Source organism: Mirounga angustirostris, unplaced genomic scaffold (genome assembly GCF_029215605.1).
Source record: "Mirounga angustirostris isolate CCGP_5_RB_7025 unplaced genomic scaffold, mMirAng1.0.hap1 SCAF_7, whole genome shotgun sequence".
NCBI lineage: Eukaryota > Metazoa > Chordata > Mammalia > Carnivora > Phocidae > Mirounga > Mirounga angustirostris.
Window position 1 is genome coordinate 144,221,671 of NW_026991715.1, and position 288,358 is coordinate 144,510,028.

Here is a 288,358-nt window from a genome sequence, read left to right on the forward strand (position 1 = left end):
TTTTTATGGAATTTGGGAATAAAAATATCAACAATAGCCAACCTGATTTTGAAAAAAAAAAAAAAGTGTCTATACCTGCCTGATGAGGTGTTACAGTAATTGAACATATATAAATGTATATGTGTGGCATAGAAAATAGAAAAATTATTACATGCCAAATGGATGGCTATAATTACTATTATTTTTAATGTACAGCTCTGAGCAGATTGACATTTTCCACTTCAGCTAACTGTTCCTAAGCATTACTAAATCTTTCTACTTATTCTATTTTCCTTCTGAGATTCAGAAGCCACTATTGATAATGTTTCCACTGTGGGCCAATATTTCTTTGTCTGTTGTATTGAAACTTAAAGAAAACCCTCTATACAATTCTTTTGTATATTTACCTCTATGAAATAAGTTCTGAATTTTTTTTTAAATCTCCTTGATGGAGCAATATAGACAATCTTTACATAGGCAAATAAAATTGCTGCTACATTAGTCTTTTCCTGTGACAAAACAGATAAAAGTTAAAGTATTTTGACATGGGGAAGGGTAATATTGGAGTTCAGGCAGGGTTTAGGAAAATGAGAGGTAAATACACAAATAAATGGATCTTGAAAACTCTTGGAGGGACTTACACAGATCAGGAGGCAAAAGACAAATGATTCCTGCTCAAAATGAAGACACAATTAAAAAAAAATCCGCTCCAATTCCTCACTGCTCAAAATGGGATATGTTCTTGGAAATAAGTTAACGTAAATTAATGACAAAATATTGTCTTTTGGACTCTCAAGGTCTTTCTCTTCATGACCAGTTATTAGGGACTGAGACCTCATTAAATAAGCCAATTATTTTTTTAAATAAATCTAAAGTCTCAATCATCTGTAACTGAAAGAAAAGGAAATATTAGCTTTAACTAAAGAGGCATGTATTAAAATGGAGTAGGCTGTTAAGTTTCAGCTATCGTCAATGCTATACACTTTGAAGAGCTCTCATGCAATGCAGCCTTTAAACAGCAACCAAACCCTTAACCCTATGCTTTTGAAGCTCATGAAAGTTTGCAAGTATCATGTTGCTAGATGTTTTAAGATTAAATTATAATTGCATTATTAAAAATCCACAAGTGACATTTTAAATCTGGCTTACTGAGGTGAAATATTGGTCCAAATTTTGAACATATTTTAAACTTACTAAACATTAAATAAAACTATATGCTCGTTTTCTTACATATAAGAGTAGATTTTTCCAGACCATACTATTAAGGGCATGTTTCAAAATGTCTAACTTTGGATAAATAGATCATCAATCACTGGGTGCATTTGCATTATTCATTGCAAACAGTATGCGTTAAATTGTGAACGTCTTTCCTCCAGTTCCATGCTATTGAGAAGAATCAATAGACGGCAGTGAAATTAACTGTAAAAAAAGGCTGTTGATTCTGTCTAAAATGATTTACTCATCAGTCAAGTTAAAAATCATTTAGGCTCTGATGCAGCTTTGTGGATTTCCAAATGATAGAAGGATTATGCTAAAGAGGAGTTAACAGCACAATGTCCATCTAAGGTAGAAACAACAAATTTAACGCCCTTTTGGCATTTTTATCAATAGCTTGATAATGAGATTGAAATTTTATTCAATAAGGAAACGGCTATCACGAGCTTTGGAGGGTTCCATAACATTGCAGGTTTCTGGGAAAATATTGGAGGCATGCTCAGTACCCCCAATAATTGTGACCAAGTTAGAAAATTAGGCCCGTAAGAGGTAGCGGAGCTTTGCACAGGAAGAGCGGTTCCAACTCTGATCCCAGATGAGACATTGCCGCGGAACAAGTGATCGCAAGAACTGGGCCATATGGAGACATAACCTGGCATTAAAGGCAACGTAGGGTTGGCTGTGGACAAATGGAAGTTTGACGAAAAGCCTGCCCAGCCCGGGTCCCCCGTTGACTACGGTGAGCAGCGCCCCCTTCTGCCCCATGTTTGAAAGGCAGCCTAAGTTAGAAAACACCTGTTCGTCAAACCCTGAAATTTGGAAAGTCGGATCCTCCAGCTGCGTGATGTAGCCCATCACAACTGGCGCAAGATTCTTCGTCTTACACACAACCATAGCCAACAGGAAGCTCCTGGGGACGGCGCACCACTACAAAGAGGGAGCAAATCAAACACAAGGAAGACTTGTATCCCACCAAGAAGATTCAGCTGAAGAGCGTGGTGGTGAACGCCCGGCCCAGAGAGCATGTCACGTTAAAAAAGGTGACACCCGTGATGAGGGAGCTGTTGCAAATGACAAACAAAACAAAACAACACTGACAGATGATATAAAATGTTTAACTATTTGGACAGAAATTTCTAGGTGATTGACAGTTCTCTCCGAGTATTTTAGAAGCTCTATGTTAAAGTAAGAAAAAGAATCCAAGCCGTCATTGCTAATTAAAGGGAAAACACACATCACACAATAAATGAAACAATCATAAGAGACCACTTGGTCCAGCACAGAACATAATATTCAAAATGATAATAAAGTGATATTAATGTAAAATCAAATATCGTGATAGACAAGAGACGAATTTTAGGTGGATGAGAAAAATAGAGGTGAAAATGGTTGTGTAGACAAGAGAAATCTTTTAACCAATACATCAAAGGCCAATAGATACATACTGTCTAAAATTGATAATGTAAGAAAAAATCATAAGCATAGTCCTTAAAACATAGGGATCGAAATAAAGAAGTGAAAGGGATTCATTCTGCAGGACAATCTGGGCCCTGGAAATGTGGGTTACAAAAAACGGGCTGGTGTTTTTAATGTCATACTTTTAGTACTCTGTGATTTTTTTTAAAATACAATGTACATATTATGATAGAATTCCAAGTTTGACATTTAAATTATTTGTCACGTTTCTGCACTTTGTACGGCTTGTAGATATGTTCCCTGCAAAACTTTGGCATAACCCAAAACACATCTCCAAGTTACATTTCTCAATAAGCTAAAAATAGGACACAGGATTCACCTGAAGTTTACTAGCCCTTCTCTGAGCAGGTTGGATTAAAGTGCTCCTAGAGACTACTGAAGTGTTTACAGTTCAAACTCCTGAGGCACCTCTTTATAAATCTACTCTCCCGTCGCTCTCGAGAACCCCCAAGTCCTTGTGTGTCACCTGGTTTGAGGATTATCCGCTCACAATTTCTGATGCACACTGTGGGAAATGTTTTTGGAATAACACTGTCTAAAGTCATTTATAAGATATTTGAATATTTAGGGGCGCCTGGGTGGCTCAGTCGTTAAGTGTCTGCCTTTGGCTCAGGTCATGATCCCAGGGTCCTGGGATTGAGCCCCGCATCAGGCTCCCTGCTTGGTGGGAAGCCTGCTTCTCCCTCTCCCACTCCCCCTGTTTGTGTTCCCTCTCTCGCTGTGTCTCTCTCTGTCAAATAAATAAATAAGATCTTTCAAAAAAAAGATATTTGAATATTTAGTAAGATGTCAGGGCAAAGACTTTTTTTTTTTTTGAAAGATTTTGTTTATTTATTTGACAGAGAATGAGCGAGAACAGGAACACAAGCAAGGGGAGTGGCAGAGGGAGAAGCAGGGAGCCCAATATGGGGCTCAATCCCAGGACCCTGGGATCATGACCTGAGCCCAAAGCAGATGCTTAACGACTGAGCCACCCAGGCGCCCCAGGCAGACTTTTTAAATGCCCACCACGTGTCACCATGGTCTACCGTAGACAATGAAAATTATATCTTAAAGTTATTTATTTTCCTCCTCCAACACCATGTTTCTCTTTGTTGAATTGTTTACAGCGCCAGTGGTAGGACTGTCAATATTTAAAGGATAAAGATATGTTTTATAAATGAGCCCGCTGAAACCATTTCTAAAGGCTGGCCAGGATTTACTCGGGTCCATAAATAAATTTCTGTGTTAATGCCATGCCATGATTTCAGAAATTACTCACAGTCCCTAACACATGCAATCTTTTCTGGCTGTTGAAAATATACAAATAATAAGATCCCTAAAACTACTGTGTTAGCATTGTTCAAGTAAAGGACTTTAGGAGTCCAGAGGCACTGGTGGGCTACTCCAAATCAAGAAGGCAGTGGATATTTCCTATGGAGCTAGGGGGTCCACAGGAAAGGATCAAGGGGAAATCTGAAGAGGGAGAAATCAGAGAGGGAGACAAACCATGAGAGACTATGGACCCTGGGGAAACACTGAGGGTTTCAGAGAGGAGGGTGGGGGGAGGGGGTAACAGGGTGATGGGTATTAGCAAGTGTTGTGATGAGCACTGGGTGTTATATACAACTAATGAATCATTGAACACTACATCAGAAACTAACGATGTACTATATGGTGGCTAACTGAACTAACTAACTAAATAAATAAACTGGAAAAAAAAATAAAAGGGTCAAGGGGGAACAAAAGCATTTGAAGCAGAGAGAAAAGCATGGAGTGGTCAAACGGGATGCCTGGAATTATATTTAGATAATTGTGAGAGGCTCTCTGCAGCTGGAATCCAGGACACAGAAGGTGAAATGTCAGGGGATACAGTTACTCAAGGGACTAATGTGTGGAACGCCTGCCCTATGCAGATGCTGCCGAATGTGCTTTGCAGATGACAACTCATTGACCCGGACCGAGATTGTAATACTTTCTCAGGATATGGGAAACGACAAAACTTTTGAGGAAAGAAGTGATCTGATAAAATTTGTTTTAGCAGAAAAATGTTGCAGACAATAGTAAGGAAAGACTAAGGGTGTGGGATGTGGGGGATGTGGGATGTCTCAAAGGAAAAAAAAATTACAAATCACTGTCCATATAGTTGAATTATGAAACTTACAGCACAATCAGTAAAGGAAAGAATGCCTCTCAATATGGTTAGAGATAAAGAAAGAAGTCGATGGAAATTAAAAAGTTAAACGTAACTACAGATGTATTTTCTTGGTACTTGAGTTACATTTCTGAGCAGTAACGCACTTATCAAATATTTATGAAAATCATATTTAAAATTTTAACTTTCAGAATCATTTCAGAGTGTATATATTGCTTATTACTGATGGCAACAGAGATTTGTATTTTGACATTCCAATCTTGAAGCATCTTTACTTGTAAGGAAACATTTAAAGATAGCTAAAAACAAAAATTTCTATTTAAAGGGATTTTTTGCATTTACTTGCAAAGTGTAATATTTACTTAATGATATTTGCATGTGAATAACAACTGTGCTGAGTTACATTTCTATAACTTTAAATTTGTGGGTCCTGCTTCCCTAAGGCTGTAATGAATATGATTAGCAAATATGTAACATAAGCTATTATTTTTGTTTAAAGAAGTAAGTTGACTTTTAAAGATATTAAATAATTGGAAATATCTAAAATATTAAATATTAAAATGTATAAGTATATATTTATCCATGTCATTCCCTTTCTTGCACTCTTGACTCTTTGTGAAAATCCATATTCATCTGGTGTCATTTTCCTTCTAGCAGAAGAGCCTCCTTCAACAAGGACAAGTTTCTCTGTACTGCAGGTCCACTGGTGGGGAAATCTTCAGGTTTGGTAAATCTGAAAAAGTCTTTTATTTGTTCATTTGAAAAGATTTTTTTTTTTTTTGCTAGCTATATAAATCTAGGATGAAAGATTTTTTTTGTTTCATTGGGTTAAAGATATTGTTAGATTTTCTTTTTCACTTGCATCATCTTTTGATGAATAATCTGCTGACCTCTTTAGTTTTGTTTCTCAGTATATTATGTGCCTTTATAATTGACTTCTTTTAAGATTTTGTTTTTATCACTAGTTTTGAAAAATCTTATTGTTATACCACTTGGTGTAACTTTCTTCCTCCTCTTCCTCCTCCTCCTCCTCTTCCTTCCCCTTGTGCTCAAATTTCATTGAACTGCTTGCATCTAAGGGTTTATAATTTTCATCAAATTTGGTAAATTTTCAGCTGTTATTTCTCCAAATATCTTTCTTCCCCTTCACCATGGGTATGCCAATTTTTCTTCCTTACATTTAATGAAGTTTTCCCACACTCATTGATTCTCTGCCTGTTTCTTTTATTCCTTGTTTTATGGGTTCTTGCTGGGTCTTCGCATTCACGAATCTTTCCCTCCACAATGTTAAATCTTCCATTAGTCCCATCCAGTTTATTTTTCATCTCCAACATTGTGATTTTAATTTCTAGAAGTTTGATTCTGGTTTATATATAATGAACATATCTATATTTAACATTTGAGCGTATGGAATGCAGTTATAATAACTTTTTATTTTCCTCGTTTCCTGATTCTAAGATCTGTGTTATTTTTGGGACTGTTTCAACAGATTTTTTTTTCCATCATCATGGGTCATATTTTTCTTTGCATGCCTTGTAAATTTTGATTGGTTGTCACATATTATTAATTTCATTTTGTAGAGTGCTGAGTAGGTTTCTCTATAGAGAATATATATATGTGTGTGTGTGTATATATATATATATATATATATAATTTAGCTTTTCCCTGGGATTAATTTAAGTGATATGATCACTTTTTACATTGCTTTTAAAATCTGTTGGGTGATACTCGAACAATGTTTGGTTTAGGGCTTAATTCACTACCAAGGTCAAGACCTTCTAAATACTCTACCAAATGGTCCGCTATTAAACACATTTTCAAGTCTGGGTGGTAACAAGAAATATTCCAGACACTGTGTATTCCTGGAGGATGCTGCTCCCTTCAATTCTTTCAGGTACTTTCTTTACATGAATGTATCAATCAGTAATCTGTTGAATACCATAGAGGAGGAGACTCTACATATCTGGAAGATTCTCCAGTACTCTGTCCTATATCTAGCTGCCTTGATTTTCCTGGACTCTCAGCTCCAGCTCCTCACTCAGGAGTCTGCAGGGCTCCATCTAGGTTATCCCTCCAACGCTGCAGTTTGGAAACTCTCAAGGCGGTACACTGAGGCACTTTCAGATTAGATCCTCTGTTCCCCATTTCTCAGGGGTCACTGCCCTTCATTGCCTGCTATTCTTGAGGACATAGAAAACTGTTCACATTTATTTTGTCCAGGTTTTTGCATTTGTTTGTTTGTTATTTCAATTGGAAAGGGAATTCTGGTCCTTGTTACTTCATCTTTGCCAGCAGTGGAGTCCCAGAATATTGTTTTAATTCATTTGTAAATTTACTTATGAGACAACATAATGTATAAAAATAACAACACTTTACTCTGGGTATTAAATCACACATAGATGTAGCATTATAAGAAAATACAATCACAAATGATGGAGTCCTGGCAGACGAAACCATGTGACTACAAGATTCTTACATATTGCATAAGGTGCTATTTATACATTAGCTCTAAGTGGACAATGATAAGTTCAAGGTGATTTTTTTATATTCCTAGAGCAATCACTAAAATATAAACAAATAAACAAGCGAACAAACCAGGAAGTTTAGCTAAAAGCTAGTAAAGAAAATTTAATGGAATACTGAAAATATTAATCATCCCAAAATAAGGCAAGACACTTGCAACAAATAGTAAAAAATAAGTTAGAAGGGGAGAAAAATAGCAAAATTGGGTATTAAGTCCCAAAATAACGGTAACTAAATTAAACATAAACATACCAATTATGAGGCAGAGACTATCACTAGATTTAAAATAGAACAAGACCAACTATAAGCTATCTACAGGAGATGCATTTTAAAAATAAAGATGCAGGGGCACCTGGGTGGCTCAGCTGGTTAAGCATCTGCCTTCTGCTCAGGTCATCATCCCAGTGTCCTGGGATTGAGCCAGGGCGTAGGGCTCCCTGCTCAGTGGGGAGTCTGCTTCTCCTTCTCCCTCTGCTACTCCCCCTTGCTCATGCTCTCTCTCTCAAAATAAATAAACAAAATCCTTAAAAAAAATAAATAAAAAAATAAAGATGCAGTTTGTTAAAACTAAAATAATGGATAAAAATTAAGCATAAGAAAGCATTAGTGGTACTTTAAAATCAGTCAAAATATTCAGAGATAAGAGACATTAGCATAAAGACAAATATTTCAAAATGACCAAAGAATCAACTCCTAAGACATAGTAATAAATATATTTCATACTTCCCTCTTACTTATAGTAAAACATTTCAAAATATGCCCCAAATACAAAAGGATCCTTTCTTTTCATTCTCCTTTTGTCCTTTCTTCAGCTCTTTTCAGAAAATTTAAAATTCTTTAAGTAAAAGTATATATCTATAATGAAGCTAGTTAGGTAGGACAGGAAGTAGGTGGGGTATAGAGTTACTTGACATTCAGACATCATCAGTTAGAACTGTGTGCCACCCATAAGAGAGATTCCTAGTTTAATGCTATAAATTGTACCACACTCCCACTGTAAAATATTAAGTTAAATAACCATATGTATTAATTGTATGTCATATTAAGTGTCATACTTTCAACTCCTGATTACATGAGTCTGCTTTAATAGAAGAAAGCATCATTCTTCTGCATGTAGCTGTCCAATTTTCCCAACACCATTTGTTGAGGAGACTGCCTTTTTTCCACTGGGTGTTCTTTCCTGCTTTGTTGAAGATGAGTTGACCATATAGTGAGGGTCCTTTTCTGGGTTTTCTGCTCTGTTCCACTGATCTATATGTCTGTTTTTGTGCCAGTACCATACTGTCTTGGTGATTACAGCTTTGTAATGGAGCTGGAAGTCCAGAATTCTGATGCCTCTGGCTTTGGTTTTCTTTTTCAGCATTCCTTTGGCGACTTGGGGTCTTTTCTGGTTCCATACAAATTTTAGAATTGTTTGTTCTAGCTCTGTAAAAAATGCTGGCGTGATTTTGATAGGGATTGCACTGGATGTGTAGATTGCCTTGGGTAGTAGAACACTTCCTATTTGAATTTCACAAAAACCCTGGGGGAGGGGAAATATTTTAGTATCTTTGTAATGTTTATAGGTGAACATACATAGTTTTGAAAATCAATGGTCAACATGAAGAGTAATAGTTTTCAGATTTGAATGTAATATCTTTCAAAATTTGCAGGAAAATATATAAAAAACATTTTTAAAACTTTTACTACAAACTTTACCTAACCAGAAAATCCAAAAAGTTGTGGATTGCCTGACATGAAGCTCTGGAGAACTAAATGTTATTTTTATGAAATTTGACTTGTTTCGCTGTTTGGATTGCACCTGAACAAAAGCCAAGTGCTTTAGAATTTTACTTCGGGAAATGAAAGCTTCACACAACTCCACAGTCACAGGTGTGTACTCTTCTTTTTGCCAAAGTTCCCTATATTTGTGCATTTTAAACTGCATTTGTTCCATTGTTCCCTTTCAGCAAACGAGGTATTTTTTTGAGATTAATTCCCCAATTAATTCCCCCTATTTTAGCAAAAACATTTGCCTAAAATAAACTAGATTGTATTTATATTGTTTTTATTTGTTAAATGAAGTAAAATAAATATAAAGCATAATTTTATTGAGTTAATAAATGTACTCAATTGAATTTTTAACAGTGCTAGAAAGGATGTATATCTTGGTATGTGTCATGTATTTAAGAATATTTTTACCTTATAAATGTTGAACTTCAATAAAAACTTCCACAGTATAAATGTAATCAATCGTAAAGTATTTTATTTAGCCTTTCTTTTTTATATGTTTATCACTTTTTACTTATAATAAATATATTCTGATGTTTTGTTTTTGTGTCACCTTACCACATTTTTCCTGTTTTGTTTCATTTTGCAGAAGGTTGATACTCTCCCACTCCTCAAATTTTCTGGCTTCTGGTCCAGCCTGATTTCTTCTTAAAGAGGTCTGGATGGGTGGTGACCTCCCCAGTAGTGCTTGCCCAATTCCCTCAGGTGGCTGTTCCCTCCTTGGTCTTAGTTCCTGATATGGAAATGTCGGGGTTCAGAGCAAACTGTCAAGAAATAATTCTTCAGATGTCTTGGGTGCAAAAAGGTAGTTTTATTAAACCCCAGGGATAGGACCCATGGGCAGAAAGAGGTGCAATGGGGTTGTGAGGAATGACTGATTACATACACTCAAGTTGGGAGGGGAGTTGAGATAGCACAAGCCTCTGGGGAATTTTGGAAGCAAAGTTTCCAGGACCCTGAGGGGGCTAGCTATTGTTGGGAAAGGTCATTTATTACTGTTTAGTAAAAACTAAGTCATGAGACCTTTCAGATGTATATCAGTGGGCCTTATGCTTGGAGGGATGACTGCGAACATATATCTTGGGGGGACAAAGATAAAGGAAGTTTCCAAAGGAATTTCTTTATGTTTTAAAGTAGACTCACAGGATCCTGGGGTTGGGCTAAGATTGCCTTTTGCCCTTAGCAAAGTGTCAAAACATGGAGGCAGCTAGGCTCCCAGAGGAAGGTCACTCTGCCTGTTTCAGGGACTTGTCAAAGGGCTGTGAGTGGTAGGGAAATTTAATTTTTTCTTTTGCCCATGTTTCCCACATCAGTTTCCACTCAGAAGCCCCACTGTAGCTCCACATCCTCACATCTGGGATCACCAACTCCTCAGTTGTCTCTTCCAATCCTGGTTTGCTGTGACTAATCTCTGGGTTGTCTCAGTCTCCCCTGAATGCCCTTTTAATTTTTCTATCAATTTTGTAACCAGTTGCTATATTAAATCCTACCGATTACCAGGCGTGGATTTTGTTTTCTTGAATGGACTCTGATTTGAATAAACTAAATTTTTTTAAATTAAAATATAATTGAAAATTTAAACTTTATATTTAGGGTATAGGATAAGGTGGGTGTTTTATGACTTTTTCCTCCATATGATAAGCAGTTGCCCCACAAAATGTATATGGAAGCCCATCTAGACATTCTCTCTCCACATGTCATTGTAATAATATATCATATTTCTATGTAAGTCTCTTTAAGGTCGGTTTCTCTGATCTCCGTTTCCTGGCCTATTTTTCTCTACTTTCCCTAGTACTATATCCCTCTATTAATATAACATTATATTTAATTTTGATACCTCTTTATAACAGATATCTCACAAAATATTTTCCTTAAAGTTGTACTGACATACTCTTTACTTTTCTACGTGAATTTTAGGAAGAGCATGTCAGGTTTTGTGTGAAATTCTGCTGGTATAGCAAAACATTACAGATTAAAATTGATATCCTTCTTATACTTCATGTCCCTATACATGAATATTGTATATATCTACATTTATTCAAGAATTCTACGTAATTTAAAATGTTTTCTTTTTACTCAAGTAAACACACTACACATCTATTTACATGGATTCATGTATCCCTTTTATATTTTCTGGTATTATGAGTAGATTTTATACTCAGTCATATTTCACATCTGTATTTAAGAATTATAGGTGCTTTATATATTGATCTGGAATGCAATAACCGTACTTAGTATAAATTGCTGGTTGACCTATACAGTCTCTAATTTTTTTTTCAGTATATAATCTTATTATCTCTGAATAAAAATGATGATACTACTTTTCTCCAATCCCTATGATTTTATTTTATTTCTCTAGGTTATGGCACTAAAATTAATCCACATACTTTGTGTGAATTGAAACAATTATAGAGGCCTACTTGTTTTACTCCTGGCCTTATTGGGAAATTTCTCTTTGGGGAAAAAGGTGATTATAAGTTTGATAAATATATTTTATGGGTTCACACAAGCTCAGCTCTCTTCTTAGCTTTCTGGAAAAGCATTTTTTGTTGTTATTCATGAATGCCGAATTTAATTATTTTTATTTGCTAATTTAGTCTTGATAAATATTATGCTGTAGTTTTTAAATATCATTTTATTGGTTTTAAGGTCATGATTTTATGTTATTTTATATATTTATTGTAAAGGTTTAAAACTTTGTAACCATTTAAAACAATAAAATGAATTTAGAAACCTATCAGTATCCATGGTTATACATTTTATTGTCAGCTAGAAATAAATTTCATCTTCAGAAACCAAACACAAAATTCATGTATCACTTTCAAATAAATATGTACAATTAACTCACTTAAATCAATGTGTATATGCATGTGTATACACAAACATATTCACTCTTTACACTGTAATTTTTTTATGCAGGCTTTCTGTGTGTGCGTGTGTGTATGTGATTTTTGATTAAATAAAGCTATGGATAACATTTTAATGAGGATGATAAGATTTTTTACTCTTAGTTTTTCTTGTACTGAAATACATCTGTGTTTACCTGTCAATATTAAATGATTGCTGGGACACCTGGGTGGCTCAGTCGGTTAAACATCTGCTTCTGGCTCAGGTCATGATCTGAGCCCTGGGATTGAGTCCCACTTCAGGCTCCCTGCTCAGTGGGGGGGCTGCTTCTCCCTCTGCCTCTCACCCTGCTCTCTCATGCTCTCTCTCTCTCAAATAAATAAATAAAGTCTTTAAATGGTTGCTTTCGAGCAGGAAAATGTAGTATGGCAAAGTTTCCCCTCAGCACTTTGAAGATAACCCTGACATTCATTCTACCTTCAGTCTAATTGTTGTTCTTTTTGTTTTGACAATCTGGTATTTTTCTTTGGTATCTTTAACAAATGTCTTTATTCTTAATGTCCTATAGTTTTACTTCTGCATCTAGACACGGATTTTTTAAAGATTTTCTTTATATTCGGATCTAATTTTTTTTAGGATTCAGGATTTTTCTGTACACCTGAATAATTCTCCGTAATTATCCTTCAAATTTTGCTGCTTCACTATTTTCCCTTGTGTCTCCTTCTAGGAATCCTATTAGATGTTTTTTTGAGCTGTTAAGTGTATCTTCTGTTCGCCTTAATATTTTTACATATTTCGAATTTTCTGATATCTGAGCCGTGTCTTTTGAGAATTCTCAGAACAATTTTAACATTCTTTTATGTTTTTTCCAGATCAGAACTTATTTCTATTCATATTTTAATTGTAATAAATGTGTTTTCATTTATCTGATTTATTTTTGTCTTTTTCTATCTACCTGCTTTTTAAAAACTTCTACCCATATGGTTTTATGTTTTCTTATTGTTTCAGGTAAAGACATCTCTTAATTTACTTTTGATATATTTGAAACATGCACTAATTTTCTGTTTGATTTTCTCGACTATTTTTTTTTTTGGAATTGAGAATTTTGTTTGCAGACTAATTAGATACGTGACTTTCTAGCTCCTGTGAGTGATTCAGGTCCTTAATCCTGTAACTATATTAAGGGCATAAAAAATTAAATCTCGAGGCCAACAGGCAGCCAAACCCTAATTCCAAATAAAGTCATCTGGAAAGTAAACATGAGAGCACTTTAAAAATATTGTAGAAGGACTGTGGGTAGCTGAAGATAGTGTTTGAAGCCTGGGTCTGTGCCATCCTCAGCATTAAAGACAAAATATATGACCAAAGTCTAGTAGAATATTTCAAAAATCTAAGACTGAGTGGAAGTGTGAAAACTAAATTTAATTTGTTATTTCTGATTACTTATTTCAGTAAAAGGTTATAACTATGTAATAGTGTCAAACATTTAACTGTGTGCTCTTAATAGAGTGGTTTTAAGTCATTTCCTGTTTTGATTCATGTGTTTATTGTTTAAACATGTTGTATTTGAGTGCCTGAAAGGATGCTATTATGTGTGATGGATGATGCCACTTTATGAAAGCTGGAAAAGTTACTGAGATGCCACATTTTACATTCTCTTTGATGGACTTAAACAGATGATCTATGCAAAGCCTGGTATATGGCTATGGGGGAAAAGTAAACTGACAGCAAGAAAGATCTTGTGTCAGCAGGACATGGAAATCATAGGGTAGTAGTCAACTGCATGAAAAGGGTGAAGCAACTTCAAATCTATCTAAAGTCCTTAGTCAGTCATCTAGAAAATTGTTAACAATAAATTGAATCCAGGGCCAACTATGTAAGCAGAGATGATGGAAAAATCCAGAAATAACATGAAAGCAATAAGTAGATTTAGAAGAGGATTCTGGCTAAACAAGATACAAATGGGTTCATTAAACATGTATCAATATAAAGGAGACGCCTATCATTGAATTTTAACTGGATATAAACACTCATTGGTAAAGTTGGTCTTTTTCTTCTTTTTTCATGTTTGTTTTTAAGCAGGCAGTACGACTAAATTTCAGTCAGACAAAATCAATACAACTAATAAGGAAAAATGACAATGTTAGTGTTATTGATAAAGATAAACCCAAGTGGAGTTTGGATGGGCTCAGTATTGTAAGAAAAAGGAGAAATTTGATGCCAGAACATATGAAATCAAGTCCAAAGCATGTGCAAAATAAAATGCTTAGATGCATTTTTTGGGAAGTTTTATACCCATGTAGGAGTAGTTTAAAGTCATAAAGTAATAAGGAGGATTAGATTGAAAGCACTGCCCAAACTAAAAGTCTAAGAAAATATAATGTAATTATAATTAATTCTTTATTTTGTAACTAACTAAAGATGGCATGCATTTATAAGGATTTATTATATAATGCAATACACTTTGGTCTGGACACAATTTCACTAGAAATACTGATTTCTCTTGTTTATATGTAGAAGTAATCTAGAAAGTGATCTTTTTATCCTGGAAAAAAAATAAATCATTTAACCTCTGAGTCTAGGATCAAAAGAAAGCAGTACTGAGTAAAGGCTTCTTTAGAAGTCCCTTTTTTTTTTTTTTTTTGGAATGTGATCTCAGAGGCAGGGTAAGGGACAGAGGAGAGATGCAAGGAAGGACATGGGTACCATAAAGGAAGCGTTATCAAATTGACCACGGCTCTGGGTGACTACTGGCTAGACCCAGCACTGGGAGATAGAATTGGAGAAGTATTTATCCATCAGCTCTTTCTCCTTATTGTCTAAGAGTTCACCCATTAGGGCATTAACTCTATTCATCTCATATGGATAGCTGCTGAATAGGCTTTGTCAGAAGTCTATGCCACAGTGATAACACAGAAGACCTGAGCATAGAAGCAAAAGCACAACATCATCCAGTATCAAAGTGCTGTCATAATCCATTTGGGTGAAGGTGCAAGTTGTGTGATTCTAATTAGTGGTAGAAGGGCTCCTTTACCCCATTGCTGTCCTATTTGAGTCTTAGTTCCACCCCAGGAAAAGATAAGTGTTGTGAGGATGTAGAATGTAGAATGTAGTATTCTCTTGGTGGGAATGTGAAATGATGCAGCCACTACAGAAAACTATTTAAAGTTCCTCAAAAAATTGAAAATACAACTATAATCTGATCCAGCAGTCTCACTTTTGGATATATATTCAAAATAATTAAAATTATGATCTCAAAGAGATATGTATACTCCCATGTTCATTGTAGCATTATTCAAGTAGCCACCATATGGAAACAACCTAAATGCTCATCAATGGATGAATGGATTTTAAAAATATGGTATCTACATATAACAGAATATTATTCAAGCTTAAGAAAGAAAGAAATCTTGTATATGTTGTAGCATAGAGGAATCTTCATGACACTCTGCTAAGTGAAACAATCCAGTCACAGAAAGATAAGAATTTCGTGATTCTATGTAGATATTCAAAATAGTAAGTTCATAGAAACAGAGAGTAGAATGGTGGTTGCTAGGCACTGGGGAGAAGGGAAAGTAGGGGGTTGTTCAATGGGTAGAAAGTTTCAGGAGCAAGATAAATAAGTTCCATAGATTTGTTGCACAACATAGTGACTTACACTTACTTCATGGAACCTAGTTACACTTGCTCCTATGCTGAAAGGTCTATGTTTATTATATTATAATCACACAATGTATTGAAGACTTCCTTACAGAAGAATCTAGGACAAGGGGCCTCCTTCACCTGGAGTATCCGGGTAGATCTCCTACCAGGATTTCCCTGCCAGCTCATAGAACTCTCCAGATCCCGAGGGAAGGGGTTTCCTCTCAGAAGAGTGGTCAGGCCAGCAGTGCCTGAGGCCCAAGTCCACATTATCTGAGATGCCCCCGATGTTCATCACATCCCAGCCCACCCTCACCCTCTCCCTGCCATCAGGACCTACACTTATTCCCCACATGTACCCAAAGCCACATAGCACAGCCTGTGGGCTCCAACTGTGTCCTGTTTGCCTTCCTGGGAAACCCCACATTTCACCCACCCTGTGAAGGTCCTCAAGCATCACTTATGGTGTGCAAAAAAAAAAAAAAAAAAACTTTTGGGAAAATCAGAGTTTCTGCTATTAAGTCTAGAAGGTGTTTAATCCTTAAAAGCATGAATCCTTTTATCCACAAATTTTCATCATCTGGACAACGCTTTTATATCCCACTTCTAGAGTGTTTTTTTAGACATAATGTAAATTTTTCAGGTTCTGGTATCCCTAGTTTTTCCTCTTGGAGTCCATATGTTTTATAATACACTGACTGCAGAAAAATCATCAAGGACTCTGTTTTTTATGCTAAGGATCTCTGAAAACAAAACAAAGCCATAGCACAAGCTATCATAATCTTAAAAGAAAAGTGCATGCCTTCTGACCAAGATGCACAGTCTACTTAGCTGTTCATTAAACACTCTCTGATGGGTCTCCATGCTTGCACTGTGAACACATACTGGTTTTGCCTTAAGGGCGTTAAAAATAGTTTTTGCTCAGTCATAGATATTTGCTTTGCTCAAGAACTTTGGGGACCATTGCATCTCCTAACTCAAAAAGAACTGCCTAAGAAAAGATATTTTATTTCTATTGAATTCCTGACATATCCTGTTGAGAAGGTTAACAGAAATATCAAACTGTGATTACTACGTGTCAAGGGGAATCACTCCAGAAAGGATTCACTCCAAGTTACCATTAAAGTATTTTGTTCTATTTCCAAAGAAATTACTATCTTTGCATTTAAATAAACCAATCAGATCATTTCCTATGTTAAAAAAAAACCTCAGTATTTAAAATCCCAACCTATACATTAAGTATATTTGTTTATTTTCATAAAGAATCAGTATAGAATATTAATAAAAACTAAGCCTTTTATATATGGATGAAATTCTTTCTATTACATGACCTATTAAAGGTATTTTCATGTTCGTTATAAAAAAATCATATAATTGGGGGGGGCACCTGGGTGGCTCAGATGGTTAAGCGTCTGTCTTCAGCTCAGGTCATGATCTCAGGGTCCTGGGATCCAGCCCCGTGTCAGGCTCCCTGCTCAGCAGAGAGCCTGCTTCTCCTTCTCCCTCTACTGCTCCCCCTGCTTGTACTCTCTCACTCTCTCTGTCGAATAAATAAATAAAATCTTTAAAAAATAAAAGAAAAATCATATAATTTTGGAAACATTCTTAGAAAAAGTTTGTTCCCAAAATGTAATTATTGCCATTATGGATTGGCAATAAATGAATTTACATCCCTTGGCCTCAAGTGATTTAATATGAATATGTAAAATTGCTTCCATTATTTCAACATATACTGAAAACTTACTGGAACTAACCTTAAAAATAAAACTGGTTCCTCATCTTAAAGCAGGAATAGGAAGCTGTCTTAGAGCTGTAGGAGATATTTAGTGACTCCATATGATTTGATTATTTTTACCAATATTCAAAACAAATAGAATTCAGGCTTGTGTCATTCAAGTTAAAAACCTATGCTATGGATATGAAAAGTCTTTACTTCCTTTTTTAAAATTCAATAACTTGATTTTCTTTATTGTTGCCTATAAATCCCTCCCTATAGCTACTAAAAATATGAACAAGAACTAATTATTTCAATTAAAATATTAATGGTTGATGAAAAATGAAATGTAGATCATGGAATTCCAGGCATCTCTGTAAACACAATTTTTTATCCCCTCTGTATATATTCTCATTTTGCTACATCACAGATCTGTATCAAGAGTAAGATCATTATTTCAACTAACCAATGGTCACAACTGGTTTTGTTAATAAAAGTGATGAAAATGATTTGGTTGTGATGCCTCAGGGTCTGGTTAGCTAGCAATGGATCAATGCATCGAATCTGAGGATCTAACAAGGCAGTTAATGCATTGACCAGAGAGAAAAAGAAGGAGAGGGAGAAGGGCACGAAGAAGGAGAGGGGGAAGGGGAGATACACACACATGCACACACACATGCACGCATGCAGAGAAAAGGAGAAATTTAATGAATCTATAACTTTTATATTATAAATTTTTAAAATTTAGAAATATAGTGCTATATTTCTAAATGTACTGTACTGATGATAGTTTTTCTTAATTATGGGCATATCCTATGGATCTTTTATCCTTAGTTCTCTACACTCAGTCCTTTGAAGAATTAATGCTCTCCTACTCATAACTATCATTTATAGAAGTTGTGAGTAAGTGCTAATTGTAATTTAATATAATTGATATAAATGTTTCAAGCAGATAAGTTTGAAAATTGAAAAAAGGAACAATGTGTCACTTAAAGATGGATACTTGGCAGATAGAAAGCTACACTAAGATGCCCCTTCTGCCTATTCCCTTCCCTGTATTTATTTCCAAGGCTGGCCTGGTACTTGGAGTAACAGGATTGTCATTTTTTTTTTTTTCACTTGTTTCGGTTGCAGAGAGGGCTTAGTAGGTCATTTGGACCCCATTCTGTCCCAAAGTAATGTGAATTTAAAGTCCAAGACTTGAAAGAATATCAGAGAAAACCTGATCACAAATTACCTCAACATCTAGAAATTTGGGATCTTGTTTCTCATAAGACATCTAAGGGGAGGGTGACTTTTTTGAGGTATATTCCAACTTAAAAGCAAGAGATAGTGAACTCAAAGCATAGTCATTGTGTGTCAGTCAGAATATATAGGCTAGGTTGTATTACAGTAATATGCTAAACCAACAATAAAATAGCTTGAAACAACTAAAGGTTATTTCTTATTGATACCATATCCTTCAAAGAAAGTTTAAGGGTTTGTCCCCCATGTTGTTGTTGACCTCACTCCAAGACCCCGGTTGATGGACTGGCCAATGATCTGGAACATTCTTTATAAAACGGGGAAGAGGTAAAGAGACCTCTAGAGGGTCTTGCATCAGCACAAAATACACCAGCCCAGAAGTGACACATTTCACTTTCACTCAGCTCTTCAAGCAGAACTGAATACACACCCCAACCCAGCCGCAAAGACAGCCAGAAAGGATAGTCATATCATTTAACTGGAAAAGGATGGGAATACCAGAATATTGGCAAAATCCTTCACCGTATTTTGCCTTCTGTGCCATCCCTCCCCACCCTCACAGTAAAGAAAATATCTCGTGGAATGATGATGATGCTAGAAAAGTAGAAACACAAGAATATTCCTAAACAGAATACATAAAGGCATATTGAGGAGAGGGACTATCTCTGGCCAGGAAAAACCATGGAGGATTGTTATCTATAGGTGACACTTCAATGATACCACTTTCAAATATTTCCTTGCAAAATGAATGGATAAATCAAGCTGAATTTAGAGATGTACATTTGGAACATATTCCCCTGTTACTAACTGTATATAAAGACAAAAAACTGGTAAAGGGCAAATAAGACATTAATGTATTTTCAGACTCACATGCCTGAAAAATAAAGATGTCAGTAAACAATTCTCTGGCAAAATAGGAGGACATGCATTGGATCTCTGATAAAATATACACCTTGGCTCTCTCTTGTAGAGATTCATATCTTCAAAGCAGAGTCTGAGAAATGTTTTCTGTATACCGCATGTAAGAATGCAGCCAGCCTCACTGACGTACTTGTTGTAAGAAGGGGAAGCACAGAAGATGAAGGAAGGAACGAAAGTCATCTCTGATAAATATGGAGTCATGGCCATTGAGGTCATTTCCCAGAAAGAGAAGCAAGTAATGAAGTAGTGGGCAGGGGTGGAGGGAGGTAGAAGTGGGAAACAAGGCTGGGAGTTTTCTGCAAAACAGCAGAAAAACAGCAAGGAAGCCTCTCTATATAACATTCTTGCAAACTATTTTATGGTATAGATGAACAATTAAGGTGTTTTCATTTTTCCATTAAGGAAACGGTGTTGGGCATTCATCCTTGTGCAGGCCCCTTGTATTTATGTGCACATCTTTCTCTTTGGTATTTATCAAGAAGTGGAAGTGCAAGGATATAAATCATGCAGATTTCTATTTTACTACAAGCACTCTAGTCCATACACATCATGCACATGCATGAGTTTTCCTAATTTGTCCACACAAATGCTACTTTGTTTGGATACATCTGCAATTCTCCGATTAGTGAGTTAGAACATTTTCCCAAATATTCACTCATTGTCAGTTTCATGTTAATATAGTTTCAGTATTTTAAAATCGGTCGTTCGAATCTAATCAATTAGAAGGGACTCTTCATGTGCTTTGATAACTGATCCTTTGTTGTATCTATTTGAAAATATATTCTTTGGGATCCACATATAAAATTGTACCTTATGATGAGGATATTTTAATGTACTGAAGTTTGTTGTTGTTTCTGACTTAATTTTTATTGTATCCAAGGGAGACATGTGAAAATTGGAATTAACTAGCGGTCTATACTATCGACATATGATTGTATGAATATTTTTTTGCTACAGCAGTGTTACTGAAAATCAGTAGAGAAGAAATGGGCTAGTCAATGTGTGGTTCTAGAACAAGTTCTCCCCATCGAGGAAAAGTGTGTGTATGTGTGTGTGTGTGTGTGGTCATATAGTTATAAGAGTTATAGTTATATTTCCATACACATCATGCACAAAAATGTATTTCAGTTGGAAAGAAAGACCTAAACACAAAGATCATAATTTTTAGGATGAATAATCTAGTTACTGTGTTGCAGTCAAATTATAACACAGGTTAAAAACAACTCAAACCACAAAAATGGAAAATCACAACAGATTTGAATAAAACATGTGCTTTCTAAAACTGTGTGTTACAAAACAATATTATACAAGGTTAAAAAATAAGTTAGGGAAACTATATTTGCAAGCAGTTAATGACCAAGATTGGTATCCAGGTCATAGAAAAAACACTCTGAGCCCATAAGTAAATTTAGGCAACAAAATAAAAGAGAAATGGACGGTTAGTTCAAAGACAAGGAAACCTAAATATGCAGTAAACATAAGAAAAGATGCTCAATGTCACTTGTAATGGAGCAAAAGAAAATTATAGAACAAACATACACATATGAGGATATGTATACATTTATAGGTTATGATTACCTCTTTGGAGGGAAAGAGAGAATGGAAGAAAATAACGCTCCATTTAATCTATAAACTTTTCATTAAAAACATTCATTCAAACACAAACATGTAATATTTAGTCTGTGGTCATAGAGGTGTTTTTTATTTTTTATTTTTTTAAAGATTTTACTTATTTATTTGAGACAGAGAGAATGAGAGAGAGAGAGTACATGAGAGGGGGGAGGGTCAGAGGGAGAAGCAGGTTCCCCGCCGAGCAGGGAGCCCGATGTGGGACTCGATCCCGGGACTCCAGGATCATGACCTGAGCCGAAGGCAGTCGCTTAACCAACTGAGCCACCCAGGCACCCCATAGAGGTGTTTTTTAAAATTTTATTCTCTGCCCTTTTCTTCTTTTTAAAATATGCTATCATTATTATTTTAACTGAAAATTAAATCACTCCATTTACCATACTGCTGCTCTTAAAATTTTTACAAAATTCTTAGACAGTTAATAAGAAGTGAAAAGATCTCCTGGATATATTCACACAATTTTTTCTCAGTATGCCTGGAGGGCATCTGTATAGTACAGGTGGCATCTCGTAATATCCTGGATGTGTCAGAAAAAGAATTTTTTTAGCAGTAAACTAGCATGCAATGTCAGCATGTTGATGTTATCTGGGTCATAGCCTCCTATCTAGACCTGCTTATGTTACATCCACTGTCGTATTCAGGCCATGATCATTGGTTCCTGAACCTTATTAATCATAAACAGTTGAAAAAAGACCAAGTGGAAGAGATTCACATTCCAGAAAAATATTTAACTCACTCCAAACCCAGTGGTGACTGATTCAAACAGCTAGAACCTGAGAGCTCTACTTGGCCCAGATAATGTAACTCATGTGATACATATCTTAGTGAGCAGAGCAGAACATACAGCCCAAATTATACTTTTTGAAAGAAGACATTTGGTATTTATTTGGTGCTACAAGTTTTGCTCAATTTGTGAAGATCAGATTTTGATATTCCTGAAGAATTTATAATACATGTAAAGGCTGATCTTTAATATCAATTTTTATTTATGCTTTAACTCTTCCTTAATGATGGTATTTACTATTCTTCTGTACCCTCTGTGTGGAGCAAACGTAACACTTCCAATTCTCTGCCAATGTCACAGTATAATATGTGGGGTTTATTGTAAATAGTTACCATATTTCTAGAATTTCCTCTACACTTTTCTGAGTTTCTGCTAAACCCACATGTGATATCTACTAAATACCACTAAGTTCTTCCTTGCATAATTTCATGCTGAAATATTCACATAGTCACAGATTTACTGTTAAATATATTGGCTCATGATTTCTCAATGAATGGCTTAAAATATGTGGACCAGAAAAAGTTAAAACTATGAAAAAAATATGAGTAACCACTGAACTAGAACAGATAAATTTTACATAGAAAAAAGTTACAGTCCACTCTTACTATGGACCCTCATTTATCAGAACATGAGAGGTAAATGGGAAGTTGGACCAACAGTAGCTGGACTCAAAACCGGACACAAAATGCCCTAGACATGTAACTTTGGACAAATTTCTGAGCTTCTCTGCATCTCATTATTTTTGTTTAAAAGATGGGGATTTTTAAAGATTAAATCTGTTAACTGATTATAACAGTATCTGGAACATATTAAATGTTATATAGTAATTGTCATTATCATCAGCGTGATCATCTCAGAGATTTAAGACATGTGCTTTTATCAAAACAATTACAAGTAGCTGTCACATACATATATCTGATAAGCTTTATTGATTTGTTCAAGGCTTCTCAGTGCTGTGATTTAATCATGTACTAGTGGTTCTCAGGCTTCTGGTAAAGATGATACTTGGTGCTTCTTTTCACCCTAAAATACTCTTCTCAAACATTTTCCTAGGATGGGCTGTAAATGCAAAGACTGTATATATATATATATATATTTTTTTTTTTTTCACTCTCACAGAAGCAATACCATCAGCACAATTTCCAATTTGATCTATCACATCAATTCTCCACTGGAAAACCTACAGTGCATTGTCATAAAATACAAGGAGATAATCATGAAATCAAAGTCAAATTGAAAAACCTCCACCTGCACTTTTTTGTGTCTATTGGTTTAATTTTGTCACAATGTATACTTCAATACTTCGTGCAACTTCAATCAAATGGTAATCCGTATTATAAAGGGTAGAAAGAGGGCGCCTGGGTGGCTCAATTGGTTAAGCGACTGCCTTCGGCTCAGGTCATGATCCTAGACTCCCGGGATCGAGTCCTCCATCAGGCTCCTTGCTCAGCAGGGAGTCTGCTTCTCCCTCTGACCCACCTCCCTCTCATGCTCTCTGTCTCTCATTCTCCCTCTCTCAAATAAATAAATAAAATCTTAAAAAAAAAAAATTTAAAGGGTAGAAAGATGATACTCAAGATTCTGATTTAATTATATATTTAAAAACATAATTTAAGCTTTCAAAGTTACCATCCAAATATTCAGTTTCTTATTTCCACAAACACCCAAGGAATAAAATAAAAGTTTGAATTTAAAACACTGGTAAGATATTTAACTTCAAACTACACCTGCCTCAAAGTTTCTGCACCAGGTCAAACTAACTCACATTCATTACTATAAAAGTAAAATAGTATTTTGCAGAAGTTACTGCTCTCTCACTATTTCTAATTTTAAGTCCAACTATTGTTGAGGGGAGCAAAAAAGGATTGAAAAGGGAATCATCAAGAGTAACATGTTAAGAATGGCCCAGTATATTACAGCAAAAATCTATTTTCATAATAATGATCATGATAGGTTTGCAGAAGATGAAAAGTCTACATCACAAGCAATATAAAACCTTGATTCCAGCTTGTTTCCAAGAAAAGCACATTTGAAAAATATAAACCCCATGTTTACTGAACAGGTAAATGTGTCATAATTCTGCTTATGCCCCTATTTCATACTGCTACATTTGCAAAGAAATTATTTGGTTCACGTTTTCCTCTGAAGTCATTTGAAGGTTAGCATGGCAGCCTGAGATCAAGGATGATAGTCATAAGATATTTACTATTAGGTATTTCATTTTTTCATCCTTTATTTTTCTGCTTTTTCTGCTTCTATTCATAGTCTTCTTTTTTAAATTTTTTTATGTGAGTATAGTTGACACACAATGTTACATTAGTTTCAGGTTTACAACTTCGTGATTTGAAAAATTTATACATTTTGCTATGTTCACAAGTGCAGCCACCATCTGTCCCATTACACAGTTATTACAATATCAGTGACTATATTCCTTATGCTCTGCTTTTTATTCCCATGACTTACTCATTCCATAACTGGAGGCCTATTTCTCCCTCTACCCTTCACCCATGTTGCAGACAAGAAAAAGAAATAAGAGCCATTCCTACTGGTAGAGAAGTTAAATTGTCACTATTCGCAGATAGCATGAAACTACACATAGAAAATCCTGAAGATTCCACCAAAAAAAAAAAAAAAAAAACCTAGAAGTAATAAATTCAGTAAAGTAGAATGATATAAAATACCCAGAAATTGGTAGCATATCTGTATACTAACAATGAAATCACAGAAAGAGAAATTAAATTTTTAAAAAACCACCATTTATAATTGCACCCAAAAGGATACAATACGTAGGAATAAACTTAACCAAAGAAGTGAAAGAACTTGCACTCTGAAAACTATAAAACACTGATGAAAGAAATTGAAGATGATATGAACAAGTGGAAAGATATTCCATGCTCATGGATTGGAAGAATTAATATTGTCAAAATGTCCATACTACCCAAGGTAATCTGCACAGTCAATGCAATGCCTACCAAAATACCAACAGCATTTTTCACAAGACTAGAACAAAGAATACTAAAATTTATGTGGAATCACAGAAGACTCAGAATATCCAAAGCAGTCCTGAGGAAGATCAGAGCTGGAGGTATCATAATTCCAGATTTCAAGACACACTACAAAGCTGCAGTAATCAAAACAGTATGATAGACATCATTTGAGTAGATGCATCATTCTCCTTGACCTTCAACCCCAAACCCATTATTTTTTTTACCTTGACTTCTCTGATATCTAATTATCTACTCTCTCATTTCCTTCCTCTATGACCTATGAGTGTAGGGGGCATGTGTTCCAGATGTAAGGGAAGGGATTATATGGATGCATACTAGTCCTAATGATTAAGGCCAGTAGCACTGTCTTTATGGAAAGCCTCTTGTAATGATCAAACTGCCACAAGCTCTGTCCTCTGGCCAAAGTCTAAATATTGTGTACCCTTATAAGGCTGAAGAACTTTTATAAGGTTTGAATAGTAACAGGGCAACTTAAAAACAAAAAACAAAAAAAAACAAAAACTAACAGGGCAACTTCACCAAGGTAAGGACCTACCTGACTTAGCATAATTCTTTACAAACCACCAAAGTCTAAACCCTTGACTACACATCAAAGACCAAGACATATACATGCTGGCCCTGTGAAAAGATTCTCTATATGGTCATGTAGTCTGCAAATTCTACTTCCCATGTTATGGCTCAGTGTGACCATAGCTATCCCCACTGGTCTTCTGAACAAATTAAGAAATAAGACATAGAGGGGTGCCTGGGTGGCTCAGTCGTTGGGCGTCTGACTTTGGCTCAGGTCATGATCCCAGAGTGCTGGGATCAGGCCCCACTTTGGGTTCCTGCTCAGCAGGGATCCTGCTTCTCCCTCTCCCTCTGCTGCTCCCCCGGCTTGTGCTCTTTCTCTCTCTATCTCTCTCTCTGTCTGTCAAATAAATGAATAAAATCTTAAAATTTTTTTTTAAAGTTAATATGTGCATTTCAGGGAAAAATAAGAAAAAATCTGTTATCATAAGCAGTTTATAGTTTGAGTGTTGAAGTATCTGGCTAAGTCCTTCTGTGTATTGACACATAACTGAACATTCATTTTTATGTGGTTGAAATGGTACAGTATATCATTCCTTTTCCACACATCAAAAATATTTACTTATTTAAACTCTGAAAGTCACAAGTATTTTGATAACTAAGATTATATTTCATCAATACGATCAGGGAAAAATGTAATTCTGCCTCTCATGGGAAAAAAAAATACATAGAATGGCAAAAGGTCTCTGGACAAAAATATTGGTAGAGTTATAATAAAATGCTGTATATAATAATGATCAATTTAAAATGACACGTAAAGAACTAGAATACAATAAGCATAATGCTTCCAAGAGAATTCACCATCAAATATATATAATTAAAATATTAGCAAAAATATGTTTTAATTGAATTATTGAACAATGTATTCATATAGTAAAGCCACATACAATGATGATTAAAATAAAAAATTAGTCTGAACACATCTGCATGCACTTCTTGCACTTCTTTCTGTCCCACTTCCCCACCCAATGAACAAGTCTTGATATATACTACTCAGAGGTAGTTCAAAAATGCCATGTCCAGGGATGCCTGGGTGGCTCAGTTGGTTAAGCATCTGCCTTCAGCTCAGGTCATGATCCCAGAGTCCTGGGACCGAGCCCCACATCGGGCTCCTTGCTCAGTGGGGAGCCTACTTCTCCCTCTCCCTCTCCCTCTCCCTCTCCCACTCCCCCCTGCTTGTTCTCTCTCTCTCTCTCTCTGACAAATAAATAAATAAAATCTTTAAAAAAAAAATGCCATGTCCAAGATAGCTTCTGTCTATCACTTATAACAAAAAAGATATTTACAAGTTGGTTTATTTACTAGCTCTACATTTATCACACACTGTTAACTCAAGATATTCAGAAACTTAGATGTTGCAAAATGAAGAATGAACTTTGTCCATAATAAATATAAGGACTTTATTTTTAAGATGCACATGGGAAGCCTTGCCTTACACTTCTTCTCCTCTTCCTCCTTTACCATCCCAATGACTCAGTACAGAAATGAGTCCAGCTGCAAGAGGAGGATTAACAAAAGTACTCCCTGAAAGCAATCCTTCCTAATAAACTAAACTAAAAAAAGAGAGAAAGATTTATAAAGAGGTCATTTTATTACTGCTACTTTAAAATATCTGGGGCATTTTTGACACGGCATTGTCAATATACACAGAAGCATGAAAGAAGATATACACACAAAACAATGGCTGTAATATGAAATATCTCCTAAATAAATTACCTGTCTGGCATAGCATCTTCTCTTTCTCCTCATGCTTTCTCTCCATCTCTTCGACCAAAGGACTTATTGGATGTGTAGCTTCTGGTTCACTTCTAGAGGTGGTCCAACAGTTCCATTCCCAGAAGTTATCCTCAGAAACATTTCTTTTCCATGCTGTTTTGTTGTTAAGGACATTTATAGGACTGTGATTTTATAACTCTACTTTATCATATGTCAGTAGTAGTTTTTCGTCTAGAAGGCATGGATGTTGCAACGTTAGGATCCTTTTATTTTTTATTTTTTTAAATTTATTTTTAAGATTTTTTATTTATTTGACAGAAAGAGAGAGAGAGAGCACAAGCAGAGGGAGAAGCAGGCAGAGAAGCAGGCTCCCTGTGGAGCAGGGAGCCCAATGCTGGGCTCCATCCTAGGACCCCAGGATCGTGACCTGAGTCGAAGGCTGCTTAACTGACTGAGCCACCCATGCGCCCCTGTAAGTATCCTTTTAAAAGGCTGGGGAGTAGAGGGAACTTGACAGGAACAGTTTCATATTATATGCACAGACCTTCCATAAATTGCCAGGAAATCATCCCAAAAGGTAGTGGGCAACATCGCTGAGATTCTTTCCCTAGATGACTCAGCCCTTCCCAGCTACTTCGCAGCTTCAAACTCTTAACCTTTGTCTCCTCAGACCCATACAATTGCCAACAATGAATTGGCAAATGCCTCAAGGGGAAAAACATAAGGCTGATGTGGGTACAACCACTGTTTGCTTTTCTTCTTTCTGAAATTTTAACATTTATTGATCTCTGCTTTCCAATGCCTTCAATTTTTTTTTTCTGTTTTATCAAGCTTTTAAAATGTATTTGGGAGAGAGAAGCAGACATTCCATAGCTCTTCATTAAAATCACACAATACCAATAACATTCGCATATTTTCCATAATTTCTAAATTATTCACATGCTTTGTGTATTTTCTAAATTAATGCTTAACACTGAAATTAGTTAGCCTATATATTCAGTTAAGTCCTAATAAATATTTTCTTGAAATGTGTGTCTATATACCCATTTTCTTTTGTTAAACTTGATTCATGTGAAGATGTGTTCATAAACTGTAAATATATCTTTATTCATTTACTGGCAACAAAGAAATCTCTAGCCAGAAATTTTTTCAATGATTTGAAAAAAAACTCCCAAGTCTTTCAAACTTTTTTCACCAGAAGTTTATACTGACATTTTCTTTATATTTCTACACTACATTATTGTTATTTATTGGAGTTCAGCATGTTTTATTATTTTTTGTACCTTGTAAATAAAATCACAGAGAACTTTCCTCTCTTTCAGTTTCCCCTATGCCACATCTATTATATTCCCTCTTTCTGATGTTTCAAGTAAATGCTGTATTTCCCAGTTTGTCAATCATGAATGATTTCTCTTTGCTGTCATGATATCAAATAAAACCAATTACAGCAAATGAGAGGTGATGTCTTTATCCAATATGTGCCTAAACTCTCTACAGTGACTATAACTTTGTATGAAGTTTAGACTATGAAATAGCTAGCTGTATGTCTCTATATTACTTAGAGATAGTTTACCAGAATTGGGTCCCACTTATATGATACTTTGAGTGAGAATATACAGAAAGGTTGAATTCTTATCTTCTAAGTTTTTTAAGGAAAAAAATCCAGGGGCTCCTGGGTGGCTCAGTCAGTTAAGTGTCTGCCTCCGGCTCAGGTCATGCATGATCTCAGGGTCTTGGGATCCGGCAGAGCCCCGTGTCATGTCAGACTCGCTGCTCAGTGGGGCGTCTGCTTCTTCCTCTCCCTCTGCAACACCCCCTTCATGCTGTCTCCCTCTCTTTCAAATAAAGAAATAAAATCTTTAAAAAAGAAAAGGAAAAAAAATCCAAATGTTAAACAAAAACAGTAACTCCAAGCTCACCCCACTGCTAATATCATCTTACTTTACAGTTAAATTTTACTCATACATAAAAATATATAGAATTAATTTCATATTTTATTTATAAGGAATACATGTCATAAAATATGTGACTCTTGTAGAAATAAAATTAACGTCTGTTATTTCTATATTATCCCTTATGATATTTTTAGTTGAACCCATACCTTATTTTTGATGGAAAACAAAATTTTATACAGTGGTACACCTCAGTATCTGCTATGAATGTTTATTGCTGCAAATATTTTTACAAAGCAATTAATAGCAACTTGAATAAGTGATAACTTGTCTTATGTAAATATATAGAGATAGGTAGTAGAAGGTGTTGGCTCACCAGTTTAACAATGTTCCATGTAGAGCTATTAATTGGTCTTTCCCTCATACTTGTTAAAAGACAGAATCAACAGCTTTAAACAAGTCCACGTGTGTGATATTGCTATTTGTAATAAGATTGGTCTTCCTCCCCTTCCTGGCACAGAGCTCCTAAAACCCTTGGAATTTCCTAAGTGATGAGAGCAATAAAACTGTCTTTTGCGGGCGCCTGGGTAGCTCAGTCGTTAAGCGTCTGCCTTCGGCTCAGGTCATGATTCCAGGGTCCTGGGATCGAGCCCTGCATCGGGCTCCCTGCTCGGCCGGGAGCCTGCTTCTCCCTCTCCCACTCCCCCTGCTTGTGTTCCCCTCTCTCGCTGTGTCTCTCTCTGTCAAATAAATAAAATCTTTAAAAAAAAAAACCCAAAACCTGTCTTTTGCTATGTTAATGAGGTAACTTTTGGACTCTGTCTAAGGATGGGGGCTGGATGCCAGGTGACCCAACCATAACCATGTGATTAGAGGGTTGGAAGTTTCAGTCAGACACTTGACATCCTGGGAGAGGTGAGGAACTGGAGGTTGAATCAGTTGCCAATGGCCAATGATTTAATTAATTATGCCTATGTAATGAAGCCTCCATAAAAACCCAAAATGGTAGGGTTCAGAGAACTTCCATTTTGGTGAACACACATAGAAATTCCCTGAGAGTGGTACACTCAGAGAGAGCATGAAATCACCAAGCCCTTTCCCCATACCTTGCTCTATGCATCTCTTCCTTCTGGCTGTTCCTGAGTAATATCCTTTTATATATATAAAACAAAAAAAGTGATCTAGTAAGCAAAATGTTTCTCAGAATTCTGTGAGCCCCTCTAACAAATTGATCAAACCTAAGGACAGGGTCTTAGGAATCTTTGATTTATATAGCCAAGTGGTCAGAAACAGGTGACAATCTAGACTTGCTACTGGCATCTGAGGGATGGAGGTATGGTGGGCAGTCTTGTAGGACTGAGTCCTCCCCCTGTGACATCTGATAATGCCAGAATTGAGTTGAATTCTTGGACAGCCAGTTGGTGTCTGAGAATTACTTGTTGTATATGAGGGTACTCCTCCATGTACACACAGGAACTCACAAGAACAAACAAGATCAGAAACAAATGGAAATAGAAAAGGAGCTGACCAGACTTCTATGTATGTCTTATTGTCTAGAACTGCATTAAGTGACCACCCAGAGATAGAAAGGAGACTGGGAATGTCCATGTCAATTTTGTACATCAACTTCAGCAACAGGTATCTATAACGTCTCTCTATACAGAGAGTATCAATTTTATTTTCCCATTTAGAGTATAAATAAAATTCAGTGAGTAGAGTGTTTTGAAAGATACCCAAATGAAAAAGAATGCACAATTCCTGACTCAAATGACTGACAAGATATAGTTGTATTCATACTTATGACAAAATATTCCAAGGAAAAACTACCACCCAAATAGGTAGTGGTTTGTAGCTATTACTTGAGAGAATATGTGTGTGATTCCAGGCTCCAGGTAAAGTCATCAATTACACGCCTGCCATTCTATTCAATAGCTTTATACTTACTTGAATGGTTTTATTACTTTTTAAATTTCTTTCAAAGCTTGAACATTACCCAAATATGGCTCAACTAAACAGTGAATGTTTTGATTCTCAATTACATGAAATAGACCACTAACTTTATTAATTTCTAAGAACAAGAAGGAGCTAAAACACAGGGTATATGTAGGGGATTGAAGGGCATTTCCCAAGAAGTAGAGTGGGCAGAAAAAATGCACACATTTTGTCCATTTAACAATTACAGCCAACATTTGCTAAACTTTTTTCATCTCTAAACATCAGCTAAACAAAGTAGGAAGACTATCTCCTTAGTAAATGTTTGAGACTGGATGTTTGTGTACTCCCCAAACGCAAATGTTGAAACCTTATTCCCCAATGTGATAGTGGTAGGAATTAGGATTAGGTAAAGTCATGAAAATGGAGCCCTCATGAATGCAATTTTAGTGCCTTTATTAGTCATGAAAGAGCCTGCTTCCCCTCTCCACTCTCTGCTAGGTGAAGATAAAATGAGAAGTTGGCTGTCTAAAATGCAGAAGACAGCCCTCATGAGCATGCAATCATGCTGGCAGTTCGGATCTTGGACTTCTATTTTCCATGTGAGAAATAAATTTCTGTTGTTTTTAAGCCAGCCAGTCCAAAGTGACAGAGATTATTACAAAAGAAATATGTTTATGTCCATTGAAGTTTTCAAAAAAATATTTTTTATAAATTTGTCACAGATCTTATAAACTGCTTTTAGAGTTTTCAAATATTTGTGATATCAAGCTTTCACCAAATTAGGATCTTTCTTTAACAATGCAGAATCAGCATTTAATTTTGAAGTGAGTTTTGAGTTGTTTAATTTCAATTGGACAGAAAGTCACACGTTGTGTCTTTAACTACGGTTATTATTGTTAGCTAATCCACAGTATATTTAATTTTATCTCTCTGCTCAGCATGAATTTTAAGTGTATCCTTTAAAAAACAATATGAGTAAATTGAATTCACATATCTCATGTTCAAGATGCTGAGATTAAACATTTTCCGAATCACAGAGAAAAAAACAACAACAGCAACAACAAAAAACAGCCTGTCTTGAGAATGAAAATCCTTTTGTAGTTATTGTGCTTTTTTTTCTGAGTAAAAGGAATAAAGCTTATTTTTTCAAGCTGCTAGAAAATAATCATCATTGTAAGAGTCAAATTTTCATAGCAATTAGTAGATTACATACATACACAAATATACACACATAGAAAAACAAGGATAAAAATGTTAAGAACACCAAGAAAAGAAAAACCTAATTGTTCATTTTCTCCATATGTATTTTGTCATTTATATTCAGTATTATATTCAGAGTAAAATGAGTAATATACGTGAAAATAATTTGAACATGAATATTAATCAACGTTAATGTTAGAACATGACATCAGATTTAAAGGTTACTGATGATATATGAGTAAATAAATTCAGTAAACTGGAAGGGATCAATTTCAGACTTTCATGAGTTAAGGAATAGATGGAATGAAAGAAATTTTATTGTGAAGAGAATAAGAAAGGTCTTATGGTAGGATAAAAATATACAACGCCAAGCAAAGAAAGTTTGAAGAACATAGAAAAAGGACCAGTTCTATATTTAGTAATTTTTTTATTCTCCATGTATATCATTGTACTATGCATGAATATTTGTTTAAAAAAGAAAATAGCTTAATCAGGAATTGCAAAGATTACATCTATCCCACTGATCCCTTCAGAGAGTACAGATCAGGGTTAAATTGCTAGTTTGAAGGAGAAAGTATGAGGAAAGTGTCTTGTGGAAACACGTGTTAGGTGTCAGGAAAATCGTAATAAAATGTTGGCACATTTAATGACATGCCAAAATGCAAAAAATATTGCTATATATATGTATATATATATATTTGCTTAAAGACTGGCAAATTATGAATTTCACATGACCACACAGGAAGAAAAAAATGTAAAAATGGGCATTTAGTTAACCTCTTACAGAGGATTGTTATCAACTTTCAGATGAACGAAGGAGTCCCAAGTTTCCTGAGGAACTGGAAAATTGGCAGAGGTCTAAGAATATAAGTTCTCAACTGACACCAAGCACAGAAGATATCAAGCATTGACTAAACCGTCTTGAAGGCTTTGGTAGTGGGGGCTTAGAAATCTAAATGCACAAAAGCATCTGCCAATAATATGTTTCATGAAGTTTCTTTGCAACGGTAAAGAAGGGCAAGGAGCCTTTAGAAGGATAATGGAAGATGCACGTACAAGATGATGAGGGCCCTACATTGGACTAGCTTCAGAGAGGATGAAAGGACTCCATAAGCAGAAATGTGAAAGTAAAAATAAGTGGAAGGAGTCAAGAATGGCCACAAAAACTTAAACTGGAGAGATGGGAAAATAATCACTTCAAAACTGAAAATTGAAAAATCCAGAGGAATAGCAGCTTTGGGGACAAAGATACATTCAAATTGATGGAAGGGCATCCAAACGAAGACATCCCACATGCAGGCTGAGCTAATGGAACTCAGGAGAGAGGCCAGATGTAGACATACAAATCTGAGGCAGTAAGACAAAGCCATCAGTGTGAATGAGGTTTTTGAATTACAGGATACAAAGAGTAGGACCTGGGTTCAGAACTAAACTTTTTCTATAATATATTTTGGGTCAGGAAGAGAAAATTGGAATAGAAAAGAATGGTAAGAAAAAAAGAAACTGAATGAGAACTAAGAGAGTGTAGAATCACAAAAAGCAAGAAATATTAGTAGCTTAAGAAGTGATCACTGAAACTTTCAATAAAAGAAGAATTAACTCTATTATTATACATATATATTGAAATGAATACTTGAAACTTTGTGTTATATTATTATCATCTAATAAAGCCATTTTACGGAAATAATAGAGAAATGGGTATATAGATAGAGGCAAATATCCTTAGCAGTTTATTGGTATTTATATATATTGGTGTTATATAAAATTACAAACAAATCATAAAATAGGGTCAATGTGTAAATATTCTAAATCTAATTTTAGAGTTGATATGGATAAATTCACATATGCCATAATACTTACAACCAGATGTTATTTCAAAAGTGCAAATTCTAAAGTGGGAAAGAAACATACCTAAAATCACATAACATGGAAATAGATAAAATATTATGGGAGAATGTGTGTCAGGTACATTATGGGTAGATTCAAGATAAAAATATACAACCATCAGTGCTCACACAAACTTCTGATGTCCTGACATTGAAAGCACAGGTCTATGTCATGTGCTGCATTTGGAACCCTGTCCTTATTACAACCAGTGATACACTGATGTAGAAACAGTGGTTGTTCTAAAGACTTTTCTCATGCCCAGAACTTCACAATCGCTTGCTCCACTTAGATATTCAAATGCCATTTTGGACCTCAAACAGAATCTCTAAGATGATTAAAGAACACCTCCCCACAAGGTCCCCACTCTGCTGAGGACTCCATGGTTTGATCGCAGCCATTTTATCCCTTAAGCACTCTCACCATCATTCCCTAGGGAGCAAGAACGTTTCAAAATCCAATGTAATTGTTTGGTACTTGAAAGAAAATGATACTGGCACTAAAAGCAAATGAGGGATGAGGGTCCTTTTTATTTGATATGATGTGGAATAGGCTTTCCAAGTAAGACACTAATGAGCCCTTAAAAATGGGAATTAAAGTGGCTTTGCTTTCGTTCTTTTTAAATTAGAAATAAACAATTCCTGATGAATTATCTGTTTTCTGAGAGATATGCAAAAGTAGACAAGAGACCCAGATTTTTCAGGTCCACCAGAGTCTGTTTTAAAAAACTTTATTTAGGGGTGCCTGGGTGGCTCAGTCTGTTAAGTGGCTGCCTTCGGCTCGGGTCATGATCTCGGGGTCCTGGGATCGAGCCCCACGTTGGGCTCCTTGCTCGGCGGGGAGCCTGCTTCTCCCTCTGCCTGCTGCTCCCCCTGCTTGTGCTCTCTCTAGCTCTCTCTCAAATAAATAAATAAAAATTTTAAAAAAATAAAAAACTTTCTTTACACTCTTTGTATATTTTTTTCAACTTGAAATCTTTAGGATTTTTTGCCCCATTCTCATATACACTCAATCATAAGAGAGTCAAGACTTGGCCACACAATGGCCACCTAATGCTTTATCAAGAGCCTGTCAGGCTACTAAAAAGCAGTCTCACATGTAAACCATTTCCTATTTCCAACTATGAACAAGAAAGCAATACAGAAAAAGTAAAAACAAATGAACAACAACAACAACAAAAAACAAAAGGAAGCACCTCTGTGCAGTGGTCCATTTCTAGGGTTGATTTATTCCATTCCATGTCATAATATATGTATGTGAAGATCATCAAGAGAATTTAAGATTTTCCTGTTTGAAATGTGTATGCTTATTTAACCAGAAACTCTTAGCTTTTGGCCTTTGCAGCATTTTTAAAGGAATTTGACAACTATTTGGTAATTATTATTTTGGTAACTTTGGTACATCTCCCTCTCCTTTCATGCAAGGTCCAACCATAGATGAAGGAAGTGGCAGATGTGATGGAAGTCAAGGATTAAGTGCCATTAGGAGAAAATCTACACCTCACAACTACACATCTCAGTTGTCATGCCAGCCTGGAGAACACAGATGGATTGGATGTGAAAGCTATGGGTTCAGAGGACAGCACTTCCCTGTGCCCTCACGTTCAAACTCAGCCTTAGAATTCCTCTGGCCGCACAGTGTTTCATGGCAACCATGTAAACCCATCCAACAGCTCAGTGGAGACTAAATATTAGCCCATGGCATTTGTATACTTTTCTTCTTTTTATGTGGTCTGAGTGGCAGAGCCATCTGTCAAATGGAAATGTGTTGTGAGGTTGGAGAAAAGTTAGTGGTTTTAAAGTGAAAATTTGGGGTGGTTGTCAAAGGAGAAAGAGCAAGACCGTTTGGCAGTGTGCGATTTCCCACTCTGGTCCATGGCCATGAATCTGTCAGACTGAGAGCAATTCTCAGACATGGAAAAGGCCAACACAAGTGTATCCAACCAGAGTTGATATTTCCTCAGACCAGTGTTGAATAAGGCCATTAAGCTGAAAGTCTATAATGTATGATTGAGCCATTGTAACAGCACCTCATGGGATCTACAGTGTCTAGTTAAGGAACGTAAAATACTCCTTGAGCCATGACAGATATACAGAAGCTGATATTTTTTAACCTCAGAAAGTAGCTATAAGATGAAAATATACAGCGGTGCTTGTAGAAATGTAATTACTTTATCTGCTAATCCAAAAGATTGATCCAAAGAAAAAATATATAAAAGTCTTCTCACACTTCTGTTCCTTAAAACAAACAAACAAAAATGTTAAAAGTCTGTATTTTCCATTGCCTTTGAAAGCCTTCAGTTTTTGTGAAGACATTGAATGTCTTTTCAAAAAATAAGTGGCATTGATTGGTGGCACAGGATCGTGGCTTGATGTATAGCTGGGTGATGTGACCCCACTCCTAGTGGGGAAAATCAGGATACAATATGATTTAATTTTTAAGGAATCTCATAGTTTTTAAGCCCAGCACAACCTACGTGCTGACCACTTAATGTTTTAAAAAGGACCTGTGGTGTTTAGCGTATATTAAAGATGTACACATAAACTGGGTATAATCAGAAATGTAAGTGAATAAAGATGTAGCACTAGTTGGTTCAAATAAATAGGAAAATTCCTCTATTTCTTTGATTCATTCTTTTAATTCTAAACTCATCACACAATTTAATACCTATCATGTTCCGGGCACTAGATGTTCTTCATGAAGAATGAAAAGAATACAATTTTTCCTTATATAATGTAATACATCACTTTATTTCTTCTTATAAGCCTTGATATTATGGACTTACATATGTTTGCAAGACTACTCAAAATAGAATCACAAGAAATGATTAGAAAATGAAAAACAGAGCAAGTATTGTAAGAGCTTCCCCATGTTCTATTTAATATCTGCACTATCACAAACATTCGCAAGCCCAACACAAAGCAAAATCGTTTGTGTTTTCCTAATTCAATTTTGGCAATTTACAAATAAAGATTAAGCAGCAACTCAGTGGAATGCTCAATTATTGATTCAGACAACAACATAGTATACTGTTTTTAAAATAATTTTCAATTGCAGACAGGTATTGATGAGAATGAGCCAGACTGTGAATTGATCTTTTTCAAAATCACTTAATTTGCTTATTCCTTGCTTCGAAATTGTATTTCACATGATATTGTATTATAAAGATAATAGGCTGGTTAAAAACTAAAGTTACGACAAACGAACTGTGTATACCCCTGTTATATTCACATTCAATTCAATATTCACATTATGTGGTACAGTATATTTTTATAGAAGTAATTAATGTTTTATAATGAGACAATGGTTTCCTTAATATTCTATGGAAATTGATTTTAAAAATCTGTTCTAATTAAAGGGCTTATAGACAAAGAAATCAAGTCAGAAAATTAAAATAGATTCCTGGATCGATCACATAATTTTTGATGGCCCAAATACACCCTTCTGAGTTACTTACTCTAATGTGAACCGTAATAATGAGATATCTACCCAGAATCTCTTACCATGCACCTGCTTGAGGACAGGAACTAGATCTAGATCATCCACTGGTTTATTTGAAGAATTTTCCTTACCCATAACTTGTTCATTCCTTTGAAAACTCTCATTATTCTTGAAAATGAATTGCTATTTAATTCAAGTTTGGTTTAGGCTTTAAGTAAACTGAGGTTCCACAAACTGAAAGAGCTATTATAAATCATTTCATTTTAAGTTAAAAAAAAACAAAGCATACATAGCCAGTAGTTTACAGTGGTTGAGAATTAAAGTGATCACATCAGGGTTATAACTTAAATTCTTTACCTTTGCAATATTAAGGAATACAGAGTCCTTAGCTAAACATTTGTTTCTAATATTTTGACGAACATTGCAGAGATTAATAACCAGCCCTTCGATAGTTAAGAATACACTCTAACTGTACAATGTGGAGCGTAGGTTGTGTTATATATCAATAGATTTTCAGATGTAAAAATAAATAGCATACACCTGGATTGAAATAAACATTGTGTATATTCTAAGGAAGCTTGTAGTAAAGAGATCAGTTGAATTTGATTCACTCACCAAATTACTAGAATTATTAAGTTAGAGAACACTATAGACAACTCAAGGAATCCATGCTGTAAGCAAATTTTTTCTAAAATAGCAATATTATAGTAACAACATATTAATTATAAAAACAAACACTTATTATATGTTTACTACATGTTGGGAATGCTCCAAACATTACAGAAGCAAACTCGTTTCATCTGTACCCTATGGTATTTTCATTTTGGGGCCAATGAGAGGTTCCTCAATGCAGCCACCAGATATTTAGGCTTATTATTCAGATTCTATATTTGTGGGGTTTTAAAATTTTTTTTTAATTTTTAATTTTTTTAGAGAGGTAGGGGAGAGGGCAGAGGCAGAGAGAGAATCTTAAGCAGTCTCCATGCCCAACACAGAGCCCCACGTGGGGCTCAGTCTCACAACCCCGAGATCATGATCTGAGCCAAAATCAAGGGGCAGATGCTCAACCTACTGAGCCACCCAGGTGCCCCTGTATTTGTGGGCTTTAAAGTGAAAAGTTTGCTAACATGAGGTGATGCTTCTTAGATTGGTAACTACTACAAAATATTTATCTCACACCCATATATATTTTATGTTATTTTTCCCCCAGAGCATTTTAGAACATCTTAGAAAAAAAAACCTCATTTGTCAATGGTTATTTAATTCAAAGTCTCCCCAAAATTCTAATGTAGAATTTTTCTTTTTCAAGTAAAAAATTATGTAACATTGAAAGCTAAACTCATTTAAGTATTTTTACATGAATAGATTCTTCTGTCAATTTGATATAACTAGCTATGTTTCATATAATCTATAAATCTCAGGGCTTTTAAAAAAATCAAATGTATCTAATTCATTATTTACTACAAGACCATATAATTTCTTTCAGTCCCTATGGCTTGCCTTCAGTTAGCACTATTATATATTAGTTTCATTAAAAGATTAAGCTGACTCTTAATGTAGTAAGTTCATGTTCTTATGTCTTTAATGGGACTTTGAAAATTATTCCATAATTCTTATACCTCTGAGGTTCTTTATATTTCCTAATAAAGCTCTTTGAAATATTTATATATGGCTTTCTTTTTTTTTCTTTTTTTCTCCTTTGTCCTACTTTTTGTTAATAATTTTGCTCTCCTTGACAGAACTTTCTCTTCAGACTTAGTAGCACTCTTTTCCTGGAGGAATTTAGATTAAAATACACACACACACACACACACACTATTACTCTCTAGTTCAGATATAAGGAAGCTGCAAATTCCTTGCAAAAACATTGTCCCAAAACATTGTGATGTTGGAAATGAATATAAATGAAGATACTCTCTCCCAGTCAGTAATTAGCTTTGTTTTCCTGGGGGGAGAAATTTATTGATAGATTGATAGATTGATAGATTTATTGATAGATCTTATTGTTATATGCTTTCTCACTTATACTTATGATCCTGGCAAGTTCTCTTATTTAATCATTACCTTTTCATCTCTAATTTTTTACTCACTAGATTTTTATCACTTTTGCTATATTTTGAAAACCATAGTATACTTAAGATATCTAATGTTATACCTATGTATTACTCAAAATAAATAAAATTGAAATTGTGAGCATATGTCATTTTAGGCTTGTGTTCAATTTCCAGGTAAAGACAATGGACACAGTAGAGTTATGGATATTACCTCTTGAATTTTTCCCCTTCAAGTTCTCCAGTGTATTTTAACAGAAAAAAATCTCAATTCTTAAATTGTTACACTGCCTGTCATGACCTGCATGGTTTTGTAGATAATACTTCACTTCACTTTCTACTTAATTCCTGGAAAGTTATATGCTAGTGTCATTTTATCAACTCAAATTGTCAATTGGAGAATCACTTTCTATGCATTTGAGTACTCCACTGTCCATAAAATGGGCTATCCATTATATTCAGTTTGATGTATGACCTCATCATTGTCCATTTTGTCAAAAATTATACTTTTGTTATACATATTTGAAAGTAAACTGTGTCATTTTAAAATATTTTAAGCATCTGAACTATAATGCAAGTTGAATCATAATTTTATCATGATATTTTGAAGGATGTAGGGGGAGCTGGTGATTCTTTAATTTGTGTGTGATAATCTATATATAAATTTTGACATAGTATTCCAAATCTCATAAGGAATTTATATTCATTTTTCTCTTATTGATTTTTGTGTCATAACCTACTATGTGTGATATATTGCCCAGAGGAATTACCTTTTTTTTTTTTTTTGGCATCCCTTTAGTATGGAAGAGTTCTCGGTTTACTTTTCATTGCTTCTGGAAGATTCTTGTGAGGAACATTTTTTCCTTTACCCCAAATAATTCAATCATTTCTATTCTAGTACTTTTACTTCCCAGACAATTCATCTTAAAATAGCTGCCCAATTTACTTTAGTTTGTAACTATTGTAGTTTTCATATACATGTTACTCTCTAGAAAAACTGACCATAAGAGCAATGCTGAATTCTAGTTAGATTAAGTATATTCCAATTAGTAAGAATCTGGCAAACATTCAATTTTTATACAGTGACTTTCAATCTCTCATTTTCTTGAGAGATAAAGAGAAAGAAAGAGAAATTGACAGAGAGAAAAGAAGGAGGAGGAGGGAGGAAAGAAAGAAACAAAAGATGGTATATGGTCTCTGGAAGATGATTTGACAAATTATATGAATTATAAAATAGTGCTCTAGCAATTCTCTATGAGTTTTTAAAAGGAAATAATAGGGCATGTTTACGCATGTCAAAATACAAGTGGTTGTTTATTGAAACACTATTCATAATATTGTAAAGTTGGAAACATCTTAAAATGACCAATACTAGGAATTAATACTGAATATAGTATGCTCACTACATACTTCTTTGAAATTGAAATAACTTCATGATATAATTTCTAGTGAGAAAAGTGAACGCCAAATAAATATGTGAATTAATATGACATTTTGCTAAATAAATATATTTTCCATATTATTAACTTTGTATTTAGCATTAGAAAAGTTTCAACAATATTAATAGAAAAAATCAGTCATTAGTTTAACTTTTTAAACCCAAACCAAAATAAACACTCCCAAATGTTTGTCAGTGTCACAGATTATGAAAGTTATATTATTATTACTGTAACTATTATAAATAACAGAATATTCATGATCAGCCACACAACCTTCTAAGCACTTTCCATATATTAACTCATTACACATCACAAGAACCCTATGAGACCATCATTATTATTAACCCCATTTAAAGTTGAGAAAACTGTGGGGCACCTGGGTGAAACAGTGGGTTAAGTATCAGACTCCTGGTTTAGGCTCAGGTCATGATCTCAGGGTCATGAGATTGAGCCCTGCATCAGGGTCCACACTGAGCATGGAGTCTGCTTGAAATTCTCTCTCCCTCTCCCTCTGCACCCCCTCACTGTTCTCTCTCTCTCTAAAATAAATAAATAAATCTTGAAGAAAAATTTAAAAATGAAAATGAGAAAACCGTGATACAGAGAGGTTAAGTGATTCACCCAAAGTCACACAGGCAGTACATAGTAAAGCTTAGTTTTGAACTCAGCAGTCTAGTGCTATAAATCACTACATTAGTATAAAGTTATTTTTAATATGGAAATAAGAAAAGATAATAAATTTATTTCTTATTATTCCCAATATTATTTAAATAAGATTGGGGCTTACGGGTGGAGCAGTTGGTTAACCATCCCATTCTCGGGTTGTGATCTCAGAGTCGTGAGATCGAGTTCCGGTGTCCAGCTCTGCACTCAGCACTGAGTCTGCCTAAGACTCTTTCTCCCTCTGCCCCACCCCACCAAATAAATAAATAAATCTTTAACAGTATTGACACTAATAATAGCCCCTGGAAGCATATTTGCAAACACCAAACTTAAGAGTAGAAGAGCTATTAGAAATCACAATTCTCATGTTGTCTCTTTTTATTCTTGTTTTAAAAGCTCTGTTTTGGTTAATCATTACTTAAATTTCTAGAAATTTTACACACTATTTAACAGGGATTTTAAAGATGATGTAAAAAAATAAAATACAAAACCAATTTTAAAAGCATAGAATTTGGAATTGCTTTCTATTCCTCTGTAAATGGTTTTGATAATCCAAAAGTATGACTTAATTTAATAATGAATTAAAAGAGGGGGGTCTGGGTGGCTCAGTCATTAAGCATCTGCCTTCAGCTCAGGTCATGATCCTGGGGTCCTGGGATTGAGCCTGGTGTGGCACCGGGCTCCCTACTTAGCGGGGAATCTGTTTCTCTCTTTCCTTCTGCCCCTCCCCCTCACTCTTGTTCTCTCTCGCTCGCTCTGCTCTCTCTCTCAAATAAATAAATAAATAATCTTTAAAAAAATAATGACTTACAAGGAAAAAAAATGTATAGTAGCTTCTTCCTTATTTAGAACTCTTAAAGTCACATGCTAATTTGATACTATATGTACAAGCCAGTAACATTAGAGTTGTTGCCTCTGTAAAGACATACATTGTCTTTCTCTCTAGGAAGTGAGCACTTCAAGGAAGGATTGAATGTTATATTTTGAATCACTTACAGTTACAAGCAAAATAACACATGTTAAATAAATGTTGATTTATCAATATCATATTTACATTGGATACATTATCCTTACCCTTATTTTTAAATCAAACTATTGTTCTCTATAAATTCAGAAGCAAATATATTGCAAATATCATATATCCAAGCAAACATCTCTCAGTAATTTACTTATTTAGACTCAACATGTCTCTGTCCATTGCAAATGAAGAAAAACGGGGATTAATAGGGACACAAATCAGGTCTAGAAGAAATCTCAGGTTGTCAATACAGATATTAGAGAGCTTAGGTAGACTTTTAGAAAATTAGCAAAAGATGTTGAACAGAATGGGAGATGGACAAAAAGCTTGATTGGGAGCGTCAAGGGAGAGAAGTACTGAGATCAGGGTGGAGAATCAGAGCGTCAGGATTGAGGCAGAGAGAAATCTAAAATTTGTCTCTCTCTGTCTGCACTTCAGCATATACTGCTAATCTTTGTAATGATTGTTAAAGTTTGTCCTCATTAATTACAGATTTCTCTTGTAGCCACAAAGCAGGATGTCTGCTAGACTGTCATTATTGTTTAGGTAATCACAGTTGATTAATTTGTACTGAGCAACTCAAGAGTACTGGAAAGAATCTTCTCAAGTTAAAATGTCTTAACCTATGAATAAAATGGTTTCAAGATAAAAAGTCACCAAGCATAAAGATATAACAATATATTTTTTGGAGGTGCTCACGCTGCTTTTACATATTCACACAACACAGGCATTGGTAGACTATTTAATACCTAGATATACAAGCAAAATATTACAAAGCAAAGACATTATAATAATAGCATAGTTATTCCAAGGAAATATTTTATCCACAGCATGGTAATATTGTTTCTAAATTTAACAAAATCTTTTTGGTCAACCGTTTGGTATTTTATGTTCATTTTTGCTATGTTCAAAGATTTCATAAATTCATTGTGTTTATGATATTGGCTACTTTGAGGAATTCTTAATCTCAGGAAACAAACTGAGGGTTGCTGGAGTGGTGGGGGTGGGAGGCATGGGGTGGCTGGGTGATAGACACTGGAGAGGGTATGTGCTATGGTGAGCGCTGTGAATTGTGTAAGACCGATGAATCACAGACCTGTACCTCTGAAACAAATACATTATATGTTAAAAAAAAGAAGAAGATAGCAGTAAGGGTAAAATGAAGGGGGGAAATCGGAGGGGGAGACGAGCCATGAGAGACTATGGATCCTGAGAAACAAACTGAGGGTTCTAGAGGGGAGGGGGGTGGGGAGGTGGGTTAGCCCAGTGATGGTTATTAAAGAGGGCACGTACTTCATGGAGCAATGGGTGTTATACGCAAACAATGAATCATGGAACACTACATCAAAAACTAATGATGTAATGTATGGTGATTAACATAACATAATAAAATTTTAAAAAAAGAAAGCAAATTTAGAAAAAGGGAATTCAAGAGCACAAACAGCCTTTAACAATTAAAACTGGAAAAATTGATACAAATTAAATTTAAAGCCAAGATTTATACCATTAGAATGAAAGCAGAGATCTCAATCATCAACTATTAAATTGTATTAATGTTGTCATGTTCTTGCTGCTGGGGAAATAACTCTCTCAAGTAATGTTTATGAAAGAAGATGAGTATTTAATTAGATATTTTTCCTAATTAATTTAACTCAATTTCTTAGAAAAACAGAAGGAAATGCAACAAAAATGGGATTTTTTTTTTTAGTCAAGGAAAATACTGCAACTTTTCATTTCTTCTGCAATTTAATTTCTTTGTAATTTTTAATTTTTTCATAATTTTTGATAAGGGGTTGGAAAACATAACTTTTTACAATGATAGAGATAAATGACAACATATGGTGCCTGTGGATTTATTTTCATTTAATACAATATTTCCTTGAAAATTAAAATCTCATTTTTTTCCCCCTTGGTAAGTGAGAATTAGATAACAAGTTTAAAATGTTATAATTATACCTAGAATGTGGTTTATTTAAAAGAAATGTATATATTCAATGGAGGAAATTTGAAAGAAAAGTATAAATTTTTCCCCCACTCAGCTCTATTGAGATATACTTGACATATAACATTGTGTAAGTTCACAGTATACAGTGTGATGATTTGATATGTGTATATATTGTGAAATGATTCACACAGAATTAGTTAACACCTCCATCACCACACACAATTACCTTTATGTGTGTTTGTGGTGAAAACATTTATGACCCACAGTTTCAGTAACTTTTAAACATATAACATAGTATTATTAACTATGATCACCATACTGTACATTAGATCCTCAGAATGTGTTGATTTCATAATGGGAAGTTTGTAACCTTTGACTGACATCTTTACATTTCCCCCTCCTACCAGCCCCTGCCAACTGTCATTCTACTCTATTTCTATTAGTTCAATTTTTCATTTTAGATTCCACATATAAGTGGTATTATAGAATATTTGTCTTTTTCTGTCTGACTTTTTTAACATAATGTATTCAAGATTATCACAAACATCACAACGGCAGTATTTCCTTCTTGCTCATGGCTGAATAATAGTTCATTGAATATTCTACTATATATATATATATATACACCGCATTTTATATATATGCACACCCACACATTCACATACATATACATTACGTGCATGCACACACAGACACACACAGACACATACATGCACCCTATGTATAACATATAAAATATATATATCACATTTTCTTTATTCATTCATCCCTCAGTGAACACTTAGGTTGTTTCTATATTTTGGTTACTGTAAACAATGCTGCCATGAACATGGGAACACAAGTATTTCATTGAGACAGTGATTTTATTTCCTTTTGACATATACTCAGAAGTGGGATTGCTGGATCATATGTTAGTTCTATTTTTAATTTTTTTTAAGAAACTCCATCCTTTTTTTTTTCATAGTAGCTATTTAAATTCCCACCAACAGTGCACGAGGGTTCCTTTTTCTCTACATCCTTGCCAACACTTGTTATCTCTTGTCTTTTTGATCATGGCCATTCTAACAGGTGTGAGATGATATCTCATTGTAGTTTTGATTTGCATTTCCCTGATGATTAGTGATGTTGAGCATCTTTTCATATCATTGTACATCTTCTTTAAAAAAATGTGTATTCAGGTTCTCTGTCCATTTTGAATTAGATTTTGGAAGATTTTGTTGTTGTTGTTGCTAAGTTATATGAATTCCCTATATATTTTGGATGTTAATCCCTTATCAGATAGATTTTTTCAAATATTTTCTTCCTTTCCAAAGGTTGCTTTTTAGTTTTGTTAATTGTTTTCTTTTGCTGTGCAGAAGCTTTTTAGTTTGATGTAACCTCACTTGTTAATTTTTGCCTTTGTTTCTTGTACTTTTGGGGTCACATGCAAAAAAATCACCGCCAATATCAAGGAGATTTTTCCCTATATTTCATCCCAGGAGTTTTATTGTTTCAGGTCTTACATTAAGTTTTAACACATTTAGAGTTAATTTTTGTGAGTGGAATAAGAGAGAGGTCCAGTTTCATTTTTCTGCATATGGTTATCCAGTTTTCCCAGTATCATCTATTGAAGAGACTATACTTTCCAAATTGGATGTTCTTGGCTATTACTTGACCATGTATGTGGGAGTTTACTTCTGGGCTCTTCATAGGTCTATGTGTCTATTTTTATGCCAGCACCATATTGTTCTGATTACTGTAGCTTTGTAAATATAGTTTGAAATCAGGATGTATGATACCTCCAATGTGTTTTTTCTCAGAATTGTTTTCTTTTGTTTGTTTTGGAATTTATCCTGCTTTGTGTTGTCAATTTTGGATCATTGTTTTACTCTCTAGTTTTAATTTTGGACCAACTTCTTGGTATATTAACTAAAATATTTTTAATGCCCTGTTCTCTTTCTCACTTCTCCTTCTTGAATTTAAATTACCATATAGATTAGAGTGCTAAAATTGTCGCACAACACTTTGATGTTCTATTCTTCTTTTTCTTTTAATTTTCACTCTTTTTGCTTGCATTACATTTGGATAATTTCTAAGCTTGTCGTCAAATTCATATATTCCCTATAGATGTGTCAAATCTACTAATGAGCAGGCAGAAGGTATTATTTATTTCTGTTATTTTGCTCTATGTTTCTAGCATTTCCATTAGATACTTTCTTACAGTTTGCATTTGATATTACAATGTTAAACCATTTTTAATTAATTTTATTAAAACTAAGACTATTCTAGTCCATGCTATAAGCATTCAGCTTTTAACCTGCACACCACATTCTCAAGTAAATGATACCACCAGTTATCCAATTGTCTAAACCAGAAACCTGGAAGTTCCTTGGATTTACACACTTTTCTATTCATCTTGTAGCCAATCACTAGGTCTTGTCACATTTTTTTCTGGAATACCCTTCATATATCCTGATCTTTTAAAATCTGTACCTCAAGCCCCATGGGAAAAATATGTGGCTTGGATTCTGTGGCAGATTTCTAACTTGTCTCTCCATATTCATTCATACCTTACTCTAGTTTCATAACTATAGCTCTAAAAGATATGCATAATTAATTATTTTAAGAAAATTTAACATCATCTATTTCTCATATTTCTCATAAGAAAAATTTGCATAAAGGTGACTAAAACTATTCACATATTTTATAAAAAATGAAAAGTAATATATGTCTGTAGTATATTAAGAGTAAATGTTTCATAGTGTATTATGTTACTATTGCTTTTCCTATTCAATGCATCGTTATTTAATATAGACTTTAATTATAATAGAGGCTTTGATTAGGATTTTGCATTAAATACTAAATAAAATTAAATGTTGAAAGTTTATTTCTACTTGGTGCTTCTTTAAGAGAAAATACTCTATAATCTCATAATATTAATATTCCCTATAAGAGAGAATTTACTAGAAGAAATAATTCCTTTACCGTAGGTCTTAGACTTAAATAGGTGCAATATCATTTTTATTTTTTTTCTCAAGAAATCCTGTTTCAATATCCTAATGAACTGGTATTTGCAATGCTCTGTCAAATTAATAAAATTTGGAAAATACTACTATCACAAGCAAAGATAATGTATTAATTCTTTTTTTGTTATTTGCTTGTTTTTTATTTGTTCTCTATTTACAAGTCATTTAAAGGTTTGCAGACATTCTTATATTTTCAAGTTGCAAAAACAGATAAACATAATTGCTGCCCTAATTAGCTGAAATCATCAGATTATATTAAATTATTAAAATTTTCAAAATTATAGCATTCCCCATATCTGGCTCTGATAAAAATTTATTTTATTTTTTTGGGGGGGTTGATATTTTAAAATTATGTCAAGATAAGATTCAATAATTACAAAACAATCTAGGTATCTACTGTCTGGGTCATTGCCTCTACATACAAAAAAAAAAGTATAAAGAAGCAATGAAATGCAGAAATTATCTATTTCATAGGAGAGTGGAATACAAAATTATATTTGATCTACATTTTTTAAGATATTTATAAAATATTTTAAAAATAACTATCACAAACCTATTACATGCTAGCATACATAACATTTTTAATGGAAGAACAAAAAATAGCAAAAACAGTAGCACCAATTTTTATTTTTGCAAGTCTTCTTAATGTCAGGCTTAATAAAAGATAACTGGGATTTCATATCCAGTTCTGAAATCAATCTGTTGTGATATGTTCTTTTGGTTGAAGCATACCAAGAACAGCTAGCTCTTTTTTTTAATTCCTTTTTTTTAAAGATTTTATTTATTCATTTGAAAGGGAGAGATAGAGAGAGCACAAGGAGGGGGAGAGGCAGAGGCAGAGGGAGAAGCAGAGTCCCTGCTGAGCTGGGAGCCAGACGTGGGGCTCAATCCCAGGACCTGGAGATCATGACTTGAGCCAAAGGCAGACCCTTAACCATCTGAGCCACCCAGATGCCCCAAGAACAGCTAGCTTTTATATTGACCTTTGGTTGGAAGAGGAAGAGGTGCTTTTTTTGTTTTGGGTGGATTTTTTTTTTTTTTTTAAAGAGAGAGCGGGCACATGACTGAGCATGAGTGGTGTGGGGGGAGGGACGGGCAGAGGGAGAGGGAATCTCAAGCAGGCTTAATCTCAAGACCCTGAGATAATGAGGTGAGCCGGAATCAAGAGTTGGGCGCTTAACCCACTAAGCCACCCAGGCACCCCAGGAGAGGTGTTTTAATAGCCCTTTTACAGAATTGTGGATATTCTTCTTTGACATTACACTGAAACTCAGCAAATGGTAGTTTTTAAAAGAGTAATTAAAAGTAGAATCTTAAATCGGATTAGTAAACTCTGTTTACAAATAATAAGTTATTTGTTATATCTTGTCGGTTGAATGGATGTTTTAGCCATGCATGATTTTATAAAAATCATGTATTGGCCATTTGTAAAATGTTAGCTTACTAAATTATGTGGATATTACAAATGTTGACATAATTTTTTAAAAAAATATGATGGATTTTATTGTATTTGAAAGTCACAAATGGATACCTTCAGGAAAAAAGGGGAGCCCGTGAACAATCTTAGAACAATGTGTTTAAAAATATTTTTTAAATTTTTATCTTTTAGAAGATAAAAGCAGAATTTTTTCAGCTATTCTGATAGATACACCTCCAGTGCAACTGACCCTCTGGGTTGTTACCACTTGTTGCCACTTGTCACCTCATGTAAATTTATACTATGCAATTTACTAGAAATCTCCTTAAAGCTTTTTTTATACTTGCTTGCTCTCTGCCACATAACATTGCTAAATGATAACATAGATTGGAAATTTTTGTGTTAAGCCATTCATATTTGACCTGCATGCGTAGTCAATGATAAAACCATGAAGTGCTTGTAAAACAGATCATGTTAAAAAGCTAATTTGGACATAATTACTTTTCCAATACTCTAACATATCAGATTAAAGAAGTAATTGATGTGTAGTAACTCCACATTTATTTTCTTTATGATTAAAAACACACATAACATTAACATATTTCTTTAAGTAGATTGCTTCAAAAGGTATCTTAAATGCACTTTTCTCAACATTTAGGCAATGGGATTCATTTTATAAAAAGTATTTAGTGATATTTAAATTTCTTAAAAATCAGCTTTAGTTGACTATATTTTAATATTAATTAAAAATATTTATGCCAGCACTGGCTTTTATGAAAATACACATAAAATAATTTTAATTTTTAATGTTTTCCAATTTATAATTTGGAGGAAAATAAATCATGTACACCTTTATACAATTATATCTTTAATCACTTAGATTAATGCTGTAAATAGAAAAAAAAACCTAAGTGAAAATAGACTTGATTTAACAATCTTATTAGTGCTTATGCTAAAAGGAATAAAAAAGAGGAAAAAATAATTCTTATGATAAATATGAAATGATCTATCAAATATGTCCTCCACCACAATGAGGGCCAACCAGTAGAATGCCTAACAGAGGCACTAAAATTTAAATTCAATCATCCTTGCTAGTGGCAGACTAGCAGTCATGTTCACAAATTGCTTTACATACATTTTTTAATTTTGACATTATAAATATTCATTTGTCAGTTAAGAAGAAAGAATATATTTTATTGAACAGTTTCTAACCTTGATTTACAACTTTAAAATTTTGACATGTGGTATGGACCTCTCCATTTGTGCCCCTGCCCTAAGTCCTACAGATGTTGGGGGTGAATATATGTCTGAAGTGAAACTTACTTAGAGCTATAGAAAAAGGATTTTTATATTTAAATGTAGAAATTCATTGGTCCATTAACCTAGCTATATTCACTCAACAATAAGTGGTTTTGTTATGTACATTTACATATATTCTAATAAATTCATTTTTATTTTCAATTCTTAATGAAATTATATTAGGTTGGATTGATTTTCCAAATACGGAGAAAAATATTTTTCAATGCAAAAGCACCCCCAACATTACTGGAGATCAACAGTGCAATAGATCCTGGTAAGAACAACGTATCTTCAACATTAAAATTATAAAGAATTATAACAAAATAAGAGCCTAGTTATAATTCATGGTTATATGCTTGCAGTTGGAAAATTCTGTAATTATGACTGCCTATTAATCCATAAGTGTTCATTGTTTTTTCTGCATGAAACTCAGAACCCTATTAAATCCTACAAGGATACAGGACAACTATCCTGGGTGTTCCTTACATTTAAGAGCTATTGTGGATAAGGAGAATTTGAGACAATTCTTTGATCATCAGTAAAATTCTTATACATATTATTATTATATGTAGTATTTATACATATAAACTGGAATTGGTGGTAACAGCTTACTCCTCTTAGGATTGTTTTGAGACAGTTATTGATATTGATAAATTTTGACAAGGTATAAAACTAAATGTCTCATTTTATATTCCTCTAAGATGCATCATTACCTGTAAGAAGAAATTTACAAATTATTTAGTAGATCACAAATAACTTGTTTGTTTTTATGGATTGGGAATTGCATCATTGGATGCAACAAGAGTTATTTTGGAAAGTTAAGTATCTTTTGTAACAAAATTCTCTCCAATATCTAAGTATATTGAACAAAAGGACTTCTGATTGCATTTTCTATTGTTCTATTGCTTACCACAAGAGGAGTCCATTTATTACCCTTCCAAGTGTAATGTCCAGCTGAATACAAATAAGGCCTTTGCTGTATACATCTTCTCGAAGTACATAAAAAATTAAAACAATTCTAACTTTTCCATGCATCAAAATTGATCAGTGGTCTTGATAACTGTTTTATCAGTGAATGTGAATGGGAAGAACATGAACCATTGCAAGAGAGTTCAGAAGTGTCTTTTTTCATCAAATAAGTAAGTTCTGAGGAAATTCACTGAAGCAGAGAAAAACGCTCAGTATGGACACCTACCTATTAGTTGTAGCAAATTTGTATGACCTATGAGGATTGCAATTGTAGATGTGCCTGGAAATACACATCTAGATTCCAAGCCATATCTAATAAAAATACTTACTCATAGAAGTTATGGGGTAGAATTTTAACTGATTTTTTCATGAACATTTGCAAATAATAAAAATTAGCATAAACCAATCTGAAATTCATAATCACTGCAGAGTATTACTGACTATATATGCATGGTCTTTCACTTCGCAAAATAGAATTCATGATTAACTGGTATTCATGGGATTTACATGTCGTCTGTGTCAAGATGATTTATTTTCTACAGAGTAATGTGGCAAATATGTTCTTAATTCAAAATGCTTCTGCCTTACCACTAATTGAATTAGAGTAAGCAGGTATAACAACAAATAGATTCCCATTTAGAAATTCAAACTGGACAAATCACAGTCGGTTTTTGATAAAGGAATTCAGAGGAGGATGGTAAACAATAGAAACATGAAAAGTAGTTCATTTCATTGGCCACAGGTACTAGGAAAAAGAAACAAAATATCTATCACTTAGAATATATCTCCTGCATGTAGGAATAAGTGTCCTGTGAGAATACATGGCCTGTCCATGTGGATCTCCTCATTATTAAAAAAGTTGCTGCTCCAGCAATATCAGTGAATTACTAATTATATAAGCACAGCGTGTCACCATTCCCACTATTAAGTCTTTCTCTATTAGAGGAAAACTCAGAAATCACATCATTTACATACAGCATGGTTAACTTCCTGTGCAAGGAAAAAAGTCCATGTATAATAACTCTGCCAGACTCATGAGTAAATCCCCTTTCCTAACCAATGCATATTACTCAGACACCTGGGTGTTTTTCAGCAATCACATCCATGCTGCATTTGTTAAATACGGATAACTTTAAACAATTAAGGGCTTTGTAGTTTTCTTCATTATTTTGTTTGGACATTTAAGTCACTGCATTAATTGTGCCTATTTCCAGTTGTCATATAATGAAGTGGTACAACCAATGTCTATTACATGTTAGTGCTGGTTATCATTATGTGGTCTTTAAATTTTGAATTATTATTTTGGCTGTCACTGTATTGTTTCATTGCCCAAAAAGTATTCATCTAAACCTGTCAAAGTTCATGGACAATAAACAACTGCTTCCCCTGCCTTTACCACCACATTTCAATTAAAAGAAAAAGTCAGTCACAGAATATAGATTGAGGGCCTTATAAGTACTAAATGTTACCGCATGGAAACACATGTATTTGGTATTCGTAAAGGCATGTATACATATCAAAAGGTTGTTTTCCTGCTTTTCTTTTTTCCTACTCTTAAATCATAACTTCTATCTCACAATCATACCTCAAATATTAGTGATGAATGAAAACATTTTTCTCTTAAGGACATAGGAAATCATACGTCTTATTTCTTCTCTGATTCTTTTTGATATTTCAGCCTTTTGCTATCACTTCCATTTGGATAGCCACATTTTCCACATATACCAATTTTGCAAAACAGCAATTACCACATTTAACTAACTGGTAGCAGGTTTCCCATTTTGGGACCATGGCCGTTTTGGGAAATAGATTAAGAGTTTGTATTAATGCCAAGTGCACATACCGTGGAGTTGTGTGACTCAAATCCCTCCCACCAATAGAACTCCAGAAACCAGAATATGATTGTCGTGGTGTGTGTGTGTGTGTGTGTGTGTGCATACACATGTGTAGGATGATGGTTTTCTATCTCCAAGATATAAGCTTCCAACTGTCTTGAGATATTTCTTCTCATCTGATCCTGACAGAGACTAACATTTTGGAATGCTCAACCTGAAATTTGGTACCAAGGTTTTGCTTTTGTGTTCTCAAATTATATCTTGTATAAATAGGATTCTTTGTATTTTGAGGTTCAGGGATCCTTTGGACCAGCAAAATGCATATATACACATGCACTTGGTTTTACAAAAATATTCAAAGCATCACAAACTTCATTAGGTTCAAAGATGAAGTCTCCATATGTGTCCATTTAATCTCAGTTAATAAAATTGTACAGTTCATCACTGGAATCTGCATTATTAGTTACAGACAGGCTAATTGAACATAAGTTCTAATGCTATCTACACTGAGATAACAAAGAGGAAGTCTTTTGAATCAGAGATTTAACTACAGACTACTTTCTAAATAATAATTTAAAAAAACCCAGAATTTAACAGTTTCATCTAGTACATAACTTAACCGATGATCCAAATCATTTAATGCCCAGAGCCAGGAGTATTTTGTGAAGTAGAAATTAAAAGACAAGTGAATCACCTATGAATTCTCCCAAGCCTCGGCATTATTTTTATGAATGGGCAAGGATTATATTGAGAATTTCTAAGCAAGAAAAAGGCAAAAAGGTTGACTCTGGATTCATTTACTAATCAATAGAACCAAGAATGGAAAAAGAAAATTGTGGTATCAGTCAATTGTTACAGGCATTTCAATTACTTGAAGACAAAACACAAGAATTAAGAGGTGTTCCTTTCATTCATAAGGTATTCCCCAGGGAAATCATCTTCCAATTCTCCTATGAATAGAAGAAGTGCCAAGGGTTTACATGTTCAATGGGTTATCGTCCCCTGTGAGAAACCAAACCGTCCTCCAAAACAAATGTTTGGGTTTTTTTTAAAGATTTTATTTATTTATTTGACAGAGAGAGGCAGTGAGAGAGGGAACACAAGCAGGGGGAGTGGGAGAGGGAGAAGCAGGCTTCCCACGGAGCAGGGAGCCCGATGCGGGGCTCGATCCCAGGACCCTGAGATCATGACCTGAGCCGAAGGCAGACACTTAATGACTGAGCCACCCAGGCGCCCCTGCAAATGGTTTTTTGGTGGAAGATAGTGGGTCAGAGTGCAAGATATTTTTTTTAAAAAAATCTCAACATCAGGGGCACCTGGGTGGCTCAGTCAGTTAAGCATCTGCCATTGGCTCTGGTCATGGTCCCAAGGTCCTGGGATCAAGCCCCACATCGGACTCAGCAGGGAGCCTGCTAGTCCCTCTCCCTCTGCCCTTCTCTCTCTCTCTCTCGGATAAATAAATAAAATCTTAAAAAAAAAAAAAAGAAGAAGAAGAAGAAGAAAATCTCAATATCAGCAAAGGGAATGGGAATAAAGTAAAGTTGGGTAGATTGCAGAGCAGAACCAAGAAAGCCTCTGTCAACCCAAAAGACACTCTGGAGTAAAACTGCCCTTCATCTTTGCCCCACATCACACCAAATTCTCCAAGCTAACGTAGCCTTGAGCAAGCTGGCTCTCTGAGCCTGAGGCTGCCCCTAAGAAGCTGATGGCTGGAGGCTCTCCATGGACTCCCTGAAGCCTGACAAAGCTCTTCCTTGAAGAGAGTTCTAAATGGAGTGTCTTCATGGTTACCATACCAGAGGAAAGTACAGACATATTTATTATATCCTAAAACTGATAACAACATAAATGCTGATCTACTTTAGAATGAAAAAATATCATGCAGGATATTCATATAATGTAATATTATATAGTAATGAAAATTGGCAGATACATTTATGCAAGAACATAGATACATTTAACAAACATATTAATTACAGGGGAAAAAGTCACAAAAGAATGTCTATGGTTCCATTGAGGTAAAATTCAAAGCCAAACACGCATATCTCTGATGTCACCTTAAAAGGAAAATCTATATGGTAAACATTTCTTCCTTTAAAAAACAAAAATAAATAGGTCTAAAGATGCCTACAGTAACTTTTCCTTCATCCAAGCTGTATCCCCTACAACTTGTAACTAATGTCCAGTGCTCAGTTTATATCACCAATTACTTATTTACTTATAACTGGTGCTCAATTTATATCACCCCCTTGGCTTTGGAGAAACTGAGACAGATAAATTAAAGAGAAAAATATTAGTAGTTATTTTATATTTAACTTTTGTTTGTATTGCTTAAGAGTTTTTTGGGGGTTTTTTTGTTTTGTTTTGTTTTACCATTCCTTTACGAATTTCCCTTGAGAAAAATTATAAGAATTAAGATTCATACAAAAAATATGAAATAAACTTTTGGTATAGTCCTATTCAGTGAATTTGAATGAACTATTGTTGAATACTTGCCCTGTGTCAAAACAGTGCAATTTAATAAGATTGATAATTAATCACACAGGATTTTTACCTACCCCCAAATTTTCAACCTAGTGGATAACGCCAATAATTTCAATTCAATTCAATAAATGTTGGGATGGTAGTGTGTACATGGCCTCCAATTAACATGTTAAAGAACAATTGGTTTTAGCCATTCTGGTGTGAGGTGGTATCTCATTGTGGTTTTGATTCGTATTTCCCTGATGCCAAGTGATGTTGAGCATTTTTCATGTGTTTTTGGCCATTTGTATGTCTTCTTTGGAGAAATAATCAGGAAATGACAGATGTTGGTGAGGATGTGGAGAAAGGGGAAACCTCTTACACTGTTGGTGGGAATGCAAGCTGGTGCAGCCACTCTGGAAAACAGTGTGGAGTTTCCTCAAAAAGTTGAAAATAAAGCTACCCTACGACCCAGCAATTGCACTACTAGGTATCTACCCTAAAGATACAAATGTAGTGATCTGAAAGGAGAACTGCACCCCAGTGTTTATAGCAGCAATGTCCAGACTAGGCAAGTTATGGAAAGAGCCCAGATATCCTTCGACCAATGAATGGATAAAGATGTAGGATATATATACACAGTGGAATACTACTCAGACACCCCCCAAAAAATGAAATCTTGCCATTTGCTATGACATGGATGGAACTAGAGGGTATTATGCTAAGCGAAATACATCAATCAGGGAAAGATAATTATCATATGATCTTACTCACATGAGGAATTTAAGAAACAAAACAGAGGATTATAAGGAAAGGGAGGGAAAAATAAAACGATGAAATCAGAGAGGGAGGCAAATCATAAGAGACTCTTAATCATAGGAAACAAACTGAGGGTTGATGGAGGGGAGGGGGTAGTGGTACAGGGTAACTGGGTATGGACATTAAGGAGGGCATGTGATGTAATGAGCACTGGCTATTATATAAGACTGATGAATCACTGAACTCTACCTCTGAAACTAATAATACACTATATGTTAATTGATTGAATTTAAACTTAAAAAAGAGGAAAAAAAGAAAAAGGATAGACTCTAGAATATCTAAAATTAAAAAAAAAAAGAACAATTGGTTAAGCCTAGTGATACAGCAATTCAACAATAACCATGGAACTGTGAAAACTGAGCTAAAATGGGAGACAAATTTTTAAAAATAAATTGTAATGCACCAAATCATTCTGAATTATTATTTGAGGTATAAATAATAGAAGAGGAGTCATATTATATTCTAAACATATAAAGGTTAGAAATAAGAATTTCTTTTGAAATATTTTTTTCTTATCAGGTTGAAAATACAACATAAAAATTGCAGTTACATTTGGGAACCTGAGAATAAAATGGGTGTAGAAGAGGGAAAGAAAAGTTTATTGCTATGAGAAATACATCATTTCTCCTAAAGAAATGTGCCTTTCGGGGCACCTGGGTGGCTCAGTCATTAAGCGTCTGCCTTTGGCTCAGGTCATGATCCTGGGGTCCTGGGATCGAGTCCCGCATCGGGCTCCTTGCTTGGCAGGAAGCCTGCTTCTCCCTCTCCCACTTCCCCTGCTTGTGTTGCCTCTCTTGCTGTGTCTCTCTCTGTCAAATAAATAAATAAAATCTTTAAAAAAAAAAGAAATGTGCCTTTCACACAAGCAATGTGTTTGCCACACTGCGCTGATTCACCTAACAGCAGTGAATCAGTATCTTTTCTTCTTCTATCTCTAGAGACTGTACACATTATTGATCATAGCACTGCATCTACCCAAATGGAAACAAAATTTTAATTGGAATAATCCAATGAATACAAGTGTGCTTTAATGAGAAATACAATAGAATATTTATTCAGACATCGTGCCCTCCTTCAAATATTTCAGATAAGATTTCTAAGAAGACTTTCACTTCCTCCTATGATAGTGAGTCTCCGCTTTGACTCTAGAAAGAGTAAAAAAAAAGTTCTCTCCTCAAACAATAAAATTGAATCTGTCTTATGTGTTTCATTTTTCACTTGCATCATTTTTAAAAAAAAAAGAAAAAAAATCACAAATTTTTTTGTTGAGACTACTCAAATGGAAGTTTTATAAATTGTAAAACCTTGATAAAATTTTGAAAGAATCAAAGATTGTTCATAAATAAAATGGAAATCATGACTCTGCTTGGTATATAATTCCTTTCATTGTGGGACAAAATATGTGCACATCCAATTACATCAATATAATGTAAACATGTGAAATTCAGAAATCATCTGGCTTTTTGGACGAATGCAGATGAAATCTGAAGCACATTCAAATTCTGTAGTTTCTTAAACACAAAAAATATTCAAAATATTTGCTGTGTAATGTTTGGTATGACATTTTTAAATTTTGTTGTTGCTCTTCATTTGTTCATTTTTGTTGTTATTATGATAAATCTTACTATTCATATTTTGGTCAACTGAGGTTGCTGACTGAAAAACCATTCCCATAAAAATGATATTCAAAGGGGATCAATATTCTATTTAATTCATGGTTGGGAAAATATATGAGCTCTTCTCCTCCACCCACTTTTAGAGTTCTGATAAGTGTTGCAATGGAAAACGTAGCCTAGGTCTGTGAGTATTTGATATGATTTTTGCCTTTCCTTTCTCCAGACAAAATGAACTGTTCTCCTGAGCAAATCTTGATGTGACTTATTTACTCAATAGCAGCCTCAGAGAAAATGGAATCGAAAAACTGACCTTTCAAACCGGGCAATTTCATGTCCTTCATGTTATATGAAATTACAGAAGAATGCTTTATTAAAAGGAGTAATCATCAGAAATGGCAGCCATGAAAAACCCACAGCTAACATCACATCTAGTGGTGAAAGCCTGGATACTTTCCCTCGGAAATCAGGAACAAAACAAGGATATTCGCTCTTGCCACTTCTACTCAACATTGTATTAGATCTTCTGGCTAGGGCAATTAAGCAAGAAAAAAAAAATTAAAAACGTGTATTGGAAAGGAAGAAGTAACACAATCTTATTCACCTATGATATGATCTTGTATACAGAAATATCCTGCAGAATCCATTAAAAAGCTATTGGCACTAATAAACAAGTTCAGCGAGATTGCAAGATAAAAGATGAATATAAAATAATCAGTTGAATTTCGTACATTGCAATGATCAATACAAAAATGAAATTAAATGTCCACTTGAAGTAGTATCAAAAATAGTAATATATTTAGGAAAAAACTCAACAAAAGAAACGTAATATTTGTACTCTGAGAACTACAAAACATTGTTGAAAGAAATTAAAGAAAATCTAAATAAATTGACAAAATCTCACGTTTGTGGATCAGAAGAGAGAATATTGTTAAAACGGCAATGTTCCCCAAATTATTCTACAGATTCAACACAATCCCCATCAGAGCCTCAATTTGTTCCTTTGTAGAAATTGCAGCCAATCCTAACATTTATATGGAACTATACAGAACACTATCAAGAAAGTGAACCCACAAATGGAAGAAAATATTTGCAAATCATGTATCTTATAAGGAATTTGCCTCTAGAATATATAAGCTACAACTCATAATTAAAATAAAATTAAACCAAGTTTTTTTTAAGATTTCATTTATTTATTTGACAGAGAGATAGAGAGACAGAGAGAGCCCAAGTAGGCAGAGCGGCAGGCAGAGGGAGAGAAGCAGGCTCCCCACTGAGCAAGGAGCCGGACACAGGGCTCGATCCCAGGACCCCGGGACCATGACCTGAGCCGAAGGCAGCCACCCAACCAACCGAGCCACCCAGGCACCCCTAAACCAATTATTTAAAATGAGCAAACTATCTGGTTAGATACACAAGTAGCCAATGAGCATATGACAGTGATCCAAACCATTACTCATCAGGGTGTCACAAATCAAAGCCATGATAACATACCATTTCACACCTATTCTGTGTGTGTGTATGTGTGTGTGTGTGTGTGAATAGGATGGTTTCATATGATGGTTATAATTATGAAATTATACAATTATAATTATAAAAAATGAGATAACAAGTATTGGTTAGAATGTGGAAAAAGCTGAACGCTCACACTCTGCTGGTGGGGATATAAAATGGTGTAGCTACGGCTACTACAGTCTGGCAGTTCCTCAGTTCCTCAGATGGTTAAATATAGAGTTACCATATGACCTATGTGGATTTCCAATAGAAATGAAAACTTAAATCCATGCAAAAACTTGTACATTATTTATATGTTTTTGTTTATGGCAATATTATGCATAATAGTCAAAAGGTAGAAAGAGTCTAATGTCTATCAACTGATGAATGGATAAATAAAATGTGATATATACATACAATGCATTATTATTTGGCTTTAGAAAGGAATGGGATACTGATATATACAACATGGATGAACCTTGAAAATTTTATGCTACATAAAATAACTAGTTACAAAAGACCACATATTACATGTTCCATTTTTTATTAAATGTCCAGAATAAAAGAATTTATGGCAACATAAATTGGATTAGTGATTGATTAGGGCTGGGGGCCCAGGGATCTAAGGTGATAACTAAAAGGTATAGGGTTTCTTTGTGAGGTAATAAAACTATACTAATATCAACTGTCATGATGGTTGCACATAGATGTGATTATACTAAAAAATATTGAATTGTTCCTGTTAACTGAGTGAATTATATAGCTTATAAATTATATCTCAATAAAGCTATCATTATCAAGATCAGGTTGTACATAGACCTAGTGAGAAGCTTCAGGCATTGCATTGGAAAGCTCTGATTCAGTGAAGCACATTATTAACAGAACTCCAAATTCTTTAAAAACACTCAGTTATTGGGAGCATATAATTTTTACCCCATTACTGTTATTAAAAGACAAAGATTTATTTTTAAAGTCCTGGAAATATACATGTGCCTATAAGCATTCTCTGCCAAAGATTTCAGCATTTTTTATATCTTTTGAAGAGGAATGCATAGCTTTAAATATAATATGCCTTTCCTTCATTCTTGCTCAAACAACCAAAGTGGGAAAAAAAATCATAAGGATATTTTGTGTTCAAGGTTATGGAATTAAACAGTTGTATCCTTGAAAGAAGTAATTTAAGAGGACTTGATATGGAAGACCAGTTGCAGAGATGAGATCCCAGGAAAGACAGACAAAAGTTGATGAAACACTCAGGGTCTAGCAACAGTGAGAAACCTCCAACAATTTAGCTTTGCAATGGTGGGTATAGAAAGTAGGACTCTGAATCCAGCAAGAGTTATATCTCAGGAGGAATACAATCACTGGATCTGTACACTTAAGAAATGCACAGAGCCATTGTCAAAACTGAGTTTAACAAGAGGTCAGTGTGGCTTAAATACCACAAACTCTCTCTCCTCCCTCTGTCTCTGACATGCTGTAACTCCTGCCATTTTCCAAAGCCAACTGCAAACTCAAGGGGAAAGTGGCCGGGGTTATACAGTTACAGAGTCTGTCTGCATGGGAGCAGAGCAAAGCATAGCACAGAAAATCAGAAGATGATAGCACAAATAGGGAATAACCCCCCAAAATCATTCTCTGTCAACTTTGAAATCTGAAGAGTATGGATCCATCTTGGCTGGAAGGAAGGGCTTAAGTAATACTACCGTGGGGTTAGTAGGGCTACAAATGCAGACCATGTAGACATTTCACCCTCATCGTTTTGCTGGCTACATCAAGGGTATATGTGGCTTAATTAATAGTTTTTATTTTTTGTTTTTGCTTTAGAAATAGAGAACAATTTTTTTAAAGGAAAAAATAGATACAGAATTAGCAGTTCATCTGTGAGATTTGGGTATTGATGTCAGTCTGCTTTATTCTGGTTTGGAAAGGTTTGGAGGTTAGAGCCCTGGACCATAATGTGGGGAAGGACCAAGGAGTCCCTTCCTAGGCCAGCATTCTATCTAATGCTCTAATCACTTCTTCCCACTTATCCACTGCTGATTCCCCAAGATTTAATTCATTGATAGATTTCAATTTTTTGAATTCTTATCCTGGGTCATGATATACTCATTTTGATCCTAGAAATATCTTCAGGAGAAAGAGAACAAATTAATCTTCCTTGAGTATGACAAAACATAAAACCCTATGTATTTCTCTTGCTCATAAATAGAGCCACTATTTTCAATGTCTTAATTAAAAATGCGTTCTAGAGTTTACACTTCTCTGCTTTTTCTGACCTGGAGCTGTCAACAACTTAAAAAGTGTATTATAATATTATGTAACATTGCAGAAATACTAGTTTATTATTACAGATTTATACTTTCAGTCAGCAAGTCATGGAACCTTTGTCTTATTTACACAGATCCCATTCACCCTGCTGTCACTGACTTGAAATTCTTGGCAATTTTATCTTACAACTTGCGTTTTGTAAGTGAGGTGAATAATAACCAATGAAAAAGCCATGTTTAAAGTTATCTTTTAATTTAAATTGAAAATATACCAATGGAAAGCATAAACAGGCAGTTTATTTTGAGTGAGAGACAATTCATCAAGTGCCTTTTGGGTTCTTTCATCACTATCACACATAAAATGTCAGAGGGAACATTAAAATGTTATTGAATAAATTTATATTTAAAACTAAATTCATACACAAAACTGATTTGTATAAAGTTAAATATCTTGAAAACAATTATTCTGTAAGAATGATCAGTTCCAAAAATACTAAAATTTATATTTCAAAAGAATTTATTAGATGGGGCGCTGGGTGGCTCAGTCGTTAAGTGACTGCTTTCGGCTCAGGTCATGATCCCAGCATCCTGGGATCTAGCCCCGCATCAGGCTCTCTGCTCAGCGGGGATCCTGCTTCTCCTTCTCCCACTCCCCTGCTTGTGTTCCCTCTCTCACTGTGTCTCTCTGTGTCAAATAAATAAATAAAATCTTTAAAAAAAGACTTTATTAGAGATTTATCTAAATACTGTCACAATATATAAAATAATCTACCAGTTCCGATAACTAGAGCATCAGCAGAATGATCCTACTCAAAGTTAAACATTCTCAAAATTATCTACAATCATGCATTTTCAAAGAGTAACATTACTTTTTAATTATATGGATTGAAATGCAATTGCTAAAAATATAAATTTCAAAACCTACTATTCAGAAAATAGCCATAAAAATACTTAATCAATCACTACATATTATTAATAAGGTATTATATTTATTTCATTATATAGAATTTGATATTTTTGCAATTTATATTTTTGTGTTTTTCACATATCACTGTTATCCCATTACATGTTATAATTTATAAGATATTTTTGAAGAAGAAAGCTATATATTTTAAAGCACTTTGTCTGGCTTTTTGAGAAGAAAGCTCTGGACTTGCATTTTCATTTTGTACTGGTCCTAACAAGTAATGTAGGCAGCCTGCCTTTCAAAGATATCAATTATGAATGGTGAATACAGAAACATGTGCAACTATAAAGACTTTGTTGATAATAGTGGCTATGAATTAATTGTAGTAACAGACAGCCTGTATATGATTCTCATCTCCAATTCTTGGCTGTTTGTATAGAGATTTAGGTAACATGGCTTCTTCCAGAATTATAGTTTTGTCAAAAGGAAGTGACTAAGATTCTTTCTGGAAATGGCAATAAAAATACTGAAATAATAGACCATGAATTTTAAGTTGGATAGAGAAGTAAGGAGGGATAGGAGAGGGCAAAAAGAGATTGATTGGATGACCAAATGATATATAGTTGAGAAAGTAGGTTGGATATATTTGTAATATCATCAGAAAATAAGATGTTTAAAGATTTTAGACTGGAGTACTTGGCAATGAAGGAGAAGTTTTGGATCTGACTCTGGAGAGAATAGTTAAGATAGAATGGAGAGTGCAATGTTCAGGGTGGGTCAAAGAAACCAAATTCCAGGTACTGAATGTGTCTCCTAATTGTCTGATGAAAATTCTGACGATTCAGCTGCAGTGTGGGTACCCACTATAAGAATTTGTGACAGATTGCAAATGGAAGATTGAAAGAACTTTCTAAGTGTAACAAATTTCATTAGACCAGTTAATATAATGATCATATGGGAAGTCCTGTGGCTTATAAATATGAACCGACATGTACACACCAGTTTTTTTACAAAGTCTCTTAGTGTATCAGTAAATATAATTGAACAGCAATTAATCTAGGCCTTTGAGTGATAAACTTAAAAAAAATATGAATTCACAAAACCAATTACCCAATGTCCATATGGGATAGCATTTAACTCTGTTTACTTCATTTGATATTTTTCAGTGCCTTAATCTTCTCAGAAAAGTGATAGCAATAACTGTTTTTGTTATGCAAAATAACATTAATAACATGATAACAAGTTACATAATTTACAATAGGCATGAAAAACACCTCTAAAACTTAGATGTTATAAGTCAATATGAAACTTTTGAGAAATTGTTATAATATTTAAAATTACTATAGTGGCCGTCAAATAAGTAATATTTGGAAGCCAAAGGGTACTGAAAGTTTTAGATAATTCCTATTTGTCACATGCACACACACATACAAACACACACATGCATAATACCTTTATAAGATTAGAATAGCTAAGTATTAAAAGTATACAGAGATTTGGTGCTGGTGGTTTGAGATTTCTTTCAGAACTAACAATTGAGGGGCCATCTGATCATAAAATTGTTTCATAGATTGTTTCTGGTAGTAAAGTTTATTAACTTGATATTAGCATTTGTTAAAAATAAACTTAGGGGAGCCTGGGTGGCTCAGCTCACTAAATGTCTGACTTCGGCTCAGGTCATGATCTCAGGATCCTGGGATCAAGCTCCTCATTGAGCCCCACATTGGGCTCCATGCTTGCATTGGGCTCTGTGCTCAGCGGCGAGTCTGCTTGTCCCTCTCCTTCTGCCCCTCCTGCAGTTCATGCTCTCTCTCTCTCAAATAAATAAAATATTAAAATAAATAAATAAATTTATAGGATTCATGAATACTGATTTGTAAGAATTTAATTAGGAAATCAGGGTTTGTGAACTAGCTTCAAAAATAACATTAGAGAATTTTAACCTTCTACAGATGATTCTATAAACCTAGATATGTAGAAACACTTGTTTAGATTTAATAGATTGGGTTGAAGTATAAATATGTAAGCAATAATAACTGTTTTATTAAATCTAATGAAAATGAGGTAGATTAATTTGCATTTGTAGTTACAAATAATAAAAAAGGATGGCGTTTTCTTGCCTGCAAACCACACCCTCAATCATCATCACCATGATCACCTCTGAGTTAACAGGTTTATAGGAGCACAGATTTCTGAACCCAAAAGGAAAGAAGTTATTACTTTTTTATATAGCATATTTAGGTAACTAGGCAATCAGGCATGACATATGTGGCAATATAAAGATTTCCAATCTCTTAATAAGAGTAAAATTGAAACAACATTCATGGAATTCTATGTATGTCCTGACCCACTCCCATTTGGTTTTATTTAAAATAACTTAAGAGAAACTTAAAGCCATAATAAGGAAGGAGTTGCTGTTTTGACAACAAATCAGATAAATCAAGAATAAGCTAAATAGAGAAGAAAATAATATGAATAAAATTAAATTGAAAAATACAATGCAAATCTCTGACTATGAAAATAAAGGAGAAATTGTATTATGCATTTTATGTAATGAAAATAATGTTATTGATATATATTAGCTCATATATTAACATATATTATTATCCTGTAATATAAGCAGTGGTCACCATCTTAGAGAAGAGAAAATGGTTGTAGTAACTTATTCATGTCTCAGAAGCTCAGTGGCAGAGGCAGGAACTGACACCAGACAGAACAGCAGCAACCTCAATAAAGCTGTCTGGATTTAGCAGCCAATGCGTACCAGGCTGCCCCTGAAGAAGAACTATCATCAATGCCTCATGGGACAATAAAATTTAATCATAGTTATCAAGTGAAAACACACATAGTTCACTTAATCTTCCAAATTAGAAGACTTTACATCAGGGCAGATATACCTGCCCTCCTTATCTTTCTTATATCATCCAACAATCCACATCTCAATGGCTAGAAATCTGTTGAAAATTTCAGCAATATTGAGAAGGAGGATTTTTGGTTGAGATAATTCTCTATTGTGTTATTTAACGAATCGTTGAAATACCTCAAGGTCCTTGAAATTTGCAAACAGTGTCCTCAAAATGAATATTCATTTGAAATAAAACTCTTGTATTGAGGTTTCATTTTACATATTAACTAAGACACAAGTGTCTGTGTAGACTTCTAAGAAATTTCAACAATCTACTTTAAATTCATAATGAAACAAAGACATTCAAATATACTCTAGAAAGCAGAAGTTTAAATAGAAATTATGTACTTAAATATCATAAAAGTATCAGTTAGCTGTTAAATATTTTTATCTGACTCTTCCTTTACAAGAAGCATATTTCTTTTTTTTTTTTTTAAAGATTTTTATTTTATTTTTTATTTTGAGAGAGAGAGAGCACAAGAGGGCGGAGCGGGAGAGGGAGAAGCAGACTCCCTGCTGAGCAGGGAGCCCGATGTGGGACTCGATCCTGGGACTCCAGGATCATGACCTGAGCCGAAGGCAGTCGCTTAACCAACTGAGCCACCCAGGCGCCCCCAAGAAGCATATTTCTAGGTGGCATTATTAAATTGTTATTGTGTCCTTTACAATCATCTACAATATAAGACATATATGAATAATTGAAATATTATCTACTGTTTAAAAGAATGTTAAAGCATTATGGTCTCTCAAGATCATGTCAAAATAGGTTTGGAGGAAAAACTATCATTAATATTTGAGAAGTCTCTCTTCTGTATTATGACAAAACAAAGCCAAAAAAATAAAATTAGCATCTGTACGTATTTTTCTCTGCCAGTCTAAAGAGTGACACGTAGATCTTGCAAATGTATGATAGTGCACATCAACTACTTACTTGATAATTTCTCTCTTAATATTTGTAGCTGGAATGATTTGACAAACACCTAAAGTTTATACAACCCTCTGTTTTAAATAATTTAGTGGTCAGATGGAAACAGCTTTGTTAGACACGCACCCCTTTGTCTTATGTATGTTCTCTCCACATATTGAATTTATTATCAGAGTAGGATTTGATAGTCATTGCATCACTGAAAGAACTAACTGGATTTTCTCCAAAAGAATTTACATTAATTCTTAAGTACCTGTGGGTAGAGAAGAAGGAGTAGAGAGAATGACTAAGTGTTAAGGACGCTTCACTTAGTCTTTGGTTTCCACTAACTAGTATTATAAGTCTAGGCAAATAACTTCTGAACTTAATGTCTAAGATCATATTAGAATTTAAGCAATAATAAGCTCAGGGAATCTATAGTTTACAGAGTACAAATACATAAATAAAAAAATGGTGACATAGACTATGGAGGAAACAATTAGGATGCTAATCCAAAAATGAATAAAAGGTGGATCTTTATAAAGCACATTTAAGTTCAGGTCAAGTATTAAGAAGAGGCTGTCCTGCAAAGAGAAGAGGCCCTAACTTATAAGGAATTAATCATGTTCAGAGAACATAAAGGAAACCACTGTGTCTACAACAAGGTGAGTCAATAAAGAGGACAAGTTCAAATTCTCATCAATATTAGTGTACATAATTGAGTGGGGAAATAGAGAATTACTTAGATTTGAGATATTGGAAATATATAGGTAAAAAAGAACTGAATCAGCATAGGACCAAGTCCAAAGAGCATCTATAATTAGAGGTCAAATATAGAGGTGTAGGAGATTGAGGAGGAGAGGCAGAAGGAAAGTATGGTATCAAGGAAGCCAAGAAGCAAGCGCTTGGTCACCTCAGTCAAATGCTAGTAAGGAGGGATTGAGAAAAATGATGAGGGAAATGAGAAAAACATGTCGATCAGAATCCTTGATAAAGACAATTTCGAGTAATTAGGACATAAGGTCGAATGGAATGAGATGAATGGAGAAAAGGGAGGTGATGAAATGCAGAGATTATTATGTTTTTGAAGTTAGTCCATGAAAGAGATCAGAAAATGAGACATAGAAATAATTTTAAAAGCTGAGTGGAATAGAGACTGCTACTTCTATGTTTGTTTGATTGTTTTCATTCATTACTATTCTCTGTGGTATTCACAGTAAGCCAAACACTGTTCCAACAGCTTTACAAATTATATACATCAAATCCTCATAAGAGCTCCAATAAAGAAGGTAGTTTCTTGGATCCAACCTTCACCCTTCTTCCTGCCTCATACATAAAAATGTTTTTTGTACTGTGTGATGCATCTTGTAATCACAGGGATACAAGAATTAAGGAGTATCCAAAAGAATTTCAGAGACAATGGACCAGGCATTGGGTAACCATGGAACCATGGCAGTTGTAGTCCATCTCCAGACCTCTTGATTTGTAAGAAAATACAATGTTTTCTAAACTACTCTAAGTCTAAATTTTTTTGGCACCTAAAGAAAGTCCTATTAAGATTAGCATTAAGTTTTTTTTTTTCATCATGATAAGTGTAAACTTTAATCCCCATCACCTATTTCACCCATCCTCCCCACCTACCTCTGCTCTGGTAACCATCAGTTTGTTCTCTATAGTTAAGTCTGTTTCTTTCTTTTCCCCATGTTCATCTATCTCATTTCTAAAATTCCACATATACATGAAATCATATGGACTTTCTCTGCCTGACTTATTTCACTTAACATAATACTCTCTATCTCCAACCATGTCACTGCAAATGGCAAGATTTCATTCTTTTTGATGACTAATATTCCATCATATATATTTAAGTATTTATATATATATACACACACACATATATAGTTGCACATATTTATATGTATATACATATATATACATATATATGTATATATATATGTATACCACATCTTCTATATCCATTCATCAGTTGATGCACATTTGGGCTCTTTCAATAATTTGGCTACTATTGAACATTCTGCTATAAGCATTGGGGTGCATGTGCCCCTTCAAATGTGTGCTTTTGTATCCTTTGGTAAATACCTAATAGTGCAATTGCTGGATCATAGGGTAGTTCTATTTTTAACTTTCTGAGGAAACTCCATACTGTTTTCCACAGTGGCTGTACCAGTTTGCATTCCCACCAACAGTGTAAGAGGGTTCCTTTTTCTCCACATCCTTGCCAACACTTGTTATTGCTTGTATTGTTGATTTTAGCCATTCTGAGAAGTGTGAAGTGATACCTCATTGTAGTTTTGATTTGCATTTACCTGATGATGGTGAGCATCTTTTCATATGTCTGTTGGCCATCTGTATGTCTTCTTTTGAGAAATGTCTGTTCATATCTTCTGCCCATTTTGTAATTAGATTATTTGTTTTGGGGGCATTTGGGGATATATATTCAACTGGCAGGAAGGGAGAGAATGATGGCCCAAAACAGATAAAGTTACAGAAGGCTCAAATTCTTGGACAATAAGGGGTTGGAAAACATAGAAGGCAAAGTACATGAACAGTGGTTCCTTCATTACAAAAGGAGACAAAGAGAAAAGAGAGCAAATACAGAGGATTTGCAGATTTGCTGATGAGAGGAATAGGTATATGTTGCCTTTATTTGTGAAATATGATGCAGCAGCAGCATTGTGTGATGTAGATAAGCAGGCTATGGGCATTTTGAAAGAAGGCATCTATTCAAAGTTTTCTTATGGAACAGGAAAGGAAGTTTATTAGTGCAACAGGGTTGGTGTGGTATTAAGTGTTCCTCTCTCTGTCGCTACCAAATCACTTGTGGTGGTTATTTTCCCCTCCCCTGCCTATTTTCTGTATTCTCTTTACAGTCTATGAGCTATCCCTGGAAATTACATTTGTACCCATAGCTAGTGATTCCTAAAATACCCTCTTTAGTTGAGAACTGGCTTCTGAACTCCAAAGTCACCGTTCACATCTTCTTCAAAAGTTCTTCCTGGTGGTTTACAGAATAATGTCCAACTCCCTCTATCTAGAGTTTGACTCTCCTTAGTTTCCTTCCTTCCCTCTCTCCCTCCCTCCATTTCCTTCCTTATTTGCTTCCCTCCTTCCATCCAGCTTCCTTCCTTCCTTCCACTTCCTTTCCTTCCTTCCTTCCCTCTTCCTTCCTTCCTTCCTTCCTTCCTTCCTTCCTTCCTTCCTTCCTTTTCCCTTCACCAAACCCTTTTGAAAGGGAGAAATTGCATTTGTCACAAGAAACACAAAATTAACATGACTCTCTGACAATATCCCCACAACTCAAGCCCAAATCTCACAGCTGTGCTAGACAACCATTCATTTTTCACACATTTCCCAAAAATTGTGTCCCCTAAATATCTGCCAATTGTGTTTCATTCTTTCCAAACCCATTTAGGTCACATTATTCATGCCTACTTCTCTGCAGAAGCCTCCTAAGGAATTTTCCTGCTTCCAGGGCCAATACACCTTCCATTTATCTCCAAAGATCTTCAAGGATTTTCTTTCAGGTATGCAATTATGTCCATATAATTCACTTGTTTAAAATCTTTGGATCCTGGGGTGCCTGGGTGGCTCAGTTGGTTAAGCGTCAGACTCTTGGTTTCCATTCAGGTCATGATCTCCAGGTGGTGAGATGGAGCCCCATGTTGGGCTCAGTGGGGAGTCTGTTTGAAGATTCTCTCCCTCTGCGCCCCCCCACACACTCATTCTCTCTCTCTCTCAAATAAATAAATGAATCTTTAAAAAAATAAAATCTTTGGATTTTATTTTATAAATAAAATAAGATAAAAACAGAGAGGGAGGCAAACCATAAGGGACTCTAAATTATAGAGAACAAACTGAGAGTTGCTAGAGGGGAGATGGGTGGAAGGATGGGCTAAATGGGTGATGGGCATTAAGGAGAACACTTGTTGGGATGATCACTGGGTGTTATATGTAAGTGATGAATCACTAAATTCTACTCCTGAAACCAATACTACACCATATGTTAACTAACTTGAATTTAAATAAAAAATAAAAATAAAATAAAAAATCTTTGGAGATTCTGCACAAGACACAATAAGTTGAAGTATATAAAGTAAATTGGCATTTTAAATTACTTTATGACAATGATAATAACACTATTATTTTCCTTCTGAAGCCTACATGAGAATAAAAATTATTATTTTAATTCTGCTCAGGGAGCATAGATATAGCATATCTAAAATGATTGGGAGATGTCTTGGTAGAGCTTTATTGGACCCAGAGAGGTAATCTGATTTTCCAAGTCTATTTCTATTTTTGATTTCATTTGCCTGACATTCAAATTGTTAACAGACAGTCAGATAAAGTTATTGGAGTATTTAGAATTCAAGAGAATATCATTAAATTTTTTAAACATTGAAAAATATATTAAATTCTCATGTAATAAAGAATCTGAGTGAGTTGTAAAATTAGTTATCTGCAGCAGTGTGTGTACAAATTTGTATCTATTCTAATCAGATGAACACATTACATATGGAAGTAATTTGAACTGGAAAATGAATGTTTGAAATCAATCTCAATGTCGTGATGGAAGTTTTAGCAACAGAGATGCCTTGTATCATCAAATGACAAAAATCCCTCAGTATGTTCATGTATAGTAGGACATGATTCAACCTAAGAAATGCAGCCATCCGGGCCTTGCTGCAACCTATATTCACCAAATCTTAGCTATCATATGGTCCTAAGTAGTTGACCTGATAACTCCCAATTATTTGATGTAGAAAATCTGATTACCCAAGGGGATACATGAGTATCTAAGTTTGTTTAAAAAGGGAAATAGAGAGGTGATTAACTAGATTAAATATACCACATTAACAATTTTTGTTAAATTAGGAATAATCTGGTTATTATTGGAAGTACTTGTTATCTTTGAAAGATTTTAGCTTATTAAATAAAAACAATAGGTCAGACCTATGATCTCAATCTCAGAATATGAAATTGATCTTAGATTTATGACTTTAATTTGAAAGATAGGACATTTTTAATTAATACATAAAGAGTGAATGACTTAGCACAATTTTTACTGTATTTATAGCTTTAATTTACTAGATGTACACATGTTGTTTAAGTAGGCAAGAATTTTTTTATAAATTCACAGATTTGTTCAATCAGGAAGGAACTCATTGTTTAAAATAAAATCAAGTCTTGTAAATTAATAAATACAAAAATGTTCAAAGGAAGATCATGAATTAAGGGTAAAGTTAGAACTAATTTATTTGTGAGAAATGTATACATGTGAACATTAATCAAAGACTCTGTAAAGTTATTGACTTTATATAAAATTAATTGATTTTTAGTTTGAAATTAAAAATTAAAGAAAAAAGGGATACCTAAATCTATAATCTTTGTAAATTATGATTCCCTTAAACCCAAGGAAATTTTTTAGCCTACAGTTGCTGCTCTTTGGTATGAGATATCTCACATTGATATCTAAATGGATAAAAATTGTAACAGAGTAAATGAAACTACTATCTATGTCTTACAAATTTATATTGTTGATTTTATGGACATTTTCCCATCATATTTCCATATCATAACACAATATTTCCTGTCTGCTAATTCATGGGGAAAATTGGTTCTTTTCTCAGTTTTCTCTCACACTTAAATCCCCAAACTGTAGTTGTGTTTTGAGCATGGAATCAAAATAAAAAGAGTTAGAAAATGATCTGATGTATCCATTTTAACAATATGATTAAAACTATATCTGAGACTTGGTTTTCTTCTCCTGGAATTTGCTTCTGGGATTCTTTCTCTAAGTTTTCTTACTGAGTGAACTTCAATGGATTGCTCTTTCTTTGTGTGCAATGCCTTCACTCTGACTATATTAAAATCCTGCTCCCTTGGGTGTCATTAGATTATAAAATAATTCTGTGGGAAAAAAATGTGTTGCCACTAATTTTCAACATTCTGGGGCACTTTGCATAAACTTTTACCTTCTTTATTTCCAGTCCATGGTGGTGGTAGTGGTTGCAGGGTGGGGGATGAGGGGCTTTTACCTTAAGTTACCTACTTATATCACATTGTCTAAAGCATCTATACATTTGTCTCCAAAGAGTGACTTTTATTTATAATATAAAAAGAAATTTTGATCATCTATGTCATGAAAACTACTGTGCAATTAGAAAAGAATTTGAAATACCTATGAGAATCCTTAATCTTATATATAGGGTCATCCTTACGTAAAACAATGTAGAAGCTGAGGCTTGTCTTTAGTGGTTTACGTGCTATCCCTTTCCCTTGCAAAACACTTTATTTCTTCGAATTGCTTCTTACTTGCCATCAGATCTTCCCTTTTCCTGCAAAATGGTGCTCTCCCTATGAAATAAAAATCCTATTTCATTAGAACATCCCCCCCAAGCAGAGCTTGAATCCATGATGTAGGTGGAGGTATTTGACCGGGAAGATGACCATAGGAAAGATGGAGAGAACCAGAAGGTGGAGACACAGAAGGTGGAAAAGCCAACGAGGTGAGTGCTTGGCACAGATCATAACTGTAGGCAACTGCACTTGATTCTACTGACACCTCCCCAGGCAGTGTATAAACTGCCTTTCAGAAGTTTCCTCCTGAAATACAGAGTAGCTGGAACATTTATCCGTGTGGCTAAAGGATGACCCTAAAAATAAGCTCTCTTACATTCCAGGGTCACATTTGTAGGTATTAGAGAAGAACTTGGAAAGGCTCTGGAGTAGAAAGTCATAAGACTCATAGTGGAGGCATGAGATAGGATGCCATCAGCACAGGCTGATCTTGCACAGAATTGCCCTCTACAGGAGTGGCTGACATCTGAAGATAGGATATACAGCGTGGTCTCATCTGCATCACCACTCCCTTACCCAAAACAATGGTATTTGTAACTATACACACATACACACACACATATGCATACACATGCACATACATACATGCACACACACATTTATGACTCTGTTTCATACACCAGTGTCAACTGAATTTTCCTAAGTCTACACTACCTTCCCCTCTACCCAATACATAAGATACCCACTCTAGAAAACAAAGTCTATAGATACAAAAAAACATTCTAAATAAACACATCACAATTTGGGTTGGTTTTTGTTATTTTTCTTTTTCTCTAGATGAAGAAAAGGAAGTGGAACCATATGAACCAAAAAGAAGCAAAGGGAGACACCTTAATCCTTGAGAGAGGAAATAAGCTTCTTCTTCATCGAGGCTACAAACAGGAACAGTCTCACTCATAAAACATCTGGTTTTGTGAGATGCAGGTGAATGTCTCAGAACATCCGCTAAGATCCTAACACCATTATCTCCAGGACATTTCTTTATGAGGTAACCCATTGTCTAATAGATCTGTATACACTTAGTCCCCAGAAAAACAATGGTGTCAGTTTTGACTTCTTAGAGAGTTATGATGCCAATATGAAAAAGCATGTTCAATAAAGTAGTCGTGACTCTTGAATTTATATTTGTTACAATTTGTAAAGTTATCAAGGGTGTTTTTCCTTGGGTTTCTCAAAAAGCACTTCCTTGTGGCATATGCTTATATTCTACTATATTTTAGGGAGTGCAACCCCAGGATGAAAAAGACAGAAAAGGAGGGAATGAGACAAAGAAAAATAAAAAAACCAATGCAAGTGGCTATCACTTAGTATCAAGCACTATTGATTGCTTACTCTTGCAAGACCGTCTTCTAAGAAGTCATATAAATGATTCTCAGTATAGCCTGTTGGGTGGTGGAAGGAAGAAAAATGTATTCACCAGTTCTTAGCCCTTATTAATCAAGGTTTTGCCTAATGCATTAATACACCCAGAATTCATCATTGCAGAGAAATCAGTCAGTTCGCTAGCTCCTCCTCTTCTGCTCAGGGTCAACAGCAAAGTATCACTGCAGGAGATGAAGTGTGTGTGGCATGAGGATGAGGTGGCATACTCTTTGCATTATGATGTTTGAATTTGTCCAGAGTTAACAAAGAGTGGCACCAATGGGCAGCCGTTCAAAACTGAAAGTAAATGCAAAGACTTGCTTCCTCCATGGAACTGCTCTCTCCCTTCATTCCCCCTGGTCCCCCCCTTCCCTCTACACCCCAACTTCAGCAATTTAAACAATGATGGTGTCTTGACCCCAAGGGATTCTGAAGGTCATACACACCTATCTGCCCAAATACTGCTTTACTTAGGTCATCATTGACAGCCCAGTTTAAAATTGCAACCTCAGGGTGCTTGGGTGGCTCATCTGGTTAAGCATCTAACTCTGGCTTAGGTCATGATCTCAGGGTCCTGGGATCAAGCCCTTCCCTCTCCCTTTCCCTTTCCTTCTGCCTCTCCCCCCATCTTGTTCTCTCTTTATCTTTCTCTCTTTCTCTCTCAAATAAAATCTTTTAACAAATTTTTAATTGCAACCTCAATTCCATTCATTGCTCCCTATACCTCTTCTTTATTTTTCTTTTTCTATGCAACATTGATTGTTGACTAACATATGTTTACCTAATTTTAAAAAAATTTATGTTCATCCCTATGGAAAGTTAGTTCTGTTAGGAAGAAATTCTTGGTTTTATTTCTCTACAGTATTCTCAGCATCTAGAGAAGTACCTGACATGCAGACAATCAATATATATATATATATAAATTTAAAGTATATATATATACTTTAAATTTAAGAATGTTTGAATGAATATATGTTCACAATTATTCAGTCATTTTCTTATCTAAACAGACTGGTAAAATATTTAGATACATTTTGAATCAGTGTGTTAGTGTTAAATTATGATTCATACTAAGCATATTTAAAGCATCTTTAAAAATTATAGCTTTTGCATTCCATTTTATATTTGTATTTTCCATGATTCTCTAGATATAATTCTGCTGAAATGGATATTATTCACCAGTATAATATTTAAAAGTGAGTAGGTAGGGGCGCCTGGGTGGCTCAGTTGTTAAGCATCTGCCTTCGGCTCAGGTCATGATCCCAGGGTCCTGGGATCAAGCCCCGCATCGGGCTCCCTGCTCAGTGGGAAGCCTGCTTCTCCCTCTCACACTCCCCCTGCTTGTGTGCCTGCTCTCGCTATGTCTCTGTCTGTCAAATAAATAAATAAAATCTTAAAAAAAAAAGTGAGTAGGTAAATGTTTTACTTGCTGAAGCCTTGGGTTTGTCAAACTCATCTTTATTTTGTGTTGTACAGTGGATGACATTCCATCAGGTCATGGAATTGTTGAGTTACATTCATTTTTTTTGCATACATTGTAGAGATTTCTCTATTGTGGTCAACTTAAAGTGGCTAAGAAATCTAAAATCATCGTCTTATTTTCCTTGTAAAGTGATCTCCTGCTTCTTTTCCCTGAATAGTTGCAGGTTTTCTTCTTTAAACTTGAAGATCAATGAGTTTACCAGAAAATCTCTCAGTCTTTTCGATCTTTGTTGTTTCTCAAGTCACTGAAATATAGTTTTGAACTGCTTATTCTTTTTCTTTCTTTTAGGAAACTTTCTTATATTTATTCTGAATAGTTTCTGTATCATTTTCCTGGCCTACAGATCAATTTTCAAATGCATCAATTATGTGCATTTTGTATCTATGGTGTATGTATAGTGTATGTATCCAAAAGAATAATCTTCTTGAAACTCATCTTTATTTATTGCTTTCTGTCACTGCTCTGGGATAGTCTCACATTTGTCTCCATTGTTTCTCCAGTTGCTGCTCTATCTGAAGAATCCATTTTGCAGGATTTTATTTATTTTTTCCTCTAAATATATCAAATCCCTTCATTTTATTGTGGTCTCCTTGCTTTCTTTTTTTTATTCTACCAGTATGTCTTCAACTTATTCTAAATGTAATTTTATTGCATGTTGTTCATATTTTATTTAATATCTTTAATGCCTCAAAACCTTGTACCATAAAATGTCTTCTTTTTCATAGAGCAAATGTTTCAAAGAATCTTATTGGCAACTTTTTCCACAATAAAAAAAGTTTTCCCATCAATTTGTTCTCATAATCAGTATTATATAATTATTTATATTTGAACCAGCTAACTCTATCTCTCTATACCCTTTACTTTCTGTCCTTTTCCTAATCACTACTAGAAATTTTTTATTACATTTTTGAAATCATTAGATGGTACATATGTTATTTTCAGGTTTTCAGTTGATGGATATTGACCAAGATATGCTGAAGTTGTTTGGGAAAATTCTAAGGACCACTAAATGATACTCTTCTTCTCTTCCCAGGTTTTATGTTTTTAAGATTTTATTTATTTATTTGAGAGAGAGAGCACGAGCAGGGTGGGGGCGTGCAGAGGGAGAAGGAGAAGCAGACTTCCCTCTGAGCAGGGAACTGGAAGTGGAACTCGATCCCTGAGCATGGAACATGACCTGAGCATGGAACATGACCTGAGCCAAACCCACTAAACCACCCAGGCACCCCTTACCAGGTTTTAAGAAATTAATAAATAATGCAAAGAATGCCAGATAAAGGGCAACTTACTCTCTTTTTTCCTAAAAAAGTTGTTCTCCCAAACTTCATCTTTCCCATTTTTGCCTCTCCCTGACATCAGGATCTCTGGCCATTCGCTTCACTGTGATTGGAAATATCTTGCCCAGTTGCTTTCTCTATTTCATTCTTTAGATGCAACCTAAAATATTATTCCTTCAAGGAAGCTTCACCTTACTTCTCAAACTAAATTAATTCACCCATCCCATTCATAAGAAATAAATGCCTATTTTTCTAATGTTTGCTGGTCAAAGTGCCTTCATTGCTAGTTTATCTCCATGTAGAGAGACTAGTATAAATTTCACATCACAATCAATCTGGCATCTAACAGAACACATAACACTTATTACTTATTTAATACAAAATTCTGAATGGGTGAACAAAGATTTGTAACAAAGAAAAAATAGCAAATAATTGTATAGTACTTACTGTGTTGGCAGATATGTTTTCAGTGCTCTACATTTATTAAATTAATCCTTACAACAACCCAGGGTAGTAGGGAGGATTACGGTCTCCATTTTACAGTTAAGGATACTGAGGCACACACAGGTATATAAGTAACTTGCTTTGGGTCACAGAGCTTCTATGTGGCAGCTCTTCGGTTTCAAACATAGACTCCAGTGCTGAATTTAAGATTTGATTGTTTAGCTACTTTGGTAAAATGCCCTTCAAATGTAAGAAAAAGAATCCCAAATGACACTTGCTAAGTGTAAACTCATTTACAGCACATTTGAGTCTACAAAATTTTCTAATTTATATGTACGTGTTAGGAATTCCTTGTTATATCTAAGTGTATGGTAACACTTTCTGAGGATTATTTCATCAGGATTTCACCTAATTTTTCCCAGAATAGAAAGTAGTGGGGGAGGATCAAGATGGCGGAGGAGTAGGAGACCTAAATTTCATCTGTTCCCAGGAATTCAGCTAGATGGGGATCAAACCATTCTGATCACCTATGAACTCAACAGGAGATCAAAGAAAAGAATAGCAGCAACTCTCTGAACAGAAAAGCAACCACTTTCTGGAAGCAGGGACCCAACAAGCGGCAGATCCGGGGAGATTCCCCTTCCTCCCCTGGGAGGAGCATACTGCAGGATCTGCTGGGTTTGGAGACTCCACATGGGGTCATGTGCCAGAGATAGAAACGCTCGGTCACAGACCAGGAGAGCACAGAGTGCAGCCAGAGATCGGGGAGATGGGAGTGATTGACTTCTTTTCTCTGGGGGCTCACTGAGGAGTGGGGCCCTGAGTTCTCAGCTCCTCCAGGGCGGAGTTTGGGAGGCCGGGATTTTCAATCTTATCCTCCAAATCTGTACTGAAAGCTTGCAGGGAGCAAAAGCTCCCAAGAGCAAACCCAAGCAGATTATTTAGCCCAGCCCCCAGCAAAGGTAGGGCAATTCCACCTCCAACAAAGACATTTGAAAACCACTATGACAGGCCCCACCCCCAGAAGATCAGCAAGAACAGCCAGCCAAGACCAAGTTTATCAATCAATGAGAATGGCAGAACTCCAGCACTAGGGGAATACTGCACATAGAATTCATGGCTTTTTTCCCATGATTCTTTAGTCTTTCAAAGTTAATTTTTTTAATTTTCTTTTTTTTCTTTTTTAATTTTTCTTTTTCCCTTTTTCAACCAACATCTTATCAATCCCTTTTTTAAAAAATCTTTTTTATTTTTCATTTTTAGAGTTATATTCTATTCCTTCATAGTAGTTAACCTTATTTTTGGTATATATACATAAGTTTTCTCTCTTTAAAATTTTGGGATACAGTTTCTTCTAACAGACCAAAATATACCCTAAATCTCTAGTGTGTGGCTTTGTTCTAGTCTCCTGCCTGATCACATTCTCTCCTTTTTTTTTTCTTAAATCCTCTTCTTTCTTTTTACAACCAACTTATCAATTCCTTTTATAAAATCTTTTATACTTTTCATCTTTACAGTCATATTCCATCCCTTCATCCTATTTATCCTTATTCGTGTACATATATAAGTTTTTTCTTTCTTTAAAATTTTGGGAGGCACTTTCTTCTAACAGACCAAAATACGTCCAAAATCTAGTGTGTGGCACTGATCTATGCACCAGCCTGATCATATTTGATCATATTCTGGTTTTTGTTTCTTTGTTTTTTCTTATCTTTTTCTTTTTTCTCTTTACTTTCTTTCTCTTTCTTTTCCCCCAGTTTCAGGGCTGTTCTGATTTGTTTAGTGTATACTTTTCTGGGGTCATTGTTACCCTGTTAGCATTTTGTTCTCTCATTCATCTATTCTCCTCTGGACAAAATGACAAGACGGAAAAAATCACCTCAAAAAAAAGAACAAGAGGAAGTACCGACTGCCAGGGACTTAATCAATACGGACATTAGTAAGATGTCGGAACTAGAGTTCAGAATGACAATTTTAAAGATAGTAGCTGGGATTGAAAAAAGAATGGAAGATATTAGAGAAATACTTTCTGGAGAAATAAAAGAACTAAAATCTAACCAAGTCTAAATCACAAAGGCTATTAATGAGGTGCAATCAAAAATGGAGGTTCTAACTGCTAGGATAAATGAGGCAGAAGAGAGAATTAGTGATATAGAAGACCAAATGATGAAGAATAAATAAGCTGAGAAAAAGAGAGATAAACAACTACTGGATCACGAGGGCAGATTTCAAGAGATAAGTGATACCGTAAGATGAGACAATTTTAGAATAATTGGGATCCCAGAAGAAGAAGAAAGAGAGAGAGGGGCAGAAGATATATTGGAGCAAATTATAGCAGAGAACTTCCCTAATTTGGGGAAGGAAACAGGCATAAAATCCAGGAAGCACAGAGAACCCCCCTCAAAATCAATAAAAATAGGTCAAAACCCCAACATCTAATAGTAAAACTTATGAATCTCAGAGACAAAGAGAAAATCCCAAAAGCAGCTCTGGAAAAGAGATCTCTAACCTACAATGGTAGAAACATTAGATTGGCAACAGACCTACACACAGAGACCTGGCAGGCCAGAAAGGATTGGCATGATATATTCAGAGCACTAAATGAGAAAAATATGCAGCCAAGAATACTATATCCAGCTAGGCTGTCATTGAAAATAGAAAGAGAGATAAAAAGCTTCCAGGACAAACAAAAGCTAAAGGAATTTGCAAACACAAAACCAGCCCTACAAGAAATATTAAAAGCAATATCTCTAAGCAAAGAGAGAGCCTAAAAGCAACACTGACCAGAAAGGAACACAGACAATATACAGTAACAGTCACCTTACAGACAATACAATGGCACTAAATTCCTATCTTTCAATAGTTACCCTGAATGTAAATGGGCTAAATGCCCCAATCAAAAAACACAGGCTATTAGATTGGATAAAAAAACAAGACCCATCAATATGCTGTCTGCAAGAGACTCATTTTAGACCCAAAGATACCCCCAGATTGAAAGTGAGGGGGTGGAAAACCATTTACCATGATAATAGACACCAAAAGAAATCTGGGGTGGCAATCCTTATATCAGACAAATTAGATTTTAAACCAAAGACTATAATAAGAGATGAGAAGGACTCTATATCATACTTAAAGGGTCTATCTGACAAGATAATCTAACAATTGTAAGTATCTATGCCCCTAACATGGGAGCAGCCAATTATATAAGGCAGTTAATAACAAAAGCAAAGAAACACATTGACAACAATACAATAATAGTGGAGGACTTTAACGCCCCCCTCACTGAAATGGACAGATCATCTAAGCAAAAGATCAATAAGGAAATAAAGACTTTAAATGACACACTGGACCAAATGGACTTCACAGACATATTCAAAACATTCCATCCCAAAGCAACGGAATACACATTCTTCTCTAGTGCCCATGGAACATTCTCCAGAATAGATCACATCCTAGGTCATAAATCAGGTCTCAACCGGAACCAAAAGATTGGGATCATTCCGTGCCTATTTTCAGACCACAATGCTTTGAAACTAGAACTCAATCACAAGAGGAAAGTCGGAAAGAACTCAACTACATGGAGGCTAAAGAGCATACTACTAAAGAATGAATGGGTCAACCAGGAAATTAAAGAAGAGTTTAAAAAATTCATGGAAACCAATGAAAATGAAAACACAACTGTTCAAAATCTTTGGGATGCAGCAAAGGCAGTCCTAAGAGGAGAGTATATAGCAATACAAGCCTTTCTCAAGAAACAAGAAAGGTCTCAAATACACAACCTAACCCTACACCTAAAGGAACTGGAGAAGGAAGAGCAAATAAAACCTAAACCCAGCAGGAGAAGAGAAATAATAAAGATCAGAGCAGAAATCAATGAAATAGAAACCAAAAGAACAGTAGAACAGATCAAAAAACTAGGAGCTGGTTCTTTGAAAGAATTAACAAGATTGATAAGCCCCTGGCCAGACTTATCAAAAAGAAAAGAGAAAGGACCCAAATAAATAAAATCATGAATGAAAGAGGAGAGATCACAACCAACACCAAAGAAATACAAACAATTATAAGAACATATTATGAGCAACTCTATGCCAGCAAATTAGATAATCTGGAAGAAACGGATGCATTCCTAGAGATGTCTCAACTACCAAAACTGAACCAGGAAGAAATAGAAAACCTGAACAGACCTATAATCACTAAGGAAATTGAAGCAGTCATCAAAAATCTCCCAACAAACAAAAGCCCAGGGCCAGATGGCTTCCCAGGGGAATTCTGCCAAACATTTAAAGAAGAATTAATACCTATTCTTCTGAAACAGTTCCAAAAAATAGAAATGAAAGGAAAACTTCCAAACTCATTTTATGAGGCCACCATTACCTTGATCCCAAAACCAGAAAAAGACCCCATCAAAAAGGAGAATTACAAACCAATATCCTTGATGCACATGGATGCAGAAATTCTCACCAAAATACTAGCCAATAGGATCCAACAGTACATTAAAAGGATTATTCACCACAACCAAGTGGGATTTATCCCTGGGCTCCAAGGTTGGTTCAACATGCACAAATCAATCAATGTGATACAATACATTAATAAAAGAAAGAACAAGAACCATATGATCCTCTCAATAGATGCAGAAAAAGCTTTTGACAAAGTACAGCATCCTTGCTTGATCAAAACTCTTCAGCGTATAGTGATAGAGGGTACATACCTCAATATCATAAAAGCCATCTATTAAAAACCCACAGTGAATATCATTCTCAATGGGGAAAAATGGAGAGCTTTCCCCTTAAGGTCAGGAACACGGCAGGGATGTCCACTATCACCACTGTTATTCAACATAGTACTAGAAGTCCTAGCCATAGCAATCAGACAACAAAAAGAAATAAAAGGCATCTGAATGGGCAAAGAAGAAGTCAAACTCTCACTCTTTGCCAATGATATGATACTTTATGTGGAAAACCCAAAAGACTCCACCCCAAAACTACTAGAACTCATACAGGAATTCAGTAAAGTGGCAGGATATAAAATCAATGCACAGATTCAGTGACAATCCTATATACCAACAACAAGACAGAAGAAAGAGAAATTAAGGAGTCAATACCATTTACAACTGCACCCAAAACCATAAGATACCTAAGAATAAATCTAACCAAAGAGGCAAAAAATCTGTACTCAGAAAACTATAAAATACTCATGAAAGAAATTGAGGAAGACACAAAGAAATGGAAAAACATTCCATGCTCATGGATTGGAAGAACAAATATTGTGAAAATGTCTATGCTACCTAGAGCAATATACACATTTAATGCAATCCCTATCAAAATACCATTCACTTTTTTCAAAGAAATGGAACAAATAATCCTAAAATTTGTATGGAACCAGAAAAGACCCCGAATAGCCAGAGGAATGTTGAAAAAGAAAAGCAAAGCTGGTGGCATCACAATTCCGGACTTCCAGCTCTATTACAAAGCTGTCATCATCAAGACTGTATGGTACTGGCACAAAAACAGACACATAGATCAATGGAACAGAATAGAGAGCCCAGAAATGGACACTCAACTCTATGGTCAACTAATCTTTGACAAAGCAGGAAAGAATGTCCAATGGAAAAAAGACAGTCTCTTCAACAAATGGTGTTGGGAAAATTGGATAGCCACATGCAGAAGAATGAAACTGGACCATTTCCTTACACCACACACAAAGACGGACCCAAAATGGTTGAAAGACCTAAATGTGAGACAGGAGTCCATCAAAATCCTAAAGGAGAACACAGGCAGCAACCTCTTCGACCTCAGCCGCAGCAACTTCGTCCTAGAAACATCGCCAAAGGCAAGGGAAGCAAGGGCAAAAATGAACTCTTGGGACTTCATCAAGATAAAAAGCTTTTGCACAGCAAAAGAAACAGTCAAGAAAACCAAAAGACAACCGACAGAATGGGAGAAGATATTTGCAAATGACATATCAGATAAATGGATAGTATCCAAACTCTATAAAGAACTTCTTAAACTTAACACCCAAAGAAAAAATGATCTAATCAAGAAATGGGCAGAAGACATGAACAGACATTTTTCCAAAGAAGACATCCAAATGGCCTAGCCACAGCAAACAGAGACATGAAAAAGTGCTCAACATCTCTTGGCATCAGGGAAATCCAAATCAAAACCTCAATGAGATACTACCTCACACCAGTCAGAATGGCTAAAATTAACAAGTCAGGAAATGACAGATGTTGGCGGGGATGCAGAGAAGGGGAACCCTACTACACTGTTGGTGGGAATGCAAGCAGGTGCAGCCACTCTGGAAACCAGAATGGAGGTTCCTCAAAAAGTTGAAAATAGAGCTACCATATGACCCAGGAATTGCACTACTGGGTATTTAGCCCAAAGATACAAATGTAGTGATCCAAAGGGGTACGTGCACACCGATGTTTATAGCATCAATGTTCACAATAGCCAAACTGTGGAAAGAGTCAAGATGTCCATCAGCAGATGAATGGATAAAGAAGAGGTGGTATATATATATATACAATGGAATATTATGCAGCCATCAATAGGAATGAGATCTTGCCATTTGCAATGACGTGGATGGAACTGGAGGGTATTATGCTGAGCGAAATAAGTCAATCAGAGAAAGACATGTATCATATGATCTCACTGATATGAGGAATTTTTAACCTCAGGAAACAAACTGAGGGTTGCTAGAGTGGTGGGGGGTGGGAGGGATGGGGTGGCTGGGTGATAAATATTGGGGAGGGTATGTGCTATGGCGAGCGCCGTGAATTGTGTAAGACTGTTGAATCACAGACCTATACCTCTGAAACAAATAATACATTATATGTTAAAAAAAAAAAAAAGGAAGATAGTAGGAAGGGAGAAATGAAGGGGGGGGAAATTGGTGGGGGAGATGAACCATGAGAGACTATGGACTCTGAGAAACAAACTGAGGGTTCTAGAGGGGAGGGGTGTGGGTTTATGGGTTAGCCTAGCTATTAATACCAAAGAGGGCACGTACTGCATGGAGCACTGGGTGTTATACACAAACAATGAATCATGGAACACTATATCAAAAACTAATGGTGTATGGTGATTAACGTAACATAATAAAATAAAATAAAAAGAAAGTAACATAACTTACTCATTTAGAAAAAGTGAAGAGGAAGAGGAAGACGAAGGAGGAGAGGAAGGGAAAGAAGATGAAGAAGAAGAAGAAAGAAGAAGAAGGAGGAGGAGGAGGAGGAGGGAAAGAAGAAGAAGTAGTAGTCTGAGAGAGAAACTAAACAGAGTGCTGGATTCATGGAGGAAATTTTGGCAAAGGCCAGGTTAGAATTATGGGACAAGGTGTAATAAAATATTTTCTCTTTTCTTTATTCTTTCTTCTTCCTTTCCTTTCCTTTCCTTTCCTTTCCTTTCCTTTCCTTTCCTTTCCTTTCCTTCCTCCTTTCCTTTTTCCTTTCCTTTCCCATCGTTTCCTTTCCTTTCCCATCGTTTCCTTTCCTTTCCCATCGTTTCCTTTCCTTTCCTTTCCTTTCCTTTCCTTTCCTTTCCTTTCCTTTCCTTTCCTTTCCTTTCCTTTCTTTCCTTTCCTTTCCTTTCCTTTCCTTTCCTTTCCTTTCCTTTCCTTTCCTTCCTTCCTTTCCCTTCTTTCTTTCTTTCTTTCCTTCTCTTTTATAGCAAAAGGAATTCTATTTTTTTGTTCCCTCCCTACAGGATTCTTTCTTACCATGTCAAGAACTAAAGCTTATTTCAGCTTTACTTTGCAGTTTAGAAAAATCAGATTTTAGATGTTGCAAGAAATAGAAGAGAGATAAAAAGAGGCAACTAGGAATGTGCAGATTGCTATTAATTGATATTGAAAGAGATACAATTTGAATTATATACAGTGAAATATGTATGCATGCAGGAATTTGTTTTCCATAATATAAAGAACATCCTCAAATCCATTAACCAAGTCTGCCATCCTAACTTACATTTTTTCTTTGCAGCCCTTTCCACAAAATTTTACCAGTTCCTCACTTCTTAATGTATCTTAAGATTTATGCATGTACTTCATATAAATGTGTATACACACACACACACACACGCACACATAGTTGTTGCTGAAGTCCACAAAAATAGTATCATGGTGTGTATATTCTTCTATAGCTGTTTTTTTGTTGTTGCTGTTGTTACTCCAACTCTGTGTTAGGACAATTCATCCATGTTGCCAGGGGTAGTTACAGTTTAATTATCTCCATGAGGCACATAATTACTTTCTGGCAACGTGCTGCAATTTATTCTTTCTCCCTATCAATAAAGATTTTAGTTGATCCCCTATCTCTGCTTTTTAATATCTGGGGCATTGCCAATTTAAGTATCTTTGTAGCTCTCTCCTGAGGTGCAGATACTAGAGATTCTCTGGGCCGTGCACATGGGTGAAAATTTACTGAATCACAGCATATGTGAACTTTGGTCTTCGCAGTGTAATGCTAAACCATTTCACAAAATGATTGCATTATGTTAAACTACTACCTACAATGTACAATACTGTACTATACTGTATTGCCACATTTCTTAGTGTTTACCAACTGAATCAGTGTGAATCCAATTCAGTTTACCAATTGAATCATTGGAATTACCCTGTAAATGAATTTGAGCATTTTACTGATGTTTTTGCTACACGTATCTTCTCCGTTTTGAAATACTTGTTCATGTCAATTGGCCATTTTTTTCTACTGGATAATTGTCCTTCTATTCTTGATTTATAAGACTGCATTATATTGGGGCACCTGGGTAGCTCAGTTGGTTAAGCATCTGCCTTCGGCTCAGGTCATGATCCTGGGGTCCTAGGATCAAGCCCCACATTAGGTTGCCTGCTCAGCGGAGAGTCTGCTTCTCCTTCTCCCTTCCCCCACTGGTGCTTGCTTGCCCCCTCTCTCTCTCTCCCTCTCTCTCTCTCTCACATAAATAAATAAAATCTTTTTTAAAAAAAGAAAACTGCATTATATTATTGATGCTATTGTTTGTCTCTCTTTTGTATTTCAAATATCTTATTCAAGATATTATGGTATTTCTTTTTCATGCTTACAATGTTTGTTGCATTATTGTCTTGAGAAATTAAGATATATTTATAAGTATGTATATGCATATATGTATATATGTGTATATACATATGACTGGGGTATAATGTTCTAATCATAATAAATTATAAACTCTTCCTTATCTAAGAATTCAAAGGTAACTGATTTTTTTTACCTTTTTCATCCATGTTTCCCATCCCCGACAACATGCCTCTCCACTAAATTATTCTCTGTATCTATGAACTTGGTTTTGTTTTTGTTTGTTTGTTTAGATTCCACATATGTGAGAGATCATGCAGTATTTGTCTTTCTCTGACTAACTTATTTCACTTAGCATAATGCTCTGGAGACCCATCTATGTTGTCACAAATGATAAGATTTTATTCTTTTATTCTGAGTAATATTTCATTGTGTATATATGTGTGTGTGTGCATGCACAACAATTTCTTTATCCATTCACCCATCAATAGACACTTAGGTTGTTTCCATCTCTTGACTATTATAAATAATGCTGCAGTTAACATGGGGGGCACATATATCTTTTTAAGTTAATGTTTTCATTTTCTTTGAATAAATATCCTAAAGTGGAATTGCTGGATCATATGCTAGTTCTATTTTTAACTTTTTAGGAACCTTATACTGTTTTCTATAGTGGTTGTTTACCTATTTATATTACCACCAACTGTGCACAAGTGTTCCTTTTTCTCCACATCTTCACCAACTCTTTTTATTTTTTATCTTTTTAATAATAGCCATTCTAAAGGGTATGAAGTAATATCTCATTGTGGTTTTTATTTGCATAGATTCCCTGATGATTCACAATTTGGACATCTTCTCATATACCTGTGGTCCATCTGTATGTCTTGTTTAGAAAAATGTCTATTGGGGTGCCTGGGTGGCTCAGTCGTTAAGCGTCTGCCTTCAGCTCAGGTCATGATCCCAGGGTCCTGGGATCGAGCCCCGCATCGGGCTCCCTGCTCCGCGGGAAGCCTGCTTCTCCCTCTCCCACTCCCCCTGCTTGTGTTCCCTCTCTCACTGTGTCTCTCTCTGTCAAATTAATAAATAAAATCTTAAAAAAAAAAAAAAAGAAAAATGTCTATTAAGATCTTTGGCCCATTTTTTTGAAGGTGCTCAGTCTTTAATCAGGTAAATGTAAACCACAGGAACAACCACTAGACTCACTAAGATTGATAAAACTAAACAAACAAACAAAAAGGTAATAACAACCATTGACAAATACGTAGAGCAATGGAAATCTTTAAGCTTAGACCATTTGAGATAATCAGGACATATACTCATGTTAGTTGTAGGGTACATGCATCTTCAAATTTGCTAGACATTGCCAATTTTTCCAAAGTGGTTGTACTAACTTACATACTTGCCAGAAGTCTTCTGCCCATATTTTAATCACTTTTTTTGCTATTGAGTTGTATAAGTTCTTTATATATTTGGGATATTAACTCTTATTCCATACATAATTTGCAAATATTTTCCCCCACTCAGTATGTTGCCTTTTCATTTTGTAGATGGTTTTCTTTACTGCACAGAAACATTTCTGTATGATGTAATCCCCTTATTTATTTTTGCTTTTGTTGATTTTTCTCTTGGTGTTAGATTAAAAAATCAATGGCAAGGCCTAGGTCAATGGCTTTACCACCTAAGAGTTTTATGACTTCAGCCTACATTCAAGCCATTAATCCATTTTGAGTTATTTTTTGTGCGTGGTGTAAGATAGTGGTCAATTTTCATTCTTTTGCATGTGGCTGTTTTGTTTCTCCAGCACCTTTTATTTTCGATGAAAGTGACATAGGAAGATCCTGAACTCATTCCTCTTTTTTTTAAATTCAATCCTTTTTTTTTTTTTAAAGATTTTATTTATTTATTTGAGACACAGAGAATGAGAGACAGAGAGCATGAGAGGGAGGAGGGTCAGAGGGAGAAGCAGACTCCCTGCCGAGCAGGGAGCCCGATGCGGGACTCGATCCTGGGACTCCAGGATCATGACCTGAGCCGAAGGCAGTCGCTTAACCAACTGAGCCACCCAGGGGCCCTCAATCCTTTTTTTAAAAAAAAATATTTATTTTATTTATTTTTAGAGAGAGAGAGAGTGCAAGCAGGGGGAGGGGCAGAGCAAGAGGGGGATAGAATCTCAAGGAGACTCCTTGCTGAGTATGGAGCCCAATCTGGGGCTGATCTCACAACCCTGAGCAGAAGCCAAGAGTCTGACACTTCATCGACTGAGCCACCTGCGTGCCCCTCAACTCATTCCTCTTACAGACATGTTGAACTTAGAGCTATATATGGAACAACTTCCTGTTAAAAACAAAACAAAACAAAACGAAACCAAAAACCTAATGGCTGACTGAGTGCAAACAACACAATAAGCACATGAGAAGAAAACCATATCAAAGTGACTAAAAAAGGCTAGGAAATGATCTTGCCATAAACTCCAACCCTGGTGCATCAACGCACAACCAGGAGGGAACTCAAAGCCAAGAACTTCTCCCTGAGAAGTGGAGGGTTCAAACCTGACATCCCCCACCTTACCTTTTAGGACCTGCAACTGAGAGATGAGCCCCCAAACCATCTACCTTTGAAATTCAATGGAGCTCGTGTCCTAAGACCCACAGCGTAGCAATCTGGGGGACAGTCCATAAGGGACCCACACACTCAGACTTAAGAAAAACAACTGGGTAACTAAATGGTGCATGTTCACTATAGAGTTTAGTGAATTTAAAGTAACTCCATGATAAAATTTCTAGTGAGAAGAGCAAATGGCAAATAAGTATATGAATTAACGTGGCATTTTAGTAATGAAAGGTATATCCCCATGCAATTCCATATGTAGTTAGCATTAATAGTATTCATATTCATTCATTTTCATGAAGACATGGAAATATTAGTATCTCTCTCTCTTTTAGACACATACACACACACACAGCACATATTATGGAGCTATGCATAAACTCATTGTACCAATATATGCTATTAACACATTCTTACATAATATATTCAAGATTATATTGTATTAAGAGTAAGAGTGAGTTAAAATGCTCAAGTCAACCTACACAAATGGTCTTTATCATTTTAATAAGTTACATGTGGAGCCTGCATCTTTTGTCACTCTCTGTTGACATAATATTTAAGATTTTTGAAGGAAAATACCCATAGCAACTAAGAAATATAGAATCAGTGCTTAAGCAAATATATAAAAGCAGGATATATGCATTGCACTAATACAAATTTGCAATATAGTTTTGTTAACAGATCACTTTTTTCTCTTGCATTTCCCCAAATCACACTATATTGGATGACAGACCACATGCTAGGTTGTGTGTGTTGTTCTAACCATATTGACAATCACAAAGTTTATAAGCTGGCTTCAGGTCTAATGGTTTGAAATTGACAATTCCAGTCACCTAAATATGTCTTTCATCAGGATTTCAGTACCTTATATCTTCTCCGTTTTGAGCTCAAATAACTGAGATCTCTTCTTTTGTAATGAATACAGTCTGTTTTTACAGTTTCTGATTTACCTCTTTGTATCCTTAACTAGGGGTTGTACAGGAGCTCCTGAGAAAGATACACGGCATTGTGCCCAAGTAAGCCTGAGGATAAGCCTGATAAAGAACAAAATTGGAAAGTCAGTGAAATGGATTTCTCACTATATTTTATATTTGATGGATACACTTCTATTATAGGGTCTTTATTTTGGTATTCTGTCAAATTCCTAAAAATATTTTCATTTCTGACATATCAGATTTTTTCCCTTTACCTTATCTGTTACATGTAATTTCCACTCCATTTTGAGCTTGAGAAAAATAATGTGTTTCCATGTACCCATTCTGAATTGTAAGAATACTGAATGTACTTTAAATAATGACAGAATATATTTACCTTCAATGTCCTTTTCAGCTTCTGTCTAATTAATGCCCCAGAGAAGACAGAACAGTCTTCGGGGCTTTGGATTATCTTTCTGAATTGCATTTTTCTATTTCCCGGTGACCCAAAGTATCACCATTAGCTTTAGTCACATCAGAAGGATGGCTTTCTTTTTATCAAAGTGATTTGATCAATTTTAAAAATTTGAACAACTACTGCAGCAAGAAATGTAAGTGATGGAGGAATTCTCAAGGATCTAAAAAGTTAAGGCAATTTGAGGCCATACATTCTCCCATTCTTCTAAAGAAACACCTTATAAAACAATCTGTGATATGAAAACAGTAGAAAACTCCTTTTATCATTTAGTTTTTTGGCAGAGAATTTTAAATCTGTAAGCGTCAGTGATATTTACTTGTTCTTTGAACTTAGGGGGACTTTCTGAAACAGTACACATGACTTGCCAAGCTCTAAGTGTTTTCTTTTCCCTTCAAAGGTTATTCATAATTGCCAAGCATGAAGAAATAAATCTCATAACAAACAGAACTGGTATGTCAGTGTCATTTGCAATGAGAACTGTTTTGCTATAGGTAGAACCCCTCAGAAAAGGGCCTAGAATCCTTGGTATTTTTTGTTCCTGGGACTAAATTTCTGGAGGCTAATTTAAAAGCAGAAAGGGCATGTTTACAGACTTATTTCCAGGCAAACATTGGGATATTATTGATCCTAAATTTCTACCGTGTGTTCACATATAAACTGCAAATAGCATCATGACCTGCAAAGTTGTATTTATTTTTTTGACACAGTGACAGTTGGAAGTATTAACAAAATTCATTCATCCAACAAAAATTTGGTAGGGATAGAGGGTTCTTACTAAATTCAAGAATAAAAACTAGCTTCCATCAATTCAGTAAACAAGCATTCGTGTAAGATTTTTAGAATATGTGCCATGTATAACTGCTTGAGCAATGAAGTATAAATACATGGCTTAAGGGGAAATCACTACCTAATGAGAGAAGCACTAATACAAGGCAATGTAGACAAGCTCTGCTGTTTTTTCCTGAATCGTAAGGAAATCTTTATCTGGTAGGCATAGGCAGGGGACTTTTCACTGAGAACAGGGAACATTTGATTTGGACATTGGTAACTGATATTTAAATAACTGTTCTACTTTTCATAGCCAATGTATATATGAATTTTTCAATTGACTTTTCAGTCAATTAGAAGGATTAAAAAGAGGGCAGCTCACACACACATAGATCTGATGATTTTGCTTAAAATGTGGAAACGGTTGATACATATCTGCTTTAGCTTGGTAGGATAAAGGAAGGGAAAGGATTGATTTTCTATGTCATATGAACACATGCATAACAGATATGCTGCATCTACAGTATATTCTTATGTATATATTTTATTAATATGTTAGCTTCTTTCTCCTCACACCCTCTCATATGCCCACCATTAAACTTTCCAGGAAAATACAAGGACCACAGAGCAGAAGATAAGGGAACAACTTCCCTTCTGCACCAGTATGTTATGGGGATACTAAGACTGGTGGAGGTACGTGTCCCAATCTTTCTACTCCAGGACTCAAAGAATGTGGTTGCAGAGTTGTTGCATGTAGGGGTGGGGGTGGGGAGAATAGCAAATCCAAAATGACTTTTATTTCCCTTTCGTATTGGAGTATAAATGAGGTCCTTAGTCCATTCAGGTTGCTATAACAAACTACCATAGACTGAGTGGCCTAACAACAAACATTTGTTTTTCATCATTCTGGAGGCTGGGAAGTTCAACATAAAGGCACCTGCAGATCTGGTGTCTGGTGAGAGCCCAGTTCCTGGTTCATAAACAGCCATCTTCTTGCTGTGTCCTCATGTGACAGAAGGGATCAGGGATCTCTTTGGGGTCTCTTTTATAAGGGCACTAATCCCATTCATAAGGACTCCACTCTCATGACCTAATCACCTCCCAAAGTTCCCACCTCCTCATACTATGGCACTGGGAGTTAGAATTTCAACATATAAATTGGGCAGGAGAGACACAAACATTCAGTCTATAACAGACGATGACAAGTGAGTGGTGACAAGGAGACAGAAAGGCCAGGAGGCTAGTGTCACACAGAAGACATGGTTCAGAGGAACATTTAATACCCCCAGGCTACCTATTTCAGAAATCAGCCCACTATGGCAGTAGGATGTGTAGGCAGCTACCTGCTAGTCATAATTCAGATGACAGAAGGCAGTACATATCCCAGGCACAGCATGGTCCCTGGAACCTCCCTCACCCCAGTGAGAGATAAGTAACATTATTTTTATCTATTAGCCATCTTGAGGAGGAACAAGTAGAATAGGAAAATCTGAAAGACTAAGCAGTAAGGCAGAAAGACTGATTAAACATGAATAAAATAACAAATTCTATATAATGCTATGAAAGATACTGCTCTAAGATCTTTACACACATAATTTGGTTCTAAATATCATGAAACTCTAGGTGATAGTTACTATTCTTTTATCCTATTTTAAAAATGAAGCCACTGAAGCACAGAAGGGGACATTCACTGGTCCTAGTAGTGCCAGGGGATAGTCCCAAGCAGTCTGGCTCCAGAGCCCACGTGCCAATCCACTGCACCACACTGCCTTTTCTGGGCAGCTGGGTGGAGTATGCTTTCAAATATCATCTGAACAACAGGTAAAAATTTATATATGATGGATTTCTTAACTTGAGTTAAATACAGAATAATCAAAATGCAATTTATTTTATTTTTTTTTAAAGATTTTATTTATTTGACAGAGAGAAACACAGTGAAAGAGGGAACACAAGCAGGGGGAGTGGGAGAGGGAGAAGTAGGCTTCCCGCCGAGCAGAGAGCCTGATACGGGGCTCGATCCCAGGACCCTGGGATCATGACCTGAGCCGAAGGCAGAGGCTTAATGACTGAGCCACCCAGGCGCCCCTCAAAATGCAATTTAACTGTGACTCTATGAACAACATTTGGTATACTTCAGATGTATTTCTAATAAATCCTTTTGTGAATCAGATTTCTACATGAAGACATGGTGTTTTTAGTAGAACCTAAGATCTGGAACCTAAGATCTTTATTTAATTCCTACAACAAATTTTGACATTACTGGGCTGATAGAATTAAGCTGTTCCATCCATAGTTTAGAGTTTAATTTCTCTCATAACTAAAAGAATACATGGGTGAGGTGTGTCATTAAGCATAAAAACACAATCCATGGTCATAAGGTAATTCCAAAAGGGCATAGACATTAGAACCTTGAGAGAATTAGAACTGTGCTTGATTTTTTTTAAACAAAACAAAACAACATAAAAACACATTTATTTACCCTCAGGCCCTTTTAATTAATAGTGTTTACTTAGTAATTATTTCAAAAACATATTTTTATTTTAAGAAAGTTTAAAGGGAACATTTGCCTGTCCACGATCCTAGTGATATTTTGTTGTTGTTGTTGTTGCATCCCAATGTACTTTCCTATGTACTTTCACAGTTTCAATGATACCATGGGTACAATATAGATAACATTATATGATACATATTTCATAATATCTTTAAACACCTCACCATGTATAACATCTGTTTATGTGTCTAGGCCAAAAGTTTATTAAAAATATTTCATGTTCCAGGATATAAGGTCATATCAATAATTTGCTATGGTCAATAAATTGCAATGATTATTGTTTTTCAATAAATATTTGGCTACATTTCAGATCATTTCTAGGTTAGATTGCCAAATGGGGAGGAGATTTTTCCTTGATTAATTCAACACAAATTTATTAAACAATTATTATGTGCCAGGGATTGTTGTAGGTATGTGCAACAATGAAAACACACACACACACACAAACACACCCCCCTGTTCTTATGAATTTTAAAGATGGAAGACAATTAGTAAAGTAATAAATAAATATAAATATAAATAAATAAAAATAAATATAAATATGTCAGATATGGGAGCAGACATTTATATGGGAAATTCTTTTATATTGGGTGGTTACAGAAGTTATTTCTAATTAGAACTTCTTGAGTGACCTGCTTGAACTAAGAGAACAATCCATAGGGGAAGCTAATCTAGTAAAGTAACTCTTTAAGAAAATACAAAAAACAAAACAAAACAGAAAACCACACATTTTACTCCTCTATGAAGCCTGAATTACCCTGACCAAAATGAAACAAATATATTAAAAGAAAATAAAACTATGGACCAATATTTTTCATGAACATCTGTGTAAAAAATTCTTAACAAAATACTGGCCAATAAAATCCAGTAACATATATGAAATAAAGCATCATGGCTAATTAGAGATTATGCCAAGAGTTCAATGTCACACAACAATGGCATGAAATAAAAGTCACACCATTTGTAGAGAAAGAAATAAACTCTTTTTTCCAAAAAGAATAAGTGATATGTGCTAATGTGAATACAAAATCTTAGGAAATTTACAAAAAAGAAGTCTGCTAGAACAAATGAAGACTTTAAGAAGTAAGAATACAAGATCAATAAGCAAAAAATGTATCTCTATAAATGGAAAGATAATAAAAATGGAAAAATACTATTTCAAATAATGTACAAATGTAAAATACTTTGAGCAAGACTTGAAGAGTGAAGTTTTTAAAATTTGAATTTTAACACAAAATTCAGTTTCTCCTCCTTGTATACAGCAATTTAGACTTACTATTTCTTCTTGTGTCAGTTTTTGGAATTTTTCAGTTTCATCTAAATTGTTGAATGTGTTTTTTAGAATTTGGAAGATTGCAGTAGAGTAGGAAGACCCTAGGTTCATCTCACCCCACAGAAACAACTAGATAACTACCAAATCATCCTAAATTTCCCAGAAATTGACCTGAAGAGTGGCAGAACAAATTCCACAACTAAAGGTAGAGAAGAGACCACATTGAAGAAGGCAGGAAGTGCAGAAATGCTATTTCAGGAATAGATTGTGGCCACTGCAGGAGCCAAGGTTTCAGAGAAAGGCAAGAGACAGATTAGCACATAAGGGACCACACTGGGAAAATAAATCCACATCACAATTGGCTTTGAAAGCAAGAGGGTCCAAATTTCATGAGTTCTTACAACTAGCAGGGCTTAAAGCTTGAAATTTTAAATGTCAGCAGGCATGGCTGAGATTGAGCCCAGAGGGCACTATGCTGCTCTTAGAGAGGAGGCAGACAAACAACCTGCAGACATACAGCATGGAAACAGTGAACAAAAAAGCACCTGGGCACAGAGTGGGGATGTTATTTGCTCATTTCAGAGTGCATCCCAGAGAGGCAGCATTCACAGAGAGAGCCTTTGGGAACAAAGGAACTGGCTGGTGCCATTTCCCTTTCCCACCCCTCAGCATAAGCACAGGGCCACCTGTGGGAAAGGGTGCAGTGCCATTACTAACTACCTAACTAGCTTACACCAAGCCCCCCCCCAGCCCGTGTTTAGGTGGAACCATCACTCCCAGTCACACTTGCCTCAGTCTCAGCGGGTCCCCTCCATACCCCAAAAAGACCAGCCCAAACTCCTGCTCACACCATGTCACCTGACATGGGAGTTTTGCGAAGCCCTGGTTCTGGTGGTGGTGGCAATAGGTCTCATTTCATAAACATACCAGAGCACACCTAGTTAAAATGTGCCACATTCAGGCTAGCTACCAAACGCTGTCCACAAAAGGCAAAGAAAGCCTCTGCAGATGACTGGCTTGAAGGATAAAGCAGCCAGGAAAAACAGCAGAGCTCATGCTGCACACATTGGAGACACTCCCAGATGTACATGTCCTGGGGAATAGGGGACACTACAAACCAGGGCACTATAGGACCTCTTCTTTATAAGGTCCTCACACTCAAGAATAGATGTAGCTGACTTTCCTACCACAGAGAAAACAGGCAAAGAGATTTACACAAAATGAGAAGACAAAGAAATGTTCCCAAATGAAAGATCAGGACAGGGCTACAGCCAGAGATCTAAGTGAAACAGGTATAACTAACATTCCTGATGGAGAATTTAAAGTAATGATCATAAGGGTATTATGGATATTATTATTAAGGGTATTAAGGGTGTTATTATTACCAGACCTTGGAAAAAGTAGAAGACATGAGTGAGACCCTTAAAGCAAAGTTAAGGGATAACATAGTAGAAATGACGTACTCAGTAAATGAAATGAGAAAAACACACCGGATGGAATGAACAGCCAGCCAGAAGAAGCAGAGGAATGAATTAATGACCTAGAAGACAGAGTATTGGAAAGTAATCAAGCTGAACAAAAGAGAAAAAAGAATTATGCAAAACTAAAATAGACTTAAGGAACTCAGTGAGTGACTCTATCAAATATAATAACATTTGCATTCTAGGAATCCCAAGAGAAGAAGAGAGAGAAACAAGGCAGAAAATTTATTTGAAGAAATAATAGCTGAAAACTTCCCTAATCTGGGGAAGAAAACAGGTATCCAGATCTAGGACATACAGAGAACCCCCATCAAAATCAACAAAAGCCATATGTTAACTAGGTGGAATTTAAATAAAAACAAACAAAAATCAACAAAAGCAGATTCACAGCAAGACATATTGTAATTAAAACGGCAAAATATAGTGATAAAGAAAAAAATTTTAAAGGAGCAAGATAAAAGACAGTAGCATACAATGGAAAACCTATAAGGCTAGCAGGGGATCTTTCAGCAGAAACTTTCCCAGAAGAGTAGTGGCATGATACATTCAAACTGCTGAATGGGAAAAATCTGCAGCCAAACATACTCTATCCAGCAAGGCTATCATGCAGAACAGAAGAGACAGAGTTCTCAGACAAACAAAAACGAAAGGTTTTCATGACCACTAAACCAGTCCTGTAAGAAATATTAAAGAAGAATCTCCAAGTGGAAAAGAGAAAGTAAAGTTAGGAAACACAAAAGCAGTAAAAACAAATATTTCTGTGAAAATCAGTTAAGGAACTCACAAAATAAGAGGATATAAAATATAACAACATATACCTAAAACATGGGGAGGAGAGAAGTAAAGAATGGGTTCAAACTTAAATGTCATCAACTTAATATAGACTGTTATATGCAGAAGAGATTATATACAAACTTAATGGTAAGCATATATCAAAAGCCATTAATATTAATATGCAAATGACAAAGAGAAAGGAATCCAAATATATGACTAAAGAAAATCAGCAAACCATAAAAGAGATAAAGATAAAAAAGGATCAGAGAAAATCTTCAGAAACACACATGTCCTGTGTGTGTCTGACTATATGTCAGAAACCACAAAACAAATAATAAAATGACAATAAATACTTATCTACTAATAATTACTTTGAAGGTAAATGGACTAAATGCTCCAATCAAAAGATGAAGGGTAACAGAATGGATAAAAAGACAAGACCCACCTATATGCTATCTACAAGAGACTCATTTTAGACCTAAAGACACCTGCAGATTGAAAGTGAGGAGATGGAGAAATACCTATCATGCAAATGGATGTCAAAGGAAGTCAGAGTAGCAAAACATATATCAGACAAAATAGACTTTAAAACAAGAGACAAAAAAGGAAACAATCCAACAAAAAGGCATAACAATTGTAAATATTTATGCAACCAACATAGAAGCACCCAAGTACATAAAACAGTTAATAACAAACTAATGGAACTAATCAATATTAGAGTAATATGAGGGGACTTTAATACTCCACTTACATCAATGGACAGATCATCTAAACAGAAAATCAACAAAAAAACAATGGCTGTGAATGGCACACTGGAACAGATGGATTTAACATATCTTCAGAACAGAACGTTCCATCCTAAAACAACAGAATACACATTCTTTTCAAGTGCACATGGAACATTCTCCATAATAGATCACATATTAGCCCACAAAATAAGCCCAAATTCAAGAAGACTGAAGTCATACCATGCATCTTTTCTGGCCACAACATGAAACTAGAAGACAACCAGAAGAAAAAAGTCTGGAAAGACCATAAATACATGGAGGCTAAAGAACATCCTATTAAACAATAAGTGGGTCAGCCAGAAAATAAAACAGGAAATAAAAAAAGTGCATGGAAACAAATGAAAATGAAAACACAACCTTTGGGATACAGCAAAAGCAGTTCTAAAAGGGAAGTTTATAACAATATAGGCCTACCTCAAGAAGCAAGAAAAATATCAAATAAACAACTTAACCTTACACCTACAGAAGCTGGAAAAAGAACAAACAAAACCTAAAACCAGCAGAAGGAAGGAAATAATAAAAATTAGAGCAGAAATGATATAGAAACTAAAAAAATAATAGAACCGATCTAAGAAACGAGGAACTGGTTCTTTGGGGGGGAAAAGTCAATAAAATGGATAGACCTCTAGCCAGGCTCATCAAGAAAAAAAGAGAAAGGACTCAAATAAATAAAATCACCAGTGAAAGAGGAAAAATAACAATTAATACTACAGAAATACAAATAATTATAAGAGAATATTATGAAAAACTATATGTCAACAAATTGGACAACTTAGTTGAAATGGATATATTCCTAGAAACATATAACCTACCAAAACTGAAAAAGGAAATACAAAATTTGAACAGACTGATAACCAGCCAAAAAATTGAATCAGTAATCAAAAAAACTCCCAACAAACAAAAGTCCAGGACCAGATGGCTTCACAGATGAATTCTACCAAACATTTAAAGAAAAGTTAATACCTATTCTTCTCAAACTATTCCAAAAAAATAGAAGAAAAAAACTTCTAAATTTATTCCAGAGGCCAGCATTAACCTGATACCAAAACCAGATAAAGACTTCACTAAAAAAGAGAACTATAGGCCAATATCCCCAATGAACATACATGCCAAAATCCTCAACAAAAACTAGCAAACAGAATTTAACAATGCATTAAAAAATCACTCACCACAATCAAGTGGGATTTATTCCTGGGTTGAAGTGTGGTTCAATGTTCACAAATCAATCAATGTGATATGTTGCATCAATAAGAGAAAGGATAAAAAGCATATGATCTCTTCAATAGATGCAGAAAAAGCATTAGACAAAGTACAACATCCATTCATGATAAAAACCCTCAACAGAGTTGATTTAGAGGGAAGATACCTCTAAACAATAAAGGCCATATATTAAAAACCCACAGCTAACATCATCCTTAATGGGGAAAAACTGAAAGCTTTTTCCCTGAGGTCAAGAACAAGACAGGAATGTTCACTCTCACCACTTTTATTCAACATTGTACTGGAAATCCTAGCCACAGCAATCAGACAACAAAAAGAACTAAAAGCCATCCAAATTGATAAGGAAGAAGTAAAACTTTCACTATTTGCAGATGATATGATAATATATATAGAAAACCTGAAAGATTCTGTAAAAAAATTATTAGAACTGATAAACAAATTCAGTAAAGTTGCAGGATACAAAATCAATCTTAAGAAATCTGTTACATTTCTATACACCAATAATGAAGCTGCAGAAAGAGCAATTAAGAAAACAATCCCATTTATAATTGCACCAAAAGTAATAAGATACCTAGGAATAAACCTAACCAAAGGTGAAAGACCTGCACCCTAAAAACTATAACACACTGATGAAAGAAATTGAAAATGACACAAAGAGTTAGAATTCTGACATTCCATGCTCATGTATTGGAAGAAAAATGTTATTAAAATGTCTATACTACCCAAAGCAATTTACACATTTAATGCAATTCCTATCAAAATGTTAACAGCATTTTTCACAGAACTAGAATAAACAACCTTAACATTTATATAGAACCACAAAAGACCCTGGATATCCAAAGCAATCTTGAAAAAGAAAAGCAAAGCTGGACTTCAGTCTATATTACAAAGCTGTAGTAATCAAAAAGGTATGGAAGTGACCCCAAAACAGACACATAGATCAATGAACAGAATAGAAAACCCAGAAATAAACCCACAACTATATGATCAATTAATCTTTGACAAAGCACAGAAGAATATTCTATGGGAAAAGACAGTCTCTTCAACAAATGGTGTTGGGAAAGCTGGACAGCAACACTCAAAAGAAAGAAAGTGGACTGCTTTCTTTTCTTTTTTTTTTTCTCAGAGAGAATGAGAGAGACAGAGAGCACATGAGAGGGGGGAGGGTCAGAGGGAGAAGCAGGCTCCCTGCCGAGCAGGGAGCCCAATGCGGGACTCGATCCCAGGACTCCAGGATCATGACCTGAGCCGAAGGCAGTCGCTTAACCAACTGAGCCACCCAGGTGCCCCCCAAGTGGACTGCTTTCTTAAACCAAACAAAAATAAATTCAAAATGGATGGAAGACCTAAATGTGAGATCTGAAACCATAGAAGTCCTAGAAGAGAACATAGGCAGTAACTTCTTTTACATCAACTATAGCAAATTTTTCTAGCTATATCTCCTGAGGCAAGGGAAAGGAAGGCAAAAATGAACTATTGGGACTACATCAAAATAAAAAGCTCTGCATGGTGAAAGAAACAATCAACAAAGCTAAAAGATAACCTACTGAATGGGAGAAGATATTTACAAATGACATATCTGATAAAGGATTAGTATCTAAGATATATAAAGAACTTATAAAAACACCCCAAAACCAAATAATCCCATTAAAATGGACAGATGACACGAATAGACATTTCTGAAAGGACATGCAGATGGATAACACACACATGAAAAGATGTTCATCATCATTTACCATCAGGGAAACGCAGATTGAAACTACAATGAGATATCAACTCATACCTGTTCAGAATAGCTAAAATCAACAACACAAGAAACAACAGGTGTTGGTGAGGATGTGGAGAAAAAGGAACTCTCTTGCACTGTTAGTGGGAATGCAAACTGGAGCAGCCATTGTGGAAAAGAGTGTGGAGATTCCTCAAAAAGTTAAAAATAGAACTACCCTACAAGCCAGTAATCACACGACTTGGTATTTACCCAAAGAATACAGAAACACTAATTCAAAGGGATACATGCACTCCATGTTTATTGTAGCATTATTTACAATAGTCAAGATATGGAACCAGCCCAAAAGTCCATCAACTGATGAATGGATAAAGAAGATGTGATGTGTGTATATACAATGAAATATTATTCAGCCATAAAAAAAAATCAAATCTTGTCATTTGCAATGATATGGATGGAGCTAGAGAGTATAATGCTAAGCAAAATAAGTCAGAGAAAGATAAATATCATATGACTTCACTCATATGTGAAATTTAAGAAATGAAACAAACAAGCCAAGGGGAAAGAAAAAGAAAGAGAGACAAACCAAGAAACAGACTCTTAACTCTAGAGAACAAACTGTGGTTACCAGAGGGACGTGAGTGGGGGAATGGATGAAACAGATGATGAGGATGAGGGGGCACACTTGTGATGAGCACCAAGTGTTGTATGGAAGTGTTTAATCGCTATATTGTACACCAGAAACTAATATAACGCTGTATGTTGACTAACTGGAATTAAAATAAAAACTTAAAAAGTCAATAAATAATAAATAGTTGAATGTACTGGTACACATTTGTTAATAATATATCATTTTCCTTCTAATGCATATAAGATCTGTTATTGATATCTGATATTAATAATTTGTGTCTACTATCATCTTATTGAGCAATCCAGCTAAAAGTTTTTTCAATACCATTTATTTTGCAAAAACTAAGTCTGACTTAATTGATTTTTTGTGTTCCTCCCTTCTGCTGATTTTGTTTGAGCTCATATTAAGACTCTATTTTCCAACTGCCCTTGATGTTAGTTTTGTGTTCATTTAATTGAATCTTAAATAAATTTTAAGCATATTGATGCACTCCACTTTTGGGCCTAGATATACTTCAGGCTCATTTACAATCTCTCCTCTCCTTTGGCAGATGCCCTGGGGGTCACATGATATTAAATTTGTCATTGTATAACATGAAAGAAAACTGGATTACTGATATATGACCTGGAAGGTGGCTTCTGGAGAGCCAATGAATTTCAATCAGACTCTGACTTACTGAAGAATAAACCTTTACTATATCAAGTTCCTGATATTTGGGGTTTGCTTTTTATAGAACTAGCATTCATTTACCAGCATCAATATAATACCAATACAAATGAATACACAATTACCTGAAAACCTATAACACAGATGACAACAGTGATTATCATCAGGAAGCAAAGTGTAATTTGGTGGGGGGATGAGCTAAATAAGGTTTCCACCAGTGTTTTTTTTTTAATCTCTGAATGTTTTTAATTGAAAGTATGTTATTGACTTTTTCTTATCTTAACATTAAATTCAGGATAATTGTGAGAGAAACTTTGCATCTAGAAAAACCCAATATGATAAAACAAATAAAGATTGTGAGAAGAAGTAGGAAAGGGAAAGTAGAGGAACAATGGGCTAAAGTTTTCATGGTTAATATGATAGACGACAAATTATTTTCTAAATTTGTTAAATCGAGGAATACAGGCTTTATTCATTCAACTGATAATATATGGAAAATTTCTTTGTACATGTTGCTATCTCCAGTGACAATCCAGGAAGCCAATCAATATCTTCTGTAACACTTGGCCAAAATGACCAGGCCATAATTAATAACTGACAGCTTCTCTATTTTTGTCCCCACTTTGAATTTAGGATTGACCAGAGAAAGCCTAATGTGCTCCCCTGATCAAGTGGAAGGGTGCCCCGCTTCCACTTGGCCAGCCTCCTTCTCCTCCATGCCCACAGCCTCCCATCAGGGCACACTGAAGTCTCCCCTGGTTTCCACAAAAAGCTTTCCCACTCCTCCTCCTGCCTTCAAGTGTCTGCCAAAACCAGAGTGACAATGGCTGGCTCTCTTGCTCTAGCAAGTTTAGAATAGCCTTGGGGCGCCTGGGTGGCTCAGATCGTTAAGCGTCTGCCTTCGGCTCAGGTCATGATCCCGGGGTCCTGGGATCAAGTCCCGCATTGGGCTCTCTGCTCCTTGGGAGCCTGCTTCTCCCTCTGCCTCTCTCTCTCTCTGTCTCTCATGAATAAATAAATAAAATCTTAAAAAAAAAAAACTTTAGAATAGCCTTTACTTTCTCATTTGGTTGATTGTCATTTATTTGCTCAAGGCACAAAGATAAAGAGTACAATAACTAAAAACAGACATTATGGCTTTTTTTTCACCAGAACTAAAACATGCACACACAATGTAAGCAAATAAAACACGGCTCCTATAAACAAAAGGCAGAATAAAATGAAGCATTGAAGACATAGAGCATAACATTAAACAAAAAATGACCTTAAGAACACATCCTGTGGTAATTTCCCATATCTGAAATCTTCAGTCTGCCTAGAAATTTACAGGGATTTATCACTATTGACTCCAGACTGTAGCAGCTCAACCTCCAACTATTGGAAAGTTTACATCATTCCCTGACTTTAACCTTTTCAAGAGTAGCAGTTTGACCAAAGTGCCATTTAGAATTTTGTTTATTTATTTTCCCCCCAGTAAAGTACCTGATGGTGCCTGCTGAGCCTTGAAATTTTTTTTCCCTCATTTATGTAGCTAAAAATATCCAACAAGCAAGGAAGCCATGAATAACTCCTTCTTGTCAAATTGTTTTAAATAGTGTCTTCCCTTTTCTCTCAAAAACAAAACAAGAAGTATTTAAACACAAAAGTATTATTTAAAGTTCTGTTAAGCACTTAAACTGTTGGCTTCCCTTCTCTGCCCCCCAGTCTTGAGAAGTTAGCAGCATGATGATTTTTAAATCAGTTACATTTTTCCTCTCTTTGAGCTCAGTATTTTAAGAAATGTAGCAGAGACCAATTCATACCCATATAGAAAGTCATGTCATGTTACCTCTGGATATTCTTTCTTAACAAAGCAAAGCCTAACATACACATATATATAAAGCTCACACAATAAAAAATTTTTGCCACTATAATCAAGCTTTTGCTTGTCAATGAAAATTTTTTTTTGACATCTGACATTTCTGTAAGTTTCCAAATCTTTCATGAGAGGCAAAACTGTTAATGATTTGTAGTAGATGACATGATTTGACACATATGATACCTCAATATTCCATTGACACTTAAATTTTTAAAAAAACCTCTCTCAAATGTTTGATTTTGCCAATACTACCAGTCATTTATAAAACCCATGTTCTTGTAGGGAAAAATAAAAACCACATAACACAACAAAAACAAAACCCAAAAACCACAAGCAACATACTTGAAGAAAGAACTTTCTATTGACACAAAACCAAGGATCTTCCAGCCAGTCCTTCTCATGAAAATTATTTATTCTGTCCACTATATTTTTCACCTGGAAATACAGAGCATGCATATTCACTATTTGGGGCTTCCTACATTCATCAACAACAAGGTTCCACATTTTGACATATTTGTTCTATCATGTTTGATGTTAAAAGAGAGAAAGTATATATAACATTTTTTTGCATTTTATAACTTGGGCCAGTCCTTGTGAAAAACAGATGTTCCTACATAACCATGGAATGTTTGTTGTTGTTGTTTTTCCTAATTAATGGAATCCACTCTAGTGATAATGTGCACATCTATTGAAGTAACTCAGCTGGTTCCTTCCTCCAACCTCTGCTTCTTACCTGATTGAAAATTTGAGGAGAACCTGACATCACTTGGTCTTCATCCGAGGCTGGAACTATCACATTGAAAAGACCTTTCTGATTTCTCCCTTGTTTATTTATTGGTTTCTCATATACTCAAACATATCACACGCACACACACACACACATGCACACACACATACACACATGCACACACTCCCTCCCCTGTGCTCCACAAGATGTGAGCAGGCTATTAATATACATGCCACAGACTATAGAAATGCTGCAGTTTCTTCTCAATGGGTCCTAAGTCTAGATGGGGCAGAGAGAGCAGGAAAGGAAGAGCTGTCTGGGAGTTTTAGGACTGAGATGCAACCTCTAACACGGTTCACAGCAACCTGGGGCATGATGGAGTGATTACCTTATCTCATTACTAAATCAGACCACAGACTGTGTTCACTCCAAAATCGTTAAGATTCATAAGAGAAAAAAGGGGTGGATTTGATTTTCACCACTTCCACCATTTCTTATTGTAAAATGAGTGTGTATTTTTGAAAGTGTTATTCATCATTCAGTTTAGTTATTCACAGTTCTTTACCAAACACAACCATCATATTAACACATGAGAAATGATTAATAGATATTATGAAATGAGGGGCAATTATTCCATGAAAGTTTCTATTAAAAAAAAAAAAAGTGTGGAAACTCACAACATAATAAGAGTTTAAGTGGACCAGGGATGACATGAAACAAAGCATTTACTCCTTACTGAGATTATTTCTTCATGGTTTTCTGGATTTTATCATCAAAGTAAATTATATTTGGCTTGGATTCTTATACTTTTATAGGAACTAAGTTTTATAAAATTTAGTTATGCATAGCCTATCACTAAAGTCACAAAAGCAAATATAAACTTGAGGAAAGTATGAACTACTTTTCATTACAACATACATGTAACAATCAAATGCTATTGTTGAAGATCAAAAAATAAACCTATTAATTTTATTATGCTTTGTGCAGTGCCAAAACACTTTTAAAAATTTAATTGGTTGTATTTTATAGGTTAAATAACAAAAATCCTGATAGTAAGTGCATTGGTGGGCTCACGAAAGCAAAAAGAGCTAGATGCTCAGTACTTTGATGGTAGCTCAAAGTCAGTCTTCCTATAGAGGCAGGAAGGATGTTAAGGTTTTTTATCTCTACATCCTGATCACCTGAATAGTTCTTTTCTTTCATGGACTGAACAACTGAGCCTCCTGGGTTTATAAAATTGTATTGTTTGACACTCTCAACTAATATTTGTATTTTAAAACAATATACAGCATAGCTTCCTACCTTCAGACTCTGGAGTCAGAAGACAGATATTAATAAGAAGGAATGGGAGGGGCGTAAAACCTCAGTCAACAAACATTAACTGTGCATATATTATGATCAAAGGACTTTTAGAAATGCAGCCCTGGAACAGGGAAACAACAACCTACCCCTCCCCAAATTCATCTTTCACTGGACAAATGACTACAATAAACCAAAACCAGACAGAGAAGATTACCTAGTAGTTGGCATTCTTATGGAGTGGGGAAACAACACGAGAAAGAGAGAGAGTGCTTGGAAGCCCCAGGGTCAGGGGAAGACAACTTTCAGGCTGAGACCTAAACAAAAGAAAGAGACAAGTCCTATGAAGATGTGAGGATAACACCCACAAGGAAGAGCAAACTGCCAACAGTTGAGCCCAAGGTGACAAGAACCTTGGGTTAGATGTCAAGAGAGAGAGTGACCAAGAGACCTAATTGCAGACGTATCATCAGCCCTGCATCGTGGGCTCTTTTAGGCTATGGTAATGATCTTCAATTTTTCTTCTGTATGTGGAAGAAAGGCATTAGGGTATCTTAAGAATTGATGTTATATTTTAATACCAGAGGCTTTTGGGGGGCACAAAATGACCATTATTTGTGTCTTGGGTTTAAAATTAACATTAATTTATTGTAATAACAAATTTTAAGACCTATTTTCACTTGGCATAAAAGTTATCTTATTCTATTTATAATTCTAGGACATTTTCTCAGGAAATTTGATTAATGTTCTATGTACTCTGCCAGGACAGACTCAATTCTCACTCACATTTAAGACTTAGTTAATGCAATTTTATCAATCATTTTTAAAAGAATTTTTAAACATAATATATTCAATAGCCATGTAAAGCTCTTCAGAGCCTAACTGGGCAAGCTTTAAAGTTTATCAGCAAAATATTCCAAAGTACATCAAGTAGGACTTTTAAATTCAGTAAATTAAAATTATTAATATAAGCTCAGCTCACTTGAGCAATTTTTAATTTTTACAAATAGGACATATTTTTCTCATGTGGCTGAGTGCAAAATCATGAAGGTAAAATAAATCACCCAATTTTAGTTTAAATACCAATTATAATTCTCAAAGCTTGAATATGTCACATTTTAAGCACCAGAGATACACAAATCCTTCCAGCAATTACAAAATGTACTCTAGCCCTCTTCACATAAGGTATTTGAAAAAGGAGATGATGGTCTACAAGTAATTAACATGTAGTAGCTGCTACAATCTCTCTATATGCAGATAAGAAGGCCAGATTGGATAACACGCATTCCATTTTCCTTTGAATTTTCCAGTAACTCAGCTACTTTATTTTCTTATTTTTATTTTTTTAAATCTGGTGTGATGAATCACACCAGCGATCTCAGCCATTAGCAGTGCTGTATCTGTAGTTTCCCACTGGGTATTATTATTGAATAGAAGAAACCTAAGAAACACTCCCGGAAGTCTCCCAAACTACATCCATCCAGTAGCAGCAATCCAGATTCCCCTTGGTAATTGGGATCAATTACCATGGGTAATATAGTTATGCCCTTCTTTGTTATTTCATGGATGCAATGAACAAAAAATAAACACAGGTGATTTCAGCAATCAGTTCAATAAAACAATGACTATGTCCATACATCCTTGGATTCTAGAATTTGTAAGCCTAGCATTTTTTAACATTGACCTTTGCTTTTGAAATCTTGACCTTTGCTTTTGAAATCTCCCTTATCAATTAGTCCTGATGACAAATGGTCCCAATGAAACGACCATTTGGATGCAGCCACATAAGTGACGTCAAGTGAGACCAAAAGAAGAATCACCAGGAAATGCACAGAAGCATGAAAAACATTAAATTATTTTTATTTAAGCTTATAAATTTGTGGGTGGTTTGTAATGAACCAATACATTAACTGAAAAACCACCCCTTCCAGGGGCCCCTAAATCCGATTGCTGGTTGATATGGGGATAACAAGCCTGGATCCTTTTCCTCAATTCAGGACCTCTCTGAAAGATCATCCTAGTTTCAGAGCTCCCCAAAAGATCAGCTGAAATCTCCATAGAAATGCATTGCAGTTCAATTTCTCCCTATGCACATTCTGCTTCCTCAATCCCTTATATGTATTGCCCCTGGGAGACCCTCCATTTCTTTACAATCAGTGCCTTACTGAGTATTTATTTGGATCACAACTCTGCAATTTCTACAATTAATCCTTTCATCAGTCTTCAGCCGTGTATGCTTCAAGGCTATATCTACCATAAAGGTAGCCTGATAGAGGTCAACCTGTGTTGAGATAGGAATTCAGAGCTTTCTCTTATTATCACTCTTCATGTCTACCCTCTACTGCGATCAACAACAGTAATCAACATTGCTACCATAGCCACTGAGTGCCAGTTACACCGGTCTCCCAATGCCTTGCCCTTCACTTGTACTGTGTCCCTGGTACCATCCGTTGATGTAATGACACACTGATGTGTGTCATCGTGACACACAACTCCATGCCACATTTTATTAATTCCCAGTATCTTTCAGCATAGAGGTTTTCTGAGGATTCATAAAATGAATCTGTATCTTTTATTATTATTTTTAATTATGTTCAATTAGCCAACACATAGTACATCATTAGTTTTTGATATAGTGTTCAATGATTCAAAAAATAAAAATAAATAGAATAAAATAAATAAAATAAAAACCATTATCCTTTCAAAAAATAAATAAAATAAATATTCCATATTAAAAAAATGAAGTAGTATCTCATCATCTAATTTTGTGAATTTTCTCCTTGAGATCACTCTAGTACCAACTGCCATATTAATTTATATATATATATATATATATGTATCATCTAAAACAACATAACTTATATAAAACAACATCAAAAATACAATTCAAAAAATTCACAGAGGCTCCTGGGTGGCTCAGTTGTTCGGCATCTGCCTTCGGCTCAGGTCATGATCCCAGGGTCCTGGGATGGAGCCCCACATCAGGCTCTCTGCTAGGCCGAAAGCCTGCTTCTCCCTCTCCCACTCCCCCTGCTTGTGTTCCCTCTCTCGCTGTGTCTCTCTCTGTCAAATAAATGAATAAAATCTTAAAAAAAATTTCATAGAGGGACAGCTTACAAAGTATTGTCAAGATTAAGGAAATTAAGAGAGAATGAATGGTACAGCTTTAAGAAACTAACAAAAACAGAGTCACCTGGCTATGTAGGTGCTTAGAGAGAGCAGTGCCCTTGGAAACCACTTATTGCTGTGATATGTGGCCTTGCAGAAACTGAGGCCATGTGTGGAGAAACACAAGCACTGCCAAACCACAGACAGACAAAGGGGGAGGTAGGGAGTCCTATACCCCAGGGACCTTCCTTCCTGCCCTCTGCCTCCTGTGGTTGACCTTTTGGCCCTACTGCACTGGACACCAGACGGCTGTCATGCAAACTGCCAACCAGACAGGAGGGCAGAGAGGACATAGAAGGAGGAGAATGGATTTGGAGAGACAGAAGATAACCAAATCATACTCTTGGCCGCATTCCCATGTTAATGTTTTTATCAACCACTTTTCCCTCAATCCCAGTCATCTTTGTTTTTATTTGTTTACTCTTAGACCTCAATTTGATTACCTTCTACTCTTCCTATGGTTGTGCTTCCATCCTTCCTTTCTAGTTTTGCCTTTTCATCTTTCCTTCCTATATCTCTTGTCCTATGTTCTTTCAAAACATACTGAATAAAAGAAATTATATCAATTTATATTGATATTTACATATAATATCATTTTATTGATATATAATTGATTATATACACTTTCTAAATAATTAATTAAATACATACATATCTCCCTGATTATGGATTCCTTACATTAAGAATCTGATCTCTTTGTTAAAGTTCAGCACAATGCTGGCTCCCCACTATGTAATTTCTAAATACTTTTTGGCTTTACTTAGGTTTTTATTTGATACTGGGTCATAGGAATCAGATTTTCATAAAATGTTTGATTGCTTCTTTATGACCATGTAGTTAGAAAATATGATGATTCTGGTCTTAGATTGAGTTGGCGTTCTAAACATCATCACTTAGGAATTTAAAGAAATAAAGGGTATTTATGACATATTCAAAGAACTGGTAGAAAATCTTCTTTATATCATAACTTTAGAACAATGTAAATCTGACATGTTTTTTAAAGTTCATAGAAGAGATATAAATTACTTGATAAGAAAAAAAGTATGAGCATCAAATAGACTTAACTTTTTATTTTCTGAAAAGATGATTTTCTTTCACTAGCCTGTGTTTTACTGAGTGTATGATAAGCTTTTTCAGAACAAAATACATCAAAATAAATAGGAAGGTAGTTCTTAAAAGCAGATTTTTTTTCTTCAAAGACAACCATCAGAGTAAAGACAACCAATTTTAACAAAACGTAGCTCTATAAATTAGAAATGCAAATGTGAAGCATCTGTGAATATAATACATGAATTTGAAAGAAATAATATTTTTATAATACAAAAAACTAGAAAATATTCCATTTCCGTAGTAATCAGTGTACAGTATTATTTAAACCTTTGATAAAATTATGACGAATGATCATCAAAATTATTTTAAATGCTTTTTAGAATAAACTACTTCATATACACAACGGGAAGATGTTATTATAATTATCATTTTTGTTACTTCAAAACAAGCTTGCTGTGATTAGTCTGCACTTCTCTTTTGTCTCAGCAAGTAGAAGAAAATTTGATGGGTTTGTGCTTTCCGTACAGAATGGACTAGACTCAAAAATATTTGGAAACTAACACTTCTAGGTCTAAATTACTTTATCTTGCAGAGATTACTGAAATTCCAGAGTCAAATCTCTCAACAGACACAGAGTTGCAGTTTTCTACAGGAATGAATTAATACAAGTGCTAACAACAACAAAATCATGAGAAGTCCCATCATTCTTCAGAGTCTCTCTGAGGAATTTCATTACCCAAAAAGAAAAAAAAGCATACGACGCCCTCATGAACAGCAGCTTGACTATGAGGGTTGTGGTAGCAGGGACAGGATAAGGGTGAGGAATACAGAAATATGAGAAATACACACATATGTATATATTAGGAAAGGATACATTAGATAATACATGAAGAGACAAAAAACCTTTTAAACTATGTTAGGTTGAAAATGGAGTATTAAATTTAATGCAATTAAATGACAAACCATTGTGTCTTAAAGAAACCACTGTGTCTCAAAAGCAACTTAAGAAACTCTCTTAGGGTCAAAATCTTCTCTTCATAAGGGAACAACTTCATAAGCCAAAAGGTAAAATAACTGATGGCATATTCCTAACAAGTCACTTCGGCAAAGAAAGCACTGTAAGAACCCGAAAATAATGGAGGCATGGCGTCAAGGCCACTAAGGCAATGAAAATATCAGCCTCAAGGACATTGTCAAATTTTGACAGCATGTATATTCTATAGCACACAAAAATGCCATAAATAGCTCTACATTAAGGAAGAGATATGTCCCAAGTGACATATGATTAATAATGGTGTAACCAACAAAACATTGTCATAATCAAATGCTTCTCTGATGTTTGCCTTCAAATTTTAGACATTTCATCTGCTAGACTAATGCTGAATTTAGCTAAAAGGAAAATTATATGAACTTGATATGAAAGAATGAAGGAATATTTGGAATACTAATGAATGAATATTATTCACTCTGATTTATCATTAAAAGAAATTAATTTTGAAAGTATGATATCAGTGATATTAAAAATTTTAGTTGATAATTTCTTAGAGTTTCATTTCTGCATTATCACAAGTGACATGGATCAATCAATAAATAATTTTATAGTGAATGGATTACTACATATGTTTCAATGAGTTATTTTTATATATTAAATGAATCTTTATATGTTAAATGAAATTAGGCAAAAATATTTTCTATTAGTCTTTTTCTTATTTTATGTGCACTGAACACACAACATAGATAAGAATTATATGAATAACCAAAACATAACCTGTACAAAATCAGTTCAGGGTCTTTTATAGACATAAAGAACATTTTATTGTGTATATATATATATATTTATATGTATGTACATATAAACTTTTTCAATAACTTATTTTCAAAAAGAATAATAAATCTGCTTTTACCTAATTTCAAGATATCAAACATTAGAAAGGTCATGACTAAAACTATAATAACCAACCTTAACTGGTTTTCACTTTCTAGCATCAGGAGATGTTTGGCAACCTATCAAATAGACACCATAAAAAAATCAATTCTCTGTATTAATGCTTTGTACCCAAGCTGTCTTTCTTTAAATTCTCTCCAGTAAGGGATACAAAATATAAAATACTTCATTTGGGTGTCTTGATCATAATACCTTTCCTTGTAATGATGATGGCAACTAGATCTAACATTAACACATCCAACAAAAGATATTTATTAAAAATTACACTCATGTTCACAAAAAATAAATAAACGCCAGTATTTTTGTCAAAGCCACTATTCTACCTAATTGAAATCTGTGAAGCACAACAAAGAAAAGAATTGAAATCCTCCCCTTCATTAAGAAACCTGAAGGTAACCTTGGGGAAGGGGACCGATGAGGTATTTTTCATACATAAAAGTACGACTTGCTATATATAACCAGCTTTGGAGTGTGAAAACTGAACTTGGTAAAATAAAAAGTCATTGCCTCACTAAGTAAAGAAAAGTATACCAAAATATTAGGATTCACATATTTTGGGGAAAGAATTATTAAAAGTTCATTGGATCCCTGACATTCTGAAAACATGTCCATATATAGTAAATGATATTAAAAATAAAGCCAAATCTTAGACGTTTTAGAGAAACATAAGGCCCCTTATATTACTTTGCTAGGTTTCCATAACAAAATACCACAGAGTGGGTGGCTTTAAGAACAGAAATTGATTTTTTCATGATAATGGAGCTGAAGTCCAAGATCTAGATGCCAGTAGGACCGGTTTCTCCTGAGACCTCTCCGACCTGCATCAGCCATCTCCTATGTCCTTGCCCATCCCTGGTGTCTCTGGCTCTTGTTATAAGGACAAGAGTCATTTTGGATTAAGGCTTCACCCATGTAACCTCACTTAACCTTAATTACCACTTTAGAGACCCTATCCCCAACAGAGTCACATTCTAGGATACCAGGAGTAAGGACTTCAACATATGAATTTTGATAGAGGCATAATTTAGTCTATAACAATGCTGAAATTTCTAACAAAATTAAAGGATTTATTATATTATCTACAAAGTTTAAATTTTTTCTCTTTATGCATTGCTACAAAAAGAAAGCTAAACTCCATCATAGTATATCCCCTGATCTGTACAATGCTCTCTCCCCAAAGAATCTCAAATTATTTTTATGTTGAAACATTTAAAAAAAATGTATAGAGTGAAATTTCACTATCATCTTACAATAGTTTTACATTTCAGTAGTGCTCAGACTTGGCTCAACTGTGTTATCTGGCCCCCATCCATCTCCCTTGCTTCAGCGTGCTCTCTGCCAGGGGACATTTGAATACATGTTAGCAAATCAATCACTAATACTTTAAACACAGGCAATTGAACTCTATTGACCAAAATCATATTCAGAGGTCTGCTGCTGTGCAACTTGTCTTTGCCAAATAAACAATTTCCTAAATCTCAGTCCCGCTTGTTCAAGAGAGGTCACTTGGTGCCGAGGGTCTTCAAGCAACAACAGCACATATCTGGTTCTGTTTCCATTCCAGTGCATGACCAGCACATGAAGGCCGAACTGGGGAAAACCCCAGCGACCTATTAATAATTCCCTTTGCCAAATTTGAGTGGAAATCAAGCTGATTATGACTCTGTCAATTATTATCCTCAAGTCCTTTAAAATTATTTTTTACTGAGAATAACTTAAATGTTCATATTATTCATATAATTTATTTGATAAAAATCTTATTTGAGTTTAAAAATAATGGTAATAAGCAATGTTATTACTGATAAATTGCTTAAAAAATAGGGGAGTCGAGCACATATAACAAAGGAATGCCTCTTGACAGCTTGGTATCTGTTTAAGTACATAGATTTGAGCTATTAAGTCAACGGATACTGTTGAATGTACCTCTACAACTTGGGCTTTTATATATTTTTGAGAACAGCAGAATATATTGGTTTCACTGATTATGTTTCAATTCGCTAGTTTAAAAAAAGTAAAGATTCCAAGTGTTGCTTATCAATCATCTTTTATAGCAATACGGAGCATGAGGTTTACAGGTGAAGAGACTGCACATACTAGTTTCTGTGAATGAGAAACGTCGTAGGAAAGCATTTTCCCCAAGGAGGCCACATTACTAAGTAACTGATTACACACATTACCAAAGATAAAATATGTTGAAGTATTTTGAATTTTTAAAATTTAAATATGCACAGAGTTATCACAAGGGTATATATAAACTTTTGTTTCTAAAATAAGCTGATAAATAGTTCACTAAAATCAATGCCTGTTGCAAAGTATACAAGAAAAATTATCAGCATGTGAAAATATCTGGAGTGCCCTAACCAGGAGTTCAGGAAATAGCAACATCCAATCAGTACATAAAAGCAAAGCAACACCATCAGTAAGCTTATATGTTTGGCAATTTAAACACCAACAGTTACAAAGAAACTGAGTTATAATCAAAAGTAAAAAAAAATTATTTTTCCTGTGGGTCAGTTACTCAAATAATAGTTTTAGGTCTAACTTTGAATTAATTATTTGAAATTTTAAATCTGTATTCATCAGAAAATTGAAATTCTGAATTTGTTATTGCATAAATGTCCAAATAAATTCTAATAGCAAACATTGGTTTTCTAAAGGACCTTAGTTTCACCTACCCCAGTCATCCACACACTGACAAAAACCGTTTTATTATATCCTTAGTAGTTGTTGATTGGTCCTGTCTTAATGGATTAGCCATTATCAGACCTAACTTAAAAAGAGGTACAAAATATGTAGTGTATAGACATAAACTAGAATTTAGGGTCTTGCAAAAAGTCTTAGCTCCCAATAACTACAGATGAGGTGTTTTAAATATTTTGAGTGATAAAATCCCAACAAAACATTTCATTTGATTGAAACTGAATAAGAAGTTAGATTAAAAATGTGTTCATCAGAACCTCCATAGTGGATAAAATAACTCAGAGTAAGAATCAAATTAAAGATATATCTTCTTTCCATTTCTTACTCAACATGGTTACAAAATAGCCAATACTAAGATATAGGGAAAGGAAAGAAACAACAAAACAAAGAAATAAGCAGGTACATTTATCTAAAAATAAATTTTGACTTATTTACTGATACATGGAATTTACTGAAGCCAAATAGACAAGAAGTCTACTATTCATTTGATAAAAATGTATTACCCATGAAATCTCAAAAGTACTTTGTTCAAGAATCAAAACAAAAATGTACCCCACCCTCACTCAAGTGAGAACAGGGCTTAGAAACTTCTGTGTATTCACCAACATCCACAAAGATTTTGACCAAGGAAAATAATGAGGGGAAAACAGAACCTCCCAGAGAGACATACCCTCCCAGAGAGAAGAGAGAACAAGAAAAAGGAATCCCCATGGCTAATTAGAATAGGGCCAACTGCCCTGAGGGTAGAAATCCTTCCAATAGTCTGCCCCGTGAGATTTCAAAATTGCCCTGTACAAGCAACTTATGTGTTTTATTTCTTCTGTTCAAAAGAGAGAATTTCATTGGTTTTCTGGGTATGTGTGTGTGTGTGTGTGTGTGTGTCTAAGGGACACGTCTTGTCTTTTTACATCATAGGTATGAACACCAAGAACTGTTACATTCAGTTTCGATGGAAGACTACAGTAAGTGACCCAGGGGACCTAGACTATGAGCTGGCACAGTGAATTAGATGAAGTTTTAAGATGTCTCCCTTGAAGAGGGCATGAGTATGTGCTCTGCCTGTGTGTAGGGGAAAAAGCAAGCCGAATAGCTGATGTTCAGAAAAATAGTTGGGATTGTTATTGCCTTCACAATATCCAGCTTTTCTCTCCATCATTGCCACATAGAAAAATCACATTTCTCATGCCCCTTAATTTAGAAAAGGTCACATGACTACCTGTGACTGAAATCTATTGACATTAGTGCCACATGTTCCTTCCTGACTGAGGAATTTAAAGTCCTAAGCACGTTCTTCCAGTTCTCTCTGACCCTGAGTGTCAAATCTTTAAGTGACAGGGGCGCCTGGGTGGCTCAGTTGGTTAAGCGACTGCCTTCGGCTCAGGTCATGATCCTGGAGTCCCTGGATCGAGTCCCGCATCGGGCTCCCTGCTCGGCGGGGAACCTGCTTCTCCCTCTGACCCTCCCCCATCTCATGTGCTCTCTCTCTCGTTCTCTCTGTCTCAAATAAATTAAAAAAAAAAAGTTATTTAAAAAAAAAATCTTTAAAAAAAAAAATCTTTAAGTGACCAAGACACAATCCGCCTGATTCATCATTTGGAATAGTACTTAGTACCCAGTGGGGAATTTGTATATGTGGTCAATGAACTTGTTCATGTTAAGTAACTAAGTATCTGAGTTTGTTATAACAGCATATCTAGCCCTGACCTATCTAATGTAACACTCTAAACCATATTTTAACAAAGCTGGGCTACTAAATCCTCATAGACATTTCATGAAAACTAGTTTGGGAACTATAGTTAATTTTATGTATGGAGAAGAGTTTATTAGATGGGGAAGAGCTTGATTTCTTAGATGCTACGTGAAGGAAGATATGAATATTTGGTAAGTCTGTTTTCTTTTGTTTCTGAACCTTCAAACACCTGAGGGTGCTAATGAACAGGAACATGAATTCTACACTAAGAAAATAAATGATAGCTGATAGTTTCCAGGGTTGAAAGGAAATTCTGGCTAAATTTAAATTTTTTTTTTCTTTTTTAATTTATTTGACAGAGAGAGACACAGTGAGAGAGGGAACACAAGCAGGGGGAGTGGGAGAGGGAGAAGCAGGCTTCCCGCTGAGCAGGGAGCCTGATGCGGGGCTCGATCCCAGGACCCTGGGACCATGACCCGAGCCGAAGGCAGACGCTTAACGACTGAGCCACCCAGGTGCCCCAATTCTGGCTAAATTTAATTTGAACATCTAATACTGGATTTGAGTTTTCATTGACCTATAATCTTTCACCATCACCGCCAGTGAAAAGTTCCATATCCCAGGGGTGGATATGTACTTTCCCTTGAGAAAGTCCGTATTTCCCTTTAACAAAACAGAGGAGGATACCGGTACTGACTCAGTTTCTCTGAAGCTGGCATCAGGTTCCCATTAAATGGGAATCTCCCTTTCTGGCTCCTAAATGAGCTTACCTACCTGAGTGAGAAGAAAAGGACATGGACAAGGATTCTCTCTCCCATACATGAGACAGATGACTAGTAAAGACTACTTTGAATGGCATTAATTCAACCGCAGCTTACCTAATAATACCAGAGAATGTAATCAATCTTGTGCCTTCTTGAGTCTTTTTCCATATTTCAGGATTGTTTAAAGCCAAGAGCTGTACTTAGGATACACACTTTTATAAGATTCATTCTCCAAGTGCTTTACCTCAATAGCTGTCTCTTCCCTTGAGTGAGTCAGTATTTCCTACATGCCAACCTCTCGAGAAAGACTGGGCTTACCAGAAATGATTAAATCTGTTCTTCTATAACACGGGCTTCAACACCTGCAATATTAAATTTTGGCAATTTAGCAGTCCAGGTGCTACCGTGGCTGACTCTGAAATCAAAGTATCATACTTTTGTGCTTTTAAATAAAATTCCATTTTAGATGTTGACACACAGGAGCCAGCCTCTACTTTTCTGTTGAATATATTTGTAAGATAGTCAGTGTTCTACAGTATAGTAGATATAAAGGATGGTCAAGGGTTCTAATAGTAGCTATAGGATTTATACTGAAAAATCTGGGGCTAAAATAGTCATGGACATTTTATAAAAACAACTATAACCCCATAAACATATTTTTGTCACTGTGAGAGATCATGATCTCTATATGGATAACATCCAGATTTTTTGAAACATTATTTATAATATTTAAAAAATCAAACAAAAAACTAAATGGATATATCAGTTGTGTATCCACATAATTGAATTAATTTATAACCGAACAGTATACAAATAAACACATGAATATAGTAAACATAATATTTAGCAAAATTGAACATGAAGGCTACATTATACTGTGTTTTTATTTATATAAAATTGAAAAGGGTACAAATCAATACTGTGCATTGTTAATATTTACATTTTCATGTAGAAAACATATAAATGCATTTAGTACTCAACTCTAAAAACTGATTAAGACTGAGAGGTAATGAGGAATAAGAATTGGATTGTTGAGGAATACACAGAAAGCTGTAATTGTATTTTTAACACCTTTTATTTTGAGATAATCAAGATTCACACGAAGGTAAAAAATCAATGCAGAGATCCCATATATCCTTTACCCAGTTTCCTCCAATGGCAACTTCTTGAATAGCTATAGTACACTCTCCCAATCAGGAAATTTACATTGATAGAATCCATCAAACTTACTCAGATTCCATGCACTCATTTACGTGTGTGTATTTAGTTCTATTCAATTTTTTTTTTAAAGATTTTTATTTATTTATTTAACAGATAGAGAGCACAAGTAGGCAGAGCGGCAGGCAGAGGGAGAAGGAGAAGCAGGCTCTCCGCCGAGCAGGGAGCCCGATGCGGGGCTCCATCCCAGGACCCTGGGATCATGACCCGAGCTGAAGGCAGCCGCTTAACCGACTGAGCCACTCAGGCGCCCCTAGTTCTATTCAATTTTAAAATATATTTAAATTTGTGTGACCACAACAACAATCAAGATAAAAAACAGTTCCAGCAGCACAAGGATTCCTCCTGCAGCCCCCTTATGACTACTTAGTTCTCTTTCACCCTAGCCCCTTTGTTAATCTCTACTAACCACTAATATGTTGTCCACTTCTAGATTTTTACATAAATAAATTCACAAAGGATGTAATATTTCGGATTTGGATTCTTTTCCTTAGCAGAATTTCCCAGAGTTTCATCCAAATTGTGGAGTGTGTGTGTGTCAGTTCTTTTTTTATTTTCAGTAGTGCTCTACAGTGTGTGCACCACTTGGATTAATCCTTCCCCTGTTGTAAGACATTTGAATTGTCTTCTCACCTTTGCCCTAAATCAGTTTGGCATATTTATGTGAGTCTCTTTGTAAGATTTCTATTCCTTTCCTTTGATCTATAGGTCTAAATCTTAGCCAGTACTATTCTGTAGTAATTACTGTGTCATATAGTAAGACTTAATATTGGGTAGACTAATTTCTCTTTATTATTTTTCAAGATTGCTTTAGCTATTTTAGGGCTTGTGCCTTTTTTTTCATAAATTTTAGAAGAAGCATGAATAGATCTACAAAAAACTTGCTGGAATTTTGATAAGAATTGCATTAAAACTATGGTTAAGGGGTGCCTGGGTGGCTCAGTGTTTAAGCGTCTACCTTCGGCTTGGATCATGATCCCAGGGTCCTGGGATCAAGTTCTGCATTGGGCTCCCTGCTCAGCAGGAGGCCTGCTTCTCCCTCTCCCACTCCCCCTGCTTGTGTTCCCTCTCTAGCTGTCTCTCTCTGTCAAAAACAAAACAAAACAAAACAAAAAAACAAAAAAATCTATGGATCAATTTGGGGAATATTGACATCATCACTCCTATATTAACTCTTCCAATCCATAAATATCATAAACCATTCCACTTATATAGGTCTTATTTGATTTATTTTATAAGTATATTTTAATTTATAGCATACAGTTTTAAGCATATTTATACTTCAGAATTTTTCATTTTCTTTGAAGTAAATGTAAATGTAACTTTGTTCTTTTTTTTTTTTTTTTTTAGATTTTATTTATTTATTTGAGAGAGAGAGCACATGAGAGGGGGGAGGGTCAGAGGGAGAAGCAGACTCCCCGCCGAGCAGGGAGCCCGATGCGGGACTCGATCCAGGGACTCCAGGATCATGACCTGAGCCGAAGGCAGTCGCCCAACCAACTGAGTCACCCAGGTGCCCCATGTAACTTTGTTCTTTTAAGTTGTATTTTCCACAAGGTTATTGTTAGTACATAGAATGAGATTGTTTATTGTCTGGTGATCTTGTATTGTATGACCATACTGAACTCAATTATAGTTCTAAGAAGTAGATTCCTTGGGATTTCCCATGTAAACAGAAGTGTTATAAGCTTTACTATTTCCTTACCAATCTGTTTGTTTGTTTTTTTTATTTCATTTTCTCATCGTATTCCACTAGTTAGAGGATTTCCAATGCAATGTTAGATAGGCATGGTGAGAGAGAACATCATTGCCTTGTTCCTGATTATAGAGGAAAGTATTCCATCTTTTCCCATATGAGCTGCAGGGTTTTTAGTTTGTTTTGTTTTTATGACCCAAGATATGCCCTATCACGGTCAATGTGCCATGTGTGCATGAACAGAATATATATATATTCTGCAGTTTGGGGTGAAGTGGTCTGTACAAATCTATTGCATTCTATTGGCAGATCCTTTAGTTTGTTAGTCAGATCTTCTCTGTATTTGCTGATTTTGTGTCCAATAGTTCAATCAGTTGCTAAAAGAAAGAGAAGTCCCCAATAAAAAATGTGTTCTCAATTTCTGCCTTCAGCTATATACGTTTTCATTTTGGGTATTTTTAAACTGTGTTGTTTTGTGCATACAAATTTAAAATCATTATATCTTCTTGGAGGGCTGAATGTTATTTTACTCAAATGGAATATATATATATATATTTTATATTACAGTCTTTGAGTCACAAAACTCAACATCTTAATATAGTTTTATCTCCTATTAGCTCTGTAATAGTCAAATAGTTAAATTATTTGGGTCTGTTCTACTTATAAAAGGGAGATGAAAAACACACATTAAATGATTTTGAAAGTATGAAATAAAATATTTTGGTTAATTAGTAGAGTATGAGCCTATTATATGGAAGCATCCATTCAAAAATTCAAAAAAAGGCATTTGAATTAAACAAATACTGCAAATCAAGTAACAAATCTATAAATTTTTAGAGTGGAGACTGTATTGGCACAAACAATTCTAATTATTTGGAGACAGACACTACAGTGAAAAATTCTGGTCTTGTTTCCACTTTCATGGCACTTACCTTCCCTTGTATGGGGATTGGAGGGAGATTAACAGAGAATAAGTTGACAGGTTCATAATCCATACATTTTATATCAGAATGTGATCATTATAACGAAGGCAAAGAAAGCAGCATCACAGGGATAGAGACTTTCAGAGTTTGGCATGAGTATTTTTAAAAAGGCTTGTTAGGAAAGGACTCTGTTATGATGATTTGGGGACAGAGACCTCAATCCAGTGAGGAATGATGCAACACAGCTATCTGGGGAAGAGAATGTGAAGCAGAGGGAACAGAAGGGAAAAGGTTCTGAGGTAGGACTTTGGTCAAGGGACAACAAAGATGGTAATGTGGCTACAGTGACATAAGATGGCCCAGTGGCCCAGTGATAGAGAGATGAGGCTGTAGCCTTGTCAGGAGCAAGCAACTCTGATTTTACTTGGCTGGAGGTGGGAAACCATTGGGGTGTACCAAGCAGAGGAGTGACCTTAATAAAGATTATTCTGACTGTGTTTATGGAGAATATATGTGTGCTGGAGGAAAATGGGAGGAGGGGCAGGCAAGCGTGGAAAGCAAGAGAGTGGCTTGGAGGCCACTGTAATCATCCAAGAATCAGTGTCTTTGAAGCACAATAATAGATATGGATGTGAAGATAAACAGACGTGTTTTGAGGGTAAAAGCTATAAGACTTAGTTATAGAGTAGTTATGCCTTATGAAAAAGACCAGTCAAAAATGATTCTAAGACTTTTGGTCTGAGCCATGTGTGGTTAATTTTATGTGTCAACTTGTCTAGGCCAAGGTATCTAATTATTTGGCAAAACTTTACCAGCCTAGATGTTACTGTGAGATACTTTGAAGATGGGATTAACATTTAAATCAGTAGACTTTAAGTAAAGCAGATTATCCTCCATAATGTGGGTGGGCCTCGTCTAATCAGTTGAAGTCTCTAACAGCAAAGACAGGCATTCTGCTTCAAGACGGCAACATAGAAGCCCTGCTTCTGGAGAACCCTGGTAAAAGTTAAGTTGCCACTACTGAGACAGGAGTGACGGAGGGGCAGTTTGGGGAGTAAGCACCAAGAGTTTGTTTTTGTATATGGTTAATAAAATACAGAGATTACTAAGTAAAATGAAGAGCATGTTAGAAAGGATATTGGAAAACGAACACTCCCAGATGCTGCAATAAAAGAATAAAGTGTTAAAATCTTTCCAGATGAAGCCAGACTAAGTAACACTTATCAAAATTTAAAATGCACTCTCCTTTTGACCTTTAGAGTTATTAAGTTAAGCAAAAATGCGTATGTAAGAGTGTTCATTGCAAAAGCACATACAACAGCAACAGCGGGAAACTACTTATATATACATTAAGAAGGCACTTACTTAAAGAAATTAGAGTTCATTCATCTGATAGAACATATATAAGGCACTTTAAAAATTGAAGTGGATTATCCATTGTTACATGAACATTGTGTGGCTTCACGTAAGCAAAGTAAAGAGATGAATGTTACCTTTATGCATCTATAAATGCATATGTATGAAATAGCTCCCAAAAATGTATGAAATAGTTTTGATGGTATTTAACTCCAGGGATTAAAACTAGAGTATAATTCAGGGGAGAACAATCACTTGCTATTAAAACATTATATGACTCTTGGAATTCTCAGTAACTGTTGGTCAATTTCTGAATTAATTAACACCTAAATAGATTCAGAAAATATTTATTGAATGACTTCTTTTCAGGTGGCACAGGAGACAAAATGATGAATATGAGTGACATAATTGTTGTGTTAATGAAGCTAAGACATTTCTGGAGAAGAGAGGTAAACTCAGAAATAAGAAAACGAAGGACCCAGGAGAAAGCAGTGATTTCAGAACTTGTTGGCTTTAGACGAAGCCATGTAGTTTGGATAACAGAGTTTAGAATTTAGGAAGAATCTAGATTAACAGAGATCTATACTCAGTTTCATTTTGCTACAGTTTGTGAAAGATATACACAAAACACCAGAGAAGAGATTTGAGACCATAGTGATATTTTAAGGCCACATGGAAATTAGACTAGATCCCAGGATGAGTGTGTAAGAATTTGCATGAAGGAAATTCATGTGGATTTGTTCTATTAACAAAACTAAAATATATGGAAGTGACTATTGCTCAGAGGAAGAATCTACACATTATCAAATAGTTTGCACTATCAATGTTTTCTATCTAAAAACAGAAAAGTGCTGATACACAAATTTGTGAATGATTTATTTTCACTTCAGCTCATCTGCCTTGTCCCTCAGTTACACAGTTCTTTACATTTTCCAGATGAATGGTGTCAGTGTCTTATGATAGCTAGAATTTAGGACAAGAACTTATTTATAATGGAGCACATTTCAATAGCAGCAAAAGCAGCGAATTTTCCCTTATTTTAAATTTGAAAACTTTGGGTCTCAGTACATTTGTAAATTGTTGGAGTCAAGGATTCATTTTACTTACACATGTTGGTAGACCAAGGTAAGGGAGAATTTTCCTCTCATAAGAAGAGAAACATGACTTTGAAAGTTGTTTACAGCAGTAAAGATTATCACGTGATTGTGATGTGGAAAAACTAAACCTAGACACTATTTTTCAATAACATTTTCAGAATCACTAAAAATATGGTCCTTTATTTTCAGTCTCTCTCTGTCTCTGACTCGGTCTCTGTCTCTCTTGCATTCCTTCTCTCTGTCTCTTTCTCTCTCTCTTTCTGTGTGTGTGGGTGTCTCTGTTTGTGTCTGTTTGTCTCACTGTCTTTGTCTCTCTCTGTCTCTGCCTCTCACTCTATATCTATCTCTATCCCTCTCTTTCTATATTTATCATTCTCCATCTGTCTCTCTCTCAATACATCCCTGGAATTTAAAATCCCAAATGGGAAAGGTTATCTAAAGAGCAGCTAGCTTTAGGAGTCTACACATCTAGTCTAACCCAAACACTTCTGGAACTTCTATTTCAAAAATACTTCTAAGTGATTTAGAAGAAACTGAAGAATATTTGTTTTTCACTGAAAAAAATATACCTACTTTTTCGGGCACCTGGGTGGCTCAGTTGGTTAAGCGTCTGCCTTCAGCTCAGGTCATGATCCCAGAGTCCTGGGACTGAGCCCAATGTCAGGTTCCCCGTTTAGCAGGGAGTCCGCTTCTCCTTCTTCCCTTCACCCCCCATTTGTGCTCTCTCTTTCTCACTCTGCTGTCTCTCTCTCTCTCAAATAAATACATAAAATAATTAAAAAAGAAAACATACACTTCCCTTTCAAACCAAGTTGCTTTCTCTAACATGACAGTTGCTATTATTCCTTTCACTCAATACCAAATAAGATGTATTATTTCACGTCAAATAATAAAAATCATTTTCCCATACAAAACAGCTTTGTAAGAGTTACAAATAATCCCACTTGTCTGATAAATAAAAAGGCAAAAGGCAAGAAAAAGAGGGCCCTTAAAAGAGAGTTACAAGAGGTAGAGTTTATTTTCCTCACATAGTGTATCTGAAGATGACTTTTGTTAGCGCTCTTTCAGCGGCTCGTGTTGTCAGGACTGGGCTGGCTGCAATTCACCTGGCTCCTCCTTGATGGCCTTTTGATAGTTGTTGTATGTATAATCATTCTCTCCTTGCTTAATGTAAGATAGCTGAGAACAGATCTTGGGTTATCACTCAGCAGAGAGCTAGTGCAAACTCTAAAACACAATGTGGTATTATGTTTTAGGAGACCTGCAGGAAGTTTATGAAGTATTGGGCGCCTGGGTGGCTCAGTCGGTTAAGCTTCTGCCTTCAGCTCTGGTCATGATCCCAGGGTCCTGGGATCAAGCCCCACGGTGGGCTGCCTACTCAGTGGTGAGCCTGCTTCTCCCTCTCTCTCTCTGTCAGATAAATAAATAAAATCTTAATATAAATAAATAAATGTTTAACACTATGCACCCGATTTTTACACAAGAAAAATTTTATTTCTTTAAAGATTTTGTTTATTTGACAGAGAGACGGAGAGAGCAGGAATGAGGGGGCACCGAGGGAGAAGCAGGCTCCCCACTGAGCAGGGAGCCCCATGCAGGGCTCGATCCCAGGACCCTTGGGATTGTCACGTTAGCTGAAGGCAGCCGCTTAACCAGTTGAGCCACTCAGGCGCCCTACACTAGAAAAATTTTACAATCAACCAATGATCCTGGTGTCCTTATATTGGATTATGAAGTCATTTAAAAAAAGATGTTTAAAATATTAATATGAGCAGGATATATGTATACTATGATCCATGTTTTATATGTATACACATGTACCCCCATATATAATATTATGTATGTTCTTTTAATAAAATTAGCTAGCAAATATATTGGTAAGAAATACATGAATATGTTGACAGATATCTCCTGTCAAAGCACATTTTGCAAGTAGTTTTCAATATTTTTTTATGCTTCTCCGGATGCTCTAAATTTTCTAAAATTAGGATTACTGTTTTAATCTGAAAAAAATGTTGAATATAATAAGGAAAGTAAAAGTTTTGCTGCAGACTCTGAAAACAATTGCATGCATAATTGCAGAGATGACTAAAGCAATACCACATATTGGAATATATAGAGCCTTCTGATGTGTATTTTATGGAACTTAATAACACTCCTTTGTGCATCATTTGTTATATCAATTTTAAAGCCACTTCCCACTATTCCATCTCCACACCACTTTGGAAAAGTGAACTGTAACATTCATATTTTCCCTACATGAGTAGTTACATCAATAATCAATATAACACTTTGTAGGGTTTTTTTTTAAGATTTCATTTATTTATTTGAGATAGAGAAACAGTAAGTGAGAGAGAGCTCAAGCAAGGAGGAGAGGGAGAAGCAGCGTCCCTGATGAACAGGGAACCTGATGTGGGACTTGATCCCAGGACCCTGGGATCATGACCTGAGCCCAAGGCAGAAGCTTAACTGACTGAGCCACCCAGGTGCCCAATACTTCATGTTTTGCAACTCAAAAAATTAAAGTACTTTTATAGAAAGCCGGTATGAATAATGTATTTTATATTTTGCTGCTTTAATTGACTTATTTGCCTGTTATCTCATTATTAAAATATTTTTTTAAATTTTATTTATTTATTTGACAGAGAGAGACACAGCGAGAGAGGGAACACAAGCAGGGGGAGTGGGAGAGGGAGAAGCAGGCTTCCCGTGGAGCAGGGAGCCCGATGCGGGGCTTGATCCCAGGACCCTGGGATCATGACCTGAGCCGAAAGCAGACGCTTAACAACTGAGCCACCCAGGCGCCCCTAAAATCTTTAAGTGTGAAAAGTCCATCCCTATTTTCTATCCTGGTATTAAAATTAAAACTTTATAATCTGGAGGACTTCATTAGATATAGAGAAAAATGTTCTCTCCTTTTAATGAATTTAAGTGGAAAAAATTCACAAAAAATATTGTGGTTAAGAATTTATATGGATCCAAGCACCAAATTTTAGAATTACAATTCCCATTAAAATTTCTCTAATAACAATTTATATATAGTTATTTCATATACAGTTAGCTTCCTAAGTCATAGACATTTGCTGTGTGTGCAGCATCATCAAGTTTACAATTATACTGGGAGCACTATTTTCAATGTCTTAACTTCAGTATGTCTGCATTATTAAACACCATTGCATGGGTTTAAATATGCAATAACCCAAACTTAGAATGATTCCTCTTTTGTCCATATTTCAAAACAGTTTCTCCTAATATGGCTCTAAACCGTCCTGTATTAAATACTCAGAAATAATCAGACAAGGTTGATATGAACTCAACACAAAGTTCAAACCAGTACAAACATGTATAATAGGACCATCATTAACATGGTCCTATTATAAACTGTGAAACCCAAAGTCTACCCATCCCAATCTCAGATGGTTTTCAGGAGTCAAATGAATGATCTTCTTTTCTCTGTGATTGCACTCATGAGAGCAAATGTTATAAAAAAGGAAAAATGATAAAGCTGGCATTCATTATATATTTCCATATAGAATTTAATGACAATTTCAACTTATTTATATTCTTTCAATTCATTTATACAGTGGATAAATTTCAAGCAAACTTCATATGGACCCTAATTTAGAAGAATATAGTAATCTTAGCTATAATAATCAGTAGCACCTGTTCTTAAGTTTTCCAAGATTTATAAGTCCAAGACTGACATGAGTAGATGAGCTCTCCTTTGTTATTTTCATCTTACTCTGTAAATGGTAAGGTTAACCATCCAGTTTTCCAAGACAAATCATGGGGATCCCATCTTGTATCCATTCCCCTCTTCTATCCTATCCTATCCATCAAACACACACACACACACACACACACACTGCCCATTTTATCACCAAGTGAAAGACACAGGGAAACATGAATTTCCTTGAAGCAGGTAATGAGAGTAGATGATGAAAGTTCTTACAAAGAGCTACACAGGGTAAGAACCACCACAGCCTTTTCTCTAAGGGTAGCAAATTTCACTGGGCATCGGTCCCCAGATCATCAATTTCCTTTCATTATTCAAATTGAGTGGATTCTTTACTTTCTGAACACCCCCTGACATGGTAGTAATAGCTATCTGCAAGCTGGTCCCTAGACTTAACACTTTCTTGCATGCTCAATAGGAAAGTGATTGGAAGTCAATTTGCAAGGACAAATTTTTCCAACAGGCCCAGGCTCTAGCTGTGCCTAAAATCTTTTCTACAAAAGTCAATTCATTTCTTAAATCTCTCTCCTCTCCCTCTACCCTACCCTACTATCATCTCATGCCTCTTGCTCTCCTTCTCCACCATCTGTTCTGGAATATCACTAAAGATTCTTCTAACATTTTGATCTGGCTGATTTGAAATGGCTGTGTAACTATCTAGTGAAAAATCTAATTCTTTCAGAAGCTACTATGGAATTCTCATACTCAGCACCTCTTCAGGGGAAGATTCACTTACTAGATGAATATTCCCATAAGCAGATGTTTCAAGGTCCGATGGTCTACTTGTGTGGAACCAACTGTGCACCAGAAGGAGAGGGAAAAGGAAGGAGAACCTGGAGCAAGGATAAGGAATTACTGGAGTGAGAATTTATTAAGAGAAGCTTAATGAATTCTATTAAATTGCATCCCATGTGGTTTGGACTTTTATATCCTACTCCATTGCCCCTGAGATATGATGCAGAGAATGTTACTTTGCAAACTCCAACCCTTGCTCAATGGATAGCACGATGATATAGATGCGCAAGTCCACTGGTTCTCAAATGCCAGCAGCCATCAACACCACCAGGAGGGCATAATAACACACATATCCTGGGCACCACCGCTAGAGTCAGATTTGGTATCTCTAAGGTGAAACCTAAGAATTTTCATTTCTAATAAACATCTAGCAGCTGGTGTGGCTGGTAGGAAACCACACTTAGAGTACCCCTGCTTAACTCATATTAATTTGATACTATTAAAGATCTCTCCTTACTTTGGTTCCAACCTCAAGTTCCTATGCAGAACTACAGAGGGCAATTTTTTATCCCAGCAAGAGAAAATCCAAGGAAAGCATTACATTAGTTATTGCTTCAGATTACAGGTGACCTCAAGTGTAACATAGTCATAAATGTGGCATTTACTAGGAGATAGAGAATAATAGCCAAATTTAATAACAGGAGAGAAATAAAACCCTAAGTTTAACACACACACACACACACACCCCTTCATATGATTTTGTCTTCCCTATGAGGAACAGCAAAGAGTCACAAAATCACTTTACCTTCCTAACATTGAAATTTTCTGTATTCACTTTGAATTGAATTATCAATTTTGATAAGATATTCTCAATAAAAGAAATAAGGTCATATTCAAGACTTTCATTTATGAAGGTAACTGTACCATTCTAACTTCCTAACCAGACGTTAGGATATCCTCATAAGATATGATACTGATTTCTCCATTCCACAAGCTGCAAAGCTTACCAATGCAACTTGATAAAATTGGATGATCAGTTTCATTTGGCACTTAGAGATACATTTTCCTCCCTTTGTCTTTCTATCCCACCTTCATTCTCTTCCTTCTTTTCTTCCTTCCATTCTTGAGTAAATTTATCCAGCACTCACTCACTCTCAGGGACTGTGTTAGACAGTCAGGCTATGACACTAAATGGACTTTATAGCATACAGTCCAGAATGATATCTGGCAGTCCAGAAATGATATCTGACAACATCATTAAGAAACTGTGCAAGAAATATCTGGTAGATAGCTGATGAAAATTAAACATGTGAATGAGGACAAGAGAAAAACTTGGGAATATAATCTGCCTCTGTCTTTGTCACTGAGGAGGTAGACCTGTCATCAATTTAGAATAGAATTTGAGGCATGAAAATTAATATCATAACTCTTGTCAAAATGACTTAACCATGTGAAACTCTTGGCCAGGTATATAAAAGGACAACCCATAAACAATTTCACTGTTTGTTGTGTAACATTTCTGTAAATTAATTTATAGAAACAGTTTTTCATCTGAGCCAACAGATCCCTTTTTTCAATCGAATGCTCATCTAGGCAAAGAGTTTACTTATCAGGCAGTGGTATATCTATTAAAGTTCATTTTAAATATCGTCCCATCTCTATCCATCAATCCCAAACTATCATGTCACTAAGTTTATCCAGTTTTGCTCAGTTCCCCACCTTTCAGTCAATATCAATATCTTTCTCCAAACTGTCCATTCCAAAATTTTACTAAAATTCTGCCAATCCAGGGCTCTCTGTTACTGCTTTAGGTGTAATAAACAGCTTTGCTTGGTCAAAGGGACTCCTGGCTGTTTGTTAAGTGAGAGGATTTGACAGTCAACATGCAGAGAAGAGTGTTAATGCTGAACCTGGTAAGAACAGGTTTGAACACAGTGATTTTGAAGAGCCTATACAATATTCCAGCGAACATTCCCAAATATCATTTGGAAATCTTGATCCTCCACAAAGATAATTTTAACTTTAGCAAAAATTTAAATAATAATAGCTAATATTTGCTGAGAAATTACTATTTGCCAGGTGTGGCTCTTAGGTTTTTATACATATTAATATTCAGAACAACCCTCTGAGGCAAGCATCCTACCCCTGTTTTATCATGGATGAGAAGACTGAAGCACAGAAGTTAAATAAGTGGCCCTAGGATCATGACCTGAGCCAAAGTCAGATGCTCAACCGACTGAGCCACCCAGGCGTCCCTCCATGACATTTTTAAATACCAAAAATGCTTACATTCATTTGCACTTGTACAATTTGAAAAGATGCGTTTAACCATCTTTTTAAAAATTTACATGTAATCTGGAGTTTTTTTTCAATTTCCAGAAAGAGAAAAAAAAGTTAAAATTTATGTCTAGCATTGCCCAGCTTATCCTCAGCAGGTGTAGAATAAAAACCTCATGTTTTTCCACACCTAAACACATGCACTTTACGAGCAACAGAAAGCATCTATTTCTTTTATTTTATTTTATTATGTTATGTTAGTCACCATACATTACATCATTAGGTTTTGATGTAGTGTTCCATGATTCATTGTTTGCGTATAACACCCAGTGCTCCATGCAGTAGGTGCCTTCTTTGGTAGTAATAGCTAAGCTAACCCATCCCCCCACCCCCTCCCCTCTAGAATCCTCTCATGGTTCATCTCCCCCACCAATTCCCCCCCTTCATTTCTCCCTTCCTACTCTCTTCCTTTTTTTTTTTTTTTTAACATATAATGTATTATTTGTGTCAGAGGTACAGGTCTGTGATTCATCAGTCTTACACAATTCACAGCGCTCACCATAGCACATACCCTCCCCAATGTCTATCACAAGCATCTATTTCTTTGCAATTTTTGGACTGTGTTTATTTCTACCAGTGGCATTGTTTTCAAAAGATTTAGGGGGGAAAAGTCAATTTTCAGGAAATGATAGCCAAAATCAGTAAAAAATGTAATCTGACTGTTAAATGGATCACTTTTGTGAATTTGTTCTACAAGATCTATCCACTGATTACTTTTCATTTGACTTCTAGAGTCGTAAGTTTTCACTGCCACACTTTTAATGTCTTGATGATAACTCTTTCAGCAGAGACAGCTGCCTTTGATCCACCGTGGGGCCTTGCTAGTCAAAAATGTGATCTGTGAATTAGCAGCAGGTCTCTCGCCTGGGAGCTTGCTAGAACTGCAGAATCTTGGGGCCCAACCCAGGCTTACTGAATCAGAGACATGATCCCTCAGCTATTCCTACACACATTAAAGTTTCATAAGTACAGCCATCAGCGTAAGTGTAGGTAAAAATCCTGTTCTTCCTTGAAATAGTTGATGTGCTAATATCTTTACACCTCACCTAGCAACAAGTAACAGTGATCTCATGCAGCCACATCACTTTAGAGAAAATGTATTTGGGTGGGATTAATTAAGAATAGTTACATTTCTATGTTAAAAGCAGGATGTATTTTTTGGATCATTTTAAACAAAATCATATTACCCAAAGTCATCCCTGAGTTCTTGCATTTTATTAACCCACTGACCATAATCTGCTTTCAAAAGTTCATCTATTCCATTCATTATGAAAACATTCTCTTGTGTCACTGTTAAGTTTGACATTTGAATTTAAAATGTCACTAAATGCAGGGACAAGAGCCTGTGAGCAATCAGAGCGTGCCCTTCATTTTGTTTAAAAGTAATGGGAATATTGTCACTTGGAGGTTCTGTTAACATTTTGTAAAACAACAAATAAAAACCTTTAAGGGCAATAATACACTGAAAAATAACGTGAGCACTGACAGTTTTATCTCATGGCAACTCCTTGTATCACGACCACATGATGCTCATAAAAACCGGTAGCATGAGATATTTTTGGTAATTATAAGAAAACTAAATGGCAGACATTAAGCTTATAGGTACCATGTTTAAAAATCAAAGAGATTAATATCAATATGTAATAGTGATGGAGAAACCTACCAAAGCAATTGTCTTTTTTTCCAATTATAGCATGTCAGTAATGATCTTCACGAAAATCCATCTTCCTAAGTCTCCAAAGAAATCAGTTTAATTATGTTGTCTTTTACCTGACATAGACTTTGGTCATTCAATTCCATTTCCTTGGATCGATAAGCCTCCAAATTACCATCCTTATCTGTTTGCTTGCTTTGGGTCATTGCATAATTTCTTTCATGATTTTAAAAAAGAATTAGATTAACACAACTTCAAGTCAATGCCTTTTCACCAACCTTCCTAAAATGTTTCCCAAACTAAACGTTTTTGACAGTTTTGTATTCAAACTGCTTATTCCCAGTTTCTGATGCCAGCAAACACCTTAGTACTGAGACCACTTATAATTATAATGCTTATTAGTATTTTGCACTAATATCCCTTTCATCTGAAGAGTTGTAGGTACTTTATAATCACTACATAAGCCTCAAGTCAGAGACTCCCACTGAGATCAAGAGGAAGCTCAAGAATAACATCTATCAGCAACTGAAGGAGGATTTAAGTTAGGAAAAATAAATTGCCAAGCTTTTGACAGCGTTAACACCTGCTCCTTCTCTATCTGATTATTGATGTTCAAATCCACAGGTAGTCACACTACATAGTGTTTTATCCTAGAACAACAAACTCTTATGCTTAAGAAGCTAATGTTGATCTAACCTAAGACACAGACCACACTTAAATGGGGACTATGTTTCTGGCCTTATGATATTGCTTGATCCACAATATCATATTTTATTCCAAATATTTTAACTAAATATGATTTGATTTCAAGAGGAGTTAAAAAGGCATCATATGTAATATAATATAATGTGGGCTCTTTAAAAATTTAATTTTGTTTATAATAAATATGGGGAAAATACAAACTAAATAAATATAAAATAAAAATTAGCCTGACAATGCCAACAAGAAATAATCAGTATTAACATACTTGTGTGTTATATTATAGATGCATCTACACACACTAATATGTACACATTTTTTAACATAAATAAAATAGTCTGTATGGTTGTGAGCCTGGTTTTTAGCTTCTTTAATACATTAATGATACTATTAACAGTTTGCTTTTTCTCCATTTTTGACCTTTCTCCTTCTACCTCTTTCATCTACCTTGGGGTCCATCACATACTAATCATCAAAACCAACTTTTTTCCAGTACCCTGTATAGGCCAATAATAGCTCCTAAAGTCATAAGGTCCAAATCCCTGTAAAATGTTACCTTATTTGGAAAAGAGGTCTTTGCCAATAATTTTAAGTTAATAATTTTGAGTTGGAAAATTTATCCTGGATTATCCAGGTGGGCCCTAAATGAACTGGCATGATTTTTTTTTTTAAGATTTTATTTATTCACTTGACAGAGAGAGACAGTGAGAGAGGGAACACAAGCTGGGGGAGGGGGAGAGGGAGAAGCAGGCTTCCGGTGGAGCAGGGAGCCCGATGCTGGGCTGGATCACAGGACCCCGGGATCACGACCTGAGCGGAAGGCAGACACCCAATGACTGAGTCACCCAGGCACCCCACTGGCATGATTTTTATAAGAGAAAAGTAAAAGTGAGGCTGGGTGGCTCAGTCAGTTAAGCATCTGCTTTCGGCTCAGGTCATGATCTTGGAGTCTGGGATTGAGCCCCAGGTCAGGCTTACTGCTCAATGGGGAGCCTGCTTCTCCTTCTTCCTCTACCGCCCCCCCCCCCCCCGCTACTCATGCTCTCTCTTTCTCTCACTTTCTGTCTCAAATGAATAAATAAAATATTTTTAAAAAAGAGAAGAGTAAACGGAGATCTGACACACACAGAGGAGGAGACAGGAAGGCAGAGGCAGAGATGCGAGTGATGTAGCCACAAGCCAGGAATGTCTGATACTATCAGAACCAGGAGTAAGGAAGTTTTTCCTGGAGCCTCCAAAGCAAGGGCAGACCTACCAACACCTTGATTTCTGCCCAGTTAAAATGATTTGAGATTTCTGGTTGCTAGAACTGTAAGATGATAAATCTGTTTTGTTTTAGGCCACCGAGTTTGTGGTAATTTGTGACAGCAGTCACAGGAATCTTTTGCATACTTCCAACATCCTCCCCTCTCTTCTTCCATCATCTGCATATCCGAAACCCAGTCCAGTGACCCAACCACCTACACCCCAAGCAAGCCCACAAGTAGCCGAACACTGCTGGAGAAAGCCTTTTCTAGAACTGATGGTTGCCACTAAAATCGTGTCCCCCAGCCACGTGGACCTTCAACATTCCCTGGCCAGGGAATCATTCTTCCACTGATCCATTGCCCTCCCACTGCTCAAGGAGCCTCCATCTTTCACACAACTCTTGTTCCATGCGACATTCTTTCCTGTTCCAACACAGTCTGTAATTCAAGTCCAAAGCAAAAATATTTGCAAATAAAAACCACCATGCAGTCTTCCATTCCTCACTTCCAATTCAGTCCTCTTCGTATGTCAATCTCACGTCTATTTCTTCTATTCCATCGAAATTTCAATTGAAAAATAGAAATCCAATGGCATCTCTGCTAAATTTAAAGTCTTATTCACAGTGATGTGGAAATAATTTTTCATAAATTCAATATATCTTTGATTGAATTTTAATTAAAAGTATAGTTAAGTTCAGAGAATGCATGGTTTCTTTGTATAGATTTTCAGGAAATTTATGATGATGTGAAAATATCAGTGCAATTGCTTTTGGAAATGCTACATGCTGTATTCAATATTTTTCATTATTTAGAGAGAAAAGATAAGGAATAAATCCTCCATCTATTGTGTACAGGTTTTTAAAAAAGACAAACATTTAAGTATAATCTATATCTATTTTATTGTATGTTGCCATAAAGTCAAGTTCCTTTTTAAGCCTTTTAATTAAAAAAAGACAAAAAAAACCTTTCTGTAATGTTGAAAAACTTGCCTTTTTAAGAAATTCAAAGGATTCTCACCTTAAACCTTAAATAACTCATATTTGTTTTAAAGAATTTGTTCACTAGAATATTTATTTAACGGTGTTTCGGGTTTTTTTTTTACAATTAATGTTATTACTACATCAGGCCCCGAGGTGATTTTTTTACATACTCTCCTTGCAATAATGAATCTGCAATCATGACTTGAGAGAGCTAAGCACAAATAGTCAACTTGTGTAAAAGACCTAATATACACTCGTACAACTAGAAATATCTAAAGCTATTGTTTGGGGGAATTTATTATTTCACAGGCTAATAAGTGAACCCATCAAATTACTTTAAAATATGATGCACACTCTTCACCAGAAGTTCACACATTCTTTCTTGGTTGCTCTTGTCCAATGGACTAAAACCACCTATAAAATTAATTTTAAAAGGCCCTCAATTAGGATTCATTATAGTAAGGAAGTCAGCTACCGACAGATTCCTTCAAATAAAGATTTGAAAGATTTAAAAGAAGAGTGACTACTCGAGAGTTAAAGAAGATTTAAGACAAGCTTTGATTGGTCTTCCTTTAGGGTAAAATTATCTATTAGGTTGGGTTCTTGGAGAAGAAGAAAGTTTCTGATTGTCTTTCAAGCACTTTTGCCATACATTATAGGTCTCCTATACACTGGTACATTCAGTGGTAGCTTCCAGGCTGCATAGGATAATATGAGTTTTCCTGTTTCAACTGAAAGAATATCTGGTCTAATATTTGCGTAAGCAACTCTGGTATCCCATTCTTCTTACTTTCTTCTTATTTCTCAAGTCAATAATATTTATGCTTAGCCTGATTTTGCTCATTTTTCTAATTTCCAAATTTTGGAATTACTTGAGGATTGATATTGTCTTCTTTTATTTCATTTTATAATCTTACTCTTGGATTTTATTTATTGCCCTTGTTCTAAATAATCTGCAGATATACATCTCTAACTAACCACCCTTTTCTGAAATCCAGCTACAACCACCTATGCAACATCTGCTTATATACCCACAGTTTAGCCATTGACCAAAATACCCATTGGCTCTTTCTCCAGCCTTTCTCAGATGAGTCAATGGCACCATCATGTTTTAGAACAGTTTTCAATTACTGAACAGATAGTACAGAGATTTACCATATATACCCCTTCACATACACAGAGACACATATGACCCTGTTGTTAACACCTTGCATTAATGTGGTACATTTATAACAATTAATGAAACAATATTGATACATTATTGTTAACTAAAGTCCATTGTTTACATTAAGTTTCACTTTTGTGTTGTACAGCTTTATGGGATACATAATTACAGTATCATACAGAAGAGCTTCATCAACTACTAAAGAACCCAGAGACAGACAGTAATTAAAGAGGTTAAAAACATCTTTTATTCATGGACTATTGCAATAGGGGAAAAGAGACCCAGTATTTAAGTGGGCTCAAGACAGCATGAACAAATGAGGATTTATGGCCAACAAGCAGGGTGGTGATTAGTAGATAGAAAATTTCTAAGAAGAAATATCAGAAGCCAGAAGGGATTCTGGCTAAACCAATATTCAGTTAAATAGATTGCTCTGTTCCATTTTATTGGAAAAAAAAAAAAAAAAGAGGTGAGGGGAGCTCTTGTTGCTGAACTTTGGGTGCAAATAAGTGCGGCCTGCTAGGAACAGGACTCCTATAATGCCAAATAATATCTGGAAGACTGTAGTCCAAAGCCATTTTTGCTGGCTATAAGTGGGGTCTCTGGAACCAGAGGGAGCACATAGCTCTTCTTAAAATTGAAGGTGTTTATGTTCGAGATGAAATGGAATTCTATCTAGGCAAGAGATGTGCTTAAGTGTACAAAGCAAAGAACAACACAGTGACTCCTGGTGGCAAACCAAACAAAACCAGAGTAATCTGGGGAAAAGTAACTTGTGCTCATGGAAACAGTGGCATGGTTCGTGCCAAATTCCGAAGCAACCTTCCTGCTAAAGCCATTGGCCACAGAATCCGTGTGATGCTGTACCCCTCAAGGATTTAAATTTAATGAAAAGTAAATAAAGCTGTAGATTTGTTCTCTTGTAAAAAAAAAAAAAAAAGAATATTGATGAAGGCAGGCCAGGGTGATCAGGTATCAAGGGTGGGGTATTCTGTCTAAACTGGTTTAATAGGATTCTTGCTATAACTAGGCATGGGGGTCCTATAAGTATGGATCCCAAGATTGACTAGACTAGAGGGCTTGGGGGAACCTGATTGAAGTTTGGTTAAGGAGAGAGTCTTTATTAAACTTAACAATCTCCTATGCTTTAGCTCTTCATCTTTCACACCACACCACCCACCACACCCTAGTCCATGGGAAACCACTGATCTTTTTACTGTCTCTATAGTTTTGCCTTTTCCAGAACATCACATAGTTGGAAGCATAATGCATGCAGGCTTTTAAGACCATTCTCTTTAACTTAGTAATATGCATTTAAGGTTTTACTATATCTATTCATGGCTTAAGAGTTCATTTATTTTTTATCGCTAAATAATATTCCATTATATGTATGTACCATAATTTGTTTACCCATTTATTTATTGAAGGACTTCTTAGTTGCTTCCATTTTTTTACTGATTATGAATAAAGGGCCTAGAAATGTTCATATGCAGGTTTTTGTATAGGCAAATTCCTCGAGTCAATTAAGTAAATACTAGAAGCACAACTGCTGGATTGAAAAGACTATGTTCACTTTTGTGTAAAACTGCCAAACTGTCTTCCAAAATGACTCTACCATTTTGTTTTTCCACCAACAATGAAAAATTCCTATTGCTCCACATCCTTGTCAGCATTTAACATTTTAATTTTGGGGGATCTTAGCCATTCTAAGAGATGTATATATCTTATTGTTTTAATTTTCAATTTCTTAATAATATATCATTTTGAACACTCTCTTATATGCTTATCTGCCATCTGTATATTTTCTTAGTAGAGGCATCCATTCATATCTTTTGGCCATTTTTTGAATTGGATTGTTTTTTGTTTTTTTTTCCTTTGCCAGACATGTGTTTTACAACTCCATTCTCTGTACCGGATTGTCTTTTTATTCTAACAATGTCTTTAAGGAAAAAATCTTTATTTTAATAAAGTCCAATTTATTAATGTTTTCTTGCATTGATTGTGCTTTCGGTGCTGTTTAAAAACTCAATACCAAAACAAAGATCCCGATTTTCTCCTATCTTATCTTCTAGAAGTAGTACAGTTTTGCATTTTACATTTTAGGTCTACAATCAATCCTTTCTGAGTTAATTTTTGTGAAAGGTGAGCTTAGGATTTAAATCACTTATTTTTGCATGTTGATATCCAATTTTTCAAGCACCATTTATTATCTGTCCTTTCTCCTTTAAATGACTTTGTCCCTTGCAAAAGATCACTTGACTATTCTGGGGATCTCTAATCTGTTCCATTGATCTATTTGTCTATTCTTTTGCCAATACCATGGTGTCTCGAAACTGCACCTTTTATGGTGAGTCTTGTAATTGAGTAGTGACAATCCTCCAATTTTGTTTTTCTTCAGTAATGTGTAGCTATTCCGGGTCTTTTGCCTTGCCTTGTAAGCTTTAGATTCTTTTGTTGGTATGATGAAATAGCTTGCTGGGATTTTTATTGCAACTGGATAGAATCTATATATCAACACGGGAATAACTGACACCTGAAAAATATTGATTCTCCTAACCCATGAACAAGGAACATATTCCCATTTATTGAGATCATCTTTGACTTCTTTCAACAGAGTTTTGTGGTTTTCCTAACATAGAACCTGTATATTTTTGTTAAATTTATACCACAGTATTTCACTTTTGTTGTCATTGCTATTGTAAATGGTATTGTATTTTTAATTTCCATGTAACAATCATTCATTGCTGATACATAAGAAAGCAATTCTCTTTTATGTATTCATCTCATATCCTGAAATCTTGCTATAAGTTTTTAGTTCCAGGAGTTTATTTTTGTCAATTCTTTTGGATATTCTACATAAACAATCATATTATCTGTAAATGTATATACAATTTTATTTCTTGCTTTCCAAAAGGTATACCTTTAACATCCATTTTCTTTTTTTTTGTTGCATTAACCAGGACTTCCTGTGTGGTGTTGAATAGGAATGGTGAGAGGTGCCATCCTTCCCTTGTTCCTAATCTTAGGGAAAAAGCATCTAGTTTCTCACCATTAAGCATAGTATTAGCTGCTGCTTTTCTGTAGATACTCCTTAACTAGTTGAGCAAGTTCCCTTCTGTTCCAAGCTTGCTGAGAGTTTTTATCATGATTGGGTGCTGAATATTGTCAAAGGCCTTTTCTACTATTACCAAATGGAGCTACATTTTAGAAATTTGGGTGGATATCATTTGTGTGAATATTTTATCTGAAATTTCTGAAAATACAAGGACAAATCATATTATTTTTAGGATGCTTTGTGAGCTACCTGGTGAAAACACTTCCATGAAATATATTAAAAACTGAAATCATAAATGTATATTTTTATATGCTGGATTTGGCTTGTTATGATTATACAATAAATTTTAACTTATAAAATATGAACCAACTGTAAATCCTCTTTGTACTGAAGTAAAAATATATATGATATTTGATCAAAAAAGGAATGTTTTCATTTTTTAGTGTGGGGTACTGATCCTTGGAAAGTTTTGAATGTTAAATGGAATTCATCTCTTCAGAATAAACCACTTTACATGGAAAAAATGTAATTTATAAAAATTTTAAGTAATTTTTATTGAGTTATAATTCACATACAATATAATGCACCTATTTTAATTGTATCATCCAATGACTCTTTAAAAAAAAACGTAAGCTGTTGTATAACAACCACCACAATCATGATGCAGAACATTTCCATCATCCAGAAAGTCCACCTCTGACATTTTGTAGTCAGTCTCCTCCCTCACACAGAATCCCTCACAACCACTGATCTGCTTGCTGTCACTGCCTTTTTGCTTTTTCTAGAATTGTATGTAAATGCAATCATACACTATGTACTTTTTCATGTCTGTTTTCTTTGGCTCAACATAGTCCTTTTGAGATCATTCATGTCATAAATAGAGAAAATGTTTTTCTTCATAGATGAAATTAAACTTTAGGAAGGTGAAAGAAATCTAACAGGATGCTCAGAGGTGGCTAAGATTTGTCTGTGTCTCGGCATCAATTTTCCTTACAAACTGGTCATTTTGTTGATGAAAGATGGGCACATGAAGTCAAGATCTGAAGTTAGTCAGTCTGGAGCATATCAACTTGCAATTGATCAAGCAGACATTGAGATGACTCATTATAATACCATTTTTCTTCTTTTGTAAATTCTTTGAGGCTCCTTACCCATTGTTATTGGGAAAAAAAAAATTTTTACTGTCTAGGTTTCTCCCCTTCATCCTGATGTAAACCTTGGGTATCTTGCAAGCAAAATGTAAGAGTGTGATGTGATGCAAACAGAGAGCAGTCTCAGGAAAGACACAAATGATGGAAAGTTAGAGGTACACTTCATGTTTCCTTTGAATGTAACTTGAGTTTTTCCACCTGGATCTGTTAAAATGTCAAGCTGGTATGATCTGGCACTGGGAAGACTGAGGAATTGTTAAAATATATAACAAGGGGTATGTTCTCAGGATTGAAAAATAACATCAGTCTATGATGATTGAAATGATCTAGTAGAAAGGGAAAAAAATGATGATGCAGAAGAGAGAAGCGAGAGCCATTGGTGGCACATACATTATTGGATGAGGAAGTTCAAGTGCAGGAGCAGAGGTGCTGGCCTGGATAGGTACCTCCTAAGCAGTTTTTCTGTGCTATAACATAAGCTATAAGTGAACTTAAGCACAAATGTAGATGGCAGAAAGGCGTAGTGGTAGAACTTTATTTATGTTCTTTCTGGTTACTTCTTTTTTTTTTTTTCTGGTTACTTCTTAATGAGAGTATGCAGTTATTAATAACGACCTTGGCAATGAAGGGCAGAGGTAGGGTGGAGGTTAGGGCATTGGAGAAGATCTAGATAGTGAAAGAACATCTAGATATGAGAGACTTGGGGGCCACCTGGGTGGCTCAGTCGGTTAAGTATCCAACTCTTGATATCAGCTCAGTTAATGATCTCAGTGTCGTGAGATTGAGCCCTGTGTCAGGCTCCATGCTCACGTAAAGCCTGCATAAGATTTTCTCTCTCTCCCTCTCCCTCTGCCCCTCCCCCCCCCTCTAAAAATAAGAGGCTTGGGATGTTGAAATCCCTGATGTGGCAGGCACATTGCTAATGTGACCATGAGTTAGGAGCTTAAACATTCAAGAGGTGTAGGGAAGCAGTAAGGATTTGGAACATGACTGTAAGAAGTGGGATTATGTGATATAATTTTATGTTCTTAAATTCAAAGCTGGAGGTTAGAGGAAGGTGAGATGTGAACTATCTGGAAGTGGACATGAGGAATAAGGAAGACACCTCCTCATCTCCAGACCAAAGTCATAAGAAGTAGGAGAAAGAAAGGGTTCCACTTGAGTGGGTTGCCAGAGTTAGAAGTTTTCTCTATGAAGTTTCAGTTATTTGGTAGAGCTCAAAAGTCAAGGGCACATTGAGAGAAGAGATGAATCTTTTGGAGATTTGCTGCTGATAGACCAGGAGTTCCCAAGAACAACAAGGAGAATTTGAGGGGTTGGAGGAAGCATTGGAAATGGAAAGTCACCATAGGGACTGATTGAGTAGCATGTGGATCAGACTCAGGAAGACCCAGAAGTCCTGGGTCTCTGCATAGACTAAGATAAGAAGAAGGGTTAAGGATCATAAAGAGACTAACACTAGTAGACTCAAGGCAGAGGACTGTGATGAAGGCTAAGTGTTTTGGGGAAAGAAGGGTTGTGGTCTTTCCAGAAACAACTAGCATTCTGGGATACTGCTCATCCTGCCAATGAAGCAATGGAGGTTAAGTACAAAAGGCTCTTTTCCACAAATCTTTGAGGATCCCTTTTATAAGAAAGCCTCTCTGTCTTAGAATGCCCTAATTTGAAGGAAGAAATTAGGTAGATGATAGATAGATAGATAGATAGATAGATGATAGATGATAGATGATAGATAGATGAAAGAAAGAAAGAAAGAAAGAAAGAAAGAAAGAAAGAAAGAAAGAAAGAAAGATGATAGATAGATAGATAGATAGATAGATAGATAGATAGATAGATAGATAGATGATAGATAGATAGATAGATAGATAGTAGGTAGATAATAGGTGATAGAGAGGTAGATGATAAATAGATGATAGATAGATAGATATAGATATGTAGTTGGCTCTTTTATCTAACCAGTTGAGGGCTTTAGTGGGAAGTAGTAGCTCTTCTATGCACCTAAGATCTGAAGGACACACTTTTTTGGAAGAGGATGCTAGAAAAGATCTCTGATGAATTTTAATGCAATATTTAGTACTGAAGTTCTGACCTATTTCAGATTTGGAAAAATTTTGATTACATTCAGCCTCAAACCAGAATAATGAACCCAATACAAACAATCAAAGTAACACTAGTGTTCTAAATATATTTTATGTGGAAGACTTCTCATCCATATAATCAACCACCACAAAATTTAATATAAAATTTAGAAATATTGGATTTATTTCTGATAATAGAGTCATTTTGCCTTGTTATTTTTACCTAAACATTAGATTTTAATCTATATGTATCTATCTACATACCATATTATGTATCTGAAAATAAATTATCACAGAGAGGCAATCATGTATGTTCTGTACTCTCTAGGATGAACAGAAGTAATCTGAAAAAATTTCAATCTATTGCATGCCCCAGAGTTAAATTTGGCTTATCTATCCATTCAATTCTGTGTTGTTTTTTAAGTTTTTATTGTTAACTTTACATTCAGTTATATGGGCAGTCTCAATATTCTATAATCAGTTAAGTCCCAAATAAAATCTTTCAGCTCTGTCAGACTTCCCTTTCACAGGAAGAGATGGCATTATGACTCAACGCAGCACATGAATAGTAGCAGCCAGAGTGATTTTCTTCAAATATTAACACTTATTTTAGAGTTGGTGCTTTTTTTTGAGAGAGAGAGAGAGCGAGCTGGGGGAGCAGGGCAGAGGGAGAGGGAGAGAGAACCTCAAGCAGGCTCCACACCCAGTGCAGAGCCGAACTTGGGACTCAGTCTCATAACCCTGAGATCATGACCTGAGCTGAAATCAAGAGTTGGCCACTTAACGGGCTGAGCCACCCAGGTGCCCCAAGTTATGCATTTTTATAACTGCCTGGGGATCTGAAATCCCACTGTTTCATTGTGTGCAGGTATCAGACATTGCAAAGGCTTTATGACTGTGACGTCAAACTTGGGCTTCAGTTGGGATCTATGATCAGAAAAGGTCTTTCTTCCTGTGGCCCTCAGGTGGGCCTAGTCTCTTTAAGGCAGTGATTATTTTATATGTCTCAGAAGGATAAACTTTATGCATCTTATAACATTTTGCTAGTAAGTTATGAAGAGAAAACATAATTTTTTTTGAGTAAACCTACAGATGTTTGGCCATTTGCAATTTATTTATTTTCACTAATAGAAACCTTATCATCTGCTTAACTACTATACTTTAATTAATGAGAGACTGTAAGCTGGAATTAATTTATCTAGTAACTGAATTTTAAAGAACTTCTGTGTTTACTTAATGGTTTTATCTACCACAACGCAAATATTTAAAATATAACATTAAATTTAATAGCCAATAATAATGTTAAAAAATGAACATTAAGCTTTACCTAGTAATTTCAAGGTGCTTTTATCTGAAATTTTATTTTTTAGTAGGAATCAGATGGTGTCTCTAGTACCTAACTACTTGTAATAATTTTAATTGTTTAAGCTCAAAATAACTTTATAGTTTTAACATTAGCAACACAGCTTTTAGATGTACAATAGGACTTCAAAAGCAGTGTTCCTTATAAAAGAATGTGGATTTCATAGAAGAAGATACTTTTACTTCTGGGTATTTTCAGTGTGATGTGATTGACCTGCCAGAATTTAATTTTGAAATTCATCATGGTTCTTTGTGGCCTGACTTTCTACCTTGAATAAACAACTTAAACAGAATGGAGAGAGCCAAAAGACACAGACTAAGCACAAACTATTTCTGACAACTAATAGAGGATTTTTAGAAAAAGTATCTCACATTTTCTTGTTTTCCTTTCTCTTTTTATTTTCCCCACCCCTATCCCCCAACACTGATTTCCCCTTCTGGAGATTTCAAGAGAAATGCTCAGCTCCCACACTTGGCTGTGGAAGGTCTTAGCTGCTGGTGTCATGCACCATTAATTGTTGTGGAAGAGAAAACAACTGGTTCATACTAATAACTATCAAACAATTGAGCTGCTATTGTAGTAATGCAGGGATATCTTTTCCATAACAATTGATGGAAATGACTCATGCCACCTGATGAGCCACAGTATGTTTATCTAAAGGAGACACCTTTAAATTTTGTCATCACTTAAGATTTAGTTGAGTCACACGGAATAATCCCATATCTTAGTTTCTGGCTCCAGGGAAACAAGTATTTTCTAACTGACTAGCCATCTAAGACCAATTTTTGAATTGTTAGCAGTAAACTAGTATAAGTAGCTTCATGAGCATAGGGAGAAATAAAACATTTTGGAGCTAACTTCTACATATCCAGCCAGTTGGGCTCTTTTTGATAAAATACCTTGAGTGGGAAAGGGAGTCCATCAACAGCTCTCTTTTTCCAAAAGCAGTTTAAAAGTTAGAATTATTTCTAAACATTTTCTTTCCTTATTTCCAAATTTTCTACCCATAACTGAACTATGTGGTGTTACATCCTGGGATATTAGCCTAACATATTAAGAACATGACCTCTAGATTCAAACCCCCTTCTGTAGAATCCTGATTCTACCTTTTATTAAAAGGGTGGTCCTCAGGTGCCTCAGTGGCTCAGTTGGTTAAGGGTCTGCCTTCAGCTCAGGTCATGATGCCAGGGTCCTGGGATCGAGCCCCCTGTTGGCTCAGGGGGGAGTCTGCTTCTCCCTCTGCTCCTCCTCCCCGCCCCCCATTCTCTCTCTCTCTCAAATAAATAAATAAATAAAATGTTTTTTAAAAAATAAAAAAAAGGATAAAAGGGTGGTCTTCATCAATTTATCTAAATCCTCTTCTCTTCAGTTTCCTTATTTGTGACAGTTGAAGAATGACATGTTTGCCAATTTTGTAGGGCTGTAAAAATTTGAAGAGATAATATATATATTCTGAATAGTCTATGGCACACAGTAAATGGTAATTGGCTATTATTTCCCCCCAAGAGCATTTGCAAGTATGAACACAGAGCAAGTATCATTGTACATATGCAAGGCTGAAGTTGATAAAAAACAAACTTCTAGATATCATATACCAAAGAGTTGCAAAGTTAACTTGCACAACAGAGATGTTTGAAAAATTGGAGCTGCTCTATTTTATATCTGTCTAGTCTGGTCTTTTGTCTGAGCTGACTCCCACAGATTAGGAAAAAAAGAAAATAAATAAATATCCAAGTTGGTTTGAAATTAGTCTTACATGATTATTTAAATGTAATCTTTAGGAAGTATTAATTTCTATGGAAAAAAAAAACTAAGTCTTCAAGCTTCTTCTTCCCTCTCCCCAAAATAAACTTGATAGATGTGGTGAGACCTAACCTTGACTTTGTTCTCATCCTTATCTGTGCCTTATAGGCATCTGTTGTCTCCAGAGCCATATCCCTCTGTCCCCTGAGCACTGCTTACCCTACTGGTCATAGGAGCTGAAGGGTTAGCTGCTTTAATGCACAGCCTGATCTAGTTTCAACCTGGAACATGTCCACTCGGGCACCAGCCACATCCTCCACCCTTCAATCATCCAGAGCTCTGGTATCTCACCTCTGCCATGGACCAGCCCTTGCCCACTAATTCCACCACTCTAACCTCAAGGGCATTTCAGCAAAGTTAATTGGCAGATGCCCCTTTTCCTGGCCACATCACGTTGTCCTATAGCAGTTTTCCATGTGGGTAGACAGATTGCACCCCCATTTTGCAACATGAATCACTTATCCAATACACATCTCCCCTTCCCCCAAGCCTTTGACTGTTTAGGCACAGGGTATTGGGAGACACTCTTCTGAAGTTCTGTTCCCACAAAATCAAGGGGCATGGAAAAAGCTGGCTGTTCTTATTTTTCTCTCCTGTGTCCTCTCCCTCCCAAACCTGCCCTGTCTAGCATGGGTCGGATTTTTTCTGACAGAGAGTATGTGTAATTTTGCTTTTGTCTTGAGGATTGGGATATCAACCAATGAATTTCTGGGGGGATTATTTCCCATAAACTAATGAAGTAAATCTGTAGATGTCACAAAGTGTAGACAAATTCATTACAAGACTATTTGATATCAACTAAATTGGAAGAAGACCTCATTTAGTGGCTAATGGGTATATCTCTAAAATAATTTTTTAGTGATAGACTGCTATGTGATTTGGGGCGCATAACTTTTAGAGAAGTTCAGAAAATTAAGAACATTGCAAAACAAAGTTTTTCCATTTCAATATATTAACTTGTGTTTCACATATTTTCATAATGTATTTTATAATCAAGTCCAAAATGAACACACAAAGAAAATAGAATAGATGCTAAATTTAGTCTGATTTTAGAAATAAGTAAACTAAAATAAAAAATGGGTATATGAATTGATTTTTAAAAGCGTCATCTACTCCAATTAACGATGCATTTCAATAACTCATTTTTATGTTCAACAGTTATGTTTCAAATCAAGAAATATATTACATTATCAATTGTTTACAAAAATGTATTCTTTTTTCTTTTTTTTTAAGATTTTACTTATTTGGGCGCCTGGGTGGCTCAGTTGGTTAAGCGACTGCCTTCGGCTCAGGTCACGATCCTGGAGTCCCTGGATCGAGTCCCGCATCAGGCTCCCTGCTCGGCAGGGAGTCTGCTTCTCCCTCTCACCCTCCCCCCTCTCATGTGCTCTCTCTCATTCTCTCTCTCTCAATTAAATAAATAAAATCTTTAAAAAATAAAAATAAAAAAAAGATTTTACTTATTTATTTATTAGAAAGAGATCGGGTGGGAGAGGAGGAGTAGAGGGGGAGGGAGAAGGACAAGCAGACTGAGCATGGAGCCTGATGCAGGACTTGATCGCACAACCCTGAGATCACAACCTGAGCCAAAACCAAGAGTTGGACATCCAACTGACTAAGTCACCCAGATGCCCCCCAAAATTATATTATTAATTAAATCCAGAAAAAAATTAAAAACAAATCTTGACATTGCTGCTTTTAATGAAATATTTTTGGTTAAATCACTTAAACACTTAGTATCTTAGTTCTTTCCCATCTAAAAGGTGACTAACAATAAACTAAGTCATAGAGTATAGATACATAAATGAGTTAATAAAAGCATTGTACTTATACATGTACTGGGAGATAGTATGTGCTCATTAAAAACACCAAACCATATTATAGTTACTACAGTTATATTATCATTAATATAGTTTGTTAGTTTTTACTGCTGCTGTAACAAATTATCAGTTTGTTTGTGGTTTAACAACACTAATTGATTATCAATAGCTCTATAGTTCAAAATTTCAATGCAAATCTCAGCAGATTAAAATCAAAATGTTGACACCAATTTGTTCCTTTCTAAAGGCTCTAAGGCAGAATCCGTTTCCTTCCTTACTTAAGTTGTTAACATAGTTTAATTTCTGGTGGTTGTAAGACTGAAGTCTTTGTTTTCTTCCGGGATATCAGCTGAGGGCCATTCCCCATTCCCAGAGACCATTAAATTCCTTGGTTTATGGTCCCCTTCCTCCATCTTAGGACCAACAGTAGCAGTTGAGTCACACTGACACTGAATCTCTCTCCTCTCTTTTTATTTTCCCTCCTGTTGCCTCTCTCTCACCTAAGCTTCTGCCTTCATCTTTCACTTTTAAGGATTAAATTGGACCTACCTTGATACTCCAGAATACTCTTCCATTTCAACCTTATCTTTCAGCTCTTCTGCAAAGTTCCTTTTTAACATGAAGGATAACATAGTCACAGGTTCCAGGAATTAGGGAGTGACACCTTTGGAGTCCATTTTTTTGCCTATGAAATACTAAATCTATTTTCATTAGTGTATTGGTATGCCAATAATTGGGAGTTTGTATCAAAACTTTAAGGTATATTATTCATGCTATGATGTGGGTCTATTTATTGTCGTTAAAGGCTTGTATTGTTTTCATAAAGTCCTGAGTAATAAAGTGCCACTCCAAGAATTGCTGCATATAATAGCCTAAGACATTGTCACGTATAAGATACCTTAATATAAATAAACCTTTTAAATAATATTGCAAAACTGATAACAACCCAAATATAAAAATACTGGCCAGGTCAATTTAATTATGGAACATAATTTACCATATGTGATGCATTAACTTCTATTTATGAAGATTAGCTAATGGATAGGGAATGCTGATTATATGATATTAAATTTGAAGGGATCAAGATACCAAAGAAGTATCCAATAATGTGCCAATTTTGTTAAACAATACAGTGCCTACAAAGATACAAAGAATTCTCATCTATAATGGAAGTATGAGTGGATTACCTTTTAAAATTTTAGTACATATCAACATTACTATCTTTTCTATAATTAGCTTAAAATTTTTAATACAGAGATTATTTCTTTTCTTTTTTTTTTAAAGATTTTATTTATTTATTTGACAGAGAGAGAGGGAACACAAGCAGGGAGAGCAGCAGAGGGAGAGGGAGAAGCAGGCTCCCCACCAAGCGGGGAGCCAATGTGGGGCTTGAGCCCATGACCCTGGGATCATGATCTGAGTGGAAGGCAGATCCTTAATACCTGAGCCACCAAGGTGCCCCAAGATTATTTCTTTTTATAAGCACTGAGACAAAAAAAAAAAAAAAAGCTGCCTCTCGGCTTTACCTTTTTTTCCCAGGAATCACATGAGAACACATCTCTGTGTCTTCTATGGTGTAGTGTAAGAAGGATGATTCAAATCCAGAAAAGGTTCATGCGCAAATAGTACCAGTTCTTATTAGTCAGAAAGGCAGTTGACAAAACATTCTTATCATCTAATAAAAGTACCTGCTTAAGTGTCACAATGAAAGATTTTGCTATTGAAACTACTTATGATCCATATATTACAGGCTACATTGTCATTCAAGTAAAGTATTTGCTCTCATTAATATCAGCATTGTTCCTACTTCATATAGAATAGTCCTGCATCTTAGAGAAACTAAGTGGATACACTTTGAAAATTATGTAAGTATAAAGTGTGAGCTCAAGAATTCAAGTAGGGGATGGCTCAGTCTGTTAAGCTTAAGCGTCTGACTCTTGGTTTCACTCAGGTCATGATCTCAGTTCCTAAGATAGAGCCCCATTTAGGGCTCCACGCTCAGCATGGAATCTGCTTGTCCCTCTCCCTCTGCTCTTCCCCTCGCACTCTCTCTCTCTCTCTCTCTCAAATAAATAAATAAATAATCTTAAAAAAAAGAATTCAAGTAATTGCTTATTCTGAGGGGATGGAATTGATTTCATAGCTACCACAAATGAATAGAAGTTTACGTGTCAGAGAAACTAAAGGGAAAAAAAGAATACATGATGGTAGGAATAAGACAAGAAACAGTGAAAACTGAAAATGGCTGTAAGATTTCTGGTCAAACAGATTTAAAGGATGTCAAAGACGCTTTAAGGAAGAGATGATATTAAAACTTTGAATTGCAGGTGACCTTGTGGCCTTCAAACAGTGATGATCTCTAGGCAGATAAATAGAATACTGAAGAACAAAGCTGTGTGCAAACTGGAGGAACACATTAGTAACCAGGAATAGCCAGAAGGGACTCTGTGGTCATAGGGACCCAATGCTAGAGGGGCATAAACAGCAGAGAGGTCTTGAGCATTGGAGAATCAAGAGCAGCAAGACAAGCATCCACAAAACATGTTTTCTTGGCTCCAGAATGATCAGATAATAAATCAAAGGGTGCCAGTGCAAACATTAATTAATTGGATATATGCTACTCTATCTTGAGACTTAATTCAATACTTTCCTTTGTCACTTTATCAACAGGAAAATATTCATTATTGGAACACATTGTTTTGTGGCATAGATAAGGGAAGAAAATAAAAAGCATACTTCCCTTTCAAATTTGTGGTTTGTTACCCTATATAATGTGATAAAGAACACAAAATAGGCTGTTAAATCATTGAGTTCTCTCTAGTGTGAAGTCATTAGCTTTAATAGTCACGTTATTAAGTTCTGTTTTTTTATCACCTGTTGATCTTCTTTTACCTTCACTGATATTTTTGATATAATATATATTTTTTTCACTTTTTTTATTATGTTATGTTAATCACCATACATTACATCATTAGTTTTTGATGTAGTGTTCCATAAGATATAATATATATTTTATCCTACTCACAGGTCATTTAGTGATCTATTACTCTAATGAGTTAAAAATACTTTATTTCAAATCTGAGAGGCTTTGGTTAGCCTGACCCTAAACTGATGTTGAAGTCAATAGCAAATAACATTCTTTTACCATAATCTGTCACAAACATAAATTATGGTCCATCTAGGGACAAGCTAGATATGGATTCTCTGGTCCATATTCTCCTCATTACTTTATAGCTCTGTTTTGCAACAGACTGTTCAACAATGATCCCAAAGAGGTTTTATAACATTTTTTTTAAGTATCATATTAAGAAAATTTCAAGTGTACAGAAAAGTTTTAAAATTTTATAATAAACACATATATTCATTGTTTTTATTCTAGAAATAATAATAGAAATTCATTATTTCTATCCTAGAAATTATATTCTACAGTACTTGTTTTATTGTACATCTCTCCCTCCACCTGTTATTCTGTCAATCTATCAATTCATACTAATTTTCAGTGAATTATGGTTAAACAGCAGAAATAAATTCACTTCCCTTTCAATTCTCTAACATGCTTGTTATTAACTAGAGTTCAACATTTATTGTGGATTTTTATCTTTCATGTAAAATGTACATAAAACAAAATGCACACATTTTGAGTGTACATTAATTGTGTTTTGACAAAAGCATGCAAATGCACAGAAATTTTCCAATCTGAAATGAAAAGAGAAAACAGAATGGAGAAAAAAATTAAAAAGAACAGAATAGTTAAGAACCGTGGGACAATTTAAAAAAATATACACATAACTGGACCACCAGCACGAGGGGAAAAAAAGATAAGGGAGTAGAAGAAATAGTTGAAGTAATAATGGTTTAGAAATTTCCGAAATTAATGACACCAAATTATGGATCCAGGAAGTTTGGAGAATGTCAAGCAGTGCAGGAGGTGGAGGGGTGGGGGGCAGACAACTATATGTAAGCACATCATATTCAAACTGTAGAACACAAGACAAAGGAAATTTTTGAGATAATTCAAACGAGGGAAAGAGGAAGACAATGTAGTCTATCACAGCAGCATATACTAAGTCTTAAAATCAGGTTGTGTGATCTCCCCAATTTTTCTCTTTTGTTTAAAATTATTTGTTATTCTAGCTATTTTTCCTTCCTATATAGATTCAGAATTAACCATATGTACAAAAATTCCACTGGGAATGAATTAAACTGAGCATTTCTTAAATATTCCATATATTTGGTCTTCTTTGATTTTTTTGTGTGTGTTTGCAGTTTTCAACATCTGAGATCTTGCACATGTTTTGTTGCTGTAAATCATATGAAGTTTTTAATTTTAGTTTAAAAATGTTTAATGACAATATGTAGATATATGCGTGATTGTTGTATGTTGACCTTCCAACCCACAACCTTGCAAAAATCACTTATTAGTTCTAGTAGATTCTGTAGATTCCTTGGGATTTTCTATATAAAAAAGTGCTGTGAATTGTGTAAGACTAATGAATCACAGACCTGTACTTCTGAAACAAATAATACATTATATGTTAAAAAAAAGAAAGAAAGAAAAAGATAGTAGGAAAGGAAAAATGAAGGGGGGAAAATCGGAGGGGGAGATGAACCATGAGAGACTATCGACTCTGAGAAACAAACTGAGGGTTCTAGAGGGGAGGGAGTGGGGGATGGGTTAGCCTGGTAATGGGTATTAAAGAGGGCACGTATTGAATGGAGCACTGGGTGTTATGTGCAAACAACGAATCATGGAACACTACATCAAAAATTAATGATATAATGTATGGTGATTAACATAATAAAATTTAAAAAATAACAAATAAAATATTTTTAAAAATTAAAAAATAATCCTGTTGTATATATATGGGGATGGTTTTATTTCTTCCTTTCTACTATGTATGGTGAATTACATGAATTGATCTCTAAACATCAAATTAGCTTTCTACTCCTAGAATAAATCCCACTGAGTTTATTTCCATCTTCAAATCTCTTTCAGATATATTAATAATATTTCCTTTTTAATAACCCTCTAAAATGAAAAAAAAAGAAATCATTCTATTAATTCAGGTTTGGGGCTAATTTTTAAAATGTGAATCAAGATGCTAATTCTGCCTAAAATGTAGGTTAGATTCTTATTCCCTTATCAATATTTCACAGGCAATTATTTCTTATAATTTTATCTCCTAGGGTTCCATTAGCTATAACTTTTGTTGGTGAAAAGCATTCAGTAAACACATCTGATGCTGGTGTGAAGCCACTCTTTTACTTTCTCCACCATGGAAGGTGTGTAACACAGACCTCTTCAACCATGCACGCTATGCTTTTGTTTTCTTCTCAGTATACTGGTCACTGTGGTTCATTCAGAATAAAAGAATGGTTTGATGCCCCAAACTACATGCTGCCATCAGAACCATATATGTAAATAATATAGCTTGATGTATACACAGCTTGTAATAATTAAAACAATACATAAACAACATTTTTAGGGCATAAATAAAATTTCAAAATAAGCACATAGTATCCAAAATCTATAAAGAACTCATCAAACTCAACACCCAAAGAACAAAGAATCCAATCAAGAAATGGGCAGAAGACATGAACAGACATTTCTCCAAAGAAGACATCCAAATGGCCAACAGACACATGAAAAAGTGCTCAATATCGTTCGGCATCAGGGAAATCCAAATCAAAACCTCAATGAGATACCACCTCACACCAGTCAGAATGGCTAAAATTAACAAGTCAGGAAACGACAGATGTTGGCGGGGATGTGGAGAAAGGGGAACCCTCCTACACTGTTGGTGGGAATGCAAGCTGGTGCAGCCACTATGGAAAACTGTAAGGAGGTTCCTCAAAAAGTTGAAAATAGAGCTACCATATGATCCAGCAATTGCACTACTGGGTATTTACCCCAAAGATACAAAAGTAGGGATCCAAAAGGGCACGTGCACCCCAATGTTTATAGCAGCAATGTCCACAATAGCCAAACTGTGGAAAGAGCCAAGATGTCCATCAACAGATGAATGGATAAAGAAGAGGTGGTATATGTATACAATGGAATATTATGCAGCCATCAAAAGGAATGAGATCTTGCCATTTGCAACGACGTGGATGGAACTGGACGGTATTATGTTGAGTGAAATAAGTCAAACAGAGAAAGACATGTATCATATGATCTCACTGATATGAGGAATTCTTAATTGCAGGAAACAAACTGAGGGTTGCTGGAGTGGGGGGTGGGGTGGGAGGGATGGGGTGACTGGGTGATAGACACTGGGGAGGGTATGTGCTCTGGTAAGCACTGTGAATTGTGCAAGACTGTTGAATCTCAGATCTGTACCTCTGAAACAAATAATGCAATATATGTTAAGAAAAAAAGAAGAAGAAGAAGAAGGTAGCGGGAGGGGAAGAATGAAGCAGGGGAAATCGGAGGGGTAGACGAACCATGAGAGACGATGGACTCTGAAAAACAAACTGAGGGTTCTAGAGGGGAGGGGGGTGGGAGGATGGGTTAGCCTGGTGGTGGGTATTGAAGAGGGCACATTCTGCATGGAGCACTGGGTGTTATGCACAATGAATCATGGAACACTTCATCTAAAACTAATGATGTAATGTATGGGGATTAACATAAGAATAAAAAAAAAAGCACATATGAATACAGTTACCTGGATAATAGTAAGTTGAAATAAATTAATTTTGTGAAATTTTAAACAACATAAATACAATATTACTGTTAATTAACTGTACAATAACTTGCAATACAAGAAAATGCATTTAAACTATTATTTGCACATTAAGGTTTCCTTCTACAGGTTTCACAGGAGAAAAATGATGAATTTTTACAGAATTAATTTTAACTTGTTTGTTTGTTGTTGCATATGATCATTTTACCATATACCATTTATATTTTACTGTTTTTTTTACTTATAATTATTGATCAAGTACTAATTGAAACAATAACTATTTTGCTAGTAGTAGTATAGATAATGCTGCCTCTTTTTTCTCTACTTTTTGGCAAGACCAATGCTTTAAATAATGAATATTACTCTTTTTGCCAAATTACGAATTAAGGGATCAGTAAATCTTTCTTCAATATATAGTGTTATGAAAATCAACTAGAACAGCTTTATAGTAGTCAGGTTTAGTTACTGTGGTAGAAACAAAAGCTTTTCATCAGTTATGACTTGTGCCAGGAAAACTGTGCTATAATCCAATGACTCTCAATTGAGAGAAGGAGCTGAAACAAGAAGACAATTACTAGAATCAGTCAGGGAATTCTGAACACATGTCTTCTGATCCAGACAGGATTATGTTCTACACCCCATTATAGCAGTTACAAGAATCATAATAAATATAACACAAATGTAAAACAAAGCACATCTAACCATTTGACCCCAGTAATGAGCCATTGTTACTGATTGTACTAATTGTCTGGTTAAAAAAACAAATAGTTGGACATGGAGAAAGTCTTGATGAAGAGCTTTCAGTAACCGATTCTTAGTTTTCTTCTTTCTCAGAGTTTCCTCCTCTGTGAAATGAAGACTAGAATAAATAGCCCTGAGAGCTTTTCCAAGGTTCATAATATTTTACTGTAATACTTTTTTGATTTCCTGATTCAAAAATACCTCTCTGGAGGTATTTTTTAGATAAAATTAACACTCAAGTCAGTAGATTTTGATTAGAGCAGATTACCTCCCATTAAGTGGGTGGGCCTCACCCCCTCAGTTGGAGGCCTTTAGAGAGAAAGACTGAGGTCCCCAGAGGAGGAAAGAATTAATGCCTCCAGACTGTCTTTGGACCCAAGCTGAAGCATCAACTCTTCCCTGGGTCTCCAGAGGGTGGTGATATCCCCTGGTTAACTGTAGCATGCAATGAGAACAGTTCTCACCCATGGTGATGTGAGGTAGAGTATAGGTACAAGAGGGTATGCTGGTTTATGTAGTATCTCCATAAAGACAATGTAATTATAAGGACTGCCATTTGAGTTTATTGCCATTTGGGTTTATTTCACCATTCTAGATGCTTTAAGTCTGAAATCAAGGTGTCATTAGGGCCATAGTCTCTTTGAAAACTGGAGAGAGAAGGATCTTGCCTTGCCTCTTCCTAGTTCCTCTGGTTTTCTCTTCATATAAGGATACAGGTCATTGGATTAAGACTCACTTTAATCCAGAATGACCTCATCTTAACTAATTACATCTACAAAGACCCTTTTTCCAAGTTAGGTCACATTCTGAAATTCCAGGTTGACATGAATTTTGGGGAGACACTATTCAACTCAGCACAGTTCCTATGGACAGTATTGAAGAAGAGCCATCTCCTATCTAGAAGGGTGACTGCGGTAAAAATCAATTCCAAGGCTGCATTTGAAGGGAAGTAAATTATAAAGAAAGCTAAATTCACAGCCCTGTCCAGTTTTCTTGTGGTAGAGAGAATTCTGAAATGGTCCTCACTCCTGGTGTGTACACACCTCCTCCCGGGTAGTCAATAAACATTAATCTAATCTGCAGATGTGTTTAATGTTCTAAATGAATTGACTTGAAAAAGGAAATTATTCTTGGTGAGCCTGATCTAATCAGGTGATGACCTAATAAGACTGAATTCTTCCTAGCAAAAGAGATTTAAACTGTAACATGTATTCAACACAAGGGCAGTTCTTCTTTGCTATCTTTGAAAATAGACGTCCACATGGCAAGGAATTGGTCAGCCTCCTTGAGCTGAGTTCTTCTATCAGCTTCATCCACAAACAAAGCAGTATCTCAGGGCTACAATGACAAAGAACTGAATTCTGCCACAACCACATGAACTTGAAAGAGGAAGCTGATCTTCAGATGATAACACAGCCTAGTCAACACCTTGATTTTAACCATGTTATAACCTAAGCAGAGAAAGCTGCCAGGTTATGCCCACATTTCAGAACTACGGAGTTAACAAATGGATATTGTTCTAAGCTTACAAATCCCTAGTGTCTTTGCAGCAATAGAAAAATAATACACTCCTACACTAAAATTATGACTTTGACAAGGAAGTAGTGCGCCCTAGAGCCCTGGAGCAGAGACATACTATTGGATGTGCTTTAACCCTGGATATGCTTGAAACCTCAGAGCCCCTAACTTCTGAAATTGTCCCCTGCACTTTGCTGGTAGATATCAGCCCTGTCTTCTGTGAAGACCATAAAAGGCCTATTGTCAAGTAGATGCTTTGGAAGATAATAAACCATGATATTCCTAAGAATGAGATAGATGGGCAGACAACATGGATGCTGTTTGGCTCATATTACCCAAAATGATTAAGATCAGAGAGCTGAAGTCATATCTGTTACATGCACTGAAAAATTCCATAAGCTGTCATTCTTATCAATCATTTAAAGAGCCTTTTAAAAGCTTAGTTAAGGAGCCAGCTCGGGAGAATATTCTAAGGATTATGGTGCTGTCTTTTAAGTAATGGTATATACATTTCCAATGGCAATTATGTAATGTTATGTCCCCATAGGTAGAATATATGAATGCAGGAACCAAGGTGTGAAAGTAAAAATGCTTTCTCTCACCATTAATTCCAGCGATGCCCTAGGGGAGTTTGCACTTCCAGTCCCTACAATTTTAGGCTTTTAGGAAATTCTGTCCCTAGGTGAGAAATATTTCCACAAGGAGACTCTTCTCAATTTAAAGCTACAATTACTGCCTGGTAATTTTTGGTTCCTCATGCATGTAAACCATACAAAGGAAGGACTGACTGTCCTTGTGGGGGTAACAGACTATGATTATTGTAAGGTGATAAAAGTGCTGCTGGTAATGAGGCCAAGGAGGAGTGTGTGTGGAACTCAAGGATTTCTTGGATATTGCATTTCTGATAATAATTGTAAATGAGGAATTGCAACAGCTGCAAACTGACGAGGGCAATGTAAACAGAATTCAGATGAAGATTGGGCTAATCCCACCAGGCAAAATGGGTATCTAAAATGGGCAGTAGAGGAAGAAGATGATAAATAGCAATTGTGGCTGCCAGAACAATCACAGCATGGAGGACTGGGGCCTGTTCCCTTGCTCTTATTATAGTAAGTCTTTTTATTTTTACTCATGTATAAAGTGTGACCAGTCATCACTTGAAGAATCTCAACAGGATCTGACAAACAATTTGGTACATGAGGATCTAAGCATTGCAAGAGATACCTGGTAGCAGATACTGGACTTACTACACATGAGTAAGAATAAAAATCATAAAACATTTTAATAAAAATCACTGCATAAAAGAAAAAAACCCAAGATTAATAGCACCATCAATACTGAAGAAAACTGTAATAATTAAGGGAACAGAAACAAACTTTCAAAATAGTTTAATTTATATTCACAGAGATATGTGAAAAAATACATTATTCTTTTTTTCTTTTTCTTGGCATTTGCTTTTTATTTCCACAGAATTGACATTATGCCACTCCTGGTGGAAAAGCCTTTGTTTCATTCCACTCCGGCCCCACCAGCTCCCTGGAGATTCTCCAAGCACCCCAGGCATGTTTGCATCTCCTGGCCCTTTGCTGTCTCCTCTTTTCCCACTCTTTTTTTATTGTTATGTTAATCACCATACAGTACATCATTAGTTTTTGATATAGTGTTCCATGATTCATTGTTTGCGTATAACACCCAGTGCTCCATGCAGAACATACCCTCCTTAATACCCATCACCAGACTAACCCATCCCCCACCCTCCTCCCCTCTTAAAAATAATAGGTTAAAGCTTTTGCACAGCAAAAGAAACAATCAAGAATATGAAAAGGCAACCTATGAAATAGGTGACAATATTTGCAAACCATATATTTCAAGGGTTTAATATCTAAAATATATAAGGAATTCATACAACTCAACAGTAAGAAAACAACCCAATTAAAACATGGACAGAGGAACTCAATAGACATTTTTCTAAAAAAAGACCCAAAGGTGGCCAACAGGCACATGGAAAGATATTCAACATCACTACTCATGAGGAAAATGCAAATCAAAACCACAAGATATCACCTCATAGAATGGCTCTCATCAAAAAGACAAGACACAACAAGTGCTGGTGAGGATGTGGAGAGAGGGAATCCATGATACACACACACACACACACACACACACACACTAACATTATTCAGCCATGAAAAAAAAAAAAGCAAATCTGCCATTTGCAAAAATATGGATGGACCTTGAAGGTATTATGCTAAATGAGGTAAGTCAGACAGAGAATGACAAATACTGCATGATATCACTTATATGTGAGTTCTAAAATAGCCAAACTTTTAGAAGCAAAGAGTAGAATGGTAGTTACCAGATGCCAGGAAGGTGGAGGAATTGGAGAGATGTTGGTCAAAGGGTAAACTTAAAGTTAGAAGATGAATAAGGTCTGGAGATCTAATGAACAACACTGTGATTATAGTTAATAATACTGTATTATTCAGTAGTCAAATCAATACTTTGTACACCTTCAACTTACACAATGTTATATGTCAGTTATATCTCAAAAAAATACCTGGCACTTAATAAACTCTAAATGAATATTCTAAAAAAATAACAGGATCATATAAATAAGTCACTTGAAAATAAGGGCAAATGTTTTAAAAAGCCTGAAATTTTTATTATAAACAAAAGTGTTAAAATGAAAAGAATCTGCCGTAATGCAGAGCAAAAGACAAGAATGAAAATAATGTATAAAATGTTAAGAAGGATTAAGTCAGCATGACAAAATCTCTTTATTAGGAGGGAACAGAACACATAAAGAATGAAATCAAAGAATTAATGGGAAAAAAATTCCCAAAGCTTAAAAACTAGATAACAGTATTTGTAATTAAAGTCCCTGCCAGATAACAGTAGAAATAAAAAGACTATCACCTTGGAATATCATGTTGGAATTTCAAAGAGTAAAAGTTAAAAAGAAGATACTAAGAACTTTCAAAAGAAAGATTAGGTTATTGGCAGAGAAATAAAAACTGGATTGTCAGCACTGAACCCATCAGCAACACTGGGGTCAAAGCTCAGTAAAGCGATCTCTTCAAAGCTCTGAGGAAAAATCATTTTGAATCCAGAATTGTTTTAACCCGAATTATGACTTAGGCCTATAAAAATTAAACATATTTTGATCCTGCGAGAGCATCTACATTTACTTCCACATACCCATTTTGAAAATGAATTTGCTCTTACATGTATTTTCGCGAACCTGAAAACAAAGAAAAATAGAAGAAACCATGGAGTCCCAGAATCAACGCACTTAATTAATGCAGAAGACAGTACAAGAAATCCCTACATGAGAGATCCATGGCAGTCAGGAAAATCAATCACTTTAATTTAGAACAAGAAGTCAAAAACCCTCTTAAAAATTATTTATTTAAAAATATAATTTAAAAAAAGGATAATGCTGTTGTCCCATTTCTTATTTATAATGATATACATCAAATTCCTCAGAAAATAGATATTTTTTTAACGCATTTGTTGGCATAGTCTGAAGTGATGAGAAGCAACATATTACAAACTGTGTGATAGTTTTTGTATATGTTCACGTTTTATTTAAGAGACATTAAGATTTTTGAGTATGGAGTTTTTGGTTTTTTTCTTTTTTTTATTAACATGTATTATTTGTTTCAGGAATACAGGTCTGTGATTCATCAGTCTTACACAATTCACATCGCTCACCATAGCACATACCCTCCCCAATGTCCATCACCCAGTTTCCCCATCCCTCCCACCCCCCTCCACTCCGAGTATGGAGTTTAACCTTCAACTCTCCTGTCTTTGTTATAAAATTTATAATACCTGCCTCATATCCCCTTTCTAAAATCTGAAAAATACCTGAGTTCCAAGTAACACCTTGCCCCAAGGTTTTCAGATGAGGGATTGAGGAACTGAAATTATAATAATAGCTCAGAAGACTGCATTCAGATTAGCAGATTTATACTTTAAAAACCAACTTTAATAGTTATAAATTTCAGAAGCATGGCTGGAAAGGTCACTGCCTCATTAATACCACAGTGCTACTCAGGAATGACTGATTTGCTTCATTACCATCCACTGGAGCACACACTTCATCAAGGTAGGGATTATTGTTTTGTACACCCCCGAGATGACACAATGCAGAGGCATATCAAATCAGACTAACAAATTGGAGGCCGTACCTGGAATCAAGATATACTCATCATTTCAAAGACACAAGAGTCGGGGCGCCTGGGTGGCTCAGTTGGTTAAGCGACTGCCTTCGGCTCAGATCATGATCCTGGAGTCCTGGGATCGAGTCCCATATCGGTCTCCTTGCTCGGCAGGGGGTCTGCTTCTCCCTCTGACCCTCCCCCCTCTCATGTGCTTGCTCTCTCTCATTCTCTCTCTCTCAAATAAATAAATAAAATCTTAAAAAAAAAAAAAAAACAAAGACACAAGAGTCAAGAAACACAGGCAAAGTGTAGAGAAGTCTGACACATGGAACGTCACAGAATGTGACTCTCTGGGTTTTTTTTTTCTGTTGGACATGATCCCTCTGTCCCAGGGTATGGTCACCTTATACCTCAGGCAGCATTGTAGGTTTTAAAACATCTCCATTTTACACCTACCTACTTAGAACTTACAGGAAATTTCTCAGGGATCCATGCCCCATAGTTCTATGTGTTTTGCTATAGCAGTGCTAAGCCAGAAACAAGTTATCAAAAATGTTTTTACATAAAGATACTCCTCCCAGCAAATACTGTTGTCTATTAACCAGAAGACCATCAGCCTGTTGATAATGACATTTTCTAGAATGCCAGTTGTCTTCTCTCAAAGCGTCCTCACGGCAAAGAGAAATAAATAGATTGCAGGCCAGCTGCTTGACTCCTTCTTTTCCACCTGCTACTTCCCTTGTGCCTCCTGCAGTGTCTGGAACATAGTAATCTTCAAATAATCATTTCCTTAGTGATGAAATTAAATGAATCTTACTGATAGCTATTGGCAGCATGGAGTACTGTGTTCAGAAGGAATCTGGGGACAATATCTGGACTCCAGTGAAATAGTATATTTAGTGTCCTAATGTCAACACCTAGAATTTACAAATTTTGAAAGTGAAAAAAAAAAAAAAGATGACTTTTGGAGTTCATTCATCAAAAGGCTATAAGTTTCTTAGTTTCCCTTTCCTCATTTATAAAAATACTTCACTATTCCTATTCTTTGGTTTGTTCTTAATTATCTTCATGAAATTAATGGGGCTGATGATTGTTTCCAATGGGTTTAGATGGACCTCATTCATATTCTGTATTGTAATCCAAAACTAACTCTCTGTAAATATCTATATTAGTTACTAAGGGAGCCATAGCAAATTACCACACACTTGGTAGATTAACAATAGAATTTATTTTCTCTCAGTTCTGGGATGTTAGAAGTCTAGGATCAAGGTGTAGGCAGAGTTGGTTTATTCTGGGGACTCTCTGCATGCCTTGTAGATGGCTCTTTTCCCTCTGTCTTCAGATGATCATTTCACTGTATGTGTGTGTCCTAATCTCTTCTTATAAGGAGACAAATCCTATTGGATTAGGGCCCACCCTAATGACCTTATACAACCTTAATTACATTTTTAAAGGCCTGAACTCCAAATACACTCCCATTGTGAGGTATTAGGGATTAGTACTTCAACATATGAATTGAAGGGGACACAATTTGGCCCATACTATCACCCAAAACAGAGTTGTCAAGCCATTTATTACCCAGTAGACTTGGTTTTTCAGCACTATTTTATTCTACTTGACTTTAAAGAAATTAAATATTATCTTTTTCTCATGAAAAAGTATTACATTTCCTTCTTTAGTAAGATTCATTCATGAGTGCATGTGATGTGCTCTTTTTAGTAAAGTAATTGGTCTTTTGGCAGGGGTACATTATTGACAGAACCAAATTATATTAATTAAATTAAAGAGGCCAAGAATTCACCATTTGAACTTACAAATCTCTGCAAAAAGAGTTGTTGGGGGTAAATCCACTCTAGGAATGCTTTCTGGTTGGAAAATCTAAATCTATGTGAAAAAAATATAGTAGGTTCTGGAATCATGAAGAATTTGATGATAATCAAAATATACAAAAATAGTACAGTGAAAATTAGGGAGTTGTCAATGGCTTTTGAGAAATTGCCAAAGCTTCTAAAGAAAATATTATTTAAAAAAAATGCTGATTACTGCTAAAAAAAAATAAGGTTCTGTTGTCATAAACAATCTAATTTTTTTCTTCAAGAATTCTCAACTTAGCTATAATTTCTGTTTTAGAACTTCGTATTTAAGAATTCATGTCTGTGGGCGCCTGGGTGGCTCAGTTGGTTAAGTGACTGCCTTCGGCTCAGGTCATGATCCTGGAGTCCCGGATCGAGTCCCGCATCAGGCTACCTGCTCAGCAGGGAGTCTGCTTCTCTCTCTCCTGCTCCCCCCTCTTGTGCTCTTTCTCTCTCTCAAATAAATAAATAAAATCTTTAAAAAAAAAAGAATTCATGTCTGTAAAGATTCATATCTATCTTCTATTATTCTAAATTTTAAAACTCCGAAAGATTCTATTACTATTTGAAATGCAAAAAAAAAAGAAAGAAAGAAAGAAAGAAAAAACCACACACACAAATTATCTAAGACCTTTAATATATTGTTGTTTGTAAGCAAGGGTCTTTTAATTTCTTTAAACTACTTTTTGTTTTTCCCTAAGCTGTATAAAGACATGGATCATGTCTATTTTATGAATTAAGAAAATAACATATCAAGTTACCTGGAAAGTGAATTTATAAATTAAGAAATAAAAATATCTTTCAGACTTCCAACGTCAGCTTCCAATTTCAATTAAGACAAATTTCTGGGGGATGAATATGGGCTATCATGAGAATGAAAAGCAACTGGAGACAACATTCACGAGGATGTCACCACATCTGCGTCTTTCCTATAGGAACCCCAGAGACCTCTGAGCATGAATGTGCCCACTGCCCACGGTGCACAAAGTGCCCATAGCCCATGGAAAGGATGGGTAAAATACACAGAAACCCTTTTCCTTTTGGAACAGAATCTCAATCTACAAGGGGAAGAAAATCAACAGATCCTGGTGGTAAAAATTCTGTTACAGCTGAAGGAAGTGAACTCAGTACAGCTCCAGCCTCTCAGTCTCACTGGAGGACACAAAAAAGCATAATCTGAAGGAAAGATGACTTAAAGGACATGGACTAGGACTACTGGAGGTATTCCCAGGAACAGGATTAGGGCAGCAGAGAGAAAAATCTTTAGCTCTGAAGAAAAACAAAAACACTTGTGTAAGTGACACCCCCATGACACAGGTCCACCATGTGTTCCAAAGACAAAGACTTAAAAGATTTGTAAATGCCCTTCCCACATCCTATCACCATGATAATAAGCCTCCATTAATAACAATAGATTATATCCAGGACAGATGAAAGAGGTAGACTTTCTTTAAGAAAATAGAAACCCCAAAGCCAGAAGGAGATTAGAAATAAGGTCACTAGGGGAGTTTGAAGGCTGTGGTTCCCATACTAACAACAGACTTCAAACACAGCTCAAGGGCTGGGTAGATTAACAAAAACTCCCACAATAAAGTCTTATCTACTAAGGTATCTACTTCCCTGTGCTGCATACTCAGCTTTCAAAAAATTTGCCAGCATGCTAAAAGGCAAGACATGTACAATATGAGGAGACAAAGTAATGGCCAAAACCATACTCAGATATGACACAGGCATTTGAAAATACCAGACAGGAAATTTAAAATAGTTAAAAGGAAACAACTAGCAAGACTAGATGAGAAATATCATCAGAGAAGTCCAAACCATCAGAAATAACCAAAGGGAAATGGTAGAAACTAAACACAATGGCAAAAATTAAAAATACCTTCAACAAGTTCACGTGTAGACTCAATGTAGTCAAGGATAGAATCAGTGAAACTGAAGATTGATCAATGGAAATTATTCACACTGAAATGCAAGGAGAAAAAATAAAAAGGCAGACACATAGGATAAAATATCCAAGAACTGGGGAATAGTAAGCAAAGTAACATTTGCAACTTCATAATCCCCAAAGAAGAAAAAGAGATTAGAGCAAGAGAACTATTTAAAGAGATAATTACCAAAAACTTTGCAAAAATTTTTTTACAGCCAAAAAACCACAGATCCAAATAGCATGGACCATATAAAATAAAACATAAAAACAAAACAAATAAGCAAACAAAAAAGTACCACATCCAGGTATACCACAGAAAACAAAGATACATATATCAGCCAGAGATGGGGGGGGAGTGGTGAGGAGGACCTTAACTTAAGATGAACAAGAACAAAAATTACAACAGATTTCTCATTAGAAATCTAAGGAAGAAGATACTGGAGTGAAATCTTTAAGTGTTGGGTGGGGAAAAAACCTGACAACAGATTTTATATCTAGAGAAAATATTCTTCAGGAGAAATAATAATTTTATCAGATAAACACAAGCTGAATTTATTAACAACAGACCTGCCTTACAAGATATGTTAAAGGAGGGGCGCCTGGGTGGCTCAGTTGGTTAAGCGACTGCCTTCGGCTCAGGTCATGATCCTGGAGTCCCGGGATCGAGTCCCACATCGTGCTCCCTGCTCGGCGGGGAGTCTGCTTCTCCCTCTGACCCTCCTCCCTCTCATGCTGTCTCTCATTCTCTCTCTCTCAAATAAATAAATAAAATCTTTAAAAAAAAAAAAGATATGTTAAAGGAAGTTCTTCAGGCAAAGAGGATATGAAATAGGTCAGACAACTGGATCTATGCCAATGAAAGAAGAATGTCAGAAAAGGAATATATTAAGATAAAATACAATTTGGTATTTTTCTCATTGTTCAATATTTTAAGAGAATATGCAATATGAAAAATTCAGATAAATGTGTGTATATTTGAATAATACAGATTGCTCACCAGAAACCATGGTATTTTCAACATAAGAGTTGAAATGACTTGACTGCTAGCCATGTGCAAAAAAGAACCTCAACACAACCTACACAAACTTACATTCTGTAAAAATATATATATCTCAAATCAAGTCATAGATCCAAATGTAAAAACCTGAAACTATAAAACTTTTAGAAGACAGTAAAATATAGGATAAAATCTTCCTGACCTGTGATTAGACAAAAAATTTTTAGACCTGACCCTAAGAGCATAATCCATAAAGAGAAAAATGGATAAATTGGATTTCATTAAGATTTTTTATTTCTCTGCAAGACCCTGTCAACAGAATGAGAAGAAAAATTTTAGACTTGAAAAAATGTTTGCAAATCATAGATCTCTAAAGGACTTACATACATAATATGCAAAGAACACACAAAATTCAAATAAAAGGAAACTAACAATCCAAGTAAAAATAGACAAAATATTTGAAGAGACACTTTATCAAATAGGACATATAGATAACAAATAGTCACCTGAGAAGACGAGCAACATCATTTAGGGAACTGCAAATTAAAACTTCAGTGGGATGCCACTACACATTTACTAGAATGGCTAAAATAAAAATTCTCATAACACAAAGCTGGTGAGGCTGTAGAGCAAATGAAAACCTCACACAACACTCGTGGAAATCCAAAATGGTACAACCTTTTTGGAAAACACTAGCTATTTTTTGTAATATTCTATATATACTTACCATATCGGTATGGCAACCCACTTCTAGGTATTTACCCTAGAGAAATGAAGTTACATTCAAAAAATACCTATACATGAATGTATATAGTAGGTCTATACATCATGGCCCATATTTGAAAACAACCAAATATTAATCAACTGGTACATAGATACACAACAGAATATGAATCAGCAACAAAATGGACCAACTATTGATAGACCAAATATGTTGGATGGCTCTCAAAGGCATTATGCTGAGTGAAAGAATCCAGGCTCTGTGTGTTTCTAGTGTTTGCCAGAGGCTCATGGTTGGGCGACTATGTGGTTAGGGGATTGTGTAACTGTGAAGAAGTTTTCTGGAGACATAAAAATATCTTGTTTCCTAATTGGTGGTAGTTACACCAATCTGTACCTGTGGTAAAATTCCTAGAACTGTACACCAAAACAAATCAATTTTAATGTATTATGTATTTATTTTCAAGATGAAAAAAACATAATTAAAGGAACTGTGAGTGGAGGCAATGATGACAAGTAGGCTTGGTTTATCAGGTACTATGTTTCCCAGAATCCCCTCCCCTGTAAGATTCAAGGTTAGGGTTGGTTAAAAGAGGATTTGCATGAGATTTAGAATGAGAATGTGAAACTATGACTGTCTCTTTCTAAATGCCATTGAAGTTGGGTGTGGTGGGAGATGCAAAGTAGCCAGCTGCAGATTCCAGCTTGTTCTTGCTTTCCTCCACATCATTCCCATTTCATATTCCTGACTCTCGCCCATGTTGACCAACAGTGACAGCAGACCAATCACCAGCAGCTTGGGTGTACAATGTACACCCACAGAGATTAGCCTGACAACTATCCACAGACTTCCCAACCAACAAGTTTATTCAGAACTGTTTTGGTGCCTCTACGTCATCATCTTCTCACTTGACTGTTTTATGACTTCTCTCACTCTCCAAGTCCTGCTGTCACTCTTTCTTTCTCCAGCCTTTCCAATATTTTCAGAAGATTCAGTTAATATAATAAACCCATCAGCCCATTTCCAAATATATATACATATATATAATGAATCTTTAATCTGTTCAAAAATAGTCCTAGTCTTAAAGTTGATAAACACTTGTGATGATCTTCTCTGTTTCTTAAATGTACTCTGATGTATATTGGAATAATAGAACTAAATAACTGCAGTAGAACAAGAAAAACTGGGTGATAAGTAATTTAAGAAAGCTAAATCAGGGGAGCCTGGGTGACTCAGTCAGTTAAGTGTCTGAATCTTGGTTTTGGCTCAGGTCATGATCTCAGGGTCATGGGATCGAGCTCCATGTTGGGCTCTGTGCTCAGTGCAGAGTCTGCCTGAGATACTCTCTCTCCCTCTCCCTCTATGACTCTCCCTGTTCAGGTATTCTCTCTCTCTCTCTCAAATAAATAAATAAAATCTTTAAAAAGAGAAAAGAAAGCTAAATCATAACCACCCCTGCATATTTGTCTTTTGGAATTGAACCAGAAAAACAAATAGATTATTGAAAGAAACAAGTAAGTAATTCTAATTTAAAGTTGTTTTTCTACTGTCCATGTTGATGTTACTTATAAAGACTATCAGATTATGATTTGAACATTAAAAAGTATCCGTGGAAATGTATTTTATCTCACAAAGAATTTTATTTTTATTTTATTCTCTTTATCATCCTGTTTCATTGTTTTAGAATAATATCTTGTGACATGGAATATTTGTATACGAAACTAGTTTATTCTCAGCATCCTTATTAAAAAGTGTCTACCTTCCAATAAAACACTGGTAGATTGTAACTTAATATTCAAATGGTGAAAAACTGATTGCATCAATGACCCAAATTAATAGTTTCTTTGTACCTCTTTGCCCTTTCACTATGATTTTGCAGTTTCTCACAATCATAGGTGGTATCCATTTTTTTCCACCATTTAAATTGGAAGGTCTTTGTCTTCCTTTGGCCAAAAGAATGGGATGGAAATAACCTTGTAACCATCTGTCACCTGGGACCAGGAGGTCTTATGCACATTATCTCAGTTCTTAGAATTCAGCCTTCTCCTGTGAGAACAAGAGAAGACTAGCTTGCTCATAAGAAATTCTGTGGAGGAAAAATAAAGTCTTCCCACATAAGATTATTCTAACTGGGGTGCCTGGGTGGCTCAGATGGTTAAGCGTCTGCCTTCAGCTCAGGTCATGATCTCAGGGTCCTGGGATCAAGTCCCGCATCGGGCTCCCTGCTCTTTGGGAGCCTGCTTCTCCCTCTGTCTCTCTCTCTCTGTCTCTCATGAATAAATAAATAAAACCTTATAAAAAAAAGATTATTCTAACTGGTTGGTCCCAGTGGACCTACGAGTCATAGACAATAAGCAAGACCAAGGAGGCTGACCCAGGTCAGTAGAACCCTAGATTCATGGTTGTTTAAAGCCTGTATGTTTTGTGTTTGTTATGTAGCATTATTGGGTCAAAATATAACTAATACACTTATTAACAGTCTGTATTGTCATTAATAGTAGTGATTACCCTTTGTTGAGAAGCATCTATCTATGCACCAGTCACTATACTAGGTACTACATATGGTATCTAGTTAAGAAGAGTGAATTTTAGAGAATCTAAGTTGTCCTAGATTACCTACATATTAAGTGCTACACCTGAAATTTAAGCTCAAAATTCCAATGTCTATTTTCGTCTGCATTCTTCTATCTCTACACAGCTAGAAAATAATTTAGAGCCTAGGATAAAATTTTAACGGAAAATATTTTATCCCTTCTCCTGAAATGGAAACGATATTATCTCTTCTCCTGATTATACTTTGCTGTTTAAAAACACATACCAACACACCCTTTTTAGTGATAAGATATTAATAGACACTTAAAGAAGAAAATAAGTCAGAATGATGTCGCTTTGTCAGAAAATCCCCAAAGGAAACTGGCAAAACCTGTACATAAACTAGCTTAATTGAGCTTACAATGCTCCATTTTCAAAGAAGATAAGCAACACCTCAAAAGCTAAGAACGAGTCCTTTGGTAAAATCCTTGTACTTTTTCTACTCTACCATACTAACCTCCACCTAATTAATATATTTTTAAAATTCTCACTGCTCTATTCCTAGTTACTTGAAGCTATATGTGGTCTAATACTTTTATAAATATATTTTAGAAAGGAAAATGTCTGTACCATAGCAAACAACCTTTGACAATTCTCATTTTTTTGTACATAATTTCTTTTGCTTACCTTGGGAACTTAGGAAGGCAATTAAGAAAAGAAATAAAACATCTCCTGTGCTGTTTTTATAGTTTTACAAAGGCAAAAGAAACTATCTGGTTTTCACTAGCTTAGGTATCATTAAAAAGTTGCCACTTTGATGTGTATGCAGAAAAAAAAAAAAGTTTCTCTAAGAATTGCTCACAGGTTCCTGGATATGCCAAAAGAGAACAAACAGAAGGAAATGAAGATGCTAGAAGTCTCGAGTGGCTGGTGAGAGACTTAGGAAATAGAATTCTCAATAATGCATAGTTCACAATTCTTTTCATCAAGCATGATGACACTGTAATATTTTCTTTTATTGTTTCAATAATAAAATCACTAGAAAAACACAATATTTTTTCCAAAATAAGTGAAGGTCATGAAGATATGAGCAAAAAATGGATTACTTGTTGATGTATACAAGGTAAAAGTATAAATAATTTGTTATATCTATTCACATAAATTTTGTATTTTGAGCTAAAATCCTAGTTTCTATTTATTTCATTTTTCTCTGTGTATACGGTATTCTGGGAAGCATAGAACTTGCTTTCATTTTATTTATTACAATAAGAACTGCACTTCCTTTTTCAGATTTCCCTAGGGATTTCAGAACAAAGAACATTTACCTCTCTCACTATTTAAAATGTCCTTAGCAGCTATCACCCTGGCACAAAAGCTAGTTAAATTTAGACTGTTTTCAATTCTTCCAGCTAATTTTGGACCCTTACTTTTTTAGATACACTGCTTGGAATATGAATGCAGGCCAAACATCACAATTTCCACATTCGCTTGATAGGAATAAGGATGGGCCATTATTTTTTTCTGTATTTTAGCAAACTGTGAACGTTGTTATGAAATAAAAGACACACATCATTACAACTTCTCACTTAAATATGTACTAGGGAGATAATTCTACTGTTGAATAGCCAGAGTTATTACTATTTCAACAATTTAACATTTCTCTTCTAGTCATAATAAGACTTCATTTTTTTTTTCCTTCTCTGATTATATGAGTAGTTAATTTTGACAAAAATACTAGGGCTTTTTTCCTTGCAAGCAAGGATTGGCAAACTGGTTAAAAGTGCAATTGACCTGGGGACAAAAACAATGGTGGAGGAGTAGGGGACCCTATTCCAACTGGTCCCTTGAATTGAGCTGGATATCTACCAGACCACTCTGAACACCCACAAAATCAGCCTGAGACGTAAGAAGATATATCTGGATCTCTACAAACAGAATATCGGAGGTGGTTGGTTTAAAGGTATGAAGCATGGAGCCGTGATTCTGTGGACACATTTCAGAAAATAAACAGACGGGGGAGGGAGCCTCCGGGATCCTGCCAGTGAGCGAAAGCCTCCCATGCTGGGGACGGGGCACAGATTCCCAGACCGGTAGTAGCAGGGAAAGGACTTTAGGGCAGCCCCTGGACTGAAACCTGGAGTGGCAGGCCATACATATGAACTGGGGGTGGCGGGCAGTTTTAGAAGCACAAAGGGTAGAGACGAGCCCCCATGCCCTGACCTGGAGGCAAGGACTGGGAGCACTGCTGAGGGGCGCACAACCCAGGAAGCTGCAGTTTTTAGCAACACAGACAGAAACGGAGATAGTGTGGTCTGGAGAGCTCACTGAAGAACAGACTGCGAATTCTCTGTTCTGAGGCAGAGGGTTGGAAACAGTCTCTTATGCTCTGACTCTCAGAAGAAACGCGGAAACCTGCCAGGGAAATCCACCAGAGAACAAAAGCCCCCCAAAACCAGTTTTCACTGAGCCCATCCCCCCCAAGGTGGCAGGGCAACTCTGCCCAAACAGGGTTGCCTGAGTAACAGCTGAGAAGGCCCCTTCCCCAGAAGACAGGCTGGGAGAACAAGAGGCCGACAGCCCTAAGGTCCCTAAAAAAGGTGCATCTTGCTTGGGTTGTGGTCAATAATTTGGACTCTGTACATTCCCTCAACCACCCCTCAATGGAATGACTAGGAGGAGGAACCCCCAAAATAGGAAAGACTCAGAGACTGTGACTTCTGCCACAGATTTACAAATGGATACAGATTTAACGAAGATGTCGGAAATGGACTTCAGGGTAACAGTTATGAAGATGATAGCTAAAAGGGAGAAATCAATTAATGGCAACATAGAGTCTCTAAGAGCAGAAATGAAAGCTGAACTGGCAGAACTTAAACATGCTATCAATGAGATCCAATCTAATCTAGATACTCTAACAGCTAGGGTAAACGAGGCAGAAGAATGAATTAGTGATCTAGAAGACCAATTGATAGAAAAGAAGGAAAAAGAGGAAGCCTGGGAGAAACAACTTAAAATCCATGAAAACAGAATTAGAGAAATAAGTGACAGCATGAAATGTTGCAATGTCAGAATTATTGGGATCCCTGAGGGGATGGAGACAGAGAGAGGACTAGAAGATATATTTAAGTAAATCGTAGCTGAGAACTTCCCTAATCTGGGGAATGAAACAAACATTCATGTCCTAGAGGCAGAGAGGACCCCTTCCAAGATCAAGGAAAACAGATCAACACCCTGGCATGTAATAGTGAAACTCTCAAATCTTAGAACCAAGGAAGCCAATTTAAGGGCAGTTAGGGGGAAGAGATTCCTTACATACAGAGGGAGGAACATAAGAATAACATCAGACCTATCCACAGAGACCTGGCAAGCCAGAAAGGCCTGGCAAGACATATTCAGGGTACTAAATGAGAAGAAAATGCAGCCAAGAATACTTTATCTGGCAAGGCTGTCATTTAGAATGGATGGAGAGATGTAGAGCTTCCAAGACTGGCAGACACTGAAAGAATATGTGACCACTAAGCCAGCCCTGAAAGAAATATTAAGGGGGATTTTATAAAAAGAGAAAGACCCCCAAGAGTGATATACAACAGAAATTTACAGGGACAATATATAGAAACAAGGACTTCATAGGCAACATGATGAAAGTAAATTCATATCTTTCAATAATCACTCTCAACATGAACAGCCTAAATGCTCCCATAAGATGGCACAGGGTTGCAGATTGGATAAAAAGATAGGACCCATCCATAGGCTGTCTACAAGAGACTCATTTTGAACCTAAAGATACATCCAGACTGAAAGTGAAGAGATGGAGATCCATCTTCCATGCCAAAGGACCTCAAAAGAAAGCTGGGGTAACAATTCTTATATCAGAGAAATTAGATTTTAAGCTAAAAATTGTAGTTAGAGACACAGAAGGACACTATATTATTCTTAAAGGGTCTATCCAATAAGGAGATCTAACAATTGTAAATATCTATGCCCCCAACATGGGAGCAGCCATCTACATAAGCCAATTGTTAACCAAAATGAAGAGTCATATTTATAATAATATGTTAATTGTAGGAGACCTCAATACTCCACTCTCAGCAATAGACAGATCATCGAAGCAGAAAATCAACAAAGAAACAAGAGCTTTGAATGACACACTGGACCAGATGGACCTCATAGATATATACAGAACATTCCACCCTAAAACAACAGAAAATTCATTCTTCTCGAGCACACACAGAACTTTCTCCAGAATAGACCACATACTGGATCACAAATCAGGTCTCAATGGATACCAAAAGATTGAAATTATTCCCTACATATTCTCAGACCATAATGCTTTAAAACTGGAACTCAATCACAAGAAAAAATTTGGAAGAAATTCAAACACTTGGAAGCTAAAGACCACTCTGCTCAAGAATGTTTGGGTCAACCAAGAAATCAAAGAAGAACTTAAACAATTCATGGAAACCATTGAGAACGAAAACACATCGGTCCAAAACCTATGGGATACTGCAAAGGCGGTCCTAAGGGGGAAATACGTAGCCATCCAAGCCTCACTCAAAAAAACAGAAATATCCTGACTTCATAAACTAACTTTACACCTTAAAGAACTAGAGAAAAAGCAACAAACGATGCCTAAGCCATGCATTAGAAGAGAAATAATTAAGATTAGAGTAGGAATCAATGAATTAGAAACCAGAAACACAGTAGATGAGATCAACAAATCTAGAAGCTGATTCTTTGAAAAAAATTAATAAGATCGATAAACCACTGGCTAGACTTATTCAAAAGAAGAGAAAGGACACAAGTAAATAAAATTATGAATGAAAGGGGAGAGATCACGACTAACACCAAGGAAATAGAAACAATTATTAAAAATTATTATCAACAACTATATGCCAATAAATTGAGCAACCTGGAAGAAATGGATGCCTTCCTGGAAACCTATAAATTGCCAAGACTGAAACAGGAAGAAATTGACAACCTGAATAGGCCAATAAACAGTAACAAGATTGAAACAGTGATCAAAAACCTCCCAAAAAACAAGAGTCCAGGGCCTGATGGATTCCCTGGGGAATTCTACCAAACATTCAGAGAAGAAATAATACCTATTCTCCTGAAGCTGTTTCAAAAAATAGAAACAGAAGGAAAGCTTCCAGACTCATTCTATGAGGCCAGCATTACCTTAATCCCCAAACCAGGCAAAGACCCCATCAAAAAGGAGAATTTCAGACTGATATCCCTGATGAATATGGATTCCAAAATTCTTAACAAAATCCTAGCTAATAGGATCCAGCAATACATTAAAAGGATCATCCACCATGACCAAGTGGGATTTGTCCCTGGGATGCAAGGTGGTTCAACATTAGCAAATCAATCAATGTGATAGAACACATTAATAAGAGGAGAGAGAACAACCATATGGTCCTCTCAATTGATGCAGAAAAAGCATTTGACAAAATACAACATCCTTTCCTGATTAAAACTATTCAAAGTATAGGATAGACGGAACATTCCTCAAGTTCATAAAATCCATCTATGAAAAACCCACAGCGAATATCATCCTCAATGGGGAAAAGCTGAGAGCCTTTCCCTTAAGATCAGGAACACGTCAAGGATGCCTACCCTCACCACTATTGTTCAAGATAGTACTAGAAGTCCTAGCACAGCAATCAGACAACAAAAAGAAATAAAAGGTATTCAAATGGGCAAAGAAGAAGTCAAACTCTCTTTTTTCACAGATGACATGATACATTATGTGGGAAATCCAAAAGACTCCACCCCCAAATTACTAGAACTCATCCAGCAATTCAGTAATGTGGCAGGATACAAAATCAATGCACAGAAATCAGTTGCTTTCTTATACACTAACAATGCAACTGTAGAAATAGAAATTAAAGAAAATATTCCATTTACAATAGCACCAAAAACCATAAGATACCTCAGAATAAACTTAACCAAAGAGGTGAAGGATCTATACTCTAGGAACTACAGAACACTCATGAAAGAAATTGAAGAAGACACAAAAAGATGGAAAAACATTCCATGCTCATGGATCGGAAGAATAAACATTGTTAAATGTCTATGCTACCCTGAAAAATCTATACCTTCAGTGCCATCCCGATCAAAATTCCAATGACATTTTTCAAAGTGCTGGAACAAACAATCCTAAAATTTGTATGGAATCAGAGAAAACCCTGAATTGCCAAGGAGATGTTGAAAAAGAAAAACAAAGCTGGGGACATCACATTGCCTGATTTCAAGCTATATTACAAAGCAGTGATCACCAAGACAGCATGGGACTGGCACAAAAACAGACATATAGACCAATGGAACAGAATAGAGAGCCCAGATATGGACCCTCAACTCTATGATCAAATAATCTTCAACAAAGCAGGAAAAATATGCAATGGAAAAAAGACAGTCTCTTCAATAAATGGTGCTGGGAAAATTGGACAGCTATATACAGAAGAATGAAATTTGACCATTCTCTAACACCGTACACAAAGATAAACTCAAAATGGATGAAAGACCTCAATGTGAGATATAAATCCATCAAAATCCTAGAGGAGAACATAGGCAGTAACCTCTTTGACATCAACCACAGCAACTTCTTTCAAGATACATCTCCAAAGGTTAGTGAAACAAAAGCAAAAATGAACCTTGGGGACTTCATCAAGATAAAAAGCTTCTGCACAGCAAAGAAAACAGTCAACAAAACAAAGAGGCAACCCACAGAATGGGAGAAGATATTTGCAAATGACACTACAGATAGAGGGCTGGTATACAAAATCTATAAAGAACTTCTCAAACTCAACACCCAAAAAACAAATAATCAAGTCAAAAAGTGGGCAGAAGATACGAAAAGACATTTCTCTGAAGAAGACATACAAATGGCTAACAGACACATGAAAAAATGTTCATCATCATTAGCCATCAGGGAAATCCAAATCAAAACCACACTGAGATACCACCTTACACCAGTTAGAATGGCAAAAATGGACAAGGCAAGAAACAACAAATGTTGGAGAGGTTGTGGAGAAAGGGAAACCCTCTTACACTGTTGGTGGGAATGCAAGTTGGTACAGCCACTTTGGAAAACAGTGTGGAGGTACCTCCAAAAATCAAAAATAGAGCTACCCTATGACCCAGCAATTGCACTACTGGGTATTTACCCCAAAGACACAGATGTGGTGAAAAGAAGGGCCATATGCACCCCAATGTTCATAGCAGCAATGTCTGCAATAGCCAAACTGTGGAAAGAGCCGAGATGCCCTTCAACAGATGAATGGATAAAGAAGATGTGGTCCATATATACAATGGAATATTACTCAGCCATCAGAAAAGATGAATACCCAACTTTTACATCAACATGGATGGGACTGGAGGAGATTATGCTTAGTGAAGTAAGTCAAGCAGAGAAAGTCAATTATCATCTGGTTTCACTTATTTGTGGAACATAAGGAATAGCATGGAGGACATTAGGAGAAGGGAGGGAAAATGAAGTGGGGGAAATCAGAGGGGGAGACGAAGCATGGGAGACTATGGACTCCGAGAAACAAACTGAGGGTTTTAGAGGGGAGGGGGATGGGGGGGATGGGTTAGCCCGGTGATGGGTATTAAGGAGGGCACGTATCACATAGAGAACTGGGTGTTGTATGAAAACAATGAATCATGGAACACTACAACAAAAACTAATGATGTACTGTATGGTGACTACATAACATAATAAAATTAAATTTAAAAGAAAGTGCAATTGACCTATCAATCTTTTGCAAATATTATTAAAATTAAAAAATGTCTTTTGGTATTATAGATAACTTACTTCTATTTTATTTCACTTAAATACTGTAAAATATTCATTGTGAAATTTTTAAAAATTTACTTTAGTAGAAAAGTAAAACCAATAAGAATTTAGTTGGGAATGTACTAGTAGAACTTAGTGATTTATCAAAGACTGAAAAAAATGTTATAGCTTTATAACTAATATCACACACACATAGGGCATTTCAATTGCATGTAATGTTTAAGTAATTATTTTGTTTTCCTTAAACATCATAAATTGCAATTCATTCTGGAAACAAATGTAAAACTAACGTTTTATATTACCTAAAATAATGAGAATAGTGGGAAAGTGCTAGCAGAACTGAGAGATGCAAAAAATAACTTTAGAAAACTTACAGATTTATAGGTAATATTTAATATATATTATGCTTCAAGTGCTCATTCATGCTTGATACAACGATTTTCAAGTTTAATTGTGTATAAGTACACTAGATTGACCATAATGGACCAACTTAGTCTAAAAGGTTTTTTTTTAATTATTACTAGTTTTTGAAGTTACATGAACAAAAATGGCATTTCAGTCATTATATCTATGAATTCAGAGCCTGCATCATTATTTCCAATGTCTCTAATGTAATTGTAAAGATGGTCCAATGTACTCAGTTGATTAAAGAAGCTATTCTGATATAACAAAAAGAACCCCTTTGAGAGTTGGAAGAGTTTTATTCTAAATTCATCAGCTAACAACCTGTGGGACCCTGGGCAAATGAATGAGTCACTCTGTAACTTTTTCCTTTTCAGTAAGAGAGGAAATTTGACTAAGGTATCTCTAAGGCCTATTTATATGTAAAAGTTGAAACTCCCTCACTGATGACTGTCTACTACTCATAAAAATGCAATACACATTTCACCACATGCCAGAATTTAAACCATCTAAGAAGATAATATCACCCATGCTACCTACTAAATCCCAATGCCGGGCTTAATGCCTAATGCAGCATAAGTGACTCACTGAATAAATGTGCTGAGTAAATAAACAAGTGAATGAATTAATAAAGATTTTCTCCCGATGATTACATTTCTCTTGTCATGAAACTCTCTGGACTTGTTTCTTTTCATATTTTACCATTGCTCTCATTTTTTTGTCATTATTATTAGAATGCTTACTGGGCAAGTCTAATGAATTAAAAGTTCAACAGTAGTTTAGTTTCCTTGGCTGATTTAATGTGGGTAACCTTGACTTGCCAGACCCTATTCACAAGCTTTCAAGTTCCAAAAAAATGTATTGTCCCTAGGAACTAAAAAATTATTTTGAAGTATAGAAAATGTGGACTATTTGTCCCAAGTAGAGTGAACAAGAAAACTCAGAACAACCCTCCTGTTAAGCATTAGAGGTAAAGTGTAAACAGCTCTAGAACTGGACCAAGATCTGGCAGGAGATGGAACTCCAAAGAAACTCTTCAATTCTAAAATAGGTAGCTGAGACCCAATGAGCATGAGCAGCATTTCTGAGGCTCTTGTTAGTATCGGGAGGATAAAAGTTGATGTTCAGAGCCATGCAAAATGGGGCTTTGCTGAACACTCTGTAATTTAAATGGGGGCCTGAAGAAACTGTACCCCCAGAAATAAGGATGAACTAGCTTGCCCTTCCAAACTCAAATCTCTGTCCCTGAAATTGGGGTTAGATGACCACATACTGCTAGTTTCTCTGAGAGGTGCATGACAGAAGCAAATGAAAATTGCCTCAAGACGTTAAAGTTCTTTTAGGCTTCCGAATAATTCTTAAAACAATTTTTTTTAAAGATTTTATTCATTTATTTGACAGAGAGAGGCACTGCAAAAGAGGGAACACAAGCAGGGGGAGTGGGAGAGGGAGAAGCAGGCTTTCCGCAGAGCAGGGAGCACGATGCGGGGCTCGATCCCAGGACCCTGGGATCATGACCAGAGCTGAAGGCAGACGCTTAACAACTGAGCCACCCAGGCACCCCTAATTCTTAAAACAACGTCATCAAATGCAATCCTTGACGCACAGTAACAAAAGAACCAAGCCAGGAGTAATTTTGTGTTCGTTTTTGCAGGCAAGGTCACTCTTTATCTTTCTAACAATAGATTTTACTTCCATATAAATTCCTCACTGAGTATAAATTCCAAAGTCTTGATTTGTTACCTATTCCTAAATATGTATTTTAATCAGGACATAAAAGAATCATATAAATTCTCAGCTTGGCAACTAGAAAATTTTCAAGAAATGTGTTGGAGCTAATCTTTAGTATATAAAAGTACTGCCATCCTTCTGATATGACAGCATTTTTGTTACTGCTAAAGTAAAATAACATTGTCAAGGGAATTTTTTTTACTCTAATGAATACTGACATAATTAAAATAGATATAGTTGGAGACATTCTGATCTATAGTTGCCATTTATTTTTACTGACAGCTTTTTAAAATTATGTATTGATATTGGAGGAGGGAGATCCTATGAACTCCAAGAGAATGTATGTATCTCTAATATTTTAATGTGCCCCTAATATTTTACTTGGGAAGCTATTGTGTAGCTATTAGATCATAAGCAATATGGCCAATATGCTCTTCTTAAGCAAAAATGTATAGAGCAGCAGATATCAAAACACATCTTTTCTTTTCTTGTCTTTTCAAAGAATTTCTAAAATATTAAATGACCAAACATTTTTTCCAGATGTGGTGGATGTTACAGAATATGGTGATTTTACAGAAAAATATTGCAGACACATTAGCTGAGGATCCAATCAATCTCTTGAATTCTAATCATGCCCAATGCTTGGTGCTGAGCTGGATCAGGAGGGAAATGAAGAGAAGGGAAGTGAAAGGAAGGCAAACGAAGGAAGAAAAGAGATGAGGAGAAGGAAGGGTAAAGGTGAAGAAGGTGAATTTGGGGGTACAGGAATGGATGAGGACGAGAGGCCTTGACTCCCAAGGACATCAAGAGGGGAGAGGAATCATCCCAGGAAAAGGGTTGAGGGTCATGAAAAACTTTTACTCCTTGAATAGGGAAGAGGCATCATTACTTGTTGGTAAGTCAAAAGTGCTGAAAACCTCCTTCATCTAGGAGTGGCCTTCACACAGTGTTATAAGTACCTAAGTGGCTAAGAGCTGGCACATCCTCCATGCTGCATACCGTTTCAAAGCCCAAGGTCAGCCCGTGAGGTTGTGCAGGTTGGACCCAGCAGAGTGGCTGTGGAGTAGTAACTGGTCACTGTAATCCAGCTACCTCTTTGTCAGCCACACCATACACCCGGTGGCCCAGCTAAGACCAGGACCTTCCTCTAGTTCACCTGAGATAGTTCCAGTCCTTTGTACAAAGATGCTGCATAGCAGAAGTGACCCGTCGTAAGCATTGGATACCTGTGAACTCCTTTAATCCTTCCAACAGCAAAGATACGGAGAATAACAACACTTTTCATAATCACATCTGCATTGCATTTCCTAATTTATGCAATGAAATCTCACAACTATGTAATATTAATGAACTATTGATATTCCCATTTTACAGGTGCATGGAAATTAAGTTACTAAGTCAAGGTCTCAGAGAAGGTGGTAACCAGGCTGTATGAGGTGAGGAAGTCTAGATCCCAGACCCTTGCTCTTAGGACAGGCTCCTCTAACCCCTTCCCACCTGTTTTTCTTTCCCCCTTCCCTGTCCACCTTCCACTCTCTCCCTTTCTCTCTTTCTCTTCTTTATGTCTCTTTACTTTCACTATTCCTTGTTGTCTCTCTCTTTCCAAATCAGCCTCAAAGTAGGCTAACATGTTAACTGAATCTTTCTGGATAACTGGTTCTTGATTCATAAACAGATGATTGCTCTCCTTCTAGAATCACAAATGTATAGATTTTAACCTTCTATCAAGTTCTATGTACTGTTTCTTTTTCTGTTATTGCTAGCAAATGTTTATGCACATACACACACAAGTAAATTGGTTTACTAACACAAACAAAAATGAATCAAAGGTTTTATTAATTTTCCTCCAAGGACTGAAAAACCATGAGCATTTCATAAGTATAATCTCTCAATAAGAACCCACACCATCTGGTTTAAATGACTTTTCACATATTCATCTCATAAAAATGAATATAAATTTTATGTTTAAATGAATATAAATATTATCTCTTAAAAATATTTTTTTTCAGGCTCTGAATTCATAGATATAAAGACTGAAATGCCATTTTTGTTCATGTAACTTTAAAAACTAGTAATAATTAAAAAAATACTTTTAGACTAAGTTTGTCCATTATGGTCAATCTAGAGTACTTATATATAATATATGAAAAGAAACTTGACATAAAATGTCAAGTATTTAATCTCTTCAAAATAGTTGAATCCTCATTCACTTTTCCTACTTGACCAGGAGCTAACTAAGGTAGGGTAATATATTAGTAAACAAATAATGCTGGAAAGACCTACTTTATTGCAGTACAGATTTAGGAAGGTGCTAAGACTTGATGCTGCATGACATGGTTGAAGCACTTTCTGGCTATTTTCAGTGGATGCAAGGAGTCAATAAATGGAATAACAGATTTACTACACTATTCATGCTAATTAGGTCGCTCACTTGATTCACTTTCTGCTGTAGCTTTGTCTTATAATCTGTCTCATCTTGGAAGATAAAACATAGTTATCCAATGTGTAATTTTTTAATCTAGAAAATAATCTTGAAGTGCCTTAAAATGTGCGATGCACAGGTCTTTTCAAAGTAAACCCACCCACCTATCCACTTAGAGTTTGTGGAATGTCTTCTAGTAGAACTTTATCATCAGGAAAACACTTTTCTCTTTTGTAACATACTGACATCACATCAAATTGATCCATATTCAAGATCAGAAAGGCAGCAAATAGTCAGCATAAAGATGTTTTAATGTTTTTAAAAAGAGGCCAAATATCTTATCAATCAACAGTCTAATCCTCAGAATTAAGCAGGAGGAGAAAGCCTTGCAGTTGGTGCCCAGATTATAAGAAGATAACCACAGTGTAAGAGACAGCTGGAACTGACCAGAGCTCCAAGGCCATGTCCCTATTAGTTACATGGTCAAACAGACCCACACAACCACGCACCTTTGATCTAAATGAATAGAATTAAAACACCAACCAAAATATACAACCCCAAAGATATGTTTTCTATAATGAACATTTTCACACACACACACACACACACATTTATATGATGCTAAATAAAAACATACCATAATCTTCTCAGGAAGTTAGACTGCACATAGATACACTGCTTAAGCATTAAAAAATGTAGATTGTTATGACACCATTGTATTTTCAATATCATATCATAAATGTAAAGTGGAGGGTGTATATTCCAGGCGTCCCTAGTGTCTCTTCCAGATCTGAGGTGGGCATCATGATCTCACAGCCTGCCCACACCCGGGAGTGAGTGTGGTGACTCCTCACAGGGTTTCCAGAAACGACACGTTCAGCCTTCAAACACATGCAGAGTCTGCATTTTCTAAAAATAAAAGTATATTTTGTGTGGATGACTTTATTAAGTTTTAGAAATGGAGTGCCAGGTGTTTTACATGGAATTGGCTTCCCTGGTACAGACTCAAGATTTATTAGAGTGAAGACTGCAAGGGAGAGTGAATGAAATACTCAGGCCCACCTTGCCACCCCTCTCTCACCCACAAATAAGAGCATTTCATATTTTGACTTAATCTGTCTTTTAAAAGTGAATTTCCTTTGAAAGAAGTACAACTTGGACAGAAATATGTCTTTAGACAAACTTAAATAAATTCATGTATTTAAAAATTCTGAGCTAAAATATCTGTGTAGAAATACATATTTAATACTGAATTTTCCAGATCAGTTCATAGCGTAAGTGAATAAATGAAGGCATACATTTAAATTAATAGGTGAAAACCGTGAAAAATAAAAACTTAAATAGTTTGAAAGATTATGGGCACAGCAATGTAATACATTATTAAATTTCAAGAGCATCTGATTGCTTTTTGTTTGTTTGTTTTTCATTTCTGGTTTTATCAAATTAGAGGCACTCAATCTCTTTGAAAATTCTCTTATTCCATATTGGTCTTGTGTGATAAATTAAACACACACATAAACACATTTTGAAATTAATTTCTTACAGGTTTATAACAAAGGAGATGAAATATTCAGTAACTCATGGAATAAAACAAAAGATTAATCACCCAACTCTATTCCCTAAATTTATTAATTACAGTTGGTATAATCGTCTATAATTTTGATTTTTTTAATTATTGTCTTAACTCTTTAATCCCACAGGTACTCAAAATTCCTAATTGACAGTACATAGAAATAATTTAGTGGTGAAAATTTTGCCTCTGAAATACTTTGTTCTCTCATTTGAAAATATACTTATAAATTAGTTTATAATAATGATATTCCAAATATATTAAATTACATTTTTAAAATGTAATTAATCATATTTTATCCACTAAACCCAAAATTTTCATTCTTGTGTATTCCCTTGCCCCTTAAATAATTTGAATAATTGCAAATTATCAATTCAGACCTTTTTCTCTTCTCCCAGTGAGTATTTTCAAACAGCAAACAGTTCGAATCTCCACTAAAAGGTGGAATATTCATTAGTTACCATAATAAAGTTCCAAACTACATAGACAAAATAGAAAGATTTTTATCCCAACTTTCAGGGGGTAAATATCTATTTTATCCCCATGCTCAGCTTTGAAACATTCATTGTGTAAAATTCAATACACAAACACTGTACTGAATCTTATCATAAGATTCTTTCTTATCATAAGATTCTTCACTGTGAAAGAAGAAATGAAGAATCAACCATCTTCTACTGACCCTCTTAAGACTCCCAGGTAAGACTCTGTGGTAAGACAGTCTATAACTCTTACTCTCCACCAGTCTGGCTAAACCCAACCTGTCCATACAACCCCTATCTTAAGACTGTACTCTTATTGCAATGTTTACATAAAGGCTTGAACTAATGGTTTTAAGTAGATTTTTCTCTTTCCACATTTTTAACACTATATTCTTTGATTTAGTACTATTATCCTTTAAGATTATACACATTTAAATTGTATAGCTATTGCTAGTCAATATTCCTTTTAAAAGTGGAAATGTCAATGGAGAATGTATCTACTACCTTTTTTTTTCTAGAGAGAGAGAGAGAGAGCATATATGTGTAAGTGGGTGGGGGAGGTATGGCAAGAGGCAGAGGGAGAGGGAGAGACAATCTTAAGCAGGCTCCACACTGAGCACAGAGCCTCACGTGGGGCTCGATCTCATGACCCTGAGATCATGACCTGGGCAGTCAGACACTTAACCAACTGAGCCACCCAGGTGCCCCTCTAAGAAAACTACTGTAAAAGGAAATTGACCAGGTCACAATGATAATTTATCTGGAAATGACAGCTTTGTTGCTCTGGTTTTACTTTAGAATCTAAAAGTTGATGAAGACTCTAAATAAACAAGAAGATAAAAAAGAGACAAATTTTGTAACCCGATATAATAGACAGTTCTAGGGTTCACTATATCACACATTACATGATTCATGAGTTTCTTTACATATACATGCAAATTATATTATGGTCTTTGGTTGAAAAAAGAAAACTAACTGAAAAACGCTAAGGTTAATATTATATTTTAATATGTGTATGAATATATATATAATATAACTATATTTAATATTATTATCATTTGTATTTGTGATAAACATTTTGTTTATGTATGTAAAACAAATATAATAATATAAAATGTATATAATATAATGTATAACATAAATATTATATAATGTTATAAGATTTTATATATAATATATATTATCTTATATAGAGAGAACATATATGTTATATAACAAATCATATATCATATAATATATATGCCATATGGTGTTTTATATGTTCCTATGTTTTTTGATTATTATATACTATATATATCTTATCTGTTATGTATTATGTATATACATATGATATATAATTATATAAATTATAAATATCTTTATGGAATGGTGTGACTGTAAATAAATTAAGGGAAATCACCAAAGGCAAAAGAAGGAAAGAAAGAAAGAGGAGGGTGAGGAGGAAGAAGGAGCAAAAGAGTGTGAATCAAGAAAAAGAAACAAGATAAGCTGACTGTTGTCCTGGAAGAATTTGCTAAATCTGTTCTTTTTAATCACATCAGAAAATAAAGACACTTCTAGAACATTCTCAATCAGAAATGCCAGATCAAAGTCTCCTTATCATGCCAGAACCCAGCACTCAGTTATAGGTGAAGTATAAGTATCCTAATACTCTCACATACACAATCTCTATCTCAGAACACACACTAACACAACAGACACTCAAAACCCACAGGTCAGGGGCACATGGGTGGCTCAGTCATTAAGTGTCTGCCTTCGGCTCAGGTCATGATCCCAGGGTCCTGGGATCGAGCCCCGCATCGGGCTCCCTGCTCTGCGGGAAGCCTTCTTCCTCTCCCACTCCCCCTGCTTGTGTTCCCTATCTCGCTGTGTCTCTCTGTCAAATAAATAAATAAATCTTAAAAAAAAAAAAAAAACCCACAGGACAATCTGTCTGATCTGGCTTAAGTATGGGATGGAGGAGGTGTCTTTTCTGAGTATTGACCACAAGCCAACTTTCATGCAGACTTGGGCCTAAATGATCCACTAAGCATAAAATTTGAAACAAAAACAGAAAACTAAGAATGTTTTTAAATGAAATCCAGGCAAATAAAACTCTTCATTGGAGGAAAATACCTGAAATCACTGCTCAAATAATTTAAATATAAGATTCAAAGGAATACACTATAGAAAATCACAACACACACTAAGAATGTGCTTTAGCACATTAATAAGAGTTCACTAAAAAAGAAACAAAAAGAACGTTAGAAATAGGAAGTTTTATCGGGATTATTAAGTATGGAATATAAAATAAATAAACATCTGTAACATTTAAGAACATAAAATGGAAACTGAAAGTGTAAGTGTGGAATGAAGAGTAAACACGAACAAACATATTTGAATAAAAGAATCTGCATAAAAATATGGACAGGCAATTTATAGTACCTTAAATTTTAAAACTCAGTGGATGAGATGTGGTTTATTAGGAATTTACTGTCAGAGAAAGAACCAAATAAAGTATCCAGAAAATAGCACAGGGTGTGAAAGGAATGGAAAATACGTAATTGAGTTTAAGAATAATAGACAAAGAACTGTTGAGAGAGCAAGAGATGACAGACCACCTGGAAAGAATACCTGAGAAATTTCTAGACCTAGATAATTTGTAACCCACAGAGTTTGAAAGTAAAATAAAGCCCTAAATTATTTAATTAATTAGTTAATTAATTACATTTAAATAAATGGCATCTAAATAAATTTAGTTGTTGCTTCAAAAAAGTAAAAGTATAGAGAAAATTTAATACTTGATAGTTTGAAAATACAAATCAAAAAGGAATTTCAATTAAACATCTGAGTTCTAAATGGCAACTCTGATATTTGGACAAGAATTGAATATTATTACCAAACTTCTGAAAAGATATTATTCTCTATTGAGAACTATATTTTTAAAACATAATAACACAATTTTTAGAAGTATGTTAAAAGAAATAGGGAGCAAAGGTAGACTTGCCGAAGTTAAAATTTACATTAAATTTAAGTTAAAAGTTAAATTCAAGTTTAAATTTAAATTAAATTTCACATTAATATTTGGGGTAAATAGTAAAAGAAGAATTATAGATTTCAAATTTTCAAATCAATTAAAAAGAAAGCAAAAGAAGCCCTCAATCAAATCATGTGTGTTTGCTTATATAAGTCATTAATTTTTTCTTTTGATGATTTGTTCACTTTTCAATGCGAAGCTCAAAGTACAGCATATCCTCCTACACTGTAATGTAATTTATATTAAACCATTTAGACAGTTTTGTGTTGTTAACTTTGAAGTAAAGTTTGGGATTATAGGGCTTTTTCTTAAGGATTGAGTTTTTTTTAAAGATTGAGAAATTTTATTTTGTTAATAAGAGTTTTTGTTCATCAAAAGACACCATAAAGAAATTAAAAGCCATATGCCAGAGGCAGGTATATGTTACAAATATTATCAGAAGAAAAATATGTAGGATTCTGGAAAACCAATGAGTAAATAACAAGCACTGAAACAGGAATAAAATGGGTAACATACATGAACAAGTCTTTTACAGAGGATTAATAAATGGCTAATAAAATGTGAAATGATTCTCAATTACATTAATATTCAAGAAAGTGGAAATTAAGAGCACATAAGATACTTTAAACTCACTGACTGACAAAACTTTAAAAGTTGGTCAATACTATTATGAGCAATGGGAGTTCTCAAATATTTGGCAGTGGTTGTGAAAATTAGTGCAGTCACTTTGAAAACAGTAAAAGTGAAGATTGGCAATTTTACTACAAGACATATAATCTAGACTTTAGAGCCTAGAGAAATCTCTGTAAGGGCCTCAGATAAAAGGTACAAGAATATCGAGAGAAAAAATATTTATAATAACAAAATAACAACAGGAAAAACTAGAAACCAAATATTAATCAAGAAAAAATTGTGGATAAATTGTGGCATGTGCTCACAGACAAATACTGTACAGCATTGAAAATTAAGGAACTACACTAAACTGATCACAAAATCATAATATTGTGTGAAAAATATCAAGTGGCAGAGATCATGAAAAATTGACACCATTTATAAAAAGGTTCCTATGGTTTAAGAATTTAGAGATTTTTTTTTAGAACTGTAAAGAAAGTAAGGAAATAATTACAAAATTCATGAAGGTGAGTACCCCTGGTTACAATGGGATGGGGGCAAATTGTAAATGGATTAGAAAAAAGACAAGAGAATCTTATTATTATTATCACTGGTGTTTTAGATCTCAAATTCTATTTCTCAAATTCTCATTGGCAGTCATTTTGTTATTATGCTCCAAAACTTATATAAATGCCATATATATTTATTACTTAAAAAAAAAAGTTAGGTTTGGGCACCTGGGTGGCTCAGTTGGTTAAGCGACTGCCTTCGGCTCAGGTCATGATCCTGGAGTCCTGGGATCGAGTCCCGCATCAGGCTCCCTGCTCGGCAGGGAGTCTGCTTCTCCCTCTGACCCTCCTCCCTCTCATGCTCTCTGTCTCTCATTCTCTGTGTCTCAAATAAATAAATAAAATCTTTAAAAAAAAAAAAGTTAGGCTCTCAGAAAAGTTGCAAAAACTCTACAATATTCTTGAATGCCATCTCTGCAGGCTCCCCGAATGTTCACATCTTGCATAACTGTAATTCAGTGATCAAAGCTAAGAAATTAAAATGACACACTACTATTGCATAAATACAGACTTTATTTGTGTGACAGGCAGAATTCTAAATGTGACTCCTCCAAATAATCCCATCTCCTGAGGATATAATCAAACACTAATCTAGGTATTATTGTGAAGGATTTTGCAGATACAATTAAAGTCCAAGGCAGCTGAGAAACAGAAATTACCTGACTCAATCAGATAGCCCTTAAAAGTAGAGAGACTTATTCAGCTGGTAGTACAAGGCAGAGAAAGAAAAGTGAGACGATTTTGAAATGTGAGGACTACACTACATGGCATCTTTGAAGATGCATCAGCAGATGAGGGGGCACATGAAATGGAGCGCAGACCGGGGGCTGAGGATGGCCCCTGGCTGACAGCCACAAGAGGATTATACTTTTAAACTCATTTGGTTATTGCATTAAAACCTAACACCTTAGAAATATAAGGAGAGCCTTACAGTTAAAGAATAGATAGAACTGATTGGATGTGCTATAAAGGGATATAGCTTAAGAAAGTGTCTGCTAAGGCTTTTAGAACGTTTCCTTATTTGGGTAGAATTACCAAACATATTTACCAAATTATATTATTTATATTTTCATAGTATAAACACACTCACATATATGAATATGTTTAACCAATTAGTGGAAGATTCTTTTAAAGATTTTATTTATTTATTTATTTATTTATTTATTTATTTAGACAGACAGACAGACAGACAGAGCTCGGGCAGGGCGAGGGGCTGAGGGAGAGGGAAGATTCTTTTAAAGAACTACCTAGTAAGGAAAAGGAAGGTACACAAGTTTCTATTTGATGACATTTAAGACAAAAACCAGCCCTGATCCAGGTCAGAATGGGAATAATTATTTTGCACAGGTGTTGTCCATTGGAACCAACACCCTAGAGCAAAAGTAGAGACAGGCTGTTGACAATTAACACCACTTGTCTGAAGTTACTATTTTAATGAATTATTACAAGTAAAGAAATATAATATTTGGAATTACAGATATTGTCTCACAGCATTTGACTTAGGCTTTAAATCTTATGGAAAGTACTAATTTCACTTTAAAAATAGAGCACTGAAAGACAAGCATCAACAAAATAAAATGTAACCAATTAATTCTTCAGTTTTTCAGCTCATCCCACACAAAAAGAATGAAGCTTGACTTTGATGTCTAGATTATCCTGGAGAATTAATTCAAGTTTTTCTGTTTAGCATTCTCTCAACTCAAAATGTTTTCACCCTAGAATACAGTCAGTCTATCACCACTGATGCAGTCATGAAAACAACTTTGAAATCTCAGATTCTTAGGAAGAGATTTTTTTTGTCCAACCCAGATAGATTTCTTATAACTTCAATTGATAATGTTGTGTGGAGAATTCTAACAGCCTTTCATTAGTGACATTATCCTATCACCTTGGTGGTGGTGAAGTTAACTGGTCATTATACTTAGGTAACTTTCAGCAGTAAATTATTTACATGCAAGGTAATGCCTGGTTCTTGCATTAAATCTGACAAGTCAAGGTTTTAATTTGGGGGGTTCTTAATCTGAGCACATCTCCTGGAATCAGATGTTAACACTTCCTAAAAAAGCTTAGTTAACCTTACAAAGAGAAAACATAAACCTTTCTTACATATGGTATTTATAGATTATACTTCTTTTTATGGTTGTAACCAGTGCTGATAATTAAGCCATGAGTTTAATTAGTGAAAATTTAACTAGCTTGTGTAAATAAATGAGACATAACTTGTCTTTAACTGAGACAGATACTCACCAATTATGTCTAGTAGGAAATAAATGCATAATATCCACTTTAAATTAATATCCAACAAAACATCCAATGGTTTTCAGTATAGTTATTTCAAAAGTCTAAATATAATGTTTTGTTTTATAGGAAGTAGTTGAGGAACCTCATGATAAATCACTTGTATTACTTTTTTTCCTCCAAGTTCTTTCTACCTGTTTGTCACTACTAGCATTACTAGTTGCTTTACAAATAGTGAGTATTTTAGAAGATTTGGAGTTGTTTGATTTGTTCTGTTTTATGTAATCATGACTGAAATTACTTTGGTTTAACAATGTTGGGACTAATTAAGGTTCAGAAAGATGGGAAAGATGCCCAGGGGAAAGGAAAGTGCTGGGCAGCACTGAGTTTTAGATGACCTCAAATGTGAAAACTTCATTGTCTCTTATGCCGAGGAATTATTTCTTTTAAAAAACATGAAATATTGGTGAGTCCACATTTTTAAACATGACCTTGAACCTCTTTGAGATACATTGTCTGTTTTCAGTGTTATGGATTCTTAACGGCACATCAATTGAGCTCGCAAAACTCTCTCCTCACATCTGAGGGATTCTCCTAGCTGTTTCTGACATGAGACTGTTCCACAGGCAGTAATCTGAATGGTCAGTCTTCTGCAAAGGGCTGGAAAATATCTAAGAACACGTTAGCATCCTGGCAAACTCTCTGTTAGTTTAGCTGCCTGACACGGCTTTAAATTGAGCTCTCTTTTTATGGTATCCAGATGGGATTTGGCAGCTAACAATCCCAAGAGCCTTTTCAATGTTCAGGGTTGGCCACATGCCTGACAGCTACTTGAAGGACAAGAAGCCCCTCCTCTTTGGAGACTCCTAGAGAGTCTGCCCAGGTACTTACCACTTGTCAACCAGCTGGCTCTGACTCTCGCTGTCAAGCTGGAGGCCACTTCTGATCTCAGGTTGTCATTCTGAACACACAACACAAATAAAACAAGGAAAAGCATAATTTATGTAATGCTACTCAAAAAGTAATTATGGACAGCACCAAGAGTGAAACATCATGTAAACTATGGACTTTGCATGATCATGGCATGTCATTGTAGGTTCATCAATTTTAACAAATGTACCACTCTGTTGGTGGTTGATAATGGTGTGATAATCTTATGTGTGGATAATCATGTGTGTGTGATGGAGCAGGGGGAGGGGTATATGGGAAATCTCCACACTTCTCCTCAATTTTGTGTGAACCTAAAACTTCTCCAAAACCATAAAATCTTTGCTTTCAAAACTGGGCTATTTTAAAAAAAGGAATCATAGTAACTTGGACTACATCCTGGACTACGAACATTCTATCTCTAAGGTTACTGGAACATTTTTAAGAAAGATGTTTCCTTCCAATCTCGTCTACTTTTTTTTTTTCACTGTCCATCTGGAATATCAGGCAAAGGGTTCCCAGGGTCTGGTGTAAGCAATCCTTAGCTTCTGAGTCTTAGCTGCCATACTAGAAGTAGAATAGGGAATTCACTATTCCACAATGCTGGCTGGACTGAGAGGGAGCCTTAATTGCTATAGAATTTGGGGAGAACCTGTCAGACAGCAATTTATAAAGACATCTCTAAAGTGAGTCAATAAGGTACAGATTTTATTTCAGATAGCAAGTACTACTAAATTGCACAATGTCATGAATCACTTGATGAGTTACTAATGTCCACAATTTATCCATATGTACGGGGGGAAAAATGTACATGATAGCTTTGTCAGGTTAGCCGGAGAAGTTTAAACCTTTAAAAAGGACTAGAATGGGTTTTTTGAAAGACACAGAAATGTGTGTGTGTGTGTGTGTGTATTCTATATAGATCACTTAGTTAAATAAAGTGCTCTTTATCTTTTTTTAATTAGAAGAGTGAAAGCAATTGACAACTAGAATGTCTGCTAGATTTGACAGATTTGGCAGCCACCCATGTTTGGGAAGGTAAGTCATAACTTAAGATATTTTCCTAAAAATACTCAAAAATAAAAATTAGCATAAGAACATTTGATATGAGATGATACTGTTGAAAGAAATATGTTAAAGCAATTATCGGACTCTGAACGCAGAGCATTACAAATTATCTTTAATTCAATTTATCCTTCTCATAAATTAAAGCTAATGTGGCAAATATATCCTGAAGAAACTTTAAAGATTATAATAGTCTGCTAAGTAAAGATTAGAAGTCTCTGTTAAGTATTTTAAAAAATTCTCTTTAGTCATATGTAAAACTCATACCATCATTTTCAATAAATAAGAACTGCAGTAAGATCCACTGTTTCTGGTAAAAGGTGGCAACAAAGTTTCCCATCTGGGAGTAAAGGTATGAAATCTTCTTGGGCACGGTATCCTGAGCTAATGTAGAGCAAAAGTCCGCCACTACTGAAGGAGTGGCAGGAAACTCTCTCTGTCTTACTAAAGAGCTCTTATAAGTACAAGACATAATCTATATGCCATAGGGGGGGATTGGGAAGGGAATGCTGAGAAAACCCCACTCTTGGAGACCCAAGTACAAAGTTCCATGGGTCCACACAGTAGAACTCAATCCCACATCACCACTCAATGATAATTCCAGAGTGCAATCAAGAGCAGCCTCTTGCTGGGGAAACAGCAAGAACGTGGACAAGATCTCCACTTTGGAACAAGTGTTCATGGACTAATGAACATTGGAGAAGAAGCAGAGACTCAGGAAAAAAAAAAAAAATCTAAGCATCTCAGACATTATAGGGACCCCAAGGAAATAGCAGCCCATCCCAGAGGGAATTTGAAACCTGTGTAGTCACTGTAGGTGACTGTGACAAAAACAAAATCCACACTCAGCTCAATTACTGACAAGATTGACTCAAGTCCTCATACTAATTGTTTGACAGATGAAAAGGTGGGCCCATTTCTGGGTGTACTTGTCATTTCCCTCAGTAGTCTACAAATAGTGTCTAGCTTTCAATCAAAAATCATAGAACATGCAAAAAAGCAAGACATAAAACAACCTGTTTCCAAAAGCTAAAGTGAACAGCATAACCAGACCCAGAAATATAACTATCAGTTAGGAACATTGAAATATCTGTGATTTATATATACATTCAATATTTGTATATTTCACTGTATGTAATTTTTGCATAAAATCTATACTCATATACGGAGATCTAGTTAGTAATATGCATATGAAAGTATTCAGAATATTCAGGGTATCAAAGTGTTTATTGATGTTTGCAATATACTTTGAAATTCATTCAAAAATAGAATATGTTAGTGGATAGAGCGATTGATAAATTGAGTGTCTTAAAAAATAATTTACTAAATGTTACTTGTAGAATCTAGTGGCATATAAATTCTTTAATTTTTTAATTTGAAAAATGTTTATAATATTGGATAACATGAATTAGATGACACATACTAAAAAAATCCATATTGGCCAACATACAAAAAAATAAACTCAAAATTTACTAAAGGATGAAAGGCAGGAGAGTAAACTTTAAAACTATAGGAGAAAATAAGAAAATGTCCTTATAAACTCAAAAACACAAAGGATTTGTTAAACAAGGCAAAACCTAGACTGGAAACTATAATAAAGGAGATATTAATAGAATATTAAGTTATAGAAACATATAGATTACCCCATAACCTATATTTACATAAAATGCCATAATAAAGTACACTGCATTGTCAAAAAAAAGTGAAATATGAATGAAAAAAATTAATGAAGCTTAAATTTTACGCCCCTTTGTAATTTCTAAATTACACAAATTATTAATTTTATAATTTCAGAAAACATCATTACAAAAAGACATAACTGTCTAGAATAGATTCCTGTCATTAAAGTGACTTAATTTCTTATCAAATAACCATCTAGAATTCAGTTGTGTACAAAATCTGTATTAATCTCTGACATATGCAGGGAGATATTGTAAAGGATATGAGAAACTTAGAGGTACTTCATACCATCTCAAAATCTATGTAAACAGATACTGCTAAGATACTCTTTCCTACATACACAATTTTCTTTCATTTTGTCTTGTTATAACTGTCTATTCTTAGTTACATTGTACCTGCATCTTGTTAACAGAACAGTTGTAATAAAAGCACAGAACAATACATGCCTTTTTTTTTATCATACAGGAAAGTTCTATTTATTCTAAGAACTCGGGAAAACATAGGCAAATTGTCCCCTTGTTCTATCCAATAATAAACATCTCCATTTAGACTGAAATAAATGTAATTAAAGAAATTATTTTTGGTTACATGCTTCAAAGAAACTCCTAATGTAGAATGTTGTTTTAAAAGAAAATTGTTTTCAGACTACAATTAATTTTAATTATAATTATCTATAGCTGAAGCACTGTGCTAGAGATTTAAAGACAATACACGCCCAAACCACTACAGCTGTTTCTTCAAATAAACACAGTAATACAAATTATTATGGAAGTGCCCTACTCCATTTAGCAATCCAAGAAAGATACACGCTGGCCAGAGTATATCTCAAATCTTATTGTCTATATTCATATTGGTCCATAAAACAAATTTTAAAAACACAGAAAATATATCCAGAGTATACATATGAGATTGAAAGTGGTGAAGGACTTTCCTGAAAAAGGTCAGATCACCAACATTGATTTGAATGATCAAATTAGGTAGGATAAGCTGACTACCATTTTATGGTTTTAAAAAACTATTCCAGTATAGGGCGCCTGGGTTAAGTTGGTTAAGCTACTGCCTTTGGCTCGGGTCATGATCCCAGAGCCCTGGGATTGAGTCCCACATCGGGGTCCCTGCTCGGCGGGGAGTCTGCTTCTCCCTCTGACCCTACCCCGTCTTGTGCTCTCTCTCTCTCTCAAATAAATAAATAAAATAAAATCTTTTAAAAAAATTATCCCAGTATAGGAAAGCTGATATAATAAACTTTTAAAAATAGTAAATAATTCCCCAAAAAGTCAGTTTACTGTATTTAGATTTAGAGAATTTAGAGAATTTGCTTTTTTATTCAATCTTTGATCCGATCAAATATTGTGGATCTCTGAAGATCCCAGAATGAATTTAAAGGAATTACGTAAAAGTTACTCTTACCTTGGCACTGGTTCAAGAAAATCACTGCATGATTCTTTTTTTTTTTTTTTTTTTTTTTTTTTTTTTTTTTTAAGATTTTATTTATTTATTTGAGAGAGAGAATGAGAGAGAGCACATGAGAGGGGGGAGGGTCAGAGGGAGAAGCAGACCCCCCGCTGAGCAGGGAGCCCGATGCGGGACTCGATCCCGGGACTCCAGGATCATGACCTGAGCCGAAGGCAGTCGCTTAACCAACTGAGCCACCCAGGCGCCCCACTGCATGATTCTTAATTCACTTTTACTATAGACTTAGAAGGAGATAGAATATGGGCTTTAAAAAAAAAAAAACCAACAACACCAACAACTCTCAAACCAACAATATGAGCTACAAGAGATAAGAATGTTTTAATTAAAACCAAAAGGATACAAAGAATGGGGGCGGGGTGGGGTGGAGAGCAAGTTGTGTTATTTAGAGGTTCTGCACATCTCCACTAATGAAACACAAGATGCTCTAAGGGTTACTTTTGTTAATCACAAATGAGGTGAACAATGAGTCCTGATTCAGGTTTTATTTACTTCTCTCTCTCTCTCTTTCATGGGAGTGCCTTCCTTAACTAAGGGGAATAAAACTGACTTTAATAAAAAATAGCAAAAGGCTATATCATTAGAGATATTGTGTATTCAACAAACACCCACTTTCTTTTTAAAGTTGCAGTAAAATAAAAAAAACCTTGCTGATTTCAGCCTGGGTCTCTGTCCAAGCTGTCTGCAACTCTGTGTCTAGTGTGCATCCACCAGGGAAACACAGACTTTGCTTCTGGCATTTCAGACAACAAAGAAAATACAAAATCCAATAGAAGCCTCTCCACAGTGTAATCAATCTTCATTCTCTCTTCACATGCCATTATCAATGAAATCCCCAATTTTTCTTTCCCCTTTTCTTCCACTCGTCAGGTGTTTTTCTTTTTTTTTTCCTGAAAAGTTCAAAGAAACCTCACGACTAAAAATATTCATTATTTATTCTAGCTTTCTGGGAGAAAGTTGGCAGTCAAGCAAAAAGAAATCTTGTCACTGATGGCAGATGGTGGAGAATGAACCAATAATTGCTTAACCTAAACGCTTTAATGTACATATTTGGATTTTGAAAGATCAGGCTTTCCACATCTTAGTGAGAGAGCAGTTTATTAGAAAGGTGTGGGACATAGGCATGGGGAATGGCAAAAATGTTCTTATTAATTTGCCCAGTGGCCTCATCAGTAATTTGGTGTTTGAACAAAAACTTGAAGTGGGTAAAACATTGCCCTACATTACGACCTAGACGACAAACTTCAGGCAGAGCAAACAACCAGTGTCAACTTATAAAGCAGAGATGTCAACCGATAAAGCAGAAATAGAGAGGACACCAGTGTGGTTCAGCATATTTAGGAAGGAGAACAGTTAGTAGAAAATTAGTCCAAAGAGAAAACAGTGGGAGAGTGTTGAGGGGGAAAGAAGATTAGGTAGAGTTTTTTTAGGTATAATATTGTGGACCTATTGGATTTTATTCCAATGTAATGGAGAATCATTGCAGGCTTCAGGTACTCTTAAGAGCAATGTGGTCTAGATTGTGTTCAAAAAGAATTGGTCTGGATTCTCTGTTGAGGGCACATTACAGTGAGCAAGAGTAGAAACAGAGAATACAGCTGAGAGGCTATTTGAGTACCAGGGAGGAGAGGATAAAGGTGCATTCCCAGGGACAGCAGTGGAGGTGGTGAGAAGTGGCTGGAATTGTCATTCTGTTTTGAAACTGGAGACAACAGATTCATTGCCTAATAGCATCTGAGTGCAGAGAAAGATTGACTTAAAAATGACTCCTTGTAGGTTTTTAGTCTGAAGAACAGGAAAAGCGTTGCCATCCACTGAGATGAGTAAACTACAGCTGGAGCAGATTTGGAGTTGAGGGGGTAGAATATCAGTTTTGAAAGCACCAAATGTGGTGGGCTAATTAGAAACCTAAAGAGAGAAAGGGGCTAGTTATTCACATATATTAATCTGGAGCTCTGACAGAGGGTGTGTCTGAAGATAAAGGTGGAAAGTTCTTGGGGCTACATAAAATCACCCAGAAAATAAGTGTAAAGAGAAGACTAAGGCAGAACACATCAAAAGTAAGTGCTTCGAGGGAAAGAATATTCCAGAAACGGAGGGTGAAAAAGGAGTAATGGGAAAGGTTGGAGGGATGTTCTATGAATGGAGTGTTCTGGAAGCTCACTGAAGGAACCGTGTCAAGAAGGAAGATAATCAACTCTGCACATGATGATGCCAGGTCAAATAAGATGCCAACTTGGGATTGACCACAAGATTGTTACCATGTAAACGTCAACCATAAAAAACCAATACGCTTTCATTTTGGGGGAGGGCGGTGGTAATAGAGAGTTTTCCAATAGGGAAGGCAAAAACTGAGAATATAGGATACTCTTGAGAAGTTTTGCTGAAAAGGAGACCAGAGGCTGACTTACGGTCATACCTCCCTGAACATGCCTGATCTTGAAAAGGAGACCAGAGAAATGGGACATTGATTGGCAAGGAAAGAGGAGCTCTGGGAACACCTTTGTAAAGATAGGAGAATAACAACCTATGTACTTGCTGTGGAAAATGCAGGAGGGAGGGGGAGCAAAGCAGTCGTGTAGGGAAGAGACGGGAGACATGCTGGTGCAATGCACTTACGCATCCTCTATAGGAGAGGAGAGATCAGCTTAAGATAGAAGTCCAGAGTCCTTGTAGGGCAGCCCTGCCTTACAGAATTATAATGTAAGCATCAGAGGGGATTTTAAATTTTCTAATAGCCACATTTCAAAAAAAAGTAAAAAGAAGCAGAGGAAATTTATTTTAATAATAGGCTATATAACAGAATATATCCAAAATATTATTTCAACATGTAACCAATCTTAACAAATTAAATGAGATATTTTGCATTCAGTTTTTCATATTGTCTTTGAAATCCAGGGTGGATTTTATACTTTCAGGACATCTCAATTTAAACTAGCCTCATGTCATAGGCTCCCTAGCCCCATGTGGCTGGGGTTACCATACCGGACAGCCCAGATCTGGGGTATCCAGAAGGAAGGTACTATATGCAGATGCAGATGCTCTGGGAGGGGGATTGTGGGAGACTTTATTTTCTGATAACTTCAAGTTACCTGGTGAAGAAGGAACAGTAGGGGGACAGCTAAAGGTGAGGATGGGGAAAAAAGCTGTTGGGTGTTTGTGAAAAGAGAAGGTATGAAACAATCATAGAGTAGGGAAACATGAAGAGGTGTATTTGCTGAGTAGCAAGAGGGGTCCACTTGAGGTTCATGACTATGAATTTAAGGAGTCTGGGTAGCATAGCTAAGCTCATTCCGGTGCAAATTGTAGCATGCCCTTTCTACCCTTCTTCTGTCGTCTGCCCTTGCTTTATTGGAATGGACATACCACTCTGTTACCACTAAGCGTTTTGAGGAAGTAGGATTATTAATTCTATAATGCGCATGTGCGCGCACACGCGTGTGTGTGTGTGTGTTGTGTCCCTACGCCAGAATATAAGTTTCATAAGCTTCATGTAGAAAGGTATTTTTATCTGTTTTGTTCCCTCCTTATCTTCTGTGTCTAGCGTACATAGTAGGTGTTCACTTAATAAATAAATATCTATTAAATGATGTCATCAAATAACATTGTTCTAAGAGTAAAGTTTCTCAAGTGTTTTAATGATACTATCAAGGATTTTAAAAATACAAATGAAAAACCTGGTTTTGTGTAAATTGAGTAGCTTTTAAAATTGCTCTATGCACTCGCTGGAGTGCATTTGTTTTTTTCTTATTACCAATGCTGATGCAGTAATTAAATTGGATTTTTATTAAACCTAAACCATTCTTTACTGCATAGTTAACTGTAGCTTTATAAATTATTCTTATTGTGTTCCAGAGCACCTCTCTACAGGTGATAATATATTAGATACACAGGTACTTATTAGTGACAAATAACCTAAATAAACTTTTATCCTTTAAATGACAAAATAGAAAATATGTATATTTAAGCATTAATGCAATCATCAGTTTGTTTATTTTGTCTCTCTTTGGTTTTATATTAACAAGTATTAGGTCACATGCAGCAGTATTCACAGTTTATATTCACCTGGATATCTATGTCCCACCTGTGTGTTTCTTCCTCTATCCTAACATACTCCTTAGACACCCGTCTAGGTGTAACTGCTTATCAATTCTCCTAGAGATGCTCAGCTTGCTTGGCTCAAGGCTCCTCAATGGTTCCAGAGGATCCTTTGGGACATATAAGGGCCCTGGTGAACTGAGGAATGGTTTTCATAAGAAGCCGCTTCTCCCCCAGGACAGTGGATTGCTAAGACTCTAGGTCAGAAAGAGCAGATACTTTTACTAGCACGCAGGGTCTCCTGGCATGTCGATACCTGCAGCTGCTGCGAGATTATCATTTTCTTTCTTTTTTTAAGATTTTATTTATTTATTTGACAGAGAGATGGAGTGAGCCAGAGAGCACAATGTGGGGCCGGGAGGCGGGGGGAAATGGCAGAGGGAGAGAGAGAAGTAGACTCGCCGTGGAGCAGGGAGCCTCATGCGGGATTCGATGCGGGGCTCAATGTGGGTCTTGATCCCAGGCCCCTGGGATCATGACCTAAGCCGAAGGCAGACGCTTAACCAACTGAGCCACCCAGGTGCCCCGCAGATATTCTCATTTTCTAGAAGACTAAAAAACAAGCTGTCAGGGATTCTGATTTAACATCACCCACGGGTGCTTGAATAGTGCCTTTTTTTCTGCTCCTGCCCTCAGCTCATTTCCAGGCACTTGCAGAAACAAAGCCCATCTTCTGGTAGGACAACCTTCTTAGTAATTTAGGCCAGGTATCTCTGTGCACCATCCAATAATCTTTACTGGAGCAGTGCCCCCCACACACACTGAAAGCTGCTCCTAATGTCAGTTCTGTACTTTATTTCTTGCAGCAAAAACTCTTTTGCAAGTCAGTATACAGTGGTCCTCCCTTATCTGCAGGGGATGCATTCCAAAACCTCCAGTAGATGCCTGAAACCTCAGATAGTACCAAACCCTCTATGTATCATGTTTTGTTCCTATCCATACATAGCTATGACAAAGTTTAATTTATAAATTAGGCACAGTAAGAGATGAAACGAGAGCTAATAATACAATAGAGCAATTATAACAATATATTGTAATAAAAGCTATGCGAATGTGGTCTTTCTCTCAAAATATCGTATTTTACTGTACTTACCTTATGGTAATGTGAGATAATAAAATAATTAGCTGGTGAGATGAAGAGAGGTGAATGCATGTAGGCCTTGTGACATAGTGTTAGGTTACTACTGACCTTCTGACAATTTGTCAGAAGGAGGCTCATCTGTTTCTGGATCATGGTTGACCATGGGGAGCAGAAACCATGGAACACAAAAACTGCAGGTAAGTGGGGGCTCTTATACATGGATGACCAGTTAACTAGAGTTCCAGTCTTCAACAAGAGAAAAACCAAACTTCCTATCACAAAATGTCGTTCTTAACCTAAACTCTTCACAAATTTTACCTAGCCATAGAATATATTTATGGAAATATACTTTCATTTCATACTAGATAGAGTTATTTCCCAGTTTAACATATTCTTAAGTAATAAGATTTGTGAAATCACAAGGTGGATGAGAAAGTAGACTCTTTTTTTCTCTCTCACAGACATTATATACAAAAATTTGTTGCATCATTTTGGAAACTCTGTCCCATTATCTGAGACAAGGAGAATACAGCCTCTACTCACACTGTTAATGTGAAAGAAAATAGCTTGACTTGAGTAAGCAGAACGACATGGAGGAGAGCATAATAAAATATCATAAAACTTATTATCAATTCTCTTAGCTTTATCACAATTCCAGACATACTGTGTTCACTAGAGCTTAGATCCTCCTAAGCAAGGTCTTCTTCCTAGATAAGCGGACCAGTTTATTTCAAACTAAACTTTCAAAAGAGAAGCAGAAAAGGAGGACAAAATTTATATACAGACACATGCATGTGTGTACAAACACATGCACACACACACACACACTCACATCTGTTTGAAGGCATCAATAAGCTTGCCGATTGCAAAACATCTGAGAGAAGAGAGGAATCCAGCAAAGTAGGCCCAGTATTTGATAGCAATTTTTCTACTGTTTCACAGGGATAGAGGGATACCTTTGGAACTGTGAGCTAGTACTCAGTTCTGAGTATTTAAAAATAGCAAAAGGCTCTCTACTGAGAGCAAATAGGAAGTAAAAATAAATTAGTCCTCCTGCACCAGCTCAATCTCTGATTGGATTAGGGGATCTACCTCTACATAATTGCCTTACCCAAAGCAAAAGGAAATACTCTCTGCAAAATGGAAACATCATACAGAGCAGCATATCACTTCTAAAATTTTTCATCACAATGGCCAGTACACAGGGAGGAGATAAGAAGCATGAGAAAGACTAGGCAGGTTGAGAAATGAGAGAAAAAAAGAGGCAAGGCCACAGACTAACAGGAAACCCAGACACTGAAGTTATCAGAAAAGGACTTTAAAATAACAGAACTAATACTTTCAAGAAATTAAACGACAAGAAGAATTTCAGTGGAAAATGTGATGCTATAGAGAATAAAATGGGAACTCTGGAAGTGCAGTGACTAATATTAGGACCTGAAAAAATAGACAGGCTTAAAAGTAGAGTAGAAAAACTGAGGAGAATAAACTAGAGGGCAAGGGAGAAGGGGATTTTAGCCAGTATCTCAAAGAGGAAAAAGGATGCCTCAACAAAGAAGAGTATAGAGTTATAAGGAACAGGGTGAAAATAAGGTGCTTGTTCACTGTCAGTCAAAGCAAAGTTCCATTTCCAATATGTTTAAAAATCCTAATGCCTTATAGATTTTTCACCCTTTTTGTCATGGTAAAACAATAAAAATCCAACTTTAAGTCTTTGGAATACCATTCTATTTTATTATCCTGAAGAGTCTCCTCAAAACCAGTGTGTCATTCATTAGCACATTGGAGGAAAATTACAATCATTCTTTGAATAGTTGTATTCAACTATAGCTGGTTTCTGATAGACACTGTTGTCTGTAGGACATCTACTTCTAGAAGAAACTAAAAGCTCTTACCCCACTCCTATTCTATTCTCCAAAAGTGAAAGCAAGACCAGTCTTTCTCAAGGGAAAGAGTGTAATTGGGTCACCTTAGGAAAAGGAACATTCTGACTTTTGAAGCCTGCATTGGCTCCTATATTTTTTAGGCATTGATCTGTAAATTTGTGTCTTCTTGTTTTAGATTGTTAGGATAGGCCCAAGATTGCATAGCAAGCTGAGGGAAGAAGTCACACACAAGGCATAGTTCTTCCTGAGCCAGCTAATCCACAACTGTTTGAACGAACAGATCCATTCATTGTGCTTTATAAAAGTAAGAGGCGTTTCTCTTACAAAGGAGATACCACTGCCTTCGAGTGAAAGTGTAGATAATGAACTTAGTACCTAAAATTTGATTTAAGCAGCAAAGAGAAAGTTAAGACAAAGATATAAAACAGAAAACTAATAATGGAAAGAAATGTTCGGTACTAGAAGGCAGAGGACATACATCTCAATATCCAGTTGTGAGTAAAAAGTCAGTCTTATTTCATGTTAAATATTGTGATTTCAATGGCTTTCTTTTATTAACCTGCTGCCATTAGAAAATACAAATCTCAGGGGAAAATAGTATAATGGAACACAGATATCTCCATAAACTTCTTTGTTCAAAAAGTGAGAGATCTTATTATAGTCCTAAGGGACAACAAATCCTAACAATCTGTTACTTGTTACTCTGTTTACATGGCACGCCATAACAGGATATGGACTATCAGGCTAATTAAATAAAATTTAAAATATCTTAAAATATTTCCAGAACAAAGTAGAATGATAAAAGCCTATTCTTTGCATTTCAAATTATGGCATTGTTTTGCCAGTCCTCCTAAAGAAGTATACTGTTATTGATAATTTCAATATTCTTTTCCTTTCCCTTATATTTATAGTTAAAACATTTTATGGAAATATAGCAATAAAATATCACAAGAAAAAGATAAAGAGATGAGGCATATGAGTGAATAAAATGGTAATCCCTCAAAGGCAAGTTGTATTGATTTGTCAGTATGAGATATTATCTATCATAGCTAATGTCATAGACACGAATGTCTACAACATAGATGAAAACTACATGGATACAAATATAGATGTTGATATAGATATAAATATAGAATAAAAAGATACACATTTAGGGAAAAAATAAAGATTAAAAAATATCCTACAATTAAAAAAAATCCTATTAGCAGCATAAATCTAATGACAGGTAGTCATTAGACTATTGTTTAGTCTTTTAAATTAAAAAATTATAAAAATAAATCAAGTCCTTTATATTTCCTCACAAAATTGCAGCAGCACTTTATTAATTATTAAAAGTACAGGGCGCCTGGGTGGCTCAGTTGGTTAAGCGACTGCCTTCGGCTCAGGTCATGATCCTGGAGTCCCGGGATCGAGTCCCGCATCGGGCTCCCTGCTCGGCGGGGAGTCTGCTTCTCCCTCTGACCCTCCTCCCTCTCATGCTCTCTGTCTCTCATTCTCTCTCTCTCAAATAAATAAATAAAATCTTAAAAAAAAAGTACAAAAAAGGTACATATACATACACAAATCAAAAATAAATGCAATTCCACCTAAAATTGCTCCTAGTGTGTATAATTATTAGATTACTTTATAAAATAATGCAAAGGATATAAGACTGTGAATAATGACTTGCATACAGAAGTCATTCCATAATTGATGTTGGAATTCTTGTGGGTCTGGGAGAAATCTTTTAAAATAGACTGGGCAAGCATTAATATTAAATCATTTCTATAGAATATTTTGAAGACATTTTAAAAATATTTTTCTATTTGTGGTTACTCGACAAACTCTGAGTTCCTGGATTTTTTGGTTTGTTTGCTTTTACGAATGTGAGTATATGGCCCATAGGTTTTAATGGGATGTAGATATTGCATAAGAGAATAAGTACCAGACACAGTACCAAAAATGGATCAATATTCATTGGCAAATCCATTAAAAGTGAAGTATTAAAATGTCATCACTTTTGCTCTGATTTTATGGTGTAGTAGTTTCAACAGTGGAGCTGCTGATTTTGCTGATATAGTATATTTATTTACATATTTTATATGTAAACTGATTTTATTAAAACTATTAACCATATAACAGATAAAGTGTCAGGGATGCTGATATGCTCTTTCCTGTCTCCCAGTACTTACTGCCTTTGTCTGTATTATTGTCACTAACCATAAAAAAAAAGAACCTCTATTTGCATATATTTTTCATGATCAGCTTATTTTATGCAGATTTAAAATAAGAGTAGCATATTTAAAAATTTAAATGTGGTACACTTAGACTTAAAACCTTTATATGTTTCTGTCATTACAATGTTTTGTTTGATAATTCTGACCCAAAGCACAATATGTAAACCTGAATACACTGAAAACAAAACAATACCAAAGAACAATGTATTAGGATTCTCAAAAGTATCTAATTAATCCAGTGCTTAATTCCAACTGAACAAATTGTGTATGTATGTTGAGTTAAAGACGGGACAGAGAGATAAAATGAGGCATAGGAAAATCACTGTAAGGCCATAGGTCCTACAAGCCTTGATTAATTTAAAGTGTGTAACTTAATAATCCAGTTCACTTTCACACCACATTAAAATAGTGTTTTCAGTGGCAGAAATAAGATGTTCTGGTATACAGGAAATAACTGATTTATTTTGAATCTAATGGCCTCAGATATCTAATAAGAGGAACAATTTATTTATAGATGGTCCCTGGCTTACCAGAGTTCGACATATAATTTTTTTGACTCTATGATGGTGCAGAATTGATATGCATTCAGTAGAAACCATACTTTGAATTTTGAATTTGGATCTTTCCTGGAGCCAGCAGTATACAGCTTCATCCTCTCATGATCCTGGCAGGTCCCAGTCAGCCATGCAATCATAAGGGTAAACAACCCCTACACTGACAACCATCTGTCCCCATACAACCATCCTGCTTTTCACTTTCAGTAGAGTATTCAATAAACTACATGAAATAGTCAACACTTGATTATAAAGTAGTAGATGATCTTGCCCAACTGTAGGCTCAGGGAAATGTTCTGAGCATGTTTTAGGTAGGTGAGGCTAAGGTAAGTATGATGTTTGGTAGGTTAGGTGTGTTAAATGTATTTTCGACTTAATGATATTTTTAACCTATGATGAAGGTTTGTCAGGATGAAGCTCCATGTTAAGTTGAGGAAGATCTGTATTTTTAATGTTCCCTAGCACTTGCTGGACAAATTCAAAGTAAGTTGTTTCAAATACCAAGAAGTGTTAAGCTTTTTTGATACTTTTGAATTAAGATTGGTTTTATTTCAGGTATTATGTGATAAGCAAGATTCTGACCCTCCATAGGAAACAAAAAAATAATATGTTAGAATAACCTTTTACATTATGTTTTTAATGCCCAAAATAAAACTGGAAATAAGAATACTTAGCATAATTTTATTTTATTGTCTCTTAGACTCGTGTTTCGTAAAACATAGCTATTTCTCTCCATTCTCACCAATCCATTGGTGTTGTTTTTTTCCAGCAATTGTTCACATTCCTACTCTTCCTCTCTCCAAAAACAGACTTATTCCATTACATCACCTTCCTTAACATCATTATTATTCTAAATTATAAACTTTAGAGGTAATTTATTAATTTTTTATTTAATTTGAAAAATAATCAATTGTTGCACCTGAGTTGGCTCAGTCGGTTAAGTGTCTGCCTTTGGCTCAGGTCATGGTCCCAGGGTCCTGGGATTGAGCCCCGCATCGGGCTCTCTGCTCTGCGGGAAGCCTGCTTCTCCCTCTCCCATTCCCCCTGCTTGTGGTCCCTCTCTGGCTGTCTCTCTCTCTGTCAAGTAAATAAAATCTTTAAAAAAATAATAATAATTAATTGTTTTTGAATGATGATGTGAAGACAATGCTTTTTATTCCTGTTTGGATTGTAAAATTTTCCCTCTTGATTGTTCATAAAGAAAATAGAAAGAACTCTATAGAGTTGTATGTGGAAAGGGGACAGAGAGACACCTAATACCCAAAATTATTAAAATATGTAGACGATAAAGTTACATTGCTTCTGAGATTAATTATATATTTTGGCTTTTTTATTTTTTATTTATGTATATACTTATATTATTTATTCATGTATTATTTAATTATTTATTTAATTAATTTTAATTGTCATGACAATTAGGGCATTTATCTTAAGTCAAATTTAACCAATAAGAATGTCAATATTGGGGCGCCTGGGTGGCTCAGTTGGTTAAGCATCTGCCTTCAGCTCAGGTCATGATCTCAGGGTCCTAGGATCAAGCCCAACCTGGAGGGGGCCTCCTTGCTATGCAGGGAAGCAGGGAGTCTGCTTCTCCCTCTCCTTCTGCCCCTCCCCCTGCTTGTGATCTCTCTCTCTCAAATAAATAAATAAAATCTTTTTTGAAAAGAGAGTGTCAATATTATATTTTGGCTATTTAAATTTAATTGATTTTCCTTTTAGCTATAAATTCTTTGAAGATTTTACTTACAAGATTTAAGGGTTTATGTTAGGGGTGACCCAAAGGGACAGAACCCTCAAAGGCGGGCAGTAAGGGGTAGGAGATAATGCAGTTCAGGCCAAGCAATCTGTGCCCAGAAAGCCAAGGGTCTGGGAGTCCACTGAGGCAGCATCACATGCCAGTGTGCAACTCTCTATGGGGAGAGGATCTTCTCTCTGTCCTCTCTGCAGTGAGACCCCATGAGGTTGGAGATTTGCAGGGGAGTGCTGGCCCATTGGGCAGAAGAGAGAGAAGCTACAATTATTTCACAGTTGTTTTGTAATCTGTCCAATGACAGAAGAAAATAACATTAATGCCACATTGTGCTCTTGCACAGAGTTGTGAAAAGTGAGTATTAGAAAACAAAGACAGAAAACTGGTTTTTAATCCTCTTACGAAATAAATACAAGGAAATTATCTTAATAAGGCTTGTTGGTTTCAAGTATAAAGAACATGTTTAAGGCGCCTGGGTGGCTCAGTCGTTAAGCGTCGGCCTTCGGCTCAGGTCATGATCCCAGGGTCCTGGGGTCGAGCCCCGCATCGGGCTCCCTGCTCTGCGGAGAACCTGCTTTTCCCTCTCCCACTCCCCCTGCTTGTGTTCCCTCTCTTGCTGTCTCTCTCTCTCTGTCAAATAAATAAAATCTTAAAAAAAAAAAAAGAACATGTTTACTATAGATATATAAAAAATAGACAAAGGAAAAAATGACAATAAAATATAACTTTGCCATTTCTGAAATAATAAATGTTAATAATTTAATATGTATCTTTGCCTTTCAATTTTGAAAAATAACATGCATAGATATTTTTGAATGATCATATTTTTTTTTTAGTTGGCATGTCAAAATTAGTTGTAAACATTAGTTTGGCACCTGTATTACACGTCTTTAACTTTCCATAGAATAATTTAATTGATACTTTCCCAATTCTACATATGCAGCATTGTTTTACTTTGCTTTTACTATTGCTCTGCTTTCTGGCATAATTTTAGAGCGCTGGTTTATTTTTGCTGTAATACAAAAAAGCTGTCATAAATATATGTGAACAAAATTATCAGTCTTGGTTTTACCCCATTTCCATATTGTATAATAGAATTAAATTATTGTTATTGCAGCTCTTTATATATATATATATATTGCTAATTGGTTTTCAGAGAAAAAAAAAAGCCTGACCTATTTATCCATGAACAACAACCAGGGCTTTGACTATAACTTTTATGCTATATCCATTCCAATATTATGTTGATTATAGTACTTACCAAAAGGAAACTTAGTTTTCTTGATTTTTAAAAATATATTGAGATATGTCTATAGCAATACCTGTATCTGTATTTCTGTATGTTAGAAATATGCCTTGTAAAATATATGTGCTCATTCATATATTATATTAATACTCATATTTGTATTTTCATGGCTAAAATGAAATGCATTACATCAGTAAAATATTAGATGGTCAATTTCTACTCAACAACAAGAACATTTTTGGGTTGGCAAAGTAGTTGGAAATGTAGGCATAACATAGAAATGAATAAGTAAAGTGACTGTCATTCTTACATTCACTATATGGTCCATATATAGTGAGATCCTAATGTGCTCTCTGCACAGATGATTAACTTCATATAGTGGGAGGAAGCCCTCAAGTAAGCAGGGTTGGGGGTTGGTCACCAGATTAAAGCCAGCTAAAAAAAAAAAAGGGAAATAACCTTCATAGAGTCCTAACAATATGGATGGAGACTAGCTTATTCTGAGAGTCAAGACTGAACAAGAGAATGCCAAAAATGAAACGGTCATTCAGATTTGAATTCTTTCCTAATACACAGGATTGTATGTATTTTTTTTTTAAGTGCCACGTTTAGGAGTGCAGTCTTGGGGGTGCCTAGGTGGCTCAGATGGTGAAGCATCTGCCTTTGGCTCAGGTCATGATCTCTGGGTCCTGGGATCCAGCCTCATGTCAGGCTCAGCTCAGCAGGCAGTCTGATTCTCCATCATCCCCTCCCCTCACTCATGTTTTTTCCCTCTCTCTCTGTATCTCTCTGTCTCAAACGAATACATAAATGTTTTTTTAAGATTTTATTTATTGATTTGACAGAGAGAGAGAGACAGCGAGAGAGGGAACTCAAGCAGGGGAAGTGGGAGAGGGAGAAGCAGGCTTCCCGCTGAGCAGGGAGCCCAATGCGGGGCTCGATCCCAGGACGCTGGGATCATGACCTGAGCCAAAGGCAGATGCTTAACCATCTGAGCCACCCAGGTGCCCCGATCCATAAAATATTTAAAAAAAAAAAGAGTGCAGTCTTGGAGGGTATTGCTAGAAGCCAGTGTTATCTCTAGAACAGGGGAAATCTAGATTAACTGGACACCAATGTAGCTGTACCCTGGCAGATTTTGTTGATGGTGATGATGTGAATAATGAAAGTGAGTTGAATAGGATGATGACACATGTGGCAGGTTACCTTCAGGAGGTCTCTGTCTCATCTCTATCTAATTTATCTTGGCAAAAGACCAAGGATCTGGGACTGAGGGGACACCAGCACATTCTGACATGCAGGACTGAGCGCAGAGAAGTTTTGATTTCTCTCCCAGCCTTCCAAGGGACACTGCCTGTAAACATTTCTCAAACTTCAAGCACTGGAAGATAAATTGCCTTTCACTAAGTTGCTTTCAATAACCATTGACATGGGAATAAGTCAGGTATGCAGAAAAGGTGATGGCAAACCATATGTTGAAAGGGAAACTTTCAGAACTGAAAACATGTTGAAATTTCTAGCAAATCTCTCGGTTCCTACTTAAGAGTCTTTACCAAGTTACGTCTTGAGAATAATTTAAAAGATACTGGTGGAAGGAAATATGGATAATCATGTTATGCAGTAGCAAAAAATATTTAGTAAAATAAGTACCTACAGAAGGCAGACCCCTGAGTCTAAATCTAGGTGAAAAAACTATAAGGATTCAGAGTAATAATGTGTTTTGCCTTGTACTCTCTGCTTTTAACAAGGAGACACAAGAAAAAAATTAAATGCAAAAAAGAATCAGTCTATTTGTATGAAGAAACAAAAGTGAATAGAGATAGTAATTTAAGGCTTTAAAGTGTTAGGAAAATTGATTGCCTCTATATTTCAAAAGTATGGGGTAAGAAACAAGCAACTTTGAGTGATAAAGTCTTATTAATTTTCACATTGTGACATATATATAGGTATGCCCTTCTCACCTAATGCCATTATTTCTAACAGCCTCAAGGTAGCTGCCATTAAGTCGAGGGGAAAAAAACTATTGGACCAGGGAATACAAGAAATAAAAGTTTTTAGTTCAATTACCCTGCCCCTGGTTTAATAGCCTATATTGGGTTTATATGGATAAAGTTGGGGGAGGACATATAATTTAACTCATTAGTTTACAGGTCACTAGACTTGAAAGCTCCCTATCTGAGACTGATGGAAAAGACTTAAATCCTTTAAAATCTTTGATTTGTGATTGGATGCAGGAATTAGGTATAGCCCCTGAGAGTGGCAAGAAAAATGAAATGGCATTTGTTACCAGAATGTGACTATTACTGACACCTGGTCAACCAAACCTGTTTATCCTTCCTGAGCAAAGACCCAGACTACATTTCCCAGCCTCCTCTGCAGTTATAATTGGGTAGGTGATTGATTTCAGGCCAATAAACAAAGGTAGAAATTACGTGAGCTACTAGCAGGCTAATCACATGCAAATCTCTCATGTGTAATTTTCCAGGTTTGCCATCCTTGGTAATAGATATGACTTCCGGGTTACCTTAGTAAATGTAATGGTATTGACAATTGTTTGACCTACCAAAATAGAAATTTCATATGGCTAAATCATTTAATACAGAGAAGTATAAAGATAGATGAGACTCAATTTCAAACGAACATTTGGAAGATGTGATCTAACCAAAAGCCCACTAGATAGTTTTAAGACCAAAACAAACAAACAACAAACAAAAAACCCTTTTATTTTGTTAAGGCTGAAATTTGAGAGTTCATTGGCTTTAATTCCCCACTCAACATCTCCAAAATACTGACCCAGTTTTCTTTACCCTCATTCCACTACATATGTAAAACAAAAAAAAATTTAAGCTCTATCTTATAGCATCAGTTTGGGTCAGAGAAGATTTTGCGAAAATTAAAGGTGCAAGAGATTTATTATAGCACAGGGTATGAACAGATGAGGAGAGCCTTCAGACTGTAATGCAAGTTGACATCTGCAAGAAAAGAAAGGGAAGGGAGGAGGCACGGGTGGGAAGACGGTAGGAGTGTGGAACAATGCCAAGAAAGGGTTAGCCAGGTTAATGCAGAGACCTTGAGCCAGTGTTGTCCAAAAGGGAAGACTACACCTCACTCCAATGGGCCTGCTTTAGTACCACTACAATGCTCAGACATGACCTGGTGACATCAGCCTCAATGTAGAGAAGCAGCAGCTGGGAATATTAGCACTCATGCGTCTCACAGTGGGAAATTCAAGCAATTTATTTTCATGGCTGCTACAGTCCATCCCCTGGGAATCAGAATTTGGCTGGTTAGCCGAGGATAATGAGAAAGCTAACACAACATGCATCTCCACCCCTCCTACAGTCCACATGCTAACCTTACATTTACTCAGAGACAAAAGGACAAGTTCTCATATTTCTTTTTGCAGATTATCCTAGCTATTAGGAAGGAGCATTGGCTTTCTAGGGGAGATTTTCCTATGGCAGACAGACTCCTGCAGTAAACAACAGATGAGACATTGACAAATAGTTGGCTCTTACAGGCCTAAAGTAGTAGGATTACAATGCTAATGACAGTTACCTGCTGGAAAATAAGAAATTGAGTTACTATATCTAGATACCTTTTAAAAATACTTCTTTATAAAAACAAAAACAAAACTTTCTTGCTGTATTAGTTGAGACTGAGTTAACAAGAGTATATACCCCAGGGCCCAACCAAATAGCAGTATGAATGAGATTGTTGAATAAAGGTATCTCCAAAGCTGAAAAAGAAGCCCTAATAATGACCTTCCTACCTGATCTAGAGTTTTGGGCGGGCTAACTGAATTTTCCTTCATTCTACCTACAGCTCCGGCGGCCATTCAAATCTGAATGTGTTTGCGTCCTGATGCACCCCTTGATCCATTTGTTGCCGAACAAATGCCATTTTGAAGGCCTGCCTTTCTCTTCTGCCTTGAATTGTTTGAAAGTAAGGTGAACAGGAGAAACCTTGACTATACAACACAGAGCAAACTACGTTAACACTCCTGCGTGTAACTCTCAAACACAATCTAAAGCTTAAATTGTAACCAAGATAATAATTGTTTAAGCTCTATAGGGAACATAAAGAATGCAACTGATGCCAAACCAAAAGCATGTGACAGTCAAATGATCCCAACCAGGGACTTGTTCAAGACAGATAGGCAACCACGACTAGGGTCTAGAAGTTCCTCTGAAGAGTTATAATTAAACTTTGATTTTATCTGCTTAACATTTGAGACTGATCTCTCCCTCCTTTCCCCCTTTATAATCCCCTGCCTGTGCTGAGGTTGTAAGAAGGTTATTTGGGACATTAGTCTGCTACTTCTTACCATATATTTCAAGATTTTCATTTATTCTTGTTTATAGAACATATACATGATTTTACACCACAACAGAATATTTTTAACTCTACATATTTCACACACACATACCATTATGTATCATGTGTCTGTGTCTTTCCTTTGTAAACCCCAGCTGAAAGCAACCCAGCATAATTTACTTTATTCATATTTTACCAACGAGTTTCTGTTTTTTCTTCTCACCATACATCTTATAATGTTCACAACTGACAGGCCTAGAAAGAAAGTCCTATCCCACAATTAAGATTAAAATAGTTGTCTTATGTCACCCTGCTAATTAGTGCAACAGTCAAGATCATTTGGATATCAAAAAGTAAAATACCTAAAATATCTTTTACTGTATCAGATCACAAATATCACCTTACGCATCACATAGAAAGTGAGCTTGTGTTTTGAATATATGACACTTGGAATAGTAAAGCAATTGAAAATGAGACAAACTTTGATATTTTCCATCTTTCTAACCTCCTCTGCAATATTCTGCATAATTGAGTTTAGGTAAGAATTCTAACACTAATGTTACTTCACTTTTCTCAAGAAGAGTTATCTTGCCTCAACACTAAAAATCAGGAGGACAAATTCAAAGCTTTGTTTAAATACAAACTGTTCCTTGTGGAATTCAACAATACCCTAGTAAATAATTATTGAAGTGGTAGTATTTCCTGAAGATCCATTTGGTTTACTCACTTTTTGCGAAGAACTCTATATTAAATATGTATGAAAAAACCCTATCTGGTGACGGTCATTTTCAGGTGCTGGACATTGTTTTATTATCATTAAAATACACCAAAACAACTCTTCTAATTCTATACCAAATTTTATCCTACAACTAATGTTTCTATTTTCTGCAAGATGGTGTATCAATCATATGAGGGATAGTCCTTCCACCAAAAATGTGACTCAAAAATTAATTTTCAGAATTACTTAACTATTTTTCTATTTCTGATAACTCACCAACATTAAAAGAACTTTAAAAGTACAAATATATATGTCTATACAATATATACATACAAACGATATGGCTATAATTAACTGATTAAGAAATATTAATTTACTAGGGGCACCTGGGTGGCGCAATTGGTTAAGCATCTGACTCTTCATTTCAGCTCAGGTCTTGATCTCAGGGTCCTGGGATACAGGCTGACTGGAGCTCCACACTCAGCGGGGAGTCTGCTTGAGGATTTTTTTCGCTCCCTCTCCTTCTGCCCCTCCCCCCCGTTGCATGCTCTCGCTCGCTCTCTCTCTAATAAATAAGTAAATCTTTTTAAAAAATGACTTTACTAGTGAAATCATATGGTATTGTGATTTATAATAAGATATATATTAGGTCTTCTGTTTCTGGCAGAGCTCCCAAAACGCTTAGAATTTCCTAAGTGATGAAAAGCAACAAAAGTGTTTTTGTTATGTTAATGAGGTGGCTTTGAAACTCCACCTAAGGATGGAGGATGGTGGCCAGAAGAACTAACTTTGTGATTAGAGGGTTGGAACTTTTCAGTCCCACCCGCCTGACCTCCAGGGAGTTGAGAAGGCCTAGAAGTTGAATCAATCCTCAATGGCCACTGATGTAATCAATCGCACCTCTGTAATGAAGCCTCCATGCAATTAACCCAAAAGGACTGTTTGGAGAGCTTCCAGGTTGGTGAACATGTAGAGATCTGGGGGCAGCAGCATGCTTGGAATTCTGTGAATAAGACAGTTCTGAAACCCTTTTCCCGATACCTTCCGCTAGGCATCCTTCCACCTGGATGTTCATCTGTATCCTCTATCATATCCTTTTTTTTTTTTTTTAAGATTTTATTTATTTGAGACAGAGAGAATGAGAGAGAGAGAGCACATGAGAGGGGGGAGGGTCAGAGGGAGAAGCAGACCCCCTGCCGAGCAGGGAGCCTGATGCGGGACTCATCCAGGGACTCCAGGATCATGACCTGAGCCGAAGGCAGTCGTTTAACCAACTGAGCCACCCAGGCGCCCTATCATATCCTTTTATAACAAGCCAATAATTCAGTAAGTAAAATATTTTGGAGTTCTGTGAGCCTCTGGAGCAAATTAATTAAACCCAAGGAGGCCATGGAAACCTCTGATTATAACCAGTGGGTCAGAAGCACAGGTAACAGCCTGCACTTGTGACTGGCACCCCAAGTCCAAGGAAAGTGTTCTTGGACTTTCTAATGCGTAGCCAGCCAGTCAGAAGCATGGAGAACAACCTGGGCTTGCCACTGGTGTCTGAAGGGCTTAGGGCCGTCATGTAGGACTGAGCCCCTCATCTGTGGAATCACATACTTTCTCAGGGTAGAGAAGGTCAGAATGGAGGTGAATCATAGGACATGCAGCTAGTGTCTGAGTATTGGTTTTTTGTGGTGTGGGGAAGTGCCCTTATACACGAACATACCACACGCACGTTAGAATTGCGTCCGGGAATTTAAAAGAGACTATAATCAGAAACAAGTGATTTTTTTTTTTCTTTTTTTTTGGTATGACTTAGAGTGATTTCTTACAAAACTACATTCCCAATATTTCAAGTGGGTTTATAAACAAGCCACTTTGAGTAATCCCTCGGCTCTCCTTACACACTTCCCCTAACCTCTAGTAAATCTTACCTAGTTTACATCTAATCACAAGAGGATCTCATGTTATTAATTCCCATCCTCCTTCCTTTTTCAATGCCAATTTGTGATGGCAATTTTCTGGGGCCCAAAATAGCTGTACTTAACCTTTCTTTTCTGTGAGCCCACACTTAAACAAAGTAAGCGCTCAGTAGATGTTAAGGCCTTTTCTCACCTGACAAAACCCCATATATATAACTCGGTTTTAGCCAGAGGACCAGCTTTTCATTTCTCATTCTAATACACTACTAAAACTAAATCTTTCCTTCAAAAAATTCATCTTCCCCCTCCTTCCTTCTTTGACCTGAAGACAGAGGTTCTTCCTTGAACCTCATCCCGTGGCAGGCAGGTGGCTTCTGTGTGAGCCCACGTTCAGACATCACCTACCTGGTGGTTGGGATTCAGAAAATCTACATTCTGTATTCCGTTTTGCTCATGTTCTAACACTATGTCACTATATGACATTAATCATTTTCCTAATGATTGTGGAGATATATATATAATATATCTATTTTCTAGACATACCCTCTTCTACTTCCTTTACATAGTGTATTCAGGTTCTCTGTGACACAACAACCATGTGCTCTATGGTTATGTTTAACCTCATCAGATTATATATCCCAATATTTAAATTTATTTCTGAAGAAACTACTTATTTTTTAAAGTATTACTGAGATATAATTCACCCATTTTAAGTTACAATTAATTTTTTAAAGCTTTCATCCATTTGAGAGAGAGAGCATGAGCTGGGGGGTAGGCAGCAGAGAGTGAGAGAGAAGCAGACTCCCTGTGGAGCAGGGAGCCTAACGAGGGGCTCAATCCCAGGACCCAAGGATCATGACCTGAGCCAAAGACAGCCACTTAACCAACTGAGCCACCCAGATACCCCATTAAGTTACCATTAATTTTTTAAGTATATTCACAGATGTGTGCAAATATTACCACAGTCAATATTAGAACATTTTCATCATCTCAAAAAGAAACCTTGTATGCTTTAGTTATCAATTCCCTAAACCTCCAGACACCCTCTAGCCCCTCACAACCACTAATCTACTATCTAAGGACCATGGTTACATGAGACATAAACACTAAGAAAAGTTGGGTGATGGGAAACAGAAAATCTCTTTAATATCTTTGTCACTTTTATGTAAATCTAAAATTATTCTAAAGTAAAACAATTTAAGAAATACTTCACTACTTATGGTACAAAGCAATACATCATATCATTACACCGATATATATATATATATAATGTTTGTACAAAACCAGACTGTTCCAAGTACTCACTTACCCTATCCTCACAAAAGTCCAGTAGAGTTGACAGTCTCTTACAGGTGAAATTCAGGCCCAGAGAGTCAGTGAATTTCCCAAGGTACTCAGACTGAGAACATCAGAACTTTACACCCTGGCTTCTGGCTCCACAGCCCACTCTTTCAACCACTGTTCCACTAACTCTTCTAACTGACAGACTTGAGCAATTCAATATATGGTAGAACAGAAAATGTTGAAGTATGAGATAAAAAACTTGAGCTGTTTTGCCAAACATGAGTTTTAAAGAATTACAAATATTAACCCAGAAGTGATTTTTCTCACTTACATGTAACATGCAATTAGAAAATCTAATCGTGGATGAAAGTAGGTTAAGTTGGGCCTACATGCCCACTGACAACAGCCACAAAAGGTGGATGCATTACAAAACTCTGGAATGTGTCTAAAAGGGCCCAGATCCTCACTCCACTATCAAATGTGTCATACTGAGGCATTCACTGAATCCATCTATTTGTCAGTACCTTCACCTACGGATAGCACCTACCTCCAATGACGGCCACAACTCTGTAGCAGAAGTAAGTGACTGATCAGTGCTATGAAATCAGTGGAGGGCGTAATGGCAGGAGAGTGAATTTGGTCAGGACAGGGCAGCTATTTCATGAAGGGTGATCTGGGAGGGGCTATTCACAAGGGACACGTGAATAGAGCCCTGAATAATTCGAGGAAGTGAGTCATAGAGCCTTTTTTTTAAATTTTATTTTATTATGTTAATCACCATACATTACATCATTAGTTTTTGATGTAGTGTTCCATGATTCATTGTTTGCATGTAACACCCAGTGCTCCATTCAATACGTGCCCTCCTTAATACCCATTACCAGGCTAACCCATGCCCCCACACCTCTAGAAAACTCAGTTTGTTTCTCAGAGTCCATAGTCTCTCATGGTTCGTCTCCGCCTTCTTAAGAAAGAGTAGTTTGGGCAGAGGGAAGGTGTTCCAAGCAAGAGTAACCCTGAGAGAAGGAGCTTGGAGAAGGAGACTGGTGGGAAGTAAGTATAGAGAGACCCAAACTGATTTGCAAATGTAAGCCACTCTATTATTCACAGATTCCTATAACATTGTCTGAGACACTCTTCTATCCACAGAAATGTCCTCTTCTTTGAAGTCTCCTAGCACATACAGTCTGGATATGCCACACAAATTAATAATTTAAATATATAGGACTCTGCACAGACCCTACATGAATGCTCATCTTCCACCTGGAACTACATTGTAAATTGCTTTGTGGCACTTTATCATATAGAGTGTGTGTGTGTGTGTGTGTGCATGCACACATGTCTGTTTATTCAATCACCTAAAGCAACTAGAAAATTATCAAGATTATATTATATGATTAATAAATTCTAACAGATACATTGCTATACAGCAGAAACTATGGCTTTGATTATAATTGTTTTGTCATGGGTTGTGTACACTTCATATATATACTCGCTGGACCTAAAATTATCTTAAATTTGCAATATAGCCTACAGGTTTGAGCAGAATTGTGCATGCATTATCATATATTGTGATTCAGTTTACAGTCATGAAAGATAGTCAAAGGTCATTTTAATCTCATTTGATAAACTGGTCAATGTTCTCTTTGAGAAACCAAATGACTTTCCTTATACACTTAATAAGTAGCAGAGACCAGAGTTGAACCAAGGTCATCGGGCCCTTGTTTATTTTCCCTTAACTTTGTTATAAGCCAAAATGATTCTAAAATATTGCAAAATATGTTTAAGCCTATAAACATTAAAAGAAATATTATTATGGTTCCTAAAAAAGCAAGAACTACAATTCTGCTAATTGAATTGGAGTCATGCCCCTGACAAATAAATGCTCCGGAGCCTGGTAGTAAAGAAGACTACTTTTAAAAGATTGTATTTCTAGGGTGCCTGGGTGGCTCAGTTGGTTAAGCAACTGCCTTGGGCTCAGGTCATGATCCTGGAGTCCCGGGATTGAGTCCCGCATCAGGCTCCCTGCTCAGCAGGGAGTCTGCTTCTCCCTCTGACCCTCCCCCCTCTCATGTGCTCTTTCTCTCTCTCATTCAGTCTCTCAAATAAATAAATAAAATCTTTAAAAAAAATTTTTTTAAATTTTAAAAAAAGATTGTATTTCTAAAATATTAGCACAACACAAAATGATAGCTTTCAGGGGAACTAAATTTCTAACAGCAGAAATTGCATGAACTGCTCTTTGGAGAAATGAAAGATTCACTCTGATACCTTGGCCACAAGTGAGTAGAATTCCAATGTGACCATTCTTAAAACTTAACATTAAATACTAAAATTATTGAATTATTTTCAGGGAGAAAAATCAAGAAGGATGCAAAGCTGAGAACTGGATGAGAATTCAAAGAGAATTCTCAGCTTTTCTATGAAACTAGAAGATGACTCTCTGGCAGATTGTGTATTATCTTAATATACATAGAGAAAATCCTCATTTTAATAGTCATATATGCATTTCCCTCCTTCCCATTATCTGTAGCAAAATTTGAATACAAGTTTGGCTTCTTTTAGCCTCTTGGAACTCTACATAGAGACTTTCTTGGCTTCATCAAGTGAAAAAATAAGAGGAAATGTAAAATATGTTAACCATTATTGAAAATTATGTGGTAGCCAAATCTGCTGCCAAAAGCCATAAAATGATTTCCAAAGACAAAAATTTGTGTCTTCTCCATGCACTTATCTTCTTTAGCTAGATTACTGGAACATTTACAACATAGGATTTACAATATAAAACCTATGGGTGGTGCTCAGTATTAGATTTATTATTAGATTAAAGTTAAGGGAAATAAACAAGGGTCCAATGACCTTGGTTCAACTCTGGCCTCTGCTACTTATTAAGTGTATAGTATTAGATTTAGTATTAGATTTAGTATTAGATTTATTATTATATATTAGATTTATTATTTATTATTATTTATTAGATCTGTTGACTATCAGAGTTGCAAGCTGGGAAGATAGAACTTCAGCTTTGTAGAAACATGTGGCCTGAAGCCATTCAAAATGCGGGCATTGTCAAGCAGACATTTAATAGTCAACAGATGACGCGTAATCAAATCCACACATGCTACATTTCTTTTAATAACAATGTAGCTCATGCAGAACAACTCATCAGTAGAACCTAAGGCAAAATTACATTGCTGAATTCTTTAATAAATAAGCTAAATATGATACAACATATAAAAAAGTATTAAGAATATTGAAAATTACTCATTTTAACATTTAGACAGGAGCTATGTGGCATTATCTTATAGAAATTTACAGTTAGAGGAAATACAGGAAATCACTAAGCCCATGTTAAATGAGATGATTTTCAAGGTAGGAAACTGAATTGTAATTTGTAATGTTAGAGCAAATAACAGCTTATTTTGGTGAAAGTACCAACACTATATAGTTCAGGAGATTTGGTCAGTCCATTGCATTTGACTTATAAGACCAAGACGAGAGACCTTAGAAGTAGTGCTATTTTTCAAGTAACATGCATGTGCATGTCTCCATATATTACACTTACTTAAAAACTGGTGATTTTGCTATCTGGTTTTATTTTGGGGAAGATTTCAAACAAATTTTCTTATATGTTCATATTTTTTTAAATCTAACATAAAAACATGAGATCCGGGGGCTTAAATTTTATGCCTATAAGTAGATATTGTGAGCCATATTCATCTGGATAGTATTTTTTGTATAATTTCTGAGCAAGATTGTTGAGTAGTACTCTTCCACTGACTTTAAAATGACAGAAGTTCTACCAATCCTGTTTACCAAAATGTAAAAATGCATACTAAGTTATTGAGTAATTTTTCCTTTTAGATGAGGAAGATTATATGGCACTATTCTAGATGAAATATATATTTTTAATTGGTGGCCTACGATCTAATGACAGATATTAATGGGTTCTCTAGCATCTGTTTTCCACAGAGCATTATTTTTCAGTAAAACTGGGATTATCAGGGTCAGTAAAACACAGGAGAGAATTTCTCTGAGTTTGTCAAAGATGTTCCTGTCCGACTTTTCTTTAAAAATTTCCCTCAAACCCAGAATAACATTCCTGTGGACTCTGTCACTATGCCAACACATTGTGTCAAAAATACTTAGCATTTTGCAAAAGGATTAAAACGTTACTCTCAGGGTTTATGTTCATTCAAGCAACCAGACTGACCACCTTACAAAATATGTAATATTATGAATAGAATAGCTCATTTACAATAGATAATGGCCATATTTACTCATTATGACTAAGATCTGATATAGAAAAATATTTTCACTTAAAAGGACACTTTAAAATTTTATTGCTACCTTTAATTTTTAATTAGGAAAGAAATCCCTTTGGGGCAATAAAAAGCACTACCCTGATTATGTATTTCAGCATCGTTCGTGGTACAGAGGGCAAGAGTGGAAATCATTTTCCAAATAGTAAGAAGAGGAGCATCTAGGTGGCTCAGTCATTTAAGCCTCTGCCTTTGGTTCAGGTCATGATCTCGAGGTCCTGGGATCAAGCCCTGCATCGGGCGCCCTGCTCAGCAGGGAGTCTGCTTCTCCCTCTGCCTCTGCCCCTGTCCCTGCTCATGTTCTCTCTCTCTCTTTCTCTCTCTCTCTTTATTAAATAAATTTTAAAAATCTTAAAAAGAAATGTCAAACCACAAATGCCCTTACCTAAATCAATCAATCAATCAATCCAATTTGTATGCTATCACTGAAGCTTGAATATGCAGTTACCATGTACATAAATTTCAGGAGTGTAAAGGAAATTTTTATTATTTGGTAAGAAATGTAAGAACATAAAATGGAAATACTGCCTAACCTGAGCTTTTGGCACATAGAGAAATTGAATTGTAAGGAAATTTACAGATTTAATGATCCTGTCTCCAATACACTTTGGGAATTCCCATTTGACCTGCAGGTATCTGGTTTTTCTCTGATTATTTTCAAAAATAGGACACTCAAAGTTGTTAATATTACCATAGATAATAACAGAATATGAGTCACAATTGAATAGCTAGCTTATATAAATGTATTAAACCAATAAACTGGCAATTTTTAATATATTTTAACTTAATATAGTAGTTAGACAATGCACTTTAAAATATTTTTGGTGAGGGACACCTTGGTGGCTCAGTTGGTTAAGCATCTGCCTTCTGCTCAGGACATGATCCCAGGGTCCTGAGATCGAGTCCCACATTGGGCTCCTTGCTCAGCAGGAAGCCTGCTTCTCCCTCTGCCTGCCACTCCCCCTGCTTGTGCTTGCTCTCTCCCTCTCTCTCTATCTCTCTGACAAATAAATAAAATCTTTAAATATATATATATTTTTTTTTTTGGTGAAATGCTGTTTCTTTTCTTTAATCTTTTCATATTTGTCCAGCAAGAAAGTTTTGTAAAATAAAATAAATTGTGATGATAATATCAAATTGCCATACAATTGCTAAAATCATACTTCTAATTTCTGAAACTAGGAGATGGTTCTTTGAAAGAATAAGATTGATAAACTCCTAGTCAGACTTATCAAAAAGAAAAGAGAAAGGACCCTCATGAATGAAAGAGAAGAGATCACAACCAACACCAAAGAAATACAAACAATTCTAAGACAATCTTATGAACAATTACATGCCAACAAATTAGGCAATCTGGAAGAAATGGACACATTCCTAAAAACATATAAACTATCAAAATGAAATAGGAAGAAACAGAAAACCTGAACAGACCCATAACCAGCAAAAAAATTGAATCAGTAATCAAAAATCTCCCAACAAACAAGAGTCTAGGGCTGGATGGCCTCCTAGCAAAATTCTTAACAATTAATTCTTATTCTTCTGAAACTGTTTCAAAAAATAGAAATGGAAGGAAAACTTCCAAACACATTCTATGAGGCCAGAATTACCTTGATCCCAAAACCAGATAAAGACCCCACCAAAAAGGAGAATTACAGACCAATATCCTTGATAAACACGAATACAAAAATTCTCACCAAAATACAAGCTAGTAAGATCCAATAATACATTAAAAGGATCATTCACCATGACCAAATGGGATTTATTCCTGGGCTGCAAGGGTGGTTCAATATCCTCAAATCAATCAATGTGATATACCACATTAACAAAAGAAAGGACAAGAATCATATGATCTTTTCAAAACCCTTTGACAAAATACAGCCTCCTTTCTTGATAAAAACTCTCCACAGTGTAAGGACAGAAAGAACATACCTCAATCTCATAAAAGCCATACGAAAAAGCCACAGTGAATAACATCCTCAACAAGGAAAAACTGAGAGCTTTTCCCCTAAGGTCAGGAACACAACAGGGATGTCCACTCTCACCACTGTTGTTGAACATAGTACTAGAAGTCCTGGCCTCAGCAGTCAGACAACAAAAAGAAATAAAAGGCATCCAAATTGGCAAAGAAGAAGTCAAACTTTCACTCTTCACAGACGACATGAGACTATGTAGAAAACGCAAAAGACTCCACCCAAAAATTGCTAGAACTATTACAGGAATTCAGCAAAGCTGCAGGATATAAAATCAATGCTCAGAAGTCAGTTGCATTTCTATACACTAACAATGAGGCAGAAGAAAGAGACGTCAAGAATTGATCCCATTTACAATTGAACCAAAAACCAGGGAATAAACTTAACCAAAGAGGTAAAGGATTTGTACTCTGAAAACTGAAGAACACTTATGAAAGAAATTGAGGAAGAAACAAAAAAATGGAAAAACATTCCATGCTCCTGGGTTGGAAGAACAAATATTGTTAAAATGTCTCTGCTACCCAAAGCAATCTACACTTTCAATGCAATTCCTATCAAAATACCATCAGCATTTTTCATAGAGCTGTAACAAACAATCCTAAAATGTGTATGGAACCAGAAAAGACCCTAAATAGCCAAGGTAATCTTGAAAACAAAAACCAAAGTGGGAGACATCATAATTAATGACTTCAAGCTGTACTAGAGAGCTGTAATCATCAAGACAGTATGGTACTGACACAGAAACAGACACATAGATCAATGGAACAGAATAGAGAACCCGAAAATTGATCCTCAGCTCTATGGTCAACTAATCTTTGAAAAAGCAGGAAAGAATATCCAATGGAAAAAAAGACAGTCTCTTCAACAAATGGTGCTGGAAAAATTGGACAGCCACATGCAGAAGAATGAAACTGGGCCACTTTCTTACACCATACACAAAGATAAACTCAAAATGGATGAAAGACCTAAATATGAAACAGGAATCCTCAAATCCTAGAGGAGAACACAGGCAGCAAACTCTTCAACCTGGCCAAAGCAATTTGTTGCTATACAGGTCTCCAAAGGCAAGGGAAACAAAAGCAAAAATGGTCTACTGGGATTTCATCAAGATAAAAAGCTTTTGCACAACAAAGGAAACAGTCAACAAAACTAAAAGGCAACCTACAGAATAGAAGATGCTTGCAAATGACATCAGATAAAGGGTTATATCCAAAATCTATAAAGAACTTATCAAACTCAACACCCAAAAAACAAAAAATCCAGTCAATGGGTGCCTGGGTGGCTCAGTGACTGTTAAGCATCTGCCTTTGGCTCAGGTCATGATCCCAGGGTCCTGAGATCGAGCCCCACAGCGGGCTCCCTGCTCAGCAGAAAGCCTGCTTCTCCCTCTCCCATTCCCCGTGCTTATGTTCCCTCTCTCATTGTCTCTCTCTCTGTCAAATAAATAAATAAAATCTTAAAAAAAAATCCAGTCAAGATATGGGCAGAAGACATGAACAGACATTTTTCCAAAGAAGACATACAAATGGCCAATAGACACATGAAAAAATGGTCAACATCACTCATCATCAGGGAAATACAAATCAAAACCACAATGAAATATCACCTTGCACTTGGCAGAATGGCTAAAATTAACAACTCAGGAATCAACAGATTTTGGCAAAGATGCAGAGAAAGAGGACCCTCTTACACTGTTGGTGGAATTGCAAACTGGTGCATCCACTCTGTAAAACAGTATGGAGTTTCCTGAAAAAGTTAAAATAGAGTTACCCTATGACCAAGCAATTATAGTATCAGATATTTATGTAAAGGATACAAACTTGGTGATTCGAAGGGGCATATGCACCCCAATGCTTATAGCAGCAATGTCCACAATAACCAAAATATGGAAAGAGCCCAGATGTCCATTGACAGATGAAGGGATAAAGAAGATGTAGTATATATACACAATGGAAAATTACTCAGCCATCAAAAAGAATGAAATCTTGCCATTTGCAATGACATGGATGGAATTAGAATGCATTATGCTAAGTTAAATAAGTCAGTCAGACAGAGATAAATACCATATGATTTCACTAATGCAGAATTTAAGAAACAAAAAAAATGAACATGGGGAAGGGAAGGAAAATAAGATAAGATGAAAATTGAGAGGGAGGCAAACCATAAGAGACTCTTAATCACAGGAAAAAAACCGAGGGTTGCTGGAGGGGAGGGAGGTGGAGGGAAGGGATAATTGGGTGATGGGCATTAAGGAGGGCACTTGATGTAATGAGCACTGGGTCTTATATGCAACTGATGAATCACTAAAGTCTACCTCTGAAACAAATAAAAAATTAAAAAAATTTTTTTTAAATAGTCTTACTCCTAATACCTATCTGGTTCGGCCACTAATAAACATTTTTGAGGACTGGAAATAATTCATGGTCTACACCTTGAGTAGCATGAGGTAGATACATCATTAAAAAACTGTTTTAATTTATTATTAAATTATACATTTTTATACATATTGATATGTTCTGGGTTGGTTTGTTTTTCTCTGCTTCCTTTGTTTTGTTGTGGTTTGTTTTTTAGTAAAGTAATAGTATGAGAAATTTACTTTTCAAAAAGCCTTCCAGTGGTTCTGTGTTCAGCTGTTTGAGAAAACCCAATTGTTTGTCCTGCCTGGAGTTGGCAGTCTTCCAGAAGGATGGTAGAGAAGCAAAAATATGTGGAAGTGTGGTGAGGCAGAGTGATCATCAAGGAGAATGGAGGGGGAGATGTCAAACACAACTCATAGTGTCAACACTCTTTGTTGGTGATTTTACCAGTTTCTTTGATATGAAGCACTGGAAGTAAAATTGTTAGGACACATGGAGACCTTTAGTGGCTTACATATCGCTTTGGAGTCTTAATTAACCTGGCAGTCTTTCCCTGGATGCTCATATGGACAGTGTTCTTAGATGAGGACCTACCGTTAACCACTACATTGATAGTAAGTGCCTGGTGCAGAATGAGTGTTTAATAAATACTCATAGCATGAAATAAGGGATGATAAAACATCCTCATAAAATGGGTCCATTTTCATTAAAGATGTTAAATGAAATTTGTCAACTGAAATCATCACTTGGTTCAAAACGTTATAAAACACTTAAGCTATTCCATTGTTAAAAATTAACCATTCACAGATGAAACCTCATGGCTGTGGCTGGAATATTGCAAAGGCATTAAATATCCATTGAATTGGTATGTTGTTTTGTGTGTACCAGTAGGACACTAAGAACAATATATTGCAAAATGAACACTTCCATACCTTCTTTTCCAGTTTTTTATTTCTGCTTATTTTCTTATAAATGTTTCTTTATAAATGAACAGAATGGCAAACTTATGGTTTAATCTTGTATAATAAAGGTGAAGGTAGTGAGCATGCATTATTCCTTACCTTAATGGTAAAATAAAAACTCTAAGGTTTTTATTTTAAGTGCTGATGAAGTATAATTTTCACTATTAAAAACACAACTCTCATAAAAATAAATGAATATATGTTAAAAAATTTTCAATTCATTAGAGAAAACCTGTCAAATGGGAAGTCAGGATCCTAGGTAAATAGATCAAGGAAGGATAAAATGAATTGACAAATGGAGACAAAACTGGTTAAGGTCCTAAACATGTAACCTTTGGGCTTATCTTTTATATAGATAGTAACCTACAATTGAACATATAATTTCACAGTGTCTGGACTCTAATTAATTGGTAAGTAATGAAGTCTATTATAGATCCATTCTTCTTGATATTAAAATAATCTTAGGATGAGCCAATGAAATTGAAAGGACTTGTAGCCATTCTCTTACTTTATTTCCAAGATTTGGTTAATTTTTATGATATGTACATAAGGTTCATTGTTTGCTGTCAGATTTTGAGAGATATCATTTACCAATTCAATGAAGTTTCATTCTGTTCCTAGTTAACTAAGATTTTTTTTAAATTCATGAAATGCCCTCCTTTTTTTTTGAGTGGATCTACAGAAATGATTTGTTTTTGCTCCTTTAGTCTGACAATGCTGTGATAATCTAACATTAAAGCATACATGCAAGGCTAACATAAACCATAATAATCATATTTAGTTTTAGAAATATCTTATTTGGTTTGCTTATATCTTGTTTAGAATTTTTATGTAAGAAATTATGTCTTTTAATTTTTATTTTAATTGAATTTTAATTAGGGTTTTGATACTGATATACTAATTTTAAAAATGATTTAGGGAGAATTATTGATTTTTCTAAGTTCTAGAAGAGACTTTTTTGATATGTTATCCATTTCTTTTTTGAAGTTTCAGTTAAACATGCTCGTAAATTGTCTAGATCTTGTGCCTTGGAAGTGATGAGACTTGAGTGGCCATCAAATTTGTGTAATGTTTAGTGGTCTAATAATGTTCAGTCTTTAATCTGGGTAGAATAAAGTAAAATAAATCCATCTACCCAATGTTAACACATTATATGGCTACACTCATCAGGAGCATGTGGTACTGGCAGAAGGATAGACACATAGCCCAATGAAACAATAGAAAAGTCAGAAGTAGACCCCACACTAATATGCTCAACTTTCTGACAAATATTTAAGTGCAACTCAATGGTAGAAAGACAATTATTTCAATAAATGAGCAAATAGACATCCATAAGCAATAGCTAGTGATGGATGGATGGATGGATGGATGGATGGATGGATAAAATAAAAAATCTCAACCTAAGTTTCACACCTTGCACAAAAGTTTAACTCAAAATGGATCATAGATTTAAATGTAAAATATAAATCTCTTAGAAAAAAAATCAGAAAAAACCTTTGGGATCTAGGATTAGGCAAGATTTCTTACACTTGACATCAAAAGCATGATCCATAAAAGAAAAAAGTATAAATTAAACTTCATCAAAATTTAAAATTTTTGCTCTGTTAAAACCCTGTTAAGAGAATGAAAGGAAAGGTAAAGAGTATGAGAAAGTATTTGCAAACAAGATCTCTATCAAAGGACAAGTATCTAGAATATAGAAAGGACTCTCAAAACTCAACAGTAAAAAAAAAATCTGAGCTCCCTTATCAGAGGGGGCCCTGCTTCTCCCTCTTCTGCTCTCCCTGCTTGTGCTCTCTCTCAAATACATAAATAACATTTTTTTTAAAAATCCAATTCGAAAATGGACAAAAATCATGAAGACTTTTACTGAAGATTATGTACAAAAAGCAAGTAAGCACATGAAAAGAAGCTTAACATGGGTGCCTGGGTGGCTCAGATGGTTAAGTGTCTGCCTTCAGCTCAAGTCATGATCCCAGGGTCCTGGGATCGAGTCCCGCATCCCAGGGTCCTGGGATCGAGTCCCTGCTTAGCCGGAAGCCTGCTTCTCCCTCTGCTTCTCTCTCTCTCTCTCTCTGTGTCTCTCATGAATAAATAAATAAAATCTTAAAAAAAAAAAAGTTTAACAGTATTAACCATTAAGGAAATGAAAATGAAAATCACAAGATCACATAAATGACAGAATGTCTGTAATATTAAATGATAACACCAAATGCTGGCAAGGATATAAGCAACTGGATCATTCACACAATTTGCATGAATCTCCAGAGATGAAAGTGAAAAAAGTCAATCCCAAAAGGTACCTATCATATGATTTCATTTATATAACATTTGGGGAAGGATAAAATTACAGAAATGGAAAACAGAATAGTGGTTTTGGGGGTTAAGCTGCAGGTAGAATAGGAAGAACATGTTATGGACATTGCAGGGCCCATAAGAGATCCTTCTGGTGATGGAAATGTTGTGGTTGTGATATTGTAGTGTAGTTTTGCAAGATGCTATCTTTGGAAAAACTGAGTAAAGAGTACATGGGATCTCTTTTATTTCTTAACAACAGAACATAAATCTAAAAATACCTCAAAATAAAACATATAATTTAAAAAGACTAAAGGCATAGGTAATATTAAAATTTCATAAAGTGGAATTACTTTTCTTCTGGCAGGCAATTAATGCTGTACTAGGGCACTTTAATTAGATCAGAGGTTGAGCTGACTGGTAGCTGGAATTCCATATTTGTGAAGGTTGTTCTATTTTTGGTTTTCTTCCTCAGTGGTAAACCTACAAAATTTCCAACTGAAAATCTGGCATGTTCACCAGAGACCTCCTTCATGTGCTTGCCCTGAACCCATTGATTTTTCTTCTCAAACACATGATACTCTCAAGAACTTGGCTCAATTTCTATCTTTCAGTCACTTTTTAGAAATCCATAAATGTCTCAAACTGTATATTGAGCTGAATTTGGGGCTCACCTCTCTTTGTATTCCAGGATCTTAGCTCCTCAAGCCCTACTCGATTTGGGAGTTCTATGAATCTTCTAAGTGCACTCAGCTTTCCTTCTTATTCCGTTAGAGCTTATTCTGATACAAAATTCTCTATCATAGTGAAGAATAAAAGTAGTCAATTTTTCTCACCAATGAGCCAAAGTTAGCAGAAGCAAGTCTTAACAGACTCTAGGAAGGAGGAGGATTGGAATAGTTTCTAACAGCCTCAATGAGTATCACACATTCACATTTTCTGAATCATTTATCTTAAAAATGTTTTTAACTTCTCAGTCTACAGTTTACTTAATCCCTCTTATTTTTTCCCTTTATATTTTAATGTTTCTAGTGATTTCTTCACATCAGTTTTCCAATTCACTGATTGTCTATTCAACTGTGTTTACTCTTTATGACTTAGTCCACATAATATATTTCCAATATTACCTTTCCACATCCAAGATTTCCGTTACTATTTTTCAAGTTTTCCTGCTTTTACTATTCATATTTTATTCTACAAATAAATGTTTAATCTACTTCAAACTCCTTCCCCTATTACTCTATTATATCTTATTTTGAGGGGTATAGAATATCCTATGTTTTTGCCTTCTATGTCACATGTTTATGAACTTTTTAATATGTTTTATACTTTTATAAGTGACCACATATTCATTAAGAATTACCTTCCACAGTAATTACACTTACTCCTGACTTTGTGTCATCCCTATAGAGTGGATTTTTTATGATACCTGACCAAGTCTACAAGCTTACCAAGACAAATTATTTTTTTAAATAATTGTTACATAATGTGCTACCCAGCAAAGGCATTAAATATCCATTTAATTACCATTTGACCAAGGGATTCAATTACCAGTAATTTCAATAATTTAAAGTAGTATTTCAATATACAGTAACTTAAGAGTAGGCATTTATTTCTTATTTCAAATATTATATCTCCATTTCCAGGGTTTCTGTATGGTTATTTTATAAGTTCGCCTGCTTTTGTTTTTTAATAATCTTTTCTTATTTAATGGTTTAATTATTTTATATTGCTCTATTGTATCTTGTTTCTTGAGTATGAAATTCCCTATGTTTTTGTTGCATAAAAGGCTACCTAGCAACTGCAATTGTATTGTCAGTAAATGATTCAATGATTTAATAGTAATATTTCAATAAATATCAAAAAAATACAGTGGCCAGGCAATTAGCAGTATATACACATCTACTTATTTTTTAACATGTATATAGCAAAATATATCCTTTCTAGTGTATATTTTATAGGTTTTAACAAATTTATAGTATGTATTCATATCATAATCAGAATACAGGACAGTTTTATTATCCACAAAGTTCCTTCTTCCTCCACTTACATCCCCTGAAAACTAGATCTGCACTCTATCACAACAATTTTGCCTTTTTTAGAATGTCATATAATTGACATTTATAATTTATAATGAAAGTAAAGATGATTTCTTGAAAATAAACATATACCTTATGTTAATTCTTGGTCAAAGATCAAAGAAAATTCCCTCCTTCCAGTCATAAAAACAATTAATAAATTATTTTTTAAATTAACAAATGAAACTCCATAATTCCAAATGATACAACCATTCAGAAGAGTACTTTTAATTTTTTTCAAACTTTTCAAAAAGTTTTTAACATCAGAGAGTGTCAAATAATTCAACTAAACTTTATCAAAATAGATCTCTTGGCCATCTGCTGGTGAAATCTCTTCGTTTGAATTATTTCAAAAGTCTGTGTGACAATGGATAACACCACCTTACTGCCCCCTAGTGTTGGAAGTCTATTGATACCCAAGCAGAGTGAAGAAAACCTGGCCGCTGCTTTTGCCTCTGTGAGGTGTTCTGCCTTCTTGCTTCTTATCTTATGTCCAAGATAATTAGCAGTGATGACATGCATAATATCATATGACCTAAGTCTCAAGGGATGTATTATATGATCTCTAAATCGTTGGAAGGATTCCCAGGTCATTTGGAAATATGCTCTGCTAATTCCAGTTTATTTCTCTAATGGAGAAATCATTATCACTGGGGAAAAAGTTAAAAAATGCAACTAGTTTTGAAGACAAGATTGTATTGCCAAGATTTCCAGGGCTTAGGTATACAGTCATAATAAATTCATAAGAAGAATCATTAACATCAAATCTGTCACCAGCAACATTCTGGACCACTTCTACCAGTAGACTTTCTGTGTTTGTTTGGATCACCTCAGATGCAGAAACCAAAATAGGACTAGATGTGCAAGAAATTTTTCAGAGAAATCTGGAAAGTACTTGGAATGGCGCCTAGAATGTATTGTGTTATATAATTATTGCACTGATGAATATTTAAGTTACTTCTAAATTTCTTTATCATTGAGCTCTCAGATTTAGCAAATAAGATTATAAGATGCCCAAGATAAATTAGAACTTCAGATGCACAGAGAAGAATTTTTTTGTATAACTATATCTTAAGCAATATTTTTTTCTGAAATTATAAGAACTTGTGAATGTGTTAAAGATATTACACTGGTCATGAATAAATTCTAGTAGATACGGGAACAAGATTCTTCTAGAACAATTTGGTTTCCAAAACATAATCAGAGATGATTTTTTTGAGCCATCTCTCTTTAGAGTTTCAACTTTAATATATATGTATTCCTTTTATTTATATCCAGGTAAGAATGCTGCAAGTAGTAAATGCAGACATGTTATTTTGTATAGAGTTCACTGTAATATTTATGTATCAGAGAAACAAAGCAAGATCATTTTTGTCTTTAATAGTTAACATAAGATTCTAATTTCATTCTTTTCATACTTATACAAAAATGAAAATTCAGAGTTATCTCTTATAATTTCAATAACTTGCAAAAAATGTTTTAAAAAGGCTGAAACATTGATGGATGCCTATAATTTAAGATGATAATTTGCCTACAGTTTTCCAAGCATTTCATTTTATATTGAAAATCAAATTGCTATCAAACCGGGTTTTGATATCATTTGAAATTAAGTTTCTAAATTTAGCTTTGAATCTTGAAAGAAACTTGTAGGTCTCAATGCACAAGGAGAGCTAATTAGACATCTTGAGAGGTGAGAACCTTCACAAATGCTTCACTTTTGAAAATCCAGAAATATTTTAAGAAAGGCCATGGGAATTTCTTTCAAAATTTATGTGATAATTAGTCTGCATAGTGTTGAAAAGGAGAGGTTTACCAGAAGGTGAAGTTTTATCTATATCCTATTGCCCGAACCAGTGATACCAAGACACACAGTCCAGTTCTAAATATTTGTTTATTTTTTATATTTGGTTGCATGATGAGTACTTAGAAAATTTTAATCTTGATACTAGAGATCCATGCACTTCCCTAGATTTCTTGCCCTCAAACTCAACACGATAAATATTTTCATTGAGTCTGACAAAATTATAGTTCAGTAGATACATATGTGGTCCATAAAATCAATAAGAATTGTATGTATCTCTTGTGTATAGCATTATATGAAGTCACACTTCACATGTTCAATAAATTGAGAATTGAGAATTTTTTTGCTTGATATATATTACATTTTATTGAGGGCCTAGTGTACTTGCACAAAGTAAGTTTGTATACTTCATGCTTTAAATCCATAAAACAATGTCTGGGTTTGGTTCATCAGTGTGACTCCAAGGTTCATGTACCTTATCTTACAAGAATTAAAGAAATGGAATAAACTTCATGAATTTAGATGTGTAAATCCCTATGTATTTATTTCATGTTTTCAATCACCTCATGAGTGTATTTGAATATATGGCTTAGTATGCATTCAACAAAATTAATAATTTTAATTGTAATTTGTATATATCATATGCAAATATGTAATATATAATTATACTATAAATATCAAATTCTTATTTAAAGTGTGTTTAAAGTTCTCCAAGATTTTTATTATTTTGAGAAAAATTAAACATTCAAAAAATTTTTTATAAAAGGTAATAATTTGTGTTCTTATATATGCATATATGTACATTTTTATAAATACATATGTACATATACATTATACACATTTAGTAGACTACAAACATGCATAAGAATCAACTAATGATTATACATATGAAGATGGTACCATTTTTTCTTGGTAGAATGCATGAAAGAGTGACAATTTGACTTCTTCCTAACTGACTTGGATGCCTTTTATTTTTTTCTTGTCTGATAGCTGTAGTTAGGACTTCCAGTACTATGTTGAGTAAAGTGGTGAGAGTGGACATCCTTGTCTTGTCCCTGAGCTTGGAGGAAAAGCTCTCAGTTTTTCACCATTAATTATGTTAGCTATGGGTTTTTTATATATAGCCTTCATTACATTGAGGTATGTTCCCTCTAAACCGACTTTGTTGAGGGTTTTAAGGGAGAATGGATGTTGTACTTTGTCAAATGCTTTTTCCGCATCTATTGAGATGATCATATGGTTTTTATTGTTTCTCTTGTTGATGTGATGTATCATGCTGGTTGATTTACAAATATCTTTGCATCCCAGGAATACATCCCACTTGATCACAGTGAGTGATTTTTTTAAATGTATTGTTGGATTTTATTTGCTAATATTTTCTTGAGGATTTTTTGCATCTATGTTCATTAGAGATATTGCCCTGTAGTTCTCTCTCTCTCTCTCTCTTTGTAGTGTTTTTATCTGGTTTGGTATCAGGATAATGCTGGCCTCATAGAATGAATTTGGAAGCTCTCCTTTCTCTTCTATTTTTTAAAATAGTTTGAGAAGAATAGTCATTAACTCTTCTTTAAATGTTTGGTGGAATTCTCCCATGAAGCTGTCTGGTCCTGAACTTTTGTCTTGGGAGTTTTTTGATCACTGATTCTATTTCATTGCTGGTAATCAGTCTGTTAAAATTTTCTATTTCTTCCTGATTCAGTTTTGTGAAGTTATATGTTTCTAGAAATTTATCCATTTCTTCTAGGTTGTCCAATTTTTTGCCATATCAGTTTTCATAATATTCTCTTATAATCCTTCGTATTTCTGTGGTGCCAGTTGTTATTCCTCCTCTTTCATTTCTAATTGTGTTTATTTGAGTCCTCTCTCTTTTTGGTTTATGAGTTTGGCTAAAGGCTTATCAACTTTGTTGATCTTTCAAAGAACCAGCTCCTGGTTTCATTGATCTGTTCTACTGGTTTTTTATTTAGTTTTGGTTTCATTTATTTCTATTCTAATCTTTATTATTTCCTTCCTTCTACTGGTTTTGGGTTTTGTTTGTTCTTTTTCTAGCTCCTTTAGGTGTAAGGTTAGGTTGTTTATTTGAGATTTTTCTTGTTTCTTGAGGTAGACCTGTATTGCTCTAAATTTCCCTCTTAGAACAGCTTTTGCTGTATTTCAAAGATTTTGACCATTATGTTTTTATTTCCATTTGTCTCCATGTATATTTTTTATTTCCCCTTTGATTTTTTGCTTGACCCATTCATTGTTTAGTAGCATTCTATTTAATCTCCATGTTAAAGTATGCAAAGTTTTAATATAAAACATTAATATCTGTGACTACTGTTGGCTAATATAACTCAGTAAATATTGCTAACCCTTTAACTATTGTGGGATTTCAAAATATCTCTAGGTCTGTATAATTTAATTCTCTTACTCATATAATAAAAAACGGTAATGAGGGCTAGTGTTAAACTTTAGTTTATCACTGAAGGATATGCTAGTGTTACCTACAGAGGATATGACCACCCAGTTTTGTGAAGTTCAGCATATGTTTTTCTGTTAGCTGACAAATAAGAGGTAATTCTCTTCTCTCAAAAAGATAGAACTATTCTTTCAACTATTCTTATGAATGCAAAGCAGAGGAAAAAAGAAAATATACCAACCAGTCACAGCAAGAATTTTGTAGAACATACATTGGAAGGTGGTCACCCTTATTGGGCTCTGATATTACACAGAACAGTAGAAAAAAAGTAGACCCATAGTTCAGATTTGCAATTAATTAATAGTGCTGATACAATTATTTTGTGCAGATCAATATAAAAAGGGAATTAGCTTTGGAAGCAGAGAAATACTGACAACCTTTTATTGAATCATTAAGTGTGAAAGTACAGGAAAATCCAGAGGTTCGTATTAGAAACTGTTTTCATAGCTAAACTTACCCAGAGGTTCCAACAAATCTCTGTATTCATGAAACCATATAGAATATGGCCTGTCATGTATGCTTTGTGTATGTGTGTTTATTAACTAGGAAAATTTATATAGTGCATTCTATTGTGTGATTAGTAATTCTTGTCTCAAACTACTGTCTTTACAAAAAAGCTCTTTGGTGTAGTTACTGATAAGCATCTTAATGTGCTGGCCACTAACAGAGAAATGCAGTCAGAAGTATGATATTGTTGAGGTGATCAGAACAAAAGCATTGACAGAGTGTCAATCACATCCAAGATTACATCAAGTTGTAAAGTGCTGTGATCTGTGTTATTCCTCTGAGTTATTTCCCAGGCTTTATTTTTTATGTTTGACTTTACCATCTATAAAAGGACTCAACAGAACGACATTATATTTCTGTAGATTAATTTTTTTCTTCTCTTGATCCTGCTGCCCATGTATTGTGTCAGTACACTAGTCAAAATATCTGATAGATGGTTGCACGTGAAATCTCAAAATATCTCAGTATGCAATGCCTTATCATTTGTGATGAGGGATTGTGTTTTTCTGAGAAACTGTCATGATAGTCATTTTCAACTTTGGCTGTGCTTTTGGAATCATTTGAGGAGTTTCTGATGCCCAGCTGCAGTTGTCCCCAGACCAATCAATTACACCAGAACTGAATTTCCCTTGGTGATTGCTTGGATTTTAACACAAAGAAATTATATAAAGAATAATTTCAAAATATTTACTCAAATTATTTTTGCATTCCAATTTATCTGTACATTCACAGATATGTATTGCAAACCCACTTACTATAACTAAGGACTGAAACAGACACTAGATATCCAATAATGAGCAGAGCAACAAAAGCTCCTATCCTCCTCTGTCTTGTAGTCAGTCTATTGGAGATGGCACATATCTGACAAACAAATGAATAATTATAGAATATGGAAGAAGTAAACAGAGCTCAGAGATTTTTTTTTTAAAAAAAAGGGTAGGGATGTATTGATAAGGCTTAGGACCAAAGGCTATAACAGAAACCCCCAGGTAACAATGTTTTTATAAAAGAAAAATGTATTTCTTTCTCAAATAAGAGTCTAGGAGAAGGTAGACGCCAGCCACACATTTTTTACTGACCAAATCTCCTTACCTTGTTATACCACCATCCCTAGGGGATTCACTTCATCCACATTTTCTCAAATGACACGTGACCATATCCTAGTTCCAACCTGACTAAAAGAAGACTCACCTTTCTTTTGTAGATACTACCCAGAAGCCTCAAACCTCCTTCTACTTAGATGCCCTGAACTAGGTCTTATCTCATGGCCACACCTAGATACAGAATTTGGAAGTTTTCAGCTTTCCTTTCTCTGCCTTATATAAAAGGACACTAAGTAAGGTTGAAAAAGATGCTAAACATCAATCTACCATACATCCACTGAGAGCTACTTCATTGGATTATAGAAGAGATCCCTAAGGAAATGTTTTTGATAAAACCAAAAGAATAGGAAAAACTCATGAAGTTGGAGAAGTAAGGGACAGAGGACCAATGTTGGAAGGAGTTTTTGTATTAAGACCCAAGTAACTGAAGAAACTGATTTGTGAATAGGTGATATAAAATGATGTCACAGAGGAAAACAGGAACCAAGTAATATACACTTATGTGTGTGTGTCATCTAATATTTTCTGTACAGGGGCAGTTGCATGATCTAACTTATTTTCCAAATACTACTCTTATAATTGGGAGATGTTACAGTTGAGAGGAGCAATAGAAAAAGAATAAAAACAGAAAGCCCCCACAATACTAAAGGCAAGAGAAAACACTGGTTTGTTTGTATTCAAGTTATAGCAGCAGAGGTGGGGAGACAACTGTCCTGTTGGCTGGTGGTTATGCTGTGCCTACTAATAGAAACAGAAGAAATAAGAAAGGGGAAAAGTTTCTGAACCAAGCCAGTTGGTAGATGGCAGTGTCATTTACTGAATTGGGGAAGCATGAGGGAAAACCTGATTAGGGAGGAAGTAGAGAGGCTTCTGAAAATATAACTTTGAGCTCCCTGTGACTTACCTGGGTCCAAATGTCAAATAGAGTATTGGTTATATAGTACCAGGTTTTAAAAGAAAATTCTGCAGTATGAGTAGAAATTTAGAGTCTATTAACATTTCCAGGCTAATTAAAGCCTTGAGAATGCAAAGCCTAAGTGAGGGTACAGAATGAGAAGAGACAGGGAGTAGGGATCAGCTTTGAGGGACACAACATCTAACAGAGAGAGGAGAGGAGGATGAACCAGCAGGGACTCAGAGCAAGAATCCATGGCCATAGGAACAATAGGAGGAGATTAACTTATTCTTTGTGTACATCACACATAAGCTTCATGAGGAGCAGAGTTCTTTTTTTTTTTTTAAGACAGAGAGAGAGATAGCGAGAGCAGGAACACAAGCAGGGGGAGTGGGAGAGGGAGAAGCAGGCTTCCTGCCGAGCAGGGAGCCCGATGTGGGACTCGATCCCAGGACCCTGGGATCATGACCTGAGCCGAAGGCAGATGCTTAATGACTGAGCCACCCAGGCGCCCGAGGAGCAGAGTTCTTACAAATTCTCAGACCCTCAGTGTCTAAAGCACATTTTGAACAAAACAAGAAGGAAGAAAACATAGTTTATATTTTGTAGGACAGTTTACACGTGCTATCATAATTAATCCTCAGAAAGATAATTACTGTGCAATCACTTTACATAAAAATAAAATGAGGCTTAGAAATGACATATTGTCTTAAATTACACAAGCTAGTCAGTGAAGGGCTACATTTGAAGAGAGGTTGCTGTTATTCCAAAACCCTTACTGCATGAAGGCTGAATGAGCATTCCTTCTATAGAACCAGAAGCCTGTTGAGAATACCTGGAAGACCAACTAGAATACATCATTAAAACCCATCCAGGACAGTGGAGGCTAACAGGAAATTGAATCAACTCATAACTTCTGGAGGAACTTACTAATCAGAGTGGAGAGAAAGCAGGAAAATGGCATGTGCATGGATGAGATTATTTATTATTAAATTTTTACCAAGACATACAATTATATCTGTAGCTTCAAATGTTTCATATTTATGAGAAATTTCTCACTCACCTAACATAGTATATGGTAATCATATTGTAAATGTATCATTTCTTCCAACAGTAATTTAGGGATCAAATTTGGAATTGGCCAGCATGAAGCTACAAAAGGGGCTTTTTATTTCTGCAGTTAATTTACTACTACATATGGAATTACATTTTATTTAGCAGAACTGGGAATGAAAAATCTGAGATTATTCATTCATTTATTATTTACTTTTTATGGTATTGAAGGGAATGCTTATATCTGTGTAATTCAGGTCATGTTTTATTTTTAATATATATGGATAAAAAGTCTGCACTGACAACTTTTCAAAACTACGGATTTTATTTTTTTGCTGCAGCCTTTAGATATATCACCAAGTGTATTTTTGGAAGCCTATGGACATTGTTATACTGAGCATACTTTTTATAGAAAATATGTTTGCAGCTGACATCATCTTTTTTATGTAAACAAATCTAGCCTCAAATAGCTGATACTCCATACTTTCTACCATACAAAATCTTTATAAGGTTTATATTTAGGTGTTAAGGATAGGCTTTTCTCATTGTTTCTGCTTGTAAAATTTCTTTACTGGCTAAATAGTTAATATATAAGATATTCATTGACATTAATCATTTATATAAGGATGAATTATTTTCTTATATCACTTACTTTAAATAAACTTACCAGCTTAAGCAATGACAGGCTGTCAAATATATCTCTTTATAAACCAACTCTACTTTCCCTTCCTTCCACAATCCCATGCTAACTCAATATCCTCAATCAATAATTTCACAAATGTGTGGGTTTTTTTCAATGAATGTATCTTGATGTGCCAAAATCTATCAATGGCATAAAACATTCATAAAACATTGACCAACTTTGTTTTATAGTAGCCACATTATTTTACATGAAAAATTATCATGCCTAAAATAACCTAGCACTTCCTATTTGTACTGTCATTTCTTGTGTATATTATGCCTCATCTTCCTCATCCATGGGTTGAACTTCCTCAACTATGGGTTGCGTGGATGGGAAAACTGATTCCCAGGGCATTTAAGCAACTTGGCATATTTCACACAATGAGTGATAGCCAGGCAGGGAGTCGAACTAGGCTCTCTAGTTTCAGGGTCCAGCCTCCTTCCAATATCTTCCACAGCTAGATCTGAGAAAAACAGCAGATGTTGGCTTTTCTAGAAAATTGTTTTATTCCCCTTATGTGATATGTAAAACAAATTCTTTTAAGTGAGTATTTTCTGCCTTCACTGCAGATTAGGCATGGTGATATTTAATATTTGAGAAATAGTGTTTCTCAAGGCTCCTTAGCAATAATAAATTTTGAACCATTCTTTTTTTTAGTACAGAAGGCTAGCACATTTTCAGTGCCACCAAAGTAAAAGAAAATGAAATATAATGATTTTTGGTCTAGGAGTAAAAGCAATTGATTTTCAAGCATTTCTACAAAATTTTCTTAAGATCTTAATTTTTCCATGAGTGTTAGACACAGAGCCCTGAAAGTAAGTTTGGGCCAAGCTGGGGGTAGGCTAAGGGTAGGGGAACAGGTGGTAGAAGAGTCAACCAGCAAGAGAGCTGGATAAAATCCACAGCAAGAGGTTTGTTTTCTAAGCTGAGTCTAATTTCAGTTCCATTCCTGGTCATTTGTACTGGTTCTCTCCACTGTTGGGTCATGAGTCTAGCACTCTTGTTATTGGAGAAATTACTAAGGCAAATGAGAATCTAAATCTCTTCTGCAGTGAGCACAACATAAAGTATAGACTTGTTTAATCCCTATGTTGCACACCTGAAACTAATGTAACATTGTGTGTCAGCTATACTCAATAAATAAATAAATAAATAACTCTCTTTCACTGACAGAGAAATAAAAATATTTCTCTGAAAACTTGCCTTGATTTGATAGTGAGATGAGGAGAATTTGAAGGGAACAAGGGGCCTCTGTCCACTATCATTTTGGTCTTTTTAGTGCTCCTTACTCTACGCACTCAGGAGTCTTTTCTCTCCCCATGAGGCACTTATTGCTTCTATGGTTTCAATGATAGATTTAAAGCAATTACTCCAGAAATCTGTGCAATGGCCAATGGCTATTAAACTACCCTCCCACTCCCTGTTACTCTCTATTAAAACAATTATTATTAGGACTTATAGTAACACAAACTATAGCAACATATATTGATAATTCTAATTTTATATATATATACACATATAATTTCTAGTAACATATAGTAGCATAGCTAACCCACTCTATAAATGTCATCTTATCTTATTCATTTAGTAATTGTTCAACAAATATTGTTGAATATAGTGAGTGAATGCATGACTGAATAAACAAACATCACCAAATCTTGTTTATTTTTTCTGGGTAAATATTTCTGGGCTTCACTTATGATTGCTTTCCTCACTTCAGTCTCCAAAGTCCAAACTCTCATTATCTTTTTCCTGAACCACTGCCATGTTTTCCGTGTTAGTCTCAGGAAGCTTGTGGTCAGTTTACCACTTGTAGTAAAAGAATTCCCTTAAAGATCTATGTCTGGTTGTAACTTTATTTTTTTTATGCTTTAGTCTTTTGAGAATAATATCCAAAACTTTGACAGTTTTCAAAGAGCTGCACAATCTGACTTCTGCAAACCACAACCAACTGAGCCTCTAGGAAATTTTGCTCTCCCACTCTTTCAAGGGACTTTAGCTATAGCTGTATTACTTCAACTTCCCAGTGTATTATACTCCCTTACCTTCTTGCATTCAAACATGGTTTTCCCCTGCCTAGGACCTTCTTCCTCACTCCATTTTCTAACTTTTTCCTACCTAACCTGTGGATATAACACAAAGGTTCACTTCCTCAGAGAGATGGGAAGAGAAGAGATAGGCTAATCACCCAATCCAGATTCAGCTTCTCTGATAGAAAGCCACACAATACTGCACCTCCTTTTCCCAACAATCCATTACTCTAATAATCATTTGCTTAATTCCCTTAGTCATTGTATTGTTCAGCACCTACCATGGTAGTATTTGCCATTGTATGATGATCAACGAATTTTTCTTGAATGAATGTGGTGTATCTAAAATATTAACAAATATAATATTTAAATGTCTCTGGGTCTTTTGCCCTCAGATGGATTCCTCACACTTTGCTTATATTGCCCTATAAAACAGGTACCTACCTGCTGAAAGGGCCTATTTTCCTGGCTTTTTATTGGGTCTTCCACTGTAGTTGGTCCATTGGAACACTGGAGAGTAGGCAGAGGAAGAAGCTAGTATGCCTCTTCCCCTTGTTCTCCACCCCAAACCTTTCCTCCATCAGTGGCACCATATGCACCCTGATTCAACTCCTGCTTGGCAGGCTGCTGGACTTCCAAGTTCTATCCTCAGCTAATTGTTTCCTTATGTCCCTCCGATAGGCTCCCTGTGCTTTGTGTTTTGCTGAAATCACAAGCCCTCCTTTGGCTTCTAGATCTTCCATTACTTCTGTTAAAAATTACTTGCTTTATATTCACTTAGTTTCAAATAAATAAAGTGGTTCCTATTTTTCTGGTTATATCCTGTCTAATCTCTAGTCTGATGATGGATTGAAACAGGGAATTTATCATCAGTAGATCTCCCTTGTAAGAAGTGTTGAAAGAAGTTATTCAAAGAGAAGTAAAATGATATAGTCAGAAACTGAAATCTACATAAAGAATACCAGAAGAGGGAAAAATCAAATAAAATAAAGCATTTTATTTCTTATCTTAACTGACTTATAGATAAATAATTAAAATGAATGACAGTTGTATTATGAGGGACAGGAAGGAGGAAATGGGAATATTCTGTTGTAAGTTATCCACACTATTCATGAAGTGATGTAGTGTTCTTTAAAAGTGGACTTAGGCTAGTTGTACATGTATTTTGCAACCCCTAGGGCAACCACTGAAAAGAAATTTAAGAGAAGTAAAATAGATATGCTAAGAGAGGAAAAATATGGAATCATATAAAATGTTCAATTAATACCTGAAAAAGTAGGGAAAATGAACATATTTTAAAAGAAAAATGAATAAATTCAATGAATAGAAAGAGTTATTAACATGGAGATATTAAATCCAATGATATTAAAATTACTTTAACTAAATGGTTTAAATATACTAATTAAAAGACAGAGACTACAACACAAAAACAAGACTCGAAAAAAAAAAAAACAGAAACAAAAACCAAAAAAAACAAGACTCAACTCTACCTTGTGTACAAAAAAAACATTTTATATATAAAGAAACATAGATTAAAAGTAAAGTGGTGGGAAAAGATATACCATGCCAACACTAAACAAAAGAAAACTGGAGTAGTAATATTAATTACAGACAAAGATGATTTCAAAACAAGGAAAATTATCATGGTCAATGGGGGACAGTATAATGATAAAGAGGTCAATTCTCCAAGAAGATATAACTATTCTTAATATATATGCACCTAACAACAGAAAATCTAAGTGAATGAGGCAAAACTGATAGAAAGAAAAGAGAAATAGACAAATTTACAATTGTAATTGGAGAGCCCAACACTCTTCTATCAGTAATGGACAGATCCAGTAAGTAGAAAATCAGTAAGGGTATAGTTGAACTGAAGAGCACCACCAATCAATTGGATCTAATTGTAATTTATAGAACACTTATTCCAATAATAGTGGAATACATATTCTTTTCAAGTTCACATGGAATACTCACAAGAACAGACCATATTCTGGGATATAATACCCACACTGACACATTAAAAAAAGAAATCATACCAAATATGCTTTCACACTGCAGTGGAGTTAAACTAGAAATCAATAACAAAAATAGATAGGATATCCCTAAATATTTGGCAATTACACAACAAGCTTCTGAAAAATGAAGAGTCAAAGAAGACATCTCACGATAAATTAAGTCAATTTTTGACCAAACAAAAATAAATACCACTTATCAGTATTTGTGGGATTTAGCAAATGCAGTCTTCAAAAGAACGTTTATAGATTGAATGTATATCTTAGAAAAGAAGAACTTTCTAAAATCAAAAATCAAGCTTTTACCTTAGAATATTAGAGAAAGAAGAGCAGTGTAAGCCCATAGCAAGCAGAAGAAAAGAAATAATAAACTTAGAGAACAAATAAATAAAACTGAAAATGGGAAATTGATTTTTTTTAAAGTGAATGAAACCAAAACTTTGTTCTTTGAGAATATTGATAAAACTGGTAAACCAGTAGCCAGATTAGCCAAGGAAAAAGAGAAAAGGCACAAAATATAATATCAGAAATAAAAGAGGGATCATTTCTGATCCTACAGACATTAAAAAGATAATAAAGGAATATTATAAATAACACTATACCCACAAATTTGAGAATTTATCTTAATGGGACCAATTTCATGAAAGATACAAATTCCCAAAACTTAGGGAGAAAAAATAGATAATCTGAAAAAATATATCTATTTTAAAAATGAATCAGTAATTATTAACCTTCCAAAAGATAAAGCACCAAGATCAAATGGGAATATTTAAGGCATAAATGACACCAATCTTCTACAATCTATTCAAGAAATCAGAAGTAGAAGAATTACTTCTCAACTCGTCTGTGATACCAACATTACCCTAATACCAGATAAAGACATTAAAATAAAGGAAAACTACAAGACAATATCTTTTGTGAATGTAGATGTAAAAAAATTCTTAACAAAGTATTAGCAAATTGAATCCATAAAAAGAGCTATATACCGCCACCCAGTAGATTTATTTCTGGTATGCAAGCTTAGTTCAACAGTTGCAGTATACTAGTACATTATATGTACTATATAACAGTATACTGTAGTATACTAGCTGTAGTATACAAGGTTAATATGCAAAAGCCAATTGCATTTTTTACATACCAGCAGTGAACTTGTGGAATGTAGAACTAAAAAATATATATGTATCATTTGCATTAGCACCAATAAAAATGAAATATTTAGGTATAATTGTGATAAAATACATATGGGGTCTATATGAGGAAAACTACAAAAGTCTGATAAAAGAAATCAAAGAAGATCCAAGTAGATAAAAGGATATTCCGTGTTCATGGACTAGAAGAGTCAACATTGTTAAGATGCCGATCCATGCAACTTGATCTATAAATTCAATGCATCCCAATCAAAATCCCTGCAAGTTATTTTGTAGATATCCATACATTGACCCTAAATTTTAATATAAAAAGGTAAAAGACTCAACAAAATAACCAACATGATACTGAAGAAGCAAACAAATCCAGAGGACTCACCCTAACCAAACTGAAGACTTACATAAAGCTGTATTAATCAAGAAAGCATAATATTGGCAATAGACTAATAGTCAATGGAATATAATATAATGCTCAGAAAGAGACCCACACGAATATAGTCAACTGATCTTTGTAAAAGGAATACAATCAATTCATCTACTGGAAATTCTAGTTGGTGCAATAAGAAATAGTTAAATGGACGAGTCAAAAACTCAGGGTCCAGATGATTTTATTTTAGTGAATTCAACCAAACATTTAAGAAACAAGTCATGTCAGTCTTAGACATCTCTTCAAGAAATAAGAAAATAATGGGACTACTCAACAAGTACTTTTGTTTTCTAGCATAGACTTGGTAACAAATTCCTGATGAAAGCATTAGAAGTAAAAAAAGTATGTGCATGTGTGCACATACAACACCTTGAAGTAACCTAGGGGAATAAGTTTAAGAGTTTGGTAAAGAAAAAGATTTAAGACATAAAAAAACACTAACACTACAAAGAAAAATATCGATAAATTGGACTACCTAAAATAGAAATTTTGCTTCATCAAAAAATACTTTCAACAAATTGAAAAGGCAAGTCACAGAGTGAAAGAAGATATTTATAGGACACACACTGAAAAACAGCTCATATCTAGAATAATCAAAACACTGATCTGTTGAGTTTTATTTAAGTACTTTCTACACCCAACATGGGGCTTGAACTCACAACCTCAAGATCAAGAGCCACATGCTCTTCCAACTGAGCCAGCCAGGGTCCCCCTGCCAGAAAATTTTTAAAAAGACAACCCAAACAGACAATGCACCAAAGTTTATTAACTATAATGATTAAGCACAAAGGTGCAAAGATGACCAATAAATTCTCTAAGAATTATTATTGTGCACATTCCAAATGATTAAAGATAAAAGCCATTCACTACACCCAGAGTTCGCAAGGCTGTAGGACAAGGAAACTCTCCCACCCTGGGGGTGTGAGCGTACATTGGTCCAGCCACATTGGACAACTGTATGGTAGTTGGGATACCCTAACGTTGAATGTAAACACAAGTTGTGACTCAGCAATTCCAGTCTTCAGAATATTTTCAACAGAAATGTATGTGTGTGGGTATCAAGACACAGGTACAAGAAAGTTCAGAGCTGAATTACTCCTAGCCAACACTGGAAACAAACTCAAATGCTAATCAGCAATGAATTGCCTCCTAGTGAGCATGGGAAGAACATACAATAGCACCATGAAACCATTTAAATAGTCTGAAAATCTTGTGTGAAAGATGTGAGACACACATAAAAAAATCCAATTTTGTGATTCAATGTATTTCAAGTCATAAACAGGTAAAACTCTATTTTAGGAGTAAATGATAGTTCTTTTCTTTTGAAGATGTGACGGATTAATGTCTGGGTGGAGACACCAACGGCCCCTCAGAGCACTGAAATGCTCAGTGTGATGACGTGCTCTAGATTATAAACGAGTTCACTTTGTGGTAATTCATTCAGCTGTTCAGTGAGGATTTTCTTCCTTTTTCTATATTTGCTACACTTCAAATAAAACAAAAAATAAAGAAAAAGTCTTTGTTCTTTGATTCAGAATAGGTTATCTGTACCCTACATTGAAAAAATATCTCACAACATTCATTTACCCCCTTCCTTCTCTAGTAGGAAACAAAAAGTATGCAATATTCTGTAAGAAATTCCTGTATATATAAAGAGAGAGGCAGAGAGGAAAGGTAAACAGGAAGAGGGCTAAGGGAAGAAAAAAGAGACAGGAAATGGTAATTGATATTCATCATCCCAGGAAACAAGTGAAGAAGTTAATGCACCTGATAGAAAAAATAACTGTATTATATTTGCCTCTAGTAAGAAAAATAAATCTGTCTATTCAGTAGCACCTTTATAAGCAAAATATTTAAAACACTGCTTTCCAAACTAGACTTTTTAAGGATTGGATTTTTTTCAGAATAAATGTGAAATTTTTCAGGCATGGATTTGTTCTGAAAGCTTTATTGTTATTAGTAGTAGGAGTAGACAAGCATATTAGAGGGTATATAAAATACTAATCTATTTTAATACCTGACAAGAAGTGATAATTTAAATAAATGTGTTCCTCCGGTGAAGAACTTTCCATAAGACTTTATACACCAACTATACCTAGCAGATACATCTATATATAGATCTATCTGTCTTCCTATCTGCCATATATATATATATACTTTGTTTAAAATAAGTCCCTATTGAAATTTCACTATTTTGCCAGGTTCCACATTTTGGATATATGTTTATTTGTTCTTTCCTCTTCTGGCAAATAACCAAGTAGGAGAAAAGAAGAATAATTATAATAATAACAGTTATTGAACATTCAATGAGCCAGATGTAAGGCTAGGCACAATTACTTAGACTGATTGATTTAATTCTCACAATAGCCCTGTGAATTAAATACCGTTATTATGTTATTTTTGCATACAAGTATCACCAAACCAGTAAATGGTCGATCCAGGACTCCCTCTGTGCAGAGTCCATGATACTAGATGAGAAAATACTAGGATGTGCTCCAGGGGAAATCCTCCTCTCCCGAACCCCTTTTCCCCACCTCCATATATCCAGCCATGTTTGTTTCTAAGCCATCTCTGAACTCTCGGAGGATATCATAGGCATATTTTCAAGGTTTATGCACATGTATGAGTGTGTGTAAGTGTATATGGGTGCATGGATTCAACCACATCTATTTCCATAAGGAATGAGTTTCCTTCAACTTTTTGCATTTTAATTTCTACCATTTGAACATTTACTTCACCAAAGACTGATGTTTACTAGTAGAATCTCAATTCTTTTCTCTTATATTTCCTTGCTTTCCCACAGGGAACAGATGAGACTACAAACTAGTTTCAAGAACCCTTGTTGAAGCAAATGTCTTGAGGGGCCAGCCTTAGTGAGAGAAGCTTGGTCTGACCAACCACCACTCTGGCCCTCCTTTTGAGAATGCCTGCCACCAAACAGAACATCAACTCAATACCTTAAGAGAGGATTCCTTTGTCTTCATAGCCCTCCCTGCAGGCCTTCTCCACTTTCATGACTGATGCTAGGCCACTTGGAGGGCAAGGAGAACCTGGATCTCATCAGAGCTGCAGGGTCTCTTCCACAACCCAGCTAGCTCTGAGGCCAGCACGCCCTGGGTTTGCAAAACCTCAGATGAACCCATCTCCTCAGGACCAGTGCCCCTTTCTACTCTACACTTCTTTACTCCCAACTTCCCACATTCCAAAATGGTTTCCTCCAGAACTGTCCCTTCCTTGATAACCTGCAAACTCACCTCCATCATCATGATATTTTAAGATTTTATTTATTTATTTATTTATTTATTTATTTATTTATTTATTTGAGAGAGAGAACGAGAGCACGCACAAGGGGGTGTGGGGGAGGGAGAGAAGGAGAGAATCTCCAGCAGACTTTGTGCTGAGTGTGAGCCCAACCTGGGGCTTGATCTCACAACCCTGAAATCATGACCTGAGCTGCAATCAAGAGCTGGAGGCTTAACTCACTGAGACACCCAGGTTCCCCTCATCATGACATTTTAAAATATTGGTGGCACTCCATACCTTAATTGAAATGCGACTCTTCCCTGCAGATACAGTCCCAGATCCTTTAAGTTGAAAGTTGCTTGTTTTCACCACGCACAAGAAAGGACTGGGTCCATCTTGTTTTCAGCCCCTTTCTTATCATAATAGTATTCTCAAAACCTCTGTCCCTAAGGTTATCCAACCTTCTCCCCTTTGGCATCACTTTTATTCACTGATCTAGTGAAGGCTCCCCATTTAGCACAGACTTTGGTACTTTGCTCAGAGGCATTCTCTCAACCCTTGCAAAATTTTTTGCTTTGCATTTCACCTGACATCAGTATTACAACATTTGGTTTATTTTTCTTTGTACAACCAGTCTTTCCATTCCATTATTTTTAAATGCTATAATTTTTCTACTTTAAATTAGCGTCCCTCGAAAATAGCCTATAGCATAGGTTGTTTGCTTGGTTGTTTGAAGCACTGAGATTATCTCCAATTCATCCTTACCGTTATATTGATTTGCCTGATTGTATTCCCACCATCTTAGTTCATGTTTTCTGGTTATGCTTTTTATTTTGCCTTTTCCTCATCTTTTTTTCTTTTGATTATTTGAACAAATTTCCTTGTTTCATTCATCTCACATTTAAAAATATATTTTTCCAGTACAGTCTGGAGTTGAACAGTATCTATATTTTATCTCTGAATAAGAAAATAATCTTAGCATTATTTCCACTCTTCTCGCCTACCACCATTCCTACCAAATGTTTTCATTTGTCCTTCCGCACAAACTGTAGAATGGCTGCATAGAGGAATCTAATTTCAAATTCATTTTCCCCAAGAATATTTACGATGCTGCTTTTTGTCATCCCACATTCAGTGTATTGAACAAAAATTCATTATGAATCCAATTCATATTCCCTTGCAGATAACTTCAGTCTCTTCATTCTGCTTTTCATCCTCTATATTAGGTTGTTTTCATTCTTAATTCATTGACTATAATATTTTAAGTTCCTACATATTTTTTTTCTACTTTGTAACACTATTTTTTGTGGGAATTAAGTCATGTCCTTTGCCTCCAAATACATTTATTTTAAATCTCTAAATGCTTTAGGATTGCTCCTGAGCAGTCCTGTGTTAATTATTCTGCTGGTTAAGGTTGATGGCTCTTTCAGGTTACTGCTTTTCTTCAAGTAATTAGTAAGGTTTGATTTTTCTACTTTTCTTTTAATTTGATAATCCGTGTTCATTTGTCTTTGAATACAGATGTGATTGATTACAAGACCTTGTTTCTTGTAACTGTGCAGGTTGGGGAAGGTCATGCTCCTTACTGGGATGAGTTAGCATCTTGATCTCTGTTTCTTGAAGCTCCCTTTCTCTTCAAGGTGCTACTATCTTCCTGGGACACACTCCTTGCAGCTCTAGCCACTGCTAGCTGCTTCACTTCTTGCTCATACACACTTGCTAACCTCTGCTTCTTCGTGCAATGTTGGGGTACTGGCATCCTCTGTCTGATTAGTGACCCTATTATGTGTTCCCTGGCTTCTCATTAGGGTTCATCCAACAGCTCTAAGCATTTAGCAAGCCAGAACTCCTTCAACCTTCACAGCTTTCCTTTACGTGTTTTATATTGCTTGGGGTTTGATCCGAGAAACAAAACTACAATGCATGACATGTAAGAGGGCATTCATTGTAGTGATTAATCCTTACACTGCGGGAACTCAAAAAGAAGCTTTTGGAAAGCCTCTAGCAAGTGTGGTAGCCTGGGTCCAGTGTCATGAGTCCAGAAAAAACAGCTGGGTATCCAGCAGAGAACAGTAAAGTCAAGTTGAAACCCATGAAGATAAGCTGAAACCCTCAAGGACAAAGGGACGTCTGTGTAGGTATCTTATTGTCTCCAACCTTGACTGTGCAAGTGTCTGCAGAAGGATCTGGGGACCTTCCCACAGGTGCCTGGCCCAGGGTGTGGAGACCCTGAAGGAAGAGCACCTGCTGGGCTAACTAGCTGGTAGACCAGAGAGGATGTGCATGAGTGACAGCACCTCTGTGTCCCATGGAGATCTTCAGACCACAATGGTTGCTGGTCCCATTTTGCCTTCACTTCTTGCACAACTTTCCTGATCCAGTGTGTACAATAAAGAGAATTCTGGTAAACATAGCTAAGTTGACATAGTTCAACACTACCACTGTCAACCTCTTGTCTTGGCATCCGTGCACACCTCTTTTAACCACACTTAATTTTCTAGTACATAAAACCATGCTTTTACCTACAGGGTTTGTGCTTTTTCTCATACACGGAACATTCTAACTGCTCCCCCAAAGGTGATGCACAGTTTCCTTATCTACCTTTGGGTGACCTTCTCTCCTCTTGTAGCTAAGTCACACCTCCTTGAATATGCTGTAGCCTGAATACTAATATTTAAGATTACTGGGCACCTGGGTGGCTCAGAAGGTTAAGCGTCTGCTTTCGGCTCAGGTCATGATCCCAGAGTCCTGGGATCGAGTCCCGCATCGGGCTCCCTGCTCAGCAGGGAGCCTGCTTCTCCCTCTGCCTCTGCCTCTCTCTCTCTCTCTCTCCCTGTCTCTCATGAATAAATAAATAAAATCTTTAAAAAAAACAAGTAGAAAAAAAAATATTTAAGATTACTTACAACTCACACTCTTATGGGGGTTGACAGGTGTATGGGAGAAAGAGAAAATTGGTTAATCGTATTTTAATACATCTGCACCAAAATAAGGCAGAAATACACAGAACTATTACAATCCTTATTTCCACAATTATTCACATGGTCATAGCTCTTACTTGTTCTTTCATTACTCATGCCTTCTTTTCTTCACCATCTGCAAGTATCTTGGCGTGGTTCCTTGATAGGGGACCCAAATCATCTTCATTTCTGCAGGTTCTGAGCCATTAGCAGTCCAGTCCTGGCTCTTTGATGTTTCTGTCATTCTCCATTGTTTGTTATCCAGGGCATGGGACTACTGAGAGGTGTCCCAGACAGTATTTTACATTCCAGATCTGCACCTCCTTACTCTCATTGTATAATAGCAATGCAATGTTTCTTTGATAAATGGTAAGATTAATTTCTGTAGCCAGTACAGTAACCCCTTCATTAGTATGAGGAGCCCAATGTTGCCAAATGTCAGTTTCATTCTCCACTTTTTTATTAAAGTAAACTTTTTAAAAAAGTTTTTATTTAAACTCCAGTTAGTTAACATATAGTATATTAGTTTCAGGTGTACAATATAGTGATTCAACACTTCCATATAACACCCGGTGCTCAACAAAACAAGTGCACTCCTTAATCCCCATCACCTATTTATTTATTTTTATTTATGTATTTTTTTTAGAGAGAGAGAGAGCATGCACATGTGAGGGGTGAGGGGGGGTGCAGAAGGAGAGAGGGAATCTCAAGCAGGCTCCACGCCCAGCACAGAGCCCAACATGGGGCTCGATCTCAAGACCCTGAGATCATGACCTGAGCCTAAATCAAGAGTCAGATGCTTAACCATCTAAGTCACCCAGGCACACCATGCATCACCTCTTTAAAGTAAACTTTTTATCTTAGAATATGTTTACATTTGTAGAAAAGCTGTGTAGACAGTATAGAGGTTTCCCTTGTACCACCATTTCCCCTATTGTTCACAGCTTACATTGGTATGATGTATTCATCAGAACTAATAAAACAATGTTGGTATATTATTAGCAAAATTATTCAAATGCCCTTAGTTTTTCCCTCATGTCCTTTTTCTGTTTCAGGGCCCTTCCCAGGACACGACATTGCGTTTAGCTGTCATGTGTCCTTCATCTCCTCTGGGCTGTGACAGTTTCTAAGACCCTGTTTTAATGACTTTGAGGAGTCCTGTAATGGTTTTGAGGAGTACTGGTCAGGTATATTGTAGAAGGTTCCTCAATATGTATTTGGTTGATGTTTTCCTCACGATTAAAGTTATATGTTTTTGTGAGGAAGACCATTTTGGCGGAAAGACTTTCTATTCTAACGGAAAGAGTGCTATGCCCTGTCCCCTGCTGGCATCATTTCTCCCTCCAGAGTAAGACCTGGAGACAACAGATGTTGTCCTTTCAACATCTTATTTTGAGAAGTTTGTAGTAGAATACGTTAACATGACGTCAGTGTTCCCCTAAGAAACTCTCTTCAGTTTGTTATAAAAATTTAAGCATAAAAATGTCCCTTCCTTACAAAGTGTGCATAATTTGATCTGCTGAACCAATCATCAAAAATATAATCTGAAATATATTTTGTGTTCAGTTTATACCTTAAAAGGGAATCTAATGATAGCAAAACTATGACCTATTTTAAGAGAAATGTGAGTGAGGCTATGCTTTCAAGAGTTTGGCCCATCTGAAAATTTTGAAACTATTTTTCTAACATTATTCTATCTATATACACGTTTATAATTTATAGCATATATTTTCTCTGCTAATCATAATTTTAAAAACCCTCAAGATGTAAGTGGTAATTCATAATTCAAAATAAATCCAAAGCAGCTCCTTGGCAAGCAAATACACAAATTTGTTACTAGAGACATTAAAATTAAAACTTTCCCACACAATTTTAAGTAATTTTGCATTAATATGATCAAGTGTCTTGAATATTCATAACAGGTGTGAAAAATATTACATATTTGTTGCAATATGCTTAGTTCTAAAACCCTTTAAAGTATGTATGCTGCAACTTATTTTATATGAAAATAATTTAAAAAATAATATTTGAAGCAGATAAACACTGATACATCCTCCAGAAGGATATGGCTACAATATTCCACGAACATATTGGTTTCAGTTTTGTGTAGCTATGTACCAAAAACTGTTGAATGAATTGAAAATGCAAAAAAATACTATATCTTTGGGGCAAACTGTGGAGTTTCACAAGGCTAGTGTGGTAAGTAGAACTCCCCAGAACCATGGCTAATTGATTTTTATGCCCCTCAAAAAATGTAAAATTTCAAATGCAGGCTGAAATAGAAAGAAATCATTGTATTCCATAATATTATACTATATGTTAACTAATTGGAATTTAAATTAAAACTTTTAAAAAAAAAGAAATCAGTGTATTCCAGATTATGGAAGGATTTCATACAATATTCCTTATGATTTTTTTTTTCATTTGTCAATTAAATACACACAAAGTATGACCTTTTCCACCTGTCTCTCTGCCAGGACTATAATGTGAAAACAAAAAAACAAATACAAAGAACAGTGTACAATTGTTTGAGCAAGTTTCTACTTTGACAATTTTGTTGCATAATCCAAGAATGATATGTGAAACTGTTGAAAGATACACTTGCTTACCTGGAAGGGGGTACTAGTCAGGGGTTTTAAACTTGGTATTTCATAATTTTATTTTCCTTCATGTAGGAAAGAAATGTCTTAGTAATGGGTAAAAAACAAACAAACAAAGCAACCACACAAAAGGAGTCCCTTATTCATAAAAATAATAAACAATAAATGACTAATTTAGAGGGCCCATTTCAAAGCTAAACACTGTTAATCAGTAATTAAAGTTAATACGATGGGTTTATTGTGAAATAAAATGCATTAGCTGATTAATCCTCAATGTTCCCCATTGAGTTACTATTTCTTAACAATCTTTCAATGAGGAAATTGAAGTATAGGGATTAAGCACATTCCCCAAACTTAATGGCACTCAAGTGAAGATCCAAAATTCACTTCCAGATCTCTCTGTATCACTTGCGATGAGCTTAACAGCAGTAAAACAATGCTATCATCAACAAGTGCAAAGAACTTTATTACACATGGGAAGATTAGTGAATAAAAATGAAGTTTCAGAGTTGTGGTTACTTGTTTTGTTTTTCTTGCCATTATTGTTACTTAGGTTTTCTATCCAATTATTCTGGTTTTATTTCATAGATACTGTCCCATTTTAGACACTATTCCTTCCATTATATGTTTGTGAATTATAAATATACTTATTTCAAGTTTTCCCTGATACTTTCAGTTTTCACATTCCTTTCTGAACTAAATTTTTGTGCTGATTTCGATGTTCCATATTGTTAGTTTTCTATATGCCATATGACTGAGTTATTTTCTACACAAATACCGAGGAGGAATTTCTGTACTTGAAGATAACCTTGAGAATGTGATTTTCCTCCGGTTGTTTTATAATTGTGCTCTCCAGATCCCCGAGTCCCACAGTTCTGAGTGGGCTTTAATTGGCAGCTTGGGGGCTACAAATTCCATAGGGTTGGTGGAGACGTGTCCCCAAGACAGTGAGTACTTGGGTCCAGTTCCCAGCGAAGGGTGGTCTCTGCTCCTTCTGCAACTCGCGTCTTTTTAAAGGTGGGAACTCTATGACCGGCCCTTACTTCCCATGCAGTCCCACTCCTGGGGTAGTTTCATTGCCTTCCCTTCTTCCCTGTCCACAAAGGTACCTTGCTCAGTGAAGAACATTATCTTTCTGTCGTTTCACTTAGACAGAAGGTTGTTTTTATATATATTATATATGTATTTTATATGCATAAATATATATTATATATACTTAAAATATATATAAAACATATATATACATAAAAATATATATAAAACACAGTGCTTATTAAACACTTACATAACAGACATATAATGTTGCTAATGCTTCTTACACTTTTTTCATTTATTCTTCACTAAAACACTTGTTTATGGATGAAAAAACTGAAGTTTTGGAAGTTAAAGAAATTCTCCAGTAACACACTTTTAATAGGTGGCAGTGCTAGAATACTATGCTTGTTCCCCATGCCCCTCTTGGCTTGGCTCAAATTTAATTTTATAGACCAAGAATTACTTGATTATTGCTTATTGACCTGTAGTTAAAATTTGATTATTACTTGTAGAATAAGCATATCACAAAGTCAACTATCAATTATAATGATAACATGACAAGTGTTTCTCTGAAGCAGTAAATTGATTGATTAGTCTGGATCACAGACCCTGATGATCTGCCATATGACTGAGCAACTTAATCTATCAGCAAGAAGATAAACCAATAAAAATGTCTACCAGCATTTCAACAGCCAGAAAACACTATACTTTATATTCAGCTATTTTTTGCAATTTTCTGAAAATTGTTCTGCCGTGATTTTTCAGATATAGAACAGTGAAAACAAATTGTGTGTATCTGTGTACATATATATATATATATACATACATACACACACATGTATATATGTATATCTTTCACTTCTTAAAAATGTTATGAGGCAAAAAGACATAAAGAAATTTCCTGGACACTAAACTATATATGCAGGATCACATCTATGGAAAACAGGACAAATATCTGCAATTGGTAGATTATGCAACAATATCTTGTAAGAAAAATGGCAAGACATTTTTTGGTATTGTTATTCCTGGATAGAAAGCAATTTTTCTAAGAATAGTGGTATTTTTGCAAATTTGATAGTTGTCTATTACAAAAACTTCAAGGCAAGGACAAAATAACAAAGGAAACAGTACATATGCAAATATACATGTGTATTAAATACAATCACATGAATAAACTTTAATTACTGTGTGATGCACAAATTACATACATTTTTCTACTGATAGATATGTGAGGATAGTTGGACAGATGAATGAATAGATAGAAGGAGGAGAGAGAATATAAGTATATATTTCACATATAGGAGCATAAGAATAAATGTAAATGACGTTATATAATGTTATTTTTAAATAAAAATCTTAAATTGAGTGTTACTCAAATGTAATACAATATGTAGATATTAAGGTGAAACTAGAGGAATTTTTGAACTTCAGACAAATGCTTCTTCACCAAAAGACATATGGTGCTGCATCAGTTAAAGATTCTTGAGTTTCCACATTCTAAGTGCTTTGAAATCAGAATGGCTTTTACAGTCAAGGACATCTTAATAATGTGTCATAGTTTATTTGTAGCCTTTATTTCTCTTCATTAGTGCTACATAAAATAGTGGTGCACCTCATAATTAATGGTTTCTTTTTTTAATGACTTCTTAATGTTAATGAAATATATTAGTTACTAGGAGATCTCTTTAGAGTTAAGAAAAAAATCATTATGAAAAACATGAAGAGGTCAGAATCTGTTCTAACATTAATTTTAGGCACTAAAATTAGTGACCAGTCCCCTGCTATGATCAATGGTGAAATGTTTGCATTTATACTCCTTTGATCTTATTTCAACACTTTATATAATTATTTTATTGTCATTCTTTATAGTACTTACATTTTATTATATAAAAATATGTCTTAACAACTATTTAACCTTAAGTCTCTATAAAAAGATGTAATGTTTTCCACCAGTCATCTTATTATTCTATTTCTAGCTTCAATATTCATTATCAAGTCTTAAAAAAAAAATCTTAAAAAATTGAGAGGGTATGTTTTTGACTATATTTGAAAGATAATTCAGATTATATGAAACTCTTTAGACATACTATCCTCAGAATTTTGTAGATGCTTCTCTACTCTTTTAGTCTTGAAAGCTATTTTGGAAAAATCTGAGGTCATACTAATATTTTCCTCAATATTTGGATTCCTTATAATCCAACCAGGATATGGCTTCTTTTTGACAGGTCTATTTCAGAATCCTACTTCTCATTCCTCATTCACCAACCCATACTCTCTATGACTTTTGATCTTTACATTCAAATCTGTATTTACTTCAGAAAAGTTCCCTTCCATTATAGATTTGAATATTTATTTGATGGCATTTTTTTTAATGCTTGGCAGTCCAGTAACACCTTTGGATCACTTTTGCTCTGCTCCTAGCCATTACGTGCTCTTCAACTTCTTCATATCCTTGTTCTTTCTATGTCACAGGGATTTGATTTCCTTTCTTATCATATCTCTGACTCTGTCATCTGTCATGATTACTCTGTTATGTTGTTTCTAAAGTGCTTCACTCTGTAAAGGTTTTACTACTCCTTTCAAGTCGGTGTTCAATCTTTATCTCCTTCTGTTGTCCTATAATAACATTTTTGAACTCTTACATCTGAATCAGATCTCTTTTTTGTTTGTTTGGTTTAAGAAAAAATACGTTGTCATTTCACTGGGATTATAAAAAAACATTTCTCTCAAGTCTTATGCTATGTCTTAGTAAAATCCCCTCTTGGGATGTTTTCAACTACCTTTTATTTACCTTGCTTTCCTCGCTTTTCATTTTCTTTGGTTTGTTTTTTTTTTTTTTTTCAGAGTATTTATGAATAACATTATGCTATTTCTCTTCTGACCCATATTCAACTTTGATTGGAACATAGAACAACATGGGGATGTTCATGGGAAGTGAAACAGAGTATTCTATCAACTTAAGTTCTGTTTGCTGCTCTGAAAAATCCTTACAAAAACAATACCATTGGGACACCTGGGTGGCTCAGTTGGTTGGGCGACTGCCTTCGGCTCAGGTCATGATCCTGGAGTCCCGGGATCGAGTCCCATGTCAGGCTCCCTGCTCGGCAGGGCGTCTGCTTCTCCCTCTGACCCTCCCCCCTCTCATGCTCTCTGTCTCTCATTCTCTCTCTCTCAAATAAATAAATAAAATACAAAAACAACACCATTTAGTTTAGTTCCTTAACATTTAGTTTGGGATATTAAGCAATCTGTGTTGTGCACTGAAAAATCCATTGTTGTAAGTTCTTTGTACCATGATATGTTGATCTCTGCCTCTCATCTGCCAGTCTCCACAGATGTGGGTGTTGAGGTTTCCAAAAGGGAAACAAGAGTCAGACTGGCATCTCCTTCCACTCACTACTTACCCTACCAAGCCCCACCCAGCTTTGGAAAAAGCGAAAACATTTATTTACATTTTAAGATTTGGGGAATTGAAAAATTACACTTTTAAAAGTTATTTACAGCTTTGCTTTTTATGCCAGCTTTATTGAAGTATGATTGATATACAAAAAACTGCACACAATTATAGTATACAATTTGATCAGCTTGCACATCCAAAAGTTTACTTGTGTACCTTTGTTTTTGGGATGTGTGTGTGTATATGGTAAGAACATTTTTTTTTCTTTAAAGACTTTATTCATTTGACAGAGAGAGACACAGAGAGAGCAGGAACACAAGCATGGGGAGTGGGAGAGGGAGAAGCAGGCCTCCTGCAGAGCAGGGAGCCCGACACGGGGCTCAATCCCAGGACCCCGGGATCATGACCCGAGCTGAAGGCAGACGCCTAAGGACTGAGCCACCCAGGTGCCCTGTGGTAAGAACATTTAACATAAGATCTAACCTCTTAACAATGTTTAAGTACATAATACCATATTGTTATCTACAGATACCAAGTTGTACAGCAAATCTCTAGAAGGCATTCATCTTGTATAATGGTAACTTTATACTCATTGAACAACTCCCCATTTACCCGTGTCCCCATTCCCTGGTAACCACCATTCTATTTTCTGCTTCTACAAATTTGAGTAATTTAGATTCTTATATAAGCAGAGTCATGCAGTATCCATCCTTCTGTGCCTAACTTATTTCATGTAACATGTCTTCCAGGTCCATTCATTTTGAAACAAAAAGTAGAATTTCCTCCTTTGTTAAGGTTGAATAATATTCCATTAAATTCTTCTGTCAGGGGACATTTGGGTTGTTTCCATATTTCGGCTTTTTTGAATAATTCTGCTATGAACATGAGGTACAAATATTTCTTTGATATAGTGATTTCATTTCCTTTGAACATATACCCAGCAGTGGGATTGATTAATTTTATGGTAGTTCTATTTTTAATTTTTTGAGAAACTTCCATTCTGTTGTCCATAATTGGCTGCACCATTTTACATTTCCAACAACAGTGCATAATGGGTTCAGTTTCTCCACAATATCATCAACACTTGTTATCCTTTGGGTTTTGGTGATGGCCATCCTAATAAGCAGAAGGTAATATCTCACTGTGGTCTTGAGTTGCATTTCCCTGATGAGTAGCGATGTTAGGCAATTTTCATATAGGTGGACATCTTTTAATTGGGTTACTGATTTTTTATTCTTTGCTATTTAGTTGTAGGAGCACCTTATATATTTTGAAAATTAACCCTTTATCAGATATATGGTTTGTAAATACTTTCTCCCATTCCATAGGTGGCCTTTTGACTCTACTGATTGTTTCTTTTGCTGTGCAGCTTTTTTAGTCTGACATGGTCCTGCTTGTCTGTTTTTGCTTCTGTTGCCTTTGCTTTTTGTGTCATATCCATGAAAACATTGCCAAGACCAATGTCAAGAAGTTTTTCCTCTAAGTTTTCTTCTGGGTGTTTTGCAGTTTCAGGTCTTACACTTAAGTCTTTATTGCATTTTGAGTTGATGTTTGTGTATGGTGGAAGATAGGGTCTAATTCCATTCCTTTGCATGTGGATGTCCAGTTTTCCCACCGCCATCTGTTCAAGATAGCGTCCTTTCCCCATTGTGTATATTTGGCACCTCTAACAAGAAGGTTGATATCTATTTAATTGTCAAATTGGTCTCTTAGATGCATATTCTACCTCTTCAGTGGCACACTCATCTTACTGGAATCTCATTGGTCTAATGCAGGATCACAAGAGAGGACTCTTAGGGTTCATACACTTAATTTTGGAGAAGTGTGCTTCCTCCTCAAGAGCTAAGTGTCTGTGTCAGTCTTCAGCTTCCTTTTCTATTTTGATCCAGTATTTGGGATGTTTGTTTTGTATTTTCATTCAAGATTTTCACCATTTCCTGTTCCCACTAAAGATGTTTTCTTTGATGTTTGTTATCATTTTGTTGATTTGGGTGGGTTTGTGGGGTTATATGTGATTAATGAGCCTTTATTCCTATGTGATTAACCATTTCGCCTAATGAAAAATATTTAAAATATTATTTTCTATTAAACCGTGCATTGACCCTTTCTGGAAACAGCTCCTAGAGAATTCCATAATTTTAATTTTCTCCTTAGCTCACATTACTTCTCATGTCCTCCCAGAAAAGAATTTCTTTTAAATGTTTTGCTTCCAAGTCTTTGTTTCTTCCACCTCAAATGCTGTACCTACCCTTTTGCTTGGCTACTGTTTAACATAAGGTTCAACCTTTTATTCATCTCTTCTGGATAAACTTTCCTTATCCCCCCAAGTCCATGACTTCAACTAGCTATAAAGTCCTTGAAAACAGAATCTCACCTCTTGTTTCAATTTGTCTGCAGTGCCTAACAAGATAATAACAATTAGACATCTCTGTGTCATAATTTTAAGATGTTCAATAAATGAATGAATGAGTAGATGAATGAATTCTGTAGTTACTGTTTATGGTAGATTGTGATGCAATGCCTGGATCCCCCATTAGGAACAAAGGATTTATATTTCAGCTATTGGGAATGTTCCCAGAATATAGCCCCCAGCTGCAAGTTCTCTTTTTGGATTACCCAACTGAAAACAACCTTCCCACCAAAGTCACATATCCTTCCAAGGGCAGCCTGCATACAGTGACTAATCAAAATGAGAAGCTCGGTGATTTATGGCATCACACCAAAAGGTATAACCCCTTGAGTAATTGGAGTAACAGAAAGAGAGCTAAGAGATAGGTGACATAAAGAATGTTTGAATAAATATTATTTGAAATTTTCCAAATTTAATAATAAATATAAAAATATAGATATAAGGAGTCAATGAACTTGAAGCAAGATAAACATGCCACCCCACTCACAAACTTAAAAAAAAGAAATTAGCATTGAAGCACTTCATAAATGAATACCTTAAAAAAAAGTGAATAAGAGAGAAAATCTTAAAATCTTGCAAAAGAAAAACAGGTACACATACAGCAAACCAACGACAATAATCAGTATAGACTTGTGACCAGAAAATGCTCAAGCCAAAAGGAAAATTTAACCATGTCTTTAACGTGCTAGGAAAAAAAAGAGAAAAGAAAAGTTAATCTAGAATTATATATGCAGAGAATATTTCCTTCGATAATCAAAGCAAATTAAAAGCATTTTAAAATGGAGGAAAATTCAGGGAATTCACTGCTAGCAGATTTCTTCTGTGAGTAATATCAAAGGAAGATTTTCAGGCAGAAGGAAAATTATACCAAATGAAAATCTGAATCTATATAAAGGAATGAAGAGTGTCAAAATGGATAAATATGTGGGACAATATAAAAGATTTTTTCCTCATTTTATAATTTCTTTAAAAGAAAACTGACTTTTACCTTAAATAAGGGGCAAACCACTTGACCATGAGATTCCAAGTGATCCAGCGGCCAGTGCTGCTCATCATGAACTCTTTGTTGTTTGACTCACTAAGTCAAAAGGTTGGGTGGACCCTGCAATAATACACCATTTAAGTTGAATGTTGTATCAATGATTGAACATAAGTAGAACCAAAAATCACAAGAAAATTGCATCAGGTTACCAAGATTTTGGGCTCTTTGTATCTTGTAACTAACTAGCAAGCAAGGAAAAGAGACATTATCCTCATAAGGGTGATTGACACTGATATCAGGAGGAAATATTGCTGCTTTTAAACATGGGGAGCAAAGAGACAGGTTTGGTGATGGGTGATCCACCTAGCCTCTCTTACTATTCTCTTAACCAGTATGATGATAAAGGAGCTAATACAGTAACCATGGTATGGTGACCAGGGACTCAGCCCCCTCAGACTGTTTTCCCGGCTTCTGTGGGTACCACTGACAAATATCCACCATATAATTGTGTTATTTGGAAATTACCTTGGCTAAAGAAAGTGGCTTCCTTCAACTTTATTTCCAACGGAAGCCCAAGATTTTCCTTAGCTGATCAGTGACTGAATAATGCTAGATTATAAGGGCCTGAGCTCCATATCCCAAATTAGGAAAACGCCAAAAAGCCATCCCAGCTCCAGAGATCCCAGTACAGTCAGCTGAGGCCTTTATTATGATTGCATCACTGCTCAAATTCTCCCTAAGCCCTCGCCTGCCCCCTGCCACAGGTGTTGTCCAGGATAATTTCCTCATAAACCTTCTGCGCCTGTTAATTTTGCATGTGTTGTTACTCCTGGCAACAATCTGCAGTTACTCAAAATTGTGTCCTTCATGTGGTTTGCAATAATAATTTTGATTTCCTCTTTTCCTGGTATCTGTCCACGATGTCAAGTTTATCACTTCCACCATAACTTTTTAAAAGGAAACATAAAAATGTTGTAAAATTGTGGAATTGGTTGAAACACCTAAGCCTAAGGATAACTTAACCCAAAGGTATGGCCATTGATAACATAATTTTGAGCAACTGGTTAAGTTATTCAGCATTCTGAAGCAATATTTTCTTATCTTTAAGGAGGGTAAATGAATTTCCTTCTCTTGCAGGTTTGTTGTGAGGATTAAATGAGATATTGCAGAGAAATCACATTTTCTGGCATCTAATAGGAACTATAAAATTGTAGCTATCATTATTCTACAGTCTGAGCGGTAGGTAGCCTCAGTTAGCCCAGAAGAGCAGAGACTCTGGCGTGGGGTAGCCTGGGTTCACATCACATTTTTGCTTACTGACTTGCACGGCCTTGGGGAAGTAAACGTCCTTTTCTACCTGAGTTTCCTAATCTCTAATATGGTGACTGCCAGAGTCTGTGTCTCATAGGGCTAAGTGGGATTCAAGGAGTAAATTCGTAAAATATTCAGGATCATCCCTGATACAGGGTAACCAAAAAGAAACAAATAGAATATCACTACACAATTATGGGCCAAATTGAAATATATTTTTGTTATTAAGTTCAGTGTTCACAACTTTGAATAAAGCAAACTTAGTCAATGTAACCCTGGTTAAAATGCAAATCTTATATATAACACTAATATTTACTACTATTTTAAGTCTAAATCAATATCATTTGAAAAGACAACTCTCAACTCAAAATGAAGAAGGGCATTGCTTCAAAGATGTTACAATACCCCTCTGAAATGCATGCCACTTCTTTCTAAAATATTTTGCTGTTTCATATTTTTACTTGAGATATTAAAGAAAAATTGTAGAAAGAATAAAATCAGTCATCATTTGGTGGATTAACATTTACCCAATTAACATTTCTTAGGAAAAGTTACAATATTAAAAAGATATTTTATGATATTAAAAACAAAGCCTTTGAAAATAATTTTTCTGCCTTTGTTTTGTAGTTTCTATTCTAACTTGAAGTTAGAAATAATGAAACCATAACATTCTGAAATATCGTTTGACTTGTTATTCACTCTGTTAGATCAAATTTGAACGTTTCCTCCAACTTTACACCTCATGACAGCCTTGACTGGTATAATCCACGAGCTTGCAGCTCTTAAAGAAGTTGTTGACTGACTTGTTTAAGAGACAAAGAGACCACTGTTCTCCAATATTTCTGAAGCACAAACAAATTACTTTCTCATACACAGAACCTAAGGCTAAAATAAAAGCAGCCAGAAGCTTTTCAGATTACTGGATCATTCAATACATTTTAGAATCATTTTTTAAAAAGTCATTGTTGTCTAAAAGTTAGAAATTGAAAAATTAATCCAAGAAGTTATTTACACAGAATTTATACACAAACTGATTAGCGTATTTCCTGAGTTATAATTATTTATAAGAAAATATAAACAGTTTGAGGAAAACAGCTTGTGTGAAAACAAATATCAATTTACACTCTGGCACACTAATTACTCTTTGGAGAGAAGAGTAGGATTTTAAATATAAATTTTTATTTTAGGCCCGTTCCTTCAGGGATAGATGGCTGGCTCTGTCTGATGTTACCTGGCAACAGTGAATTAATAGTTTTCAAATATCTCATGTTAAAGATCTCCAGGAGTTATACAAGGTCAGTGAGTCAATACGGTTTCCTTTTCAATTCTAAACCATTAGGAGTTAGTTAGATGTCTGGTATATTTATTGCCAATTATTTCAAAATAGTCTGTGGTATTAGGAATTCCATGTGGATGTTGGTGCTGTATGATTGCTTCCAGAGAGTAAGAAAAGCTGAAACCAATAGGATCATTAGCTCATCCATAAGAAGGATTAAAAAGGTATAGGGACAGGTAGACCCAGAAAAGGAAGAAAGGGATGAACAAACCCCTCCCTGCTCTACAGATAATTTTTTAGTTTTGTGATTATTAAGTACAAGAGATAAATATTATGAGAACCCCTATTTTTCATGTCTTAAATAGCAGCACACCCATTTCCTCAAAATTTAATCATCACTCATAACAATCCCTTTAACTTGGTTAATTTCTCCCAAGACCATGTGTTTCCATCAAAGTCAGGAGACCTTGCCAGTTCATGCAGGTTGTTTATTACAGCAGTAGGCAATTCAACATATAAGAAAAACAACGGAAGTTTCAGTAACTAACACGTTTTATGAACAAATTAACTACGCTATAAAATCCAGGCTCTAATCCTATCATTTCAGGTTGAAGTGGATCATTACAAAATCAAGCAGAGTTGAACTCTGCTTGTATCTGAAGAGTGATTCAGGTGAGTTGCAATAAAAAGGAATTATGTTTGAATTGAGGGGAGAAATCATTCCAACCCAGCAAAAAAATATTAATAATCTCACTGAATCCCTAGGTATATAAATGTTCTCCCACTAAAAGACATAGAGGCCATTAAAAAAGCAATGCACATTTAAAGGAGGACACAGAACTGCACCAAAGTAGTACCTGAACTGCCAAGATATGCATGATAATGCTCTTTTAGTAAGATAAATTAAAAAGAAAAGAAGCAATAAAATACATTTTATTAATGCTTTTTAGTTGGGGGGAAAAAAGAGTAGACTTGCAGTAGAAGTGAAAATCTTCCTTCGCATTTCAGCTAAGGTAAAATAAATGACCAGTCCACTTAGTACCACTGAGGCAGAATGGCCTCTCCCATAGACTCTGCCCAGGAGAAGAGAGGCAGGACACTACACTGGGAGGAGAGTCTATATGACCTGGCCGCTGACAGGCCAACAATGTAGGGCGGACCTGCCACACAGTCCTCTTCAAAATTAAAGGCAATGACCCTGGGGAGAATGGGTGAGGTCCGCAGTTAAATTTCATTAGAAATTCAAAATATAACACCGACTTGGGGAATGGAGAAAGAGTAAGGATCTGAGTGAGATCGTAACAAAGGGAAATATTCAATCTATAGCTAAAGAAATGTAACCTTACTGCTTCCAGGTTCATACACCCTGCGGCACCAGAACATCATCATCGAAGAGGGAACAATTTATAATAGTCATTCACTATCAATGGCCTCAGCAGGATTGGTCTCCATGTGATGTTGGCAAAGTATGTATTTAAAACAGCAAGGAAAATGGGTATTTAAACACACATAATGTCAAGAATAACTCAATAAAACTGAAAAAATCAAAATAAAACTACTTTTACATGCCAATACTAAAAATAAACTCACGTAAGTTTCTCTCATAAGGATCTATCATAAGTATCTATCTCATAACTATCTCATAAGTATCAGTTTGCTGCCCAAACCCATTTTAAATAGATAAATGAAAAAGAATTAAAGTTGGGATCCAAGGGATCACAATGATTTTATATTCTAAACATGTATTTCAGAATTGAAAAATGCACACATAAAACATAACTATGACCAGAGAAACACGATATGCTCCTTGAGATGGAGATAAAAGGGTATTCGTAGGAGACATTCAGCTATTTGTGTGGCGGTACTTGCTGAATTGATCACTTGTGTAATTATCTTACCTTCCAAAGTGACATAAACACACTGTTCCTTCTCTCAAAGGACAAGGGTATGGCCTTTATGCCCAGCCTTGTATATATTTAAGTTGAATATATAGATTTAAATTATATCATCTGCCCTGGACCTTATATAATTTCAAAAAAAAATCAGGTATTTATTATATTCCCTCTATTTTACTCCCAAAGCCAATAATTAAAAACTATGACCTTGGAAATCCTCGATAAATATATATTAAATGAATAAAAGGGAAAGAAAAGACTTTAGGCAAGTATTGTAACCCAAATCATACAGTGAAATACTTTCGAATCCCATGAAGGGTTTATAATAGGAATTCATCATCAAATCACATTATTAAGCACCCAGGTGTGGAAGGCAGTGTCGGGTGCTGCGCGGAGCATAATGAAATCAGTGTGAAATCAGTTCAGTGCTGTCCTGAAAAAAAAAAATTATAATTTTAAGTAACATTCGCAGAAATAAAATTCTTACAGTCCACCAGGCATATTCCTTAAAGAAGTAACAACATGTACTGTTGGGAACATAAAAGTTTGTAACTTCCAACTAGATGCTTTTGAAACATATACACTTCTAGATGCGCTACCCAGGGAGAACTTGATTTTGTAACCGAGTGCTCAGGTTGAACATAAAGCCAATCTCAGATTATCTGTGGCAAGTGCCGCTTTTATTTCCTTATTTAGAGCTCAATCCAAATGGGTGGCAGAAGCACTTATTTCATTTTACTTGCTCATGCTTCCTGCCACCAAGGTGGCGTCTTATCGCTACAGTGTGACTGCAACAGATAGGACGGTATGTGACTTCTGCAGATGGGTCTAAAGGTTGGCAGAGCTTCTGCTTGGCTTTCCTGGGATGTGCACACTTGTAACCAAGTCACTAGGCTGTGAAGAAGCCCACGCATACAGAGAGATGCTCACAAGGAGAGGCCCATGTGGAAAGGTGCTAGACCCCAGCTTCCAGCCACAGTTGACCAAGCTGTCCCACTTCAACACCCAACTGCCCATCATCCAGAAAGTGACTCTCCCATCCCCAGGAGAGCCACCCCAGCCAATGTTGTGCAGAGCAGAGATAAGCCATCCCTTCTGAGCCCTGGCCAAATGGAAGATTCTTAAGTAAAATTAATAATTATTTGTGTTTAAGAAGAAACCGCTAGAGTCAACCATCTATCTTAACTCTTGCTGGTTTGCTAGGCATAGTAAGTATCTGGGCCACCAAGTTTTATAGAAATAATGTCTGGGTGCTGTGTATGTAGAGACACATACGTGTGTGGAATTTTTCTTCTGTTGAGGGTTATGAGAGTTGCTGTTCATTATCATATGGAGAACAAAGAACAGTCCATATAGGGCATAAAAAAGGGGATGATAGATACATAATTAGAATGTGGGAAAGCGTCTCTGAATTTCCATTAATGATTTCAAATCCCAATGTCTTTCTTTCTTTAACTCAGAGTTCATTGCTATCTTTGAAATGTTTGATATTCCAAGTACATATGCAGATCAAAATTTGAATTTGGTATAGAATTTAAACAGCTCATGTAGGGAAGGGGTGAAATAAATTGACTCAGACTGATCTGAACTGTAGTTTTAGTTATTCCATAAACTAGCTGTGCAAAATTGCAAAGGAGTTAATTTTATCAGATCTCCCTTCATTCATCCATAAGTGGGCATAATGATTAAATGAAACAATATGCCAGAGACTTAAATCAAACTTATTAAATGGTAGCCACTATTACGTTGGGGGGATTATCCACTAGTCTATATTATTTGCATGCTTTAATTAGCTCCTGTATTAATGAAATACATTTGAAAGTAAAAACTGAACTAAGAATACATGAATCTCATAAGGATGAAAATGAGGAAGGATGTAACACTTTAATGTAAAAGGTGTCATCCGTCAGCCCATATTTAATATAATAGTGGGATAGATAGGAAGAGCCAGCCGACCACTCAATTACTACAGATTATGATCTGTCGTTTCCTCCCCAATTTGGAAACTTCCTCCACAGCCTTTACTAAAATCTCAAGTAGGATCCTCAGGATACTTAAACGCCACCACTACTTAGTTGAGGAAATTTTATTCTTAGAAACTCCTCCATGAATATGAATCGATGAAAGCAAAGATTTACATAAGCATAGACTTAGGGGAAAAATGACATCATTTGTCTTCTCAGAAATCGATTCCTACTGTATCAATTAAAAAGCTTCCATGTGTCTTAAAACAAAACAAAACAAAACAAAACAAAACAAAACAAGGACATAGTATTTTTCAGAAGAAAATATCACACAGTGTTTCTAAGGAAAAGTAAAAGATTAATTTCTTGTCCAATAAAACAAGTGTTTTCTTCTAAACTTGGGATTTTATCCTCACTTGGAAAAAATGCTGGGTCCATAGAGGATAAAGACTAGATGAATTTAATTAAAACAAAGAAGAAAACTAAATGCATTATCCTTGTATCTACAGTAGTTCGTACCCCATGGGCAATCGGACTTGTATTCCACTTTATCTTGGTTCCTAATTTCACTTACCTTCTCACAAGAGAAATTAAGTAATTCTATAGGCAGTAAGCTCTTAAAATATGCCATGATCTTGATTATCATTGAAAACACTTGACTCCGTACATAGGTCGCTACTCTGCACCATCATTCCTCCCAGATGGTGGTGCTCCAGAGGCGAAGATAGGAAAGTGGTTGCTACTTGTTGCTTTCCTCAGAGTGTGTCTTGTTTGGTGGCTACTGGATATTCCTCAGCATCATAGACTGGCTTCTGTGATTGCATGTGAAGGCAGGAAGGGCACAGGGGTATATGAGGAGCACCAGGCCTGAGGAGGTTAATTAAGAAGAAAAACTGGGGAAAAGGTGACTACTTCCATGCAATGCTTTGGCTGTTGACACTAATGCCATTTTGCCATTAGAGAGGGACCATGGCTTCCTCTCCTGGAAAACACTAGGTCAGAAGATAAAAAGCACAGGAGAACTGGTTCTCTTCACTTTGTTGTTTGTGTTTCACTTTCTTCTGCTCCATCTAATGAATGCTCATAGTGAAAACATTAGAAAATACATATTAAAAGTAAAATAAAGTAAAAAGAATGTTTGATCCTCCCATAAGAGATCAGTACTGCTCTTCTTTTGGGGCATATCTTTTTTCATGTCATATGTGGACACATGGTACAAAAATGAAACAAAACAAAACACACCTCACATTTTCTCTGGTCTGGTCTCTAAGTTCTTCCATACCATAATAATTTACACTCATCTTCCACATACTGTCATTATTAAGTCAGTGAGTTCTACCACATCATTATCAATAGTTACATAGTATTTCTTTGAATGAAAGCACTGTAATTATTTTTTAATGATATTGGTCCTCCAGTGTTTTCATTGTGCTGATGGTACTGAAGCTGATTTAAAGCTCTGTAGAAATGCTTGAAAGAATTTTGAGTCCTGTGCTTTGAATGTGTTGGTCAAGTCCAAATCCACTCCATCAGAGCTCAGTGCATTGTCTGTGGCCATGTCCCACTGTTATGCAAAGCTACATAACGTTTCTAATACTCACAATGCTCCAGACTAAAACAGTATATGATTCTACTCCTGTCCCCATGATACCTACAGACTCTTGACGCTTTCCTTTCTCCCTAGCATTGACCTTCTCTCATCTCTCATACGGCTTTCTGTAACTACATGTTATTTTTTCTCCTTGCATAGCATATCTTCACTTTCTTCTCATGATTTCACTGTGATGAGGAGGTACTTCTGATGATTCTCTGCAGAGACTTTACTACAATGAGCTTTTCTACCCAACATACACCAAATAGTGCAGATTGAGTGATATGAAGGTCTCTCTCTGGGTCAAATTTGAGTGAAACTTTATTTGCGTGGCTGCTAGAGTAGTCTTGGTTACCTAAACACTTGTGCTCTGTCTTCTTTACAACCATGTTCTTTTCAAGATTTATCTCTGGATAGTAACACAAACCGAAAGAGTCTGTGCTGGCTAGGGTTAAATATTGGAGAATGTCCCCCTTGGCAAGACCCTCCCCCAAAACATAGTTCCTCCAGGCACTGTTATGTAAGACCCAAGTATAATCCTTTTCTAATGGGTTGTTTTTATGTGGTTCTAAATAATTGTAAGTCAAACACACGCAACTCAAAACAGACATTATCATGACTGTTTGCTGTTATGAATGCCTCATTAATGATTCTGTTTGTAAATGATGCCATTTTAGCACCTACTGCCCAAACTTACAGTATCTGAAGAAAACAAGTGCATCTATTTATTGATAAATGTCTCCCATATATTATTGAAAGCACTGGTTTAACTAAGCTTTCCTGCTGTGATGCAACTGGTGTTTTGCCAAGACAAAAAAGAGAAGTAAGATTTTAGTGCAAATCTGCTCCCGGGTGGCAAATATTCAGAATAAATGCTTTCCCTTTTCTCGCCAGCTCAGTTTGAAGTTTTTCATGTTCTTTCAATTTACCCGGAGCTTTTCACAACTTTCCAATTCAATCTCAATGACAGAATGTATCTATTTGGAACGAGGGTAGATGAGTGGAACCAATACATATGAGAAAGGCGGTTGGACTTGCTTTGCTCTCCCTAAATCTCTCAAAAAGAGCAGGTGTTCTGACACCTTTTCTTTTTCCAAAGGAGAAGCGGACTTGAATGCCAAAGCCAGTACTAGTTCTCGTCCGCACACGGTCTACATACATCATCTCTTCTGATTCTTGGGGCAACTCATTAGAATGTGAGCTGTGCCAGGACGAGGCATTCAGATTTGTGTTGATTGAATGAACTTCAGGAGCAGGGCAAGGAAGGTTTCATTAGCAGAGTGGAGAAGAGCAATTAGACTCAATTAACCACTTAAGGACTGCCTACTCTTTGAAATTACTTAATTCCTTCATCCCTAGTTATCTCATCAGCAAAGTTATTATTGCCCACAGATGTTAGTGAAAGTAAACAGGATAACACTGATGAAGTGCCGAATACACAAAGCCTACAATTTATTGAGTATACAGTATATGTTTAGTTGTTGTTATTTCATTATTGTTTCTAATTATTAAAGATGTTGTCATATATGACAGGACCTAAGCAGTGGAGGTTAAATTATAGCAGGGATCGAACATGATTGACTATCTTGGAAGATCTAGGAACCATACTTGGGGATACCTGCATGGGGTATTTGGGACCATAATCTTTGGGACGTTTTAGGAAATTTAAAATGGACCAATGATCTTTAAGAAAAGGTTTTTCCTGAAGTCACAGGAAGGAAGGAAATCGTTTTCTCTTAGGATCAGAGAATAGGTGACTTTTCCCAAAACATAACCGCAAGGGGAATTGTCATTAGGGATAACGAGTCATTTTCCAGTTGATAAAATGGATTATTTTTAACTAAATAGAAAAATATACATACCAGTACTTTGCAACTCTGGAGTTCTACACCAAAGGCATAAATTATATTTTTTACTTCAGCGGAGAAGTCATACTTACAGAAGCTCAAAGCAAACTAGAAATCTGACAGAGGAGCAGAATAAGCTATAAACCACAGAGGAGACACCGGCAGGGAATTCCAAAACAAAACAGGGTGAGGCCACGAGGCCCATTTAAAAAGCTTGCAGAATTGTTGGGTGGGTTTAGAAGGGGAGTCTGTGGAGGGCACTTGCTGTGATGAGCCCTGGGTGTTATATTTAACTAACAAATCATTGAACACTACATTAAAAATTAATTATGTACTATACAGTAGCTAACTGAACATAATAAAAAATTGTAAAAAAAGAAAGAAAGAAATTTGGTAATTAAAAAAAAAAGAAGAAGAAGAAGAAGGGGAGTCTGAGCTGACTGGAGAGATTTTCCTGAACAACCCAGTGAAACCTCAATGGACACACAGTAGAAGTGGTTTTGAAGCAGGAGAACATTATCAAGGAAATAAAGATGATTCTGGTTACTGTGGAGCCACAGAAGGAAGAGCCTGTGGCAGCTCATGGACAGAGCTGCATGAAGACACCTGCTGAGAACAATGTGGGGAATGCCTCAGGGAAGTAGAAAATATGCTATTAATTTAGCGAAGTTGAATTATACATGGTTCTCCAGTAGAACGAAGCTTACTGTCTGAGTGACAGGAGAATTGTATCCTTCCTTCAACCACAAATGAATTCATTCATTCAACCAATATTTATGACCAGCATCCTGAGGAGGTTGGGGCGGACCAGAACCAAAAACATGACTCTCTTAGTGCTTACTGTCCAGTGCGGAAAGACAATGATGACTGAATAAGCAAATCCATACATCATGTGCAAGGTGCTTTCTCTGCTGGTATGAAATATAAAGCAGAGTACAGAGATGGGTTTAGAGAGAATTATCAGAGATGTTCATCCTGCTAAAATAATTTTAAGCAGACACTTGAATGAAATGAGTTAACTTGGAAGGAAAAGCTAAACCCAAGGATTGCTGCTGATGAATTGTAAACTAAAGATGGGAAGGTAGTTACCAGGTCTTGCTTGGACAGTGGTAACCAAGACTGTGGCTACTCAGTGGTAATACAGAACTCTAGAAAAAAACAGGAGAGCTATGCTCTGGCTTGTATTCTACTACTTATTTCATTCTTATTTAACCCTGCATTACATACAAATACACATAATCTTACACTCTAATTTTTCAACTGGGTACAGTATGTTATTATTCAGATTTTAACTCTATATTTTATTGGTGAGCTTGAATTTGTCTCTTTCTTGGGACTTAAAAATCCTGCTAAAATAGTTACTGGCCTTGCAAATGTATTTTTATCAACTATGACCTAAAATAAACATAAATAATTTGTGTGGGGGGCATTCTTAGCTAGAAATTTCTGATTGTATTAACAGTTAAAGGTGAAATTTCCAAGGAATTCTAATAATCTTCTGTTTATCATTATGCATAGAATGTTTCTCAGTGAGATTCAAATTGTACCTTCTCTGTATGTGAGATGCATGTACTAGCTACCTTTTTTTTTTTTTAAGATTTTATTTATTTATTTGAGAGAGAGAGAATAGAGAGAACACATGAGAGGGGGTAGGGGAGGGTCAGAGGGAGAAGCAGACTCCCTGCCAAGCAGGGAGCCCCATGTGGGACTCGATCCCGGGACTCCAGGATCATGACCTGAGCCGAAGGCAGTCACTTAAGCAACTGAGCCACCCAGGCGCCCTCTACCTTTTTTTTTTTTTAACCATTTATAACATTTAGGGGAAAATACACTTTATAGAATGTTATGATAAGCTAAGATGCAGATGAAACATTAAATAACAACGAATTTATCCATAGCAAGCTTTTGTTCCTCTAAATCATAAGGATTCTATTCCAGTAGTATAGGCATGCAAATTCAATGACAACACTAAAAACCATTTCAGAAAAAAATCATAATGCTATTCAAAGAATAGAATGTTCTGCCAGAATGTGGTTTTAATTTATCCCCCACGTCTGATAATCTTTTTCCTCTGTAATACATACAGAGCTTTACTCAGAGTGGAAACTTCTATTTTACAGACATTAGAGTGACTAAATTACTTTCATCGTCTAAATTCAGTGTATGCTTTGAATTACATTATTTGGTCCAACGTAAATATAAAATAGGCACCTTATTTTTACCTTTAAACAGGAAAAAAAAAATTTCCCAAAAGCTTCAGTATACACACAACTTCATGCTGAAGGGAAATAAAAATATACTTTGTAAAAATTGAAATTTGAAGGTAAAATAAAGAAAACAACTCTTCAAACATGTCATGAATATCTTAAACTCAAGGAAGAAGGCAGACGTTGTTCACTATTTGCTCCTTTTGCTTTATTTCTGTGTTCTCCGTGATGAATGTTGTAGTTACAGAAAAGGCAGACATAGGACAAGAGCAACCAAGGGAATTAACTGGATATTTTTCATTTGACCCTCATATCTTTAATTGGTATTTTCAGGACTTTAATAGAAGTCTTAATTACACTGTTTTTCTAATTAAAAAAGCATAAATTATATATACTAAAAGAGTTTTAAAATAAATAATTGTTTGGTTTCAGTGTTAAAATTTAAATAGACATGCACCAAGCAAATATATTCTCCGATACTTCTTCCACACGTTCTGAATAAAATCTCAATATCCACTTTAACAACAACAGCAAAAAACTATTATCTGGAGTTGTCACTGTTGATAACCTATTCTTACTGAAAGCTGCAAAAAGGAATGTGGAAGAAACATTTATGGAACCCTACACCTCCCAAAAGTAAAATACACTTTCTTTTCATATTTGCATGATTTGTTCACAAAGACAAACCACACAATGTGCCATAAAATAAGAATTAAAAAAAATAATAACATGAATAGTATGTTCTCTGAACAAAAATATCAAAGATATTTTTTAAAAACCTCAAATATTTGAAAATTCAAAAACACACTTCTAAATAATGTTCTGTGGACATCTAACAAAGATGAGAATATGCTACAAATTGAAAGGAAGTTCAAATACAATATATATAGAAACTTGTTAAATTTAGCTAAAACCTTGATTATTAGGAAATTGATCACTTTAAATACTTACATTAGGATTGAAAGGCTAAAATAAGTGACCTAATATGCTATCTTAAGAAGATACAAAAAGAGAGCAAGATAAATCCAAATTAAGTAGAAAAAAAGGAAATAATAATGAGATCAATAAAATACAGAACAAAAAATAGAGAAAATTAAAAAGACCAAACAGATTCCTTCGAAAAAAACAACAAAATCTATTAAAAAAAGACCTAGTTAGGCTAATTAAAAAAGAAATAAAGAGATAACAAATTATAAATATTAGAAATGAAAGTGGTGGTGGATATCACTATAGATCATTTCAACATGGAAAGGATAATAGTAAACAACTTTATGATAACAAATTGAAGAAGCTGGATGAAATGCATAAACATATTTAAAAATACAGCTTTCCAAAGCAGAAGATGGAAGAGGAAAGAAATCAAAATAGCCTTACATTAAAAAAATGCCAATTATATTTGTTTTTAAAAGAATCTTCCTATAAATGAAACTCTGGGACATAGAATTTTAATTGAGTTCTGTCAATTGTTTAAGGAAGAAATAAGACCAATTTACACAAACTTCTTAGAAAAAAAAAAGGAAACCTTCCCAATTCATTTTAATGAAGCCAAAATACATCTAACATTAGACATTCCAAAAAATTAAAAAATGAATAAATTATAGACCAATTATCAACCAATATCCTTTATGAAATAAATTGAAAAACACAACACAATATTAGCATATCAAAAAGAGTGATGTTTAAGAAGAATACCTCATGACCTAATAAGCCATTACCAAGAATTCAAGGTTGTTTTCACTTTCAAAAATCAATCCCCACTATAGAGCATGGCCATACCCCACATGAATTCTATGTCCACCTGGATGACCTACCAGTATGCTGACTTTTGAATAGCATATCTCTTATTCAGCGCCTACGTTATAGTTACTCAGCGCCTACATTATAGTTACTTCCTAGAAGTTGTCATCATCTGAAACTACTGTGGATCTGAAATTTTTAAGACCACCTTCTAAGTCATCAACTCAATTTTTCCAAATCTATCAATCTTATTCTTTTTCCAGCCTCTAACTCAGATTCCAAAGCTATCATTTCAGTCACTCTGTTAAGGATAACTGAAATTTCATTCATCTGCCTTCATGAATGTTTTCTGGCTATATTCCCATTCTAGAAAAGCTAGTAATCTAGTCAATGCTTGCACCTAATCAGTTTTGTACAATATGGAAAAAAATTACACAATCACAGAATGAGTAGTAATACCTAAATTCTATCCTGAGCAGGACCCTCACCACAAATAACAGAACTTATAAGCAAGTAAAGAAAATTCTTGGCAGTCTACTTCAAAGAAAACATAAAGAACTAGACTGTAATCTCCTCAACCTTCCATCACCGAATATAAAACATTTGAAATACATCAGCCTCATCATTTCTGTCTGACTCCCTATGACAATGGAATGAGATTCCATCCATTACCACCGAAAGCCAACTCTGCCTACGGTTATGCTGATTTCCATATCCTGACTTACCCAGAAACTCTGTTTTCCCATATTCTGACTTCACACCATTTAAATCTGCCCTAGTCACTCATGTCTCATGTTAAAAAATATTTCCATGAATCCCACACACTTCTGTAGGTACTTCTATTTCCAACTTGCTTTTCAATAGTTGTCTATATTAGTTGCTGTCTCCACTTTTTCATCATCCATTTATTTATCAAATGTATTAATTGTGCCTCTTCTCACTCACCATTTTACTAAAGTAGCTCTAAGTATAAACATAAATATCATCATAATGAATCCAATGGACACTGTTTAAAACTCATCATAATACATTGTTTTTCCAAAAGTGTCCACTTTCTTTGTGTTGAAGTTGACTACCTTCTCTGTTTCTTTTGTTAGTGTTTATAGAACTAGTGTATTTATTTTCCTTTTGAAACTGTGGTCATGATTTCTCTTTTTCATTTAACAATTAAACTTGGCTTTCATCTCAGGAATTTATCATAGACTATTTTACCTTTCTCTACATTCTTTTCTTGGCACTTCATATTAATCCTCATGAATCCAATTTCCACCCCCTCCAAATATAGCTCCATATTTATAGCTCCATCTTAACCCACTCATATATACACCTTCCTACGCCCAATTTTCATATAGATGTCTCAAAAATCAACCTAATATTCTTACCCACTATCATGTATTTTTGTTCTATTACTTGAGAAAATTAAAAAAGAAATACAAATAGGGTAGATAAGACTCAGCAGAAGTCTTATAGAGAATGAGTAAATGAGTAGCCTTTGAGATGTTAAGCAAACTCATAAGGTATTAGTTAGAGATGATGAGTAAGTAAGAAACATCTCATAAGACATTGGCTGAATCTATAAGATACATTAAGTTTGCATAGTAAGTTAGCAATCTGTAAGACATGTTAAAGAAGTATAGGATAAATGGGATATATAATTAAAAAAAAACAGATGAGGTAAATAATAGTGTTACTTATTTTTTTAAAGATTTTATTTATTTATTTGCAAGAGAAAGAGAGCACGTGCACAAGCAGGGGGAGCAGCAGGCAGGCAGAGGGGGAAACAAACTCCCTGCTGAGTAAGGAGCCTGTGCAGGACTCCATCCCAGGACCCTGGGATCATGACCTGAGCTGAAGGCAGATGCTTAACCCACTAAGACACCCAGGCATCCCAAGAGTGTTACTTATAAACAGACCAATTGGAAAGATCAAATTATCAATTCTGGGTCATGCCACTTCCAGAGAAACAGCTATGTCATCCCCAAATCAGCCATCATTTGGTGACACCTGTTATCATCCTATTCTGGCCCCATGTTCTGCCAAGAAACTCAGATGATACTAAGAGCTACTCACAGGCTCACTGGAAAGTGACAACTGGTAAACATACTTGACCAATACAACATGGGTTGGCTCCAGGTGCAATTTGACTGCTAAACCACCTTCTTTAACCTCAATTCTCCCCCTTATAATCACACTGTCAGTGGTGGAAACTGGTGCATCTGAAGGAGATAGAACCTATAAGCATTGCATAACATAGGATGCAGGTAGCATGGTCTTTCCATCTTTTTGCACCCTATTCTAAGGTTGCTAACTCACCCCATCTCTTCCTTCTTGCTTTGCTTTGTGTGTTAAAAATGAATTAAGTAGGGCGCCTGGGTGGCTCAGTTGGTTAAGCAACTGCCTTCGGCTCAGGTCATGATCCTGGAGTCCCTGGATCGAGTCCCGCATCGGGCTCCCTGCTCGGCGAGGAGCCTGCTTCTCCCTCTGACCCTCCCCCCTCTCATGTACTCTCTCTCATTCTCGCTCTCTCAAATAAATGAATGAAATCTTTAAAAAAAAAAAAAGAAAAAAATGAATTAAGTAAAGCACATAATGTTAACATCTTAATCTAGTTTGTGAACATTTCTAGAATAGCTTGCTTAATAGTACACTTGGGAAGCTACTGAGATACTTTTTCCATACAACACTCCCCACCTCAATTCTCTTTCATATTTTCTGTCTCTCTAAAATGGCACCAACACTTATATAAACAACTCTTCTTTTAGAAGTAGTCCCAACAACGGATGTTACTGTTGTGGTCAGGGATCTGTCATACTTATATTCCCCAACTCCTTCCTGACATTTTTGACTGAGTCAAGTCATCTTTTATTTTATTTTATTTTATTTTATTTTATTTTATTTTATTCTATTTTATTATTTTATATTTAAGTTAAAATGCTTTTTTTAATTTAAACTCAATTAGCCAACTTATAGTCCATTATTATTTTCAGCTATAGGGCTCAATAAATTATCAGTTGTGTGTTAACACCTGGTGTTCATCTTTTAATTCTCATCACATTTAATTTGGTAGAAGTTACTTGAAAAATATTTATCTCCCAAAGTACACTGGAGCAGAAGTCATGTCTTCATTTCCAACATTGTATTGTTAACATCCATCAGAGTGCTTGGTGCTGATAGATGCTGTCTATATTCCCCTTCGCTAAAGAAATGCTGACTTGCCTTCCACATAGTAGGAATTTATAATGTGTGCAGAGCTGACTGGACCAGAAAGAGTCTCTGAAGGGAAACTGGAGTACAGTGGCATTTTTGCCTTGAAAGGAAAGCATTTCCTCTATGACGGGACATGTTGATAATAGTAATAGAGGTTGAAGTACAGCTTATCTTTTGTTAACAAAGAAGTCACTTCATGCTGGGAAACTCGACATGCAAATGAATGTACCAAATTCACTGAAAGTTCAACTTTAATCTGTTTTGAATGTTAACCCAGATGGCTGAGGGATATTTTAAGTCTTCCTTTTTTTGTCTCCACTATTAGAAGCAGCTCTCAAATTATTAACAATTGATATTCCCTATTTCAGTTTTCCCATTGTAGAAGTGATTAAGATATTCCAGCAATTTATGTTATATTTGTATTTCTAGTTAAGATATAGAAAAATCAAAAATCAACTGTGTGAAGAAGTTTCGGTGGGACCACTATGTCTCTTCATACTTTGAATTTTAAAACAATTTTTTCTTTCCACACACCCCTTAGAGAAATCTATTTATACATTGGAAACCTTGTGCCAAAATAATAATTTGAGGTAAATACTTGATACTTTCCCAATGTTCCGTAGGAAACTGACCATTTAAAAAGTTAGACAAAATGTTAGTAATTAACCTAATGATTATGACTCTCGTTAAAGATAAGTAGTGTTATTTCTTGTGTGTGTGTCCACATATGTATTTAATTTTGAATTAAATTTAACCCCAGACTATAAAATGTTAATTCATTATGATGTGTGAATGTGTATGAATCTTTCAACTCCCTGTAATGCTGTAAAATCTCAGCTCCTTCCTTATATTTTTTCCCAGAGAAATATGACTCTATGACTCATTTTGTTCCTCAAATTAAAGTTTTCACAAGTGTAATTCCTTGGCATCACTCCTTTTTTGTTCATGTTTCCAGTGATCATATCTATTTGAAAATCTTCAGCTTGGAGTCAACTAACTTTCTACTGAGTTCCACCTTCGTGTTTCCATATGATAGCTCCCATTGCAACTCCTGCACAACAAAACCCCAAATTCAAGGCAACCAAACTTGATCTTACTCTACATGTCTATGCCACTTTTAGAGTAATATTCCTGATTCACAGTTCTCACTGTTCTATTACTCTGCTCAGAAATCATGTATTGCCTATCATGTCTTATTAAATAAAGTTTCCTATTCTCAAGGAATTCCACAAGCCATTCCAGAAATCTCTTATTTGCCCTTACCCGTACTTCCCGCTGCATGCCTTCGAGAATTCTAGCCAGAGAGGAGATGTGAACATCTAACAGTTTTCCACAGATCATGGCTTGAATCACCCGTTCCATATATTTGAAATACCTTTCTAAATGCACTTAAAATTATGATATTTTATCTAAAGTTTAGCATCAAATTAAATGCACTCTCCTTTATCCTGAACATACCAGAAAGGAGACAGAGCTTCCTCTAAGAACCCACAAACCCCATGTGCTTTATTTAGGTTTCTGACCACATAGTGCCTTGTTAGTTAGTTTTTCCTTCTTTCTCACTTCCTTTGCTATATTATAAAGTACTGAGACTAGGGAAATTATCTTATTCATATATAAATTCTTCATAGAACCTAAAGCTGTGGTAAGTAGCAGAACATCTTGCAAGCACTCAAATATTTATTTTTTGAGTAAATGAATAATGTAGCAAGTACATAAAAAGTGAAGGAAAGAGCATCAAGACTGTTTCACAAATGCACTAACCATCAAAGAGTTGACTACCCCAGTAATCATACATTCTGGAAATTATTAGTTCACTATAGTTTCTTGAAGTTTAGTGAGATCACTTCATTATTTTTAAAATCTGTTTCTAGGTCATATCATTTAAAAGCAACATATTTAAATATGAAAAACATGCACATAATTAAAAATCCAAAACATACAAAATAAAGTGGACACTAACATAGTTGCTCAAACCCTTCTTCCAGTCCCACATGCCATTTCAAAGAGGTGACCAATATTACCAATTCCACGTATTTTTCCAAAGATAGTCTATGCCTATACAAGTTTAGTTCTGTGCGTTCTTTTGCCCTTTTATAATAGTAGCATAGTTACACATAATACTCTGCATCCTATTTTTCCCCCTGAAGAATCATTTTGGAGATATATTTAATATGCATGCTATCTTCATTGTTTCTAATGTTCTTTAGTGACTATACCATAATCTATCACTACTTGATTAGATATTTATTAATAAGCATGTAGAGTTTTTTCCATTCTGCTGCTATTACAGAAACTTCTACAAAGGGTTATTTTTGTATATATCTATAGTAAAACTAAAATAAATTCCTTGGATAGGAATTACTGATCCAATTGTTTAATATTATTTTTATAAATATCACCAAATTTTTGTGCATAGATGCTGTATTATTTCTATGGCTACATATCCAAATGCCAAATGCAAACTAATCAGCTTAAATCAGTGTGTATTTATTTTCTCACAGTTTCCATAGGACTGCAGTTCAGGCACAGCTTAGCTGAGCTATCTGTCAGACTGCAATCAAGGTGTCAGCTGGGCTAGGATCTCATCTGAATGCTCAACTGTGGAAAAATTCCCTTCCAAGATCACTCAAGTTATTGGCAGAATTCGTTTTTCTTGCACTTTAGGATAGAGGGCCTCACTTTCTTGCAAACTGCTGGCTGAAGGCCATGCTCAGCTCCTAGAGGTCAATCCCAGTTCTTTTCATCATGGGGTCCCTTCACATAGCCATTTGTATCATCAAAACCAGCCAGCCAAGAATCTCTCCTCAAGATGGCCATTACATCTTATATAATGTAATCATATACATGAAACCCTGTACATCCTGACCCCTTGGCTGTATTCTTTTGCTTAGAAGGAAGTTATAGGTCACACCAGCACTCAGTAGGATTACTCATGGGACCAATCACCTCAAGGCAGGGATGATGCGTGACACCTCAGACTCTGCCAGCCACCAACGACACATCAATTTAGAATCCTAACAAATATGTGAGAGTACCAGTTACTCCACACCCTCGCCAACATGTATTATCAGGATTTTTCATTGCAGCCAGTCCGATAGCTAAAAATCAGATGCTATCTCATTGTAGTTTCAATTGACATTTCTCTTCTACCACGTGAGTTATAGCATCTTTTCAGATATTTAAATGAAATAAACATTTCTCTCTTTGCAGACTGTCTGTTCTTAGAGGTCCACTTTTCTAATGTTAATTGGTTTCCTTTGTATTCTTTTTGTATTAATCTGTAGGAATCATCTACATGGTCTTAAAAAGCCATTTATCTCTAATAACATTGCAATATTTATCTTTATTTGGTCATTTATTTTTAGATTTTGAAGATTTTCTTTCCTATGCAGAGACTTTTTTCCTTCCTCTTAATATAGTAAAGAAAACTATGTAGTTTGAGTTTTGTTTCATTATACAGAACTGAATCCGGGTGGATGAAAGACTTAAATGTAAATAATTAATTAATTAATTAATTAAATTTAAAAATATTACTAAGGAACAAAAAAAGCACCACAGGGGAGAATTCTTAACTTATAATCTTTCGGTAATGGAGTTTATAAATAAGCTCATTTTCCAGAGTTCTGTGCCAAGTAAGGTAGGAAAGTGAGCTCAAGTTACATACATGAATTACACAGCCAGGTAAAAGGACAGACCCTTAGGCAGATCAATTATTGGGATCTCCCAAGAGAAAACCAGGCCTGTTTTCCCAGACAGGACAGTCCTGCCCAGCTGAGGGCTCTCACTACTGGTGAAAGCCATTTCCACCCCTCCTGTTGCTGCCCAGAGGTAAGAAGTCTGGACTCCAAGGTCACATCCTCAACAAGGTCAACTTTCTTGTCTAAAAAATTCCAACATCCACCACACCCTCGATCTCATTTCCATCATTTCTTTTCCTTTGTTTTTTTGGGTTTTTTTTTTTTCCCACTAAGATATTATCTATTTAACTTGTCTTTTTGTCTCCAGATTCTCCAGAATCACGCACGGTGCTGGACACACAGAGCACAATAAGCACTCAATTCCATTCTCGTTAATGAAGAGTTGAATGGATGAATAAAAGAGACACAAAATAAAGATAAGATGTGAAAGCTTCTAAGTGGAATTCACTCACATTATCTCAGAACAAATAGGTCTGGAATGAGCTGCCCAAATTAAGCATGATCAAGATAAAAAGAAATGGTGGTAATTAACCATATAACCTTATAATCAATACATCTGCATACAAATATGTATATAGGCACATATATTTTAAAAGGAACACAGAATGCAAATGTCCGATAAGTAACCCAGAGTGAGAGAAGTTACCCCAAGAAAGCAGAAAACTCCCTTGAGTGTTTTATAACTAAAACTTAACAAAAATGTGAACAAATAAATCAGTAAATTGAGAGATTAAAACTATGATAAAACAATGGAATGTGAGCAAAAGGAAATTGTTTGCCAAGAGAGGTACTTAATGATTCACATTTAAAATCCATAAAATACATCAGGAACAGCAAAGAATAAAATATACAAAGTTGAAAGGAACTTGAATCTACATAATATTAAAATTACTCTAAAGTCATTTCACGGGTCTCCAAAGGGTTGTCAATAGAGAGGGGGTAATTTCTGCCTGACACTGATGGATATTTAGAACTTGATATATTCCACTAGAGAACATAATTCCTCCATGAGAAAATACGAATGATCTTACTTGCATTGGGCCCTTTTCTCCTTTTCATCTTATGTTGTTGTCTTACAGAAGCCTTATGTCAAATATCAAAGATGGTCCATTTATGCAAATTGCAAGTTATTTTCCTTGGATATTCAATGTAATCTTTACTTAGATATACTTTCTCTTAATTTAATTCTTTAAATTCATCTTGTAGAAATCAGAATCTTTATTATAGAATTCTCAAATAGCTTCCTGTTATTGAAATTTTTTTGCTACCTAGACACTTTAAGAATTCTTTATACCTAACTTTTTTTTTATTCCATGATTTTTAATGTAATTTCAACCATTGGGAAAATCATAATGTGAATTAAAAACAGTACATTTAAAATAAATTTTTAAAGTTTAAAATAAAAATAAAACTCCAACAAACCAGGGTAATTCTAAGTGCATGGACAACCACAGTAATGATGTCCTTGAACCTGGTATTTAATAGAAAAAGTCACTGGCCTGAGTGAGCCAAGGTTTGGCTTACAAACCTTAGGACGTCTGTACCCAACCCCCACCTAACTATCATCAGTGTCCCCTGATGGAACAGGAGATGAACATTCCAGGACTTTTTTTAGATGGAAAGAGAAAGTGACTGAAATGTGCCTTATTATTCTACTTTAGGAAGAGCAATAGAGTCCAAATGTTGACAAGAAACTGCCTAGGACTGAGAAGTCACATGATTATAAATACGGGCTGCCCTCCATTTGCCAAAATATATTTAACAATTTACCTGAATTAAAGCAGTGATCTTGAAATTTTCTTAGCAAATCTGTTAGAACCTTATTTTATTACCGCAGCATCCCCAAAACTTAGAACAGGGTGCTGAACAAATAAGCACTCAATAAATATTTATCAAACACTACCTATTTGATGGATATACGTAAGACATTTGTTTTTAGTATTCCAAGAGGTGGAAGAAAATTTCTCATGAAATAATTGGTGATTATTTCTGATGGTAGGAGTAAAAAAAAATTTAATTCTTTTAGGTAGCAGATGGGGATTTTCACATCACAGTTTTAATCATCCAAAATGTAACTTTTTCATAACAATTTAATTTTGATTTCAAATTTCATTCTGCTTGCTAGCAGAAAAATTATCTATTCAGTTTCAGGAAAACTCAGTAAATTATTTTTTTCCAAACTTATTGCAAGGTTGAAACTCTTCAAATTGAAAATTAAAATTCAATTAACTCATTACACTCTTTGTCCTCATCTTCCTCTGTCAGGCCAGTCCACATTTATCAGTCTCTTGGCCACAATCACCGGACTCTGGGCACTGTGATTCTGCCTTCAGTTTCACTCACCCACCTGGAACCACTAAGCCATTGCCGCCATGCTGTTCACTTGGTCATAGTTCCTCTCTTCTCTGCTGCAGGGTGGGACTTGCAGCTTCGGGAACAGGTCCACAATTGCCTGTTGGCTACACCTTTAAAAGCACTCTTGGGTTGTGCCAAAATTATCTATGTTTCTTCCCTCACCCCACCCCATTAAAGTTCCGTCTTGAGGAGTGTAAATCACTTTTCAGAAACTTCCATCTGTAATCAAATCTACTGATGCATTTTCCAATTCTCTACCCTTTGGCCAGACATTTAACTTTTGCTCACTTGGAGCTGTAAACCAAAGTCCTTCACATCGCATAGTGTTTCCAAAGCTAGCGTTTGAGGTCCTGGTGTCTAAAGCATGAGGCATACTGCCCAGGGGGCACTTGAAATGATCCACATTTGAACGTCTATTTCTCTTTTTATCTTCTTTTGTATTTTTGCGTGAAATTTCCAATGTACGTGATAGATTACTACAGAAGTTTATGCATGTAATTTATAAAAGAATACAAAGCTACATTAGCATTGTTGCTCCAATAAAGCTGAGCAATCCAAAATATGACACTTGAGGTTTTGGGCAGAGCACTTATGTGTCAGGTCCTGTAGCAAAACACAAAGCCAAGTTTTCTAAAATCAAAATATTCTCTCCAGAGAGAGAATGCCTTTTTCTTTAAGACCACTGTGTCCTCTGTGAATTTTAATAGCCTAATTTGTAACTCAAAGACTATAATTTCATTTTTTGTTATTTCTGTGTCTTACCAAACCTAGAATAACAGTCTGCATAAACTCCTTTTGTCCTTTTACTTTAAAAAATAGTTATTTCAGCAGTTTTCTCTATAATGCCCTTTCTAACTTATTTTGGGGTGGGGCTAATTTTCCTCTACTTAGATTTTTGGAAAATTTCAAACATACAAAAGAGTTGAAAGAATAGTATGATGAATAGCATTTACCTAGATTTACCTAATTATAAGCATTATTAGCATTGCCAAATTTATGTGTTCTCTCTCTTTCTGTCACTCACAATTCTGAAAATTTGACAATATATTGCAGACATCATGTGATTTCACAAATAAATATTTCGAGGTGTAGCTAAAAACAAGGACATCTAAAATACAATCATCAAAGTACACAAAACTTAACACTGATACATTATCTGAACTTCCCCACTTTTTTCAATAACATCCTTGAAAACTGCCTCGCTCACCCCAGAGCTCAATTACATGTCCCCAGCTACACACACTTTGCATTTAGTTACCACTTGCTCAGTCTTAAAATGAAACAGATTTGTGTCAAAATCACTGCTTCCATAACATAACATTATATAACATAACATAACATAACATAACATAACATAACATAACACAACATAACATAACACAACACATTATCAATAACAAACTAAGAAAAATTCAAAATTACTTTGCAGTTGTTTTCATGCTTAGAATATACTACACCAAGAATGGACAATAAGAATACTACATTCAAAGTTTTCTTGGATCATGTTTTACCTTCTTTATCCTAGTGAATTTGATTAGATCTGAGCAATGAAGATCTAAGAAGGCCTAACTTCTCCTCCCTCAACTAAACATAGATTTCTTCCTTACTCTAGGCCTGACCTCCCTTTTCTTAGTACTTACATTAGAAAAATTGTAATCCTAAATTCCTTCTGTTTCTCTTTGAGATTTAAATCTTCTTTATGCCAGGAATGTCTTTCTCAAAGACCTGGAAGCCATCCCTTTGAAATGCAATCATCAGGGAAGATGGCACCCCTAACTGCCAGTCTCTCTGGGAGCTGGTAGGGGTCCATCTTTCCAAGTTGCAAGCTACCTCCAGTGAAGAAGAGACAAAGTTGACTTTTACATCGGGTAAGGCCAACTAGCAAACACAAATCACCTCTGATCCTTGTCATATTTAATGCTTGTCAGCTGGAATCCTGAACTTTCTCTTCACATGAGGATTACAATCCCTGCTTTCTTGTTGTTCGCATTTTTGTTTTCTTCTGTCTTTCCCCTTCTTTGAAACTTTCTGAATCTCTTCATTTTAGGTTTGTCTTTTGTACATAGCATTTTGGGAGTTAATTTGAAATTTCCCTTTTTAAATATTTGAGTGAGGCCCATAGGCATTTAGTTATATATCTGATTTGATTGTTCTTTATCAAAATATTTTTTATTAATGTGATTTTTTTTCTCCATTCAAATTCTAATTTACTTAGTTATTTTGCTTCATTTTGAGTCTTTAGGGATGCCTGTATTTAGCTCTCGAGGATTTTACATATTTACTAATGTAGTTACAATATAGTTCAATCTCCTTTTCCTCACTTAGGCATTTAATATTGGGGTTCAGGTTTTTTTAAGATTTTATTTATTTATTTGACAGAGAGAGACATAGCGAGAGAGGGAACACAAGCAGGGAGAGTGGGAGAGGGGAGAAGCAGGCTTCCCGCCAAGCAGAAAGCCTGATGCAGGGCTCGATCCCAGGATCCTGGGATCATGACCTGAGCCGAAGGCAGCCGCTTAACGACTGAGATCACTTTCTCTTTTTTTTTTACATTATTCATAATAACTTCATAGTACTCATACATTTTTTTACATTACTCACAGCAGTATTTCTATATCGTTATGTATTATTTTCCACACACGAATCCATATTTGTTTTAGTATGAGCTCTACAATTAGATATATTTACTTCCCTCCATCAGTTCTTTTGGAAATTTTTCCCTTTAATTTTTGATTAGATAAACAGATCTCTCCTTGGTATTTTTCATGAACACCGTATTCCCTGAATTTTTGCTTATTGAAATTTTTTTCTGCAGCCTTGAATTTTGAATTATAGCTTGGATGGATGCAAAATCTTTCTTCATACTTTCTTTTCCTTATTTTATTGAAAATGCTGAAGTTTCTCTTGATTTGTAGATTTCATTTAAGACAAATGCCAACTTGATTTTCTTTCCTTTGTAGCTAACGGTCTCTTTGCCTAAGGCCTTGAGAATTTACTTTCATTTATTATTAATATTATTTTATCAGAATATGTCTTGGTTTTGAAAGCTCTAGGTCAATTTTTCCAGGTACATGGAAAATACATTTAAAAATAAATTCAGGTCTTCCATTTCCAGAAATCAATTTGGATTACAGTATTAAATATTTTTATGTAGCATTATTTTTTCTTCTCCAAAGTTCCACTAAAAATATAATTGATTTTGTTTCCTATTTTCTAGATAAATCATTTCTTTTCAGATCCATTTTAAATCATTAAAAAATTTATTTCCTTCATTATTTTGTTCAATGTCTTTATTATGCTTTTGGTCAAATCTAATTCTTCTTTGGTGATTTTGTATTTCAGTCCAAAATAATGACTTTTTTTCTTTTTCTTCAATTTTGTCTTCAATTATTAAAAAAAAAATGTTTTCAATTTTTTCTTGGTTTGTTTAGTTCTCATTTAATATCTTCCTGGTTTTTGTTTGTTTTAATTTTGTTCATTTATTTTCTAAGTTTTTTTAATATTTCTGAATAAAATATTCAGAAATGGGTGGAGACTATAGGGAGTGGTTATTTGCAAGATACATGATCATTGATATCCATTGGTCCTTGATGTGAATTTTTTTCTTTTCTTTCTTTCTTTTTTTTTTTTAGAGACAGAGAATAAGGGGGGGGAGGGGCAAAGGGAGAGGAAGAGAGACTCTCCAGCAGACTCCCCACTGAGCACAGCGCCCAATTTGGGACTCAAAACTTATGACCCTGAGGATCACGACCTGAGCCAAAACTAAGAGCCAGACACCCAACTGACTGAGCCACCCAGATGCTCCCAGATATCATTTTATTTAACAGTAAAAGATGCAAAACAGACATAAGAGCACACACCCAAATAACAGTTGTGTTAGACACTCATGAAAAATAACAGGTTTAAGTTCTAGACCATACCACCCCACCAAACACAACCACCAGAAAGAGCATCCTTGGTCACAAGAGATGGTTTTGCCTCATTATATATAGCTACCAACCTATGCATTAAGTCTCATAGCTAGCAGTTCTTATACCTACATACAATTTCCTTGGTACCCCACGAACCACTTAACATAATTCAGCTATCTTGACTAAATATATTCAGAAGGCAGTATGGCAAATGGATAAACCTAAACTCATGTACATGCTGTGCCACAAACTTTGGTACAGGATTTAGGTAGCCAGCATTTTCCTAGAGAAACTTACAACCTATAATCTAATTATAATGGTAGAGGCTTTGTGGGCAAAACTTAATTACTGAGAATGCAAAACTACTGAATATCATTTCAAAATATTACCCAGCAACCCTTATATTCCTCTGTTGCAACTTTTAGAAATGGATACATATTCATCTATAATTAAAATTAATTTTTAACAAAAGATAAATTTATTCTCAAATATGGATGGCCATAAATCTGTCACATTGTGATAATATTAAATAAGTAATGTCATTCCTTGGTATCTTATATAATCTTTATGAGTCTCATTAGGTAATTTTTAAGTTTCCCTCCAAAATTTTAGTTAAATTACTTCTTAATATTTGCCTATGGTCAGAGAAGGCATATTACAAACATCTAATACGGTCCCTTTACTTGTAGAAAAGCCAATTCCCAGGTCACGAAACTTTGCAAAGTCCAGCATTTTCAT

General features: G+C 35.4%; 1 long non-coding RNA gene and 1 pseudogene across 3 annotated transcripts; one reads left to right on the top strand and one right to left on the bottom strand.

Moving 5' to 3' along the window:
• Positions 1–7,180: 7,180 nt before the first annotated feature.
• On the bottom strand, positions 7,181–216,535 carry LOC135365269 (uncharacterized). Of its 3 annotated transcripts, none has more exons than XR_010412910.1 (5): positions 216,442–216,535; positions 190,584–190,653; positions 27,174–27,404; positions 9,656–9,830; positions 7,181–8,849 (listed from the first exon to the last, which is right to left on the bottom strand). It is a non-coding gene; the product is annotated as an uncharacterized LOC135365269 (long non-coding RNA). The 3 variants fall into 3 exon arrangements; XR_010412911.1 differs by having other exon boundaries at positions 9,656–9,861; XR_010412912.1 differs by lacking the exon at positions 27,174–27,404 and having other exon boundaries at positions 9,656–9,861.
• Positions 136,994–137,384, top strand: LOC123836018 (large ribosomal subunit protein eL33-like; annotated as a pseudogene).
• Positions 216,536–288,358: the final 71,823 nt, after the last annotated feature.